The following is a 218,019-nucleotide window of genomic DNA, read 5'->3' as shown; positions in this document are numbered from 1 at the left end:
GTCATATATATATATATATATATATATATATATATATATATATATATATATATATATATATATATATATATATATATATATATATTATAAATAAATCTTGAAAATATGCTAAAATATATTTTTTGAGTGTATAAAGTTGTAAAAACTCTACTACTACATGACCAAATTCCAGTCATCCTGTATTAAACCTCCAACACATTGACCAGCAGCTCACATTGCTAAATACACAGTAATCAGATGTACTGTAAAACAGATGTAAATCTCCACTTTCACTTTCAAAATGTGAAATTGAAAATTGAGATTTCTAGTAAAAACACAAAAAGGACTTAAATATTGATCTGTTTCTCACTCACACCTATCATATCACTTCAGAAGAAATGGATTAAACCACTGGAGTCTTATGGGTTACTTTTATGCTGCATTAATGTGCTTTTTTGAGTTTCTAATTTCTGCTTACCATTTACTTGCATTGTATGGACCTACAGATCTGAAATTGTGTTCTGCAGAAGAACAAAAGAATGTCACAAACATCTGGGATGGCATGAGAGTGAGTAAATTATGAGAGAAATTACATTTTTGGGTGAACTAACCCTTTAAGGCCTAATTTTAAGTGGGATGTTTCTATGTTTTAAAATGTGCATTTGAGAGTAAAAAAGAAGAAGCACATGAACAAACCAAAGGCAAAAATAAAAGAATCTGAAAAAGCTAGTTTAGTATTTACTGAAACGTTTATATTGACAAACATAAAGATATCAGAAAATAGGTTCCAGCCAAGAGAAAGCCCCCCAATAGTGGTCTATTGATATGGGTTTTAACATGGTTGATTATTAAATTATTACATTTGGTTCCCCAATCCTGAATATGTGGTTACATCCTTGATCGCAACCCAATAGATGAAATTCCACCTCTTTAGGTTCAGCGGAGGACATGCCAGTCCATCCCTCACTTCAAATCTCTTAGCATGTTTTCTTTCCAAGCATTATCAGGGCTATATTGTTAGAGGTACAGCTGATCAAGTATATTTAATGTGTGTTTAGAGACCCTTTTTTAATTAATTCAGATGTACTGTATCCTCACTGAGTATTTGTTTGTCCACCAGGGGGCGCATTGAAAATAGAGTCCCACTAGATATCAAGGCCTTGTTTTTAACTGCCTCTCTGTATTCCTAGAAAGCCATTTTCTGCTCATTCAGCTGCGAATCTTGGTGCATAGCTTGGCATGGATAGCTTCGTGCACCTGAAAACACCCCACACAACCTGCTGTTATTTGCCTCACTCATTTGGACGCACTGAATGCAATGCCTGCTGTGAGGAATCAAGTTTAGCATGTGTCACGAACCCCGCTCCTCTGCCCCATCTCCGCGTCCACGACCACGCACACATGCACTCCGCGAGCGTGCTCGCTTCCCGCTTCCTCGCTCCGCCCCCTTGAGCTCGTACGCTCTGTTTCCTCCCTCGGGCTTCCACGCCCGGTTTTGCTATTACAAGCTCTCGCTCGTAAACTATCTCCTCCCTCTAGCGCACTCGCCTCAAATCAGCCTGAAGATTATGACCACTTGCACTCACGCGCTTCTCGTCCCTATCACCTGTCATTGTTTACACCTGTTCTCGCCCCTATAAATACAGTATCCTTCCGTTTGTTTCCCGTTGGTTATTGTATTTAGTTCCCCGTATCTTTGCCCCTGCTAGTCTCGTCTAGTTTTGACCTCCCCACTATTCTTCGTCTTAGCTTGCCAACTCCCCATTCCTCTCGTCCCCCTGTCTTCGTTCCCGCTAGTCTCGTCTTGTTCCTCGCCCTAGTTGTTAACTATTTTCCCCGCTATCGATCACCTCCCTCATTGGATTTTCCCCCTGGTTATTTCTTTGATTCCCCGGCTTTTGACCCTATGCTCCCTTGACAACTCTTCACTGGTTTTGCCCTTTTTGTACTGTTGCCTGCTTTATTGTTTTAATAAAGCAGTTCTCACTCAACATTGTGACTGTCTCTTTTTGTGTGCACGTGACAGCATGTTTCATGTTTTCAAATAAATGTGGTCTCTTTTGCTATCCACAAAACTAATACCTACAAGAACAGCATGGATACTTATTACCAAATCTGACTGCCTTGCTGCTTTGTCATTAATCAGTTCAAGTCAATGTTGGCCATTTATTTAATATTTAGTAAAAATATACTTGGGTAACCAGCCTTGTATGACAAGAACCATATAAACCCCTTGCTTGCTTTTAGTAAATCGAAGAACTGCTTGTGACATTCTGTGTCCATGTATTTCTTCCCACCGGTGAATTCATCTTCTGATCGAAGAGTGACTGCGAGGAAGGCAGAATAAAGCATCCGAATAGTATTTTACTAACAATTGGTATCACTTTATAATAACTTTTAAACAGATTTTTTTTCTCCCCTATTTGGAATGCCCAATTCCCAATGTGCTCTAAGTCCTAGTGGTGGCATAGTGACTCAATTCGGGTGGCGGAGGATGAATCTAAGTTGCCTCCGCGTCTGAGACCGTAAATCCGCATATCTTATCACGTGGCTTGTTGAGTGCGTTACCACAGAGACATAGCGCATTGGAGGCTTCATGCTATTCACCGTGGCATCCACACACAACTCACCACGCACCCCACCGAGAGCAAGAACCACCTTATTGTGACCACAAGGAGGTTAACCCATGTGACTCTACCCTCCCAAGCAACCGGGCCAATTTGGTTGCTTAGGAGACCTGACTGGAGTAACTCAGCACACCCTGGGATTCAAACTCATGACTCCAGGTGTGATAGTCAGCATCAATACTCGCTGAACTACCCAGCCCCAAACATTATTTTGAATACTCGTATAATAACCTCAGACATTTCAAGTGCCAGCGATAATATTTATCCTGTAGCCTATAATTGAATTTTACTATTTTTACACTTTGCTATTACTTTTCTTTATATTAGAAGCACTTGACAAACTTAAAGGAATATTCTGGGTTCAATACAAGATAATCTCAATTGACAGCATTTGTGGCATAATATTGATTACCACAAATAATTGTTTTGTCTTGCCCCTCCTTTTCTTTAAAAAACTAAAATATGTGTTACAGTGAGGCACTTTCAATGGAAGTGAATGGGGCCAATTTTTGGAGGGTTTAAAGACAGAAATGTGAAGCTTATAATTTTATAAAAACACACATTAATTCTATGAAAACTTGTGGATTATTTGAGCAGTAAAGATGTTTCAATTGTTGTTTTTACATTCGTGTTAGGGTTTGTTGACATTACATCATCATGGCAGTAAAGATGTAAAATTGGCTACAACTTTAAACAGAAAAGGTTATTAAGTAATTTTATCACAATAGAATCATGTTAACACACATATTGTTTATGTCTTGTGGCTTTTATTTTGAAACTGTGAGTTTTAAATGTTTACTGATTGGCCTCCATTCACTTCCATTGTAAGTGCCTCACTGTAAACCAGATTTTTGCTTTTTTTAAGAAAAGGAGGGGCAAGACAAAATAAATGTTTGTGGTAATCAATATTACGCCACAAATGCTGTTGATTGAGCTGAACTTTGAGATTGAACCCAGAATATTCCTTTAATGATCATTCTGCATCCCCCTCATCACCTGAGAATATCTTGAAAATCAGCACAGCAACACTCACTATTTTGAAGCTGGTGAAATTGCAATTTAAAATGTAGTATTCCCAGTTTTAATAAGCATTTAAAAGTCATTGTTTAGCTGCATTGGATGTGCATATTTCAAATGTTTAAGCTTGTGTCATATTGTGTTCACTGACTGTGTATTGATGTGCTTCTTAAAAATGCAACCTTTCCTTTGTGATGTCTTGTACTGACATTTGACACTTTGATACACGTTATGTATACCCATAGGTAGATTTGATTTGCAGTGGGTGAGTTCAGACGTTTGACACGTTTTACAAAAACAGTGTACAACATAAAAATAATAATAAAACAACATGATAAAAAGTGTTATGATCCAGCTGGGGATCAAACACGGATCTGTGGTGCATGTGTCCGAGAGGCAAACCGCTCCTGGGGAAGGTGGAACTAAAATGCTGAGGAATAAGGAACAATGAGATTCCAAAAATCTTGAGTCGAAACCTTTGCTCTTTATTACAAAGGGAAAAACATTAACTACAGTCTTGGGCAGCACTTTAGGTTAACGTGCCACAGGGTGAGTCAAACATCTCTCCTTGAGAGGCAATGCAAAGGATGAATCCAGACATCCACAATCCAAGTCGAGTAATCACAAACCTCAGAACATCCTTAGGAATAGCTAAGGAAAACATCAGGACTGAACAAAAACAAAAGGGCAATGAGGCCTTAAATAGGGTCTATCATTAGGTGTGATTCAACACAGGTGAGAGCATTGCAACTTATTAACAAGGTAGTAATCGGAGTTGAAATGACGCCATCTAGTGGTGAAATCAAGGAGCTTCAGTCAAAACATTACAAAAAAGTGCTCCACGTTCCAAACAACATTTAGGTTTTATGATCTCGTATTACTGTAATTGAGAGACTACTTGGAATATTAAAAAATGATAGTAGCTCAGCGAGTAAAGACGCTGACTATCACACCTGGAGTCGCGTGTTCAAATCCAGGGTGTGCTGAGTGACTCCAGTCAGGTCTCCTAAGAAACCAATTAGCCCGGTTGCTAGGGAGGGTAGAGTCACATGGGTTAACCTCCTTGTGGTCGCTATAATGTGGTTCTCGCAGTGAGTTGTGTGTGGATGCCGAGCAGAATAGCACGTAGCCTCCACACGCGCTACATCTCTGTAGTAACACCCTCAGCAAGCCACATGATAAATGCACGGATTGATGGTCTCAGACACAGAGGCAACTGAGATTCATCCTCCGCCACCCGGATTGAGGCGAGTCACTACACCACCACGAGGACAAAGAGCGCATTGGGAATTGGGCATTCCAAATTGGGGAGGAAAAAAAAGTGCATATCTATGTTATTTGTCACGTATTTATCTCGCAACCCTGTCAAATATATTACCAGAGTCAGTAAATTAAAATAACTGACACCAGGGTCAAAAATGTATGAGGGCTTGAGGCAAAAATGTACATGAAATTCAAAATGTAGAGGCAAAAATGCCCCCAAAATGAATTCCTCAAAGGGATAGTTCACCCAAAAATGAAGATTCTCTCATCATTTACTCACCCTCATGCCATCACAGATGTGTATGACCTTCTTCTCCTGAACACAAATAAAGATTTTTAGAAGAATATTTCAGCTCTATACAATGCAAGTGAAAGGTAGCCAGAACTTTGAAGCTCCAAAAAGCACATAAAGACAGCATAAAATTAATCCATAAGTCAATTTTTAAGTCATTTTTTACTATAAATATCCACTTTCACTGCCACGTCTTCTTTTGTTTTTGGCGATTTGCATTCTGTGTGCATATCGCTACCTACTGGGCATGGAGGAGAATTTAAAGTAAAAAAAGTCAACGTTACATGATTTTATTGCCAAACAATGTCAGCGTGATATGAAAGGCCATTTAAAGCATATACATTGAAATGATGTCATTATAATGTGGAACTGTTTCACCAAGGGTTCTGCTTTACCACAAACTACATCCTTCTTTTCACCTTCTCATGAAAACTGTGCAGCCAAACATAGAAAAGCAAGGACACATATTTGGTAAATTTGTGATCATAATGTTAGTGTTGTGACCTGTTTTGTTCAGTATTTTTCTTTTTTTTTAAGCACCAGAATTGCAATTGAATGCAGATTGATTTACAACTTTATTTTTAATGTAGTGCTGATTCCCTGTCCTCTCATGTATAGATTGTGTATGTGTCCTGAGATTCAGATCAAAGTACTCAATGAAAGATCAATAGACTTCTGTATCTGTATGTTCATGTAACTCGCCACAGCAAATAATTATGTTACTAGTGGAATTCATGAATGCTGTATCAATCCTGAACTAATAAGCAACACAGGTATTTTCAAAGCATGCAGAGGTGCAAAGTTCAGTGCATATCTGTGTGCATGATTCTGTATTCAGCACTGTTTGGTGTGTGTGCAGGATTGATCTGATGCTACTGCTAAAGTAAATGACATTGATCAATGGAATAACAATTTATCATTCTCGAGATCTGAAAAATGCTTGATAAAATTTATTAAAAACACTTTTTGATAAATTAACAGTTATGAAAGTGTCCATTTAATGGTCATCCAAGCAATACATCTAATATGATCCAAAAGTCCAAAATTCTGTCAATGGTTCAAGAACAAGAAGAAAATTTGATTTGTTTTTGTTATTTCATATATGCTTAATGACATGAATTTACTCTTGTTTGCTTTATAGTGAAGTTTAAAGAGTGAAGATTGGAGTTGATCGTTTTCTCTGCAGTGAACAAATGATTTGCTGGTTTAGCTTAAACAAAGAAAGGAACATGGTTGCCTTAATTTTAATTACATTGGATTTGCTTATACAAATATTGTCATTATTTATAATTAGACTTCTAACAACTAAAGATGATTTGTCAGTATAAAATGTTACGTTTAGTTAATATAATTTAAGAATATTACACTCAATTGTATCAACTCTTTATTGCAATCAAAGGAATTAAATGAACTCTCAAGTTTGTTAACTTTCAATATGTTACATTAATAATTGCACTAATGCACTACACTGAAATCAATTGTTTGGTTTGTTAAAAGATAAAAAATATTTTACATTACTGCATCAACCTCAATACATTATGTTACACCAACAAACACATTTTAGGACATATAGAAATCGCTTGTTATGGTAACAATTGCAGTTCATTACTTTCAACAGTGTATACTGACTGAAAACTAAATTGAGGGTAATTATGTACAAGTGTAAGTGTATTGTTTTAACATAAGAAATTGGCTTAGTTGCCTTGAAATGATCAGTTATATGGACATAGACTTACTGTCTACTTTTTGAGTCAAATGTTTTCATGAAGTGGTCTTTTAATTTAACGTAAATTAAAGTGACTCTTCTATTGTTAACACTTCACAATAAGTTTCCATTTGATAACATTGCATTAGGTATCATGACAACACAGAACAATATCTTTTTACAGCATTAATTTATCTTAGTTAATGTTAGTTAACAAAAATACAATTATTCAGATTTAGTTCATGTTAGTTCATAGTGTATTAACTAATGTTAACATATAGTAATACATTTAAAAAAAAGTTGTATATGTTAAAATTAATATTAACCAAGAGTAATAAAAGTAAAAAGATTGTTAGCTCATGTTAACTAATGTAGTTAAATAATGTTGACAAATAGAATTGTAATGTAAAGTCTTGCCATTTAGCATTTAGTTCGATATCATTTTTTTATTATAAGGGAGTTTGCATCACTACCCCTTTCCATGCATTTGTCAAATATGACCTGAATGCTATTGAATACAATAAAACAACAAATAGCTATTTGCTCTCTCATTTGAATACATAAGGTCGCTCTATTACTATACTTTCTGACTAAATTTGTACAACAAAAAAAAACACATGTGATCCTAGTCCTAGTCCTTTGCTCTTCTGCAGTATGAATGTGATAGTGTGGGTTGCTAAAACATTTGATCTTGTACCGCATGGAAATGACCCATGGTACTGTAATACAGCTTTCTATTATATGAAACGAAAAGCAACAATTTCACACATATATGTCACACACATATCAATATATTGATCAAAGGTAAAGTGAGTGAAAAAAATGCTATATCATTTTCACTCATCGCTGCTGTCACGAATGGTGTGGAAGCAGGACAAGACAGACGAGAGGTGCGGATCCAAACGCAGTTTTATTAAATAAGAGGAACACAAAACACTGGAACAAAAATAAACGGTCCACGATGGGAAAAGTAACTCAAACACAAACAAACACACGGGTGAAAAGAACACTAACACTGGAACAAATTAAAGGTCCACGATGGGAAAATGAAATAAACACACGAACACGAAACATCCACGAACGATCGAACAAGAGCAAGCATTAAACATTGGAAACATGGAACATTACATACAACGACCGACAGAGACTGAACAAACAACCAGGGTTTAAATACAGAAACACAATGAAGACTAAACGAGACACAGTTGAGAACAATGAAGAGTGCAGGCAGTGAGAGAGGCCAGGGATTGTGGGAATTGTAGTTTTACACACGGACAGTGAGACTCAGGGCGGACAACAGGGAAAACGTGACATGGAACGGGATCGGTGACGGGTGAAACGGAAAACACAGAGCAGACAACACGGAAACATGACATAAACGTGATGGGTGAAACAAAGAACATAGGGCAGACAACACAGGAACGTGACATAGCCCCCCCTCAAAAGGACCGGATTCCAGACGGTCCTAAGAAAAGGAATAGAAAAAATAAACAAAGGTTCAAGGAGAGGGGGGCTGGACAAGGGGGAAAACAGACAGACCAAAGGGGCCACAAGGGACACAAAGACAGACTAAGGAGGCACAAGGGACACAGAGAAAGACCAAGGAGGCACAAGGAACAATTAGGCAGTCCACGGGGGCACAAAGGGCGGGCAGGCAGACCAGGGAGGCCGAAAAGGCGGGCAGGCAGTCTATAGGGGTGTGAGGTGAGGCCAGGGTCAGGTGGCCTGGGGGGCATCCATCGGGTAGGGCCGGGAGGTGGCCACAAGGTAAGGACCGGTTTAGGGGGCCTGGGAGGAGGAGTGGCCACTGGGGAAGTTGGCAGGGCCAAGGAGGACTTCTGAGGCGGAGCAGTCGAAGACTTGGGTGGCGGCGCTGTGGAAGGCGTAGGCGTTGAAGGCACGGAAGGCGGAGCTGAGGGAGCCACTGGAGGCGGAGCCGAGGGAGGCTCAGGAGGTGGAGCCGAGGGAGGTCAGGAGGTGGAGCAGGAAGAGGCTCCGGAGACTCCGGAGGCGGAGCCGTGGCCGGCAGAGCTGTGGGAGGCTCAGGGGGCAGAGCAGAGGGAGGCTCAGGAGGCAGAGCAGAGGGAGGCTCAGGAGGCAGAGCTGTGGTTGGCGGAACCATAGAAGGCTCCGTAGGCAGGGCCGAGGGAGGCTCCGGGGGCGGAGCCGTGGTTGACGGAGCCGGGGGAGGCTCAGGAGGTGGAGTCGAGGGAGGCTCTGGAGGCAGAGGCCTGGAAGGCTCTGGAGGCGGAGCCGTAGGAGGCTCGGGAGGCAGAGCCCTGGAAGGCTCGGGAGGCAGAGCCCTGGAAGGCTCAGGAGGCGGAGCCGAGGAAGGCGGTGCCATAGGAGGCTTTTGAGTCTCTGGGAGCAGAACCGTAAGAGGCTCGGGAGGCGGAGCCGTAGGAGGCTCTGGAATCTCTGGGTGAAGAGCCGTAGGGGGCTCGGGAGGCGGAGCCGTAGAAGGCTCTGGAGATGGAGCCGTAGGAGGCTCGGGAGGCGGAGCCATGGAAGGCTCGAGAGGCTTGAAAGGCGGAGCCCTGGAGGGCTCGAGAGGCTTGAGAGACGGAGCCCTGGAGGGCTCGAGAGGCTTGAGAGACGGAGCCCTAGAGGGCTCGAGAGGCTTGAGAGGCGGAGCCCTAGAAGGCTCGAGAGGCTTGAGAGGCTCGAGAGGCGGAGCCCTGGAAGGCTCGGGAGGCGGAGCCCTGGAAGGCTCGGGAGGCTTGAGAGGCAGAGCCCTGGGAGGCTCGAGAGGAGGAGCCCTGGAAGGCTCGGGAGGCTCGGGAGGCTCGAGAGGCGGAGCCCTGGGAGGCTCGAGGGACTTGAGAGGCGGAGCCCTGGGAGGCTCGAGAGGAGGAGCCCTGGAAGGCTCGAGAGGCTCGAGAGGCGGAGCCCTGGGAGGCACGGGAGGTGAAGCCCTAGAAGGCTCGAGGGACGCTGGCTCTGGGACGGTCATGGCTACTGGCGCTGGCTCAGGGACGGTCGAGGCTACAGGCGCTGGCTCAGGGACGGTCGAGGCTACAGGCGCTGGCTCAGGGACGGTCGAGGCTACAGGCGCTGGCTCGCTGACCGTGGCTGACGAGGGCGCAGGCTCGCTGACCGTGGCTGACGAGGGCGCAGGCTCGCTCACCGTGGCTGACGAGGGCGCAGGCTCGCTCACCGTGACAGGCGTGGGCGCAGGCTCGCTCACCGTGACAGGCGTGGGCGCAGGCTCGCTCACCGTGACAGGCGTGGGCGCAGGCTCGCTCACCGTGACAGGCGTGGGCGCAGGCTCGCAGACCAAGGCAGGCGTGGGCCGGGAGACGGAAGCCCGTCTTCTCCTCCTCCTCCGGGCAGACGAAGTGGACCGTGCAGGCTCATTGACGGCGACAGGCATGGGGGTTGGCTCGCTGACAGGTGGGGCAGGCGTGATGGGAAGAGCCATGGGCGACTGGACAGTCATCCCTGAGGGGGGAGAGGTAGGGTCCTCCTCAGCAACGCCCACGGTTAACGGTGAGCCGCAGACCCGCAAAGTCACCTCTATGTAGCCGCAAAGAGTCCATTCGCGCGTTGCCGGTGGCAACCGCTCTCTCAGTGAGGCGTTAAGATTGCCCCGGAAGAAGGACACCAGGGCTGAGTCCGGGAAGTCAGAGACACTCGCCAGCTCGAGGAAGTCACCGACATGATCCTCCACCGGTCGGTCCTCTTGCCGCAGGCAGAGCAGGCGATAGTTGGCTTGCTGAACCGCTGGATCCATTGTGGTCGGTCGTTCTGTCACGAATGGTGTGGAAGCAGGACAAGACAGACGAGAGGTGCGGATCCAAACGCAGTTTTATTAAATAATAAGAGGAACACAAAACACTGGAACAAAAATAAATGGTCCACGATGGGAAAATGAAATAAACACACGAACACGAAACATCCACGAACAATCGAACAAGAGCAAGCATTAAACATTGGAACCATGGAACATGGAACCATGCTACAACGACCGACAGAGACTGAACAAACAACCAGGGTTTAAATACAGAAACACAATGAAGACTAAACGAGACACAGGTGAGAACAATGAAGAGTGCAGGCAGTGAGAGAGGCCAGGGATTGTGGGAATTGTAGTTTTACACAGGACAGTGAGACTCAGGGCGGACAACAGGGAAAACGTGACATGGAACGAGATCGGTGACGGGTGAAACGGAAAACACGGAGCAGACAACACGGAAACATGACATAAACGTGATGGGTGAAACAAAGAACATAGGGCAGACAACACAGGAACGTGACAGCTGCCACATCAAAAATATATGCTGTTCTAAGAAAATAGAGATGCTGTTCTAAGAAAAGCATTCATTCACAGGTCATAAATTACTCATCCATGTTTGTTATGAGTTCGCTCTGTGTGAGGAAAGAATAGTTAGTCCATCAGGTTTAGTAGAGATCAGCACCTACAGAGGTGTCTAAATTTAACATTGAGAATAACAGCACAAAAATGTGTCACTTACTCATTTATGCACTGGCATTCATTCACAAAGACATGGTGATGTGCTGAATTGAAATAAATTTGAAACGTGTTACTTCACATTATAAGGATATTTGTGTGAGATAAAGTCATGTCAGAATAGTTAGTGGAGGGTTTTTGTACCCCCTTAGAATATATTTGTGGGTCAAAAATGACCCGAATGAAAATTGTATTCTTTATAAAACTAACTTTTTTTTTTTTTTTTTTAGTGACTGAGGATTTCAGGCCCTAACATACTGCCAAACACCTTGTTTTTGGTTCCAGAGAAGATGACAAAGGTTTAGAACAGCGAGAGTGAGTCCAAATGATGACAGAACATTAATTTATGGGTGAACTTTCACTTTATGCATGCTTGACAGAAAATTATAAGAAAAGTTTGCAAACGTTCCTAGAAATTATTACAGAAAAAAATAAATGTCTCACAGGCTCAATTATATTATTATGTATAATAGGCCTATTGTAAATTCTTAGTCATAAATCGAAGCAAGATCATGCATTGTTAATGCCTAATGTCGCTATTTCACTACTTTAATGTCCTGCATAAAGTAGTTACACTGACATTAGAATTTAGATCATTAGATTTGTGCAATAAAAAGTGAAGTTGCACCTTATCTCTGTGTTTAGAAGCGCGTTTAGCTTATTTTAGTTCAGAGGTTACACTTTGTTGTCCTTAAGAAAAATGGATCGCACGTGTGATTTATAACGTATATGGCTGTATGCTCCAGCTGCATTATCAAGCACGCGATCAGCAGAGCAAAATAACGTTCTGTCTACAGCACCGTTCACACTGTCAGCGATTGTGTCGCTAGATGTCGATGGTCTCTTTATTTCTTGTCGCTAGAGGGCGTTCCTACTTCTGTCGCTCTAACGTATGGTTGGCTGCACAACTGGCCATAGCTTCAGAAAATCTGATCACAGATGAGCTAGATTGCCAGTCAAACTAATATTTCATTCTTATTTGACAAGGAATCATTTGTTTTGCCTCTAATAATGAACATTATAAACTACAGTTGTGCTCAATGCATCGTGAACAAGACAAACAACATATTAATGTATACATTAACCTCTTTAACAATGTCGACAATACATTGTCTAGTTTGATTAGAAATCAGTTTACTTGCCACTAAAAATTAGCATTCTAGACGGGAAAGTGTTATAAACGGCAGCAAAACTCGACGCATTATATCAACACAAAGATCGATCTTTCAATGGCAATGATTACATGCACTCATTTTCAGAAATCCGAATGAATTCAATCTGATTGCAGATTTCAAATGTACTGTTTAAATGTCCCCTTTGCAATCCGATAAAAATATTCGTTTACATGTGCATTAGCCTACATGTAGCCTACTCAGAACAAAACTTCTGCGCATGCGAAGAGAGTCAGTCGGTGACTTCTGAAGAAGCGGAGAAAGGCTCTATACACCAAAAAAAGCTTTCTTCTTATGTTACTCACTCTACTAGGCAAATTAACAATTAGAACAGCGAAACCCTGTCTGACTTAACCTTAAGATCCTCTTTGGTGCCCTTCCAGCAGGTGGCGCCATAGTCGAGCACCTAGTTCGCTTTTGCCTAGAAATATTCCTGCTTGTACGATATAAATAGCCTACGTCTAAAACGTATTATGTATTTATTTATAGATATTATTATTAATCGTCTACCTATATTTTTGAGCTTTTTTATATCAAAGCCAATAACCATGTGTAATTTAATATACGTTTTGAGGAGGATGTTTAGGCTATTTGCTGTGTTCACTTTGCATCATCTCTTCTAAAAACATATTCAGTCATTTACTTTCCACATCTGTCACTATGGCAAAGAAGAAATGCTTTAGAAATGAGGTTTTCGACTTCAGGAAGTGAGTGATGTCGCGTACACGCAATGGAACAAAGAACGCCTTGTAACCACACTTGCTGCTTAAAGTCCCTATTAAGAATGTCACAATGTTCTTTTATGCTTTGTGATGTCATAATGAAAGAAAAAACAGTATGTGCCCTGCAGAATATTAAGTGCGAGACCGCAAACACTAATGCGTTTTGTCATTGCTTTGTTTGTTCCCGTGAAGAGGCTATCATGTATAAACATACATACGCACCACATCTCTGCGCATGAGCGCAATATGTTTTGAATACAATTAAGAAAGTAGTCGGATTCAAATGTATGCATTTCTAATATTTTTTGTTTTAATCTGATTATTTTAGGTCTACACACCACCCCCTTCAATCGGATGGAAATTTCATTTTGATACAGCTCAGTCGGATAATTTTTTCCATTTTCAATCTGATTGAGCTATCAGTTGGATTCTAAATTGATTTTTTGGTTGCATGCAAATGTGGCCAATTTATTAATCAAACTCAGAATGCTGACAATTTCTGACAAGGGTTTCCACGCATCATTGTTTCATTATATTCATGTAAATTCTTACAGAAAGATAGAATGTAATCGATGACAACAACTCCATCTTTCCTACACTCGTCTCCATTATCTCACAGGAGACAGATGAAGTGAGCTTCACTGTCTTTTCTCATTGGCAGTCACTGTGTGATATCACACTGCATTTGCATAAAATTGAACTTTTATAATTTTTTTCTCGTCGCTTGACATGCCCACATCCTGTCGCCAATGGTTGCTGTCGCTCTTGTCGCCGGAAGTCAGCAGCTCTCGTTGAAAACGGTCGAGTAGTGACACTCCTGTCGCTTGCAATCGCTGACCGTACGTTCACACTAGAGGCGGCGAGAGCGTCAAATCGACCGGAAGTCATTCATGTTCAATGACAGCCAGCGTCTCTCGGCGGCGAGAAGCGGCGCGGCGAGTCTTGGGCGGCGTGGGCGTCAGATGGAAGTTCAAGTGCAGTCAACATTATGGTAATGAGCTGTGACGCGTTTCGGCGGCAACCTATTGGAATATAGAAGTCCACGAGCGTCCTTGAGCGTCGAAGGCAGGGCAGCCAGAGCGAATTTGGAGGCTCTCGCCGCTTCTGGTGTGAACGTACAGTGAGTGTGAACGGGGCTTACTGTGTGTTCACACCAGAAGCGGCGAGAGCGTCAAAATTCGCTCTGGCTTCCCTGCCTTCAACGCTCGAGGACGCTCGTGGACGCTCTGATGTAGTTGAAATAGGCGGCAACGTTTGTTCAGAATGCTTTGTTTTGTGAACTATATTTAAAGGGGCCGCAATTTAAACATCCAGACATGTCGACCATTTACTTTTTGCCGACCGATCACAAGTAGCGTATATCCTCATGAACTCTTTAAAATGTGAAAATAAGAAATCGATCGATGGCAGAAAGTAATTAAAATTATAGTTGTTTGTTATCAAAATAAAATACATTTGTAATAATATCTGTGGTCTTGGTTGTTTTATATCCCTGTAAGCAAACAGGGACAGATCATATATTACTGGGAAACCGCCACGGCAATAATTAGTTTCTCCTCCATTTTGTCTGGTGGGAACCAAAGTTTACACTGTTGTGTTCTCTAGAGTTCGCTAGAGCGGAGCACTTCTATATTCCAATAGGTTGCCGCTGAACTGAGTCACAGCTCATTACCATAATGTTGACTGCACTTGAACTTTCATCTGACGCCCACACCGCCCAAGACTCGCCGCGCCGCTTCTCGCCGCCGAGAGATGCTGGCTGTCATTGAAAATGAATGACTTCCGGTCGATTTGACGCTCTCGCCGCCTCTGGTGTGAACGCACGGCTATGTGAGTGGCGTGACAAATACAAATTGCTGCCATTATAATAATCAATGACGCTGTCTACATCTGCATTTAGTTGTGACACGACATCTCTCGTGTCCATTGTAGACTGTTTGTAACATGACTTAATATGCACTGATGTATTGCAGCACTGATATAAGAAAATATTAAATTACAATCTGAGGTCAAAAGAGCACGTAGGTACAGAATCACGCTGAAATATACCTTTAGCATACAAACAAGCCCGTGTTATCATTATAACAACAACTTACCGCAATGTGTTTTCTTAGTTGAATCTAAAATTCTGTATGCTGAAATTCCCGCTTGTTTTGGCGTTGACTGAAGACATCACATAAATGTAACTACATATTCACTGTGTTAAATAAAGAAAGTGTTTGTTTTGAGTGGTTACTGCTGTTGCTGCAGTGATGAACTTGAGTCGAGTGACAGAGCTTCTGGTGCCATAAAAGTCCCATTCAAAAATCTCTCAATAAATTTTGCTTCAATTAACACTTATTGAATTAAAACCAGTAATGTAACAACAGTAATGTCTCCCATTGTAACGAAGAGTACATTTTATTTAAATTATAATTAGGGCTGTCGATTAAACACGTTAATTCAAAGCGATTAATTTCACCAAAAATAACGTGTTAAAATAATTAACGCAATTAATCGCATGCCCACCATAATATGGAAGATTCCTTAGAAATGCAAGCTACAGTACCACCTGATTACTCCAGAGGGCAGTAAGTGAAATTTCAGCTGTATGAGCAAAGTGCAGTTTATACAGTGAAGAAAACACTTCAGTAGAAAGAACACATGTGTTACGTTCTTGCGTTCAAAACACTTGATGGAGCGCAAATCCGAACTAAGGGATCTCAAGATGTGTTTAAAGATTGAGTATTAAACTATATTTAACTTGACCCAGTGACCTAAACATTTTATGTTTATAAAGCAACACACCCGAGACGTCTAACCTAGGTGTAAATTGACGGGCCCTTAAACAAGCTCTCATAATAAATCTCCAGCTGATTGACAAATTCACTTGTGAAATGGATTGCAGTGAACTGTGTGCCAATGATTGACTTATGATCAATAATATGGTAGTAAACAATACATTGTATTCTAAAGCCGATTTTTGTATCGTCTCATCAGTGATGAACTCTTCTGCCACAAGAAGGCATTTTAATTATCTGAATATGTTTTATTTATATATATATATATATATATATATATATATATATATATATATATATAATTTTTAAATGTTTAAAGATAATTATATATTGATATAAATATGTATAATCATTATATATTGAGTTATTGTTATATGAGGGGCTTTCTCAGCAAATATTTGTATATGCGATTAATCACAATTAATTAATCGGGACACCATGTAATTAATTCGATTAAAATTTTTAATCGATTGACAGCCCTAATTATAATTTCACTTGAGTAAGAGTAAAAAGTACCCAACAATAAATCTACTCCTAAAAGTACATTTTCTTCAAAAAGTTACTCAAGTAAATGTAACGTAGTAAATGTAGCGTGTTACTACCCACCTCTGACTTTTGAAATGGTAATGACAAATTGTCAGAAAGTGTCCCACTTTACGTGTATTCACTCTATACTGATCAATTATATAGGCTATACAATATATTAGACAATTTTTTCAAGCAGATAACATTGTTAAATAAAAATGAACATTAAATCCATTATAAATGTCTTACATTATTTTAATTATGCCTATAATATAGTAATAATAATAGGCCTATTGAAATTTTTTGTGTTGTGCCCAACATAACCAACCACAAAGAAGTAAGAATCAAAAGCCTTAACTAATATGTGGTGGGCCAAATTCTCAAGAAAATGACATTGCCCATCCGACTTGAGAGTGAAACAGCTGTGACGGCGTTCATTTCCGATTGGGCACTTTCCTCTTCTGAAGAAAGAGGAAGTGTGTGTTTGTATGTGTCAGAGAGAAGGTGCAGTTCCCAACAAAGTTTAAGAGATGTGACGTCTTGCCAACCATTCAAATAGAAGGATTAAAGGATAGTTCATGCAAAAATAAAAATTCTCTCATAATTTATTCACCCTCATGTCATCCCAGACATTGTTATTAAAATTTTTGGTGCTTCCAGAGAGTCATTTGAAGACAAGTTATGGTCTTCCTATTATTACATCATATTTTGGAAATTTTACTATACTGCAATGTTGTAATTTCTCCTCAGTATATATGGCACTTGTGAATAACTTGTTGTGCAACGCAGTTATAATTTATAACCTGTCCAAGGTTGTAAAATCAGTTTCATGTGCCAATCAAGGACTGAATGAATAGCTATCTTTCATTAGAATCTTTAAAATGTTATTTTGATCATAAATTGTGTCATTTTTAAACTCTCTGTGTGGAAAACTTTTGTGTAATCAGTGGATATATTATTTGTGTTAAAGTATTTACTCAATCAGAAAACAATAGCTGAGTTGCAATTGCAATATCTGTTCAAAGGGCATTTATTCAATATATTTAGATTAATTTACTTACATGGTCTGAACTAAACTTGAACTCCTGTGAAGCCTCATAAATAAAATAATATCCACATTTCTTAGAGCTACAGTAACCAGGTTAAAGAACACTTCAATATTGTTGCGACTTAATTACTCTATATATAGTTACACATAATACACTTTTCAGTACACAACCTCCAAACAAGAAGTAACGGATCATTAACACTAATGTCCAGTTTCCAGTACCTCTTTGAGACTGATGTATAAATAGTGTTGAGGGTTGTGCTGCGTTATAGTCCTGAATAGCTGCTTTGTTGAGTGTTAGGTTACACTCATAGCTGAAGCAGTCATGGGCTTAAGTGTGTGTGAGTGTGTATGTGTATGTGTGTGTGTTTGTACCATGGACAGGTCTAAGGGGGGTCTAATAAAGTTCTGTGTGTGTGTGTGTGTGTGTGTGTGTGTGAGGTCTTACTTGCCTCAGATGCCATCTTAATTCTATGCTGTACTCAATCTCTGACCTTGGTCTTGTGATTTACTTAAGAGAGCAATGAGAACCAGGTAATGAATATTCCGGGTTCAATACAAATGAAGCTCAATCAACAGCATTTGTGGTATAATGTTTATTACCACAAAATACATTTTTACTTGCCACTCCTTTTCTTAAAAAAAAAAAGCAAGAATCTGGGTTTGTTTCAAAAGTATTGCACGTTTTAACAGAAGAATTAATGTAAGTGCTTTTATAAAATTATAAGCTTCACATTTCTGCCTTTAAACCCTTCAAAAATGTTCCCCAGTCACATCCACTGTAAGAGTATAAATTATTTGTTGTGGTAATCAACATTATGCCACACGTTCTGTTGATTAAGCTAAACCGGATTTAACCCGGAAAATTCTTTTAAAATATTTCTTCCTTTGATCCATTTTTTTTTTATTACGTGGAAACACAAGGATGATGTCATTACTATTACCTTTCATTTTTATTGAAGTATTATTTTGCTGTGTCTAATAAAAGAAGAGTGTGAAAGTGGTGAAAGACATGTTGTTTAGAGCTTTATGACCACAGTCAATAAAGTCATTGATTTGGAAGTAATAAACAAACCCTGTTTAAATTAAATGAACATAATGAGATCACCTGATTAAGACAGCAAATATAGGCCTGTGGGTTTTTCACACTTTTAAAAAACATTGTTAGGGTGAATTCAGATAAAGTGGTCCACTTTTTGATTACATTTACTATCTAACATTTATACTAACATTTAAAATGAAAATCATTCATATTTATATAAATAAACACTATTTATGGGCATATATCAGTTTAAGAATGTGAAATGTCAGAGAAAGAATTATTTATTTAATCTTTTATTTCTTTCATCCCATTCCCAGTGGGTCAGAAGTTTGCATACACTTTGTTAGTATTTGTTAGCATTGCCTTCAAATTATTATACTTGGGACAAATGTTTTGGGTGGCCTTCTACAAGCTTCACAATATGTTGCATGAATTTTGGCCCATTCCTCCAGACAGAACTTGTGTATCTGAGTCAGGTTTGTAGGCCTCCTTGCTCGCACATGCTTTTTAAATTCTGTACACAAATTTTCGGATTGTGGTCAGGGCTTTGTGATGGCCACTCCAATACCTTGAATTTGTTGTCCTTAAGCCATTTTGCCACAACTATGCTTGGGGTAATTGTCCATTTGGAAGAACCATTTGCAACTGAACTTTAACTTCCTGGCTGATGTCTTGAGATTTTGCTTCAATATATCCACATAATTGTTCTTCCTCATGATGCCATCTATTTTGTGAAGTGCACCAGTCCCTCCTACAGCAAACCACCCCCACAACATGCTGCTGCCACCCCATGCTTCACGGTTAAGATGGTGTTCTTTGGCTGCAAGCCTCACCCTTTTCCCTCCAAACATAACGATGGTCATTATGGACAAACGGTTCAATTTTTGTTTCATCAGACCAGAGGATATTTCTCCAAAATGTAAGATCTTTGTCCCCATGTGCACTTGCAAACTGTAGTCTGGCTTTTTTATGGCAGTTTTGGAACAGTGGCTTCTTACTTGCTGAGCAGCCTTTCAGTTTATGTCGATTTAGGACTTGTTTTACTGTAGATATAGATATAGGGGTCTACCTGTTTCCTCCAGCATCTTCACAAGGTCCTTTGCTGTTGTTCTGGGATTGAGTTTCATTTTTCGCACCAAACTATGTTCATCTCTAGGAGACAGAATATGTCTCCTTCTTGAGCGGTATGATGGCTGCGTGGTCCCATGGTATTTATACTTGTGTACTATTATTTGTACAGATGAACGTGGTACCTTCAAGCATTTGGAAATTGCTCCCTAGGATGAACCAGACTTGTGGAGATCCACAATATTTTTCTGAGGTCTTGGATGATTTATTTTGATTTTCCCATGATGTCAAGCAGAGGCACAGAGTTTGAAGGTAGGCCTTAAAATACATCCACAGGTACATCTCCAATTCAGTGCACCTATCAGAGGCTAATTGCCTAAAGGCTTGACATCATTTTCTGGAATTGTCTAAGCTGCTTAAAGGCACAGTTAACTTAGTGAATGTAAACTTCTGACCCACTGGAATTGTGATATAGTCAATTAAAAGTGAAACAATCTGTCTGTAAACAATTGCTGGAAAAATTACTCATGTCATGCACAAAGTATGTCCTAAATGGCTTAATATGGACCTAATATGAAATTAGTGGTTAAAAAATGAGTTTTAATGACTTCAACCTAAGTGTATGTAAATTATATTTAAGCAATGTCATACGAACAAGAGTGCGATACGGCCCTACATCAGCACTAAAAACGCATTTGTGGATGGAACTACTTTCTTACGCAATAGATCAGAATCTGGCATTGCTGGTTCAAACCAAATGATGCATCCAAAGCCTCTCAAAAAACTTCACTTTAGAATTAGTATCACAGCTTGGGCTGTTTCTAACATGTTATTGGAGAAACAAGGATGTGTGTGTGTGTGTGTGTGTGTGTGTGTGTGTGTGAGAGAGAGAGAGAGAGAGAGAGAGAGATGTAGCATATGAGATCACCTGTTGATGATGCTGTAGTTAGTCAGCTTTCTGAAGATAATGTCATTTTGGTGAAATTCATTCAATTTTCTCAGTGAGAAAATAGCTTCCATCCATCCATCCATCCATCCATCCATCCATCGTCAACCGCTTATCCTGTGTACAGGGTCGCGGGGGGCTGGAGCCTATCCCAGCTAACATTGGGCGAAAGGCGGGGGACACCCTGGACAGGTCGCCAGTCCATCGCAGGGCCACACATAGACAGACATACACTCACACTCACCTCCACATCCACACCTAGGGCAATTTTTTGGAGACACCAATTAACCTAGCCTGCATGTCTTTTGGATGGTAGAAAATAGCTTCCAATTTGGAGAATTCCTCTCTATTTCATGGTTTCATTTTCAGAGTCTTTCACTATAGAAACCACAATATCCTCTGCCATTTTGGCCTCTCCAATGTGGAAAGTGAGGTAAGCGCATTGAGTCTGTTGTGTCTCTCAGCTGTGATGATCCTTAATGCTGAAGTTGTTAGTTTAAAGCCGTTTAAAGCTATTTCCTAGCTTTAGTAGTGTAGTAGTAATACAAGCGATCACAATGTGCTGTTGAATATAAACACTGAATATAAACAACTCACTTCATGTCACCAACTGTCTCATATTACACACACAAAAATGTGTGTAATATGGGCAGATAGCCTCTTTAAACTAAAGTGTAAGAGCAGTGCAGATAGATCTTAACACATCTGCACTGCTCTTACGCTTTAGTTTAGAACGGTACGAACACAAGCAAAGTGATACACACACAGTGATGTGTCCGAGTGCTGATGGTGTGAGACCATCAGTGCTCATGGAACATCACTCATCCAATCAGATTCAAGGTCCAGAACTAACTGTTGTGTGTGTGTGTGTGTGTGTGTGTGTGTGTGTGTGTGTGTGTGTGTGTATATATATATATATATATATATATATATATATACACACACACACAGAGGCTAAATCTTTAGCCTCTGTAAGACTAGTTTGTATATATATACAAACTAGTCTTACAGAGGCTAAAGATTTACCATCTTCAGTATCAACATTAATGCCTGAGAGCAGATAAACATCTGAAATCATGAGACACTTATCTCATAGTGACAAAAATAGTTTGTTTGTACTTTGTTCATGTGGACCTACTGAGGGTTTAAGTAACTCGTTAGGTTCAGAAGCGTTTAATGTTTGCACATTGATTCGTAGCAACTGATAGAAGAGTTAATTCAACATTACGTAACACAATTTGTATTAGAAGCGTTAGAACAGCGGGCGGGGGGAGTGACGTCGAACATAACCGCTTTCTGGATCGATCCATTACACACACGGAGAATCAGTCGGTAATGTACTTCAACGATGTAAACAACTTAGGTGGTAAAAGGAATACAAGTAATTCCACATGCTAATACAAACATATTCTTAAATAATAAAAGGGATTTCTACTAAGCAATTGTTTATCAGAAGAAGAGTAACGTAAAAACACAAAAGTGTATATCTCCCCTCTAGTGCGCAAGTGGTACAGTCCACAATTCCGAGAATTGTGCACTGCGTGTTCTCAGAATAGTTCTTCCAAGAACTGTCTTCGCCGAACACTTCCAAGAAATACAGACCAGGTGACTTTCTTCTTTCTAGCAATAAGATTCTCTATAGTAATTAGTTAATTTCATGTGGATTTGTTTTTCTCAATTTCGCTTTAAAACAAACTATTTTCTTGTGTTTTCTATGTGTCATGTTAATAGCGTGAGTGGACTTTTGGTTGGCCTAATTGCGTGAATAACAAATCTTATTCGTTGAATGTGTCAGTATCTCTCAGATTTGCTTTAGATTGATAACAGGTTAAGCAGGAAAAGGAAGAAGTGCTCACTGGCCTCAATCAGGGTTGCATAATAATAACAGGTTTACGCAACTTTATATGGGAGGAAAAAAGTTTATTTTCTATAGAAAAAATAGTCTGATATTAAACAGTAGATAAATACTAATCACATACATGTACATTATGCATTTTTATGTTAAGGTTCACCATACAAATTATATTATAAAGTATTTAATATTTGTATAGTTTTTTTGTGCTTAAACTATAATTTGTCCATGCGCATGTGGCATTGTATACCTCAAATCGATGCACCATATTTAATTGACAGTTTTCTCTTTTGACTTCAGTCCAATTAAACGTATTAAATTGCACTCGGCTACAGGGGTGTTCTTAATAATATACTGCTCTGAGAGAAACATGCTTATCCAGGTATTTCAGAGCAAATGGGATGTACATTTTCAGGAAATTCTTATAATAATAATAATAATAATAATAATAAATAGAAAAGATCAGTTTCATTTGATGACTTTGTGGAAGGGTCTCTAAACTGCCTACCTAGACTGCATTTTTTGCTAGGCGCGTTCCGAAGTGTCAGAAATGCTGTCTTGAATTTTGAGTTTAAACCACTGATCTATTATATATATAGATCAGTGATATATATATATATATATATATATATATATATATATATATATATATATATATATATATATATATATATATATATATATATAGATCAGTGGTTTAAACCTGAATTCAGTATTGAGAACGTGCCCGTTAACTGTAGTCTGAGGGGCCGTTCAGACCGAACGCGTTCTTGCGAACATACGCTAGACGCAGCGCAACGTATGCAAGAACGCAGGTGTCTCGAGACGCGTTTTTGACTGCAGAAGTTATTTTTAACCTGACACGGCGTCTAAAAAACGATCCTGCTCGAGATGCTAAAAAAACAAAAAACAGCTGGACGTCGCGCAACTGTGAAAGACCTCAGTCAAGCGCATTTTTACATGGAAAAATAATTGAAAATCAGCGCGGACGTAAAAAAGGTCCCTAAATAGACAGTTCCCTAGTTTTGAGACACAGCCACTGTCCTGTCTACAGACTATGGCACTTGAATAAAATTAAAGTTATGGATTTATTTCAAAATAATACTTTGTTGAGTCAACATAATTAAAATAAAATAACCTGAAGGGTAATTGAGAACTGGAATGACAGGATCATAGAATGTATTTTTAGGTCTTACTGTAAAAGTCTGTCAACACACATTTTGTTTCTAACTTTGTGACTTTATGGTCACCTAGTGTCTGTTTAGTAAAGCTCACATGTATTTATTTTTTATATTTAATATTTTATAACATTGTAACACTTTTTTTAATAGGCTTTTTATTGTGTGATTCAGTGGAAATCCATATAGATTTTTTTGGGCAAATATTTGACCAGGCATTGTACTTTCTACACAGGTGGACAACATGTCAAGTGCAGCAGACGGCTGCATCAAATTCACTCGTCATGCCGGTGATGTGCTGTTCAACTTCAACCGTCTGCGCAGCAGAAACATCCTGACAGATGTCACCATTTTGGTCGGTGGACAGCAATTCCCGGCACATAAGACAGTTCTGATGGCATGCAGGTAGTGCAGTTTTTGTGTTGTTTAATTTAAGCATTGTGTAGCTTAATCCAGAAGCATTTAATTAATCAATATATGATATGTACATTATGTTTAGTGTGATATGTCTTTATCTTGTTCCAGCGGCCTCTTTTACTCTATGTTTGCCAACACCCACAAAAGCAACCTGAGCTTCATAAGTTTAGATCCAAAGGTGGACCCCACTGGTTTCGCCATACTGTTGGAGTTTATGTACACGTCTTGTCTCACCCTTAAAGATAACTTCATTATAGCCACACTCAACATGGCCACATACCTACAGATGGACCATGTGATGGACACATGCCAGAGGTTCATGGACTCCAGGTAAGCGCTTAGAACTGAACTCCAAGAAAGCATTCAAGACCCCATTTACTCCTGTTATTATCGTCGGTTTTGGGTAATCTGATCACAAGTGGATTTACTATCTATTTGAAACCTCACATTTGTGTTGAGATATAAAATGTAAGTGTAATTGGACGCAACAGTGTGGCGACTTTCTGTATGTTTCTTTTGGACTTTTCTGTGCTTTATCATCATGCAGTAACACACAGACACATACAGTATTACTACCAGGTTTAAATGGCAACCTGTCTCACCTGACTGGGCCAGATGGGAATATCAGGTGTAAACATGGCCTAAGATGCTCTGTTTAGAGAAAAATATGTAATTTGTAAAAATGTTTTCCTTGTCTTCTCCAAGGGGCTTGTGTGTGAAGCAGACAGATCATGGATGTTTAACAAAAGAAGCTCCATGTTTTCTTAGCGATGCCCTGAACACCCCATCCAGTGTTAACACCAGAACCTACGGCCCATGCAGTCTACACTATGCAGTCAGCACTTCCACTGAAAGCCCTACTCGATTCTATAGACACCTTCCTCTCCTGTTGGAGACCTCCAACACCACAAACCCCCTCTGGCAGATCCCAAAGACCAGCGTAACATCCCAGCCAGAAAGTGGAGTGACTACTGGTAGAGCCATGGAGACCAGAGAGGAGAGGATCCGCCCATCTGTGCTCTTCCGGTCAGCTCGGGCTGAGGGAGACAGGAAGGGAGCGCCATGTGTGAATACGGACACCAGAAGTCCTCAAAGCCCCCTTAGATCAGACTGCCAGCCAAACTCACCCGCAGAGTCCAGCAGCTGTAGTCGAGGGGTGGCGTCTCCGCAGCGATCAGTGAGTGATCCCAAAGTCCGCAACTGGAAAAAGTACAAGTTCATAGTTTTGAACTCCAAAGACGGAGTGACTGACCATAACACACCAACTCAATCCCAAACAGTTAAAGATTCCACCTATAAGGCCAATGAAGATACTTCCAGAAGTCAACCCAATATTGACAGCAGGTTTGTGCTCTTCTATGAATAGGTATTCTTCAAGAGATGCCAGTGCAAGTATTAGCCTTTTAAGCTGTATTTGTAAACATGCTCTCAAAAAAAGGATGTTCAATTTACTTAATTCAAATTAAATAAAGTAAACACAATTCTAGAGCATTTTGTCAACATTTGATTTCATTGCATTCTATCCATTTTTTGTAAAATATGAATTTACTTAATCCATTTGAGTTGGGACTACAAGAATTTATTTTGTGGTGTTCATGTAGCATTGATGAAACTGGTCATTTCCCAGCATGCTTTGCAGTGGGACTCCATAGGGAGAGTAAATGTTCAAATTAAGTGTTATTTTTTTGTGCAAGATGAATATAAAGGGTGAGACTTGTTGTTTAAAATTTTTGTATGTTGAGATTTAGAAGAGTTTCTGTTATATTGGAGTTTTGGTGAAGAGAGAGACACTTGAGCTATCATTGAGGACAGGTGGATGTCGCACATGAAATGGTTTGGTTGCTTCATTGAAAAATTGCTGTGCTGGTCATGGCATAGTTACTAAACTACACTTTGTAGTGCTTCCAACTAGCATGTATTTAGTATGCTAGCATCCACTTTCGCTAGTTAATACTAATACTAGAAATAAGAGATTAATTTTTGTTACATTGACTTGTCTAATTAAGTTGGGTTTACCAAATTCAACAAGGTTCTTTCTACACAAAGAGTTTGTGTTGAGATTACATAGTAATTTTAAGTTAAGAAAACTCATTTCAAACAGGCCAAAGAGCTATTTTTTAATGTGATGTCTTGTAATTGTTTCAGCTTTACAGATGAATGCATTCAAAAGGTGGAGTGTGGCTCTTCATCGCCTCACCTCAACACTTCGACAGAGGAGAGCAGCATGGGAACCACAAGATTAGGTGAATACACTTTACCTAAAGTTTGAAATGGGTGTTTGATTATATTCAGTATGGGGGCTGGGGGCATGTCCCCTCAATGTCTATGGTGGTTACAGCCCTGCTTTGTTCTGACAGGTAAATCCATTTTTGGGGTGTATCCATTAAATCTCAATTGAATCCATTTTTTTTAAGTCTGAACAACAAAAAACATGGTTTTTACAAACCCCTTATGTGATTTGAAATCCAGTTTGCATTTCCATCTGAATGGTTAAATTGGAAATTCAGTGTTTTTTTTCTTCTTTCATTTTGGACTTGATGTGTATGTGAAAACCTATTTATTGGCATTTCTTAACTATTTATACAGCATGTGTGTGACTATTTACATTTTATCGTCAAAAGCAGATAATAATACGATGATTTCAAATCTCATGTAAAGAGTTTTTGATTAAGCCGATTTTTGGTTATCAATCAGCATATTACTCCACATGTAAACATGCTCATCGACTAAACAAACAGATCCAATATCATCACTTGCAAAATTACAGTGTGGACAGTCAGTCTTAAAGAACTTTAAAAAAAAAACGGAAATTGTGTGCAGTGTGAACTAAATAAATATTTTCCAATGTCTTGTCAGAAATAGGCCGACTCTACTGTAATGAGTGTGACTCTAAGAGCGAATCGGATGCAGAGAAGCCTCATTGGGTACAGGACGGAAAGCCATACAAATGCGACTGCTGCCAAGCCATGTTCCACTATAAAGGAAACCTAGCTAGCCACAAGTCTGTCCACACAGGTAAGTGATTGCATTACCACATGCAAATCACATAACGATTCTGCAGTGTCAATGTTCTGCATTTGAATGATGTGACAAGTAGCATTGCTTTAACATTTTCGCAATGTTTAATTTTTTCAGGGGAGAAGCCATACTGCTGTAATGTGTGTGGAGCACAGTTCAACAGGCCTGCAAATCTGAAAACCCACTCACGTATCCATTCAGGAGAAAAACCGTACAAATGTGAAACCTGCGGCTCTCGCTTCGTCCAGGTAAAAACAAAACACTGGTGTTTCTGTACAGTGACACTGTGAGGTGATTAAGGATCAGACTACAGCTGAATCATCTTAAACGTTACTCTTGTTCTCTTTGCCAGGTGGCTCATTTGAGGGCTCATGTACTGATCCACACTGGAGAGAAGCCATACCCATGTGACGTCTGCGGCACTCGTTTCCGCCACCTTCAGACACTCAAGAGTCACCTACGAATACACACTGGAGAGAAACCTTATCATGTGAGTAACATTATGAATTTCAGTTTCTAACATGTCTACATATTATTATGGAAGTCACACATATAGTTTCGATTCTAAATTACAATCCTTTGATGTTATGATGCTCAAAGTAGAAATTATTGGTGCTTGCTTAGTCTGTTATCCATACTTTGGGTAAGGGATTTGAATAAAAGTTTGATGTAGTTGTTAATATGTTATAAATGAAGTATTTAATGTGAGATCTTTGCTGTTTTCTCCTTTCAGTGTGAGAGTTGTGACCTGCACTTCCGCCACAAAAGTCAGCTGCGACTGCATCTGCGGCAGAAACACGGCACTGTCACCAACACCAAGATCCAGAACCACAAAACCAGAACAGACCTCTAAGACCTGAAAAAAAAGCACTTTAAGCTCTTCACAGACTTAACATAATCTTTCAAAACAAAGCTATCCTACAATATACATGACAGACCTGCGGTACATTAGTGGAACTGCCATACTAAAAAGCCATATATCTCTGTGATGGCCTTACCTACATGTTTACGGATATGATGCAATTGCAAATGGTATCTTAAATATGCAGGACGAATTCACCAGCACATTTTTTGTGTACTTCCTATCAGATATGCAGAAGCACTTGTTCACTCTGCATGATTTCACACAGATATCATGATAGCTAATCATATTTAAATAAGGAAATAATTGACTTGCAAGCATTGTAAATCAAGTTCTTGCCAATACATACTGAAAAGTCATTGAATAAGGCTGGATTAGCATATACAAACATTTCTATTATTTATGTCTGTTTACAAATACCAGTGATGTTATTTCACTCCCTTTCAGCCAAACTGTATGTAAACTGTATTTCTGTTAAGTATAATTGTGTTTGCAATTGCAGTGTCTGCTTTGAGAGTTGTTAAAATGTGGTACTTTTAAGGCACACTCTACACTGTCTAACTATAATATGTATTAAGACATTTGTTTGATATTGTACAGCTGTTTTTGGTACTAGAAGGCCCTTACAATTAAATATTTGATACCATAGAAATTAAGTGTGGAGTTCTATTTTACTTATTTATTTAAAGCTGAAATATGTAACTTCTGCGACATTAGCGTCACAAAACGGAATTGGAAAAATAAACTTTGTTTTCAAAACAGCTTTCTGAATACGCCTCACCAGCTACCATTGGTCAAAGTAACGAATTGTCCTGCCCCAAACTCACGATAGTGGTTGAGTCAATGTTATGAGAAGAAAACTCGAAACACACAAAAAGTTTTATAGTACCAGATAGACGCAGTGTTTACAGTTTTCAAGAAAATTAACCTATGCATGGCTTATAGTTTTTCCTGCATTTTAAGCTAGGATAGGAGAAAGTATTATAATACTGAAAACATGCTTCAGCTTTATTGCTATTAATAATTTATTTTTACATTAAGACAGATTTTCATTATACACTATATGGCCAAAAGTACATGGACACCTAAACACCACACCCGAAGATACTTAGAAGAATATTTCAGTAGGTCCATACAATGCAAGTGAATGGTGACCAGACCTTCGAAACTCCAAAAAGGAAATAAAGTCATCATTAAAGTACATTGCAGGCATGATCATGATTTTAAGCTCAATTACACTTCCTAGTGCCATCTAGCGCTCTCGCCACAACTTCTACATAGGGGAGCCTACAGGCTAATGGATCTTGAAATCATGATCATGTCAAGAGACTACAATAGACCTTTTTTCACAGACTGTGATGACGCGTATCTGCCTTATTTAGCAGCGTAAATCTCGCATTAAATATTTCATTAAATATTGTGTCAATTTATAACATTATGCTTATTGTTATATTAGTTATATAAAATGAATTACCATAGCTGCGAGGGGGTTTCTATTACAGCTGCCGAGAGAGTGAAAGTAAATTTGGCATCTTTTCCCATTTCTTTTGTCTTAATCCACTGCTCTCTATTTTATTCCTCTTCTGGAAAGTCATTCAAACATGAGTGATTCTATTGGTTTTGGAGCAAATGGGTACATTTCATTATATTTTATGGGAATAGTTCTGTTTCATCATATTTTCTATATCAGTTACGTACACTGGTGTGTTCGGTGTTATATTTGATGTAATTTAGTTCATATTTACTGCATTATTTAAATCTCACATGATGGTGTTTGTGTGAGTGATACTGAGACCGTCTCTACATTTTTATTGGACATTGCTCCAGGAAGAGCCAATACTGATAAACTTCATGTCATCATGTGCCCTTCTATAATTACTACAGTGATTAACAAATACCTTATAAAGTGAACAACAGATTTTTACAGTTTCAGCAAGCGTGTAAATTAAAACCATTTTAAACTGTAAAATGTACAAGTTGGTCTGTAAAGTGGTTTACATTTTAACTATATTTTTTACATAATTATTCTGGCAAACACAGCTGACAGATTATTTTTGGTAAAAACAACAGGATTTTTTTTACAATGTAGTTCAAAATCTAGATGTTTTACTTGAAATCTTTTCTTTTATAATGGTGTCAAAAACTAGCAATTCACAGGCATAGTACCCTGTTTTGTTTCTATGTTTATGGACAGTTGTATGTATGCAATAGCTATTTATCTGGAATTATTTACTACTGTATAAGAAATCACCAGGATGCATTTGCAGCTGGATTTGCCCTAATGTTAGAAAAGTCAGTTTTCTTGTTGCATTAGACAAATTAATTTGACAAGAGATGTATTATCTTTCTGAAAGAGAGTAGAATAATGTAGAAAAATTAGCAGAGCTAAAATGTGGGTTAATGTATATAATCGAGTCTGCCATAGGTATCAACGTTTTATAATTGAAACAAGAATGATCATACAGCTCAAATACTTTACAAGGCTGTTATTCATTCTCATTAATGCCATTTCTTTTTATTAAAAGAATGTGTCAAATTCAAATGAAAGATTCAAACTGAAGAGTTTTTTTTTTTTTTAGGGAATGCTGTCATCCTTGATATTTGAAATCTTATTTTAAGTGATTTGTTAGTATGAGAAACTGGACACAATCTAAACACAGACTGAACTGTCAAATCAATATGACATATAGACAGTTTATTCATAAATCTGCCCCAAAAATCTTTTGCCAGAGCAAAGATGCCATGTGTCTGGAATACAGTAGCAACTTTTGCAATGACCACAACATAACAAAAAGTAAAACTTGCAGCTAAAACCCAATTCTCTTAAAGGCTACCAATAGATCCTCAGAACCTGTTTTGAATCACTATACAAAACAATGTTGCCACATATAATAACACAGACAGGTCTGGTAATGTACTAAAATATTCTTACTTCATGTAGGTCAGTTACAATTGCTCATCTGCTTACAGAACAATGTTATTGTTTCAGCTGTACAGTTAAGTGCAGATGTTCACAGAACCCTACGGGAACTGCAACATTTTCAGACCTATTCTTGGCCAATATGTATCCAATTCTGTTCTATACACTTAATAATGCGAGACAGTCCTAAACACGAATAGATGTAACACATATATGCCAAGCATGTACTGTTCCTATAGAAGTGCCCTGAATGTTATTGCTCAAGATTACTTGATTCTCTACTGAGATATTGTTCCTCTTCAGTGAATTACAATCATATAGATACACGCACTCTCTCCCACATTTAAAACAAATTATATTACCACTGAATGAGTAAAAAGGTATATCGATTCATGAAGACATAACACTGCCAAAATCAATAAACAGACAACTTAATTTAAAAAAATGTTTTGCCGTGGACATATGTAGCTTTAGCCTTCTTTATCCAAAATGTTTTTCACATCTGCAAACACCTGAAAGAGAAGTGAGAGAAATGAAAGGATGGAAAGACATCTATTTATCCTCCTAAAATGGATAGTTCTGACTCTAAAATAAATATCAGTTAAATTAAGTAAAATAAACCGCTACAACAGTCCTACCTTATCCACAGAGCGGGAGGCATCAATAGTGCGCACCTTCCCTTGTCGTTCATACAGCTCTATAATGGGCCGTGTGGACTGGAGATATGTCTGGATCCTGACAAGAAATCAAGGATTTAATGCGTCAACACAAATACGAATGTGCATTAAGAATGAAAGGAAATAACATTGGTGCTGTTAGTCTAGTGGCTATGCTATCAAAAATATATTTATATATATATTAAAATCCAGTGAAGGAGTTATATTTTGGCCTGTTTTCACTCAAAACCAATTATATCCTTTCTGAAGTTATGGATTTAACCACTGGAGTTGTATTTATTACTTTTGTGCTGCCTTTATGTGATTTATGAGGCTTCAAAGTTCTGGTCACCATTCACGTGCATTGCATGGAACTACAGAGCTGAAATATTCTTCAAAAATCTTCATTTGTTTTCTGCTGAAGAAAGAAAGTCATACACATACATTTTCATTGGGTAAACCATCCAGACCAAGGAGGGTCTGGATGGGTAGGACGTACCTCTTCTCTAGACTTTCTCGGTTATCATCAGTGCGTCCGCTGCTCTTCCCCCGCTCTAAACATCTGTCAATGCACACCTGAAAAACACAAGCACCAGTGTAACGTGTTGATGGAACACTTACCTTTAAAATAACCTTTCATGCAGTGACAAACAAAAATCAAACTCAACAAAACCTGAACATTTATAAACCGTCTTTTTTTTCTCTTTGTTTTATACAGGGTTCTAAACATTGCTTTGAAAGCTCTTCACCATTTTGACCCTCTCCATCTGTCTAAACTACTAACTTTATTACACATGTATCTCCTCTTCACCTCTTAAATCAAAATCTTCTGGCACCTTTAAATTTGATTCAATTTGTTTAAGGCATTCAGTCTGTACAGCGTTCCTCCTACTCACTTGTAAACAGCGCTGCTCTTCCGGTGTGTCGTATGCATCACTTCTCGCGTGAACATGCCAACCCCAATACATCAAGAGAAACAAGAGACCGCGTGACCTCAGCCCTTGGAAGCGATTGTTTATAGTGAAAAGTACTTAAAAATGTATCATTTTTGCAGCAGAAGCGATCGTCTCACTTTATAAGACATTAATTTAAACACTTGAGTCATATGGATGAAGTTAATGCTGATTGTCTGAGCTTTTTGGAGCATCAAATATCATGTTACATCCACATCCATTAAAAGGACCAACTCAGCTGAGACATTTGAGTTCAGCTGAAGAAAAAAGTCATACACATCGGTGATGGCATGAGGGTGAGTAAATGATGAGAGGATTTTCATTTTTGGGTGAACTAAGTGAACTTTAAGTAAATATAACACTAGCTAGTAACTTAAAAAAAAAGTAATTGCAGAGCAAAAAATGAATAAATACATCAAAATCAACTTAAAAATAGCCCACTTCTTACCTCATTACTACAGTCAAAGAAAAGAACATATTTGACGTCTGCCTTCTCGTCCATGACAGTGGTCCATCCCTGTAGGTTGTCTTGGTTACGTGGGAAACCGTCAATAAGAAAGCGGAACTTGTTTTCATCTGCCTTCATAGTCTCCTCCATTGCCTGCCAATGGCACAAATACTTTTCAGAGGATTTCAGAAAATATAACAACAAATAACTTAATATCCAACTTAGATACAATAAAATACTAATCTGCAACTCACAATAATGAGATCAGTTAAAGAGCTTCATTGCACATTGTGCCTAAAATGACTTGAGTGCTTTATAATGCATGTTATTGGAGTCATGATTTATGCCTAATATGAGACACGCCCATTCCACAGCCTGAATGCTCTTTGAACTCTGCTCCTCGGTTAGTGAAACATTATATTTATCACACAGTGAGTTCACTTTCAGTACTATATCTCAGCCTGTTTGAAAATATCTTCTACATTAGTGATGACAGGACTGCAGAAGTTGTAGAACAGTACAGACAGGTGTAACCACCTTTTTCAGTAAGCTGATGGTGATTTCGACAGGGACGATCTTTCCGTCTTTGATGTAGTTGTCAATGAGCTGACCAAACTCCGACCCCTTGCGGCTGCGCTCTTCTCTCAGCAGGTCACCGGCAGACAGGTGAGTATAGCTGTAGGTCTACACAGGAAATAAAGACATTAGGATGTGTACAGTGAACTGAAACATAGTATAAACAGGATCCTGGTTCTTACATCATCGTGTAATGCAATATAATACAATAATAAGCTTAAAAACAACAAAACGAAATCATCAAAATAACAATAAAAGTGTAATATAACCAAAAAAAAAGAACAACAAATTGGGAACATTTATAAATTAGTTATAATGACTAAACAGAGTTAAATTTATTATTAAAATCTAATGTAAAAAGATGAATGCTTGGAGTCTAATTTCAACTGGTAAAAGGTTCCAGATCTTTGGGCATAATGGCAAAATGCATCTTCTCCTTATCTCTTATAGTTTACATTATAGTGTGTAAAATCACCATTAGAAAACCTCCAACAACCATTTAAAATATTTTCATTTAACTACATATTTATACACACTCACTGATCACATTATTAGGAAAACCTGTACACCTACGTATAAATATGATTATCTAATCAGCCAATTGTGTGGTAACAATGCATAAAACCATGCAGATATGGGTCAGGAGCTTCAGTTAATGTTCACATCAACCATCAGAATGGGGAAAAAATGTGATCTCATTGATTTTGACTGTGGCATGATATTTGGTGCCAGACGGGCTTGTTTGAGTATTTCTGTAACTGCTGATCTCCTGGGATTTTCATGCACAACAGTCTCTAGAATTTACTCCAAATGGTGCCAAAAACAAAAAGTACCCAGCGAGTGGCAGTTCTGCGGACGGAAACACCTTGTTGTTGAGAGAAGTCAACGGAGAATGGCCAGACTGGTTTGAGCTGACAGAAAAACTACGGTAACTCAGCTAACTGCTCTGTACAATAGTAGTGAACAGAACAGCATCTCAGAAAGTATAACACATCAAAACTTGAGGCAGATGGGCTACAACAGAAGACCATGTCGGGTTCCACTTATGTCAGGCAAATTTTTTTTTAAATTGAATATGACTTTACACAGTAAAGGTAATTTTATCACACTAAAATCTTGTTAACACACATATTGTTGAGGTCTTGTGGCTATACTTTTGAAACAGTGAGTATTTTAATGTTTACGGATTGGCCCCCATTCACTTCCATTGTAAGTGCCTCACTGTAAAGGGACGGTCAAACTACATTTGCACTCCATTCACTCCCATTCAATAGCATCTGAATACAGCAGACTGTAAATGCAAGTGCATGCAAAGCGATTTTGTACTACGCTGTGTACCAAAGTTCAAGCTTGGTGAACTCTGAACCGTGAATTTGTGAGATGTGAGGACGCATGACCAATAAAAGATTGAAACGTCACTTGCTCGGACCTCTTATCTCAATACAAAGAATACATATTTTAAAGCTGCGTGCTTTATTGTTGCAGGAAAGTGAGTACACAATATATTTAAAAAATTGTAATATAATATTATTTGTTATTTGTGGTGTATTATTTACTGACAACATAAGTTGTCCAGTGTGACATCATATCCTGGTCCAAAAATGTGCATGTTCAAAGCATAGTGTGACCGCCCCTTCGCCTAGAGTTTTGCTTTTAAAAATAAGAAAGAGGGATGGAGGGAGGAACAAGTCTAAATACATTTATGTGGTAATCAACATTATGCCACAAATGCTGTTGATCGAGCTTAACTTGTATTGAACTGGAAAATTCCTTTAAAGTAGGCTTGATAAAGGAAACGGGTAGTTGGCAGGACATTTCGAGCCAGTGTTGGGTAGTGTGACATTCTACAATAAATCTAAAACCATGTTAAACTCAATTTTTTCAAATCTACAGTTAGTATGCATGCAATACATGGAATATTAGTACTATTAAAAACTGTCACACAGCAGGACCACTTGAAATTAACCAGTGAAGGCAAAAATGTGATTAAAAATTTTATCAATTTAAAAGACTCAGTTACTAGTTGCAGGACCTACCATATACACATTCTCTTATACATAAGTGTAACATTTATCATAATATATTGATGTTATATGAGGGAATACACACTTGTACATGTTATACAGTACGACAGCTAAAATATATGATTCAAGTTTAAGAAGTTTAAGGGCGAGAGCAACACTCATGCCCTTATACCCAGCTGTGCTGGTGCCAAATGACAGCTGGACACTGTGCTGACTTCACTGAACTGACAGCAGACAGCAGAGGGTGGGACAGAAGTCCTGTTCAGAACCAGGATATGTGAATATCCTGAACACGCCACAGGGAGTTTTTACAACTCAAAACATACCAATGAAGAGACACATAGATCTCTTATACAAAAAATATCATTTAACACAGCATTATTGTTAATGGGGCCATATTGCTTTGCGCTTGAGCGCATTTCACCTTATTAAATGTCTTAGAGGACATGCGGAAATACATTTTCCTTGTACACTGGAGCAATTATTAACTCAATAACACAACTAGAATTAGCCTATTATTCGACGTAAATCTGACTAATTTGACCCGCTGCATCTCTCTCACCTCCACAATTCTGGCGCATTGTGTCCCTTTCCCCGCGCCAGGCCCGCCCAGAACAAACACAACCTGCGGCTTCTTCATCACACTGATCCTGTGCACAACGCGAGGAAGCTTCTCCGACAGCCTGTGCAGCAGCCCGACAATCATACACTGCGAACGATAAGAGATAGCTCAATGAATGAACATCGACCACTGGGAGTCGAATACAGCAGACAGAGCTGATTCAATGAGCGGTTGATGCGTGTCAAGGAAGTGCGCTGGTGCAAATGCCACTTCCGCCTTACTCGTGCCCGTCCAATCAGAGAGCAGATGATTTAATGACATCACTTAAACCACGCCCACAAAGCTGGGTTCTCTCGGGGGCGCGCTTCTCCGTCCCTCGCGGGCTCGCGCACCAGCATCAGCACCTCTCTGCATTGAACAGCGACCGTATAAGCACATGTCTGCGTTAAGATGCTGCGCCGCTTTTCATTGGAAGAAAATATTTGAAAATCACCGCATTGCATGATGTTGCTTTGTGTTTATTATCATCATCATCTTTGTGTTTATTTGCACAGGTTTTATTGGCTACGGATGCTAGGGACGCAGAAAGGGGAAACACAAGATTAGCTCTACGATGCTCACTGCATTTGTGACGGTAGGATCCATCTGTGTTATGTACCGCGTCTCCGATTTTCAAAACGAGCCGCATCAACGAAATGTTGGGTAGGTCGTTCACCTGGCGGAAACAGACCCGACGCACAGTCTCCATGCAGCACCGGGTGCCTCCTTAACACTGACATGCCCGCGCCCAAAGGGCTACGAGATACAGGCGCACGCGTGAATTGGCAGGAGGAAGGGAAACGGGCTCGCACCGGGTGTCCGATTCGTTGGAGGCCGGATCGCATCTGCTGGGGACAAGCATCAAGGGCAGTGCGGCAATCCAGCGATTCACGAACAGTCGAAACGGATCGTCGATACACCCTAAATGTCCCAATCCCCCTGTATTCCCATTGCAGTTCCTCAGCAGTCGCAAATATGTCCTAAAACGGCAGCTGGACGCTTTAAAATGCAACTAAGCCGTCTTTTCAATAGCACATATGCTGTGTTATTGCTTTCGTTCGGGGTTTATCGAGGAAATATTGAGTTGGAAATAAAGACGAGGATCTGTCAGCGTTTTAAGGGTTGTAAAAAGGGCCAATGAATATATTGCTTAGACACATCCTTATTTTTTCGTCATTGGCCACACTGACTCCCATCATAAGCAGGACCATGGGTTGCATTCAGAGCATCGCCTGCAAGCCCCGCATCCGTCGGGAGAACATCGTGGTGTATGAGGTGTCAGCCTCCATTGACCAGTGCCCGACCATCATTGAGGAGAACTCGCCCATTGTGCTGCGATACAAGACGCCGTACTTCAGGGCATCGGCCGGGATCGTGATGCCCCCTGTTCCCAGAAACGAAACATGGACTGTGGGATGGATTCAGGCGTGCACACAAATGGAATTCTTCAATACATACAGTGATATTGGCATGTGAGTTGTCAATGAACCAAATACCACACTTTTAAGCACAAGTTTTAGCACAGGTCTAATTTAAATATGACATAATATGGATTTTAATATCTTTACATTTGAGGTCACTTGTGGTCTTTAGATTCAATAAGCGAGTGTCTGTTTTTTCAACATGACATATCTCTTATTTACTTAGCAAGATGTGTAATTTGCCCCTATAGTATGTGATGACTTGATAATTTTCAAATTCATATCTCCTGTTGGTCCTAGAAAATCATTCCTGTCAAACAAACCTTTTCTTAAACCAAGGTCGTTTCTATCTATAAGCGGTATTTACTATACTATAGCTGCATAGCCATTTCCTTTTTTAATCATTTTTTTTTTTACATATCATTTTCAAATATACTAAAAACTTTACCTGGATCTGGGGGCATATGCTCTAAAATGGAACTGTCTTCAACCCTCTTAACACTGATGAAGGCCTGTGTGCTGAAACCGACTGAAATTTCTCCCTTTAACAAGTGTTGCTGAATTGACTCTTTTCAAGAGTACTTTTTTATGCCCACCTTTGTTGATGAAGTTGCACAAGACTCATTACCTAAACAAAAAGTCCTAACCTTGGACATAATCACTATAGACATTGAGGGGGACACATCCCACCACAGACTGAGTCTGACTGTTTTGACTTAAACCATATTTTAATCCATAATGTGTGGTTACAGTCTTGGTCCTAACCCTAAGAATAACCCCAACCAGCAGTATACTTAAAATTACTGCGACTTGAAATGATGTCTGTGCACGTAGACATCATTTCTGGCATTGGGTCTGGCGTTGACTATCGTAAAGAGTATCACAAAGCAACATGTGTGGTCACGGTCAAAAGAGTGTACTTTGAAAGGCTGATGAAACGGGAACGAAACGGCACATGGAAAAACAAAGTATACCCTAGCCTTAAAGGCCAAAGATTACTTTGGTTGTTCACGTGCTGCTACGCCTCGCACACAGTGCACATGACGTTAATTGTTTCATGTATACAGTAATGCACATACAGTCCGCGTAAAGCTCAATATTTTTCGAATCGCATATAGTCTACATCTGTGCACATCGCCTTGGATGCTCCTGGCATTGACCGTCCTAAAGAGTATCACAAAGCAGTCGTAGTGCAAATACCTGTCCGTACAGGGTTGTGGTCAAAAGAGTATAGATTAAAAGGATAGAGTGCTCGACTGTACACAAGATGGAAAATCACATGGAAAAACAAAGTTTACCCTAGCTTTAACCCTTAACCCTAACAAGTAACTACCCTAAAATCATAGGGAAATAAGATATTGATAGGAATGTGGTGCAGATAAAATGCGCAAGCACCAACCCCAGCACTAATCCTAAACCTTACCTTAAATTTATACTCAGTCCTAAAATATGATTGGTTGATAGGAATGTTGTTCCAGAAACAATAAGGATGTTGATGTGGCAGAAACATGCCCTACTTGGCGAAATGATAGTAAGCAAATGAGTGTAGGTTAAACACGAAAGACAGTTAGAGTGGGAGAGAAGTTGACAGAGAAAACTTAGAATGAGGTCATTAAAAAGAGTGGGAAGGTTGACGGAGAAAAAAACAGATTCATGAATATTTCATTCACAGTCCTCAGTCATTTAATCACTGTTTTTCAATATTTGCATGAGGCACTTTGTTCTTAGCATGTCCTCTCACAACCTCTCTATTCACTTACCTTGTTCGGCTTGCAGCCTTTTGATGTATTACAGCACTTTGGACTCATACCGCTTTTGTCCTTCCTAAAGGCTTGGGTATATTTTGTTTTTCCGCATATTGGTGCAGTGAGGTTCTCTGGCCTTTCAAAGTATACTCTTTCAAAGTAACAGTGAGCCCGTAAGGAGGCATTCAATGCATTCATACTAAGATTGCTTTGTGATACTTTTTAGTACAGACGACGGAAAGCGCATGCAATTTAGAAAAACTTTGCATGTACTGGGCTGATGTCGAGTGCTCTAGCCTTTTAGTACAAACTGCACTAAAGCTTATCACAAACAAGTCGTAATGGGCATGCACTGAACGTGTCCATACGGGCTTGCAGTGCACAGTGTGCATAGTGTGCATGATATAAGCGCACCCGGACGTGGACTGTCTGTGGTCTATACTGTCTGGGTTGCATGCGGACAGTCCACATGTAATGTGCTGATGACAATATGTGTCACACTCACTGTGCAGGAGATGTTATGGTTTGTAAAAAAAACTAAGTATACTTTGGATTTAACCCTTTACCTTGTTTTCCACATGAAGGTCCAGCTGGGAACTGCCAGAGCTTCGTGAAGGACGGGCAAAGGCCATAAGTGACTCTGATGGTGTTAGTTATCCCTGGTATGGTAACACTACGGAAACAGTGACCCTGTCAGGCCCCACGTCCAAACCCTCCCGGCTAACAGTGAGCATGAATGACAACTTCTACCCTAGTGTGACATGGGCAGTGCCCATTAGCAACAGTAACACGCCAATGCTCACGCATATCACTCGAGACCAGAGCTTTATCACTTGGCTGGTGGCATTAAATGCAGACACCAAAGAGCGTATTGTTCTTCAGACAGTACGCTGGCGGATGCGGGTAGACATTGAAGTGGATCCAACCATGCCTCTAGGTTCTCGTGCCAAACTGATGGGCCGACCACACCAAGAACAACCGCACATTCTCAGCAACAATGAACCCATCCCACCCAATGCACTAGGTAGGCCCAATGCCAATGACGCACAGGTGCTGATGTGGAGGCCCAGGAGGGGACATCCACTGGTGGTTATACCACCAAAATAGGGATGTGCTTGCAGGATGATGGTGTTGCTTAATTTGAAGACTGCATGCACTGCTTGGACACAGCAGTAGTGGGTATGGGAAACCACAAGTATTAGGATATACAGGTGTCCTGTGGATTGCCAGTTTTGTTGGTTTTGTTAAATTCTCTGAACTTGACCTTATGAGAAGAGAAAACTGAACTGCCTTTCAACTTTACAGCACTCAGTACTTGATTGGATATCATTTGATGGAAAGACTAGTACTTAATCTGAACTGCATTTCAGGACAGATGCTCCATAATGCATGAAAGAGATTAAATGTTTGGTCCTATACGACTCAAATCCAGTGGCATCCGAAGATACAAGAATAGTCAGTGCAAGTCCGGCCAGAAATTGACACTTTTCTTTGTAGGACAACCAGCAAAACTCTTTGAAACTCACACGTCAGTTGAATGAGACTTGAAATGAGACTTTGGCAAATGCTAGCAAATATCTTTTACATGCTGTAAGTGAATGAAGACATCCATCAATAAGGTGGAGTGTGTTCAGTAATTTCGGTACTCAAGAAGGCATTTGTTGATATCAACCAATCAGACACATCCTGGCACTGAAGAGTTGATAAGAGTTTTGTTTATGCTCGCACATAAGTTTGTTTGAGTTGACGCAGTGGGTGCTGCACCATAGGCATTCAACAGATTAGTCACATGCCATTTACCGTACACTCCATCTGTGCCATTCTCCATCTGCCTGTCTCTCTGTTATTCCTCAAGCTGTCTCAATATCTCCTCTCCCGTAGAGACTCCTTGGTAAATTATGACATTGAATTTCCATCACAAATATCAGGTTTAGCTTTAACCTCAATCAGTCGGTGGTGGATTTATTTAGGCCCATATGGAATCTGCAAATAAGCTCCGCAGATTTCTGCAGAATTGAAAAGTCATTCACAAAGTTCTACACATAACCCACCGCTTGCAGGATTGTATATTAAATATTTTTGGCTAATAAGAAAATGCTTTCGTCTAATAATAAGAGAATTTGTTGGTACTCACAGCTCCATTTAATACATTTTACTAAATCTATTTTGGTGTTTTTCCTCCATTAGCACAGAAAATGCTGAAAGTTTCAGTTTCTGTTTTTTGACTTCCACAACAAAGATGCATTGCTTTCTAACAAATAAATATAACAGAAGAGAATGAAAAAGAGGAGTGCATACTATGGTATGAATTTGCTAATAAAGTAGCATACTGTTTGTGATCAAACTGGCATGTGAGGCTGTTTAGCTACTGATAATGGAACCACAATCCCAATAAACAAAATCTAGGCCTTTTTCATAATGCTTATTAATATTTACATAAATATAGACCTAAAGCTGGCACATGACTGTTTATACAGGCAGGCCTAGAAAATAAAATGAATAATAAATGAGAACTGCTTGGACTAAAAACATTTCAAAAACACATTTCAAATCAGTGAATTCAATCACTTTCTTGTAGCCAACTGCCCAGTAGAGGGATCAACTAAAAATGAAAACAGAAATTTGTGAATTCTTGAATTCTGCTGGACAATTCTGACCATCTTACAGACGTCAGAATCTTTTTTCAAAATTTATCTAAAGGACTCACATGTTTTGTTCATTATTTGCATGCTTTTGATTTAGTGAATTGCATTCTTTTATTCTGCTTTGGACCTGAGTGGTCTGAAACAAAGAGGTGAAGCCCAATCTGGACATGAAATGACAATAATGACTAACTCTAGCTTTGCTTCATGTCTGATGCTTCACCTAATATCACTATACAACTCAACAATAATTTGAGCTGCATGCAGTATGTCTAAGCTTGGAGCTCTGATCTAGATGATCTAGATGAAGGTAGAATAAATCAAACAGGGTTCCCTTTTATCTAATATGATCAGTTCATCATCTAATCTACCTCTATCTTGACCTTTTTCCTCTATCATTTCTCAGTTAAATTCTCTGTATCTGTCAAAGCCATATTCTTCTTCAAGATGATCATTTAAATAAAGATGTATCATTAAAAGTATGTGAACTCAGTATCTGAAAATGATCACATGAACACCAGCAGGGAATCTGGGGTTAAAATACAGTAGGCCCAAAAATTATTTGGAAAATTAAACCTAAATGAATGAATTTCATTGCATTGGATACATTTGATTTGCAAACAAATTATTTTCTTAACAGGTTATGCAATGACTTTCAAATAAAGCATGTCAAGGTGATTTTTAGTGGATGTATGTTCACACAAGTGTCCTAGAAGAGTAATCACATGTGTAGTTCAGCACATTAACTATGTGTTCCACTAACAACCAGAAAGTGTTTTTCTTGGGTTCTTATTAATTAATAATTTCTCATTTAAAACCTAACAAATGTCTTTTTATTAAATAGTTTACTTGAAAAGCGTGCTTCGGCTACCTTTCTTTCAAATTAAGTGACTAAATACTTTTGGAGGTTATTCTGTACAGTTCAAAATATTGATTCAAAATTTCTTATCTTGGAGGTTAATGTTTCAGTTTTCAAAGTGCGATTTCAGACATAATCTTTACATGAATAAAAAACATCAACTTTGTAACGTTTTGCTATCAATCATGTCATAAGTTCTGTCACAAACAGAACTTATGTTAAACAGGTACAACAGCTTTTTGCCATAGTCATGTGCTTCCCACTGCAAAACTGGTCTATGCAAACATTGCATTAAGAGCAGGAAACGATAATACAGTTAGAAGGAAATATGTTTTTTCACCTCTCTTTTTCCACACAAGTCATTTTTATATATATAAAACAAACTGATGCAAAATATATTTCCAGTGGAATCCCAAGAGTAATAAGGTACTAATAAGTAGTGCACTTAGGGTCTTGCTGCAGTCTGATCTTTTAAGATGCTGACATGCTAGACTATGCATGACGTAAATACAACCAGTAAATACAGTACCATATCTACCAGCACTAATTTGAAAGTTTTGATATCATTATGTGAAGTACATGTGCTGAAAATGTTAGCTTAGCATGCTAATCAAGATAAACTTTAATTTGACCATTTTTTTCTTTGGTTATGTCATTTAACATGTCATAGATAGCTCACATGACATTAATTGATGTATTTTCATTCTTAAGACAACTTAAATCTTCAAGCAATATTGTAGGATTTCCAATCAGGCACTACAGAAACTGCCCAAAACAACATCTTTCTGCCAATGAAATCGTTTAGGGGTCCAAGGGGACAGAATTTCATGGTTGAATCTGAAAATGGCATGACACTGGGGTAATTTAGCATGTTCAGAATCTAGTGTGACAAAATTCTGGGTTCAATACAAGTTAACCTCAATCAACAGCATGTATGGCATAATACTGCTTACCACAAACATTTTAGAATGGAAGTGAATGGGGGTCAATCTGTAAAATTTAAAATACTCATTGTTTCAAAAATATAGCCAGAAGACATAAACAATATGTGTGTTAACATGATATCAGCATGATAAAATCACTTACTAAACTTTTCTGTGTAAAGTCATACAATTTTTCAACTTTGTTGCCATGACGTTGTTATGTCAACAAACCCTAAAATTACTGTAAAAATTACAATTTTTAACAAATTTACAGCTCAAATAATACATGTGTTTTAACAGAAGAATGAATGTATGTGCTTTTATAAAATTATAAGCTTCACATTTCTGCCTTTGAACCCTTTAAAAATTGGCCCCATTCACTTCCATTGTAAGTGTCTTACTGTAACACAGATATTTGCTTTTTTTTTTTTTAAAGAAAAGGAGGGACGAGTCAGAATGATTTTTGTGGTAATCAACATTATGCCACAAATGCTGTCGATTGAGCTTAACTTCTATTGAAACCGGAACATTCCTTTTCCACAACGCCACTTGCCATGATTACGCCACCAATCAAAACGCAGCCATTGGTCTCTTGATATTAGATTAAACTTCACAATTTGAAATTCACAATTTAAAAAAACTCTTTTGGATTTCTTCTTTTATTGGCTTCTCAAAAGGTATATGTGAAATAATTAATGCTTCTCAACAACTTCTCTGGTGATGTAATGTGGAATAATGAAGGCCTCTTTTAAACTTATTTTGTTGGGTAGCTGCAGCTGCTCCCTGTTCTAAAGATGTTCTTAGGAATCTGTTTTTTGACTCTACTTTCACGTTTTACATGTAGCTCAAGCATGCATGTCACCCCCATATAAGGTAAAGAACTATTTCATTGGTGGGGGTCCAGTGGAATGTGGTTTTTCTGGACCATATAACAGAATGCTGAACAAATAAACTTTGAAGAAGGATTTGATACCACTGGGTGTCTGTGTCATTTCTTTCTTCCCTCAGCTGAGCCGTATCGAGACGGGGATTGCAGATCAACCAAATAAATTAAATACATTGAATGACAAAATTATCTAACAGAATATAAACAATCAATTTAGAATATATCAGTATAATGGCAAACAAAATAAATATGCAGACTGTAAGATTTGTTGTGTTCATGAGGCTCTGCCACAGAAACTTCTTTATTTTATGCAACAACAAAAAAAATATTTGTCTTTAAATGTCCTCAACTGAGAGTAACATAAGTGATCTCTGCAATCTCTGTCTTAAAGGATATTAGAGCTATACAATAATAGAATGCTTATTATTGGACCCATGTAGCATAACAAATAGAGGTTCCTGTGTTCAAAAAACAATAAGTTTCAACCAAGTTTCAAGTTTTAGTTGGATGTTGTCCTCAATTCTGCTCCTTAAACACCTGGTTCATTTGCTAAATTCCAATAGCATCCTCATAGTTTCCACTTGTCCACTTGTCCTGGACTGCACCTGAAGGAGAGCATCTTAAGAGACACTCTGTGGGACTGTTTTAGATTATTTACCATCTCAAAGCCAGCCTTCTATACTTTACTAGGGTTGATTGCAGGAGTGCTCTCATAACTATAAAGAAACGTAGCACTGATAACCATCAGAGCACCCAGGAAGAACACACTGCAAAAGAGAATATCATAAGGAGAAAATCTTTGAGAAAATCATAAGCGGATGTGTCACCCCTTATAACATATTAATCATCAACAAATGGACAGTTCTTAAACTTCTGTATTATATCCAATCCTAATTATGTAATTACAACGACCAACCCTAAATTACTTTAACCATGGACTTTATTTACAATTTGACTTTGATAACAGTGTACATTCTGGTTGTATCACTCAGTTTTGGTGACCTATGACCAGTGTTGCGTAAATTACTCAAAATAAGTAATACACTACAAATTACAACTTTAAAATGTAATCAGATGACTTAACTGATTAATTCATCTAAAAAAATGACATTACTAAATGTTTCACTTTCCTAGAAGTTTTAGTTCCCTGTCTGTCGCTCACTTCGACGTTGTGTCACTAGGGGTCTCTCTTGAGAGCCTTTTGCATCTCTGATCTATGAGAAAAGGCCAATGAGAAATTGGAAGACATCATTTGCATGTCCCGCCCCCGTACATACGGTTATAAAGGGAGGGAAATGCGTCTGTTTCATTCAGAAATTTTCTTCGGAGACGACTGGTTGTGTATGCAGCCAGCTGCAAGTCACACACTGTTCCTATTGCTGTTGGATCTATCAGTGCATATCAGTGGCTTTCTCCTTCTCTGCACGGCAGTGCAGCTTTGCCACTGGGTGCTTCGACAGCGCAGTTAAAAGAGTTAATTCTCTAAAAGAGTTATTTTCTCTAAAAGAGCATATACACTGCTGGCGTTGAATGTCCTTTTCAGGACGCGTCTTTATAAAGATGCCCTTTCGCCCCTGTGTAGTTCCTGGATGCAGGAGTAGAGTGCTCTCCGCTCCTGACGGCCACAGGTGCTGTCTCGTGTGGCTGGGCAGCGATCACACAAGGCAGCATTTGTGGATGGCTCACGTTCTCATTGCGAGAACATGACCATGGCAACGTTGTGGTCTCGGCTTTCCTTCCTCAGAAGGAACTCCACTCCAGCCGCCCGCCTGAGTCGCTCCTTCTTCCAACCAGATTGAGGACAACCCAGCTGGCAATGGAGGCGATTTGGGGACGGCAAGCAGATGCAGTTTTGCCGGGTACGTCCCTGCGAACCACACGCCCCCCGACACGCTTTTTGACTTCCGTCCGGGCTCGAGGTAACAGCGGCTTGCCTCACGGCCAGCCTGCCTATCCTCTTGAGCCGGGTGAGCTCGCCACTGTATCGGAGAGTGGTCCGGCGTCTGACGCGGATGACTCGGCTGGGCTGCCGCCTTCAGTCCAGCACGCCCAGTCTGAGGCCTATGCCCAGATGTCTGACATGCTTGCCCGGGCCGCCGTTAGAGTGGGGCTGGACTGGAAACCTCCGTCCTCCCCACAGTGGCTTGATGATTAGTTCCTCGGGTCTGCGCACCGCTTACAGACCCCCCCGGTTCTTTTCTTCCCGGAAGTGCATGATGAGCTGACGAGATCGTGATGAACACCCTTCTCCACCCATCACCGTGCCTCTCGCTCATCCGCTCTCACTACCCTTGACAGCGGAGCTGCCCTCAGGTACACGGCGGTCCCCCAGGTGGACAGATCAGTTGCGATCCAACTGTGCCCCGAGAATGCCGCCACCTGGCGGGGTCACCCTGTGCTCCCCTCCAAGGCCTGTAAGCCTACAGCGCCACAGCGCGGTCACTCGGGCAGGCAATGGCCGAGAATTGTGGTTCAGAAATGACATCTGTGGCTGAACATGGTCGAGATGCGCGAAGTGGACAAAACGCATCTCCCAGTTCAGCCTTTTCAGCAACACTGTAGAGGACTTCGCCCAGCAGTTCTCAGTGGTGAAAAAGCACAGGGCATCCCCCTGTGGCACCTAAGAAACACAGGGCTCCACCTCAACCCGGGCCCAGCTCTCAGCCCCAGCATCGAGCACCCTGCAGAAGGCTCACGCTCCCTGTCTCACGAACCCCTTTGAGGACTCGGAAGGCTCCCAAGCGTTCCTGAGACAGACGACCCAGGGACCAAATGTTTGCTCCGGAGCTGGTAAGCAGAGCACTCCATTCCCCGGTGGAGGGCCGGGAGGAGAATTTTCAGTTAAGTTTACTTACTTTGCCGCACTCCCTTCGGGTTACAGTAGCCACATTCTCAATAAAAGAGCAATTCCTTTTGTCTCTGGGTCACCTGGTCCGCAAATACCGTTCTCATGGTACTCTGCCACATACCTCAACAGTCCCGGCACATTGGACGCAGGCCTCTTGCCTCCAGCCCCACGACTGCTGTCCCCCGGCTGGCCGGTTCTGACGAGTCTAGAGGACGCCTCCGTAGGACCTCCTCCTCACTAACCCGCCTCCCGCCGGGTGTGTGGAGCAAGGTAAGTGCTTTGAGACTTCTTTCAGCACCAGAGGCGCATTACCTATTCCACCCCACTGCGAAGCCCCGACGGGTATGTCAAAATTGACGCATGGCTTCCCAATCCGTCACGCTGGCTGGCCAGGACCATTCGCCTTGGTTATGCAATTCAGTTTGCCAGCCCCCCCACGGGGGGCGTACGCTTTACCGCAGTACACGGCGAAGATGCCAAATCCCTGCGTGAGGAAATCGCGACTCTCTTATTCAAGAACCCGACAGAGCCTGTCCCTCCAACAGAGATGAAGAAGGGTTTCAACAGCCCTTACTTCTACGTACCCAAGAAAGGCGGCTGCTTACGACCGATCTTGGACTTGCTTTGCACACAATCCCGTTCAAAATGTTCCCGTTCAAAGACACATTCTAACTTGCGTCCAGCATCTAGATTGGTTCGCAGCCGTAGACCTGAAGGATGCGCACTTCCACGTCTTAATATTGCCTCGACATCGACCCTTTCTGCGGTTCGCGTTCGACAGCCAGGCATATCAGTACAAGGTCCTCCCCTTCGGAATGTCCCTGTCCCCTCGCCATCTCTTTTCTCTGCATGGAGTTAGACTCAGTCTCAATGTTAGCGCAGTCAGTGCTGAAATGCCTCAATGCGTTCAGGCCGGGCACGGCGGTTCCCTTAAAACATTTCCAGAGGCTCCTGGGGCATATGGCATCCTCTGGGGTTGATGCATATGAGACCGCTTCAGCACTGGCTCCAGACTCGAGTCCCGGGACGAGCATGGCGCCGCGGCATGCACCGTGTGTTCATCACCCCCACCTGCCGCCAAACTTTCAAACCCTGGACAGACCTCTGCTTTCTACGGACAGCAGTCCCATTGCAGCAGGTATCCCGATGCATCCTGGTCACCACAGATGCCTACAAATTGGGTTTAGGCGCTGTGTTCAATGGGCATGCAGCCGCGGGCCATTGGAAAGGGGCCCCGCTGCACTGGCATATCAACTGCCTAGAGTTGTTAGCTGTACTTTTTGCCCTGCGGAGATTTCTCCAGCTAATTCAGGGCAAACACGTCTTGATCCAATCAGACAGCACCACCACGGTAGCGTACATAAATCACCACGCCGGCGTACGCTCCCGTCACATGTCACAGCTCGCCCGTCGTCTCCTCCTTTGGAGCCAGCAGTGACTCAAGTCGCAATTCACATCCCGGGCAACCTCAACGTGGTAGCGGACATGCTATCACGACAATGCTTCACCCCCCAGTCGGTCCAGCTGATTTGGGAACGATTCAGCAAGGCCCAGGTAGACCTGTTTGCCTCCCGAGAAATCTCCCACTGCCCGCTCTGGTACGCCCGAACGGAGGCTCCCCTCGGGGCAGACATGCTGGCTCACAGCTGGCCTGCGGGGTTGCACAAGTACGAATTTCCCCCAGGAGCTGTGCAAGGTCAGGGAGGACGGGGAACAAGTCATTCTAGTGGCTCCCTATAGGCCCACTTGGACTTGGTTCTCGGATCTCGTACTCCTCGCGACAGCCCCTCCCTGGCAAATCCCCCTGAGGAAGGACCTTCTTTCTCAGGACGGGGCACGCTCTAGCATCTGCACCCAGACCTTTGGAACCTCCACGTCTGGCACCTGGACAGGATGCGGAAGATCTAGCTGATCTACCATCTGCTGTCATAGACACAATCAACTAAGCCAGAGACCCTTCTACCAGGCAACTTTACACCCTGAAGTGGCACTTGTGTGCAAATTGGTGTTCTTCCCGGGCTGAAGACCCACAGAGGTGTGCAGTTATGTCAGTGCTTTCATTCCTGCAGGAGAGGTTGGAAGGGGGCTGTCCCCCTCCACCTTGAAGGTGTATGTAGCTACTATCGTGGCCCACCACGACACAGTAGATGGCAAGTCTTTGGGTAAGCACAACTTAATTATCAGGTTCCTAAGAGGCACCCGGAGGTTAAATCCCTGCTCCCCTCCTGGGAGCCTGTTCCCCTCCTGGGATCTCTCAGTGGTCCTCTTGGGCCTTCAGAGACCCCCCTTCGAGCCGCTAGAATCAGTCGGACTCAGGGCCCTCTCCTTGAAGACGGCCCTCCTGATCGCGCTCGCCTCCATCAAATGGGTCGGGGACCTGCAAGTGTTCTCTGTCAGTGACACCTGCCTGGAGTTCGGTCCGGCAGACACTCACGTGATCCTATGACCGCGACCGGGCTATGTGCCCAAGGTTCCCACCACTCCCTTCAAGGACCAGGTAGTGAACCTGCAAGCACTGCCCAAGGAGGAGGCAGGCCCAGCCCCTTCGTTGCTGTGTCCGGTACGTGCTTTGCATATCTACTTGGACCACACGCAGAGCTTTAGATGTTCTGAACAGCTCTTTGTCTGCTTTGTTGGACAGAATAAAGGGAACGCTGTCTCCAAACAGAGGCTTTCCCACTGGGTAGTGGATGTCATTACGTTGGCCTATCGCACCCAAGCCGTGCATGAATATAAAATGTAATGTGTTACATAGCTTTTTTTACCCCAAATTAATTTGATTACAGTGACTTTGTAATCGCACACGCCCAGCACTTCCCATGACATTTCTCTTTTAAAACATGTGGCAACCCGGTTACATCAGAACGGCTGAACGTGATAGGGTAAGAAGGTTGATGCAAAAGTGTCATATAACAGTTACAATCAGTATTTGATTTCCCAACAGAGTTAAAATTTTAAGGGTGATGAAGATAAAGACAGATAAAGACTTAGAAGAAACCTACTTCTCCTTATACCATGTGGTCAAAAAAATGCTTATGTCACTCACCTAAATATGAGGTCAATGATCAAACTGTTATTTTTAAAGTAGAAAATGTCAAAAATCTTCTATAGAATTTAAGAATATTTTAAATATTTTAATTTCAATACAAGCTGCTTTTAGGTGGCTTTTTTATTATTAGTATAACCCATTAAAATTAAATAGTAAATGGAACATGCAAATTACCTGATATTCTGATGTTAAAAAAACATTTAAAATTAAATACAAAAAATTACATTTATTTGACATTACAGTCTAAAAAGTAAAAGGAATATTCCAGGTTCAGTAAAAGTGAATCTCAATTGACAGCATTTGTGGCATAATGTTGATTACCACAAGAAATGATTTCGAATCATCCCTCCTTTTCTTTAAAAATAAATAAATAAATCTAGGTTACTTTGAGTCATTTACAATGAAAGTGAATGGCGACAATCTTTGGAGGGTTTAAAGACATAAATATGAAGCTTATAATTTTATAAAAGCACTTACATTAATTCTTCTGTTAAACCTAGTGTATTATTTGAGCTGCAAAGTTGTTTAAATTGTAATTTTTAAAGTCATTTTAGGGTTTGTTGGCATCATCATGGCAACAAAGTTGTAAAATTGGCTATAACTTTACACAGAAAAGGTTAGTAAGCGACTGTATCACACTAAAATCATATAAACACGCATATTGTTAACATCTTGTGGCTATACCTTTGAAACAGTGAGTATCAGTGAGAACAGTGAGTATCTGATTGGCCCCCATTCACTTCTATTGTAAGTGCCTCACTGTAGACCAGATTTGTCCTTTTCTTTTTTCAGTTATCATTTTCTATTGTTTCATAGACATATAACAAAGACAAAACACAACATATATACACTGAATCAACTTCCAGGGAGGGGCTCTCTCAGGTGGAAGCAACCAATGAGCCAAATGTCTGAGACCGAATGCATAATAATAAAACAAAATATTGGGTAGGCCTAGCCCACCATTGTCAGTCAGCCTATGCAGCTTATTAAAATGTATTCTAGTACGCTTACCATTCCAAATGAAGGACTACGCTATGCTATCAAATCGCTTGAAAAAAGAGAGGGGGACATCTACAGGGAGAGACTGTAGCAGGTAGTTACATTTTGGATTACAATTCATTTTAATAACATTAAACTTCTGAGCTCTGTCCTCTCCACTCCTGCAGATGGCACCAACATTCCTAACCTTGTTCAGTACACTGCTCATTAACTCTCGTTCCCTTCACCTGCTTCTAGAAGTTTGTTCTTTATTATGCCTTTTGACCCTTGTGTCTATTTTGTTTCTCTGTTTTGTAGAAGCTTGTCTTTCCATGTTTATTTGTTCTTTGTGGGGGAGTTAGCTCAGTAGTAAACATCTTACACCTTACCCCTGGGCACTGTAGACACGGGTTCGATCCCCGCCAAAGGTAGCCTCATTATACCAGAGTAAAATAATCTGAAATTAATCCATTTGTTTGTGTCCACTAACGGGTGTCTATAAAATAACTTAATCCATCCAATAAAAGTATTCCCGAATCCATATATTTCCAAAATTTTAAAAAGATAATCCCATTCTAACATATCAAAGGCCTTATCGGTGTCAAGTGAAATGGCAGCAAACGGAGTCTGATCATTCTCCACTGACCACATGATACTGATGAAACACCTAATGTTATCAGAAGAGCTGCGGCCCCGAATAAACCCCACCTAATCTATATGTATAAGAGATGTCATAACTTTTAACATAACTTTACTTTTTTACCAGAATTTTTGACAATATTTTTACATCTAGCTAGATCAGAGAAACTGCATGGTAATTCTTACACACTAGCTTAAGATCTAAAAAATTCTGCGGCAACACCATCTGGCCACAGAACCTTGCCTGTAGGCAAGGTCTTAATTACCTCGCCAAGCTCTTCCAAGGTAATCTCAGAATCATGAGAATTGTTTTGCACAGTCGTCAGTTTAGGGAGTTCTAATGGTTCCACAAAGTTACTAATATCTTCATAATTAGACAAAATGTGGAACTATAAAGATCATGATATAATTCTTAAAAAGCATTATTATCAATGGCCAGGGTAAAAATTTCACCACCAGCAGGTTTCACTGAGGGAATGGTAGAAAAAGACTCTCTCTGCTTTAAAAGCTAATCAAAAGCATCCCTGCTTTATCCCCTGACTCAAAGTATGACTGTCTTGCCCTGAATAGCCAAAACTCCACATTCCATGACAAAAGAGTATTATATCTGTATTTCAATTGGGTCAATTCTCTGAGGTTATCAGATTACATTTAGCGATTCAGCTCTGCCTCTGCACTTTTATTATTCCCTTTTAATATAACTGTATGATCCAACCCCTAAGAACCACCTTAAGAACCTCCCAAGTCACGCCCACAGAGGATACTGAGGACCAGTGGGTCACCATTGATCTCAGCCTTTAACATATGATGGAATTCAGGATTTTGCAAAAGGGATACATTAAAGCGTCAACTATATGATTTATTTTTGTAGCAACCTCTCTAAACTCACCAGGGCATGATCTGAAACGAAGATGTTTCCGATTGAGCAATCAGATGAAATGAGAGACTTAAATATAAAAAAAAATCTATTCTAGAATAAATCTTATGGACTGATGAAAAGAATGTATAGTTCCTACCAGATGGGTTCAAATGTCTCCAATATCTGTAAAACCAAGACTTTTACACATCCTGTGAAGCATCACTGTTGCCCTAGTGGGCTTACACACTTTTGCTTCACTATGATAAAGGATGTATTCCATCAATAGATGAAAGTCTCCTCCCAATATTATATCATGGGGGATGCCAGCAGCTTGCAACATCCCTTCAAGATCTACAAAAAAGCCCTGATCATCAGTGTTAGGTGTGTAAATATTAGCCAAAATCAACCTTTGCCACTGATTCTTCCAAATTTATCTTTAGTCTGTTTGAGACATTTTAATTGAAGATGCTTACTTATCACTGTAATGACTCCACTGCTCTTAATTGAGCCAGCACTACAGAAAACATGTCCACCCCATATCTTCCCAAAATTTTCAGCTTCCTGTGGGGAAAGATGTGTTTCTTGAAGAAACACTATATCGTATTTCTTACATTTAAGAAAAGAAATAACCTTCCTTCTTTTTATGGGGTACCCCAACCCATTCATCCACGTGGAGAGAGACAATCCACTCATATAAACATTTGACATATTAGAAAAAACAGATTGCATGTCAAAAATAAAATTATAATGACCACATTCCAACATTTCACAAAACAAAATCCAACCAGGCAGAACCAGCACAAAAAGAAACAAAAAAGGCACCCAGTTTCCTCGGACGGTCAAGTGAATATTCAGTGAGTCAGGCCCACTTGGCTGCAACGTGAGTACCACAAAATAACTCACTCACTCCATTGACTTTATGAAGGACAATGCTTGCTGGGGACATGTAAATACTTTGTGGCCATCCTTGTGGCATCTATTCTCAATTTGGCCAGGAACATCAGTGCAAAAGCGACCTTCCGTTGATGTAAGAGTTTCTTGCATTCCTTGAATCGATCACGTTTCACTCTTGTCGAATTTGCAAAACAAGAAAATAATGTGATTCTTCCAAGAAAGCCTTCCTTAACTCCTTGCCTCGCGTAACACAAGATCTTTATCGGATGATCTCAGAAATTTGGCCTGAATTGATCACGCCCTGTCTCCCTCAGCAGATCGCCAAGCCAGAACTCTATGAGCTTGCTCGATTTCCAGTTTTTGGCCTGTTGTGTTGAGCAGATTCTGAAAGAGCCCGTCCAGGAATTCCACCATATTCTGACCCACTCCAGATAATCTATCTAAATGTCAGTGATCGATCGACGTATTACAGGAAGCTCCTCCAAATCAGTTATGACCTTCATCAGCATTGCCGACACGTTCATCAATTGTCGGCAAATTTCCTTCAACTCACCGGCCAAATCAACAACCGGGCTTGCGACCTGCTGCTCAGGGGCTTAAACTTGACCACATAAGTGTCTTTTAATATCTCCAGAGCCCAAGGATTTTTCATTCTTTTACATAATGTCTTCCTAGAACAGTTAAGAATCAGGGTGTATCGAATCTCACCGGTTTATGACACAAAAACTATTAAAACTAGAAAAGTGCGCAGAGCTCGCCGTTCACACGTCCGAACCTCGCATGGTGCCACGCAACTCCCAGATTTTTGCTTTATTGATGAAAAATAGGGACATGTTGAAATTAACAATTTTGTGTTAATCAACATTATGCCACAATGCTGTCGATTGAGATTCACTTTTATTGAACCCAGAATATTCCTTTAAGCAAAGTAAGACACGCATATTGTATGTTTTAACAGGATTTTAGTTTACTACTGGATTATGGGATTCATCAGATTACAGGGTTTACCAGTGTTATATCATCATGATGAAGTTGTAAAATTAAATATAAATTTAAACAAATACATTTAGTAAGTGGTTTTATCACACTTAAATCATGCTAACATGTATAATGTTTACATCTTGAGGCTATTCTTTTGAAACTGTGTGTATTTTAAAGTTTATGAACTGGCCACATTCACTTCCATTGTAAGTGCCTTTCTGTAACAGCGATTTTTTTAAAAGATGAAGTATGTCATTTATGTAATTCCACTGAATGGAATTGCAAAAATAAACATTGTTTTCTGAATATGACCTCCACCTGCCGTTGGTCAAACAAAGAGATGTTTCTTGGGGCAGGTCTAATCGGGTTGCTCAAAACAAACAGAGGAATTTTTATAGCACCACAAAGACACAGTGTTTACAGATTTAAGAAAATTAACCTATGAATGGCTTACTTATAATTGTCTCTGCATACTAAGATGGGATAGGAGAAAGTAATATAACACTGAAAAAGTTACATTCATCAGCTTTAAATGTAGGAGGGATGAGTGGAAATAATTTGTTGTGCTAATCAACATTATGCCACAAATGCTGTCGATTGAGCTTAACTTGTAATGAACCTGGAATATTCCTTTAAGCCAATCAAATAAAGTGACTAAATGAATTATTATGTTAATTATATCAGTAGTAAGTAATGGGAGCAAAGTTTCCTCCAAATGACCTAAGTATAATCAGTCAAATTTTGGAACAACTATATAATTTATACAATACCTGGTAGGGTCAAAATCCTGCAACCAGAAATAGGAAATCATGGTGGAAAGAATGATTGAGATGGATGTGGCAAAGCCTTTCAGGATGTTATCTGCATACTTGATCACAGCTGCAATGACCAACCCACCCAAAGCCTGCAAAATGTGTTTAACACACAAAATATATAACAAGCCATGTGACATGCAGGTGTTTGTTGGTTTTGTAGCATTCTGAACAGTAAATATCAATGACAATTCACCTGAAGAGCCACCACCGTCCACGTTAGAATATTGTACCCTTGAAAGAGTCCATTCTGCCGCACCCTTTCACCATCATAGACCCACACTCCTACAAGCCCAAACATGAGTCCAAACATACCTGAAAATAAAGAGGGAACCTGTAGGGTGAGTGAGCAAGACAGAGACACATGCACACACACAAACAGACACAAACACAAAGAAACAAACTTCAACAGAAACTTGTGAACAATAGCCTTTTTTCCTTTTGTTAAGGGATTAATTATAAAACTAAATTTTTTAATGGTGTTGGTCTGTGCAAAAGTCTGTTTCATGATGCAAGTATCCCGTGGGTGGTTTTGACACCCACGTGGAGTTTCAGGGTGGTTGCTTGATCAAGATATCACTACATATTGTTTGGGATGTACATATTGCAAATATTTGCCCTTTAGTGCAAGTCTCTGTATTTGCCCATTTTACTGTCTGCAAGGCAAACATTGTAAGTCCAATTACTTCAGAATATGCTGTTTGTTCAATGCTTGAAAAATATAATATGATATAATTACTGTAAAATATACACCTATAATAAATAATTAGGGTTGGGAATCGGTTAAAATATCTACATATTGATTGCTTGTTCTCACTGATTAATCGCAATTAATCATGGTACATTACAGATTTATTTAATACTTCGTCTCAAAGAACTTGCAAGAAATTGGTTAGTCATCATTTATTTGAATCATTTAATTATGTTCAAATTTGCTGATAGAGTTAATTGATCCATTTTTACAGGTTTAAATCTTTGATATAAGTATAATGTATGTTTACATGCCATAAAATCAGTGGACATGCTGTAATAAAGAAGTTGGGGAAAATCTTCTGCTGTTTTCCAGTGGACATTTTAAATATAATTCATATCAAGCTTTATTGAGAAGATAAACTTACGTGTGCATTACCAGTGCATTATTAGACACTATATATACAGATATAAAACAAATTAAATGTTGAAGTTTCATTTTATTAAGTTTTAAATCTTAAAACTATTATTTTCTCTAGCTTTTATTCTATTTCATGTACACACACTCTTGCGCAGTTTTGGTTTTGATGCTGGTTCAGTGAGTGAGCATTTTCAGCGATGCAAAGAGATTTCTCCCACACCTGGCTCTCCGCTTACTGGTGAAGTCTCTATTCTCTGTACAGTAAATCTGCTGCTGTGTTTATTAAGCCCGGGACATGCAATGTGTGTGATGAATAAGCGAGCATTGCTCTACACAATCAGCTTCTGTGCTAGAATGTGCAGTTGTGCTGAGCATTTCCCTCCTGGAAATTAATATATGCTCATTTTAGCCACAGGAAGAGGGGAAAATTATTTGTTGAAATTTCAGGAACTTAAAAAACAGATACTGAATTAATTGCATTTTTTTAAATGCGTTTAACGGTTAAATATTAATCGGAGAAATTAACTAGTTAAATTTCCCAGCCCTAATAATAATATTAATTAACAATATAATTAGGTCTTTAATGTGTAAATGTAGTGCGATTAAAAAATAACGCATTAAAAACAATAATACAATTAATCATGCCCCTTGACTGTAATTAGGAATTTTCCTACCATTGGAGCAATTCAAGCTTGAAGTACAACCTTTATGTTTTTATGAGTCTCAGTAGGCAGGGAGCAGTAAGCACAACTCCAGCTACAGACAATGTGCAGCTACACAAACAACAAACCAAACCACAGCAGACAATACAAGCTATGTTTATTGAAACAATTCTGACCTAGCTGGATGTTACGGACCCAAACACTCTGTTTGGTCTCTTTGAGGATCTTTTCGAAATAGATGCCAGCAAATCCACTGGAGAAGCAGGCCACCAGCACAGCCAGCAGCCCCATAAACTGAGAGCTTGCAGTCACATCCTTCTGCTCGGTGCCTGATGAAGTGTCACTTGGCCACTGTCCAGTCAAGTCAAACACAAAACACAGACATACAGTGTCACACAGCATCATACAGTGAGACTAGGGCTCTGTTCCACAATCTAGTGAGGTACGCTCCCAACACAAAAGCTCCTCAGTCGCCTACCAACTCCAGGCCGGGTACGCATAGCGACCGGGGAGCAGAGGGAACTCTGCCCAAGGGAGACGCGGGTCCACCGACAGGGGGACCATACCGCAGAAAATACATCACAGGAGGTATCGGAGTAATCAGTACCTGTGGAGCACCTGTTCCAGTACAGGCAACTCGGTGCCTGTAGTGGGTCTGGCTGTGAACTCTGCTGAATTCAGAACCAGAGGGCTAGGGAGGAAGGACATCCAGGGTCCATGACTTGTGGACTTGACTGAGGGAGTAGACTGCACATCTTCACCTCAGGAGAGGGGAAATGCACTAAGCGCAAGTGATACAACCAGCCAGCAGTTCCGTATTACCAAATTCTACGTGTTCAGACCTGACCAAACACAGGACGAGACCGGCTCAACCTGGAGATTGTAAAATCTCACGAAGGTATTGGGTGTTGCTCAGCCCTCTGCTCTGCAGATGTCTGCTAGAGAGGTTCCATTGGCCAGTGCCCATGAGGATGCCACACTCCTTGTAGAGTGTGCTCGAACCTGCAAGTGGGCGGGCACAGCCTGGTTCTGGTAGGCCAACGCAATGGTTCCCTTTCTGCTGTCCACCCAAGCAGGCAAAGAGCAGCTCAGAGCATCTAAATCTCTGCAAGTGATCCAAATAGGTCCGCAAAGCACGCACCGGACACAGCAACGCTAAGGCTGGGTCTGCCTCCTCCCGGGGCAGTGCTTGCAGGTTCACTACCTGATCCTTGAAAGGGGTCGTAGGAACCTTGGGCACGTAGCCCGGTGGGGTCTCAGGATGACATGAGAATCTGCCGGACCAAACTCCAGGCAAGTGTTGCTGACAGAGAATGCTTGCAGGTCCCCAAGCATACCACCGCACCACCTCCATATGTGGCTGGTAAGCCAATGTGACGTATTTGCCACATGTTAACCTCCCCTTCTGGGCAGGATGTGGTCTCCGCGGGGTCTTTACATAGGTAAAAAATACCTTTCCCGATGCGTGTTATAGCGTTAGATGGCCCCAGCCGCATCTAACACTCTATGGAGAGATAAAATATATATAGAGAAAAGGCAGCAGCTGGCGCGGCCTGCTCACATGCTAGTTATGTCGCTTCCCCCCATCAGGGATGTGGGGAACTAGATGAGGTCTATTGGGGCGTTGGGGAAGGTTACGTGCTGTCTGATGCACCTGCTTTTTTTGCATGCAGCAGTCTGCTTGCACCTGCATCAGCAGTCCACGTAATACGGTTCAGTGTTGTGGCGTTTTTAGATAGGGACCCCTAGTGTCACTACATCAACACAACGTCGAGTGAGAGACAGAAGTGGAATGCCTTGGTTACTATTGTAACCTCCGTTCCCTGATGGAGGGAACAAGATGTTGTGCCTCTTGCCACAACATTGTACTAGCCGCTGAAATGGCTGGGACCTTACTCCTGGCTCCTCAGCTCAAAACCTGTCTGAACAGATTCATGCTTCCCTCCTTTTATATGCAAATTCTGTACGCCAATTCTCACTGGCCTTTTCTCAAATATAAGAGGTAACTGAGGCTCTCAAGGGAGATCGCTAGTGTCACAACATTGATACAGTGTCTCGTTCCCTCCATCAGGGAATGGAGGTTACGACAGTAACCAAGACGTTTTCAGTACGTTTTGGCCTTCCATCCACACGAGACAGTGTTTTTGACAGCAAGTTTTTGTAAAACGCTCTCTCAAGTGGATACATTTGAAAATGCTGTCTTCATGTTGTAGTGTGGACAGGGAAGATGGAGATATCTGAAAACGATGATGTATTTGTTGACATGTGACACAGTGATGTGATCCATTCAAATCAAAACACCCAAGATGGTGGCCCATGTTGTAGCAGCGTTGTTGTGCCTGCAGTTTACATTGATAGCATTGTTAAAGATAAATGTTACTTCGTACAACCTTCACATTGCATTCCTTCAAAGGAAACTCAGAATCACTGTCTGGTGATAGAACACGAGGACAATTGCATTTTAGACCGTACACGGAACGGCGGTTTTTCGCATGCACAGTAAGGGGATTTAAGAGTTTTCATAAGTTGTGAACAAGCAACTTTTGGAAAATGCTTGAAAAAGACAGTGTGGACAGAGAGCATTTCAAAAATGCCATTTTCAAATGTATCTGGATTAATGTGGACAAAGCCTAAATTTTCTTAATGAAAACTAAAACAAATTAAAACATTTGTATTGATTGAAATAAAAATAAATTGTATTATTATTATATAAGATTTTAATATTGTTAAATAAAATAAATCATTCAAAGCAGTTCTAGTGTATACTATCTTTACCTGGACAAGTGCAATGCCAAATGTCAGAATGACTAGAGAGAGCCACTGGTAAATGCCGAGTCTTTTACCCAACATGGACACAGAGAACAGGGCTGTAGTGAGAATTTTCAGCTGATATGTAACCTGGGAAATGCAAGAAACATTTAAATGAGGTATAAAACACCAAGAAACAATAACATACTGTATATAATTCATGAGTAGGCCCGCAAGGAGTGTAGGCCCATAGAATTCCAAATGATTCTGCATATTTCCCAGAATTGTAATGCCTTTCCTTCACAAACTTTGACACACCCCTTAGGGGCACTGTTAAATGCTGATGGCTAGGGGTTTGTTTAAAATCATGCATAATCAAGCTTATGGGTTCGTTCACGTGTGGCCCCAAACAAACTCCCTACTTCTCCCACCAAAAAGTTTGAACAATCAGAAAGCTTTTGAAATGGCCCTCTTCTAGATTTGAGCTTTCTCACCTGATAAGTGGCTGCATCTAGATTTGACAGAGCCACGTAAAGCAGGTTGTTCTGCAGCGTGTAGATGCCTGAAGGGATTGCCAACTTTAGTGTCAGCTGAGGCATGTTCACTATTTCCTCCTTCAACACCTGATTCAAGCTACAGACTCTGAAATCTATGAGCCACATGTAACACTGAACATTAGAATGACAACAGAGAGACACCAATACATTCTAGTGCCTCTTCTGAATGTTTGGTGAAAAAATTATCAATATACTGTAAAAAAAAAAAAAAAGAGATAGCAGGGGGCACACCCCAATTAAACTCAGATTGCAGCACGTTTTATTATCACATTTGTTTGTGCGCATCAAATTCAGCTTAAATAACTGCAAACTGAAACATCAATATAGAAACTTCAGAAATCGGGTAGTGTAAACTCACTGTGATCTTTTAAGACGAGCAGTATGCATGTAAAAATCTTCAGAACTTCAGCAGACACAACGGCAGAGGACGGCAGGTAGCGTGGCCCCTCTGAATGCAGAGTTCGCGAATAACGCATTGTCAGCACCAATAAGGTGGTCTGCAGTACCAACACCCCCAGAGAAACATACTTCAGCGACACCTAGATGGATGACATGGGAACACTTGACTCTTCAGCTGATAAAGAGACAGGGGCCAGGGACGAGAGTCCCTGTTTAGACTGAGAGAGAGAGAGAGTAAAGGAAGGTGATTAACAGCCACAGATTATAAAGCATGTTTAAGCATAACAATAGCAGTTTACGGGAAAAGTTTTATGTTAAGCACATTTTGCTTTGCGGTGACACTCAAATATGCATTTATTATAAGCAAGTAGATGTAAAGTATTGTTTAATTACATATTATATTATATATTTAAAATGAAAGATATGGATTATAATTTAGCTGTTAGTTATTAGGTTAAACATAAAAAAAAATTACATTAAAATTACATAGACTGAAAAAATAGCAAGACTAGTCAAATTTACTTGAGGATGTATCTTACAGATAACCAGTATTGAGTAATCCAATTACAATGTAATTAGTTACTAGAAAAAAGTATTGTAATGCATTCCATTTTAAATTCTTGTAATCAGATTAAAGTTACTGAATTTTAATTAATTTAATTACTTTAAAATCCATTATAGGATTATGCTTATTTCTGTTTTTTTCACTCTCTCCCCTTTTCTCCCCAATTTGGATTGCCCAATTCCCAATGTGCTCTATGTCCTCGTAGTGGCATAGTGACGCCTCAATCTGGGTGGCGGAGGACGAATCTCAGTTGCCTCCAAGTCTGAGACTGTCAACCCTCACATCTTATCATGTGGCCTGTTGAGCACGTTACCGCAGAGACAGCGCGTGTGGAGACTTCACGCTATTCTTCGTGGCATCCACGCACAACTCACCAGACGCCCCACCGAGTGCGAGAACCACATTATAGCGACCACGAGGAGGTTACCCCATGTGACTCTACCCTCTCTAGGAACTGGGCCAATTTGGTTGCTTAGGAGACCTGGCTGGAGTAACTCAGCACACCCTGGGATTCAAACTCATGACTCCAGGTGTGATAGTCAGCATCAATACTCGCTGAACTACCCAGGCCCCTCGGTTTATGCTTATTTCTAATATATTATAATGTAGAATACATGAATTATGGCCCTGTAACGAGTCATTGTGAAGGAGAAATGTGAGGTGCTGAGTGTAAGACTTGTGTGTTTCAATGAACAGGGAAGAAATATAGACATTATTTTGAATTTGAGCATAAAATATGTGTTTTAAAAAAGTAATTAGTAATGTGTTTACTTTTTCAATGAAGTAATTAGTCGAGTAATCTGGTTAAAATTTTAGAGAAATATTTAGTCATTTGTAGTGGATTACTATTTTTAAATAACTTACCTAACACTGCAAATAACAAACAATTATAAATAATACTTACAAGCAAAAGCATAAACTTCTACATGTTTGAATTAAGTACAAATGTAGAATTTACTTAATATTTTCAAGTTCACCTGACATGAACCGTTTTTTTTCCACATCAAGATTTTAAATAAAGATTTTAAATATGGGTTGATGATTAAAGAAAAAGAAAGTTTCCAATACAAAGGATAAATCTTTTAAAAATCTAGTTTAAATCCATGAGCATAGTTCATAGTTCATTGTAAAATATTTTCTTGAATACGAATGAATTGAGAATGAAGCGACAGGTAGGACTCATTTACGGCATTAACACCAGCCTACATAGATACTTTTATTCTGTTTCTAGCTCGCAAAAATTGCATCGATTAATTAAAATAAGTTATTTATAAGGACTATAGTGGATAAAAAAGTAATAAGTGGAAGGAGGGGAACATGGGGCATTCCAATTGAAGAGGATTATGGACAACATCAAAAAGAACATTCAAGGAGGAGAATTAAAGAATATTAGGAGATTAAAATAAAACAATAAATGGAGAAAGAGTGGGAAGTCTCTCAAGTTTCATCTTGAGTTTCAAGATGATAAACTTCCGGAAAAGGTCAAAATAGGATATATGAGCTACCCAGTTAGAGCATATGTTCCACATCCATACAGAGGTATGGACATATAGCTGCTGTCTGTAAAGGAAAACAAGATGTGTGTGGGGGTGCATAGATAAGAGGAATGTGGTGAAAATGTGAAGTTGAAGTGTTGTAATTGTGGGGATCACTGTGTAATATACGGGGGTTTCGAGTAATTCAAAGGACTCCCATTAGTCTAACAGTACTATGGTCAACAATTCCTCAGTGGTTGTTACCACAACCTACTGTAGATATGACACTGTTAGAAAAGGAAAACAAGGATCAGGAGTCTAAATCAAATGGCAAAAAACATAGCAAATGCAGGATAATTATTATAGATGGGATAGGATTATATATATTCAGATCCATCAAAAAATATAGAAAGCAAAGTAGGTGTGGCATTCACGGTTCTGGATTTCAATATTCAGGTTAATAAAAGAATCTCAGATCATATTTCAGTGTTACTGGAGTAATGGTAGCAATCTTAAAGGCTTTACCTTGGGTTGAGGAAAAAAGACCATTGAGGGTCCTTATGCGAAATGCGTTAATACAGAGTGAAGAATTTACATCACTACTCATCCCTATCACTATTAGTGTTCACAATCTTTCAAACCATCAGAGAGCATTAGACATTGCTGAGAGATACTGTTAGATTACTAACACCTCAAGGGAGACAAGACATAACAAGAATCATGTCAACGTTTCATTGATTCTCTGTTCCATGCCTATTACAAATGAAACCAATCGCCTTTACTGTGAGAAACTGCACAGTCGTGTATGCACTCTCACATTAAACAATGAGAACCCTCACTACTTTATAATAACCTCTTCCCACCACTGACATTTTTACAGATGAATAATCCACTTACCGCTGTAAACATCACCAGAACAGTGTAATTGCTGTGTGCAAGTGTATGAGTTGTATTCTGTCAATTAGACCACCTATATCTCAGAAGACACCCATTCAGCTGAAAGAACTGTAAGAAATCATGCATCAGTTGCACAGACTATCACATGAGCCACTCCCACAGAAACTTTACCGGATGGAAGGAGGATGTCATTTGGTGTTGTAATCCTATCTGATCAAGACAAAATGCACTTACAAAGCAAAAGACTATTTACACAACGCCAGCCACTCAAATCTGCATGCTTCTGCAAATGGTGCCTGAAGGTATTTTACTAATAGAGGAGAACATTTTAATCTGACAGCTTTACATCAAAGCAAATATGACTTAATACGGTGCAAATAAAAAGTGTGTGAGTGTGATACGGAAAGACGAGAGAGAGTAAAATGAGTGCAAGTTGGTCAGAGGTGGGATGTAGAGCACACTTGGAGCACACAGGCTGTCTTATGCAGCAATGGGGTGCTGTTGAGGGGGGTTAACTACACAATTCTCCTCTGTGTACGAGCAGAACTCAACAGCTCCTGTCTATTGAGATGGCACTCACCACCCTCCACCAACTAGGTCCAAAAAAAGAAAATAATTAGTAGCTAATTCTAATTCTCCCATCGTTAACTTTATCCCAGATGTGTATAACTTTTTACTTCTGCTGAACACAAACAAAGATTTTTAGAAGAATATCTCAGCACTGTAGGTCCATACAATTCAAGTGAATGGTGACCAGAACTTTGATGCTCAGAAAAAAATCACATAAAGGCAGCATAAATGTAATTCCTAAGACTCTATATTAAATCTATATTTGCAGAGCAATGTGATTGTTGTTGATTAGAAACAAATACATATTTAAGTAATTTTTTTCCTATAAATTCTCCTCCCTGCCCAGTGGGTGGCGATATGCACGAAGAATACGAATCGCCAAAAACAAAAGAAGAAGAATGTGTTAGAAAAATGGAGATTGTTAGTAAAAAAAGGACTTAAATATTGATCTGTTTCTCACCCACACCTATCATATTGCTTTTGAAGACATGGATTAAACCACTGGAGTCTTCTGGATTACTTTGATAACTTTGACACTCGCTTGCTGTTTTTGAGAAGTTGTTTTGCAAAATGGAAATGGAAACTTATATGACTTTGAGTTTATTATATTTACAAATAATAATAAATCAGTAAAATGTAAGTTATGAGATGGGGTTAAAAGTCTCTCAAGCACATTCAATCTCAGAAGGAATCTGTCAAAGCACCTGACACCCCACACAAAACTATGAGTTTATGAAACGTTTTATACAAGGTTTGGATTTGGGCTCTTTTCAGATGCAACTCTGTACCATTTTTCAAATGTCTTTTTTCCCATAGAAACATGTTTTCAATACTGTAAATTGGAGACACTGACGAGGTTACAGTGCTAATGCTAATTGTTGATTATTTTCCTCATATATTTTTATAATTTAAGTGGTATTTCGATTTTATTCATAAGCATGTGGCCTGTCACAGTTTCAATGTATTCATTAACCCTTTAAACTCTGCATGTGTTTTTAAAGATTTCCAGTTTCAGTGGTATGCCCCCCTTTTATTTTCTTTTTTTAATATTTTACTTATTTGACATTATATATCTATGGGTGTAAATAAGGTGGCTCTGAAAAACTGATTTTGTTTTGTTCCCAATCATGTCATCTGTAGCTGAGAAAAATGTGATAAAATGACAAAGCTATACTTCAAAAATTATTCATTATATTGTCCAAAATTGTCTCCATGCATCCAAAAGCCTCTCAAAAAATACTAATTGGTAGAGCGGGTCGGCCACTAATCGCAGGATTGGCGGTTTGATTCCTGGCCCACATGACTGCACATGCCGAAGTGTCCTTGGGCAAGACACTGAACCCCAAGTTTCTCCCTTGCTATGCAAGGCTAGTGTCTTGCATGTTAGCTCTGCCGTCATTGGTGTGTGAGTGTGTGTGTGTGTGTGTGTGAATGGGTGAATGAGACGCAGTGTAAAGCACTTTGAATACCGCTAGGTTAAAAAGGCACAATATAAGTGCAGACCATTTACTGGGAAATGTCGGGTAAATAAGATCTAATGACACATGCAACCACAACAATGACTAAAGGTCATGATTTTAGTAATGAGATTTCACAGAATGAGTTTCATTCTGAGCCATTTGAGTCATCGAGTCTGTGTCATTTACTTGGCGCCATCTCCTGGGAGGATTGTGCTTTGTGTGGATTATTTAATGATCTATGCATTCCATTACCGTGTGTGAGCTTGTTTGAAAGATAATCACCTCCTCTAAGTAGTGATACTTTATGATTCGTTTATTTTTCGTGAAGTTATAAGTGAAAACTTAAAAACACCAACATAATTGTCAAAGATATATACTTAGCTATTACTCACTATATTTTTGTCTGTGAGTAAAACCCCAAAAGGCTGGTTGTATTCTACTCTTTGCGAGCTTTTCAACAACATATGACACATGGCTATTTGATAAGTTTGAAGTTTTTACCGATTACAGTGCAATTTGTTTTTTAAATTATCAAACCGGAACACTTCTGATTTGTCTGCAAATTTCAAAACATTTGTTCGGTTTTGGTAATAATGCCTGCATGCTTTGGAAACTAGAACTTCTAAGCTTTCAAACGATACCTAATTTGTGTTGGTCAAGACTGTAAATATTAATATTTTGACGATTAATTTTTTCTCGCAGGCCTGCTGGTGCGCCTATATGAGCTTAAAAATGTGCTGCAATTAAAATATTATATTAATGAATTTAATTTCACTTAACTAGAAAACACATTTTCCCAAATTCCACTATCATAAGTCTAACACATTGTTTCTTTGTTGTAGTTGTCTCCACGTAACAGTCATCATGGTACTCCATTTTGGTCCTACTCAGTGACAAAGAAAAAATGTTTAAAGTAAAAATATGACATCTCTCATTTAATATGAGGTCATAAAACCGCATGTATTAATTATACATGATTTGGAAAAACTTTACAATTATTTGTATTAATTGTAGCACAAAACACAGCAGGGTAGTTCAACTTCCAAAAAAGACTTTCATGTCAACTACCCTCATATTGTTCCTGGTTCTGATCTGCATTCAGGCCAACAGGTTTGGCCACATAACTTATGATCAGTCTGTAAAGAAACCAGACACGGAGTTCTCAGGTGGTACACACACTTTTGATTGTGTGAAACTCAGTCTGATGTTCGTATGTCATATTACAACCAACTTCTATTGACTCTGCGAGTTGAATGAATGAACAAATATTGAAGTTACTCCCTATCCCATTAGCACAACAAAGGATCACATGGTAGGTCTATCATTTTTAAATATATAAAATGCATGCTGTTTGTCGAGAGTGATACATAGTAACTATAAAATGAACCGCACGTTTTCCCACGCACACTACAAAAGGATATCGGGGCTAGTTGTCACATGGGAAAGTTTACTCAAATGCTATAACATAACTAACTATCAGGATTTTAGTCACAAGTCCAACGGTGCAAAACAGTATAGCGTAGGGATGCAAATTTTGGCAAATTATTTTAACCGAGTAACCGCCAGCATTAACCGATTATTAACCGGTTAACCGATAAGCCATGAATCAAACAAGTGCAATCGATATGTTTGTATACAAAATAAATCAATAATTATAATTTTATTAACTGTTTTTTATTGCTGAGAAAGTGAACATACAGAAAAATATACATACAGCACATAATATCAACAACAACAATAATACTAATAAAAGAAAGAAAAATAAAAAAAAAGATACAAATATAGAAATAAAAATAAGAGAGCCATTATATCACATAAACATGATCACATAAAGAGCCCAAAGCAAAAGTTAATAAGCTTTCTTATTAACAGATACTGTGATCACATTTAAATCTTTTTCCATTTCTTTGAAGAAGACAGAGAAGACACAAAATGTAGCATTTGAGAATGTAAAATTTGCTTAGGACATTTTTTTAATGAATAACAAAAACAGATATTTTCTTTTGTGGGGTCCAAGTCAAAATATGTATTGAGAAGCCTGGCAAAATCTTACACTTGACAAAAACACCAATATCATTCCAAAGCTTGTGAGTGACATGACCAAAATAAGTGTACCACTGTTTCATGCATGTTAAATCAATAAGACATCTCTTAACTTTTGTATAGATTTCTTAACAGGGTAAAACCTGTGTGTCAGCTTAAAGGAAACTTCTTTCACTTTTGTTCTTGTTAAAGAATTTTTGCTGTAAAACCAGATTTGTTCCAATTAAGGTTAACAAACAAATTATTCCAAAGAAAATTACAGGTGGAACAGAAAGAAAATTCTTAGGAAATAAAGATTTTATTTTATAATTTTTGGCTCTTGACTCAGTCAAACAGGAGTATCACAAGGTTTAGAAAGGGATACATTATATACTGAGGAGTGACTACAGTTTTTATAAAGCATACACAAACCAGAAGGAATAGCTCCCATAACTGTGGCAAATCATTTTGGGGTTATTACTATTTGCTATTAGAAGAGAAATTCTGAGTACCTGAACAAAAGACCTTGATTATTAAACAACTGCTCCACCAAAAACAAACCAATACAAAACCAATCATCATAAACAGAGATTTATTCTTGAATAAAATGTTCTTATTGATCCAAATAAAACACCTCTGTGGTGAAAAGTTATGTTTATAAATTAGAGCCCAAGCTAAGAGAACCTGTCGATGAAAGTTGGAAGGTTTGATAGGGAGTTTGGATACATCATAATTACACATTAAGAGAAAATGAATGGCACCAAGTTGTGAAAAAACAAGTGAGGAGAGACAATCCAAATAGGTTTGGCTAGATATTGATTCAGCCAATTATTTTTAAATGTGTTGTTGAGGGAATCAAAATCAATAGAATTCATTCCGCCATTATTATGAGTTTAATATGACTGACTGTCTCATATAATGAGATTTATTTTTCCATAAGAATTTGATTAAAACCTCATTAATTCATTTACACGTGGGTTTATCCACAAAGAGAGACTGCGCTGCGTAAGCCAAACAGACCCTCTGCCTTAGTGAGTAGTGTTCTGCCTTTTAAGGACAGATCCCTTTGTAACCAGCAATTGCATTTTTTGGTGTGTTTTGGTAATAATAGGTTTGAAGTTTGCTGAACACCTACTCATAGTTAGTTATTTTTATACCAAGATATGTTACACTAGTTTTGACAACAACATCCTCAATTTAAGTGATAGTGCAATTTTTAGTTGATAGGAATTTGCATTTATTAAAATTTAAATTGAACCCCGAGGCTTCAGAAAAGGACTGAAGAATACACAATGCCATTGGAATTAGTGACGAATCATTAAAGAATAAAGCTGTATCTTTCACTAATTGACTCATTTTTATTTTAGTATTGCCAAATGTAATACTCTTTAAATGACTATATTGATATATGGGTCATCACTAATATTACCTTTAATCATGAGTTTTTGAATTTGGTTATTTTTAACATTACTAACTTTTAACCCTCAATGGTACCGTGTTGCCTATTTTAGTTGTTTTTAATAAAATGAGACACCCATTTAATTGGGCAATGCTAGGTCTTGGTCACAAGACCCACATGTGTCTATTGTGTTTCCTCTTTCAGCACATGTGCACATGTCACATGGCTCCATATTTTCTCCATTGAAAAGTGCATTTTCACTCATTTTTGTCCAGATAATCACCTTCAAAAAATCTGAGTCACCTTCATTGGTAAGTAAAAACTTTTCATTATATAGCATCAAATGTATCATAGGACATTACAAAAAACTGCAGGTTGCCTTGAGGCAACATTGTACTGTAATGGAATCGCATAAGGCCATACCGGGCATACTAGGTTGCCTGGGTCTCCAATGACAAGCTGTACAAGGTGCGCCCACTGCTGACATCCCTCTTGGAGACGTTCCGAGCAATCCCAATTGATGGAAATCTTTGTGTGGGTGAAAAAATTGTCCCATTCAAGGGGGGAAAACCCCATGAAACATTACAATCCCACAACAAAGTGATGGGAGGGGTTGATCTACTAGACTCTCTCATCGCCTTCTACAGAGCAAAGATTTGATCCAAAAAGTGGTATCACCGAGTGGTCTTCCACATGTTTGATCTGGCTGTTGTTGAGGCCTGGCTCCTCTACCGGAGAGACAGCAGTGACTGTGACATCCCCCCAAAGGGTGTGTGCAGCCTTGCAAAATTCAAAGCTGAAGTTGCAGCATGTCTCTGTATGGAGAGGAAGGCCTTGAAGAGAAGGGGCAGACCATCACAGCACAGTGAGGAAGAACAGCCTGAAAAGCATCCAAAAACCCCTGTAGAACCACGACCATCAACGCTGGTTCGCTTTGATCAGACAAGGGTTATGCAAATACCCAGGATGTTCAGGCATTGTAAAAGTGCAGTGCTCAAAATGTGCTACCTATCTGTGTTTTTCTGTTGAGAGGAGTTGCTTCATCAACTTTCACAAGCGGTGAGGTGCCATTTGTGTGGAAGGACATTTTGTGTGTGGGGGTCATGGGTGTTGGGGTCACAAATATAATGGTCCTCTTTGGTCCTTTAATATAGTAAAGGCTCTGAATGCAATACTTTTATGAATAAAGGAATAAATGCGATAAAGGCCCAAAATTGTATAAGTTTTAGTTTTAAAAGATACATGCATTTTTAAAGTTCACACGGTACAAGACAAACACTGTCTGCATTGCTAGCTGTTCTTTCTTTTTTGTGCTGCCTCAAAGAAAAGATTAATATAATTTTAAACTATTGATCATATTGATATATTTGTAAAATGAAATGACTGTGTCAGCTGACTAGCAAAAAGAAAATACACAAAATTATTTACTGCCCTCAAGTTGTGCCTCATTGTTTTTTCCTCCCTGTAGAATATTAACACAATATTTTCTTCAAGAATCCTAACGCTGATCTTTTCCACACAAAACAGTTCATATTGACCACTGCTGTCAAGGTCCAAAGAGGAAAAACAATTCTAATAATAAAAGTCCATACAACATATAGCTGTTGTATAGCTCCAGAAAGCTTGGAATATAGTGCACTTGTCATTTGGACTTTATAACAAATTATATATATTTTTAAGTGCTTTTCTTCGCCCGGCCACTAGACGGCAGTAGAGCTGTTCAAGCTCCACAAAACCGTGGAAGGAGAGCACATGTATTTCCGGTGGTTGCTAGTGTGGGCATGGTTACCATAAGTCATTTACACGCTTGGCGACAAATCTAGTACATTTTATTTAAAAGAAATGGTGCGTAAATTGAAATTTCACGAGCAGAAGCTCTTGAAGAAGGTTGATTTTATTAACTGGGAGGTTGACAATAATTTGCACGAGGTAAAAGTGCTGCGAAAATACCATATTGAGAAGAGAGAGGATTACACCAAGTGAGTGACAACACACACCTTTTACAATCTGCTCTGTAGTGATACATATGGTGCACATTCGTGTGTTGTAAGCCTGTGTCTCTTTTTAGCCTAATATATGGTCACAGTCCAGAGAGAATGGATGTTAGTGGCTGTCTTCAGCTGGAAGGTGACTTAAGGAGAAGGAGACTTAACCTGTATTTTCTACATTTAGATACAACAAACTTAGTCGAAATATCAGAGAACTAGCCCAGAAAATCAGGGACTTGGACGAGAAAGATGGTTTCAGAGCTCAAAGCACATCCCTCTTTTTGGAGAAAATGTAAGTATGGTTATTAATTTGACATTATGTTATTAATCATTGGCACCATCTGTAAATACAGCGATGAATAAATGTTTACGTATAACGTGTTTCTTTCATTTCCCCACAGTTACAGTATCGGTTTGATCCCCACCAAACAGAATCTTTCCCTTGCAATTGATGTCAGTGCATCCTCATTCTGCAGGTAAGATGAACACCTACTGCATCGTACACAGTCTAGCAACAATCAGGATGGGTGCAATTTACAGTATACAAACAAATAAGAGAAAATTTAAATCTTGTCCTTATATTTAGGAGACGTCTTCCCACAATCATGCTGAAACTGCGCATGGCTCAGAACCTGAAGACTGCCATAACCTTCATTGAGCAGGGCCGTATCCTTTTATCACAAATGACATGGACACATCCATATTTATTTGACAAGTTGAAAACAATGTTTCGTATTTAGCCTGATGATGTGCTTTAGCTATATTCAAAATGGACTGCAGTACAGATTAATTTAATATTTTATTGAACAATAAATAACTCAACTGCCTTACTGTTATTTGTTTTACTTTGGTGTAATTACGTTTATATGATCTTTGGGGATTCTTTGTGCATCCAAAAGGAAATACCTTGAAACCACTTCTTGACTGGGTGACAGATATTCGTGTTGGACCTGAGATTGTCACTGATCCTGCATTTCTTGTAACAAGGTTAGTTACAATTGAACACAACAGTCTTGTTCCATAAGTAAAAGACCAATTAATCTTTCCAAAGGCAAATTCATTTGAACAATAACATAAATTTTAAAGACAGGGCTACCGTGAGCTCCAAGGTTGTTAACTTGATGGTATATGCTTCTGTTTAAGTCAATTCAGCGTAATTGTTTCAATTCATAGTTGTCAACTCAGTGTAAAATGAGACAGTATATGTGTGAGTGTATATATATGTAAGTATGTATGTGTATGTGTGTATATATATATATATATATATATATATATATATATATACATTTACATATATATATATATATAAATAAAAAGCATTAGATTCTTGTGGCAGAAGAGTTAATCATTGTTGAGACGATACAAAAAGCGGCTTTAGAATACAATGTATTGTTTACTACCATATTATTGATCATAAGTCAATCATTGGCACACAGTTCACAGCAATCCATTACACAAGTGAATTTGTCAATCAGTTGGAGAACAGTCCTTCGAGTGTTTTGAACGCAAGAACGTAACACATGTTTGTGTTGTTCTGCCTACTGAAGTGTTTTCTTCACTGTATAAACTGTGCGTTGCTCATACAGCTGAAATTTCACTTACTGCCCTCTGGAGTAATTAGGTGGTACTACAAGCTTGCATTTCTCAGGCATCTTTGCGTTAATTTTTTGAACGCGTTATTTTTTGTAAAATTAATCGCACTGAATTAACGTGTTAAATCGACAGCCCTAATATATATATATATATATATATATATATATATATATATATATATATATTTATTCAAGCTACATCTACATATTCCTACCTCTTCTGTGTCTTTCCATGCAAATGTTATTTTAATTTTCAGTAACACTTTACAATAAAGTTCCATTTGTTATCATGAACAATGAACTATATTTTTTTAGTTCATGTTTGTTCATAGTTCATTAATGTTAACATATACAACTTTAGTTTAAAAATATATTACTATGTTGAAATTAACATTAACCAAGATTAATAAATCACTGAAAACAGGTTTTTACAGTAATTTTAACAGTAAAAGTCTAAAAATGCTACAGAAAAAATGTTTGAGTAACTGTAAAATATACAGTAATTATTTTTTTATAGATTTTAAAATAAAATACAGTAGTTTTTACAATAAAATGTTGTATACACTAAATCAAGTTATTGAGATGTAAGAAGTATGATTTTCCATTATAATTAATGGTGAAATTTTACATTGTTTAACAAGAGAGTACATGTACTTTTTACAGTAAATTATTGTTAAAATTGCAGTATAAATAAATAGTGTTTGTAGAATTCCCTGCGTTACCCATTATATTTTATGGGAATAGTTCTGTTTCAGTTACGTACACTGGGGTGTTCTGTGTTATATTTGATGTAATTTAGTTCATATTTACTGCATTATTTAAATCTCACATGTGTTACACTGAAGGTGTTTAGTGTTTGTGTGAGTGATACTGATAGTCTCAATATGTTTATTGATCATTGCTCTTAGAAAAGCTACTGATAAACTTCATGTCATCATGTGCCCTTCTATAATTACTACAGTGATTAACAAATACCTTATAAAGTGAACAACAGATTTTTACAGTTTCAGAAGGTTAATATCAAGTTTGACTTTTTATTTTTACAGTGACAGTGTGGTCATGTAAATTACAATAGATTTAAACTGTAAAATGTACAGGTTGTTCTGTAAAGTTGTTTACATTTTTTAGATATTTTTTACATCATTATTCTGTGATGTTTTTGTGAAAACAACAGGATTTAAAAGTATTTATCATTGTTAATTCATGTTAACTAATTTTGTTAGCAAATGGAACCTTATTGTAAAGTGTTAAATTATTCTGCATCTCACTATCATATTTGTGTGTACTGGAAGCTGGTTAAAAAAATAACTAAAATGGCCATATGTCCATATTTTAGGAGTATGGAAGACTTTGTCACATGGGTGGACTCATCCAAAATCAAACAGCATGTCATGAACTACAATGAGGAGGTAGGTCAATTGTCCTGCTGAGTTTAGACATTGACCTTTTAATAATTGAATCATCTTAAACTTATTTCTTCAAGAGGAAATGATCACAATGAACACCTTGTCTACATTGGACGAGGGTGGTGTCATGTCAAAAACACATCATTCACATTACAATCAATTTATGCCTTCTGTTTAATTATATGGAAAGAACAAATAATACATTGCCTTTTATTGTCCAATCAATACATTATAATCTAAATTCTTAAGGCCTATTTGTTATATACATTTTATTAATCAACATGGTGTACATTATAATCGATTGACTGTTCAAATATGTATAATTGCTGTATGTGCCAATGACTTGTTAGTAATAAGTCAATTTTGTTTTTGTTCTTGCAGCGGGATGACTTTGACCTTGTGATCTAAACCTCTTGCATCCAAGTATGGGAAGGAATTGGCTTGCCAGTAGATGTAATGGTCAATGCATCAAGAGCAGCTTTTATGTCATTAATGTAAATAAATTGCACACCCTTTGAGATAAACGTCTTTTTAGACATGTTGAGTGAGTGAATGAATGAATGAGTGAAATGCATTTTAGTGTGACTTTTCTATTGCATTGAGTATTTTCAATGAATAATTTGTAAACAATGAATCTTAACAATACAATTGCCATTTCTACTCAGAAACCCACTTCACATTTTACAAATAAAAATATATATATACATATTTGTTCTAAGTATTGGACACCTTGTTGGACTCGTCACAGATGCACACACGTTTCTCCAACAAGTATTGATGTGATTTCCTGTAAACACCTAATACACTTTGCATAGCTCAGTAAGACCTCTCTTATAAACACACTGAAGAGGCAGGACTACAATAATATGGGAAAATTACTGACATCTTCCATTTACAGCTATAAATAAAGTTAGGGTAGTAAAAAGGCAACAGCATTATGAATTTGACAAAAATTACAATTCGTTCACTGAGCAAAGCTACATTCAGTCTCTTATCAGACATAAACTTAAGGCCATGATGAACAATGGTCCAAACCATTTTTCAAGCAGGGTCCTGAGAGTTTCTGCTTGAATTTGCCGTTTATATTCACAGCCACCAGAAGCGTATATACACAATGAGTGTGATGAAAATGACTGCGCCAGCCGCCACTTTTGCATATGTGGAGCGAGTGTTGAGATATTTGGCATCACTCCGGTATTTCTTAGACAGACTGGACAGGTTACTGGCTTTGAAATCCAAAGCTACAGAAAGACAGAATTAACATTAACTAGATAGGTAAAGTTTGTCAGTGCATTGCTAAGTGGTTACTAGGGTATTCTGGGTAGTTGCTATTTGCTTCTAGTCTGATCCAGCTGGTTGCTAGGGTATATTTTTTTGGTTGCTATGCATTGCTAGGGTGTTCTGGTTGGTTGTCAGGTATTGCTATGGTGTTTTAGCTAGATAAAGCATTGCAAGATAGGTTTAAACATTCCATCAATGAAAGTCTATGGGATATGTAATTGTCCGTTATGGGAAAGCCACAAGTTGGATCAGATAGAAATGACAAAGCAACCAGAGTCAGAAAATGATGAAGGTCTGTGCCAAATTTGGTGGATGTAGCTTAAAAGCTGTAGGACGAGTTACAATTGAAAATGTTTGGTCTTGGTTTAGGGATTTAGGAAAAACCCTAAATCAAGTATGTAGAATAACAGCTTTGTCAAGCCAATGTAACAAGCAGCATTTATTTTAAGAAAATATTTGAGATTACAAGAAGTTAACGCATGTGTCGCATGGAATACTTGAACGATACATTTTGGTTATTTTTAAACAAGTCATTATCAATTGAAAAGACGGGCCAAGATATTCATTAGATTATTCTTTTGCGTTTCACATAAGTGAGTCATACAGGTTTGGAATGGTATGAAGTAAAGTATGACAAAATGTTCCTTTTTAGGTGAATTATCCCTTTAAATCACTGAAGCAGGTGTTAGAAGTGAAGTGTTGACTCACCAGATAAGGCTTCTCCACGCTGGAGCACTTCTTCTATATTGGCAACCATGATCCTTTGAACGTCATGCAACTCTGAATTGATGCTTCCCAGATTTCTTTGGGTTCTGCTGTCAATGTAAGACTTTTTGGTCTTCTGTATGTATGTATCTAGGGAGAAATGGAAATATTTGAGTCTACTTTGTCAATCTACTACCTGTAATTTTGCTGATGCTTAATAGGTTCATAAAACAAATGTATTATGTTGGCTTGACAAAACCAACATACTGTTATTCTATAGATATGGTTTAGGGTTTTCCAAAATCTCTATACCAAGATCAAAATGATACATTTTAACACCTCTTAGAGCTTTCAAGCTACATTCACCAAACTTGATATGGAGTACAGACCTTCAGACTCTTCAGGAATGGTGTGCTATGCCTTTTTGAACTGATCAGACTTGATCAACAAGACATACATTGACAGAATGTTCAAAGGGGCTAATGGAATGCTCGTTAATTCAAAGTAAAACTCAACATTTTTGGATGCTCTATCTTTTTTGATGTTCTTTATCTGTCTGGCTATCTGACAGTCTGGCTGATTATCTACATAGCTAGCTGTTTGTCTTACTTTGTCATATACAGTATAATGTCTACAGAGTGGCAAAAGAAAAAAGAAAACGGCCACTAGGTTTGATTGCTCATATCTTTAAAAAGCATAATAGGAGTTTGCACGATTTTTAGAACCGAGATTTTTCTCACCAAATTCAATAAAGAAGTACGGCCGTGAAACTGATGGGACCTTTTTTCCATACTGCTCACTGAATTCTCCCTCAAGATCTTCCAGATAGGCAAATGCCAGTTTCTTGGAGAATCCTGCTTCACATAATGCCAGGTAACACACTCCTTTCTCAATGACATAACTAGAAAACAAGGAGAGTTTTTGAAGTGACACATCTAGATATAAATCAACCACAAAACATATATCGGTCTATCTTTCTGTTTTGGGCAGAAAGTCAGAATTGGCTCTCTTTTAATGCATTGGATGGAATTTGATTTGAATTGCCCAAGCACCACAGGATGTTGAACTGGAATGACAGGAATAGGTATTTACAATGAAATTCCACAGTGGATTTTAGAATTGCATTAGTACAGCACAGTTTTAACAAAACAAATAAATTAAGGCTGTCAATCCATTCAAATTTGACATCAAATTAATGACATGAAATGCAGATTAATTAATCACAATTACCTGCAAATCAATATTGGCCAAGAAAGGCCCCCAAATGAAGATAATTCAATATCTAGAATAATTATAATAATTCAAAGATATTATGTTGCAGACGAGTGAAGCCTTTGTATTTTTACATATATATCATTCATTAGGACCGATTACACCTATTTGTTCCCTAATATGTAACATTTATTTTTCTCAACTGAGAAGACTATCCGAAAGCCTATTTCTGTAAACTAAGTTCAAGACTTAATCAATACAATTCAAAATGACTAACAGAGCCATTAAAACAGATTTTAATATTGCCATTTAGCACCACAGCATGTACACTGCATTTTTCAATTAACTTTATAAGAATATTGATATCAACATTTCTATTGAATCTACTGATTATATACTGATATTTGGCTCCATTTTGAAAACTTGCAATTACTTAAGATGTAAATTAGAACATTCTGGGTAATTATATTAGTTCTTCCACTGTTAAATGAAGGTTAGTCTATAAAATAATAAATGCAAAATCCTATATGTGCCACTTCATACATTCATTATTTTTCATCTAATGTGTCTGGAAATACCCCATATGCTGTAAGGCTGTTTAGAAGTAATTCATAGTAAAACATTATGTATATTAACTACACTTACAGCAGTTTATTTGATTTGTATTTATTTATTTATTCAATGAATTCTAAATGGAGTTTATGCGTGTGTTGGTACTTACTGAAAGCACATGGCACCTGCCTCTAAGGTGCACCGTGCAGGACTCTGTTCGTTCAGTTTTCGGCACAGCTGTTTGGCTTGACTCTGATACTTCTGCAAGTCTCGCCCAGACTGTAAAGACCATAACATAAATTGACTAATATTTACACAAAAGTGCTTTACGATCACAGCTATAAAGAAACAAACAGTCAATAAGTAACTAAAACTTTTGAATGCACCTTATGACTTAGATTCGACAGTTACCTGTAGTATTGTAACCTTATTTTAACTAGTTTAAGCAGTGAAGTCTGAACATGAGTTCATTCATACCTGCTCATTCTCTTGCATTGATGCAGCAAGTGGCAGTCCGTCGGCGACACGAACGATCATCGTCAGCGACACCATTTTGACCAAGTGTCTCTTTCTTCTGTATACTTTAAAGTGAAGCAATGGATTATTTGACTGATTGTCAGAAAGTGACACATCTGAACTGACAGCAGAGTTCAGATGAGTTGGCCGGAAGAGGGTGTGTCACCTCAAATTCTCTCCGCGTTCGCATTCCAAACGTTCCGATTATATATTTATTTATTTGATTGGTTAATACCAAAATCTTACACAATATCTTACAACAATAAAGGGAAGGGAGAAACAAGAGACGAAAAAAGCAAGAGAGAAGCAACTATTTTAAATTGTACATAGGTAATAAATGTTGACTTTTCTTTGATTTTGTCTTTCTGTGCCCAACTAGAGATGTGGCTAACATGGGAATCGTAACCAAACAATTTGGAAGAGCTTATTTTTTTGGAAGAGTTTTACTTCAAAATAAATGCATGTAGCGCAGAGGCTCCGATCTCTCTCATCTTTTCATAAAATAAAACAATAATAATAATAAAAAACAGACAGATTTCGAGTTGACACAAGCAAAGTTGTTTCGAGGCAAGTCCGTCCACTCTGCGTTCATCTTTGGAGCGTTCTCGAACAGGCTGGGCAGCTATTTTGATGTAAACAAGCGGCATAAAAGTACAGCTCTATGGAGTCAATTCCACGCCACATATATTTGCAAAAATATAAAGTATTGCAAAATAAAATAATACTTTTTTTCTTTTGCAAAACTTTGAGCAAAAAAAAAATTAAAAAAATTTTAAACAAAAATTAAGTATCACAAAAGTAAAATAAAGTATCGAGAGAAAAAAAGAAAGTTTTGCAAACAAAAATAAAGAATTGCAAAATATAAATAAAATATAGCAAAAACCAAGATATAATTAATTGCAAAAATCAATGACTGTTGTAAAAGAAACTAAAGAACTTTGATCCTTTTTATCTCTGCAACAGATTTTTAGGCAGCAATGATTTTGCCACACATCTTTTTCTTTGCAATGCCTACTAATTATTTTGCATCGCTCCTTTTAATCTGCATTTCCATCACGTGTGAGCTCATGATACCATTTTGCCTTTGCGCTTCACTTTTCTGTGCGTTTCACTTTATGGCACTGTTTTGACGTGGGGGTGGAGTCAGGGGATTGGGGCGTGTACAACGGGCTCAGTGATGCCTCTCTGGAAGTTACGTCATTAGCTTGAGACACGGATCAAACATCATGGCTGAGCACAGGCATGCAGGTGGAGCGCAGGTATGTAAAGCTGATTGTTTCCTTTTATTTAATTAGTATTAAATGTGTTTTAACAGCGTTTGCTTCAGATAAAGAAGTTAGAGATCAGTTAAAGCGGTGGATTTATTAGCCATACTCGCTAATGCGTCTGAAATAGCCAGCATCTGCAGTTTATTCTCTCTCAATTGATTGGTCTATTGATTGATTCTTATGTTTATTTTATAGATTATAATGGTCTATACCATAGTATGTTTGTTGTCTTCTAAAAAAATTTAAACTCCATATTTAAAAAATATATAAATAGATGTTATTATCACTGTTAAAGGAGACAATAAATAGATTACAAAATAAAAAGTTAAACGATCGTAACAAACGTGCATGTGTTCTGTCTTTAAAAAAAACTTGTTTTGAAATATAAAATGTTCACATCCCCTATATTCTTAAACCTGCGTTATACGGCTTCTTAAGTTCTTACGATGCTCACAGTAAATGTACATGTATCTAGGTCATCTCATGTAATTATTTGCCATGTCACATTTAGCAGAGAGAATATCTAGATGTCGTGACGAATCTTATTAGTGTTCTGACTCAAAGCCTCGGTCATATTCAGGCTCAGGGTCAGCAGCAGCTTTCTCCTGCTGTTTCTCTGCCTCGAGTAGAGCAGGATATGGTTATCAGCACCTACTCTTTAAGAATCAGTCTGTTAAATTTGTGTTGCTTTTGCACAGTTAACTTTATAAGTGATGTTCTTTTATTTTTTGTAGATAATTTCCTGGGATGCTTATTTGTTACGATCGTTTAGATTTTTATTTGTAATCTATTTATTGTCTCCTTTAACAGTGATAATAACATCTATTTATTTAATTTTAAATATGGAGTTTACATTTTTTTAGAAGACAACAAACATACTATGGTATAGACCATTATAATCTATAAAATAAACATAAGAATCAATCAATAGACCAATCAATTGAGAGAGAATAAACTGCAGATGCTGGCTATTTCAGACGCATTAGCGAGTATGGCTAATAAATCCACCGCTTTAACTGATCTCTAACTTCTTTATCTGAAGCAAACGCTGTTAAAACACATTTAATACTAATTAAATAAAAGGAAACAATCAGCTTTACATACCTGAGATCCACCTGCATGCCTGTGCTCAGCCATGATGTTTGATCCGTGTCTCAAGCTAATGACATAACTTCCAGAGAGGCATCACTGAGCCCGTTGTACACGCCCCAATCCCCTGACTCCACCCCCACGTCAAAACAGTGCCATAAAGTGAAACGCACAGAAAAGTGAAGCGCAAAGGCAAAATGGTATCATGAGCTCACACGTGATGGAAATGCAGATTAAAAGGAGCGATGCAAAATAATTAGTAGGCATTGCAAAGAAAAAGATGTGTGGCAAAATCATTGCTGCCTAAAAATCTGTTGCAGAGATAAAAAAGGATCAAAGTTCTTTAGTTTCTTTTACAACAGTCATTGATTTTTGCAATTAATTATATCTTGGTTTTTGCTATATTTTATTTATATTTTGCAATTCTTTATTTTTGTTTGCAAAACTTTCTTTTTTTTCTCTCTATACTTTATTTTACTTTTGTGATACTTTATATTTTTGCAAATATATGCGGCGTGGAATTGACTCCATACAGCTCCTATCTACTTGAATGTGGAAAGACTGACATTTCCAAAATGGTTGGTCAAGATTACGATCAAAGAACATATGTCAAATGAGCATTAAAATCTGACAACAACTGTATCATAATCTTTTGCCTAATTAGCTCAGGTCACGCAAAAACAAATTAAAACATTTTAGGCTGGTTCAGGTAATGCGAGTTGACTGACAGGCAATGTCTGTATCTTAAATTGGCTCTTTTACCTGCAAGGCGGACTTGGTTTTCAGGCGTTCAAATTTGTCTCATTTATTTTAACAGAAGTGGACTGTCTCGGTTAAACTTTCTCTTCTGCAAGTCAAGAACATGGTAAGGCAAGTTTTGTTTGTATTACATGAGTGCATTACGGTTTGAACAGGCTGTATGAGCACAATGTCATATTTTAATATTTAGTTTTTGTATTTTTACATACATAAAAACAAATAACTTCGGGAGAAACTGAACGTCAACTGAACTATTTCTCGTTGCTTTATGTTGAATTGCATACATTGCATGGGCGGTCTTTGTTGTTTCAATGATTCTTTTCATCGATTATTCGAGTCTGTGGGCTGATTAAGTTTTGAGTTTGTATGTTTTATTTATTACCTATTTTATTTTTGGTGGGTCTTAGGACAAAGCAGTATTTGTTTTATTTTCAGAAAAACGAGATAAACGATATACAATTATTTAAATGAAATTATTTACATAAAAAGGGCATTATAGTATTTTAAATTATGTATTAGTACCTCACAAAACAATCATTTAAAAAATAAGTGCAGACTTAAGATAATATAGTTTATTTTGTTTTCAAAATCAATAAATAGCCTGTAGGTTTTTAGTTATTTCCGTTGACTTTTGATTTAGTAAAATCATAAAAACCAAACATGAAAACCACAATAAAAATTTACAGGCAAATGTTCAGTAGCTCATAATTATTTTAATCTTCCAAAATATTTCCATAAACAGTCCGAAAATGTATAGTGCCAATTCATTTTGGAGCATCACAGAAAGAGCATTTAGTCTCGAATTAAACCTTTTTTAATATGTTTGGAGTTTGGTTCATAAAAATCAATGCAATGGTCTGTGAGCTGATAGCGCGCTTCTGTCTGTCACCTCGATGATTCGATGCATCGATTATTCTCGTCTGTGAGCGCCTTTTCTGCTGCTGTTCACGTACAGCACGATTAACCTTTGCATCTGCACTGAAGGTAAGATTGGTTCCTTTAAGTCATTTATTATGCTCTTACCTGGTCCGTGCATCATTCTGTGATTACAACTTAAAGATATGAAGTGAAATATGCCTTTGTGTCACCACCTTTGTTTTTGTTTTTCATGTAGTGGTGGTCAGCATTCCCAAAAAAAAACATCACATTAACAAACGAAGATGTTTTGGTTGGAAACACATTCATATCAGTTTGTGCGTGTAGGTGATTATACAGTAGATATAGTTCAGTGGGGACAACCAGTTTGTGTGGTTGTCCCCACTGAAAACCTCAACCGTGGACATTCTGTGGTGAATATTTATATCACTATTTGCTTGCAGGTCATTATCGTTGCTGTATGTTTCTTGCACAAATGCATTACACTGTTTATTAATCATCACAGCTTATCTTTCTATTATAAGAGCAGTTGTCGCTTGTTTTTGAGCGCAGTGATTTGTATATTAACGGTTCTATCCAACCTCTGAGAGCGATTAGTTCAGCCTCATTGGATTGGCTGGCACTGCATGCAGCTCATTTGATGCCACACACGGGCTCTTTATGCGCGAGCCTACAGCTGCTGCATGTGGGCTCTGATTGGATGATGCTTTTGTTCAAGAAATTACATTTAGGTTTCAAAGACAAATTGCTTTGGTAAAACTGTTCACGATTAATAAAAAGTTGTTTTATTCATGTAAATTAGCTTGTGTATGTAATGTAGATCCATTAAATTTATAGTGGTCCCCCAAAAAGTAATATACTTAAAATATATGAATGACATTTTATTAGATAACAAAAATATCAAAACAAGTGATATTCAATTTTAAGAGAGATAGCTCAGTTTTCAAGTAAAAACATTTTACAAAGATAATTTTGTGTTTTAAAACTATAGTAAGGCCTATAAAACTTGATTCCATCTTGGAATAAAAACTATATGTAATTCTGACTTATTTCACAACTGTGACTTATTCTCTCGTAATTGTGAGTTTATATCTCACTATTCAAAGATAAACAAGCAAAATTCTGAGATACAAATTTGTAATTCTTTGCAAGTACAGTGCATTCAGAAAGTATCCAGACCCCTTCCTTTTTTTCTTGCCAAGACGCTTTAAATTATATTTTTTTCACATCAATCTACACTCTGTACTCCATAATGACTAAACAAAAAACTGATTTTTGTTAACTTTGCAAATGTGTTAAAAATAAAAAAAAAAATGAAATATCACATTGACATAAGTATTCAGACCCTTTGCTATGGTACTTGAAACTTAGCTCAGGTGAATCCCATTTCTCTGAATCATCTTTGAGATATTTCTACACTTTGATTGGAGTCCACCTGTGGCAAATTCAACTGATTGGACATGATTTGGAAATGCACACACCTGCCTATATAAGGTCTCACAGCTGAAAATGCATATCAGAGCAAAAACCAAGTTCATTTCAGAGACAGGACTGTGTCGAGGCACAGATCTGGGGAAGGCTACAGATACATTTTGGCTGCATTGAAGGTTCCCAAGAGCACAGTAACCTCCATAATTCTTACATTTATGAAGTTTGGAAGAACCAGGACTCTTCCTCAAACTGAGCAATCTGGGGAGAATGGCCTTGGTAAGAGAGGTGACCAAGAACCCAATGGTCTCTCTGGTTGAGTGCCATCAAAAACTCTCAATTCTGAGATGCAACTCACGCAATTCTGAAATGCAAACTTCCAATTCTGAGATACAATTTTAATATTAACTCGCAAAATTCCGAGATGCAACCCGCAAAATTCTGAAATACAAACTCCGTATGAACTCGCAAAATTCCGAGATGCAAACTTGCGCAATTCCAAGATACAAACTCAATATGAACTTGCAAAATTCTGAGATGCAAACTCGAAAAATTGGCAATTCTAAGAAATACATTTGCACAATTGCGACTTTATATCTTAAATTGAGATATAAAGTCAGAATTACCTTTTTTTTTAAATTACCTTGTTCAAAATTAAGACAAAAAGTATGTGAGAATAAGAATCAGCTTTATTGCCAAGGAATTTGTCTTGGTGACCGAAGCTGCAGTGCACAAACAATACAGCAAGATAATAATTTATATAAAATTTTTATAAACATAACAAGTAAATAGAAAATAAAGTATATATAGAAATACACAATACTATAATACTTCAATACTATGATATATATATATATATATATATATATATATATATATATATATATATATATATATATATATATATATATATCTATATATATATATCAATGTACAATACACAAATACAAATCTGTTATATACAGAAGCAAGGGAATGTAATTGCAGAAGAGGTATGGTATGTTGGATAAATATAAATAGACTAAGCTTTGTATTGCATATTAATTATTTGCTCAATGGGGCAGTTCTAAATGTTCATGAGATGGATAGCCTGAGGGGAAAAACTGTTCTTGTGCCTGATAGTTCTGCTGCTCCGTGCTCTCTGTGGTGCCTGCCAGAAGGCAATAGTTCAAAAAGGTAGTGGGCAGGGTGAGTGGGGTCCAGAGTTATTTTTCCAGCCTTTTTCCTCACTCTGGAAATGTACAGTTCTTGAAAGGAGGGCAGGGGCAATCAATAATCTTCTCAGCACTCTGAACTATTCTTTGTAGTCTTCTGATATCTGATTTCATAGCTGAACAGTTTCTGAACTGCAGAGGACAGACTCAATGACTGCTGAGTAGAACTGCATTAGCAGCGCCTAAGGCAGGTTGAACTTTCTCAGCTGGCGAAGGAAGTACAACCTCAGCAGGGCCTTTTTCACATTGGGGTAAATATGGTTCTCCCACTTCAGTTCCTGTGAGATGGCAGTGCCCAGGAACCAGAATGACTCCACTGCTGACTCAGTACTGTTTAGAATGGTGAGGGGGGTTAATGTTGGGGTGTTCCTCCTAAAGTCCACAATCATCTCCACTGTTTTGAGCGTGTTCAGCTCCAGGTTGTTTTGACTACACCAGACAGCCAGCCGTTCAACCTCACTTCTGTATACAGACTCATCGTCATCTCGGATGAGGCCAATGACAGTGGTGTTGTCTGCCAACTTTAGGAGTTTGACAGAGGGGTCCCTGGTGGTGCAGTCATTTGTATACAGGGAGAAACATAGTGGGGAGAGAACACATCCCTCGGGGGGCAACAGTGCTGATGGTACATGTGCTGGAAGTGAATTTCCCATCTCACTAGCTGCTGCCTGTCCATCAGAAAGCTGGTAATCCATAGACAGATAGAGGTGGGAACAGGGAGTTGGTTTAACTTAGTCCGGAGAATATCTGGGATGATTGTGTTGAAAGCTGAACTGAAATCCACAAAAAGGATCCTTGCGTATGTCCCCGGTCTGTCCAGATGTTGCAGGACATGATGCAGTCCCATGTTGACTGCATCATCCACAGACCTGTTTGCTCAATAAGCAAATTAAAGGGGATCTAGAAAGGGTTCAGTGATGTCCTTCAGGTGGGCCAAAGAAACCCCAAATCACAGGACTTAATGACTACAGACCTGTCGCTCTGACATCTGTAGTCATTAAGTCCTGTGATTTGGGGTTTCTTTGGGACAGGAATGATGATTCAGCGTTTGAAGCAGCATGGGACCATCACAATGAACTTCAATAGAGAACTTGTCCATATGATTAATCTGCTTGGACATCGGTGTGAACTTGAGGAGAACTGACTTCATACATTCGCTAAAAATCACCTGACACCAGACAAACTTTTTACTCCAAGTCAGTCTCATGGATACAGTTAGGGCTCAAATTTGCATTTTTGAAGAGGGGGGAACCCTAACAACCTTAATGGACAGTCCCACCCCAATTTAACCCCTGACTAAAGTTAATCTCAGCTTTGTATTTATGCATTGAATCTTAAACTCTTTGTCTGGCTCCTCTTCTCTTGCCAGCATGTCATTTTCAGTCTGACTTAAGATCAGACTTCACTATTGCACAGAAACTAACCAGAAGTCACTGATCAGCATCTGCAACTGAGATCAGCGTCCTATTAACTCAAATTCATATCAGCTGCACAACCAGGATACACAAATGTGACACCCAGATAGGAAATTTAAGTTCAGCGTATGCCATACAGATAAACTATTTCCTTTAACGGCCAAAATAGTCTGTTTTATGTAGAATGATTCATTAGGGCATTTAATACTTTTGGCTGTATATCAATTCAAATTCATACTTTTATTTGCCTGATTGTATTGTTTGTGTTGCTGTGGTCAGGTGCTGTAGAGAGTGCCATGCAGGAAGGAGAGGAGAGGGAGTGAGGCGATGGGCTGCACCTCAGCCAAGCAGTTCTCATCTGTACCCAGTGATGAGGAAGGCCGGGGAAAGGCCTTCTGCAATGGAGATGCCTTCTCTGGTCAGTATCCCAGCTGTTCTTCTACATATCTTCAGATCAAATGCTTTAGCATTCTTTTAGGTAGTTGATATTACATTACAAACAGTGGTATGCCAAACCTCAACTTTATTAATACCCTCAAAATTATTTTAAGGGTCATTCCGTGTCAACTCAACTAGAGTTCCCCAGCTCAAAATGTAGTTTACACTAATTTTTTTTAACGGGGGAAAGATAAACATAAAATATACACCGATCAGCCACGACATTTAAACCACCTGCCTAATATTGTGTAGGTCTCCCTCATGCCGCCAAAACACCGCCACTCACCACAATTGTACTGAGCGTTTACCTGAGTTACCATAGACTTTGCCATTTTGAACCAGTCTGGCCATTCTCTGTTGACCTCTCTCATCAACAGGGCAACTCTGTCCACAGAACTGACGCTCACTGGATGTTTTTTGTTTTGGCACCATTCAGAGTGAATTCTGGAAAATCCCAGGAGATCAGCAGTTACAGAAGTACTCAAACCAGCCTGCCTAGCACCAACAATCATCCATGCGATTCTCTAATCAGCCAATCATATGGCAGTAGTGCAATGCATAAAATCATTCAGATATGGGACAGGAGCTACAGTTAATGTTCACATCAACCATCAGAATGGGGAAAAAATGTGAGCTCAGTGATTTGGACAGTGGCATGATTGTTGGTGCCAGATGGGCTGGTTTGAGTATTTCTGTAACTGCTGATCTCCTGGGATTATTGGACCACTTGAGATGGACTGACCCTATAACTTTTTCACTATTAATTTCCAAAAGTGTGTAAAATGATGAAGTCTAGTAGATATTTAGCTGGTTGATATTCTCAAATCTTTAGTTAAACAGAACCGTCTACTGAAGCGTTTATTTCTCGTTTTTCTATGTTAACAAAGTTTGCACAGTAGCTTTTTCTGTTGCCGTACTACTACTACAGATTCAAGCTTCATAATTAGGGCTGGGATAAACGATTATTTTTTAAACGATTAATCTAATGATTCATTATTATTTTTTTCAGTCCGATTCGATTTGGATTCGAAAAGTTGAGACTTTTGAAAGAAATTTGAAATTTGAAAAGTTGAGACTTTATTAAATGTTACCTGCTTGGTCCTGTCTGTCAGCGCGTTGTCAGTGTCCTCTATGCATTTTCCACGACGTTCATTCATAGCTATAAGCGCATTATTAATAGCTATAAGCGAAAACTTTAGGTGTCGACAACGTATTATAGCCTACTCCAACATCGAGTGCAAAGTGGGGAGTTGAAAAAAAAACTTACGGTGCTCTGTCATCTGCGGCTGCTCCCGGGAGCGCCTCTTCAGATGCTGGTGCATTGCCGTGGTGCTAGAATGGAAGGCCATCTCCATTTTGCAAAGACGACATATCACAGAATTGTTTCCTTTTAAATTAAAGAATTCCCATACTTTAGAGGAACGAGTGCATGCCGCCTTGCACTTCTGATAGTCTGAGGAGCCACTCGTGTTGCTACTAATCGCCGGCGCTGCCATCTTTGTTTTGGATCCGACGAATCGATGCGCATATTTTGTCCCAGCCCTATTCATAATGCTGCCGGTATCACATTGTTTTTTATTAAATAAAATTGTATGTACATACCTAAAACTTATGCAGTGTAGAGGAATACAGTTATACCCATTAGATAGACTAGTATGAACAATAAAGTGTCACAAACGTCTCGTAAGCTGTGATAAAGAGGAAGATCACACATGGGTTAAATTCTTAAAAAAAATTAATTATATCAGAAACCAAAAAGAACACGTCTGAATGGGGAAGTGAGTAAAGACTGGGAGAAAGTCACTTAAATGCCATGCAGCATTACAGGCAAAGGTGTGTCCCATCAATATTAACAAGCCAAATGACTCCATTCACTGACATTCACTGACAATCTGTAAGAGTTCAGATACAAAGAAAACAAAAAATAATGCAGCCCAAAAAGGGTTGTAACAAAGACCTGGAGTCAAAGTTGACTTCCAATCAGTTTACTAAAGACAAAGTTCGCCACATTCCCAAAAGAAATAGAGAGAAACAGAAAATTAGTTGAGAATCTAACCTCAGGTTGGCTGCCAATATGGGTCAGAGGTGAGTCAAATCGAGAGGGCTCATTTACTTTAAGATATCCTTGGCATCCCTTTCTCCTGACTTTGTCATATGACTCCCAAAAAGTTAGGCTGAGATATAACTTTGTTACGAATGCTAAGAGAATATTTTTAAATATGTGTACATTAGTGACCAAAAACGTAAACGTAAGAAAACTGTTGCTTGGATTAATCATAAAAGGATTGATGAATTAATTACAACTCATGCATATTTGTTCACTGGGAGACGGGCTAAATGAGCAAGCACTGTTACTGCATTACTGACATGGGTCAGAAACTCAGTCACCCCTCAGAGTTCAAATGAGACGCTCATAAGACCAAGCCAAGGTATAGTACAGATACAACCAACAAAGAACTCCACCTAAGGGGCTGTTCACTCCAAACGTATCAGTCTTTTTCTGTGTAAACATGCGTTTGACATTTTGCACTGCTTCTATTTTAGCCTATGAATCAATCAATCAGTCAATCATTGTCAGTGCTTGGCATACATCCAAAATTCTAATGCTCATTTTAGCATTCAGATGTGCGTTTTAATCTTAAATTCAACAAACATTCCAATTTTGAATTTTATTTTGACAGAAATAGTATGTATCATCTAGAGATGATTGAGAACCCAAGTTGAACAATTGTTTTGGTCACATAATTATTTTTTTTTAGTTTATTTCCTATTAGTGTGAGGAATAAATAACCATTTAGCAGATGCTTTTATCTGAAGTGACTTGCAGTAGTTATCACAAGGATGATCACCCCTGGAGAAACGTGGCTTTAAGTACTTTTGGTCACTTTTGGTGAGGCTTGAACCAGCAACCTTAAGTAACGTAGTTTACTCTGTTGTAGATGAGTACAAACTGAAAGGAGTTGAGAAGGTGAAGTACATGCATGGAGAAGAGGAGCGCATGAACACACGCAACCAAGAGAACTTGGTAAAGACTGAGACACACTCATTGTGTAATGCATATTTAGATAATTTTCTATGTACATTCAGAACATACATTTTTCTATGTATGCATTTCAGGAAAAGAGCACAATTTTGCACAAGGGCAGGCATAAAGATGCCACCGGAAATAGTAATAAGATAAGGTGAGTGCATGTATTGGTTTCTCCTCTTGAGTACTAAGAATTATGTAAGGAAATTATGAGAAGATGATTAATGTTTACTAAGTCTTGAATGTCCTCCAGCATCCACTCTTCAGAGAGCCAGCAGGAGTTCTTTAGGATGCTAGATGAGAAGATTGAAAAGGTGTGTGAAGTGCATTTGGGATGAGAACCGAAAGTTCTTTCAGTTCTTTAGAGGCAGCGTATGAACAAATTTCAACATATTTGAATGTATGTTTGAACAAAACTGTACATGTATGTTTAAGTACACATATGAACAGCCAGTCTGTAATTACACCATCTCATATGCTTTAAGTGAAAATAATACAGTAAAGGCTAGGGTATACTTTGTTTATCCATATCCATGGTCAAGCATTTATAAGTATGCACTTCAGGCTGCGTGCCAATATAGACAAGTTAAGTGCATGCACACTACAACTGCTTTGTGATACTCTTTTAGTACAGCCAATGGCAGGCACATGTGCTGATGTCTGCGTGTCTAGAAAAAACTCAATTACAAAATGTGCGCCCTCCTTGCCCCCAAGTGGGACGTTCACACTGAACAAATTTTTGCATCTGTCCGCAATGTTTTTCCAGTTTTACGATGTAAAAATGCGCTATACATACATCTTTGTTGTGCATATAACTGTTTGTTTGTTTTTTCAGCATTGCGCACAGGAGGGCTATGTTTTCTTTTTTTGTCGTGACACTGGAATTCATTCACTACCAAATAGCGGTCCTGGAAACACTATTTTAGTATTATAGCCTCGAGGTTCAGCGTGTTGTGCATTCTGAGATGTACACTCTGTACAACTCCTCACTACAATTGTACAGAGTGGTTATCTTAGTCTTACCGACTCGAGTAATTTTTTCAGGAATCGGACTACTCTGGACACACTTTAGATTTAGTAGTGTGATAGCGCCGCCACTGAAATGTGCTACCGAAAACACTATCAGAGTATTTTAGGATGGTTTTCCTACATTTGGGAACCCTTATGGGAACCAAAAGTAATGAAGATCATATGGATCTGATATAAAAAAATAAAAATAATTGGAACCATTCTGAGAACTGGTTCTTGGTTCCCAACCCTTCTGTTTAATCATTCCTGTTTGCAGAGGTTCCTTTAACTAATTTTCACTTTTACAGGGACCGGACTACTGCTCGGAGTATGAGGACATGACATAGCATGCCAAGACATTAACTTGGGCCAACAGCATGTAATCCTGCCCCAATGTTCCTTAAGACTTCTTCCTATGCCCCCTCACCCAGCAAATGCTAATTATTAAGAGCATAGGCTTAATAACGGGGTTGAAAGTCACCCTCAGTTTACATACTACACAATTCTCCCAGATGTCTTACAGGTCAGTATTTGAGACTCTTGAGGACTAGTATTTATAAGGTGGGTGGGCATGGATAGGGCATGTTTAAGGGAAATGGGATTTGGCCCAAGTTCGGAATGGAAAAGCCATTTTCAGACAGTTTCTCAATCCCTTGCCTTACACTACCCATAAGCCTTCTACTCATACTACAAATAACAGAGAGAGCCATGCACAAGATCTTTGATTTTGCCCTCCCTTTGACATGGATTTTTCGAGATGGAGATCTTTTGTACCGTCAGGAAAGTGGTGAACACAAAGCAGGGATGATATCTCCTCTCTGGGATTCACACTAAGGGGGAATTACCTGCCAAGAGACTTGGTAATGTAGGTCATGCTGTTAAAACATGAAAGTGTATGGACAGTGACACAAGACCATTTCTAGCATTCCAGTATGTGTTTTTTTTTCTTTTCTTTTTACTATGTGAGCACACACAAATGTATTGTCTTTTTTATCTTTTCTTTTGAGTTATGTGTTGCAATCCTCAGGACAGTGAAGCTGTATGTATCATCACTAGATTTGTTGTTGGATGACCACAGTACAGTTCCTTTAGTGCTGGTCTTGAGGTTTAAATGGAAAGTTCAACCAAAATAAAAAATTCTTTCATCATTTACTTTGAACACAATTGAAGAGATTCAGTGACTGTTCAGTCTCAGTAACCATTAACAGGGTAAGAAAGATCAGTCTCGCACATTCTGCATAACATCTTTTTTGTTATTTAAGAAAGTAAGTCATACATGTTTGGAACATCCATTGAGGAAATGATGAAAGAACATTCATTTTTGGATGAACTATCCCTTTAAATTCGATTGAATGATGGAAATAGATCAAGCATCTAGCAGAGTCGTGTTTAGGGACAACAGTTGTAGTATTTTAAGGTCATATAGTTATCAGATACTCATTTTGTTTTATAAAACAGGTTGATATTACAAGTTAGCTTGACATTTACATTCAGTGTTCTTCTAAATAGAGTTGAAGACCAGTGGAAGTTTAAAAACCAGCCTTCCAAATGTTTTACATAGATAAGTTTTATTACCAGGAAGTGCTCCTTTCTTTTACAATTATGACAATAATGATAAACATACCATAGTTTTAAGCACACTTTTTATTTTCTCTATATTAAGTTGGGCCAGATGATATTTCCAAAAATACAGGACAAATCAATTCATATTAACCATTTAAAAGGATCGTTGATAAAATATGTCATTCATTTACCCTCATGGCATCTAAGATGTGTGACATTCTTCTGCTGAACACAAAGATTTTAGAAGAATATTTCCATACAATGCAAGTGAGAGGTGACCCGAAAGCACAAAGGAAGCATAAAATTAATCCATCAGACTCCAGTGGTTTAATCCATATCTTCTGAAACTATCTAGTTGGTTTTGTGTAAAAACGCACAGTGAAAATTGAGTAATGTTTTCAGTCTATCTTGCCGTTGCAGTCTCTAGGCACAATCATGATTTCAAGCTCAATTACACTTCCTTGTGCTTGACGCATGTGTAGAAAACTAGATGTACTTGAGCCCGAAATCATGATTGCCAAGGAGACTGCTGATGTCAAGACTTATAGTGAAGAAATTTTTTCTGTTCTTACCCAAAATAAATTTGGTTCCCTTCAGAGGACATTGATTAAACCGCTGGCATCTGATGGGTTACTTTTATGTTGCCTTTATGTGCTTTCTGTCCACCAGTCACTTACATTGTATGGACCTACAGAGCGGAGATATTCTTAAAATCTTCATTTGATTTCAGTAGAAGATAGAAAGTCATACACATCTGGGATGGCATGAGGGTTAATAAATGAGAGAATTTTCATTTTTGGGTGAACTATCCCTTTAACTAAAGATCTCTTAAGCAAAGGCATCTTGTTCCTAAAGAAATTATTAGCTTTGTATTGACTATGTGAATGCGAGACATTATTTTCTATTTGCCAATATTTTGTTTATGGTTTGTTTCTCTGCACTGTTTTTACACAACTGATATTTCAAGTATTTGTTTGAGTAAAGAGGAGCAGCTGATTGGTGTAGTCTGTTTGATACTGTAAATATATCTGCCTTGTGATTTACTGCTACAGGATAATTGTAGGATAAAGTCCATACCCCCATTTATCAGCTCAGCATTATACAAATAAATATGATCCATGCTCAAGCTGATCTTACGGATTCAGTCACTCATCTGCACTTAAACTGTTTTTTTTAATAGCAACTGGCTGTATATTTGTTTAAGCTAGATCTGGATGTCCGTTTCACGTCTGCAACCTCCGCTTGCGATGCTGTCGACGGCCTTGGTCTTTGATGTCCACTGGGGGGTCAGGGGTCAGAAAACCATCACACAGCCTCTGGTACACCAGACTGGAGTCAGACGCCACTGAACACAACAGCATCGGAGCACCTCTGTCCAATATACATCTCAACCTGAAAGATGTCAAATGACATCACAGCGACTTGTTAGGCACTTCTAAACATAAGGCTCTTGACTGTATCCAACAATAAAAAATATAAAATGTCATAAAGTTGACAATCTGTTGAATTGATATTTAATGGAGTGGTTTATTTCTGAACTTAAATTTCATTAACCAAAATGTTATGCACAACCCTGTAACTACATAATTTTCTCCAATGACACTACGAACCAACAGTTTGGTCCCAAATGTGCTAGCGCTTATTGAGTGATAGCTAAATCTGCAACTCCGTAGTGTCCATGGGTGTCTTTCTGTCTTTGGAAAGAGGGGGCAAATTCAATAAATCTCATGAAAGTTGTAGAATGGTTAACATCGCTAACAGAACCTTTCATGCTAATTGTTACAAAAACAAAACAACACCAGAAAAGGGGGTTTAAATATCTAATCAGACATGTCCCAAATTTAGATTTTTATGTGTAAAAAGTTGACAGAAAGAGTTTCAAAAAACCTAAAGCAGGTATTGGACCGCATGCCATCTTTAGTCAGGTCACAAAACACAAAAGGCCATTCATGAAACGTTTGAAGATACTGTATATGAGTAAATTGGAAGTAATTGCATATCAAATGGACCTTCACAAAAACTTTCATCCGAATTCACAAATGCTGCATACACCCCAGATAAACATGTTAGTGAATTCCAAACATTTGTAAAGAGGGGAATGTGCACGTTCATTCACAATTTTCATAATCAACGCCCATGAAAACACCATATAAGGAAGGCACCAGACTCTCTAGTAAATGATGTTAACATCTTTGCTGAACAGTAATGAAATAGTTTTTATGAATGAATTATTACTGATTATTGTCAGTGTCACTAAATGTTGTTGATGTCATCGGAGGCTCATTTGTGAACAGTCCAAATTCAATAAAAATTGCTTGACATGAAGCTTCAGAGTAAAAAAAAATTCTGTTAATACAAGCAGGAAGATGTTAATCACCATTATCCATATCTGGTTCTGTTCTTTTACCAAAACGCTGTAAACAAAAAAAAATCTCTTCTAAACTGTTATTTTAGCTCATTCAATAATTAGTTAACTTTGTTATTACTTATTTTATTTAACTTCTATCAAAATATAGTCAGTTTGTCTAAAAGAACACAAAAGGTTCGGATGTCTTACGCATGATTTACAAGTGGTCAGGAGCAAGTGTACATTTTTTTTTTACAAATGAACAATTTGAAAATACGAAAATGAATGAATCTGAGAATTTATGTCAGAAAGTCTTTACGAATGATTTATACAAAAAAAAATTCTGCTTGTGTTTCCTGAATGAGGCAAATTAAGGATTTTCAGATATTTTTACAGGAAAACAATACAAAATGTATAATGTAGTGGGATATATACTTCCTAATATTTTGTATTTTAAATGCGTAATTCCGTATTCCATTTCTCCCAAACCCTGATTATCAGACTTGACTTTCAAAGAGGTCTCTGCGACTGACAAATAGCAAATTGTTGTTTGATATTATGTTTACTAATTTTTGGCGAAATTGTAAAAGCTAGGCCTACTTAGTACACTTAAAATTATATTTCTCAAAGCATCCAGTAAGTAATCAGATTACCAGATTACATTCCATTATAAACTGTGAGACTGTGTGTCCTACTCTCTGTGTTTGATGGATCTGTGTGAAGGCAGAGGGTAGATCATCTGGACTGTGTCTCCCTCTTTCTCTCGAGCCTCCAGAAGAACTGCTTGTAACTCTGGACAGGAAACTCCGGCCACACCTGACCAGCCGCGCACTGCCGGAGAAGGAGAATTTGAGCTGTTTGTTACCAATATTGTTGACAACAATATTAGGAATACTGATACTTCCTCACCTTCTGTCAGGTCCATGTACACCAGGAAGGCAGCGTGTACTTGAGCACTGTCACCTACATTAAAACGCATCAGGTCTTGGTACTAAAGAGGACATCAAATTAAAGACTTTATGGTCCAGATAATCATTGTATCAGTTTAATTTGACAGGCATGTGTCTCGCTCTTACCACAACGTGTTGCTGGATCCAGTTCGGAGGATCTGCTCGACTCGCTTCGTCCATCATAATATTCCTTCTCCTGCTGTTTTCCATTAAACGTATTTCAATTAATCAATACAATTTAATAAACAGTGTTTATAAACTTAACTCGTGCTCATGAAATCCGTCGGCACTCTGAATCTGCATTATACTTATTAATTACTCCCTTATGAATATTAATTACGCAATTTTGGCGATGCTCTGCACGTTTTCTGGAGCGTCCAATCATCTAGCCAATTTAATATTCATGAAGAAAGAGAAGTCCTTTCATTCGCTAGCTGACTTATATTTACATATCAACGTCTGCCTTACAACAAATTCGTGAGCTGTGCTAACGTCAAGTAACCTCATTAATATACATGAGTTCATAGCAGAGCGCCTTCTCGTTTTTTGGCGGTTGGCAGGCAAAGCAGCTTTAGGTGCATTACCGCCACCAACTGAACTGGAGTGTGGAACAGCGATGCGGAAGGACAACTCTTACTTCATATATGTATATACACACAAAAATTATATTCTCGAATACAAACTTGTTGCTTTCATATACCTCAAAACTTCTTCGATCATATCCGATATTCCTTATTTTTTCGCTAAAATACTTTTTAATAACATGCCTTGGATTCCCTTTGCCTGCTATTTTGATTGTGATTCTTGTCTTTCATTGCTGTAGGCTGTGCAATGTAGAATAACATGTCCAACTGTCTCTACTTCATCACAGTGACTGCATAACCCATTATGGTGCTTTTTTATTTTATACTAATTTCCATTTAATCCAGTGTGACCTATGCATATTCTTCTATTATTGATCCTTCTCTTCTTCTTAATAAAGCTGTAGATCCTCCCACATTTTCCCCTATCTTATATAAGTGTCTCCCCTTTTTTTTCTCCATCTCTAAGTTTCTGCCAAATATTATTTGCAGATTTACGAATAAGTGCCTTGGCTTCCGATTTGCTCGTGAATTATGAGTTCGACATTATTACATTTTAATGAGTTTTTTGCTAGTTTGTCCACAATCTCATTTCCTTCTACTCCTACATGTGCAGGAAACCAAAGAAAACGAATGATGTTTCCTTGATTATGCAGTGTATACACGAGTTGTAAAATTGTATATTGTCTTATGTCTTGTCTACAGTCAGAATGTGCAAATTCTCTGTCAAGTCCTTAATTTCTTTGATATGTTTTTGTAGATATGCACCAATGCAGGGCATAGGAAATATCTATGGTGGAACTACAAGTAATGGCACACTTTGACTATATTTTCTTTGATCGAGACCCATTGATTGGGTGGTTCTATTTCCTGTCCATCCTAAGCTCTTGATGCTGCCTTGAGTGTGTTCCCAGCACTAATCAAACACAGATTTTCTGGGATGCACATCATTGTGTCCTTTTAATGATACCCAATAAGCCATTGATAGTTGTCGATTCCTCACTGTCAGTGGCATTTCACCCAACTCAACTTGCAGGGCATTTACAGGAGATGTACTAAAACCTCCACAACTTATTCTAAGAGCCTGCGTCTGCACCACATCTATTTTCTTCAGTAGTGAATCACTTGCTGTACCATATGCCATGCAACCATAATCAATTGATTATCTTATAAGCACACAAAAAAATGTCTTGAGTGAATTGCAGCTTACTTCCCATTCACATCCTTCCAGTCATCTCATACCATATAGTACTCTTTTACACATTGCAAAGAGTTTTCCAATATGTGCGGTAAAGGTCAACTGTTTGTCTAGCCACACTCCCAAAAAATGTCACCACCTGCTCAAGTGGATGACCATATCATGTGAGTTTTACTGCTGTATTTTTCTTTTCTGAAAAACACATAATTTGGGTTTAAGCTGTTGACAGACGAAATCCCCATTACACTGCCCACTCCTCAACCTGGTGTATCGCTAACTGGACCTTTTTTGCAGTGTACAAGATATTTCGCCCTCTCTTCCACACTGCCCAATCAGCATACAGCGATTGTCCCATACTCCATTCAACCTGCTTAAAGATATCATTGATCATTATGTTAAATAAAAGAGGGCGGCATACACTTCCTTGGGGTGTTCCATTTTCAATTGGATAGCTGTTAGAATACAATGTTCCCACCCTGACCTGTATTGTTCGGTTCTACAAAAAATCCATCACCCAATTATATTCTCTACCACCAACACCCAATTAATTTAATTTAATCAGCCCCTCTTTCCATAACATGTCTTAAGCTTTCTCCACATCAAAGAATACAGCTACAACAGATTCTTACTTGAGCCCTTCATACATCTGATTCCAGGCAAAGCACCGGGTTCATTGTGGTTTGACCTTGCCAAAAACCACATTGATATGGAGAAAAAAAGGTTACTGATTTCAATAAAATCCATTAGTCTGTCAGTTATCATTCTTTCCATAAGCTTACATATATTTGAAGTAGCTAGTGGCTTCAGAATGGTCTTTAATATGTTTTTTAATAGGAATGACCATTTAATGTTTCCAGCTAAAGGGAAGTACACCTGTTATCCACACTGTTGTACAATTCCAGTATAACTTTACATGTCTCATCAGACATGGTGTTCAATCATGCTGTAACATATCTCATCATCCCCTGGGGATGTTTTCTTTGCTCCAGCAATAGCGCTTTTAAGTTCAAATAATGAGAATGGAACATCCGTAGAGCTTTCCATTGATATTTTACAGAAAGCTCTACGGATGTTCCATTCTCATTATTTGAACTTAAAAGCGCTATTGCTGGAGCAAAGAAAACATCCCCAGGGGATGATGAGATATGTTACAGCAATTATTTATATTATCAAGCAGGTTCTTGCCTCTTCCTTTCCATTGACATCTGTAGAGCTTTCTGTAAAATATCAATGGAAAGGAGGAGGCAAGAACCTGCTTGATAATATAAATAATAGTTTATTATATGCATTATTTCTAGCTTTAATTGCTTCTCCACATTCATTATTCCACCATGGGACTGCTTTCTGATTCTTTGACTTGGATACCTTCCCAATTATCTCTGTTGCTGTAGTGTATACTATGTATAATAGTACATGTTCTTGAGTTATACTCTTCTACTTCAGCACCTAATCCACTTAATTTAACTAATCTGTTACTACATCCTATTTTTAACTTCTTCCACTCTACATCCCTTAATTTCCCATCTAGGTATATGATCTTCTGCTATTTGTACCTCTATTCCAATTGTGCAACATACAGGATAGTGATCAATGCCTATTGTGGACTCCTTCAAAACTTATATCTTTAGAGATTAAGGCAGAGATAACAATTTCCACGGAGTCCGAGTTTTTACCATAGTAGAGAGCGTAACCGCAAAGATGGTTTAGCAGAGACGAGCCACTCCTATTCAAATGTATGGGGAAAAATTGGAACGCCCAAAGGAAATAACAAGGAAGTCCTGCCTTACAGTTAGAAGAGACAATCACCTTTTAGATAACGCGCGAACGCATTAGCTATACAAGCCCCCCCCCCAACCTCTGTCCATAATTTATGATACTAGCGTTGTCAGATTTTACTCCTAATTTGGGATGTTCTTTGATCATAATGTTGACCAACCGTTTATGAGATTTCGGCCTTTTCCCTATTCAAGTAAATAGCAGCTGCACTGGCATGACTGGAAAAAGCCTCCCGAGAGCGTTCAAAAGATCTCCGACAGTGGACTGACTTGACAGACACTGGTAATGGTCAACTAGCGTTTTACGACAGTTAGTCACCGTTTGCGGATACCATAAACATGTATGGGGAGAGCCATAAACTGACACCTACCTGTCGCAAAATTGTCCGTGACGTCCCTTATAAAATAGCAATTTTATCGTAGTAAACTCCATACATATTTCACTCCAAACAGTTATTTTATGTAAAACATGTTTTTAAAAAAAAAAAAAAAAAATGAATTAAGTGATTAAATGTTTCCTCACAAAAGCAGTTTATTCAGCGTCGGGAAGCATCTCCTCCACAGACATCCATTCTAACAGAACGGTCTCTTGTCTCATCGCCTGTGCACCGCCCTTTGCGTTAATCTAGTCTATGCTAACCTTGTAGGGTCCCTGTGATAGTCCCCCTTCAAACGGGCTCTGTTCTATCCGTCCTAAGTAGTCTGCGACATTGTTATTGTCCTTCATTTAAAGCGTTCCGTGCGGAAAACGCCACAGTTTTCAATGCGCCCACACTGAACGAACCACTTTAACGACCCCCAAAACAAACTCTGGCATTTCTATTATGAGGCTGTACATTTATACTCTAATAACCATATTTGATTACTATTTCATCAAAAATAGGTTTGAGAACCTCTTGGTGCCACCAAAAGGCAGTGCATGTCTGTAAAACACATTAAATAGGCCACAACAAAATACAAAAATCCATACAAATTCTTTATTCACCTTACAAAAGCACTACCTGCTTGACCATACAGTTGATTGAACATTGACTATAACGTCAATACTGCGTTTCATTCAAATCGGACGAGAGATATTCCACTTGTTATCTCTGATCTCCAACTAAATGCATTCCATTGCCAGATGCTCGGAAGATGACATTTAGGAAACAAACTGTAACACTCCAGTAAACTTATCAGGTGTTTGACAGTCACCATAGATGTCTCCAAGCAACCCAAATGATTAACACTAGCATTTGTATTGCAGGTGTAGGATTATCAAAAGATAGTATCATTTACCAAGTTTTGAACACCTGCTACTCTGATAAAAACAAGCTTTAATATCATGTAATGTAGGAAATTTGACTCATTTATCTATATTATTTAATAAAAGTGAGTGTTTATCACTTATTTTGCACATCTTCCTGGGTGCCGACATGATTGTGTGACGTCACACACCAGCATCTCAGAGAACCGCACGACTTTCCGAGTTGGAAATCCGACTTTAGGAAGTTGGAAACTCAGACTTTCAGAGTTGAATGGAACGCAGCATATCATAAATACTTAAATTTACTGTATCTTATAAAAACAGATACGACTCAGCCTACAACACAGATACAATGGTCCACATATATATGTCAGATTTCAAGTTGCATTTCTCTTTGGTACAGTTGTTATTTTATAAATGCACATTTTTGAAAGCACAATTGTGTTTTCCATTTGTAAAGCTGTAACATTTGGGGTTCCTTGATCCAAGTAATTTGGTTCCCACCCAGGTTTTAAAGTCAAAAGACTTCAGTTTTGACTGCACAACTGTCCTGAATTCAAAATGCAGGAATAAATGTAAAAATGCACATTGTTGTACAAAAGTATCTTTCACATGAACACAGACTGAATTACATTTAAATGACTGTAAACTACCTGCACTCAATGTAAATTGTGGAAAAAAGCATTACACAAAAAAACCTGTGAATATCATATATATTGAGATTAATCATATTTATTGATGCCCTGAGACTTTAAATCTTAATATGACCATTTGAAAATCCTTAGGAGTCATTCAGATGATACATGAATCTCCACTTGATTCACTTGACTGGATTTTACTATCATCATCTAAAAGCAAAACAAAGATGCACAGTGTTGTACTCAGCATTAACTATATTAGCAGATGTATCACCATGACTATAAAAAAGCAAGTACTTTTACTGTATATAGTTCATAAGCACATATTCCTAAGCACAAATGCTTACCTCTTCCTCTTCTGTAAGTAAACCTGCACAAGCCAGTGCACAGCAAAAGGCCACATAACAGCCAGCACCACAGAGTATGGGGACATGTCTAATGGCCACCAGGGTAACCTCTAAAGAACAAAAAATATACATGTATTTACTTTTACTTGCTTTTAATATAAAGTCCATAGCAGTCCATAATTTTGAACTTCATATAAGCAGACCTTTCTTGGTGATTTTGAGTGCCAGGTATCTAGAGGAATGATTTCAACCTGAAACAAAATAAATAAATAAATAAATAAAGATTAAATTAATGACAGATGTCCAGATAAGATAAGACTTCCTTGGCATTATATATGATATAGGACCTCTGATCAAAACAAAAACGTATACAGTATATCTAGCTTATAACTGTCCTAAGATCCACTTAGGGTCTTAAAGGGATAGTTCACCCAAAAATAAAAATTCTCTCATCATTTACTCACCCTGATGCCATCCCAGATGTGTGTGACTTTCTTTCATCTGCTGAACACAATTTCTTATTTCTTATTCTTACAAATATTGATTTGTTTCTCACCCATGCCTATCATATCATAGATTTAACCACTGGAGTCTTATGGATTACTTTTATTCTGCGTTTATGTGCTTTTTAGAGCTTCAAAGTTCTGGCCACCATTCACTTGCATTATATAGACCTACAGAGCTGAAATATTATTCTAAAAATCGTCCTAAAAGTCATACACATCTGGGATGGCATGAGAGTGAGCAAATGATGAGAGAATTTTCATTTTTGGGTGAACTATAGTATATTAATAGCGGAATAAAAATGTATTTCATTTTTTGTTTTACACTATAAATTGTTAAGCATCATAATACCACTTTATTTTTTGAATATGAAGATGTGGCCTGAATTACAGTGCTATGTGCCTTACTTGTGATGCTTTGAGAACTTCCAGTGCGGCCAGTCTTTGCAGTACATCCTGCATATTGTCCTGTAACTGTGACAGGGTCATGGCGATCTGGGTGTTCAATGCCTTTTTGTCCTTGATTCCTTTTGTCACCCAGTGTTTGCCGTCTCCTTGGCAACTGTGCTCTGATAAAATATCATATTCAGTTCTTGAGTTAGTTCTCAATAACTGACAGCCTCAGAGGACATGAAATGAAAATCATCAATTTATGGCGTTACAATAGTTATCTCTACTGCCCTCATTGTAATATAAGTCAACTCAAAAAAGATGCGTTGCTAGATGTTTGCTAGGGTATTATATTAAAGGCTAAGTCTCTATAATATTCTGAACCCTAGATAAGTCTTAAGTCCCTTCTTCAATGTAAGTATATGGGATTTTATTAACTCGTTTTGTCATTCACCAGGTGAAGATGGCAAGTCAGATTGCTTTAAAAAGTAATAGTTCACAACTCCTCAACAAACCGTACATGCAGAGGGTTGGGGTTACTGGTTTGATGTTGCCTTAGCACCACTAACTAATTCTAAACAAAATAATTTTCTAGCAAAAGCAAGTTTATACAAATGCTGGCAGAAAATAGGTCATCACATTATTGCTTGTTGATGTCATAGTGTTCAAGATTATTCAAACACTGACTCAAGCCCCACCTCGTCTTCTTCTGCATGGTGAGATTTGGTCATATTGGACCGTTCCAAATGCCGGTGGGTGGGGGAATGGGGGTGTAACTCCCTGTGGTTTTCCATCCTGACTCCCACACTGTGGCTTTCTGTTTCTCCCTTGTTGCTCCTGCATCTTGGCTCCAACCACACTCATTACTGCCAAATGCACCCTCGGAACGTCTGAACCCTGGAGAGAGCATTACATACACTCATTTTTAATGCTCTGACATGACAGGACAAACAAATGCATTTCTTCCTTAACAACTCTCCTTTTTTTCTCTCTGGGAAATGTCATACGTGTACACTTGCCATCAATGAGATGTGACTTAACTATGGATATTTCATGTCATACTTTGTGTTTTGCCATGAATCAACACTTCCAAAGTTCTGGTGATGTAAGATGCAACAGTCTTGAATGGTTTCATCCCAACTTATAAACCACATTCAAGGGTTTGTCTGAATATTTTTAAAACTTTAGGTCAATAACTATAGGTTCTCTTTGAGCCTATGAAAGCATTAAAGACCCTATAAAATCAAAACTGAAGATTGTGTTGTGCTATTAGTCCATGCCTGTTAGCTTTGGCACCATCTGTATACAGTAAAATTGTTTTCTTAAAAGTAGACATAATAAACTTTCAGCCAATTTAAAATGTACAGTCTATCTCTTTTTAGAAAACTGACAAAAATATGAATGGCTCATCTTGCACTCATGGGCAAATCCCAATAAAAATACTGTAGCATGACAACAAAACTGTCAAAAATAGTAAAAGAAAGAAAGCTTGTCAGGCAATTTAATGGGTTTGTGAAAAGTATTGAGAAACCAATAGAGACTGTACCTTCTCTTGCATTGCAGTCTGTTCCTTCGAGTCACTGTACATCTCATCATCCAAGCCATCTATGTGATGTTTGCCTTTTGTGATAATGTTGTCATCTGTATGGAGTATGATGTCATCAAAGCAAAGTTTTCATATATCCAGTTTATAATAGACACTTTGATCAATTTATCTGTCCTCTGGTTTCAAAACCTGAATCTGAACGCAAAACCAAATCTTGATATCCAGTTTCAGTCAAACTACTGTTACTGTAGTGTGACTAAAACAATGCAACATCTAACTCAGTTAAAATGGACAAAAAAAGAAACCCAAAAGAAGTCCATCTTTGAAACCCAAGTTGAGAACGCTCCGTCATAAATCATTTCTGAGCTTTAAGTCAGGATCAGCATTCATCTTATCTTCACTGATATTACACATAGAAGACTAAAATGTAAACCTAAGTCAGAGATGTAATTTAGAAATACAGTACCACTGGGGTAGTTGTTGGATGGGCAGAACTCTGGAGGCTCTGTGCTGGGCTCTCGGCTGTATACCAGTTCCTCCTCTTCATCCTCAGAGTTCAAAGAGCTGTGAGTGTCATTGGTCGAGGAAGACGTGCTGTTCTTCTCACTTCCATTAAACACAGTTGAACCTCCTCTCCCTGCTGCCAGAGTGCTCAAGTCTACAGAATAGAATTGAATATGACAAAACAGAAGAACAGAATAAAACATGACAGAATAAAACAGTACATGACATAGAATAAAATAGAATAGAAAAAAATATGGCAGAACAGAACAACAGAACGGAATAAGACAGAACAGAATAGAACAACAGAAAAAAAAACATAACAGGACAGAACAGCAGAACAGAATAGCATATGATAGAATTGAACAGAACATGGAATGATAGAATAGAATTAAATGGAATAGAACAGAAAAGCTATGACAGAACAGAACAAAAGAACAGAATATGAAAGGATATAATAGAATAACAGAAAAGAATATGACAAGACAAAGCAGAATATGACAGAATAGAATAGAAAAAAGAACAAAACACAATTGGTCAGAAAAGAATGACAGAACAGGATAAAAACAGAACAGAATATAACAGAGTAGGATAGAATAGAACAGAATAAAACAACAGAATAATATGTTATAGAATAGAATGGAATAAAATAGAATAGAATTGAAAAATAGAACAGAACATGACAAGACAGAACATAATTTGATAGAATAGAATAGAACAGAACAAAATATAACAGAGTATGACAGCATAGAACAGAATAGAACAGCATAACAAAACAGAATAGAATAGAAAAATAGAACAAAATATGTCAGAACAGAATTTGCCAGAATAGAATAGAATAGAACAAAATATAACAGGATGGAACAGAACAACAGAACAGAATATTAAAGAATAGAATAGAATATGACAGAACATAATAATAGAACAGAATATGACAGAACAGAATATATAAGAACATCATTGTTGTGTTTGTACCTTTGCTGTTCTCTTCCATCTCTATGTCATCTTCAATATTTTCATCAGAACTTTCACTTTCGTCCTTGTTGTCTTCATCAGTATCACCATAATTATCCTCTTCTTTACCCCTAGTACCACCTGTTTAATCATTCATCATAATATGTATAACATTTTTCATTAAGGGCTCAGACAACAGCATATTTCTTCCGATTTCTCGTGTGAACCTGCTGGCAGGAAGAGATTTTTTAAAGTTGATAAAGTTTTAATTATCTATTTATTAACACAAACCTATCTATTTGTTTCAGAAGACATTAATTGATTGACTGGAGCCATGTGGATTACTTTTATGCTGTCTAAATATGCCTTTTGGACCAACAAACAGCCAGCAGGGTGTTGGCACTTGTTTACTTGCATTGTATGGACACAAAGAGCTTAAAAAAACCTTACTTCAGTTCTGCTGGTAGAAGGGAAGTCTTAAAGGTAAGTAAATCATGAAACAATGATCATTTTTGGATGAACTAACCCTTTAAGGACTAATACCTGTGGATAACTGTGCCGGTCTTCTGGGCACATCTTCATCCTCATCCTCTACTATCTCATAAAATGGGTCAAGAGCATCCATTAATTCTTCCATCGTGTCTGTGACTGGGAGGGTCTCTATTATCTATGATAAACATTTGAAATGTTAATGATTTAATCACATCTTTGCTATTGATCCCACAATGTCCTTCATCTCTGTATTGTATTAAAAAAAAAAAAACACCTACCAGCTGTATTTCTTGAACATATTTCATCATGGCTTGATCCTTTGACATGTTTCCTAAGGCTTTCCATGCCTCCCTGCAAAGAACATTCATGACTCTTTAACACATAAAGAACATTCTGCCATTACTAATGTGACTTTGGGCCATTTCAATTATATTCTTTAAACATTTACTAATAAAATATCATCATATCTGTTGAACAGAATAATAAAAGTAAAATGAAATCAAAATGTAGTCTCATACTCTTCTTCACAGTAGTCATGTCTGATAAATCATTGAAGAGCCAGTGGATATTATTTACCATTTAGCTTTACCAATAGGATCCCAGGAATTGGGTTTTAGGGTGTTACATGGCCCTGCTGTGGCTTGTTTGTAGTAACTGTAGAACAGTACTAGCATATCGTCTGAAATGTCATAAGAGCCTGTGTGGAATTAAGAAAGAATCATACAGTGTATTAATGAACCTACATAATATTTTCAATACATATGCCCTGCATATACACTGCCTGACCAAAACAAGTTGCTGTTTAGATGTAAATAATCAGATATTTAAGAGTCTATGATTGGATCATTATTGCAGTGATTAATATGTTTCAGCTGGCAACAACTCTTTTAACACTAACTGTTGCAGTGTGTATCTTCTCATTTCTTAAACAATCATGTCAGAAACGTATCCTGTGGTCATGGAAAAGATGTTACTGTGTTTCAGAAGGGGCAAATTATTGGCCAGCATCAAGCAAAGGAAACGACTAAGGAGATTGTGAAATCACTGGAATTGGGTTGAGAAATGTCCAACACATTATTAAAACCTGGAAGGATCCTGGTGAACCATCACAGGAGAAATGTGGTCAGAAAAAACCTTGAATGACTGTGATCGGAGATCACAGAGAGGTGAAGTAGTATCATAAAAAATCGACAATAGAATTCACGGCTCAGTTTAATAGTGAAAGTAAGACAGACTGCTTGACTGACTGACTGAAAGACAGATGGACGGACGGATGGATGGATGGATGGATGACAGACAGACGGACAGATAGATAGATAGATAGATAGATAGATAGATAGATAGATAGATAGATAGATAGATAGATAGATAGATAGATAGATAGATAGATAGACAATTGACATTTGTAATGCTGGAGGTATTACCATCTTCAGGTAAACTTCTGATCACTTTAACAGCAGCTTCAAATCTTCTCTGAATAGATTTAGGATCATCCATTGCCTTTCGTGTCAAGGACAAATCTATGATGTCACAAAATGCAATACATACAAATAAACGAGGATGAGAGACACATTCAAAATGTCATAATTTACAGATACGTTTAATGTAAACATATGTGATGCTGCACTACTTTGCTTAATTCGTAGAAAAAAAACAACATCAAAAGTTTAATGAACCTTTCTCGCCGAGTAAACACCATCTAAAATAATTCCCTTAATCCGGATTTAAATTAGCCGGAAATTGTAGGATATATGCAACTGAATAACGGAACAAAAAGCTTTAACAGTATTGCAGAAATCACCACCTGTGCTTCGTCCATCTGATGAAAATACTGCTCAACGCGTCAGGTATTAACTGCAACAGACGCGGTTTTGGGTCTTGTAGTTTCATATAAAGATCGACGACATTGCTTTGAAAGCAATGTAGCGTACCATTTGCCTACAATATCCACAATGCCTTGCTAAAGCATAGTTACTCTCGGGCTTTTGCTCACGCTGAGATTGTGTTCAAGGAGTTGTCCAGTAACGATTCTGCTGGAACGGGATGGATTGTTCAGTTTCTAAAAATTACAAAATTGATACATTTTTATAAATAGGCCCCTCAAAAACCCTCTTCATTTTAAAACAAAACTTTTTTGTGTGTGTGTGTCAAATATTTTTCACAACATGGACATTGTTTGTTATGTTTCTTAACAAAAAGGTCTTGACGTTTTTTAAACCGAACTGTCACTAAAATAACAATGTTCATAAGGCTTTTACATTCTGAGCAATAAATAACATATTATATTCTAACATAAAAAAATTATATTTTTGCTGCATAAGAAACACATTACAGAGATTATTCACACTTTATTACCATATTATTACTATACTATACTATTCAGACTTTTTTTTTATAAATAGGCATCTCAAAAAGCTTATTCATTTGAATACATTTTTAAGAACATGGACCTTTTTGTTAATTTATGTACAAAAATGTCATGAAGGGTTTTTTTAATTATGATTAATTATATTTAACTATAATAATAGGCTCTCACATTCTGAACAAAAACATAAATCAATAAATAATGTATTTTTTTTTTTGTTTGGTGCATAAGAAAAATATTACAGAGATTATTCATACATTATTATCATGTTATTACTATAATTAATCTGCTACTATACTATACTATTCTATACTATACTACTATTTAATTTCACATGATTTCTTTATTGTATTAACTAATATTATCATATCTAAATTTGTCAGTGTGTGGTGCATAAAATACATATTACAGAGATTATTCACACTTTTTCTCACCGTTGAACACCACGGTTTTTCTCACCGCTGAGAAAAGCGCACTCGTCTTCCATTGGCCCAAAGCGTCTGATCTGAGCCAAACATCCCATCACAGCACAGAGCGTTATGCGCTGCGTTGAGAATTGTCGCCCTGCTAAAAAAAAGAAAGAAAAAACATACAAGCCAACGGGAATCCCACAATGCCAGGCGAGGGAGCTCCTGTCGGAGAGTGAAGCTCCGCTGCTCTCAATGAAAGAGGGGGAGAACAGTAATGCAGAGGGATGTAAGATGGCAGAGCTACAAATGTTGTTAGAGGAAGAGATCCCGGCTGGAAAAAGAGCGCTTGTGGAGAGCTACCAAAACCTTTCAAGGGTTGCGGAATATTGCGAGAATAATTATGTGCAGGTACGGTTTGGCAATATTCCATTTGCCTTTCATGTATTGTGTCTGTATCAGTGTGGATGTGATTGAAATGTAGTATTACATTGGATCCTCATGAAACGGCGATGAGCGCGCACTGAGGCACGGTCACCGTGATATCTTCATGTAATCTGCAAGTTGAATGTTCGTTCTTGGATGATTTTTGTGTTGTTTTGAGGCTGATGCACACAATGCACGAATGCACTTTCAGAGGGTGTGTCTATGATCACCCAGTCTCAGAGACGTGCCGCTTTCTCCGCGATGGATGAAGACAGCTGAGCTTTACAGTTGATCAAATAGTTCAATGAGCAAAATATAAACCCTAACTACATAAGGCTTGTTACACACATTATGGGCTCTAATGGCATATTGCTGGTCACGTAGCGTCAATGTATTGACTGCAAATGTGTTCTCAGCCGATACGTCATTTTTCGAACTAATACGTCATATTATCAACGCTACAATGTTTCATTTCTCAGCATCGTCAGTATGTTTCAGCGGAATTCGGCTGTTTGGCTTTAGAAGCTCTCCAGACGGTTGCCATGCCGCTCGGGCGATGAAAGCCCACATACTCTATATTCACGTCGAACTTCATCCAGATTTTGGCAAGATAATCTTAGAGAAAGGCCGTAGAGAGGGAAATGAAATCTGTTCATCGCATTTATTGATATCCACTCGCTTGACTTGGATTTAATATTATGTGCACTGATCATCATTTGTGTGTGCGCGTGTGTGTGTGTTGCAAATGTGTATTGCATGTGAGGTAGAATGGCGTGTCTGAACTCACGAGACGCCCAGACTTGAAATGTCTGTGAGATGGTGTGAATTAGTGACTGCTGACACACAAGTGTTAATCTGTCTCTCACTGAGCACTTTACACTTACAACTACAATAAAACACAGGAGGACAGTAAGAATGCCTGTTGTGAGACACTGTGTTTTAACAGTCTCACATACTGTTTGTGTTGTAATAGATTATATTCTCCCAAATTTAGAGAAACTGTTCAAAATCTGCGAAGGTATTCTTACTATTATGTGATCATCTTCTACTGTTATATTTATATCATTTATATGCAGTATTTTATCACAGATTATTGTCAGTCTCATACATTTTGGCATTGTACTGTGATGATGAGTCAAATGAGAAAATATTTTCCTTGCATATTTTCATATCACATACACTGAAAAAATAAATGTTTACCAAAAATGCTACATTTGGTAACGTCAAACTGTTCTTTTTTCATAATTAAAACATGGCAAAAATATAACTTGACTAAATCAAATTGAAACCATTAGGATACATCATCAAAAGAAATTTGAAGGGTTATGTTAATTCCTTAAAGTGGAAGTGTGTAACTTTTCGGGTTAAAAGTTTCTCTTATCCTAGCTTTATGTGCAGAGACTACTGTAAGTAAGCCATTTATAGGTACATTTTTTAGAAAACTGAAAATACTGTGTCTCTGTGGTGCTATAAAAATTCCTCTGTTTGTTTTGAGAAAACGGTTTATTCCAGGATTTTCGCAGTAAGCGGCATTCTGTAACATCATGTTAACAAGAACGGCAATATCCTCACACCATTTAAAGCTGCATTATGTAACTTTGTGCTCTCTAGCGACTGTCAATCAGAAGAATCAACCGATCAATCACATTTATTTCTATTGCACATTTAAAAACAATACATGTTGAACAAAGTGCTTTACATAAAGGAAACATAAATAAATCATGCACCTTCAGAGACCATAAATACTTAACCAACACAAATAAATGTACACACTAGACATAGTCATAAGCAAGAGAGAAGAGAAGAGTCATTCAAATGAGATTTAAAAACATCAACAGTGGTACAGATATGGAGAGGCGAACTATTCCAAAGGCAAAGAGCTGCAACAGAAAAAGCACGATCTCCTTTAGATTTTAAACGAGACTTAGGAATGATTAAAAGAAGACTCTGTGATGACCTAAGAGGTCTAGAAGTAGTATATTGCTGGAGTTCCGCAATGTAAAGAGGTGCCAAGCTAATAAGACCATTAAAAACAAATAATACAATCTTATACTGAATTCTGAATTTAACTGGGAGCCAGTGGAGATAAGCCAACACAGGTGATATACTAGCATGCTTCCTATTTCCAGTCAGAAGCCTAAGTTGAAGCCGGAGTCATAATGTGCTGTTTTCATGATGATATTATGTTATACAATTAAACATTTAAAACTGAAATATTACTTGCTTTGATGAAGATAAAAAACATTCCATTTACATATTTTGAATTAATTAATTTTACACTAATAGCACTTTTCTGACACTACACTCAAAGCACTTTTACAACACATTTCAAGTGTTGTATCTTCTATTATGTTTGTATTGTACTACACATGTCAATTTAAGAGGTGATACTCATGATATGGCTGATACTAGTTCAACGGAAGACGTTATTATATTTATTTTATATGGTACAGCCTCAATTGATATTGCACGTGAGCCATAATAATACTGTTTAAAATGTCTGTGCAATACACACAATAACACCGTAAACTAAAAACATAAAACGAGGATTCAATAATGATGGGGATAAAATATACTTTATTAAAAATAAAGTACATGAAAATAATATGCTTAAAAATGCTATATATCAGTTAACATTCAATTTAAGAAACCATAAAAATTTGTAAACATGTCACAGTAACTTCCCCCTACAACATAAGTACATCACGATCGGTTAACACACGAGTAATGTTTGATTCATAAAAGCATGACAAGCAATATAAGCTTCAGTAACCCTACCAGAAAACATATCCAAGCAGTATAGCAGGTATACAACTTCGCCAAACGGATAAAAGATAAACATCCATCTAGACTGCAACGATGCTGTCCTGAACTGAATGTAGTTTCTCCAGTCGGAACACGAGACAGATGGTACTGCTTGTGTTATTACGTAAGAGGAAAACCCCACTATTGCAGTGCAATGCTGCTGTAGTTTGTGAGGAAACAGACACAGCAATAATTCTGGAATATCTGGAAATAAACAAAGCTTACAGAGATTCCAGATGCCTCAGATTCCATGGTTGTTATTTACAGCATCATGGATAAATTACATTGTGGTGGAGAAAGCTGATTACTGACTGAGCTGCATGTATACGAGAGTAAAGAGTACACAGTGCATGTAAACTGCAATAACCCGCTTTCTGGTGTCCATGTAAACATAGTCAGTGACTACACCAATGGCTTGAGTTGGGGGTGGAGCCATGTGTTTGTTCAAATGTTGTTTGAAAACAAACATTTATTTTTGCAATACCGTTCAATGGTGCTAGTGGCACAGAAATTACAAACTTAAGCTTTAAGGTAACGATTGCAAGTGAATGCTTTTTAAGGTGTATAGAAGAGATCAATAGTAAATAATGAATGCACCAAAATGACATTTCTTAACAAGAGAAATGTGTTGATCATCTCTGTAGATTTCAGTGAAAAATTAAAAGCTACTACAATTTCAGATATTCATTTTGCATGTTATTTTACCTTCAGTACTTTATTAATGGCCCAAGACTGAGCATCACTTTGGTTAATGATATGCCTTGATGTTGTAAAGGCTTAACTTAAACCACTATGAAACCTGAGTGTTCAGAGGTAGGAATTTGTCTGCTGCTGGGGAGGGAATATTTTTCATCATTCACATGGTGGTGGATATGTTGAACTCACAGTCAACAACCACAAACATTTCAAACCAGTCACTTGAACACATTTAAATGAGTATGAGAATGATGTCATATGTGTGAAAGATCAGGGTACTTAAAATGGTTCATTGAGCTATAAAGAGTGATTGTCACAATTTACATTTATTAGAATGCACCGAAACATATTGTAATATTCTTCCTCTAACTAAATATATATTTTGATCCATGCTTTATTGTAACTTTAAAGGAATGTCTTGGGTGATATTTGTATTATTTTGGAAATACAGTATATAACAATATACAATGATGATCAAATTAATTGAATGAAATACTTAGGAATCCATTAAAGTTAAAGTGCATTATGATACATTGTATTTAATTATACAAAATAGTCTTATTTTCTATTCATGTATTGTAGATTTCAGAGTAGAGGTTGACCAATAGTGGATTTTGCCGATACTGTTATGTAGAATGTTCAAAAGATTTCTATGATGGGCACAGACACACAGACAGGCTACAAGAATCCAAAATTAATAAAATCCCAGAAACAGTTTTTTGTTCAACCAAAATCACAATAATGAAAGATATTTGCAGATAACGATAGATCCAAAAACCAAATATCGGCACAGATCATTCGGTAAAACCGATATAGCTGTGTGTTGATATGGAATGATGTCATATAATTAATTGCCTTTACATATTAGGCATTTTCAAATGCTCTTATCCAGAGCGTCTTTAATAAAAGTGCTTTTAATTTGAATGCGAGACTGCCTTAGTATCATAGAGATACTTGAAAATACAGCACAAGGCACAATATGTGAATCGGTAATTTAATGCTTCATTGTTCACATTTGTGCCATCTCACAATATTGGAATAATATCTAGGTATATTTACACTACATTATTGCATTGAAAGACAAAAAATAAACAGTCCATTCTAGAATGCCTAAATTTTATCTCAGACCCTTGCGTTGTTACCTCCGTTCTCAACATAGACTCTTGACAATTAAATAATTAGATGGCAAAATCTTAAGATATCGTACGGCTTGGCTTGTAGGAAAAGGTCCGTTCCCTTTTATTCCCATAGTGACAAACCAATCAACAAACAGAATTTAAAATCAAAACAATACTGGCATCAAACTTTTGCTAGCCTCCTATCAAACTATTTATTTGAAGAAAGGAAATGTGAACAAATTTAGTTACTCATTCCATATTTATTTTGGCAGTACAAATGAGAAATTACTGACGTATGTTAACAACTAATAATACACTTACCTCGTCTCCATTACACACAACAGTTATTAAAGTCCTATTAAAGTCATAGCAAGCTTTAGGGTTTGGGGAAGGGTTAGACTTTATAGTTAGGTTTACGTTTGGGTTAGGGGTTAAACTTAATAATTCATTCATGGTTCGTACATTGTTCTCAATGGGAGAAAAACTAATATGTTTTTTTATTTTTATTTATTTAACTATCTTATTTTTCTCCCCAATTTGGAATGCCCAAATCCCAATGTGCTTTAAATCCTCTTGGTGGCGTAGTGACTCAGTCCGGGTGGCAGAGGATGAATCTCAGTTGCCTCTGCGTCTGAGACCGTCAATCCACGCATCTTATCACGTGGCTTGAGCGCGTTACCGCGGAGACATAGCATGTGTGGAGGCTTCACGCTGTTCTCCACGGCATCCACGCACAACTCACCACGTACCCCGCCGAGAGCGAGATCCACATTATAGCGACCACGAGGTGGTTAACCCAACATGACTCCACCCACCCTAGCAACCGAGCCAATTAGTTGCTTTGGAAGCCTGGCTGGATTCACTCAGCACACACGGTATTCGAACTTGCAACTCCAGGAGTGGTTGTCAGTGTCTTTACTTGCTGAGCTACCCAGACCCCTTAATATGTTTTTTATTGAGCAAGCTCATACAATCTCATACTAATTATTTCGACTTGTCATGACAACGGGTTGCAATTCTCTACCAGTTAAACTACAGGAAAAGGAATACTAACTATTATAAACTCTCTTTCCTCTCAAACACCCAGGCATTCGCACAGTCATTAGAGGACTAAATGATTCATAGATGTTTCTCTCATGACTTTGCTGGGTGTATGAGTCTTAAACAGAGAGAGGTTCACGGCAGGGTTCTTTGGCTTTAGACAGAAGTTACTCATGTCATTCTATGACTTGCAACATACCATCTGAGCCAATATTAAAACTATTTGTGAAAGAATCCAAATCCAGATTATGTAGAATATACCATAGCATAGGAAATAATGTGTCAATATGAACGTAAATATATAATAATAAATGTGGTCCAGACTTGAATTGCTGTTCTGCATTCAATAAATAAAAACCCAGTAGTAGTCCCTTTGCATTTTTTTTTTACTTAAGTAATTATCATGTGTTATAAATTATGAATTAAATGTTCATTTTAAGGTCTATGTGTAAGTTAAGAGGTCATCATTTATTATGCATGTTGTTAGTGTTGTTTAATAGGCAGCAGTCTGCTAGATTGTAGAATATCACAGCCAGGGCATTTACGGGTCCATTCATGTGTATTTGCCCTGTGTTGACGGACATATGGCCTTAGAAGAACAGCTGAGAAGACTGACATGTAGTGACAGGTGGTGTTTGAAGCAGGCCTGGGGACAGTGCAGCATGCTTGTAGTAGCCTAATTGTTAACAATACAAGATCAGAGTCAACTACTAGTGTCATTAATACTAGTGACACACTTTGCTAATTCCTGAATTTTTCATATTGCCATATATGCTGCTTACTACTAGATCATAGCTGCTTGATTCATGATTTAAAACTTGACAAAGTCTAAACAAGTGCATTCGTTAATTTATTCACTGTCACCAAATCTTTTAAACAGTATTTAGTGCTGCTTGCTGAGGAATCCATCCTTACGAAAATCGAGAGTTCATGGCAAATTTGCTGTAAACTTGCCACTGATTATTTTCACATGAAAATGAGCTTTGTCCATTGTTGCTCCACTGTCAGAGAAGAGCTGCAAACGTCTGGCAAACATTTGTGGCGAATTCTCATTTGCATGTGAAAATAACAGGTTTTTTTGTAAGCATCGCTAACTGCTCATACTTGGGGTTGGTGTGTAGTTCGAGTATTTGTTTGTCAAGAAAGCTACAATGTTAATCTATGAGTCTGCTAGCATTGCTAAGTTCATAAAGAAGGAAATTGTTTTTAAATAAAAAAAAGTTTAAAAAAAGTTTTAAATTGCAACAAGATTTTATGCATTGGATTATGCCCATAGCAGTACAATGTAGGCTAACCTTAGTGAGACTGTTGTTTTTAAGGCCTGTTGGTTTCATCATGTTTTTCCACTCTATTCAGAATCAGGTCTCAAATTTGTCTTCAGACTATCCTGCTGTGTTTAATACCTGCAGTTAACAAGTTTTAGATGTGCATTTATTTGAAAGTAATGATTTAGCAGAGTGTGGTGGTGGGGGCATGGCATAAATGGGTAACTATCTATTTATGGTCGGATATGCAGTAATAATGTTGTTTCCCCAGAACATTTAGCTGTCCAAGTGCTCCCTTTGGGATGATTCAGCACCAGCTTTTGTATGGTGCCCCACGCATTGCAGATATGGGAGGTGCATCCCTGGATACAATGGTGATAGCTCATGGATTGTCCTTTAACAGGTTCAAACCAACAGTTTTGGAGCATTTTGCATTACTTACTGCAAACTTAAAGGCACAATGGTGATACCCTAGTACAGGATATACATTTACATTTTTTATCATAATTTTGTGCCAGTCCTAAAGGATCCTTTAACCTTGTGCGACCCTGCACATGTGTGGATGTTGTATTTTGGCTTCGCTATTCGTAATGCTTAATAAACCAATTGATCGCAGTTCAAAAGACTCTGTGCTGTTAGTAAAGGGTTAAACTTTTGACGTATGGAATCATGTGACAAAACAACATGGTGCTGACCACAGCAGAGTTTGTCTTTGGAAGAAAAGTCAATAAAACTCCATCTGGTAAGAACCCTAATCTTCTTCTCAAGTCTCTAGTTTTTCAGATATGTCATTTTTAAAATTTTAGCGATTTATCGTGAAACGCCACACTGATAAACACAATGTACACTAATTTGTACTTTAGGGCATCTTTTCTGTGCATTTTTATATTTACTGTGCATTTTCACATTGAAAATCAATGGATTCATCCAAAAGCTGAAACATTTTGCTTTCAGAGGCTTTATATGGAGTCGGTATTGTATTGTACGATACAACGCTAAAGATTTGATATCATATTTATCGTACAATGTGATTAAAATCAAGCAATGCAACATTGGGAGCTGCAAAACAGTCTCCTCCCTGGAGAGGCGGCACTGAGCACTCACAGGAAAACAGAGCAACTAGTCTACAAAAGCGAGTTGAGAGCTCAAAGACCGATTGCAAATACAGCTTGTGGAACATGCCAAACAATGGTGTTGTGTCCCAGTGCTACAGTACATCAAACATGTCGTTTTATTTACGGCAACATCACAGTGCAAATCGTTGTATTTGCGAGGCTGAAACTGCAATTAGAAGCCAGCCTCTCCCAACCGACACGTGAGCGTGATCACCTGCACAGAAATGTGGTCATAACTATCAAAAACCAGCTTAATAGAAAAAAGACAACATAAGAAACCTGCGATTACATGAGTGTTATTATTCTCTGCTTTTGATGTCGAAGTGTAAACGGCTTTGAGCACAAAACTTGCATGCATTGGATAAGCCGGTAAGACTGGTAAAGTTTACATGCAAATTGAAACCGGGGGAAGAGGGCAAAAAAATTAAGTGTGCCAATCGAAAGGCAGAGGTCAGGTACCTCTCAAGGTTTTTTTTCTCCACTAACTATTGAAAGGAGTTTTTTTTTTTCTTGCTCACTGGAGGCTTTAAGACATCAAGTCATGATTTTCTACAAAGCTGCTTTGAAACATTTTTTTTTTAATCTCATAAAATTCTGCTTATAAATGCAGTTTTGTTGTTTATGTTGCCAACGTCAGCTGATTTCAAATACATTTATGTCAAATCCTTGAATAAGTTAAAGCAAAAAGAATTGTGGGATAGTTTTTTTATTATTATTATTATAAATAATCGTATCGTGAGACTTCTGCTTCAACAAGGTGTGAAATTTGTGTATTGCTGTGACAAGGTAGGCGAGGAATGAGGATCTAAATGCAGCTTTAATGTAAACAAAAGATGAACAAGCTAACTCAGAATTTAAGAAAACAAAACACAGGAAACCAGCACAGAGCATAGACCAAACATGCAAAAACTGACAAACAAACGCTTATATATAAAAGTAGGGCTGGGATAAACGATTATTTTTTAAACGATTAATCTAGCGTTTATTTTTTCGATGCATCGATTAATCTAACAATTCATTTTTCCAGTCCGATTTGATTTCGATTCGATTATCTCCCCATTAATTGACTAATAGCAATTTATACATGTTGATTTACATATCTGAATGAAAAAAACATGAATTCCTTAACATTGCAATATATGTTTATTGCTCTTAAAATTCCAAAATAAAAGACTATACAAGTGCAAAGTAATGCATTCTTAGTCAGAGGTAGCATTCAATAAAACCTTGAAGCCTTGAAAACACATAGGCCTAGCTTACTGAAAAAAAGTGCATCTTGTAATTCTTCTTTCAGAATAAAATAACAACTTGATGTCTAGCATTCAATAAAAAAATAAAAAGGTCACCCAGCCACACTTGTCTTAGAGCTATTGAAAGAATACAGTAACTATTGTAAACTTGGTGGCTTTAAGCTAATACAGAAAGTGCTTTTCCAACAAAAAATAAATAATGAAAATAAACATTCAGAATTCAACGTTTATGTTGAACATACTGAAAAAAAGCATCTTCATTCACATGCAAATAACAACTTACACTCTGACACTTTCCTTTCACCTTAAGAATACTGTGAGTGCGTGTGTGCGCGCAGCAGCCTCTTCAGGTGCTGGTGCATTGCCGTGGTGCTAGAATGGAAGGCCATCTCCATTTTGCAAAGACGACATATCACGGAATTGTTTCCTTTAATGTAAAAGAATTCCCATACTTTAGAGGAACGAGTGCCTTGCACTTCTGATAGTCTGAGGAGCCACTCGTGTTGCTACTACTCTCCGGCGCCGCCATCTTTGTTTTGGGTCTGACGAATCGACGCAAATATTTTGCATCGACGTATTTTTTGCGTCGACGTCATCGATGACGTTGACACGTTGTCCCAGCCCTAATACAAAGGAAAACAAGGAACTCCTGGGGAAACAATCAGGGAATGATGAACACCTGGGGAAACAATCTGGGAGAACCAATCATGAAATAAAACTACAAAAGGACTACAAAACCAACAGGAAAGTGGGAACTAAACAAGAATTTCAACATAAAAGCACAAAACCACAAGACAACAGGGAATATGTGACAATTGCTACATGCCTAATTTCGAACTGTTCTGAGACCGGTTCAGACAGATGGCACACTGGAGGTTAAGTCATTCACTAAATAGGGAGCAAGGGATCATCCTGTAGCACTCTATGCAGCTAAGTGCATTCAATCCAAACTTCCTATCAAAAGTTCAGTTTCAGGTTTCAGCTGTAGATGTTGTTTGACCCACTCAACATGTTTTGCAGACATGGGACAATGGTAATCCGTTGATGGATTCAGAATGTATAATGTATAATTTTATTATAACATGGTTGGCAGTGATTGGATGATGCTGGACATTACATTGAATGATAATTCATTAGCCTAATTTCTGATGTAATTCCTGTAACATCTCAAAAACATGAACAACCAAAACTGCTGGAAACATAATAAAGAATTAAAAATCTGACTTACTATATTTTGGTATTATTTAAAATTTCACAACTTAGTCCCACAGTCCACATATGTTGCCATCAGTTTTTAGGAAAACTATTTGCTTTTATTGCACGATTATTAGGTGCTAGTTTTAAATAAAAAAGGAATGGACACAGCAGTCACGCTCGGGACTCATGAAGTTAAATAAGAATATTCTAATTATCAAATCGGATCTTAAAGTTGAAAATTAATTTCCTACAATATTTTTTTATTCATATTTGTTTCCAATTGGATACTGTGTAATCTTTATCAGAACCCTACTGTTTGTAATGGAATAGTATTTTGGACATTGTTTGTCAGTTAATGGAAATAACCAGGGAAGTCTCAGGGTTTTGAAATCCTCAATGATTTTCTTCAGATTCCTTTTGATGTCTTACTAGGATATTTTATCCTGTTGGTAATCATAATATTCCTATTAGAAATGATATGTTCTAAATCTAAAATTTTAGTTCAGTAATTTGTTGGAATCCAATTAGAAAATACCCATTAGAATCCTTCAGGATTGGTTCCATATAATGACTGAAATAGGATTCCTTTAGGATTTTTCGACTGGGGATGATTTCTGTACCCAGTTTGTTGCTGGCTCTTCTCTCCTTATTGCCACTTTGGGAATGACCAATATTTCATTGGGCAACACATGTCTTTTTCCACAGGCCACATGATCTGATGTGATATTTTCTCTTGAGTCCTCTAGGAATTCCTAGATGCTTTTACACCAACATTCATAGAGGCATGACTTCATAGTGTGAGATGCTTTGAAAAATCATTTATTGTTGAAAGTTGTGTAGAAACTATATTTTCAGAAACACCTACCAATATCATTGTACTGACCTTAAGATCTCTTGTTTTCTGTTTAGGCACAAGACAAGAGGAAAGCCCTTGAGGAAACCAAAGCCTACACCACGCAGTCCCTGGCAAGCGTGGCCTATCAAATCAATGCCTTAGCAAACAATGTGCTACAGCTGCTGGATATTCAGGCTTCACAGCTGCGCAGGATGGAATCTTCCATCAACCATATCTCTCAGGTCAGTCTGGATATTATAATACCAACATATTACAAACATGACAATATGCATCATGGCTATTAAAAATGAATCCCAAAATAACATGTACATTTAGCTTTAAACAATTCTCTTAATTTTAGACCAACAAAACATTTGAAGTCAACATAGGCCTAAAGCAACATACATTGTATGATGCATGATGATACATCATTACTTTAAATATAATACTTTAAATGTAATATAAATAACAGCTTGTTACGGATGTGACCATTACAATTGCTTCATTTAAAATCATGTAGATATCAATGGGAGACTCACACAATGCGATTAAAACAAAATTTAGATCAAGTTTCTCACACATATCACATTTCTTTGTTAACTGATTCTCTCATTTTTCCCATGAGTCATATTTGCATGTTGGATTCACACTGGTCTGTTGTGAGAGGAGCACCAAATGGAACGCTGTCTGGCCATGGTTGTCCTCACGTGCTCTAGCTCATTTCAATAGCTCTGTTGTGCTTCTATAATGACTCCCATCACTTATTTAAATAATATGCATTAATAATTAGATTTACATTGTGTAGTCTATAGATTTTGCAACTGATGAATAACTGCATTGATATGTTGAAAAATGAATAAGCAACAACAAGAGGCAGAGTGTGTTATAATATATATTGTGAACACAGGTATATTGTAAGCCATAATGTCTAAAGAGCATCGGAGACAATTTGAGCCCTCTCTGTAGCTACATCACCATTTGAACACAATGGCAGAGTGAATTATTTCATCCTCAATGGGGAATGCTTTTATTAGTAAGAGATACTGCTCGCTATCATTAGATTTTCAGAGCCATATAGGAAACTAGATCTAATGATTTACTTGCTACTGAAGTTAAAAGGCTCCTGCAAACTAGTTTGCCACCACTTGTCTCTAAGAGGATAGGCAGAAATGGCAGCTAAATTATGTAAAATTATGAAGCACTTTCTCTTAAAGGTGAAGTGTACAATTTCTTTGTCAATAGCATCACTTAGCAGAATTGCAAATGTAAATATAGTCTTCGGAAGGTAGACAAGATACAGTCCAATTTGCAGACTTACATGGATTTCTTGTGGCTTCTAGTGGACAATTTTTTAACAGTTTAATCAACTTTGATGATTGGCACGTGTACTCAGAGTGTCCTGTTGTCCATGTGTAGCAAGTTTTTTCAAATTTGGATATTGCATTCACAAGATACAGTCCAATTATTCATTATAGACCACACCCTAAGAATGTAAAGGTGCATATCTGCAAACGATTAAATTAATCAAAGTTCTTTTGATAACTTATTGTCATGAAGGTCCCTATGATGACAAAAAAAACTTTGAATCAGAGAAAAGATCTTTGTTAAGTTTAGAAAAGTATGTTTTTCATTAAATTCACAATGGCGGAAGTTTATTCTGTTCTGTAGCACATAAAGTTGCAGTTCCAGAATTATTACCAAAAAGATATACACTCATTGAGCACTTTATTAGGAACACTATGGTCCTAATAAAGTGCTCGACATGGTCTTCAGTTGTTGCCCATAAGCCTCAATGTTTGATGTGTTGTGCATTCTGAGATGAACACTACAATTGTACAGAGTAGTTATCTGAGTTACCATAGCATTTCTGTCTGCTTAAACCAGTCTGGCCATTCTTTGTTGACCTCTCTCATCAACGTCTTGGTTACTTTTGTAACCTCCGTTCCCTGATGGAGGGAACAAGACGTTGTGTCGATGTAGTGACAATAGGGGCGCCCTTGGAAGACCCAAACTCTTTGATCTTTGAGAAAAGGCCAATGGGAATTGGCAAGTGGAATTTGGGTATAAAAGGAGCTGGCTCGCAACCACTCATTCAGGTTTTGCGGTGAAGAGACCAGACAAGGTCCCGGCCATTTCACCGGGTAGTTCAGTGTTGTGGCAGGAGGGACACAATGTCTCGTTCCCTCCATTAGGGAACAGAGATTACGAAAATCTGGCACTCACTCGACGTTGTGTCGATGTAGTGACACTAGGGGTCCCTATAAAAAACGCCACAACAAGTTGAACTGTGTTACGTGGACTGGCAGTGCGAGACAGGCAAACTGTTGCGTGCCTCATAGCCAGCACACCCGGCCATCACGTAACCTCCCCCAACGCTTTTATGAATGTCGTACAGTCCACCGCACCTAGGGGACAAGTCGACTGCCGACAAATTGGGACAGGTTGCCCCAACCGTGGCCTCTCCTCATTTTTCTCCCCAAAAAAGAGATGAAATCGTTCAGCTGGGGGCCATAAGTGTCCGCGTTGGGGAGGTGTCCCTTCCCAAGTGGAAGGAGGTTTACCAATGGGGAAACCATCTCACGGAAGATACACCATACATGGTTACACACAGGCAACCAGCACATGTGGAGCATCTACCCCAGTACAGGGACTATTTAGCGCACATACTGGGCCGGCATCAAGTATCTCCGCAAACTCGCCTGCCACAGGGCTTAGGAGGAAAGACATCCAGGGTCCACAACTTCGTGAACACGGCTGGGGGGTAAAAAGAGCACATCTCCCCCTCCAGGAGGGAAAAGGAGCTATATGCAAGCGGTAAACTCAGCCAGTTGTCCCGCAAACGTACCTGTTCGTACCTGACAACACACAGGATGAAACTGGCTCAACCCGGAGATAGCAGAACCTCCCTAAGTTGTTGGGTGTTGCCTTCCTGGGCTGTACACCGGGTTCGAGTCACCGGTCGTGACACAGGGGGACACCCTTGTGCGGGATCTTGATCCGGGCTGGGGCAGGATGTGCTGAAAAGACTTAATCTGCTACTTAACTGGCGAGAACTGCTGGGCAAAGTCCTTGATGGTGTCGCACAATAGGCTAGCCTGGGAGATGGGGGTGTCAAGGAACCGTGCCTTCTCAGCCTCCCTCATCTCGACCAAGTTAAGCCAAATGTTGCGCTCCTGGACTACCAAGGTGCACATAGCCTGCCCGAGAGTCCGCGCCGTGACCTTCGTCACCCTGAGGGCGAGAACGGTCGCCAAGCACAGATTTTCTCAAAGATCAGAGGCGTTTGGGGCTCCCAAGGGCAACCCCTAGTGTCACTACATCAACACAACGTCAAGTGAGTGACAGATAGGGAACAATGTGACGTCCGCAGAACTGCCGCTCATGGAATGATTTTTGTTTTTGGCACCATTCTGAGGAAACTCTAGAAACTGTTGTGTGTGAAAATCCCAGGAGGTCACCAGTTACAGAAATACTCAAACCAGCCCGTTTTAAAACATCAACAATCATGCCACAGTCCAAATCACTGAGGTCACATTTTTACCTGAAGCTCCTGACCCATATCTGTATAATGTTATGCACTGCACTGCTGCCACACGATTGGCTGATTAGATAATCTAAGTAGGTCTGTAGGTGTACCTAAAAAGTGCTTTGTGAGTGTATATTAGCTTATTCTCTTATTGTTCACAATGCAAGATATTAGCTTCTGGAATTTGATTGGCTGCTGGGGGCTTAAAACACTATTTGAAGAATATGTTAGATTTTGACCCAAAGAAGATGCTTGCCAAATTCCAACTTCCTCAATCTAACTGTTGCTGTGTTACGAATGTTTTTTAGTTGTAGCACCTCCTATGGACAGAATTGTATGCCGTTTGGCATGCATCCTCAAAATGTCTTCATGCCAAAGTTTCCCAAGTATCGTTATGTTTGGACATTGCATTCAGAACATATAGGTTGATAAGTTAATTAGGGCTACATAATCCGGTTTCTTATCAGAATTTCGTCCCTTTTCTTTGCTTAGACTGTGGACATTCATAAAGAGAAAGTTGCCAGACGAGAGATCGGGATCCTCACCACCAACAAAAACACGTCTCGGACCCACAAGATTATCGCTCCCGGCAACATGGAGCGACCTGTGCGCTACATCAGGAAGCCCATAGACTACACCCTGCTGGATGATGTGGGCCACGGTGTCAAAGTAAGTCTATCATTTTAATGTCCTTCTTGTTAACTGTTGGATGGCCTCAATTTGATTTACTGTCTTAAACAGCAAAATAAGCTTTATTTTCCTCAACATTTTATGAGCTGAAAGAAAGTTGCATTGCTCCAAAAAATTGTTCTTTCATAGCTCAGGAGTTTTAAAGGAATAGTTCACCCAAAAATGAAAATTCTCCCATCATAAACTCACTCTCACACCTTCCCAGATGTGTATGACTTTCTATCTTCTGCAGAACAGAAACAGATTTTTAGAAGAATGTTTCAGCTATGAAGGTCAATACAATGCATGTGAATGGTGGCCAGAACTATTAATTGCCAAAATGCATATAAAGGCAGCATAAAAGCAATTAATAAGACTCCAGTGTTAAGCATGTATATCTTACATTATCATGTTGCTCAAGTAATCTTGGAAGAATTTGATGACAAATGTTTATTCATATTGAGGTATCCATTTTTGATCACAGACTTTGGTATACTGGCAAATTTGTGGACAGTTTTTCTGACATTGTTGGGAAATCTTTTGAAACTCTAGAGAAGACACACATGAGACTATTTGGATTTATTTCTCAGGAGAAATATTTAAGAAGGATTTGAGAAAACTAGAGATTTAGGTATGAAATTCTGACACATTGGTGTCTCTCCCTGATACCCTTGTAGTTAGATATTCGTCACATAAATACAGACTCTGTGTGTGTTCATTTGATTTTCATTGATATATTATATAAAATAATGCCGAAGTCACATGCGACTGCTTCAGATAACAGTATTCAAAAGAACAAATACGCTAACTGATCAAGTTATTGATCCGTCATGGTCTACACACAGGGATTTTGCATGTTGTGTGTTGTGAAGACTCTTTGGTTCCCCTCACTATATTCATGTTATTAAATGATTAATGTCCATCAATGTCAGCTCTGTGCTGTTACAATGACATTAGTTTGCTATCTTTGCTCTTATACTGATGTTATCATCACTATTAGAGGCAATAGATTGTCTATCCACACTGAGATGTAATTAAGATCAATGTCTTTGAATATTTACTTTGACCTTTTATGGGATGATGGTTGGTATGGATGATGTGTTATTATGACACAGTGTCATTGTTATTCAACAGTCCTTCAGTTTTTTCATTGTCTAGATATATAGTTGAGGCAGGTCTCGAGGTCATGGGCCAACAGCTCGCCCAAAAACTTGTCTGAAATGCTTCATTAGTTCTGTGCTGCTTATGCGCTCTTGCCTTTTACCCCTCGGCTAAATAAACATCCTGCAGGCTGCCCTCATATTGACTCTGTAATTAGGGCACTTAACTCATCAAATGTTGCTTTTTCTGCATCAGTCACCCCTGAATGACATGCCCATGGTACGTAGAGTTCCTCTCTCCTCAGCTATCACTTCATCATGACAGCTAATTGTGAAGCCATCCACGGCTACATGACGTAATGAAGAACTTTCACCTATTATTATTGGTGTATAGGGATGCACAAGTATATCATTTTTTGGCAGATACAGATAACCGATAACCATTACTTTTAATATTTTAACCTTTTCGATTGGAGCACTGTGAATTTTTTTTAAAACTTCTCATGTGACACAATAAGTGTTAAAATAAAGAGGGACGAGTAATCAACATGCCACAAATGCACAAATTAGAAGTGTTCTGTTTCTTTATGATTTATGATTATTATCATAACATATCATTGGAAACGTTCTAGTGTAATATAACAAGCATATTTGTTTCACCTGCAAACTAGAGGGAGTATTTGTAGAGGGAGTACATTTACTCACCCTCATGTTGTTCAAAACCGTGGAATGTGGAAAGCAATATAATTTCAATGCAATGGCAGTGGATAGTGACTCACTTTAATGCTTAAAAAAGTACCCAAAAGTGTCATACACGTTGTCCACTGCGACTTGTTTCAAATGTTCTGAAGCTATACTGTATATGAAAACAACATGAAATTTAAGAAATTCTTCAGTAAAAAGGCTTTCTTTTCTATATCTTGACATTGGTTGCATGTTCATGAGCACTGTGAGAGAAGCTTGTTCACTGCGGCTCATATATTCACATGGGAACACAACTCAAATTCTTGCATAAACGCAAGCCACTTTAAACAAGCTTCTCTCATAGCTTGTGTGAGAGAAGCTTACACATATTAAATATTTATATCAGTGCTGTCAGTCAATTAATATATTTTTTAATCGCGATTAATCTGCATACTTTTTTGTAGTTAATCGCAGATTTTGAAAGTGCTGAAATATAACACTATATATTCTTATTTGCCTGTCAAAATTTTGTTCTTCTTATGAAAGAAAACAAAACAATATGTAACAATATAATGCTTCATTAGCATTTTCCAAACAAAGCCTTCCACAGTATAAAGATAGAAATGCACTAAAATAGCACCAATTCAAGTAACATTAATTGTTTCCCGAAGTCTAAGTGGGTGTTTGACTAATTTAAAGAACTAGTCCTCAAATAGGTAGCATATTCTTTCCAATGATCTTTCCAATTAAATCTCTTAAACTCTCATTCTTCACAATATTAATCAGCCAGCAGACTGGCTATCTGCTTTGTTACAGCAATCGTGAAGCTACTTTCATGATTCATGTCAGAGTGTCAACGCCGCTTTGAACTCCACATGAAAAGCACTTACAGTCTCATTCTGCATTTTGGTGATCGTAAGACTTGACCATATATAGGCTGAAAAATACTTGATTTCTATCAAGTCCCATCTGGGCTTGTTTTGTACATCAAAAAGCTTTAAGAGACACCCTTCAATAATTTTGTGTTGTGTTGTGTGTGTGTGTATCGTGAAGTGTGTGCCAGTGTAATAAGTCTGGCAGGTTTGGTTAGATTAAAACGAACTCTCGTGCGATTAGTGCGGTTCATTTGAACAAGTGTGAACGTTGCCATCCAAACCTTGGTGTGCACAAAACAAGCGGACTGAGACCCCCTGAATAGTGGGTCTCGGTCTGCTTCCAAACGAACTGTGGTGCGGATTGATTGATATATGAACGCAGTATGGACTAAAGACTTCTAAACGGAGCAATAACAGGAAGTAATTAACCTTACACTGACCTCAAGCATACCTGTTTCTTCTCATCATAGGAGCTATGTTGACCATTACAGTTTGGTACCAGCGTCGGAACCACTATCAGCCATCCTTGCCGTATATCTTTATTTGTGTGTGCAACGGAGGAGTTCCTGGTGCTGTTTTTACTCATTTACACAGTTTATAATCTCTTTGTTTGTTCTCAGCTTATAAAAATATCACCATATATAAATGCATCCAACATTTAGCCCAGCAACCAGCATTGTTTAGGATGTTCGTAAAGATACGCCGCAAAATAGACGTCATAAAAGCTGTCCAACCAGGTTGTGACCTTATCTTCATGCCTTTTGTTTGGTATCTTTAGGTTCGGTGTTAAAAATGCCAGTGTGAACGCTAAGTGAACCAGGACTAAATGTATCATTTTCTTTTTGGTCCGGACCAAGAGGACCAAGAGAAACGAACTACAGGGAACAGAAGTGTGAACACACCCTGAGTGTTATGTGTTATGTGCACTCTTTGATGTACTGTACAAAACAAGCCCAGATGGGACTTGAGATAGAAATCAAGCATTTTAATTACCACAGAAACATGTCGAGTCTTACTATCACCAAAACGCAGAATGAGACGTTTCTGCTTGCAAGTGCAAGTTCAAAGCGGCATTGATGCTCTAACGCGGATCATGAAAGTAGCTTCACGATTGCTGTAACAAAGCGGATAGCCACAGTCTGCTGGCTGATTAATATTGTGAAGAATGAGAGTTTAAGAGATTTAATGCTCATTCCAATGAATATGTAACTTATGTGGGAACTAGTTCTTTAAATTAGTCAAACACCCACTTGGACTTCAAGAAACGTTTAATGTTACTTGAATTGGTGCTATTTTAGTGCATTTCTATCTTTATACGTGGAAGGCTTTATATTATATTGCTACATATTTGTTTTCTTTCCTAAGATGGAAATAAATGCATTTTGACAGCAAAATAAGTATATATGGTGTCAAATTTCAGCATTTTCAAAATCTGCTAATAATCGTGATTAACTACTGTCACGTTCCTCTGTTGTCTACCCTGTGTTCTGTGTGTCACTATTCACGTTCATGTCATGTTTCCTTGTCTGCTCCGTGTTTTCCATTTCACCCATCACCGTTCACGCTCCATGTCACGTTTTCCTTGTTGTCCGCCCCGTGTTTCACTGTCCTTGTCTAAAACTACATTTCCCACAATTCTCGGCCTCCCTCACTGCCTGCACTCATCATTGTTTTCACCTGTGTCTCGTTCAGTCTCCACTTTGTCTGTGTATTTAAACCCTGGTTCTTTGTTTAGTCTCTGTCAATCGTTGTTCGTTTCTTGAATGTCGTCAAGCCTGGTCTGTGTTCCTTACCCGAGTTCTTAGTTTTGTTTGAGTTTTGTTTCACCGTGTTAAATCTGTTTCGTTGTGTTTTAGTTTCCTAGTTTCCCATCGTGGACTTTCATTTGTGTTTACCTTTTATTTCTTATGTGTTAATCCCAATAAAACCGCGTTTGGATCCGCACCTCTTGTCCGTCTTGTCCTGCTTCCACACCCTTCATAACAGAACGATTGACCCAAAATGGATCCAGCGGTCCAACAGGCCAATTATCGGCTGCTGTGTTTAAAACAAGGGGACCGACCGGCGGTATTCCACATTGGCGACTTTCTCAGGCTGGCTAGCGTCTCCGACTTCCCGGACTCTGCCCTGGTGGTCTACTTCAGGGGCAACCTGAACGCCTCGTGGAGGGAGCGGTTGCCACCGGCTATGCACAAGTGGACTCTCTGCAGCTTCGTGGAGATGACTTTGCAGGTCTGCGGCTCGCCGTTAACTGTGGGCGTTGCTGAGAAGGACCCAACCTCGCCATCCACAGTGGAGTCTCTGCAACCACCTCCGGCGGCCCCTGTAACACCAGCCCCACCTGTCAGCGAACCGACCCTCACGGCAGTCGTCTTCCACGAGGCAGCGCGGCCCACTTCATCAGCCCGGAGGAGGGAGAGAAGACGGGCTTCCGCCTTCCGGCACATGCCTGCCTCGGTCTGCGAGCCAGAGCCCACGTCAGCCACGGTCAGCGAGCCTGAGCCCTTGCCAGCCACGGCCAGCGAGCCTGAAGCCACGCCGACCAGGAACAGTGTACCAACGCATACCACGGTCAACCAGCCAGAACCTGTCTCCTCAGAGGTCAGTGAGCCAGAACCTGTCGCCTCAGAAGTCAGTGAGCCAGTGGCTGTCGCCTCAGAGGTCAATGAGCCAGCGCCTGTAGCCGCGACCGTCCCAGAGCCAGTGCCTGTAGCCTCGACCGTCCCAGAGCCAGTGCCTGTAGCCTCAACCGTCCCAGAGCCAGTGCCTGTAGCCTCGACCGTCCCAGAGCCAGTGCCTGTAGCCTCGACCGTCCCAGAGCCAGTGCCTGTAGCCTCAACCGTCCCAGAGCCAGTGCCTGTAGCCTCGACCGTCCCAGAGCCTGTAGTCTCGACCGTCCCAGAGCCTGTAGCCTCTACCGTCCAAGAGCCAGCGCCAGCAGCCATGACCGTCCAAGGGCCGGCGCCAGCAGCCATGACCGTCCAAGGGCCAACGCCTCCCGAGCGTTCCAGAGCTCCGCCTCCCGAGATTTCTAGAGCTCCGCCTTCCGAGCCTCCCGAGCTTTCCAGAGCTCCGCCTCCCGAGCTTTCCAGAGCTCCACCTCCCGAGCTTTCCAGAGCTCCGCCTCCCGAGCTTTCCAGAGCTCCGCCTTCCGAGCCTCCCGAGCCTTCCAGAGCTCCGCCTCCCGAGCTTCCCGAGCCTTCCAGAGCTCCGCCTCCTGAGCTTTCCAGAGCTCTGCCTCCCGAGCTTCCTAGAGCTCCGCCTTCTGAGCTTTCCAGAGCTCTGCCTTCCGAGCCTCCCGAGCCTTCCAGGGCTCCACCTCTCGAGCCTCTCGAGCCTTCCAGGGCTCCGCCCCCGAGCCTCCTACGGCTCCGCCTCTTGAGCCTTCCAGGGCTCCGCCTCTCAGGTCTCTCGAGCCTCCTAGGGCTCCGCCTCTCAAGTCTCTCGAGTCTTCCAGGGCTCCTCCTCCCGAGTCTTCCAGGGCTCCGTCTCTCAAGTCTCTCGAGCCACCTAGGGCTCCACCTCTCAAGTCTCTCGAGTCTTCTAGGGCTCCTCCTCCCGAGCCTCCCAGGGCTCCGCCTCTCAAGTCTCTCGAGCATGCCAGGGCACCGCCCCTCAAGCCTCTCGAGCCTTCCAGGGCTCCGCCCCTCAAGCCTTCCAGGGCTCCGCCTCCCAGGCCTCTCGAGCCACCCAGGGCTCCGCCTCTCAAGCCTTCCAGGGCTCCGCCCCCCGAGCCTCCTACGGCTCTGTCTCCTGAGCCTCCTACGGCTCTGCTCTCAGAGACCCCAGAGCCTTCTAGGGCTCCGCCTCTGAAACCTCCTACGCCGCCACCTCCCTCGGCTCCGCCCTAGAGCCTTCCAGGTCTCCGCCTCTGAAACCTCCCTCGGCTCCGCCTCCAGAGCCTTCCAGGTCTCCGCCTTCCTCAACCCCGTCTCCTAGGTCCTCCAGGGCTCCGCCTCCAGAATCTCCCGTGCCTTCCACGGCTCCGCCTCCCGAGCCTCCTGCGGCTGTTCTCCCCGAGCCTCCCTCGGCTCTGCCTCCAGAGCCTCCTACGGCTCCGCCTCCCAAGTCTCCTATGGCTCCGCCTCTCGAGCCACCCGAGCCTCCGATGGCTCCGCCCTCAGAGCCTCCCGAGCCTCCTACGGCTCCGCCTCCAGAGCCTTCTACGGCTCTGCCCCCAGAGACTCCAGAGCCTTCCTGGTCTCCGCTCCTAAGGCCTCCTACGGTGGCCACTCCTCCTCCCAGGTCACCTGAACTGGTCCTTGCCCCACGGCCATCTCCTAGGCCACCAAAACCGGCCTCTGTCCTGTGGCCACCTCCCAGGTCCCTTGAACCGGCCCTTGCCCCACGGCCATCTCCTAGGCCATCAAAACCGGCCGCTGTCCTGTGGCCACCTCCCAGGTACCCTGAACCGGCCCTTGGCCCACGGCCATCTCCCAGGCCACCAAAACCGGCCTCTGTCCTGTGGCCTCCTCCCAGGCACCCCGAACCGGCCCTTGCCTTATGGTCAGCCCCCGGACCATCTAAACCTGTCCCTGCCCGGTCAACACCTCCCAGACCACCAGAACCTGTCCCAGACCGGTCGATACCTCCCTGGCCTCCTAAACCTGTCCCTGTGTGCCCCCAGGGATTGCCTAATTGGCCCCGTGGACTGTCTCATTTCCCTTTTTGCCCCCGTGGACTGTCTCATTTCCCCTTGTGCCCCCACGGACTGCCTAATTGTCCCTTGTGCCACCTTGGATGGTCTCTGTGTCCCTTGTGCTCCCTTTCATCTGTCTGTCGGTATTTCTGTCTTTTGTTAGGACCGTCTGGAATCCAGTCCTTTTGAGGGGGGGTTATGTCACATTCCTCTGTTGTCTACCCTGTGTTCTGTGTCTCACTATTCACGTTCATGTCATGTTTCCTTGTCTGCTCTGTGTTTTCCATTTCACCCATCACCGTTCACGCTCCATGTCACGTTTTCCTTGTTGTCCGCCCCGTGTTTCACTGTCCTTGTCTAAAACTACATTTCCCACAATTCTCGGCCTCCCTCACTGCCTGCACTCATTGTTTTCACCTGTGTCTCGTTCAGTCTCCACTTTGTTTGTGTATTTAAACCCTGGTTCTTTGTTTAGTCTCTGTCAATCGTTGTTCGTTTCTTGAATGTCGTCAAGCCTGGTCTGTGTTCCTTACCCGAGTTCTTAGTTTTGTTTGAGTTTTGTTTCACCGTGTTAAATCTGTTTCGGTGTGTTTTAGTTTCCTAGTTTCCCATCGTGGACTTTCATTTGTGTTTACCTTTTATTTCTTATGTGTTAATCCCAATAAAACAGCGTTTGGATCCGCACCTCTTGTCCGTCTTTTCCTGCTTCCACACCCTTCATAACAACTACACAATAATTGGTGATTAATCGCGTTTAAAAAAAAAAAAGGAATCGACTGACAGCACTAGTAAAAATCCACAGTAGTTAGTGCAGATGAAGGGCAAATATCAACCAATCTGCAAGCTAATTTGTGTTTGATGCAGTTTTTATGAACTTCCCTAATGATCCTTAATATGTTCTGTTGTCCTTAATGTTTTATTACTGTAATATCACGTGAGCTTTTAACCAACACAACACATGTAATTATGCCAGTAAGCAGCTCACATGTTGTATCAATAAAACATTAAGTATAATTATACATCATTATAAATACACTCAGTGCTAGAAAAGTCACGTCTGTTTGTAATTATGCTCTCAGGAGTAAACAAGCCTGATTAAAAGATAATTATGAATGGCATTTATGTGATTATCATTTAGTTGTTTTGTGTAAGTAGCTTTGACTTTTCAGCTTTGTCTCTCTTGATGTTTATCAATCTATTTAGATGACGTTTATGTGTTCTTTATTAAAGGTCTTTTAGTTTCACTTCTCCTCTCCCACTTTTATCATTAACGTAAATGAAAATGATTTATCTCCTCTCTTCTTTAATGCTTTCACTTAGTGGCTTAAAGCAAAGGTAAGAACACCTTTAATCGACCCACAATGTTTTGTGACTCCTGTTTTACCACCATCTTTGCCTCTGTTAATATTTCCGTACATTACATTTGCTACAACTCATTATAGTGCAAATGATACTGCATTTCCTAAATTTGAATAAAGACTCTGAATGAGAATAAGTCTTTCAATTGATGATGTGTACTAACACTTCATATGAACCATCTTTGTTAATATCTTGCTCAATAAAAACATTATTAATCATTATATAATGCTGAATATTTATGACAATAGATTAAAAATGTCTTAATGTCGGTTTCCCTGTCAAATGTGTTTCAGCAAGGGAATAACCAGCCTGCTCGCGGTGGTGGAGGAACATTATCAAGGACCAACCCACCCACACAGAAGCCCCCCAGCCCACCCATGGCAGGGAGGGGTACTCTGGGGTAAACTGTCACCCTATTTCTCTTTATATGCCCATGTTTGTGCTAATATTTATGCCTCCAATGCTAGAATATGATACTAGATGTCTTGCAGTTATGTGTCATTTATTGAAAGATTTTTGTTTGGTTTTTAGTTGACATCATTAACAAATGTGTGTTTATGTTTCTCTAGACGAAACACTCCGTATAAGACCCTTGAGCCAGTCAAGCCTCCTGTGGTGCCTAATGACTACATGACCAGTCCAGCACGTCTGGGTAGCCAGAACAGTCCTGGACGCACGGCTTCACTCAACCAGAGACCCAGAACACACAGGTATGGGTATGCACAGAAACATTCAAATGCATCTAAGACACAATGCAGGATAGTCTTGTATGGTACAATATACTGTATATATTCAAACAAGATACAGAAATTCAAATGACAATTCTGCATCTTGTTCGTTACCTTAATTCAAATTCAGGAATTTAAAGGGGTCATGACATGAGAAACCAAATTTGCCTTGATCTTTTGGTATATAAGAGGTCTTTGTATCATTAAAACGTCCTGCAAGTTTAATATTTTAAGACGTCCTCCCCATTCTAAACGAATCATTTATTTAATCAAGCTCAAAATACAGCTCGTTCTGGATTCATGGTTAGAAGTGGCGTGGCGGTTAGAAGTGACGTACCAGCATTTGCATATGACCGCCTCCAGCACAAGATAACTACGCTTTAAGCGCAAGACAACTACGCTCATTTCAGTATCGCCGTCGCCTCACAAGTGTTCAGTCGATGGACAGCGAGCTCTGACAGAGACTACTTGTGCACAGGAAAATTACGATGCCACACAGATGTGCTGTTCCTGGCTGTGGTCAAACAAAACCTCTGAATAAGCAGCCGAAAGATCCAGGCGTCAGGGAAAAATGGATGCAGTTTATTTTTTGCGGACGTCCCAGTCACGGCAGTGTTAACTTAAGCGTTTGTTCTGTACATTTTAAGGATGACTGTTTTGAGAACAAATCTCAATATGATGGCTTTTGCTTTTCTGGCTTTGCCAGAAAACTGTTGCTCAAAGATAAGTCCTTGCCGACTATTCTGGGAACAACGACGACGCAAACTGTAAGTAATCTATTTTAAACTTTAAACTACTTTTTAAAGCGCAATTTCATTCATTATGAATAATCACAGTGTTTTTACTTAGTTTACTTGCATATTGTTCTGGCTGGGAGCGTCAATAATTGATACATAGGCACTGACGTTAGCCAATCATAACAGTGGGCGTTAACACTGAGGTCTTAAATGGAAAACGCCCCCAAAACAGACTGTTTGAATCAGAGGATGAGAAACAGGGTGGGAAAAGGTCATAAATCACTAGATTTTAAAAGTTTTTCTTAAAAAAAAAATATATTAATACTATAATTGCACCTAAGGGAACATAATAATACAATAAAAAAACCCATGTCATGACCCCTTTAAATTTAAAAGGCATCTTTAATGTAAGGTATTATCAATCATAATGTCATAAAAATTCATTTAGTAGGTGTTACAATATTTTATATCGGTAAAAATGAAAGCTTTATAGAATTAAAGTAAAAGTAGTTGTAATGTAGAATATTAGCACCTTTTTTCCTACCTATTCTTTTATTAAAACACTGTCTGCTCATGATAAGCTAAATTCTTTGAAGTTATACTGAATCACTGGTCATTTCCAAATTCTGTGGCAAGTTTAAAGAATATGGAGCTCCTCTTCTCTTTGCACATAAACTTGATTCACGCCTGTCATGGGTGTCCCATTAGTCTTGTTCTGCTCGCTGTAGGTAGCTGTAGGTGAATATGTTTTGGAGTAACAGTGAATTGTTTCTTAACCTTTGATTTATCATCCAGTTTCAGGCTACAAAAGGTCTTGATGCTGTCATAAATGATTTTATTGCTGTGCTGCATAAAGTATGCCTCTATGAGAGCCGTTTGGGAATTTATGACAATGTGTGCTCATTATGTTTTAATAGCTCTTTTATAACAGTAATCCGATTGACTCTCTTTGTGTTCAGTGGCAGCAGTGGGGGCAGCGGCGGTCGAGAGAACAGCAGTAATAGCATGGGAATCCCTCTGGCTGTGCCAACACCCTCCCCTCCCAGTATGGCACCAGGTGACACCCCACAATTTACCTTTTCCACAGTGCACATGCTAGTATTTATTAGTATCTAATAAACTCAGCAAAAAAAGAAATGTCCTCATTCAACTGCTTTTATTTTCAGTAAACTTAACATGTGTAAATATTTTTATGAACATAAAAAGACTCAACAACCAAGATAAACTGAACAAGTTTCAGACATGTGAAAATCAAAATTATCAAAAGTAACAGACAGTATCTGGTGTGGCACAAGCTGCGTTAAGTACTGTAGTGCATTTCCTCCTCATGGACTGCACCAGATTTGCCAGTTCTTGCTGTGAGATGTTACCCCACACTTCCATCAAGGCGCTTGCAAGTTCCCGAATATTTCTGTGGGGAATGACCCTAGCCTCACCCTCCGATCCAACAGGTCCCAGACGTGCTCAATGGGATTGAGATCCAGGCTTTTCGCTGGCCATGGTAGAACACTGACATTCCTGTCTTGCTGGAAATCACGCACAGAACGAGCAGTATGACTGGTGGCATTGTCATGCTGGGGGTCATGTCAGGATGAGGCTGCAGGAAGGGTACCACATGAGGGAGGAGAATGTCTTCCCTGTAATGCACAGCATTGAGATTGCCTGCAATGACAACAAGCCATGATGGACCCTCCACCTCCAAATCGATCCCGCTCCAGAGTACAAGCCTCGGTGTAACGCGCATTCGTTTGACGATTATCGCGAGTCCGACCATCTCCTGTGGTGAGACAAAACCACGACTCGTCAGTGAAGAGCACTTTTTGCCAGTCCTGTCTTTTTTAGCGAAGGTGGGTTTGTTACAACAGGCCTACAAGCCCTCAGTCCAGCCTCTCTCAGCCTGTTGCGGACAGTCTGAGCACTGATGGAGGGATTGTGTGTTCCTGGTTTAACTCGGGCAGTTGTTGTTGCCATCCTGTACCTGTCCCGCAGGTGTGATATTCAGATGTACCATTCCGGTGCAGGTGTTGTTACACATGGTCTGCCACTGCGAGGATGATCAGCTGTCCTTCCTGTCTACCTGTAGTGCTGTCTTAGGCGTCTCACAGTACGGACATTGCAATTTAGTGCCCTGGCCACATCTGCAGTCCTCATGCCTCCATGCAGCATGCCTAAGGCACATTTTTATTTTGGTGTATTTCAGAGTCAGTAGAAAGGTCTCTTTAGTGTCCTAAGTTTTTATAACTGTGACATTAATCGTCTACCATCTGTAAGCTGTTGTCTTAATGTCCGTTTCACAGGTGCATGTTCATTAATTGTTTAAAGTTCATTGAACAAGCATGGAAAACTTTGTTTAAACCCTTTACAATAAAGATCTGTAAAGTTATAAGGATTTTTACAAAATTATCTTTAAAATACAGTGTCCTGAAGGTTAGTATAAGTGTGTGTGAGTGAGACGGAGCGTGTGTGATCGCCTGTTGCCACACTCAAGCAGAGATGCTGTCAGCTTTATGGAGATCAGCATTCTCAGTGGAAAAACAGCCATCCAAGCAAGGGTATTTCTCCCTATTTCGTGGTAGCCGGTGCACAAGAGTCTTTCACTATAGAAACTGCAATGTCCTCCGCCATTTTGAACACCATTGTGTAATTAATCAGTCTGTTGTGTCTCTCAGCTGTGATGAGCCGTAATGCTGAAGTTGTTCATTTAAAGCCATTAAAAGCTATTTTCTAGCTGTAGTTGTGTAGTAGTAATACTGTTCTATGTAAACAACGGATTCACTTCACGTCACCAACTGCTCATAATAAATACAAAAATGATCTTTTGCCACCACCTGCTGGTATTTAAAAAATAAAATTAAAAAAATACATGTAAGAGACACTTATGCACTACTCTTACACTTTAGTTTAGGATGGCAAGCGGAGTGATACACACACAGTGTCCGAGTGCTGATGGTGTCAGGACATCGGTGCTCATGGAACATCTCTCGTCCAATCAGATTCGAGGACTGGAAATAACTGTTGTGTGTGTGTGTGTGTGTGTATATATATATATATGTATATATGTATATATATGTATATATATATATATATATGTATATATATGTATATATATATGTATATATATATATATATATGTATATATATATATATGTATATATATAGAATGTGTATATTTAAAGCATTTTCATAATATAAAATGATTCATACCATGAGTTAAGATTTTGATCATACTGCCCAGTCCTAATTAAGAGTAGACATCTTTGCGTGAGACTTACGTTGTTTGGGTGTGCATGTCCTCTGTCCTCTATGCAATAGTTCCTCCAGGTCCAGGTCTGGGTCCAATCCCCATGTCTCAGTTTGGGACAATCTCTCGGCAGATCTCCAGACACTCCTCCGCCACTTCCTCCTCCGCCTCCATGGTATCAGCTACAGGCACCTACCGACGTGCCCCCGCCAGCTCCTCGCAGTTCTCTGTGCCACAGCCTCACCTAAACGGAGGTCCCACATACCCCCAGAACACAAGTGAGTCCAACCCCATAATAAGGAGAGGTGTATGTTTTAAAGACAGTGAAGCTTTAAGGGATAGTTCACCCAAAAATAATATTTCCGTCATAATTTACTCTTGTTGTTCCACACCTTCAAATCTTAATTTTTTTAGTTGAACTCAAATAGCGAAGTACCAAGACATCAAAGGTACCAGAACAATTGTCCCAAAAGTACAAGTACCATTGATGTCAAATATTGTGTGGCACTTCTTGATGTACCAAATTTAAAAAATATGCATGCGTGAATGAGATTTGAGAGCTACAGTGGATGAAGAGATTTTTTGTGCACAACGACTTAAATTTCAGTCTGTTCCTCTCACAAAGTTATTGTATGGCTTTAGAAGACTTGGCATGTAGGATTTGAGTCATATGGATAATGTTTATGATGTATTTATGATTTATATTCGTCTTTATTAATGCTTGACTATATGCTATATGCTTTTGTTGGTCCTTTTTCGCCAATACCGATATTAACAAACAATTATAGGCCGATACCGATAACGCTATTTTGCCACTTATATTATTTCGTCATTAGATCACTGTTTTACTCAAAATGTATGTTTTAAAAATGTACAAAGGTGTTTTACAGTTCTAACAATAAATTATTTCCATTGAACATGGATTGGATCTGAACACATGACAGGCCATAATTTTAAAGAGAGCTACAATGAAAGATGAATAGAAGATAAAAAAAAATTGTAAAGATACAAAAAAATAACAAAATATGATTACATGATAATTGATATGAAAAAAAAGTTATTTTGTAGTTCTAAAAAAATTTTGTACTTCTGTTTTTGCCTTTCAAAACAAACAAACTCACATTTTACATGTATGTACTGTATATAATAAAACATTACAAATTCATATTATGTTGGAAATTCCATGGAAATGTCAACCACATTATGGAGAAATGAGTTTGAACCAAAATAACAAAACCCCCTTTTAAACTCTGTATTATAGTGGTATAATGAATAATGCCATCCAGACCGCTAGAGGGTGCCGCTTGCTCACACATATTATTCTATTCTATTATATTTTTGTATAGATATAGATATTTTATATAGACATTTTATATTTTAAAATGCAGCCTTTTAAGGTTTAGTAACCGCGCAAGGCTGTATTGCAATCTTAATTCAAGCCTTGCAATCTTAATTCAATCAATCTTGCAGCATAAATGTATATCATACCGATGTCTCAGAAGTCAAAATCTGTTGGTTTCAAAGCGTTTTAGATGGTTTCCCTCATCATGTAGCCTATAGATAAGTGCCACTTTTGGATTGTGCATTTGAATTCACAGAGTTTTTACAAAGTGTTTTGCATAGCCTATTCATTATAAATAAACCATTGTTTTTTCATATCAGCATTTTTATGCTAATAACCGCCATGCTGATGGTTTTATTTTAATCAATAATTGACTGATAAACATTGGTGCATCCCTACCTTTGTTGTAGCAGCATGAACATTCTTGTAATTCTCTTCTAACGATATAAATTTGGAGGGTGAATAAATTATGACAGAAATGTTTACGTTTTGGATGAACTATTGCTTTAACACATGTAGCCAATGTAGATAGTGTCTAACTGAGAAATAACCAATGAGGTTACTAGCAGCGGCTTTTCTGCTTTTAATCTCCCCTCGTCACAGTAACTCGCAGCGGCTTTCACTTTCTCTGTTTATCTGTTTGTTTGTAACTCTCTCTGTCTCATTTTTTGCCTGTGCTCTTGGATCTGTCTGGCTGATTGTGTATGAATGTATATGTGTGTGTGTTTGCGCTTTGTGTGTCTCCAGTGTCTGTCGCTCCACCGCCTCCACCCATGGTGCAGCTGACGCCCCAGATTCCCCTCACTGGCTTTGTGGCCAGAGTTCAGGAGAACAGTGAGTACTGCATTCATTAGCATAGAGTGTCACTCTTAACGCTCTCCATTCACCTCCATTCATTGTAATAGCCTGCACTGCTCAATACAACAGTATGACATATAGTGGGGTAAATCACCATTATATGCATTTTCAAAAGGCTAGCGTCACTTTTAGTATTGATTAGGGATATTACTACTACTACTAATAATAATACTAATAAGATTAGGGATTTGAACAAATGATGAAGTGATTTGAGCCTGGTGGTTTGAACCTGGTTCATAAAATGTGTAGAAAGGTCTCTAGACTTCCATTTAAGGTGGAATCCGAACCACATCTGGGGACCAGAATATCATCATGTATCAAATATAGCAAAAACAAAATTCTATATTTTAAAGTTTTGAAGCTGGATGATGTCAACGAAAGAGTTACTTTGTCTTCCAGTAACAGACAGCCCATCTCCACCTCCTCCTCCTCTACCTGAGGACACGGTCATATTTGAGGAAGCTGCTCCGCCCCCTCCACCTCCACCTGTGGATTATGATGAAGAAGACGCAGCCATGGTGCACTACAATGATCCGTATGCTGATGAAGACCCCCACTGGGCCCCGAAGTCCTACCTAGAGAAGGGTGAGTGCACCCTCTTCCCTTGAGTTGCTGCTTTCAGTGCATTTTGTTACGTAAGATCTATTAATTTAGTGTTTGATTCTCTTTAATAGATCCATTGCTTCAACTGACTACTCAACTGTATCCCAAAGACAAAGCTACTAACAAGTCAAGAGCATCTCTGATCTTGCTCGTAGTGCTTACTTTAGCTTTCTAATCCATTTCACTTTGAAATAACCCTGTGTACTTCTCTTTCAGTGGTGGCCATCTATGACTACTCAAAGGACAAAGACGATGAGCTTTCCTTCATGGAGGGCGCCATCATCTACATCATCAAGAAAAACGATGACGGCTGGTTCGAGGGAATCTGTAATGGCGTGACCGGACTGTTTCCTGGCAACTACGTCGAATCCATCATGCACTACGCTGACTAAGCTGCCAATCAGTTACAAACATTGCCAAGTGCATTAGGATATGACTGAATGTTTGTTTTTGTCCAATCGCCAAGCTTCTACAATGCTCTTTGTTTGAGGAGACAGGGCTTGTAATGCTTTTACACAGAATATGAAAGGAAACAAACCGATCTCTCTTTATTATGGTTAGGTTGCCTCATATATTTTGTACGTATATTACAGTGAGAAATTGCCTGTAGGCTGTTGCTAGTGTTTGTTTTTGTGAGTATTTTGTCAGTGTACTGAGACCCGTGTTTGCCAGTTGTCAGCTAGGGCTAGTTAGTTTTATTTCCATCAATTAACTGTCATGCTCTTCCTTTACGTCAGGAAGAAATGCTTGAATGTCATTTCTGAAATGTTATTATGCCTGGCAAAGAATATGAAAATGACAATGATTTTGTGTCCTGCGTTTCGACTTACGGACTTGCTGATATTTTCTATAATTTTGCCTCTCTTATTTCGTCTCATGACTTTAAGGTGAGGGTAAAAACAGATGCAGTAAGGGGCAGAGATTCTCCTGGATATCAAACTATCATATTGGCGAATTTCTCGAAACTGGTCAAGAACATGTATGGGTCATTTCAATCTAAATATCACAAGAAAGAATTAAGAAATTATATTTTGCTTAAAGAAAACAAATCCTTTTATTAAGACTATATAAGGAATAGTTCTCTCAAAAACGAATATGCTCTCATCATTTACTCACCTTCATTCCATACGAGATGTGTATTACTTTATTTCTTCAACTGAACAAATAGTTCGATTTTTAGAAGCATATTTCCGCTCTGTAGGGCGATACAGTGCAAGTGAATGTTGACTAGAACTCCAAAAGCTGCAAAAAGGAGATAATGTCAGTCTAGAAGTAATCCATAAGACTCCAGTTGGTTTAATCAGCGTCTTCTGAAGTGATCCAGTTGGTTTTGGGTGAGAAACAGACCAAAATATATAACACTTTTTTTACTGTAAATCTTGCCATTGCAGGCTCTAGGTTCGATAAAGATTTCAGGTTCGATTTCACTTCCTAGTGCTTCACATTAACACTAGATGGTGCTATAGGAAGTGTAATCAAGCTTAAAATCATGATCATCAAGGACAGTGCTGTCAAGATGTACAGTGAAAAAAGGAGTTACATTTTGGTCTGTTCTCACTCAAAGCCAACTTGATTACTTCAGAAGACATTGATTAAACCACTGATGTCGTATGGCTTGCGTTTAATGCTGCCTTTATGTGCTTTGTGGAATTCTGGTCACCATTAACTTGCAATGTATGGACCTACAGAGCTGAAATATTCTTCTAAAAATCTTTGTGTTCAGCACAAGAAAGTCACACACATTTCATTTGTCACAATTGTCATTTTTGGGTGAACTATCCCTTTAAGGTGTTTTACATTGTGACATTATTTTCATGAAAATTAAGCACATTTTCACCACACATTATCATTGCAGTAATGCAAAAATAAATATATATATTTTCATTACTGTAATGTGAAAAATAAAAAATATAAATATTTTCATTAATGTAATGTGAAAAAAATAATGGTTGTATTTGATATTAATAAAAATGGCTGTATTTGTTGGACTACCTCTAATTTATGCTGATTTAAATAAAATTTAAATTCTATTACAGCATTTTTTTTTTTACTGTATTAGAGCAATAAGAATAGCCTTTAAGAATAATTAGATTTACACACACAAGTAAAATGTGCAGATGCATGGTAATAGGAAATTCCATAAGAAATATGAAATTTGGGGGAATGTGATTAATTTACATGAAAAATAATTTCACAATGCAAATAAATCTTTTAGAAAGTATAGAGACTTCTTTGCAAAACAGGTCTACAATTTATGGGGAGAAATGTGACCCGGACATATGCTGTGTTTCTTGATAGTGATCGGAAAATTACAATTGTTGTTTTAAACTGCTGAAGAAACTTTTTTTATATTGCACTGACCAGAGGACAGTGGCACACTAACCAGTCCTAAACATTGCCCACAGATGAAGTATTTCTCACAGAAAATATTTCATACACTTGATTTTTTTCATGAAGTAGCAAAAAGCCGTTTTTGTAAGAAGGTTTGCTGAATTTAAGTGATAATCCATTGATTTCTTTCAATAATCAGGTTTAGTGTTTAGTACAGATGAATGTGAGCTCATAAATCTGAAACTATACGAACTATAAGCATGGGACAAACATCAAGTTGTTTCTGTTTTTTTAAGAAGTGTCTCATACTGCTGTTAAAGGCGAGCAGTGTTTGATTACCACTTTTATTTATTTAATCCAATTCAAGATTTGAGACTGTACCTCACATATAGAGCTGTCTGAACAATGATTACTTAATGTTAAGCATTTGCAAGGCCTTGTCATAAGATGTGCAAGTGATCTGTAATTTAAATGTTTCTTTGCAGAATATCTGCAAATAATATAATCTCTATTATTGTTTTGTATATAAATACATACAATCTGTTTTTTTTTTTCTTTTTATGTACAGTCTCTTTTATAATAAAGCACAAGTCCTGTGCAACACATTGTTTTAGATGTTTTTAGGTTCAAAGGACAAGTCTTATTATATGCATAAACAATATATCTAGTCTTAAGGGTTAAGTGACAAATGTGATTATTTGCATGAGCATTCCCGAAATTAAAAATCACAAAATGAGATCTTTTCAATAACCAAAAAATGGACAGCAGGGGTCTTAAATGGAAAACCTTTGTTTACTGTATCTCCTCCTAGCACATATAAGCAGCACATTTGTGGTAAACATAGACAAGTTTTATTGGGAGACATGATCACCATTAGAATGATTGCTTTTTCCACAATGATGATGCCATTTAAAATTTAAGTTAGAAGACCGTACAGGATTTAAAGTATACATCACATTGTAATCTCAACACAAACTCTTTGTGTAGAAAGAACCTTGTTGAATTTGGTAAACCCAACTAAATTAGACAAGTCAATGTAACTCAAATTAATCTCTTATTTCTAGTATTAGTATTAACTAGCGAAAGTGAATGCTAGCATACTAAATACATGCTAGTTGGAAGCACTACAAAGTGTAGTTTAGTAATATGCCATGAACAGCACAGCAATTTTTCAATGAAGCAACCAAACCATTTCATGTGCGACATCCACCTGTCCTCAATGATAGCTCAAGTGTCTCTCTCTTCACCAAAACTCCAATATAACAGAAACTCTTCTAAATCTCAACATACAAAAATTTTAAACAACAAGTCTCACCCTTTATATTCATCTTGCACAAAAAAATAACACTTAATTTGAACATTTACTCTCCCTATGGAGTCCCACTGCAAAGCATGCTGGGAAATGACCAGTTTCATCAATGCTACATGAACACCACAAAACAAATTCTTGTAGTCCCAACTCAAATGGATTAAGTAAATTTATATTTTACAAAAAATGGATAGAATGCAATGAAATCAAATGTTGACAAAATGCTCTAGAATTGTGTTTACTTTAATTTATTTAATTTGAATTAAGTAAATTGAACATCCTTTTTTTGAGAGCATGTTTACAAATACAGCTTAAAAGGCTAATACTTGCACTGGCATCTCTTGAAGAATACCTATTCATAGAAGAGCACAAACCTGCTGTCAATATTGGGTTGACTTCTGGAAGTGTCTTCATTGGCCTTATAGGTGGAATCTTTAACTGTTTGGGATTGAGTTGGTGTGTTATGGTCAGTCACTCCGTCTTTGGAGTTCAAAACTATGAACTTGTACTTTTTCCAGTTGCGGACTTTGGGATCACTCACTGATCGCTGCGGAGACGCCACCCCTCGACTACAGCTGCTGGACTCTGCGGGTGAGTTTGGCTGGCAGTCTGATCTAAGGGGGCTTTGAGGACTACTGGTGTCCGTATTCACACATGGTGCTCCCTTCCTGTCTCCCTCAGCCCGAGCTGACCGGAAGAGCACAGATGGGCGGATCCTCTCCTCTCTGGTCTCCATGGCTCTACCAGTAGTCACTCCACTTTCTGGCTGGGATGTTACGCTGGCCTTTGGGATCTGCCAGAGGGGGTTTGTGGTGTTGGAGGTCTCCAACGGGAGAGGAAGGTGTCTATAGAATCGAGTAGGGCTTTCAGTGGAAGTGCTGACTGCATAGTGTAGACTGCGTGGGCCGTAGGTTCTGGTGTTAACACTGGATGGGGTGTTCAGGGCATCACTAAGAATAAATGGAGCTTCTGGTGTTAACCATCCATGATCTGTCTGCTTCACACACAAGCCCCTTGGAGAAGACAAGGAAAACATTTTTACAAATTACATATTTTTCTCTAAACAGAGCATCTTAGGCCATGTTTACACCTGATATTCCCATCTGGCCCAGTCAGGTGAGACAGGTTGTCATTTAAACCTGGTAGTAATACTGTATGTGTCTGTGTGTTACTGCATGATGATAAAGCACAGAAAAGTCCAAAAGAAACCTACAGAAAGTCGCCACACTGTTGCGTCCAATTGCACTTACATTTTTTATCTCAACACAAATGTGAGGTTTCAAATAGATAGTAAATCCACTTGTGATCAGATTACCCAAAACAGACGTTACTAACAGGAGTAAATGGGGTCTTGAATGTTTTCTTGGAGTTCAGTTCTAAGCGCTTACCTGGAGTCCATGAACCTCTGGCATGTGTCCATCACATGGTCCATCTGTAGGTATGTGGCCATGTTGAGTGTGGCTATAATGAAGTTATCTTTAAGGGTGAGACAAAACGTGTACATAAACTCCAACAGTATGGCGAAACCAGTGGGGTCCACCTTTGGATCTAAACTTATGAAGCTCAGGTTGCTTTTGTGGGTGTTGGCAAACATAGAGTAAAAGAGGCCGCTGGAACAAGATAAAGACATATCACACTAAACATAATGTACATATCATATATTGATTAATTAAATGCTTCTGGATTAAGTTACACAATGCTTAAATTAAACAACACAAAAATTGCACTACCTGCATGCCTTCAGAACTGTCTTATGGGGGCCTGGGTAGCTCAGCGAGAACTACCACCCCTGGAGTCGCGAGTTCGAATCCAGGGTGTGCTGAGTGAATCCAGCCAGGTCTCCTAAGCAAAGGTTGCTAGGGAGGGTAGAGTCACATGGGGTAACCTCCTGTGGTCACGATAAGTGATTCTCGCTCTCAATGGGGCACTGGTAAGTTGTACGTGGATTGAGGATAGTAACATGAGCATCCCATGCTGTGAGTCTTCATGTTGTCATGCACAACGAGCCACGTGATAAGATCCGCAGATTGACTGTCTCAGAAGCAGAGGCAGCTGAATGTCTATATAGATTTCCACTGAATCACACAATAAAAAGCGTTTAAAAAACGTGTTACAATGTTATAAAATATTAAATAAAAAAAATAAATACATGTGAGCGTTACTAAACAGACACTAGGTGACCATAAAGTCACAAAGTTAGAAACAAAATGTGTGTTGACAGACTTTTACAGTAAGACCTAAAAATACATTCTATGATCCTGTCATTCCAGTTCTCATTTACCCTTCAGTTTTTATTTTATTTTAATTATGTTGGCTTAGCAAAGTATTATTTTGAAATAAATCCATAACTTTAATTTTATTCAATTGCCAAACTGTAGACACGACAGTGGCTGTGTCTCAAAATTAGGGAGCTGTCTATTTAGTGACCTTTTTTGTGTCCACGCTGATTTTCAATTATTTATTATTAACTATTTGTATTGATTCCATTCATAAATTAAATAAACATAACAGAAAATACGGAATCAAATTATATAAATTAAACCCCTTCCCCTGAACATTCAAAAAAATAATTATTGGATCTTAACACACCACTAAAAAATACGGATTGTGTCTCCATCTTCTGATTGGCATCACCAGCAGGTGGATGTGTCTTTAAAACCAAGCCTATACAATCTAGAGGGGGTCCAATAGAATCAATATAAAATCTTAAATTGCATAAGGTGCACCCTTGCATCTCTAGATGTAGACTTGAAATTTTTTAGAATCCAATCCCACTCTCCCTCCTCCAATAACAAGTTTAAATCTTTCTCGCATAATCTCTTGATAGAAGTTAAAGCTCCATCCTCCAGACTCTGAATTAAATTCTTAAAACCTTAAATTCTCAGATTAGTTTATAGAAAGGTTTTGCAATGGCGAAATAGGGCAACGACTGCATTTCACTTCGAGTGCTTTCAGTTCTTAGTGCGGCATTTGACACGATAGATCAAAACATTCTCTGGAATGTATAATGGCTAGTATTATGTTGGCATTTGTGGAGTTGCATTAGCATGGTTTAGCAGACCACTACCACTTTGTCTATGTAAATGAGGAATTGTCAAACCAAACAAAAGTAAAATATGGAGTGCCACAGGGATCAGTTTTAGGGCTTCTGCTTTTCTCCTTGTATATGCTTCCTCTGGGAGATATTATCAGGAATCGTGGAATAAGTTTCCACTGTTATGCCGACGATACACAACTTTATATTTCTTCAAAACCTGATGAGATTTCACAATTCTCACAATTGAGTGTATCAATGAAATAAAAGATTGGATGGCCAGAAACTTCTACTCAATTCTGACAAAGGTACTAATTATTGGACCAAAACCCTCTAAAAATAAGCCGTTAAAATAAAACTTGATGGATGTACTGTTACATCATCTTCAACTGCAAAGAACTTAGGTGTTATATTTCATACCAATCTGTCCTTTGAAAATCAAATTACCAATGTTTGTAGAACAGCATTCTTCCACCTAAGAAATATTGCTAAATTAAGGCACATGCTCTCTGTTGCTGATGCCGAAAAACAAATGAATGCGTTCGTGACCTCAAGACTAGATTATTGTAATGCATTACTGGGAGGATGTCCAGCAAGACTAATAAATAAACTTCAATTAGTTCAAAATGCAGCTGCCAGAGTGCTGATGAAAACCAAGAAATATGATCATATTAGCCCCATTTTATCATTGTTACATATGCTAACTAAAATTCTGTTAACTACGTACAAAGCTTTGAATGGTCTAGCTGCACAGTATTTAAGTGACCTTCTAACACGCTATATTCCATCAAGTTCATTACGATCGCAAAATACTGGCCTGTTAATAGTTCCTAGAATATCAAAATCCAGGTAGATCCATTTCATATTTGGCTCATAAACTATGGAATAGTCTCCCTAACACAGTTCGAGATGCAGACACACTCCCTCAGTTTAAGTCTAGACTAAAGACTCATCTATTTAGCCAGGCATACTCCTAATTTATCCTTCAACCCACAATTAGGCTGCTTTAGTTGGGTCTGCCGGAACCAGAAACAGTGATCATGATCTATAACTCTGCAGTAAATTGAATGGCATCTCTGCTAATATTAATTTATTTGTTTCCCTGTCTCAACCTCGAGACTCCTATCCTGAGGTCACCAGAACCGGCTGGATCCAGCTCCATTCCTGCTTCGTGTCGGACTCCACTGCTACGTGTCGCTGTGTTACAATGACTAATAGCAGCCGGTGCCAGCCAAACTTCACTTCAGTCTATTACGATGGACTTCAGAGGATTAACTGATGCAAACTCCAACCATAACACATGGGATACTTCATATACCATTGCCTGAACCTTGGACTTCAGATAGAGCTCACTGAAATTACCGGCCAGTTTGAACTGTGATGCACCTCACTGATCTCTGCCTGTTTCACCTCGGTCTAATGATGGACTACACTCTTGAAATGGAAAACATAGACTATCAATTAATTGCCAACAAAAGCCTTCATCAGCCAAATAACAAGGACAATTGTACCTATGTGAAATTCTGCAGTTAATGCAAGATGGACTTCAAAGACATTAGTCATTAATCTTACAATTCAAACACAATCTTTGTTTAAACACTGTCCCTTAACACTTACTTAGTTTAATCATTTTAAACCATGACTTTAACTATACATAAGTAATATTGACATTATATTCATGATGTTAGCCAGAGGGGAACTGGCCCCCACAGTGAGTCTGGTTTCTCCCAAGGTTATTTTTCTCCATTAATCAACATCTTATGGAGTTTTGTGTTCCTTGGCACAGTTGCTTTCAGCTTGCTCATTGGGGTTATTAATAAAATTATTATTTAATTACTTATTTTTAAACACAATTCACAATTGTATTTTGACAAACTACACAATGATGATTCATCGACATTATAGACATTACAGTTTTATCTTCTGTTAATGCCTGATCTTCTTTAAAGCTGCTTTGAAACGATGAGTGTTGTGAAAGTGAAAATGAGTTGACTTGACCAGTTGGTATCCATATAAACATTTGCCTTTAACTGGAATTCAGGATTTTGCAAAAGTGATACTTTAAAATGCCAATTATGTGATTTTTTTTTCAACGTATGTGGCAACACCTCTAAACTCATCAGGGCGTGATCTGAGACTAAGATGTTTCCAATTGAGCACTCTACAACAGATGAAATGAGGGACTTAGAACAAAATCTTATGGACTGATGAAAAAATTTATAGTCACTACATCTTATCTGTAAGACCAAGATTTTTACACATCCTGTGAAGCGTCAATGTTTCTCTAGTGGGCTACACACTTTTGCTTCACTATGATCAAGGACTTAGTCCATCAATAGATTAAAGTCTCCTCCCAGTATTATATCATGAGGGGTACCAGCGGCTTGCAACATCCCTCAAGAGCTATAAAAAAGCCCTGATCATCCACGTTAGGTTCAAAATAGAAGTATTTATATACTTCTATAAGTATATAATAAGACTTTGTCCCTGAATTTCAGCTAAAACTATAATGACTCTTCCTAATTCATCTTTAATCTGTTTGAGACATTTGATTTGTAGATGTTTACTTATCAGCATAATGACAATATAAAAAAAATGCCCACCACCTATCTTCCCAAATTTCTCCACTTAGTGTGGAGAAAGGTGCGCTTCTTGATATTTCAAACGCTTAAGAAGAGAAATAACCTTCCTTCTTTTTATATGGTGCCCCAACCCATTCACATTCCACATGGAGAGAGACAATCTAGGTGATAATCTAGGAGAGACAATAGTTGGAATAAGCGCAAAGAGTGTGTAGATTCATCAAACTGTCCCGAAGGTGTGCCACACTGGTGCAAAAAACCTCCAGCCGGTAGGTGGAATCAGCGCAAAAAAAAAAAAAAACTTGATAAGAAGCCCTGATTGACTGTCTCAGAAGCAGAAGCAGCTGAGACTTGTTCTTCGACACCCAGATTGAGGTGAGTAACCACACCACCATTGTTTCCTCAAACAGTCAATTAAATAATCAGTGAGCCGGTCCAATCGGCTGCAACATGAGTACCACAAAATGACTTACTCCATTGACTTTATGAAGGACATCACTTGCTGTGGGCATGTGAATGTTTTACGGCCCTCCTTAGCATCTATTCTCAATTTGGCCGGGAATACCAATGCAAAAGCGACCTTCCGTTGAGGTAAAAGTTTCTTGCATTCCTTGAATCGATTTCTCTCTTCACGCTTCTCTCTTGTCGAGTTCACAAAGTCTGAGAACAAGAAAATGCTGTGGTTCTTCCAAGAAAGCCTTCCTTTACTCCGTTACCTGCGTAACACGAGATCTTTTTCAGATAATCTCAGAAATTTGGCCAGAATTTATCGGGGCCTGTCTCCTTCATGGATCTCCTTGCCGGAACCCTGTAAGCTTGCTCGAGTCAGCAACAACCTTCGTCAACATTGCTGACATGATCAACATCTCTCTCCGCATTTCCCGCACTTCTGCGAACAAATCGACTCCCTGGCTCGCGGCCTGCTCATGGGTATCAGCTTGAGCATGTAAGTGTCTTTTAATGTCTCCAGAGCCCGAGGAATTTTAATTCTTTGACATTTTGTCCTCCTAGAACAGTTATGAAACAGAAAGTATCAAATCTCACCGATTTATATCATTATAAGTGTTAAAACTAGCAAAGTACGCAGAGCTTGCCGCTCACACGTCCGATCCTCGCATGACTTCATGTGACTCAATTTTCAATAAAGAATTTATTTAATGAATAGTGAAAATTTGTACATTTAAGTGAAAATAATTAAGACAGCTATAGACAATATAGTGCTTTGTATAGGTTGTTACATACACATCAAGTCCTAAATGAAAAAAAGCTGAATTTCCTATTTAATCATTCAGATGGAAATGCAAACTGGATTTCAAACCACATAAGAATGTGGTTTGGATTGGGTTTGTAAAAATCTTGTTTTTTGTTGTCCAGATTTTGTATAATTTTTTTTCAAATGTATTCAATTGAGATTTAATGGATACACCCCAAAAATGTATTTACCTGTCAGAACAAAGCAGGGCCGTAACTACCACAGACATTGAGGGGGACATGTCCCCCCAATATCAATAATAGCGGTCTTATGATATAGGGGTTCCCTTATCGAGAGGTCTCTCCTATTGCGTAAGTAGCTTACGCTATGGGAAAACTCAGTTTCTCGAGAAATATTGAAGTCTTTATGTAAAACGCATTGCAGCTGCACAGCAGACAGTGATGAGCGAAGCAGCTCGGTCATTGGCTGTGCTGCGGCAACTGCTCGAACCAATGACGGGCGATTTAGAACGGCGCCACCAATGGAGGCGCCCGCTTCAGCGCTCATAGCCTGCTGAAATTAGCATATGAGGGCTATATAATGAGCATCCCGTCATTCGGTTCTTTAGATTTAATCTCCTTCAGCGAAGACCTTCTCTTCGCTGGATCCTCCGGATTATTGGAGTCTTTCGCGCCGTTGACACGCGCTACAGCGGGACTGCTGAGAGGACGCCGGCACCTTCAGCCGCCTTCAAAGCTTTCTGCTACGCCATCCGGCGCGCATCGCATATCCTTTTTCTTCTGCAAGCGTTAGCCCAGCGGCGCTTTTAGAATTAAAGAGTGATTTTCCAAGGCGTTGTTGCAAATGCCTTCAGCCTGCGCCTCGTGCAGAGGCCCTCTTCACAACGGAGATCGGCACGTCCTCTGCACTCGCTGCCTGGGTCTGGACCATGCAGAAGCTGCACTCATTCAGGGCGGATGTCCTGAATGCGACTCCTGGGCCTCGCCGGTAGGCGCTTCGCTTTGCCGTTTTCACCGCCAGCGAGCCAGCTGCCCCGATGCTGCCACCTCTGTTCGAGCAGCGCAAGAAAAGCGCCGCTCACAGAGGCTGCCAGAGCACCCGACTCGGTGATGTCACGCCGGCTCAGTCCCGCGTGCATCGCCGCTACTAAATGTCTCCCCGCAGCCGGTCCATTTCACGAGGCGGGCCTGCACCCCTCCAACGGCGGTGGGTCTCGTCTCGTTCGGCGCATCGGGGGCGACGATCGAAAGGATGACAGCCTCTCTCTTGACGCTGCATCTGACGACTGGCCAGGCTCGTTCGACCCAGCGCCATCTACAACAGCGGACACGCAGCGGGCACCGTATGGACTCGGAGATCGTCCAGTATCCTGTCCAAGGCCGTGGAAGACCTCGGGCTCGACTGGTCTTCTCGGAAGAACCCACCGCAGCCGGCTGGACGAGTGGTTCCTGCAGGAGCGCCAGCAGGCCCCGACAGAGACCCTCTCCTTTCTTCCCTGAGGTGCACGACGAGCTCACAAAGTCGTGGAAAGCCCTGCACTTCGGCTCGCCTAAAGCCTTCTTTCTCTTCCTCGCTCTCCTCAGTGGACGGCGAGAGAAAGAGGCTACGAGGCAACTCCGCCCCTAGAGGAGACTGTGGCCAACCATCTATGCCCACCCTCCACTGCTGGATGGAAGACCAGAGCTTCTCACCCATCGAAGCCGTGCAGAACCACATCAGCTCTCACCGGTCGGCGCATACGCCGCCGCCGGTCAAGCTGCGTCAGCGCTGCATTCGATGGCGGTTCTACAAGTGTTTCAAGCCAAACTTCTCCGTTCTATGGGCGAGTCTGGACCTGAACCTGATGCTTTTAAGGACCTGCGCACCGCTACGGACGTAGCTTTGCGAGCCACAAAGCCACCGCCCAATCCATTGGCGGGCCATGGCTAACTTAGTCGTCCTGAGCGCCACCTGTGGCTAACGCTAACGGAGATGAAGGACGCGGATAAAGCACCCTTCCTTGACGCGCTTGTCACTCCGGCGGCCTGTTCGGATCTACGGTGAGAGATTTCACGGGCGCTTCACTGCGGCACGAAAAGATTCGCAAGCTATGCATCACTTCCTGCCTAAGCTCCAGCTCATCTCAAAACCGCCCCAGCAGCAGCAGCGAGCCAGGGCAGAGCCACCCGTCTCCCAGCCTAAGAGCAGACCGGAGAAGGACGCTCGACGCCACTCGCGTTCCGCTGGCGAAGAAAGCCGCAGGAGCAACGAGGCCCTCGACCCAGAATCACCCTGAATTCGAGCCTCGTAAGTCTTCCTAGCAGCAGGAAGGAAAAGAGGAAGTACGTGTCTCGCAGATGCCGGACTGCTTCCTCTCAAACATTCAAAACATTACCCAGTCCCCTTACAGGCGGCTGGAAATGTCTATACAGCAGTCAATGGGCCAGTCATAAAACTCGCTCACCTGCAATCAAACGCCGTTTTACGGCGACACACAGAAATCACCAAAGAGTCATTTTCTGCCTGTGTCACTAGGGGTTCACATGTCCACACTAAAGTGCGCATTCCCACATATCAATACTGTCCAAACAGTGCCAAACACCTCCCCAGCTCAGGCTGGATGTCCCAAACATGTAGATCGTGTGCCTATTGTCATGTATGCACCGCTACACACAAACACTGTTCCCACAGTTATAAACACTTCCCCAGTAAAAGCGGAAGTGCTATAAGTGTAGCGCGTGTGCCTGCTGCATTGCACGCACCCCTACACACAGCTACTCACACAGTTTCAAACAGCTATGCCGCAAACATCACAGATGTAATCGCGCGAGCTAAGAAACTCCCGCTAAATCGCGGAAAGCTTTATGAGCGTGGCGGCGTGCCCATAATGATGAATGCACCCCACTTCAAAACACTGTTCATACAGTTTCAAGCACTCATGCTGTCGGCATTTCGGAAATAGCGCATGTGCCTGTACTCTCACACGCACCTCTGCACTCGGCACTCAATACAGCTGCTCAGCGCGCACCTGCGCCTCTGAGAGCTGTAGATTCTGTGTTAGCACAAAGCGATTTGCCGGCGGGGCCCATACGTCACTACGACACACCCCCAGCCGGCATTCAGCCCATATCTGTCGCGAGCAGAAGCCTGGGAAAAAATCCCGACATGCGAAATGGGTTTTGAACATAATAAAACACGGATACTCACTTCAATTCGCTCGCCAGACCACCCGCTTTTCAGCGGTGGTCGAGACGAAGTGAGGAAAGATGTGTCACATGTTCTACGCGCGAGGTGCTCAAACTGATAGAGAAGGGCTATAGAAACTGTTCCTCCCTCTTTGAGCAGGCGGGTTTCTACAGCCGCTATTTTCTCGTCCGAAAAAGGACGGTGGCCTTCCTGGATCTCAGACATCTGAACAAAGCGTTAATGATTCAGCTCGTTCAGAATGTTAACAACCAAACATATCCTCGCGCAAGTTCAGCCCGGGATTGGTTTCTATCAGTGGATCTGAAAGATGCTTACTTTCACATCCCGATAGCGCCTCATCACAGGCCTTTTCTGAGATTAAGCTTCGAGGGACAGTCATACCAGTACACAGTACTACCATTCGACCTATCATTGGCCCCCGTACATTCACGCGAAATGTATGGACGCAGCACTTTCCCCCTGAGACAGCGGGAGTGCGGATACTGAATTACCTCGACGATTGGCTAATCATAGCACAATCAGAGGTTCAGTTAATGACACACAGATCTTGGACTATCAGCCATTTACAATGCCTGGGTCTGAGAATAAATTTTGCAAAGAGCTTGCTATCCCCAGCCAGAATATTTCTTTTCTGGGAATAGTGCTAGACTCAGTGCAGATGACAGCGCGCCTCTCATCAGAGCTGCGCTCTCTGTCGGCGCCTTGCAACATCATTCAAAGCGAGCGCGCGCCCCGTCAAGCGATTTCAAAGAATGCTTCGGCCTCATGGCCTCGGCATCAGCTGTACTCCAGCTAGGATTGTTGCACATGCGTCCTCTCCAGCTGGCTCAAGAGCGGCGTCCCCACTCACGCGTGGCGCTCAGGCCACTTTTTGATCAGAGCGAATCACGGCTGTATAAAAGCCCTGGCGCCCTGGAAAGCCATAAAATGGTATCAAACCAGCGTGAGTCTGGGCGTGAATCGCGGAGAAAAATGATCACGACAGATGCCTCCAAAATAGGATGGGGGCCCTTTACGAGGGCAGGCCTGTTTCCGGTTTTTGGTCAAACCGGAAAAGCGCCAACATATAAACTGTCTGGAAATGAAAGCGGTCGCCTTGGCTCTCAGAGCCCTGCTTCGTACCTGCAAAGCGAACACGTCCTGGTCGAATGGACAACATGACGGTAGTTTCAGTATATAAATCGCCAAGGTGGACTCAGGTCGAGCTCCCTGCACTCTATGGCCAGGAGCTCATCCTATGGTCACAACACCACCTGCGCTCGCTAAGAGCAGCGCGCGTGCCAGGCGTCCTGAACCAAGGAGCGGACATGCTATCCAGAGACAAAGTTCTCCCAGGAGAATGGTCTCTCCACCCTCGGACGGTTCAGTGGTTATGGCGAACCTTTGGCGAGGCAGAGGTTGACCTCTTAGCCTCCAAGGAAACGCAGCACTGCCCTCTCTTCTTCTCAAAAAGCACAGGCGCTTCGCCCAAATCTGGCCGAGCAGCCCCTTGTATGCTTTTCCCGATCACGATGCTGCCTCAGGTCATCAGTCGGATCAGGGAGGTGAAATGTGCAGTGCTCCTGGTAGCCCCACTCTGGAAAAACCAGGCGTGGTTTCCAGAGCTGGTACAGATGATGCAATCTGCCCCATGGCCGATTCCGCTGAGGCAAGACCTCCTCGGACAGGCCAGCGGGATGATTCTTCATCCCGGCCCCGATCTGTGGGCCCTCCATGCATGGCCCCTCAACGGGTTCCCGAGAACCTCCCCAGTGGAGTTCTGAAAACAATTGCTGAGGCACGAGCCCCCTCTACGAGGTGCTTGTATGCCCAAAAGTGGAAAGTGTTCAGTGACTGGTGTGATACCAAGAGCTTGAACCCCAAAACGTGCAAGATACCGAGTGTACTTGCCTTTTGCAGGAGCTGCTGGAGGCGGGCCGCACACCCTCCACGCTCAAAGTCTATGTGGCTGCCATAGCAGCGTCACACAATCCTGATAAGGACATTCATTGGGAAAGAACGATCTGATTGTTCATTTCCTAAGAGGCTTAGGAGGATGAACCCTCCTCGCCCACCTTCGGTGCCGATCTGGGACCTGGCCCACGGTCCTGGGCGCACTCAAAGGTGCCCGTTCGAACCTCTCCGAGCCGTGCACCTCAAGCAGCTCTCGCTCAAAACCACGCTCTTGCTGGCACTCGCTTCAGTTAAAAGAGTAGGCGACCTGCACGCTGTCATCAACGCTGCTTGCCTGGAATTTGGACCTAATGACTGCAGAGTTGTCCTTAGGCCAAAGCACGGGTACATTCCTAAGGTGCTCTCTACACCCTTCAGAGCACAGGTGATATCTCTGGCAGCCTATCGTCTTCAGCAGGCGAGGGCGACGCAAACTTACTCTGCCCGGTCAGGGCGCTCAGAGTATATTTGGAGCGTTCTGCCCTGTTCAGACAGGCGGAACAATTATTCAGTATGCTTTGGCGGCCGAACTAAGGGTCTCGCTGTCTCAAAGCAACGAATATCAGCTGGATAGTGGATGCTATAAGCTAGCTTATGAGGCCAAGGGCCTTCAATGCCCCTTAGGCGTCAGAGCTCACTCTACGAGGAGCATGGCCTCCTCGTGGGCATGGTCGAGTGGGATACCCATTCAAGATATTTGTCGGCGGCAGGCTGGGCCTCGCCCGACATTTATCAGGTTTTATAACCTACAGGTCCCCTCACTACATTCCAACATTCTATCAGTCTGACTGTGGAATGAACTGGAGTATGTACATGCTGGGCATTATCTCCTCCCTTATAAGGTCCGTCTCTGACCGGCTTAGAGGGTTTATTATGCGTACCAGTACATAAAAACTCAGTACATAAGATATGTGTTTGTGTTTGTACAAGGAGCACCCCACCTTGTAGGTAAGGAGCCCTGTCATACCCCACTAAATAGCTTCGCCTCTGGCCGGCTCGTGGAACATCACTTTGCTTTAAGGCTCAGGCACCCGCCTCTGGCTTTATACAGCGAAGTCAGCACGCACGGCGTTTTACATGGGGTTCCCATAGCGTAAGCTACTTACGCAATAGGAGAGACCTCTCGATAAGGGAACGACTTCGGTTACTAACGTAACCTCGGTTCCCTGAGAGAGGGACGACTATTGCGTAAGCTGCCGTGCCTGTGCTTGGTCAGTCAGCTTCAGTCGATTGAACCTAAAGAACCGGAATGACGGGATGCTCATTATATAGCCCTCATATGCTAATTTCAGCAGGCCATGAGCCGTGAGCGGGCGCGCCCCATTGGTGGCGCGTTCTAAATCGCCCCGTCATTGGTTCGAGCAGTTGCCGCAGCACAGCCAATGACCGAGCTGCTTTGCTCATCACTGTCTGCTGTGCAGCTGCAATGCGTTTTACATAAAGACTTCAATATTTCTCGAGAAACGGAGTTTTCCCATAGCGTAAGCTACTTACGCAATAGTCGTTCCCTCTCTCAGGGAACCGAGGTTACGTTAGTAACCGAGTCGTTTTCCATGGTTGATTATTAAATGATTATATTTGGTCCCCCAAATCCTGAATGTGGTGCAAAACATCATACATCCTTGGAACAAAGCATTTGACATTGTATACAAACACCCATTTCAAACTTTAGATAAAGTGTATTCACCTATTCTTGTGGGGCCCATCAGGGCTGGACTGGGAAGAGAAATTGGCCTGGAATTTAACATAGCAACTGGCCCAAAAGTGGGGGTGGGCAAGTTTGCTGTCCTTTTCTGCATTTCGCGTCGCCGTTTTGTGCTCCGGTCTGCATAACACTTCAGCTCATTTTAGCTTATCACGGACTATTCGACCCTTTTCTCAGCCAAACCACCGGCCCGCTCGGTTCTCCCAATGGCCAGTCTGCCATCAAAGTCCATCAGCCCATCTGGAAAATGCCCAGTATGCCAGATTACCAGTCCAGCCCTGGGTCCCATGGTACTCTCCTCTGTCAAAGTGGAGAGGAGATGAAGAGCCACGCTCCTCTTTTTAAATGCATTCTGTAAAGCTAAAAAAAATCACACGATACCAAACCTTTTTTTTTTTAAATAGCTTGTTGGCTCAATTCAAGCTTTGCAAAGGAACTGTTATTGAAAGATGGGGCAGTTAAAAACACTTCAAAAATGTAAGTAAACCGTTTCATTCATGAATATTTCAAATGTCATGACTGTTTGATTTTTTATAGTTTATAGTGTGTTAACAGTTGTGCTTGAGATGAAAAGTTTAATATATTCAGATGCAATGTATTGGATGTGTGTGAGGTGTAAACACTGCAATTTTGTTTCATAATGTCGAGGTTCATTCTCTTCCGATTGAGTTTGCTGAATTTGAAGGGCTGCATGATGTTAGCCAATCAGAACAAGGTTATTTTCATTTTTTTCAAGTTTTAAGTAGGCACTTAGAACAAAACTGAGTTTTTCAGACAGAGGGCCAAAAACAGGGTGGAAAATGATCATATATTACTAAATTGTGACTGTTTTGTTGCAAAAAACTTTTATAACATTATCACTGGCAGTTTTATTGTTACCATAAACTCATACGCAGAGCACATGACGTATAAAGACTGAATATATCGACTGCGAATGCAAGGCAAAATAAGACATCCATTAGGTTGTAATGAATATTTTGAAGATGGAGGATAACAACAGCTATTACTTCCATATGAAAGTGAAAACTGTGGAAACAGCCAGGTCTGGTTTCTCCTGTGTTGCCAAGAGCTGGGCAGCAACATCTGTGTATTTGACAGGGGGATCTCTGAAATCCTGGGGTGAGGTGTTTTTAAGCTGCTGTTGACCACATGCTCTGGGAAGAAAATGCACTTTACAGACATCAGTGTTTCAGGATTAAAATAAATAAAAGCACAAATATAGACATAATACATTATGCCTGAGAGATCATATTAAATGTTTTTGCTGTGCTCCTGCATGTACACTGAAAAAAAAAAATAATGTTAAAATGTGCTAATGTGATAAGATCATTAACTGGATTTTATTCAAGACAAATTAATGTTAACATCACTGAATCAGCCTAAATAGATCAGGCAGTATAGCTCCTTCATGTAACAATTGAACGTAGGTTTACAGTGTTTGCATTACTGGGTGTATTCATGATGACTGTATATATTATAGTTCATAAACGTTCACATCTTGAAATGACATAGCTAATCTAATTCTAATTGATACTTTTAAATGTATTTGATAACCACCATAATTGTGCAAGTGGTACAATTGAAGGCTACTATAACTATTAACAGGTTTTAAATTAAGAACTTTACACGTTCACATATTGCAGTGTATAATTGAGCCCTTTACAATTAAGTATCATTCTTTTGAAGCATTACATGTGTAGTGAGGGATTCTTGTTGTATCAGACTCAACACCAGCAGCTTAATTGACCCCACAGCAGGTTATGGCTGGCAGATCAAAACAAACTCGGCAGTTGTAATTATAGATGTCGGTTACAATTAAAGATGCTTGTGCAAAGAATTAACCCTTTACTAGCATGTGATAGAGCTCAAAATATATAAAATCAAGATCAACCCTCCATCCATTGACATTTATTAATGTTCATTTCAACAACACAGCAAAACTATTTATACTCTGACACCTTTTATACCACAGAATCCTAACATACAGAGGATAAATTGGTGATACATTTCAAAACGTATTACAATGAGAGGCACTTAGCAAGATTACATTTTGTAAAATGTCTATCAAAAGCATTTTAGTTTAATTATTGGTACATTATTTGATGGCAGACTTAACTATTCACTCACTATTAATATCAGTGACAATAACAAAATAATTTCCATTGTTAGTTGAGGCTGATATGAAACAGTATAATGTCTAGGAACTCTATGGGTTAACTGAGGCTTGAGGAAACCTGTTGCCAATTAAGCGTGTGGAATGCCACATATAGACATTTCCTCAAAACTTGCAACACAGGTTGCAGAGCACATGTTCCTTCCATTCTGGACAGAAATATAGTTGCTTTAAGATTTCAAAATGTTAATTTGATTCAAAAAATGATTTCACAGATTGGAAACAATTGTTTAAACTGACCATGTGGGCCTGGTAATATGGATTCAATCTGTGATTCATTCTTTGGATTACAAGAAACACAAGATTAGGTGTCTTTTGCATTTTTAGATGTAAAGCTGAAATGGCAACTCAAAGCTTTTTATTTCTCGTTTGTTTGATGGTGTGTGGTGGAGACATTGAGAGTACATCGGAAATTTGCACAGGAGTACACTGCCAAAGGTCTGCATCCAGAACACCAGATCACCAAAGCAGATCATCTCATCAGCAGAGCAGATATCCACTTTATTCTCCAAGACGCCCGGCTGTGCCCTACACAATAATTCATCCACAGCAGAGCAAGACTGGCAGACCAATAGAAAACCCAAGAACCATCATGGCTGAGGTGATCAACTCACAGGGATGCACCGGAGGAGGTTGTCACGGCTCGCCAAGACCAACAAATAACAACACAAAAGAGTGCAAAGGTATTGAGTGTAAACTGCCTGTACACATGCGACAAGAGCCCAGACAGCATTCCTGCACCGGAGAAGCCTGCACCACAGGGTCAAATCTTGGGAGAAGCAGACTGTCTTTTGTCCATATGCAGGACAGAGCAGTGCAAGCATTGGGGGAATTTCCAGAGTTTGGACCTCGAGGGGGGTCATCCAATGGAATTCAAATGACGTGCGACATCAAACCAGGTAAACATTGATAAAATTATTTTTTCCATGGTGATATATGCCATGATTCTAGCATTCATTTTATAATAGGGATATTACACTTACATGCAAAACTGATTACATGTTGACTTGGAGATTTTCCTGATTCTTTGGGGAGACTACGTCATGTAGAAGTATGTCAATATTATGAAAATATTTAAGAGCTCAAGTCGATAATAATGAAATATGACTCACATCTGAAGTGGTTTCAACAAAATGTTGTGCTTTCCCTATACTTTGACCAGGCACTAATGATGTCCAGTCTGAAGATGTCTTAGTGTTGCATCTGCATTTGGCAAAAGGTCAGGAGAAATTGGTGGAACAGCTGCAGGGGCAGCAGGCTGAGATCAAGCAGCTTCAGAGTACACTGAGTGAACATCAAGGTGCTTTATTAAACCACCAGAGGGAAATACTAGACCAGCAACAGAGGATGTTCAAACAGATGGAGCAGGTCAAGACCCAGTACAACCTTCTTCTGGACAGCGTGAAGCACTTATCTGTCCAAGGCCTGGAAGGAGTCATTGAGAGACAATTGAAGAGTCTCAAAACCCAGGCAAGGACCAATACTCAGGAGGCTTTCACCATGCACAAGATGAACATGGATGCTAGTGTGGTGAATGCTGAAAGACCCCTGCTTGTCTGTGGATCCTGTCGAGCAGATGAGTACTGCGACTTCAGTGCAGATCGGCCACGCTGTGAGAAGTGCACTGTTTGCCCTCCAGGATTCTTTCTGGTGGTTCAGTGTTCGATTCATGCTGACAGGATATGCCAGGTTTGTATTCTACTGTATAATTTTTGGAGGATACAATTCATAACATTAAGCAGAATGCTGTAATTTATGTTTAAATGTAAAAAATGTTGCAACTATGCAGCCTCATTTTGATCATACAGTGGCAAGAAAAGTATGTGAACCCTTTGGAAGTACCTGCATATATGTAGAAATTGGTCTTAAAAATCTGGTTTGATATTCATCTAGTTACAATAATGAACAAACACAGTCTTTTTTTTAACTAATAACACATATTAATTGTATTTTTCCTGTACATATTGAATACATAGTTATATAATATTCCCAGTGTACAGTAGACTGTAAAACGTATGTGTATAACCCCTAGGCTAATGAAGTCAACAAAAGCTAATTAGAGTCAGGAGTTGGCAAACCTTGCATCCAGTTAATGAAAAGAGAATGAAGGTGTGGGTTAGAGCTACTTTGAATTATAAAAAGCACTCAAACATTTTGAGCTTGCTATTCACAAGAAGCATCTGCAGGCGTGGATCATGCTTTGCAAAAATTAGTTCTCAGAAGACCTACAATCAAGAATTGTTGCTTTGCATAAGCTGAAAAGGGTTAAAAATGTATCTCCAAGAGCTTAGATATTCATCTGTCCTCAGATCAACAAATGTTCTGGAGATGATTAGTACTGTGGCTACTCTCACTAGAAGTGTCCATCCAGCTAAGTTCACTCAAAGAGCACACCGTAGAATGAGACAATGAGATAAACGCACATCTGAAGTTTGCAAAAGACCACCTTGACACTCCACAATGCTACTGGTAAAATGTTTTATGGACGGATGAATCTAATGTTGAATTGTTTGGGAAGAACACGCAACACTACGTATGCCGTAAAAATGGCACTGCATACCAAAGTACGGTGAAGGCAGCATCATGATTTCGGACTGATTTGCTGCTTCAGGGCCTGGACCACTTGCCATCATCAAGGAAATAATTAATTCCACGTTTTTCAAGATATATCCTACAGGATAATGTAAGTGTGGCTGTGTGCCAGTTAAAGCTCAGTAGAAGTTGGGTGATGAAGCAGGACAATGAACCGAAACATCGAAGTAAATCCACTACAGAATGAAAACCCACCTTTTGGAGTTGTCCAGTCAGAGCCCAGACCTTAACCCAATGGAGATTCTGTGCTCATGAGAGCCCTTTATTCCAGACATCCTAAGATTATGGCTGAGCTGAAGCAGTTCTGTAAGAAAGACTGGTCCAAAATTCCTTCTGAATGTTGTGCATGTCTAATCCGCAACTTCCGGAAAAGCTTGGTTGAGGTTATTTTTGCCAAAGGAGGATCGACCAGTTATTAAATCCAAGGGTTCACTTACTTTATCCACAGCACTGTGAATTTTTAATGGGATGTGTTCGGTAAATACATTAAATATTATAATTTGTCTATACTTGTGACTTTAATGAAGATGAGATCACTTTTTATGAGTAGTTAATGAAGAAAACCAGCTAATTCCAAAGGGTTCACATACTTTTTCTTGCCACTGTAGATACCAAATGCAGCCAATTTTTGGAACTACAATACAAATGAAGTAATTTAAAGTAATTTGTAAACCCATTTGACTATCTTTAAAAATATTTCCCTATGCCATATCTTTAAAATCTCATTGGCATTTCCGCATATTCAAACTTGGCTAGGAACAGCATGTGAGCAAAACTTTCTGTCAAAGCACATGTGCAGAGTCAAGTGATTAAGAAAATTCCATAAGAAAGACAAAATAATGACTGAAAATTTAAAAACAGGACAAAGATGAATGCCTAGAGATACCAAACCTGTGTAAAGAACAGAATCAGTGCCTCAACACACCAGGTGAGATGCCTTCCAGACTTCCAGAATTGTTTGAGATATACTGCATAATACATAAACTGCAGAGCATTGTTATATATCTATTGATGCAGGTGGATTTCGTTGCTCTGGCATGTCCGAGAGGGACGCAGTTGCTGGGATGTGCGGACACTCTTATTTTTACAGTTCTGAGATGGAGGAGTGTCAGGCCTGTTCAGAATGTGATTCTCAGCCAATTGCCTCTCCATGTTTAGTCACAAGTGATGCAGTGTGCAATAACCCCTCTGAAAGAAAACTTTCGCTGTCCTGGTCTGGTGACGTTGACATACACAAGGGTAGTGAGTTTCCTAATATGCGACTTCACATCCAAGGAAACGGTGATGGAAGTCTTCTTTCCTGCACAGATGGTTGGATAGTTCTCCATCAACACGGTCTTGTTTGGGTTGACCATAACATTGCCTTAAAACATGGCTGTCACAGCTTTGTTCAAGTGTGTTTACAACTGAATGCCAGTGAAGAGGAGGTCCGGGACCTTAGTGGTATAAGAGTGGAGCAACGGGAGGGGAAGTCGCTCCAGAGCGCTAGTATGAGTGGAGCAACTGCTGTGGAACCAGGTCATGTACTGTTTCTTTCCCTCAAGAGTGCCAGTCAACAATGCAACCAAAACAATGAGGGAGTGCACCTGGGCAACCTCATTTCACCCTTCAGCTTGTTCTGGTTGTCCCACGACACTGGTGCGGTGTCTATGACTGCACAGGCCGTTGCTTCGGCGCACTACCACACCAACTATAGACCTGCCTTCCGTTTGTCTGCTATTTCTGACCCCTACATGGTCGGGCTAACCCTTGACAATCGTGGGGTACGCTTCAGGGAGAGTGGTACTGTGAAGTTTGTCCTTCAGCAGGCACTGTACTCCATGGGTCAAGCTTGTATCTCAGAGGGCTTCTACTTACTTGCATATGTGAACAACAACGGTAGCAGTGCTGAGCTTACACGCACATTCAAGCCTGGTGTTCACTACAGAGACACTTCCATATCTTTGTCGGCTACCACCACTGTGAATTCTGGAGATATGCTCACCTTTGAGATCCTTGCACCTGCACAGTGCAATGTACGCTACTTTGGGGACAACTCTGGGATTAGCATGCTAAGTCTGGTGTGGATCCCATCTGCCGTGTCCACTGCCTTGTCAGCCACTGTGTCTAGGAAAGGTCTCCAATCTGGCGCAGTTCGGAATAAGGCCTTGTTATTCCTCCAGACTACTGCAGAAGTGCCACAAGTGAGACTTTCTGGAACAGGAGATCCCCAACCTCATCGAAACTTCTTCTTCAGGGAAGCAGGAACAGCAAGTGTGGCCTTAGATTTGCGTCTCATCCACTCATGCAGTCTAATCAAACTCATCTTGCTCCAGCAGGGTGAGGCGCAGGGGTCTCAAGCAACCCCTGTAGGTCAACAGATTGGCGGACACATGCCAGAAGGAAGTGTGTGGGCAAGTGTAGGACTGAGGGTATCCTTCCAAGTGCACAATGGCACTGTAATATTCGCTACAGTGGATTGTGTGCGAGGACGCATCAACCAAATTGCCCATGATGCCGGAAGTAGCATTTCTATCCTCTGGACAGCTGCATGAGCATAGCATAATTCATGCATTAAGCTAGCATGTTTATGTTTTTACAGTCTTTTTGCATTTAACCAAAGTACTTTTGATTGATGTTTTAGTTAAGTCATTGGTTAATTTTAATTTACAAACCATTTTCTAACATGGGGCAGTATTACAGAAACATCCTAACTCTAGAATCCTATCTTATCTGTTTAGTAGCCATGGTAATTTCAGTTACAGCAGTTGTTAGATCATAATTAAAATGTGCACACATTTTATTTTCATTTGCTAATCGCTAACCTTTAAAAAGAGAGAAATTTTAATTGTAAATGTAAAAATATGTTTGAAATTATGAAAACTCACTTGAGATGAAGACTGTAGTCATCAGTCTAAGAGAAAAGGCTGCTTTATTCTACACAGAGTTCCCTTATCATTGAGATCACATGTCCAGCCGAATATCACTGGACGTTTTCCAAATAATTGGACACTTTCATTAGTGGAATAAATGAATCATGGTTGACCGCGAATAACAAGTTTTTAGAATGTATTTCGCTAACTGAGAACTTCTGTTTTATGGCTTAAAATAAAAAAATATAGTAGGATCCACCAGCTTTGTTCAACCATTTACTGTGTTTGCACTTCATTAAAATCTTACAGATCATTTACAATGTTAGCATTCAGTAAGTTTTATTTCTTTATGTATTTTTTTTACTTGGATTTTTTGCAAACCTTAAACATGCTATCAGGGGCGAAAATTTCATCAAAATGTTGGGGGGGACAATAAACATAACAATTCTCAAGAGCAAATTTTGAAGTTTTTTTTGTTGTTGCCCCGTTTGCATTTGTATAATTTTATTTCTTAAACAATTATTTTAAGAATATATCATTATATTATTTACAATACACATATTTTAAATGATATTTTAGGGGGGGACAACCCTCAGATAGGTCCCCCCGACCCCCCCGCGATACATCTTACTGCACGCATGGTGCCTTGCCTTTATCTTTAATTAAACTTCCAGTGATACTGAAATATCTGCTTGTAGTTGCTTGTATAATGTTATTGAATTGCTGCTCTATTTTTACTCTAAAGGGAAATAAAAAGATTTAAAATCATATTTCTGACTGGACATAATTACATTATATATATTTGTGTATTTGTTTAGTTGTATGAATCATTTGAAATACCAACACTGATCCTCATCCAATATAAATCTGCTGTGTGCTAAGGCAAAAAAAGATTGTAAACCTTTTCTATTGGTAGTGGGAATCCAATGCATTTGTTTGGCACACAGAACCAGATGGCATTCATTGTGTTGTTTAACATGAATGATTTCTATTAAATAGAGTATAAGTAGCCCTCTGGCCTCATCTACTCATGCTACTACATATCTGAATGCAGAGTCTCTTTTGCCCTGTCAGTAGATCTGGTATTAACCATATGGGCCTCTCTTGGTGCAAAGGTTAAAATATTTGAGTGTCCATACAGGTGTTTAGGGTTAGAGGATGTGACAATACTACTGTTATGTTGAGGCCTGTACTTGTCTTAAAGTTAAACATCTGGAAACATTTCAGTTGCATTGGGTAGTTTAAAAGTTTGGAAAGTTTGTGTTATTCAATTCATCTTATGGATTTGGGATAACTATAATCAGCCTGTAACAATCTTAAATTAATCAAATGCTAAATACTTTCTGTTGGTGATATGACAAGGTGTTTTTAATCAAATTAATTTCCAATACTATTTCAAGACTGCCAACACTGCATGCATCCATATCAATCTCTTAAAGGGGTCATATAATGAAAAACAGATTTTTTTTTTTTTTGCCTTACAAGTATGCACTACATTTTTGTAGTATTTAAGCCTATTTTTAAGATTTACACATTTCAATTTCATAACAAATTTCCATCAAATTGAACTGTGTTATCATAAACAAATTCATTTTAACCCTGGAGAACCCAAGAACCCTTTTCTTCTTTGGAAAATTATGACCTATGCATTAAATTACTGCTATAAGTTCACTGAACACCAAAATATCCACTTTTTTAATGTTAACCCTTTATTCCCTAATTTAGGATTAGGGCCAAATTTGACCCATTGGGCTTTAGGCGTATCATTTCAAAGAATCACAATAACAAACACTGTCAATGCAAACTATTTTAAATTTAGGAAAATAATCAGTCAACCACACAGCTACATTTAACAATGTTTTTTTGTTTTTTTTTTAACTTTATTTGTTGAATGTTAGAACTGGATTTCAAATGTACAAACACTTTGGCCAATGGAAACAAGAACACAAGGCCAAAATCACTACCTGAAAAGAACTAACACCATGGGTCTTTGCTTATCCAAAAATCTATTCTGCTAGAGAGAGGAACTCACACTAGACATGTGCTGTCCAATTCAGGGCCAAAGTCACTATCATCAGCTTCAAGTTGCTCCAATACTTGTATGACAGTGATCTTTCTCTGTTGCTTTCCCTGTCCTGAAAAGGGAGCGGCCATACTCCCTGAAAATATATACTGCTTTATTAGTCTCTGGCCCTGTACTACTGAGGTAACTTAGTAAAATATATTATACAAATGAAATAATTTCAAGGCTTTAGCCAAATACAGGACTGTCACCATTCTCCATCAAAGTCACTCAAAGAACCAAAGGGTCATTTTTGACCCGACATTTGTTTAACCCATACACCCAGAGGGTCATTTTTGGCCCATCGTTTTTTGAACTAGCTCAGAGTTGCTAATTTATCCAAAAATAATATAAAACATACTTCTAGGCATTCTGCAAGCTAATACTAAACAGATTAACAAAAAATACACAATTTTACCAACCGCTGATTTGCTGAGAAGACGATTTTGTTCGGATAGGTTTCCAGCTCAACAAAACAGCATGTGGTCAGCCATCTTGTTACTACCACTCTGGCACCTGTGAGTTCAATATTCATCCACTAGGTGTCTCTATGCAGGGGCCAGAAGTGGCACTGTGGGCTTTTGAAGTTAAATTTGACCATTTTTATTTTTTTGTTCATTTTGGGTAACAGCAATTAACAGCGGCCAAATTTGACCCCGTGGGTTCTCCAGGGTTAAAAAACAAAAGGTTTTAAAATGTAATTTTATTAAAGATTACTCCGTTTAATTTGATGGAGATTTGTCATGAAGTTGAAATGTGTTATATATATATATATATATAAATTTAAAAAAAGAAGAAAACAAAAAGGTTATTTTTAATGCCAAAAAACTAACATTATAATTGGACATCAGGGGAAAATATTATGAATTAAAATTAAATTATTCAACTAAATTAAATGTATTAAAAAATATCTGTGGTATGACCCTTTTAAAGCATTTTAGTAAAAATCTAAATTGCATCAAGACTGAAGGAAGGCTTCAGTAAAAGCCGACAAATGTATTTTTGTTATTTATTTATAATCCCATAAGAAGCACATACATCAAACAAAAGTGTGTTTATTCTGATTTAACATTTTATAATGAATTGTTTTTTAATTTATGGTCCCTAATCCAAAAAATATTTCACCAGTTTCATGTATCAACAGTCCTTTAAACATTATTTAAAAAATAAATATATTGAAGCATTGTAATAATAAAGTCACACTGTTGCTTTAGAATATTAAACTTAACATTGTACAACAACTGCTGGTTTAATACAGTAAATGTCTGCTGTATAGCATAATCAAAGACTAAAGTACTGACCATCTTTTCTCTTCATATAGCAGCTCTTAATAGTATGATATGATTAGATTATATGTTTTGATATTAGCAGGTACTAAAGACTTCTAACATGTACAAATTTGGTTTATAGATAACTAGACAATGTACAAAGAAGAGAACCTGTAAAAGAGGTTATTAAATGAAGGAATCCCCCTTTGTGGTTTGTTCTGTAAAACAAATGCTGAACACTGAATGTCATGATGTTCTCACACTTTTCAAGGCACATGTAGTGAGTTAAAGCAGAGGTCAAATTCACTGCAGTAAAAAATATTGCTTGTCAAAACAGAATGTTATGACAATGTTGTGAGATGGTTTTGTGGTTTTTCATTTGTAAAATACATGTGATGAATTGTTAGACCATTACAAAAAGCATGTTTGTCTAGTCTGTGATCCCTCTGTACAGAAAGAGGAGAATCTAACAGATTGCACATGTAGTTTTCATAGGCAGTGTTATCAGTGCATTTTTACATTAAGTAAGGTTACTTGTTGACTCTCTGGCTCCACCTGTTGGTAACTCAGTGAAGTACTGCTAAAAGGAGCCGCTTAAAGTCACCACCGCACTCTGAGCTCAGGGCATCCTTTAAGGTAACATCGTATTTCTCCAAGTACATGTCCTTTATGGTCTCCAAATCCACCTAGAAAGGATAATGAAAGTTAAAAGGAAAATACCATTCTACCAATACCAGTTTCCCTGAAAGATTTCTTAGTATTCATTGTGTTAGACAACGCTAATCTCTACCTCAGAGCGTCCTACAATAATTCGTATGAGTGTATCCTCATCAGTTCCTGCTCCCTTCATGGCAGCATTCAGGCGACGAGCAAAATACAGCTGAGGGTTTTTAGCACATCTCACTGTACAAACAAAAGACGTCAGAGTGTGATGAAGAAATCAGATATCAAGCAGAAATGAAATTCTGCCACATTCATTTATAGTAGGTTGCATTCAATGCTTTGAACTGCAATATGACGCTTGAACTATAATATAACTGAACAAGTTCCGGAGGTTATTTTCACCCAGGGTAATGTAACAGTCCTTCAAAGTTCCTGTAGCTTCACTGTCTATAGCATCCAGAATATCTGTCCCAGAGAGCTATAAAAGAGAAACCAGACACTCAGAAAGAAAGTTGTAACAAATCTTGTAAGCAAAGGATCTCACACAAAAAGTAGCTTTTGCACCTACAGTTTCATATATCTTGAAGGTGGCCTGAAGCTGTCGGTAGTTCTTTTGAGTGAGGATGTAGGTGAAAGTGGACTCATCTGTTCCAAAGCGACCTTCCCCTGCCTGGTGATAACCAACATGATTACACACTCACAGACTAGAATATAGAAACTAGTTATAAGTGAGTTAAATCCAGAACTCAAGCGACAAGATGAAGCTCACTTCAAACAACGATTTAGCATCCTTCTCAGCCAGTACCTCATCCACTTCATAAGATTCATCCCTGTTGGCCTGCAGATGAAGGGATATCATTCATTGTAAAGAATAATAACAAAACAATGAAGCTTCAATTTTGCCCTATTTGCTATATTACTGTTATACAACAAAAATGTCTGCCTTAGGAAAGGAATTCTGCACCACCCATGTTCCAGTGGAGAAAAACAGAGCTGATTGTTTTCATCTCAGTGGAGATGGGAAAAGAAAGAGTGTAAAAGCAGACAACAGAATGGAAAGCAAGAAGGTTAAGCACTACCGTAAATACTGCTTTATGCATGTTCATGTTTAAAGGAACAGCATACACTGAATAAAATGACTAATAATATTTACTTAATTTTTATTTTGCAAGTTTATGAACTAGTTTTTCTAAGTAAATATGTTTGGTATAATTTTCAAATTAAGTAAAATCTACTTAAATTCATGACATAAAAGTGAGTAAAGTTAACGTAAACATTTCAGTTAATACAGTAACTTTTACTTACAAATCTGATGTAAATGGTACTTAAATACATTGAGTAAAATTGACATTATTATTTCATTAGAATATTACACGTTTAATCATATATCACAATACATCCTGAAGTCTTCCACAGTGACTCTAAATGCATGCTATTTAGTCTATTAGAGTACTTAATTTTGCATTGCTGGCAATAGAAACAAATTACAAAGCTGCGCACGCAGACCTCAACACTAAAACCATGACGGTAACAATGAACAGATTTGTTTTTTAAATGAACGGGTGAACATCATACTTCACAAAACAAGAAGTTACCAAAAGTAAAAAACACCAGAGAAAAGCAATGTCTAGGGTCAAAAAGGGTTAATATATGAAACCCCTGAATTGCAGAAAGAGACATTTTTTTTAGGCGTCTTAGTGCCTTCCTGAGCCTGTGTCCTAATTGAATATTTCTCTGGCAATTTTTTTTGCTTTAAGTTTTGTCGCTGAAAAACAAAAAATCTCTAAAACAAAAAATGTTTTATCTTTTTGAGCATAAGATTTCATACTAATTGATATTGTCACTTGGTGGCCGAAGTTGGTACCACATGCTAATTGTTAGCTTGCAAAGAACAAAAATTAAATGTAATTTGTTGCCTGTTTGGGGGGGGGGGGATTTGAGAGTGAAACTTTTTAAAATAATATTTTTTTTTTTCACGATAAAAATAAATAAGGAAGGCCCTAACACACCTACACATTTTCACATTAAGGTTCAGGGCTTTTGTATTAATATAATAAAAAGGTGAATTTTTGAATGTTATGAATGATTTGAATATAAGTAAAGAAAATAATTGTAAACAAATTCCTATTTGCACATTCTTAATTCTTTTTAATCAGTTCAAATTTCTGGCACTGCTAATAACACTAAAACTAGCACAAGTGTGTTTATATTTTACCTGTAAGAGAGACACCAGAAGATTCCTCACTTCTCCACTAGTGTCATCTTCAATGTCAGCCTCCAGATCTCGTTCATGCACTGATGGTCAAAAGTAAGAAATCATTAAATAATTGGAACGCTGCATTATTTTCATTTATGATAATATTCGGTATAACATTAATGGTCATATCAAAATATCTACAAAGAAGCAAAAATAAATCATGTCTTTTGGTTTTTCAGAAAATCCTAAAATCATGTATTTGATCAAAGCTTACCTTGCGCATATGCCTCTTTGCACTTTATAATATCCTGTTAATCAAAACAATATCCATTACAGAAGTGATGCTAAATTGTTTTCCTTTACAAATGGTACTGATAGTATCCTCCATTTAGGATTTAATTCATTTTGTTTGTAATCATTTGTGATCAGATATGAGAGGTGTTGTTGACTTTAGTTTTGGGTGACAATCATCCTAATCTAATGATGTAAATAATCAGAAACCTGATTGGTGCTGGTACAGAGGATTTCTACCAGCACGTCCTCATCCGTGCCTGCACCCTTCATGGCTTTCCGCAGTTCTTTAGCCATTAAGATGTGGGGCGGATCCAGCATGGCCACAGTGGCATTTTCAAAGTTTCCTGCAAGTTCCTGCTTCAACACTTCTTCCAACACCTTGACAGTGTCCAGAGATCCAACGACAAAACCAGAAAACAGACAGACACTAGATGTGTTTGTATGATACATTATCAATGAATTGTGATGTGCAGTTTCTGTTAATATTACATTGTGAAATTAATAATAATAAAAAAGATAATCATGCAAATATTCCTCAACACAGCTTTCTTGTCAGGGTCTTTTTTGCATTCATTGTAAATACATCAGACATACAGTAACTCTGATTAACTTTAGCAATGGATTTAGAGAAGTGATGTGAAGAACATCTACAGTTCAGTTCAATACTCTTTCCCCTTTTTCATTGTCTCTGCACATTGTTTAAAAGGGAAAAAGCACAATGGGAGAAAATCTACACCAGCTGTTTAATGTAGTCTAAAAGCAACGTAATGTGGTGGATAGGAAAATTAGAAACCATTTATGTCTGTCTCACAGCATATGTCTATAAAATGAATGACAGACAAGAAATGGAAATAGAGTATCCTTTTAAGTAACAATTAATGTATGTGATTAATTTGAAAAGTCTTATGCATTATTTTTTCTTAATCGCAATTAACTCATTTACTGTTAATACAGCATAAACCAACATAAACACTTGTTGGAAGGGCAGAAACTTTGTGATGTGTCCGTCTGGAGTCATTACACTGACACACTACACAATGCATTTATGTTAATGATAAAATGATGGAGAAAGGACCTCTTAACGCTCTGTGTTGTACAAAACAAGCCCAAATGGGACACTTTTGTCTGTTAGCGCTTTTCATGTGGAGTTCAAATTAACGCTGGCGCTGACGCCTTAACACGATCATGAACGTGGCTTCAATATTAATGATTTAAGAAAGCGGATAGCCACAGTCTAGTCAAGTCAACATTTATTTATAGAGCACATTTCAAAACAACAGAAGTTGACCCAAAGTGCTTTAAAGATCAAACTAACTAAATATAAAAAACAGATTGATTAAAAGTAAAATATAAAACATAATAAAATAAATAAAAACATTTAAATACAACAACATGAATGAATCCATTTCAATTTATGCAATGGTCCATTCAAAAGCCACAGAATACAAATATATTTTTAAAGAAGATTTAAAAATGGCTAATGATTAAGCTGACCTCTCATGGAAAGGGAGACTATTCCATAGATTAGGACCTATCACAGAAAAGGCACCATTAGATCTAAAGCGGCAACAAGGAACCCGCAATAAAATTTGATCAGAAGAACTGAGAGCTCTGATGGGGAGTAGGGGTGTAGAATGTCACTGATATATTGGGGTGCGAGACCAGATAGTGCATTGTAGACAAAAATCTGAATTTTAAAATCGACCATGAATATCACTGGAAGCCAGTGTAGAGATGCTAAAACCGGGGAAATGTGACCCCTCTTTCTTGACCCTGTTAAAAGCCTAGCTGCCATGTTTTGAATAAGGGTAGGCGGGATAACACATTTTGGGGCAGATCAATGTACAATGAGATGCAATAGTCTAACTTTGATGAAATAAGTGAGTGGATCACAATTCGCAAGTCTTTATGGGAAAGAAACTGTTTTATTTTAGCGATAGATCTCAGTTGGAAAAAGCAACCCTTGACAACAGCACTGATCTGCTTATTGAAAAATAATGAGGAGTCTAAAATCACTCCAAGACTCCTCGTATGATCTTGTACATTCAACGACAGAGGACCCAAGTGAGCAACCAGGCCAGGTAAGGAGGACATGGATGAACCTAAAATCAAAACTTTGGTTTTGCTTTCATTTAGTTGTGATATTTTTGCCAGCCAATGTTTAAAGGAGACCGATTATGCTCCTTTTTACAATATGTAATATAAGTCTCAGGTGTCCCCAAAATGTGTTTGTGAAGTTTCAGCTCTAAATAACTAACGGATCATTTATTATACCATGTTATAAATGACACTTTTTGAAGTGAACAAAGTGAATCAAAAACACGCTGTTTTCGTGTGTGTCTTTTTAAATGCAAATGAGCTGCTGCTCCCCGCCCCTGACATAGCTCTGGTCTCCGTGAATACAATCAGAGACAATGGTAACTTTAGCTGCATTAGCCGTGGAATAAGCTAACAAGCACATTTGGAAAGGCGATTTGCAAACATTCACAAAATAAAAAGTGCGATACTTATGGGGCTTTTCCACTGCACGGTTCAACTCGACTCTGCTCGCTTTTTGGGGGTTTTCCACTGTGGATATTACCTGGTACCTGATACTTTTTTAGTACCACCTCGTTCGAGGTTCCAAGTGAGCCGAGCCGACAATAAATGTGATGTCAAAATCCTGCAGATCACTGATTGGTCAGAGAGAATCATCACAACCAGCGTCACTGGATTTCCAACACGCGACATCAAACCGCTAGTTTTAAAGTTAACAACAGCGATAACAGTATCATTTGTTCACGCGACTTTCGAATTGTGAAAAAATAAATGGCTGTGTGCAAAACCACGCCGTGGTCAATAAACAAGGTGAAGACGATCCACTCGTTAGTGATGAGCGAAGCGAAAAAGTCTTTCAGGAAGCATCTCAGCTGCTACCACTGGAGCTACCAACAGTGTAGGGAAAAGTAAAAAAACATTTTTAAAGTGACTGCAGAACCATCAAGGAAAAGGTGAAGTGGTTCGACCAAATGGAAGCTATCTAAACCGGCGAGCAATGCGAGGCGTTGGCGTTGATAAACAATGGAGGATGGTATGTTTTGTTACGTTAACTCCATACTCTGGTTGAAAGATTCACTTTATTTATTTGACCAGCTACTTGAAGCTTGCTTCTAAAACAACCAGGCCAATTTAACTATTACACTTGTGTAAAATCACCATGCAACAACTGCTTTATGCAGCACAATGTAGCTAACAGCTAGCGGTCGTGTTATTGTTTTGGTCAGTTTGTGTCGTGTTTAAGATGATGTCACGGCAGTTGAAGTGGCGCTTCTACGACGATCATCCTATAATCCCACCCACGTTGAGGGGCACTAAACTGCAGTGGAAATGCAAGCTCAGAAAAGTAAAGTGAGAAGAGTTGAGGCGAGTCGAACCGTAACGTGCAGTGGAAAATTGCCATTACTTCTTCAGGATATTAAGCTGGAACACGAACAGTTAGTGATCCATGCTTGAGAATAAAAAAAGATTTTTAAATCCTGCTTTATATTGCCCCTCATTCACAAAGCAGTCCGATGTAAAATTATCTGAACAAACATACACACATTTTTGTACATTTTGGGGCACAATTCCTTCAAAAACTAAACTTGTCCACTGCGTCTTCAGTGGATCTGATGTCCGGGAGTACATGAAGACTCTTATGTTCACTTTTACAGCCAACAACGGAACACTTATGACGCTTACGAAGCTGAAACATTATTCTTCTCACTGTATCTGCTCCAGCGATTAAAATAATTACGGGCTGTGAGTAGATCACTCAGGGGAGAATGGTGGAGTCCGTCACCAGTCGTGGGCGAGGCCTGCTCTAACTTAAGAGCAGAAACGAAAAACCATTCATTTTGACACACTGTTTTTGATTAATAGAAATATAAGAAAGAGGAGTGGGTGGACTTTTAACATTGTAGAATGGTTGTGTACACACACTGCCGACTCACATTTATGTACAAACACCATGTTTGTACATAGTGAATTTTGCATAATTGGTCCCCTTTAAGCAGTTTAGGGCATTCTCAGATGAACAATTCTTTTCTACACTCACTGGGAAATAAAATTGGGAATTGTCAGCATAACAGTGATAAGATATGCTGTACTTATTAAAAATAGAGCTCAGAGGAAGCATATACAGTGAAAATAACAAGGGTCCTAACATTGACCCTTGAGGGACACCACACTGTAATTGAGCTGACGTAGAAGAAAAATTGGAGAACGTCCTTTCTTTTAGATAGGAGGAAAACCACTGGAGCGTCATACCCTGGATGCCAACCATACATTCAAGATGATTGAGGAGAATATTATGGTCGATTGTGTCGAATGCGGCACTGAGATCTAACAAAACAAAGATGACAGGTGAACCTGAATCCATGAAGAGTAAAATATCATTAGTGACCTTTAACATTGCAGATTCAGTGCTGTGCAAGTGTCTCAAACCAGACTGAAATGTATCTAAAATGTTAAATGTATTTAGACAGGAGCAGAGCAGCGAATAAACAACTCTCTCCAAAACCTTGGAAATAAAAGGCAGTTTGGAGATTGGTGTGTAATTGTTGTGTATTGATCCAAAAAAAAAAAATAATAAAGGATGTAGAATTGCATGTTTAAAACTACTTTTAATTAACTAGCTGTTAATTATAGCTGTCACACTGGAACTGATAGTCATGAAAACTTCTTTAAGAAGGCAGGAGAAAGAATATCCAGCTTGTAACTGGAACACTTCATTTTAGAGACTACATCTGCTAACTGTTTCTGTAACTGGTTCAAAGTGAGTCAGGGAGCTGGACAGGGAAGGAATTAGTGGTTGATCAAATTGTGAAGGTACAATCACACATATAATCTGCTCAATTTTGTGAGTAAAGAAGTTTAAAAATGTTTCACAGTTCACTTGGGTGGCACCCAGAAAAACATTTATATCTGTCCATCAGCAGATTAATATGGTGGAGGTTGACAGTTTAATAGATTTAATGCCCATTGCAATGAATATGCAACCTATGTGGGGACTAGTTCTTTCAATAAGTAAAACTCCCACTTAGACTTCAGAAAATGTTTAATGTTACTTGAATTGGTGATATTGTAGTGCATTACTATCTTTGTCCTGTGGAAGGCTTCGTTTGGAAAATGTTAATAAAGCATTATATTGTTACATATTTTTTTATTTTCTTTCCTAAAATGGAAATAAATGCATTTTGACAAGAAAGGTATATATAATGTCAAATTTCAGCACTTTCAAAAATCTGCAAATTAACTACAAAAATTGTGATTAAACTTTTTCATAAACTGACAGCAATAGTTATATTAAATCTATTATAAATTTTTGCTATACATAATGAACACAATTTCAGTTATTAAAATGGTACCTGATTGATTACATTTAAAAGAAAGAAAAAAAATCTGACTCACATCATCATATTTTTCTAAATATGTTTGTTTAATCTCCATCCGCTGAGCTGCAGAGCGGTTTGCTAGAATGGAGATAATGGTCTTCTCATCTGTCCCTGTGAACAATACGAGATGAAATACTTCATTACCTCATAATGCATTGAAAATGGATTTAGAATACTTTTAAAAAACTTTTAAACCATCTTATTTTAAATTCAATAACACCACAGCCCATTCTAATGGTTTGTGTTTTTTCAAAAATATTTATTTTTGAATTAAACCTACCCATTCCTTTGCAGGCTTTACGGATAGCCTTGATATCTGCCACCACATCAAAGTCCTCAAAAGGAGTTATTGTGGGCTAAAATGAAAGTTGGGAAGAAACACATGTTAGGCCATTTAAACATTGGATTTTGCAATATAGGTTAAACGTTGTAAAATGATGCGATTAGTGAGTCTAGTCCATCAGCATGTTTTTCAATGGCTTGTGGATTAGTTCACAATACAGCAGCAGAGTTAGGGGAGGGGTTCATTCTCTAGCTGAGTCATGGGACCTCTGGGCGCAGAGACGGGAAGACTTCCTCTGCCTCACCCACTGGCCATAATAACAATGCGCAGTTAGCAAAATACAGTTCTTCTCTTTGAAAACATTTCTCTTCATGTGCCATGTGTTTAAATGGTTCAAATCACAGTAAAACCACAAAAAATTGGAAATAATCATATAAAAACCTATAAGAAGTTAGATAATAATTAAAGAAATAATAAGTTTCCGCGACACTGAAAATGAATCGTTTCAAAATGTTAATTATAAAAAGGAATGGAAAAATTACTGTTGAAGCAACAAAGTAAAACATAAAAAGGTATAAGTAACCACACGCGAGTACAAACATACATAGTCAACATTTCTTTCATTTAATAAGTTGCATCCGTAACAGTTTTAAAATATTTAATAACTTTATTTGTAGTTGGAAAGATGACAGTTGAAAAAAAAAAAGAAACAAATTGCAACTTCACAGTTTTACTCACTTGAACGTTGCCCATCTTGTGTTGCTGATGTGAGTCTCTGTGTGCGCGCGCTCTCTTTCTCTCCGTCCAGCGCGAGCTTATATTACTCCACCGCATCCCTGACGTCACAGGGACCCACTGCCAATGATATCATACATTACATATATTTATATATTTATAATTATATTTTATCTAGGTTGTTTTCTTAATAATAATAATCGGCTCAGCAGGAATAAAAAAGTGAATACAAATTTAGGGAAAAAGTACAATTAAAAAATTTTAAAAAAAATCTGGCAACAATTTCTTCTTTTTAATGACTACAAAACCAACAGCCTTCATTGAACAGGTTACATTATAAAATAAAATATCTAAATAATTTCTTCAGTGAATATGAATGAATCAAATGTGAGTGAGTTGATGCAAAATCTAGTGTTCAGAGACAAGAAAGTCTTTGTTAATTGTGTCCCAGCAGCATCAACCTACACGCCTTGTGCTTTGACCTCGTGTTCACCCGAATACAAATATTTGTGGCACATTTAGTCTTTACACTCTCTCTCTCTCTCTCTCTCTCTCATCTGCATAATATTCCAGCAGACAATACATTTTACGTTTTACAATGTTATAGTAAATAGCAAAAGTAACCATCAGATATATAATATAAATAGATTTTTCTTGACATTTTTTCCATGTTTTATTTTACTGTAGCAATAGGAGTGATTCGTGATTATCTTCACAACGCTTTGCGTTTACTTTGCAATTGCAACAGTCACAATTATAATCATAACAATAGTAATAATAATAATAATGTATAGCCTTTTTGACAGATTATTCAGGATTATATTAGACATTCTTATTTAATGTGAGGTGACGTGCGTCATTTGCTACATGCTGATTACAAAACAGCTCTCCTCTTCGGAAAAAACATCTAAAAGTGTGCTGAATACTAGTCCTCGACCTTTTCACTGTCACTGAGCCCGAATTCTACTATGTTGAATGTTAAACTCATGAATATTGATTACTTTACGTGTTTGGCCGCTTCACCTAGCAACATCAACTTGACCTAATTCATATTTATTAGCTAGGCCTTCGCCTACTGTTTGTATCTTTATTTTGCAAGACATACACAAAACAGTTTCATATGGAGATATACCAGTTCATTATGACATACACAATAAATTCAAATAATAGACAGAGCCATCATTTCCATCTTAAACAAATTGACATACAAATCATTTACATCTAACTTGCTTACGTGGGCTCTCGTAATACGCATGCGCAGACTGAGTGCTGTCAGCTGACTTCCTGCCTGAGGGAGGGACAGCTGCTAGTGTCCCGCTAATCCTTCAGATCCCGAAAAATTGTACGGAGAGGGAAGGGTTCATTCCGCGCGTCTTCGTGCAGATATTAAGGAGGTATGGGTAGATTTATAACTAAGCAACAAATATGCTTGAAATTGAGCCCGCAGGGATATTTTTCATCATCAAAACTACGAGCGAAATTTCGACCCGGGTCTCGAGGGAAGGAGTAGACGAGCTCAATAACTATGAATGATGCCTCGTGAATTTGAATAATTAATATGGGTTACAAGATGACGGATGCGCTGTTAGCATATTTAAAATGTTGCAAGGGAAAACACGAGCATTTTATAGTGCATTTCTTTGAGTTGGCAGACATCTTGCTCCAATTACGCCGCGATTAAACCGCACGAGACGGACACTTCCTTGATTGAACAGTAACATCATTTGCCGTCAAGATGTTTCCCAAACAAAGCTTTTATTATGACAAAATATCGCGATTTTGACGATGTTTTGTAATAGAACGTCATGTCATTTCACTGTCTAGCTATGCACATTTGTATTAATATATAATTGATGTTTTGCATTTAACATGGACGAAATATGTTATTTTATAGTCAAAAGATGTAAAGTCCCAATCTGTAACACAAATGACCATCCTAGCTGCTTTATCTGGTCTCACTGCTCGGCTAAGTGTCTCAGATCATCTTATCAAGGTCTCACAGAGCCATTCTCTCATGTTCATTCACGTGTGAATTACAGGACTCATCATGGAATGTGAGGTCTGAGGGACGCCACCATGATTGGAGGACTATTTATCTACAACCACAAAGGGGAGGTGCTCATCTCCCGCGTCTACCGTGATGATATAGGGTGAGTAGGGACTGAGTTTCTCAAAAGCATATACATTTTTCTTCCATTTTTGAGTTAGATGGGAATAGATGATCTATGAAAAAAATATATTTGTTGGGGAGGTGTGTAATTTCTGTGCCACTAGCTGGCTGCACCCAAAGGAATACCTAAACATTGTTTTGTTGGGCTTTCATGTGTTTGGATGTAAACTTTAGTAGTGCTTGCAAAGGCTTGTTGGCTCCTGAATGGGCAAGCACGTTATTTTCTTCAGTGTGGTGCAGAAATTACTGCAAAATGCAAAAGAAAATGCTAGACCAAACAGTTTTCGTAAAATGGATGTCCACATATGTGGACTGTGGGAGTACATTTTAAATTGTTTATTATATTTCCAGGATTGTTGTTTTTTTCATGTTTTGAGACATTTCAGACATTACATCAGAAATTAGCATAATTCATTCTGATTAAAAGTAATGGCCAGCATTATCCAGTCACTGCCAACCATGTTCAAATAAAATGACACATTATAAATTCTGAATATATGAACTGATTACCATTGTCCCATGTCTGCTAATCATCATCTGCAGCCTGAAACTGAACTTTTGGTAGTTTATTATGAGTGAATGCACTTGTATAGAGAGCTAAAGAATGCCCCTTTCTCCCTATTTAGTGAATGACTTGACCTCCAGTGTGCTGTCTGTCTGCACTGGTCTCAGAACAGTTTGAACTACACCTTATTTTCATCCCATCTCCATAAACCAGTTACCAAGTTATCAAACCAAGCCTCTGAAAGCAACATTTCAGCTTTTGGATGAACCCTTTGATTCTCAATGTGATATGCACAGTAAATATTGGAGTTCTAAGGAAACCATGTGCTAAAATACACATTAGTGTACATTGTGTTTAGCAGCATGGTGTTTCATGATTAATCGCTCCAATAAAAAAAACTGGCATATCGTATTAAACTAGAGACTCACATTTTTTTAGTTTTCAATGTAAAAAATTTATTCGGTTTCTTACCAGATATAGTTTTGTGGCATTTCTCCCAAAGACAAACTCCACTGTGATTGGCGCCATGTTGTTTTGTGACATGACATGGGTCGAAAGTTTAACTCTTATTGACAGTACAGAGTCTCCTGAACTGTGATCAGTCAGTTTAAATTAATTGAAATTATGCATCAGATGTAGCAAAGTCAAAATACAATGTTATGCATGTGTACGTGGAGTTGCATGAGGTTAAACATCAGATTAGGCATTTTCACAATATTTAATTTTGGTCCTGAAAATTTGCAGGCTGAAAAGGGTTGAACTGCATGTCATTAGAGTTGTTGGGTCTGTGAAAGAGGATAGATGACAGGATGTTAGAAGAAGGCAGGAAAACATTCCTCCTTTGAACTTTTAAATACTCCTTGGGATTCATGAGACTGTCATTAATGACAACATTATGCCAAGACATTGAAGATGCTAAATTGCGAACAGATTTTGATATATCGAACGGTATTGCCAATAACGATGCATTAAATTAATGTTGAAAAATGGGAAACAGGAAGTGTCACATATCTTCTGTGTGCAATGTGTGATTTAGATCAAAATTTAGATGCATGTTTAGTCTTGGGGGGCTAATCACATGGATTTGACTATTTTGGGTCACAGTCATAACGCCTCCACCTGGCAGCAGGAAGTGTGACTCTTACAACAGACTTCAAAGTAGTCATCTTACATTTGCCCAAATTGCTTCAAAAGTGTTTAGAATAATGCCAAAGGCATGTGTCCACCTTGCGTTATTTTCCGAAAGCCACCAGGTAGAAATGGACAGGTGGTGCTTGGGCCAATCATCGCTGCTTCAGCTATATTTTCCCTTGTTCTCTATATCCTATTTGCTATTTTTTTTCTGGCTAATGTAGCAGTAGGTAATAGGGGTTGCACAGACTAGTCGACTTTAATGCTCTGCCATGACGCATTAAGCTTAACGTTGACTAGTCGCTGATCATGTGATTTTGACACTAACAACATGGCGGACTTACAGAAGACAACAGGTGAGGAGCCCAGTGGGTCATTGCAGCAAAGCCGCAGTGGTACATCAAGTGTGTGGAAATACTTCACTAAAGATGAAACCTGTACAACTGTCACATGCAAAATATGCATTTCCGTCCTTAAGTACAACAAAAGTACAAGTGCAATGCACACTCATCTGAAAAGGCATCCGCTAACTCTAGGTGAGGAACGATGCAAATCATCTCGACAGCAGTCAATTAGCGACTTCACCAAACGTCCTGCTGTGACAGAGAAAAGACGGCAGCAAATCACCAATATGCTGGTGAATTTTATTGTCTAAGACATTCGACCATTAGCTGCAGTGCACGGAGAAGGTTTTAGAGAATTACTGCACTTTTTTTGAACCTGGCTATGATCTCCCATCTTACAACACACTGTGGAACACTATCAAACACCAGTACGACAGCCTGCGTGAAAATATTGTGAAGGAGATGAGAGGTCCGAGTGTGTCACTAACAACTGACTTGTGGACATCCTCCACCATGGAGCCGTACATTACGGTAACAACTCACTACATCACGGACACATGGAAGCTGAAGGCCCGAGTACTGTGTACATCTATAATGCCAGAGAGACATACTGCAGTCAACATTGCTGACCGTCTGTCTGAAATAATCAAGGAAAGGGGCATAGTTGTGTTTTGCACAGTCCACGATAATGCCAGTAACATGAACTTAGCCATGGAGCTATGTGAAATGTTTCCCAAAGATCTGGGTTGCACCGGGCACACCCTACAACTAGCAATAAAAACTGGCTTAGTCTTACGTGACGTTGCGAAGGCTATTGTTGCAGCAAGGAGATTTGTCGGCCACTTTCGCCACTCAGCATTGGCCACTTGTGCCCTGAAGAAATGGCAGGAACAACCTGGCATAAGAGCCTACAAACTCCAGACTGACTGTACGGTCCGATGGAAATTCATATTCGTAATGCTCCAGCGGCTGTTCGAGGAAAGGATTGCGGTGCAATCTGTGCTCGCAGATGAAACAGTCACCAAACCAGCCGTCCAAAAGTCACTTGCAATGAGAGCATCACAGTGGGAGCTGCTGGAACAGCTGATTCCAGTGCTGCAACCTTTGGACAAGGCCACTGAAATAATGTGTGGTGAGTTGCATGTGGGACTGTCTTTCATCTTTCCAGTCATTTTCAACATGATTAGCACCACTCTGCATGTCGAAGCATCTGACCTGACAGCTGTACGTGCCTTTAAGAACACGGTTCGACAGCAGTTGGAAACACGGGAGTCCGACGATCTGACAGAATCCATCTCCACAGTGGCCCGTATGCTCGATCCCCGGTTTAAACATCTTAATTTCATCCCAGAGAGTAAAAGAGACTCCGCCCAGAGCCACCTGAACAGCCTGCTCCAGGATGAGGGAGAGCCGCTTGCAGAAAAAGGTGGGTCTGCTGAATTAATCTGCGCTAGCATTATTGATTTAAAATGCTGATCTGTTGTTGTGGTTAATAATACGCGCAGATGTGGTGAATTTATAGCCTAAATAATTTTCATCCTAGGTGAGGATGTACACAGCGAGGACACAGTTGATAACGAAGGTGAGCCAGTAACTGGGAAAAAGGCCTGACTTGAGCAAGATTTTGAGCAGTTTTTTGGGCCACACTATCACAGTGGGCGGAAACTGGGACACCACTCCATAGCAGCCGAAGAAGTCAGTGAATATTTATTAACAACACCACATATTCCCACCATGGAAAACCCCCTGCAGTGGTGGGCCCGCAACCAGGACAAATTCCCCTTTTGGCCAAGCTTTGCAAAAGCTACCTGGCTGTCCCAGCTACCAGCACCCCAAGCGAGATCATTTTTTCACTGGCTGGAAATACCATCACCCGACAGCGGGCGAGCCTCCATCCAGCCCATGTCGATGCCCTCATCTTCTTACACACAAACCAGGATCGAAAAGCAAAAACTGTGACTGAGCAGGACTGTGACAGTGAGTAGGCTTACAGCCTAGATCTTGCGTGAGTGTCAATATTTTCAATAGTTATTAATTTCAATAGAGTGTCAATAGTTATGCCGACATGCATTAATTTTTCTTTTGCACTAAAATGGAAGTTAGCGTTATTGCTGCATTGTTATCGTTAAGTTGCCGCATGTTATGAGCTGTCTGTCAGCATCTGTATAATTTGTTGCAAGTTGTGGCATGTTGCAAGCTTTCCCATCTCTTGTGTTTTTATTAATGACGTCATCAGCGATAAGTCAACGTCGACTCAACTTTAATCACATAACTATTGACTTCAAAAAATCTAAGGTCGTTCAACCCCTAGTAGGTAAGCAATCCTACTACAACCATTGACCCAGAAGCATGTAGACAAACAATCAGTGACTCACATGACGTACCCATGGCAACAATTCAATGACCCCTAAGCTCCTGACAAACTGCATTCAACCACATATTTGAGACATATACAAATGTGCTGGCATTACCATTAGGGCTGAAATGATTGGTCGACGTTATCGACAACGTCGACAAAAAAAAATTTCCGACAAAACTTTTCGTTGGCAAATAGTCGTTTGATCTAATTTAATGTAACATGAGATCACTTTAAACTAATGATGAGAGCAGCACTGCATCTCGCACCTGATTTAGGAGAGGAAGAAGTACACCGCTCACAGTCCAAATGCATTTTAAACTTTCCAAACAGCTTCAGGTGATGTAGATCGCAAAGAATGAGGGAATTATAATGCAAAAATACAAAGCAAGTAAATACAGAAGCGCACTCTCATTGTGGAATAAGTGGAGCTGCAGTGTCGAGCATCTTCGAAGGAAACGCATCTTAAATGCAGTTATATTTAATGCGTTGTAGCTTTATTAAAGTTCAAATTAATATGGAAGCAGATCATGTCAATTATTACAAACTCCGAAACTGGCATTTTTCTGTGCGGTCAGCACCTCTTCTATGAGTTGCGTGAATATCCCGATTTGGAGACTGAAACTGCATCCGGCTGATGCACACTCTGTCACGGGACACTTGTCACTCGAGGGCACACGCTTGCTGCAGCTAGATTATAACGTATTGGCTCGCAACTTAATGCATCATAATATATGTCACTGTGCATTTCTTATCGTGAAGAAAATTGGCAATACGCAGGTTTATTATTTAAGAGAGTTTTTTTGTGAGTTAAAGATGGAATGAAGTGAACAGAAAGGTGAGGAAGTCTTCGCCCCATTATACACTGCAACAAAAAAAAAGTTTTTGATTTGTTTTTGTTTTGGCTTGTTTTCCAATATAAATATGTATAACTCTTTTAAAACAACATACATTTTTATAGCAACTATATTGCTGCAGAATTTTTTTTTATCTGAGAATGTTGAATATAATATTAAAAATACAAATATTTTAAAATATCTATAAAATACCTTTAAAAAAAAGATGCATTCACCTGAGAAGCAGCATATAAGATATATACACTTGCTTTTAGAGAATAGATCTTGAATATTAGTATATTTTGTCTTTACTGCACTCGCAGAAGTATAAACCAAGTGACAATATACAGTATCTCACAAAAGTGAGTACACTCCTCACATTTTTGTAAATATTTTATATCTTTTCATGTGACAACACTGAAGAAATGACACTTTGCTACAATGTAAAGTAGTGAATGTACAGCTTGTAAAACAGTGTAAATTTGCTGTCCCCTCAAAATAACTCCACGCACAGCCATTAATGTCTAAACCGCTGGCAGCAAAAGTGAGTACACCCCTAAGTGAAAATGTCCAAATTGGGCCCAGTTAGCCATTTTCCCTCCCAGGTGTCATGTGACTCATCAGTGTTACAAGGTCTCAGGTGTGAATGGGGAGCAGGTGTGTTAAATTTGGTGTCATCGCTCTCATACTCCCTCATACTGGTCACTGGAAGTTCAACATGGCACCTCATGGCAAAGAACTCTCTGAGGATCTGAAAAAATTTATGCTCTACATAAAGCTGGCCAAGGCTATAAGAAGATTGCCAAGACCCTGACACTGAGCTGCAGCACTGTGGCCAGACCATACAGCGGTTTAACAGGACAGGTTCCACTCAGAACAGGCCTCGCCATGGTCGACCAAAGAAGTTGAAGATGGTTATACGTTTATAGCTAAAAGTCCCACTTTATGTGTCAAATCAGAATTTTTTTTCTGGTTGTTATTGGGATTTTGTTTGCACAATAAACTGCTACTGGGATTTTATTTAATTTGGACTCTTGTAGCATCTATGTCTGTGCCTGTTGTAGTAAGGAAAGACTGGGAAAAATGTTTAACGTTTCTATAAATCGATTTTAAAAACGGCATTTTCCACCACTTTAGTTGCGTGTTGGCAAAATCCACTCTCAGTCAACCTCAACTTTTTTGCCATAGAGGGACTGTCGTGGTGAGTTCAGCGTGTGCTGCGTGGTGGCGAGACGTCTCTCCTCTCACTCGGCACGCATGGCTCACGTGCTTAACTATAACCTGAAGACACAGACTACATACGCTTTTTAAACTGTTCCATGACCAGTTTCCATAAGAGTTCCATTCATCCAAAACTGCTAAACCATTAACTGAAAAGGCAGCTGCCTACATTTTTGGATTTAGCCAAAGTTAGTGTAAAACGGCCCTAACAAAAGTCTAGCTCCGATCCTGGGGTAATCTGTCTTTGTTGTTGATTTTGCTGTTGCTATTTAATCGTGCGTGCAAACAAAGTCACAAGAAAAATTGTCAATAGATCATGTCACTACTATGGGGGTTACATTTGTGAATACGAATGCAAAAGAGGAAAAGTCTCCACGGGTGTTACGTTCCTCGTATGAGTTCTCATCCAGATAGTTTCTAAGGGAAAAGTACCAGGACTGTAAGTGGGAAAGGGGCTGAAGAGCTATTCTCATTTTGGCCATGAATCACGATCACAAGTTTTAAGAGTGTCTGTCATCAAAATGAATTAGAAATTCACAAAGAAAAGAAGTTTTACTTCCATTGTAAGTGCCTGTAACCATTTTTATTTTATTTAAAAAAAAACAAAAAAAAAAACAAGGGATTTTTTATTTTGTGATATTCAATATTATGCTACAAATTCAAATTTAAATTGAACCTGAAACATTCTATTAAGGTTTTGGTCAGCAGGGAATATCCAGTCAAGTCTTTAATGCTTGTCCTGCAGACAAAAGGGGTGTTTGCCTTAAAAGGCTTTACTGGCAGATGGTGACCATGTGCTCACTCTTCCTGCCTAAATCCATTAATTTGACCTTGACTTCACGCTCTTATCCTCCTCCACAGACGTAATGCTGTGGACGCGTTCCGCGTGAACGTGATCCATGCTCGTCAGCAGGTGCGCTCCCCTGTCACCAACATCGCCCGCACCAGCTTCTTCCACGTCAAACGCTCCAACATCTGGCTTGCTGCTGTCACCAAGCAGAATGTCAACGCTGCTATGGTGTTCGAGTTCCTCTACAAGATGTGTGATGTTATGGCTGCCTACTTTGGGAAGATCAGTGAAGAGAATATCAAGAACAACTTTGTGCTCATCTATGAGTTGCTGGATGGTAGGACTGGATAAAAAGCATTTTTTCTTTTTTTCTTTCCACATTGGCTAAAACCAAATTCACCCTCCTCCTAATGGCAAGCTTTCCTGGCAGTCTTCTACTGTTGGCAGTAAGGTGCATCTTAAACCATGAGTTGCCCAGTAAACCTTGTTCACCAGCTGAATAAATAAATGGTTTTGTAAATGAAACCTAGATGAGGGCCAGTGTATTTGAAACAATCAATGCTTCAAGAAACTTTGTTTCATTCCAGCACAAAGATTAATTTGATTGTTTGTCTTTATGTGGACAGAGATCCTGGACTTTGGATACCCCCAGAACTCAGAGACTGGAGCACTCAAGACTTTTATTACCCAGCAGGGCATCAAAGGCCAGGTAAGATGGGGCTGTTTCACTAGTCTAAGTCGCTGCAAGCGTCACACTGCTGAATTTGAATTTGTTTCCCTCATGTTGAGTGTGAATATTTTTTTCTCAAATAATTGTTTTGTTTTGTTTTTTCCATTTGCTTTTCTGGACCTGTCTGACTGCAGCATCAGGTATATGTTAATATCTTCTATTCTTCATAGATTTATTTGTATTCTTCAAAGACTATACTTGTTGTTAAAAGAAAGACAGCATAGTCAGTAGGGGTTGGTGATATAAGCAAAAATGTATATCATGATATTCGGATTATTATGCTAAATATTATAGCACTGTTAATAAAGGTGTTGTTTAACGATAGTAAAATAAATAGTAAATAGTGATGGATAAAAATAGACAATGATGGAAACTTTACAACTCCAACCTGGCATTATTTTTAGTGCAACCTATTATTGTAATGCATATTCGTACAATGCAGCTGCATTTTGCATAACCTCGAAATGGGCTATACTCCAATAAATATAAAATAAATACATTTTTACTTGACACATTTTTACAGTATATCATTTTAACCTGTATATCAGCCACCTCTAATATCCAGTGACTATTAAATATCTTAAATGGATCATTATTGATGTCACACAGACTAAAGAGGAGCAGTCTCAGATCACCAGCCAGGTGACCGGTCAGATTGGCTGGCGTCGTGAAGGCATCAAATACCGTCGCAATGAACTCTTCCTGGATGTGCTGGAAAGCGTCAATCTGCTCATGTCTCCACAGGGTAAAACCACTTTCATTGAGGTGTGATGAGTCTGTGTGATATGAGTGCCAACCAATTCCCATTGTACTGGGCATTTCCCAACAGGTCAGGTCCTGAGCGCCCACGTCTCTGGTCGTGTGGTGATGAAGAGCTATCTGAGTGGAATGCCTGAATGCAAGTTTGGCATGAACGACAAAATCGTAATTGATAAACAGGGAAAGGGAGGAACTACAGATGATACTGCAAAAAGGTTAGAAATGTTTACATTCAGCAATTATGATTTGGTTGTCTGTCTCTCTCTCAATATTCTTATCTCTCTTAAAAAAAAATAATAGTTTGTCTTGTCTGGATTTTTGAGCCCTGTTTTGCTTATCTTCCCAGGATTGGAAAGATATTTGATTGTAAAGTGTTTCCCCCCTGATTTATTATGATTTTTGAAGCTGTCTGTTTTTGTTGCATCTCTCTTTGTGCTCTACCACAGTGAGTTAGGGGGAAGGTATCGTATCACTGAACTTCTTTTTGTTTATATGTTGTGCTTTTGCCTCACAATTCCTAATCAATTTGCAGAATACATACTTGAGAAACACATTTATCTATTATTAATTTGTATTATTAGTAATGAGTGATTTTATTTATTCATGCAAAGACAACCATTGCTGTTATTATTGCTCATACTCTGGGTTCAGAGATTTGAGCAAACAAGGTATTGGACTTTGTCCCATAACTGTCCACATCATTTGTGCTTTGAACATGAATGTTTCAACCTGTTTCATGTTTTATGTGTTAGATTAGTTTTATGTTTAGAATAGCAATACAGTTTGTCACTATTCAAAGATAATTTGAATTGTGGAAAATTGCAGCACTTTAATCCGTACCATGTACATTTATACTACCAAATGTCCTACATTATGTACAGTCCACTTTGGATGCAAAAGAGTGGACTAAAGCACTCACAGTACTCACATATTACACCACTTTTTCTTTGAAGAAGAGCAAGAGAAACAGACATCCATCCACACATTCTTTGATTGGGAACACTTTACTCAAAGTTTTGAATGGACAAAATTTCCACAGTTAAGTTTAACTAATTTAAAATAGGAAGTATATAGGGCCACCACATCTCATTTGCATAAAGTTGAACTCCACTCAACATCACCAATGGCCAATCACCAAATCTAAGTGCAAATTAATTCATTCAGTTGCATTGTCACTGGAAAACACTGTCAAAAAAAAAGTAAACCTTCTTCGCTATTATTTTGTATATCACAAGAAAAAGAAAAACAACCAACAGAATAGAATTGCCCAAAGCTAGTTTGTATTGCACTATATTTGGCCATTAATTACACACATCCTCTTGCAAAAGACTTGTTTTATTCTTAATTCAAGAATCTGTTGCATTATTGAAACATTTGCAATGCACAATCCAACTAAAGCGCATCTGCCAGGAAAAATGGGCGAAAATATGACATGAAAAGTATGCAGAGCTTTTTGAGAATTGTTTCAGAAATATTTCTCCAGCAATTTCATTTCCGGAAAGCTATTTGAATAGTAGCATTTGGCCTTATGAATGAATCACTTAGATGCATGGACATTCTGTCCAACAGTAATCTGTTTATACAAGTATAAGAGCTAGTTAAGAATGCTGAGCAACACAGGCATCATTTATGTCCTTGCTCAAAATTCACAAAATACCAGGAATGTCACTAATAAGAGCTGATGCAGAGAGCGAAGTAAAGAGACAGAAAGAGAGAGATCAAAGGTTGTGATGTAGTCTGCATGAGGCCAGTAATATAGTCCAGCACACAGTGGGAGGGAGCATCCAATCAGAAATTCCTGACTGAACGACTGCTGGAGGGATGGCTCATCCCAGTACTCAGTGTCACACTGTTCACTGCATATCCACTCACAACCTGCACTGTCCTTTATCCAGAATAGAACATTCATATTTATGAATGTCATCTGCAAGACTCAGTTATAGCAGAGTCTTGACTCTTGACATGAATTAATCACTAGAAATATGGCATAGTCTTTCAGATGTGTTCTTAAACCAAGTGGGGATTCTACAGTAACCTCCACTATATCAAATGGAAAGGAGGTGCTGGTTCATCAACAATTTATTACATATAGCAATGCCTTCACTTTATCTTTAAAAACGTCACTTATTGCTTCATTTTAAAAAAAGAACACAAACAAAAATCTAAACCTCAAAAGAAGGTCTGAGTATGGTTTGCTTTTTTTGTCATTAATACAATTATTCTATATATTTGACTTATTATATTTCATTCATCTTTATTTCGGGGCCTTTCTCAGCAAATCTCAATGTACCCATTGATTAATTGTGATTCATATATCTGGATATAATGTAATTCATTGTATCAGCATTTTTTATTAATTGACTATATTACTATGAAATATAACAAATAAAATTCATAGCAATCAGTTCACACATGTATCAAAATACATATTTATATAATGAATTATAAACAATAACATTTATTTCTAATAATAATAATTATAATATAATAATTATTCGAGCTAAAATTAAATCATTTCGCTTCTCATAGATGGAAATATAGACGGAACATGCTTCAAAGCAGACAGCGTTGTAGATTATAATGAAGCTGAAATAATTTTGTTCTATCTAGTTATTTTTGCAGGGACAGAGACAAATTTTCCTTCCCAGAACCAGGGGCATGAAACAGCACCAGACTGGGCTTCAGGTCTGAAACTAGCATTGGCATCATGTTGGTGGAAATGATTTAAATTTGAATGCAAATTCACTTATTTCAGTTTTTGGTCCACTTAAAGTGGGATTGTGTTTCTTTAAAAGCGGTCTTAAGTGTGAACAATTCTAAGGCTATTTAAACCTGGTATTACGATGCATTTAGAGTAATCCCATTACAAGTGGACAATGCTAAAAACAGGTCAAAATATTTTGTGATCAGATCACTGAAACCACATAGTAAAAGTAAACCCTAAATGTGTGTAAAAAAAAAAAAATAGATTTTAACTTTGCTGGTTACATGGGACTTTACAAGGAAATAACTGTCCGATCTGAAAATTTGAAAAAGCATACTATATGAAACTATATGCATAAGACTTCACAGAACATCTTCACTGTGCCTGATATCAACATGCAGTGACATAGATGAGAAGCACACACATCTAAATCTCTGTTAATACATGCACTCTACTAAAATATCAGAGAATTCTGCTCGGAATGTCACGACTGGGCTTAGATTAAGTTTCACGTGTATCTGGGAGAAACTTTCCCATGCAGTCCTTTTGAATGCAAGCAAGGCCATCACAAATTGGTAAATTTCACACATAGCATGGTCACTACATTGGTTTTCAACACCTACTAACTATTTAGGTACAGCAGCAAGGTAAACACAAAACATAATTAAAGACCTTAGTACTGTTTAATTATAGTATGTTGTTAATGCTGGAAAAAGATAACACAGTGCATTGTACTGGCGGCATTAGGTCCAAATCGTTCAATTATCTATGGTAATAAATGAATATTTACTTCTATTATTTGTACTTTTGTAGTACAAAATAATGCTGTTTTGTGCTCTATGCAAAACTCTGTTTAATAAAAAGAAATACAAAAAATAATAATTCTTCAATACCAAAACATAAGTATTGCTAAACAGACTCAGCATACTATTTTCCAATTCACAATCATGAATCACATTTAAAATAACCCATGTTCTAATTTACACATTCAAACAAGAGTTAAACCCAGACTTGCCTGATGAATAATTTCAGCCACTGGTAGCTGGTCCACATACATCAATGAATTGATCTGCAGAGTGCCGCTCACAAAACTGAAACAAAACAAAGAGGTAACTGTAATCTTATATTTACATTTATGCATTTTGGCAGACGTTTTTATCCAAAGCAACTTACAGAGCCCTTATTACAGGAACAATCACGCCAGAGCAACCTGGAGTTAAGTGCCTTGCTCAAGGACACAATGGTGGTGGCTGTGGGGATCGAACCACTAACCTTCTGCTTATCAGTTATGCGCTTTAGCCCACTGTGGCTTTGTGAGAAGGGATTACTATTACTAGTACTAGGGATGCACTGATACCAGTTTTTCTTTCTGATATCAAAAATCTCAGTGTAGTAATCAGTTTAGAATATGTTTACATTATTGTGTGGAAATAATTGTGTGCTCTGTAATATGTAAAGAAACACAAACATCTAACTACACATTATTTCAATATAAATGTATAGATTATTAAGAAAAACGTAATTGTTAACTAGTATACTGGCTAATGTAGCACAATTACCAGTAATTCCATTTTAAGCATCAGTTGAAAAGAAACTTCATTCACACTGTTAATTTTTGGAACCCATTCAACTTAAATATTATAATTTGTAAACAAATGATAATAATATATTATAATAGAAATATATGTAATATATCTCAATCGTGCATCTTTAACTTTTAAACCCTTGTGCTTTTATTTTGACATTCTGAACTCTTCAGGATGTCCTACATGTGTCTGTTTATAGGCAAGTTCACAGTAGTTTAATTCACTTCTTATTGAAATCCTGGTAAAATGTCCCTCCGGTGCCATTCTAAATGCATATTATAAGTGAACAGAGCTATTGAGCATTTACATCTGCGATGTTGTTCGTTAGTAGCGCTCAAATATTGCGCACCACGTGAAGGCTAAAAATAGCCGCAAGTGTGTGTAAACATTCACTGACGTGCTGGAGAGTGTGCATTTTATATAACTTATTAAACACAGCCTTTTGTGATTCACAGAGCTATCGCACGTCTTCAAGTGGCATTTGAATAAAATGCATGAGTCATATGAACTAGTTTAATTGTGTTTTATGGTTCTTTTTATGTCATTTTTTTGAGCTTGATAGTAACGAACATGACTAACACACAGTATCGGATTTGGATCGGGCTCGTTGGACCGATAACTGATCTGTCTAAAAGCTTCAGTATCAGAGCCGATACCGATCCAGATATCGGATCGGTGCATCCCCAAGTAGTACTATTAGTTTTCTAACCCCTGATGGAAGATAAAAGGGGTAATAAAAAAAAACTCTCATAGACTTACATTGAAGGAAGGACCTAATCCATAAATGGGTACCAGAATATTATAAATATGGCTCTTTTCGCTTGGGTCAGGAAGCAACCGTATAGCAACGTGCTTAAAAACACTCAAAAACACCTTAGCAACCACATTGCAATGCCCTGGCAACCACCCTCAACACCATAGCATCATGGCAATGAGTTTTGCACAGGCAGTCACCACTCACATTTTCCTCATAAATGAATAAAGTCTAGACTTATTACATTTTATTTTTCAGATAGGAGGTGTTTGTTAGAGATAGATCTGATTTCATTGTATGTGCTAGTTCTAGAATTAAGCATTTACTTTATAGAAATTTCCTCTGATTCAAAGATCAAACACTGTCTTTTTTTCTATTTCAGCAGTGGGAAACAGTCCATTGCCATCGATGACTGCACTTTCCATCAATGTGTGCGTCTCAGCAAGTTCGACTCTGAGCGAAGCATCAGTTTCATTCCTCCGGATGGAGAATATGAGCTTATGAGGTTGGCAGCAGACTTTCTAGAATTTGACCATAGTATCGACTCTGTCCTCACTCATCATACATCTATGCATGCAGGTATCGCACCACTAAGGATATTATTCTGCCCTTCCGGGTCATTCCGCTGGTCAGAGAGGTTGGACGCACAAAGCTGGAGGTCAAAGTTGTTATCAAATCTAATTTCAAGCCCTCACTCCTGGCACAGAAAATTGAGGTAAAGCTGTAAAAGGTTTCTAGGGTGAATCTCAAAACAAAGTCAAAAGAAAAACAAGAAATTATATTTTCTGCTAATTAGTGCATTTTATCCCCAGAATATTTTCTAGTAATGTTAATAAACATGTAAAAAAAAGCAGCATATAAACTGATCTGTGCATAAGACAAAACTTTTCGTTTGTTTGCAAACCAAGATTCTTTGATTTCAGTTTTTTTTTTTTTTTTTTTCCAAATGGTTATTGTTTTGATCAGGTGCGCATTCCAACACCTCTGAACACTAGTGGAGTGCAGGTGATCTGTATGAAAGGAAAAGCCAAATACAAGGCCAGTGAGAACGCCATTGTGTGGAAGTAAGTGGCATTTGTCTTCATGTGTCTCTTATAGACCTCCTGTCCAGTGTTCTCCGGTGCTTGCATGCATATTCAACTCATGCTCTTTTTCTCTGTGTGCTCAGGATCAAACGCATGGCAGGAATGAAGGAGTCTCAGATCAGTGCTGAGATTGAGCTGCTGCCCACTAATGATAAGAAGAAGTGGGCCCGTCCACCCATTTCCATGAACTTTGAGGTGAGTCGACCAAGGTGTTGTTCTGCAGTCTCAGATCTTTAGATGGCACTTTGCACGAAAAGGTTACAAATTATGGTTTGAAACTTAAACATTTAATACCTTATATTATATTTTGGTGAACAACTCTGTTACCAAAATCTGGGACATTTGTAAATACAGTTGAAAACCCTGCTTTTTTATTTCATGATTTACCATCAATAAACTATATCATTTATCTGTCTTTAAAAAATACATAATAAAAATAAAAACAGATGAGAATGGGTAAGATGGTTGCAAGTAATGGGAATTTGTTGTATTTAAAACTACAGTAGGTTATTTTCATGCTTTTTAAATGTGATGTTGGGTAAGTTTATCAGCATATTTAATAGTTCTCACTTCAAATAACATGGGATTTGTGCCTAAAATTGCCATTGTTAATGGGACACCAATTCGTGGAAAGTGCCAGACAAATTTGGTCTCTTTTCATTTGTTGAGCCTACAGTATTTCACCCATGACCTCCCTCTATCTCAGGTTCCGTTTGCACCCTCTGGGTTGAAGGTCCGTTACCTGAAGGTATTCGAGTCGAAACTGAATTACAGTGACCATGATGTTATAAAATGGGTGCGATACATTGGACGCAGCGGAATCTACGAGACGCGCTGTTAATGAGCCCAGCATTTTCTGTGCTATAAATATCTAATATGTTTCCCTCCCTTCCCTCTCCTCAACATTTGTGGATAAAATGAAAAGGCAAATTACAAAAATATGCACAATGTGAAATGTAATATCCTGTATTTGTTTGTACAAGTGCTGTAATGAACAGATCCTGTGGAGAGCTTAGAGGCGCCCTCAGTTAACACCAGAGTGGGTGGTATCCATTAAGGTCTCTGTGGAGTAAGTCTAACTTTAAAAACCCCAACTTCCTGATTTGATGAATTTGGCCTTATTACACTGGCATATTACAGCATTCTGTTTCAGTGCGGTCAATTTTGTCTGTGGTTATTCTCATGTTGGTCATACTCTTAGTAACTGATGTCTCTCTCTTTCTCTGTTTAGTTCAGTATAAATATATAATGGGGAAAAAACTGTGTTGTCATAATTTATTTCTTTCCAGTTGTTGTCATGGAAATATTACAGGTATTTAAAAAAAAAATATGTTGTGGAAAAATGTCTAAGTTTTCTTTGAAAAAACACAATCAAGGGAAAGCAACCCAAGTGAGGAGCACCTGATGAAAATATTTTAAAATGCCCCCTCCCCTTGGGCGCAAATGAGATCATCACTTTTTCTTTAATATTAGACACAATTTGGTTGTCTTCCCATTTCTGTTATGCCATCCTGCACAATCAAAAGCTGATAGAATAGGGGAAGGCAAAGTTTATGAAATAAGTTCCACTTCATTTGTGTCAGAGGCTAGAAAACAGAGACATTACATCTGAAGAAAATGAAGCTTCAGACATAAATTTGCAAGTCTGGACAGCCGTTTATTTCGCCTCTGCCCTCCCATCAAATTATGAAAGAAGACAAAAATGTAACAATCACTGGTGGTACAATCTCATTTTAAACAAATACTGTCTAAAACTGACCCTTGCAATCTGTAGATATTCATAAATAATCTTGACAAGGCTATGAATGACCTTAAAGGAATGTTCTGGGTAAAATTCTAATTCAGCGCTGTCAGACTGAAAGTCACAGATGCTGTAGATTACCGCATTATGACGACTCCGTTCATATAAACAAAAAACGACACAAATCCATTTAAAAGGAATGAATATGGGGCAATCCTTGTTTGTTTGCCCCATTCATACCCCATTGTAAGTGTGTAACAGCCAACATGTTTTTTACAAATTGAGGGACAAATTTTCTGTTTAATCAACAGCATTTGAGAAGCTTAAATCATATTTAACCTAGAATATTCCTTCGTCTCATTTCTCAGTTATCAATACTTCCATGCAGAACTTTATCATGTACAAGCCTTGCCTAATATTCAAGCTTCAGTTGAAAAGCTCAACTTAACTAGCCCTTAAAACTTAAAAGGAATGTTCCGGGTTCAATACAAGTTAAGCTCAATCAACCATATTTGTGGCATAATGTTGATTACCACAAAAATAATTTTGCCTCATACCTCAATTTCTTTAAAAGAAGCAATAAACAAGGTTCTAGTGAGGCACTTACAACGGAAGTGAATGTGGCCAATTTTTTTTTACATTAAAATACTTTTCAAAAGTTTAACCACAAGACATACATGATTTTAGTGTGATAAAATCACTTTTCTGTGTAAAGTTAGCCAATTTTACAACATCAACAACCCTAAAACTATAGTAAAAATTACAATTTAAACAACGTTTCAGCTCAAATAATACACAAGTTTTAACTGAAGAATTAATGCAAGTGCTTTTATAAAATAAGCTTCACATTTCTGTTTAAACCCTCCAAAAATTGGCCCCATTCACTTCCATTGTAATTGTCTCACTGTAACCCAGATTATTGCTTTTTATTTTTTTTAAAGGAGGAATGAGTCTAAATAACTTTTTGTGGTAATCAACATTATACCACAAATGCTGTCGACTGAGCTTAACCCAGTACATTTAAGTCGTTTCTAAAAAGCTCTATCAATCAAAGTGACAGATGAAAAGAGTACATAAAGAACCGTAAATGCCATTTCATTTCTTTTTACAGTATGACTTAACCTCTTTTCAAAATAGATGATTTAAAGTTTGACCATCTGTGTAGTTGTGTTAAAAGTAATTAAGCAGGACACATATATATATATATATATATAAGTCATTTGGGCAAGCTTTCATTTTACATCCCTGGTAGTGTGCAGGTTAAAATCAAAGACATCCTTGATTACTTTTACCTACAGTGGCAAGAAAATGTATGTGAACCCTTTGGAATCACCTGCATTTATGTATACATTTATCTTAAAATCTGGTTTGAACTTCATCTATGTTACAATAATGAATATACGCAATTAGTTTGAACTAAAAACACAAATTATTGTGTTGTTCTTGTACATATTTAATATATCATTCAAAGATTCACAGTGTAGGTTTGTAAAAGTATGTGAATCCCTAAGCTAATGATGCTACACAAAAGCTCATTTGAGTCAGGAGTTGGCAAACCAATTATTGAAATGAGATTTGAGGTGTGGGTTAGAGCTGCTTTGACTTATGAAAGGCACTCATACATTTTGAGTTTGATATTCACATGAAACATCAGCTGACGTGGATCATGCTTTGCAAAAGAGATCTCAGAAGATCTACAATCAAAATTATTTGCTTTGCATAAAGTTGGAAAGGGTTACAAAATTATCTCAAAGAGCTTAATTATTCATCTGTACACAGTTAGACAAATTGTCTGTAAATGGAGATGATTTAGTACTGTGGCTACCCTCCGCAGAAGTGCTATCCAGCCAAGATGACTCAAAGGCCACACCGCAGAATGCTCATTGAAGTAAAAAAGAACCATAGAGTGACAGTGAAAGACTTTAAGGAATCATTGGAACATCTCTGTTCATGAGTCTACTATAAGGAAAACATTAAACAGGCATGGTGTCCATGACAGGACACTACAAAGGAAGCTGCTGCTTTTTAATAAAACATTGCTATGGGCCTTGTTTGCCAAAGACCACCTTGACACTCTACATCGCTACTGGGAAAATGTTTTCTGGACTGATGAAACTAAGGTTGAATTGTTTGTGAAGAACATAAAGCACTACTTATGAAGTAAAAAGGGCATTGAATACCAACATGAAAACATCATCCCAATGAAGGATTGTGGAGGGGGCATTATGATTTGGGGCTGCTTTGGGGCTTGGACTGCTTGCCATCATCAAGGGAACAAAATGTACCAAAATATCCTTCAGGGTAATGGCAGTGTGTGTGCAGTTGGGTAATACATCAGGACAATGAACCTAAACATCGAAGTAAATCCACTACAGAATGGCTTCAAAACTAAATTATAAAAATCCACCTCTTGGAGTGGCCCAGTCAGAGCCCAGACCTAAACCCAATAGAAATGCTGTGGAAAGACCTCAAGAGAGCCTCAAAACGCTTAGTTGAGGTTACTGCTGCCAAAGGAGGATAAGCCAGTGATTCAATCCAAGGGTTCACTAACTTTTTTCCACAGCACTTTGAATGTTTAATGGGATGAGTTCAATAAAGACATGAGAGATTATAATTGTGTGTTGTTAGCTTCTGCACACAATTATAACTTCTGTTTGTATATACTTGTGACACATTTTATGACCAATTAATGGAGAAACCAGCTAATTCCAAAGGGTTCACATACTTTTTATTGCCACTGTATTGTGTAATGTAATTACAGTTATAACCATTTTCTTCAATAATATCTTAAGCTCTTGTATAAAGACTGTGCATGCAAAGTTGCAGCAATTTCGACATTGCACGCCAATCTTGCCCATGCCAGGAAATACAACATCACCTATGTGATTTCTAACAATTATATATTATAAGACCATTAAAATCATATTAATCGGAACTCTGAAACCAACAACAAAAATAAAATGTATTAATACCATGTACACTCATTCTAAAACACAAAATAGTCCCTGTCAATCCTGCATAATTCAAGACAAGATGCTAAAGTTGAAATAATCGCATCTCATCACTGACGATGACCTAAAACCTTCACAAACTGCAACTGACTATGGTCACTATGTTCTGAACAAGAACATCTAAGGTCTGACCGTGACCTCGGTGTGCTCAATTATAACCCTTAGCAAAAATACACAAAGCGATTGAGTGTTTAAGGATTGCTTAGTTTCTGAGATCAGATTGCCAGTCTTGGAAGACAGATGCATGGAGTACTGTTGCATTCTAATCTTCGTCATCCTCTTCATCCTCACTTATTCCATGTCCACGGGCGGCGTAGGTGTAGCTGGCCAGCGCAGTGCTGTGGTGTGGGGAGGAGGGAGGGGAGGTTTTGGTGAAGAAAGGTAGACGGAAGGTCGGAGAGGGGGACCGTTCTCGTGTAGGACTGCTGCTGGGGCTTTGCCGTGGACTGATGGCCTGTAGCATACGCCCCTTACCCTCCTTCAGCATGTGCTTCTGTTAGAAAGGAAAATGAAAAGTGGGCCAATAACAGAGCTTGAGTGAAGCAATGGATATTTGTGATGTAAATTATATAACTGAAATCGTCCAAGAATGGCTAGTATACATATGGATTCACAAATTTCGTGTTCGCCTGTTGGTTTAGTAGTGTCTATAGCAGTCTACTTGAAACAATCAACAGAAAATGTTGGCTACAAAAGAGTAGCTGCATTCTAAATCACATACTTCTGCACTATTCAACACCATATTATAGTGTAAGTACTGTATTGACACTGAAAATGCAAGGAAATTAAGTGTACTACGAGTACCCGGATGATCCGTAATAACAAAGCGTGGAATGTTGGACTTAAATGGTTGCAGCTTGCTCTACGCAGAGGAAGGGGCAGGATTACCTGCCAGCGATGGTGGGTCGACAAAACAATTGTTATGATAGTACCTTACAAATGTGAGATGATTGCTTTACTATAACTCCATAAGATATAAGAGGCTGGGTTACGTGCTACAGCAAGTGGCAACACATTGCATGCATTTGAAATGTCACTTTCATCAGCTGAAAATGGCAAATGATTCCATTTAGTAAATAAAAGCTCTGATACTACCTTTTGAGAATTCAAACATCAGATGACCGAGTGTATAATGTATAGTGTAGGTGCACAAAACCTAATTGTCTTAGCATTATGCTCCCTTATAGGATAACTTGTTTTGGCCAAATCCTCAAAGTATAGGTCTCTGTGGAACAATAAAATGTGTTTCCCAATCTGTGGCCATTTTCAAACCGGGATGGGTGTTCTTCAAATATCCAATGAAAGTAGGAATCTGAATGTAGTAGGAAGAAACATATGCTCCTCAAGTATGCAAACACCGAAACAATTCAAGGATACAGTCCTGTTTTACATACTTGCCAAAGTACATACAATTTACGTTCTTACTTCACTATGGCAGTAAAATATCTAAGTACTCAAGGGTATGTGCTCAGGATGAATTTCTGGATGAATCAGGATGTAATTTCAGGATGAAATTAAGGTAGGATGAAATTACGGTGCCTTTCAAACTGTTCTGAGACTAGTTTCCTTAAGAGATCCATTTCTATAAAAACGCTGTTGGTTAAGCCATTATCTGATTAGGCAGCAAGGCACTAGGTCAGCTGCCTTAGCTTCAGATGCAGTTTGTGAATGCGATGCGCACTTGACACATTTCGAAGTGCAACGTGTGAAATTGCTTCATAGCATTCTTCCAAGATGGCAAGCAAGAAAATAATAATAATAAAATAATAAATCGATGGTTATCTTCATTAGCATCATTAGCTTAGCAACATGCTAACATCAAAATCTATTGGATGCAACTGTGCCACGTATCTTATGCCTTGTCCACACTAATACGTTTTCATTTGAAAACGCATCTTTTTCTCTGCGTTTTGGCCTTCCGTCCACACGGAGATAGTGTTTTTGTCCGCAAAAACTGAGCTTTTTGAAAACGCTCTCTGAAGTGGATACATCTGAAAATGCCGTTTTCGCATTGTAGCGTGGACTGTGAAAACAGATATATCTGAAAATGATGATGTATTTGTTGTCATGTGATGCAGTCATGTGATCTATCCAACCAAAACAATCAAGATGGCGGACCGTGTTATAGCGGCGCTGTACTACCTGATACTCACTTTGACAGTGTTGTTAAAAAATAAATGTTACTTTGTACAACCATCACATTGCATTCCTTCAATGTTGCATTCCTTCAAAGTCTACTCGGAATTGGTGTCCGGTGACAGAACACGAGGACAATTGCGTTTCAGACCGTACATGCAAGGGGATTTTCCACATACGCAGTAACATGATTTAAGCATGTTCATGCGTTTCATTGTGGATGAGCAACTTTTGGAAAACGGTTGAAAATGCTAGTGTGGACGGAGAACAGTTTGAAATGAAAACACAGTTTTCAAATGTATCCGGATTAATGTACACGTAGCCTTAGTTCTATTTTGAGTGGTGACTGAAGATGTTTCCTGTAGGTAACTTATTAGGTTACATTTCAGTTTTTAACATTTTTGCATTCAAAAAAATAGATGGATTGCAAGAGGATAAAGCAAATAAAAGTGCACCAAGACATGTTTTTAAAGTTGAACTGTTTTTAATAATATTAATTAAAAAGACTGTGTAAACACACCATTTCCAAGAGTCTGTCCTGTTAAAATATCAAATCATCTAAAATATTTCTTCCTCTAAAGTACTAAAATAATCAATAATGTAACCATTAAGGATCTGGAACTGTTAAGAGGAACCAGAATCATACAATTCTTATAATACTCATTTCTACAAAAAAGCCAGACGCTCATGGTGTGAGATGGTGAAAAACAACTAGATGCATCGGAATGGATCAAATTGTCCATTCAGCACATTTATATAGATCAAGACGTTTTGGAACAGAGCTTTTCTTTGTCTCAAAACAAGTCACTCACCAATGCTCCCTCCGGTCCAAACATCTGCAAGAAGTTGCCAATTAACTCGCGGGATTTCTCCTCCCATTTCTGGATGAGGTCGATGCTCTTCTCCTCCACCTTCTGCACAAACTCTTTACTCTTCTCTTCTACATCCTTCACCTTCTTCTTCACCTTGTCCACACGCTCCTGAAGGTGGTACTTCTTTTCCTGGGCATCAGAAATAAAGCACAACAAACCATTTATCTTTTAGCGTTAATGACAAAAGCATTACTTGTCAAAGACAATCTAGTCTTGAATTTGAAACCATGCTATGCCAATAAATAAATAAACTTAAGAGCACACACATTGATGAAGCTGACGTTAAGCTCTTTCGCGGTGTAGCCACGTTGAAGATTACGTCGCACATACACATCGTAATCTCGAACGATTCGTGTGATGATGTCAGAGGTCGAAATGCCCTCTGTCCGTTGGGTTGGTGCAAACATTCCTGTAGAAGCCCATAATAAAGAGATATGTGCACTAATTAAGCATGTAGCCAGTGCACTTATTACAAGGTGCCTTGCTCAAGAGCACAATGGTTACAATTCATGGATAATAAACCTAAAACCTATTAGTTTCCAGATAGACCTTTTAAAACTACCATACAATAACTCCACATTCTGCTACACAAATCCAATCCAATAGTTTTTCAATACTGGCATCAAGCCTTATAAACTAAAACTGGGATGCACAACTCTTCGGTCATTGATTTTCTCATAAAAAAAAAAAAAAAGAATTAAGACCCGTTTCTCTATTTGCTGTCCTCACCTGCTTCTTTGATGTGCTTGTAAACATCATCACTGCCAGCTGAGGAGTATGGGATGTCATCATGGGCCACAAAGTCAATCTGAGGTATCAAAACATAGCCTTTTATCAGAAACATGAAAACTCAATAAAAACTTGTGACCTTAATATGGTAACATTTTACAATAATGTTAATGCATTATTTACCAAGAGCTAACAATCAACAATATATTTATACAGCATTTATTCATCTTTTTTGCTAATGCTAGATGATAAAAATACAATTGTTCATTGTTAGTTCATATTGCATTAATGTTAAAGTACACGTATTTGGTGTTGAAATTAACATTAACCAAGATTAATAACTGCTGTTCTTTGTTAGTTCATGTTAAATAATGTAGTTAACAAATATTAACAAATGGAACCTTATTCTAAAGTGTTACCCTTAATGTTTTTAATATGTAGTAACAATTTTATAGAAGCAATAAGTAACTTGATTCTGTGCTATATTCATAATATAGTCAGGGCTAAAGGTGTTTGTTTACATTTATTACTGTTCTATTCTCAGAGTTCTTACCCGATGCTTGGTGAGGAACTCAGGTGTGAGAGTCCATGGAGCATTCCGGACCACCTCGTCCACATAGCGACAGTGGCTAATCGCATCATAGCGCTCGTCCTCATTCATGACGGTGAAGCCCTTTAACTTGTGTGTGAGGCCATCGCTGCACACTGCATTGAGGTGGAAGAGGCACTTAATGCAGACAGCTCTGACATTAACATGGGCTCTGTGCTCAATTCTCAATGAAGCCTAGTTCAATAACTGCAGCTGGCAACTTTCAGGAAGTACATTTAAAACATTTCTCACAGCACCTTTAAAAATAATAATTGTAATTAAATAGTAAGCATTAAGCCCCAACAAAGGAGAAATACAGTACCTTCAAATAAACAAAGACTCAATGATCAATAGAAAAACATGCTTATGTTAACTAAACTTACCGCCTACAATGAGGTGAGTGTTGGGGAAAAGACATTTAGCCTGCATTAGAGCACGGGCATGTCCTGAGTGGAACATGTCGAAGATACCATCAGCATACACTCGCACAGGCCTGTCAGCTAACAGGAGAAAAGAGGGTATCACATTTCATGGCATCAAAGCAACTACTAAATTTAGACACACATTCAGAACTGATAATGGCTAAATAATTTTGCATGTACACTTTTGTGTGATAATTTCAAAGAACAATTAAACTAAATGAATATTTTTTTTAAATAAACATTCCTTAAAAGATCAAATATGCACTTCCATTTCCCAGGGTTTTATTTTTGTTAAAACTGACATTTTTAGATTTACTTTTATCCGTGTCTTCATTATAATTGTTTTCCTACTTATCAACTACCTTTTATGTATAGATCTAACTGTTTTACCCAGATTTTAATATTAAAATATCCATCACAAAATAATTATTACATTATCAAAATGATGATAATCTAAAGATGGAAACTAATTCAATATTGATTGTGTGAAATGTATTTATTTATTTCTCCCCTTTTCTCCCCAATTTATAACTCCCAATTCCCACTACTCAGTAGTTCCTCATGGTGGCGCAGTTACTCACCTCAATCCGGGTGGCGGAGGACAAGTCTCAGTTGCCTCCACTTCTGAGAATGTCAATCTGTGCATCTTATCGCGTGGCTCGTTGTAGATGACAACGTGGAGACTCCCAGCACGGGAGTCTCATGCTACTCTCCGCGATCCACGCACAATTTACCACGTGCCCCACTGAGAGCGAGAACCACTAATCGCGACCACGAGGAGGTTACCCATCAGTGTGACTCTACCCTCCCTAACAATGGGCCAATTTGGTTGCTTAGGAGACCTGGCTGGAGTCACTCAGCACACCCTGGATTCGACCTCGCTACTCCAGGGGTGGTAGTCAGCGTCAAATCATGCTGAGCTACCCAGGCTCCCAAAATTATTTATTTATAAAAAATGGATGTTCTCGAATTTAGGTCATGATGAGTGACTCCAGTCAGGCTTCCAAAACAACCAATTGGCCGTTGGATAGAGTCACGTTGGGTTAACCTCCTCGTGGTCCACCTGGATTGAGGCGAGTCACTACACCACCACGTACAAAATTGGGGAGAAAAGGGGAGGAAATTACCAAGTTTAAAAAAAGTGCCAGTGAAGAGCGTCCTTGAGACAAGTGATGTGTGAATAAAAATCACTCTGTAATTTTGTGAGATTACTATGCAAATTATTATTATTTAATTTTTTTGTATTGTGAGTATTTTGGATACATAAAATGCTACCTATGAAATTAGCCTTACCAAGACAAAAGAAATCTGCCATTTTATTACAAAAAAAAACTATACATCATTTGAGATGTATTGTGGTGGCAATATTCATGTTCATATTCACTTTCAGAACACAAATGACAGAATTCTCCTGATGTTGTATGTCCACTGTTGGACATTGTTAGCAGGCAAATTAAATAACTTGTTTTAAGGGAGTGTATTCTCTAAATGTCCACAGGACCAAAAGTGCTCATAGTTAAGAAACTTCCTTACAAGCATGCTGTGATACTTTTTAATTTAGTCATTTAGCAGACACTTATCCAAAGTGACTAACAAATGATGAACAGAATAAGGAATTTATCATTCAAAAGTCCATAATTTCTGTAGTAAGTTTCTATAGTAGCTAAAGTGGTATGGTGTGTCTAGAACCATCAAATAATTGACTAAATTTGGTTTCAGAGGACAAATAACTTACGTGGAGTGCCCCTCTGAGCTTCCTCCATGGTGACACGCTGATATGGCTTATCTTCCACTGACTCAATCTCGTCTGCATATGGAGCTGGGTATTTCAGACCCTGAGGGGCGAGAAACATAACAATACCATCTCTAATCTGTACACACATACACACTCTCTTTCACCTTTATCCCACTCACCACTGTGCAACGCTTGAACTTCAGGGGTTTCTCGCCCTCCTCTGCTTCTCCATTTGATCCTTCTCTCTTTCTCTTCCTGGACTGTCGTCCTGAACAGTGGGCCTCCATTCAGGCTCTGTGAGACTTTAAAGACCAAATAACAAAACCCCAAAAAACAGTGTAAATGATGTTTAAATGGCTTATAAGATGGATATTGCAAGTCATACAGACCTTTCTTCTTTACCAGGTTTATATACTGGATGTTCTGCCATATCTCATACTTAAAGTAGGTTTCATCCTATGAAAGTGGCCAATTTCATGGTATGAATTTCATACAAGATAAATAAAAGAATCTTCTATGAATTTTGCATATACATTTATGCCAACATATATTTCTTACACATTTCAGGTAGAACATACGGTAATCTTTTCGATCTTTTGATCAATCTTTTCCATATGGAATGTTTTTTGTAAAACAAAGAAAAACATGATTTGAAAAGACATGTCCAGATCATATTTCACCCCTAAATAAAAACAAAAAATAAATTTTGGAAACAATATTTCGATTTTTTTGCATTGTGACTATTTACATGACCATTAAGCACAACTCTCATAACAGTAATGTAAGGTTAAAAATGTCTTGCTCTGAATTTAGATTTTCAAAAACAGCATTGCGACACTGTACAGAATGATTTTCATTGCCACATTACAGTAATGAGAAATATTTGGGGAAATGTGCTTATTTATCATGAAAACAATGCAAAAAAATTATAATAAATAAAAAACAGGCCTAGAAATTTTTTATAGGCTAATGTAATTGTAAAATAGAATTGGTTTTTATTTTGATGTGAAATCTATATGACCTTCTTGAAATTCACCAAAATGTTGAAAAGTATCAAAATAATGTGGCATCTAGTAGAGATCGACCGATAGAGGATTTTCCGAAATGATAACTAAAGTAGTGGAAAAGACGATAACTAACAATCAACCGATTGTTTTTAAAAACAATGTTAAAAAATATTTCCTTACTATAATGGGCACAGACACATAGAGGCTACAGGAGTCCAAAATGTATAAAATCACAGATGCAGTTTTTTGTGTAGCCAGATTTGGTGCATAAATACACAAAAGCAGGAAATACACTGAGGACTCTTATTTTGAAATGACATAGACTTGGATCTTTTACAATGCTCTAAATGTATTTACCAATATATTTTTTGTGCTTTAATGAAGATATACATTTATTTTATTTGTATACACACAATGTATATGCTGACGCTTCCATCTAGTAATATTTTTCTTTGCATGGACTCACTTTTTCAATTTAGAACACTTGATTATCTAATCTAAATAATAAGATGTGGATGAATGATGTCAATAATAAAAGATTTGTATACATCAAATCCCCATGAGGTGTCAGTAATTGCTGTTATTTTACCTCTAGAAGCCGCTGTAATACTGCAGAAACAAACCATCCAAACGAATACATTTTTTTTTAAACTCCTCGCCATTGATTTTTAGCCAATAACCGATAGTTCAAAGAAACAACTATCGGCACCGATTAATCGGTAAAAATTATATATTTTATATATCGGTCTAGCTCGAGCATTTAGCAGTGATAAACTGCAAGTCAAAATTGCTCATAAGTAAGTGTGTCAAATCAATAGTAAAAGAAAAACGCAGTTTTAAAAACCAACATCAACATGATGGTCATGTCCAGGAAGAGCCTATAGCAAACCTTGTCCGAATCCTTCCTCATTCCAATCATTCCTTTGTCTGAACACAGAGCCTTGACTCTTATCAGGATGAATGCATGAGTGACTCAAGTGAAGGGTTGAGGAATGTGCCCTGGACACAGCATTACATCTCCTATGACACGCCTAAAACTGGCACATCTACATAGGACCCTATTTTAGAGATCTGACAGGGATAACATTGAGAAGTAGATATATCCAGCAATCTAGGTTATTAAGCCAACACAAACCTTCTCTGTTTCATTCTCTAATCTAACAGCATACAGTGAGAATGAATCATCCCAAGGGCTGTAGCATGCATACTATTAACAGCAGTCCCAACTGTGCCAGTGTATGTTGCAATTACAAGAAGAATAGTAATAGATTTAGTGGCAGGGGACATGCATTACAATGCAGTACATTTCTACCAAATAAATGAAGTGCATTCCAAGTCAATGCAAAGGGATAAAGATAAATACAACTAAATGTAGGAGGTGTATGTCTGATACGTAATGAGCAGGAGTGTTTCTAAGAGTGACAGTAGTGAATCTATTTAAACAGGCATCTTGATCTCTGATACCATGTTAGACGCACGTGAGACGAGCCATAAACACTTTAATGCTTTGTTTTGGGCCAGGAAACACTCGCTGGTTCTTGTTGTCTATCTTTAGGACACATATATAGTCATATAAACACTATTAATAGCTTCTTACCCTTGTGCTTTAATGTCGTAATGGGCTGCGATGGTCTTAAAGGGATCTTTGAAGGTCTTTAAGGTCTTTTTGATGTCTTAGGTGTTGTTGACAGGTCGAAGTCTGGTTGTAGTTGGGAGTGTCTTGGGATTTAAATAACTTAATGGTGGTGATCTCAGCCCTTCCGATTTGACAGAAGCCACCAATGCGACTGGATCGACTTAATTCAGCTCCAAGATGGCAGCTAAGATATTATGATTTCAAAATAAAAGTCCGGCCATTTTTCCTGCATGCCAACAGAAAATTCAGGGATTATGGACCAAAGACGTCTGATTAAGAGCATAGTGTCATATGTATCACAAATGAAAAGAACTATTTAGTAATGACACTATTAATGAGTTGATTTCTTTCATACACCACCAGTCAAATGTTTGAACACTCTTAACTGAATTTCACAGGTGATCTGACAGGAATATTCCTGGTTCAATACAAGTTAAACTCAATTGACTGCATTTGTGTTGACTACTATACATAATAATAATAATTATAATTATAATAATAACTTCGACTCATTCTTTTCTTTTAAAGTAAGTTTCAAATGTTAAAGTGAACCACTTACGGAAGTGAATGGGTTCAATCTGTAAACATTAAAATATAATTTCAAAATTCATAAACAATATGCGTGTTAACATGATTTTACCTTGATAAATTCGCTAACTAACCTTTTCTGTGTAAAGTTATATAAAATTTTATGATGTGTCCATGATGACATAATACTGTAATGCTTTTATAACTTGTAAGATTTACATTTCATCCTTTAAACCCTTTAAAAATTGGCCCCATTCACTTTCATTGTAAGTGCCTCACTGTAACACAGATTTCTGCTTTTTTAAAGAGAAGGAAGGACTAGTCTAAATAATTTTGTGTGGTAATCAACATTATGGCACAATGCTGTCGATTGAGCTTAACTTGTATTGAACCCAGAATATTCCTTTAAAAATTCCTTTTGATCTAAAAGCTTACGCTTAAATTATTGTAAAAAAAAATATATATATATATATATATATATATATATATATATATATATATATATATATATATATATATATATATATATATATATACATTATGTGCCTATGTATGGATTTCATTACAAAACTAAATGTTTTATTAAAAAAAATGTTTTATGGATGAGTTATAGATGAAGAAAAACCAGTCAACTTACTGTTCATACACTGGAACTTCTTCAATACTGTTGAATATTAAAGGGCTTCAGGAAGTGAAGGAGTTCATGATTGTAAATACTTCATTAAGTTGAGTGTTTAGAGCTGATTCTAGGCAAAGGGTGGCTACTTCCAAGATTCAGCACCCAAGGACAAATTTCTGGAAAAAAGCCAAGAAAACCAAGATAATTACTTCAGCTTCCAGAAACACCAGAGCCACAGCCCCTCTCATCTCACACTTTCTCCCTCTTGACAACATCCCCACTTCTGACCTTGGAGAAACTGGTATACCCTGGAACAAAGCTCTCCCACTCATTTGCTGCAAGCCCCCAGGTATCACTGAAAGTCCCTGAAATCTGCAGGTGTTAAGCCGCTCCTAAAACAATAGTATATGCCATATTAAACAACTACAGACCAATCTCAAATCTTCCTTTCATAGACAAGATCATTCCAAAGTTTGTTTTCAATCAGCTGAACTAATTCTTAAACTTGAAAAGCTACTTGAACAATTTCCATTCTGGTTTCCAACAGCAGCACTCATAAAGATGCTTAATGATCATTGGCTAAATATTGATTCAGGCAAAATATCATTGCTGGTATTACTAGACCGCATTGCTGCCTTTGACACTGTCGAGCACCACAATATTCTCCTGGACAGACAGGAAAACTGGGTAGGGCTCTCTGGGACGGTCCTCAGCTGGTTCAGGTCATTTCTAAAAGGGAGGGGTTACTATATGAACATAGGCTACTATGAATCTGAATGGACATTCATGATGTGTGAAGTCTCACAAGGCTCAATTCTTGCACTGCTCCTGTTCAACCTGCATATGCTCCCACTAGGCCAAATTATGAAAAAGAACCAAATTGCGTACCATAGCTAAGCATACAACACCCCCTTTCACGAAATGGGCGATAAATCATAGACTCTCTGTGCCAGTGCATTCATTAAATTAACAGTTGGATGTACCGAAACTTCCTTCAGTTAAACAACAAGACAGAGGTCTTTACTTTTGGCAAAAAAAGACAAAATTCTCAAGGTGAACACATACCTTAACTCCAGGGGTCTAAAGACCAAAGGAAAAAAAATCAAGTCAGAAATCATGGTATCATCAAAATTCTCAATATGTAATTTTATCACTCTCACCCACCTCTCTCTACTTGCATTTCTCTGAGCAATTTGCGACTTTGTATTACAGCACTTCTCATATTACTGCTGTCATAGGATGAATCGCTTGTGTTGTATTCCGCTTTGGATAAAAGTGTCTGCTAAGTGAATCAATTTAATAATTGACATTTTAATACATTTATATATCAAAATTGTGTTTATTGTATTACTTTTTATTTTTATATTGCATTTCTTATTCTTAACTTATTTGATGTATCTTGTATTTTGGTGTATAAATAAAGTTGTCTTAACCTGCCTTACTTTCAAGAAACTAAACTATAACATAGTTTTGATTTGTTTAACTTTTTTTGGTCACTACATTATTACGATGCTTCATTTTATGTTATTTCATGATTCTGATCACTTTACAATTCTAAAATGTGGAAAAAAGTCATTATAAAGAATGAGTAGACGTGTCCAATTATGTTTACTCAGGCACTTTCATCGTCGCCTAAACTGGGTCCTTATTTCGCTTTTACACGTGGTGATGATATGTGAAAAGTCGGTTGTTGATTTATCACGCGGTCGTTAAGTGACGTAGACCAATGCAAGGAAAGCACACTTTAAGTTTGGTGGTGTAATAATTGGGTAAGTGTATAACAAAAATGTTGTATGTATGTGTTTGTTTGATTTTATGTTTACATATATTAGTATGATTATTACAAGTGTGTTTCCCGTATGTATAATAGCTTGTTAAATATTTTGCAGTCAAAGCTCGTACATGATGGCCGTTTATTTTACATGAATGTGGTGTTCGCTGATATCTTTCTGTTGTCACATTTATAAAGAGCGCGTGTATTTGACAAGCTTATTAGATGTAGGTTACTTAAGTATGATTTTAATGATAACCCATCTACTATTTCATGTATGGTAAATTAATCGTTTGTCCTGCCTTTTTTGCAGCTTTACTTTAAACCAGTGGGAAATGTAGCATGTGACAACATGCTGACTGACACCACGAGGGCCATGAGCATCAAATAATCAAAACAAACAAACAAGCAAGTTTTTGTACCATGATCAATGGAAACATGTAAATGCTTCATGCTGCTTCCCCTCCCACCATCTGCAGAAAAACAAAGATTTTTAGAAGAATATTTCAGCTCTATAGGTCCATACAATGCAAGTGAATGGTGGCCAGAACAAAGCTCCTAAAATCTCATGGAGGCAGCATTAAAGTAATATATATGACCCAAATGGTTAAATCCATGTCTTCTGAAGTGATATGATGAGTGTGGCGGAGAAACCGATCAATATTTAAGTCCTTTAGCGATATGAGGGTGAGTAAATGATGAGAATTTTTGTTAAACTAAACCTTTAAAATGTATACCTTGTGAGTTTCCGCTAAATTGATTAATATGAATGTGTGTCCTCCAATTGAACTGGTTCTCACATGAAGTGTGTGCATTCTTTGGTTAACATTTCAAACAAGGTTTTTACATGGAATCCATTCAGTCGAACAGTTCACCTGAATTATGTTGAAGTTGATTCTTTGAAGAGTCTTGCCTTTGTGTTGCCCATACATTTCCTATTAGATGAATGGGGTGTCAAATAAGGCACACAATAAATCTTGCAATAGCCAAATTTATGAGCGGACACTCTAGTTGTTCTTTTCAATTGTGATAAATCAAGGAAAAAATTTTCAAAATGACCAAATGCATTATATATTCTTTTGCTTGCATGCTTTTTCACAATCATATCCATTCATTCAGGTGACCTGGACATTGCAGTAGATGGTGGCTAAAGCAACATGGATGTCGTTGTAGGATGACAGTTGGTATGCACCTATGGATATTTGAAAACTTTAGGGGCTCGGGGCAAAACATTGCCCCCATTAGACCCAGCCTTGTTTAAAATAATCTTGCCTTATAGTGTTACCTGTTCATTACTGATTAGATGAATGTGGTGTCAACTAAGGCATACATGAATACATGATGTGGCTGCTGAAAGGCGTTTACTCCCATGCCTTTCCAAAGTTCTACGTTATGGACATTAACAACGTAAACTGCATTATTGTGCAATATATGTCAGGCATAATCCATAATGCTCTGTATCGTAATGCAAAAGTGAATCATTTTAATAACAAATTCCTGTCTGTTAAAGGATGTAAAGCCTCAAAGCATCAGGGTGATTCTTATCTGGTGAAGGTCCATTACCCAGCATTAAAGGATCAGTGCTGTGTACTGCTGGGTGTGTCAGGTGAGTTTATTACCACTGGCTCAAAATGACTTGCTTTACTTTTGGTCTGTTAATGTTTCCAATAAGATTTGTTTTATGAAAATGAATGTGATTTTTAGCATTCATATGATATTATTGTAATTGCTGGCTTAATGGTTTTCTTCTGTTCTCTTCCAGAGGCTGTGGGATACTTGACGCTTTTTATAAATAAAACCTTCACATTTGCACTTTTTTTTGTATGTGTGAATGAGTATTTTATGGACCCTTAAAATCTGTTAGAATATATTGTTTATGGGACCTTTTGTTACAAATATTTAATCAAAGTATTTTGCAATGAAAGAAGATCTGGTGGATCTATGCACTATGAGAGGGAAGTTCATGCTTTACATCAATGTATGTGAAAATTATGCATATTGTAATTGAGATGTATTTATAAAATAATGACCACTCAAATGACTTGAAGACTCCAGTCATATCAGTATTCTTTTAAAGGCTGTTTTATTCTACAGGGAGAGGGTCCACACATGGGGGCTGCCATGTTAGAATCACATGACCGCTGATTACTGCTCACTTAATCTCAGTAACCATCCGTTTGTGTAAAATAACTTGGAAGTGAATGGGGCCAATTTTTGGTGGATTTAAAGACAGAAATTTGAATCTTATTTCATAAGTGCTTGCATTAATTCTTCTGCTAAAACTTGCGTATAATTTGAGCTTGTTTAAGTCATATTTTTTGCAGCTGTTTTAGGGTTTGTTGACATTAAATCATCATGACAACGAAGTTGTAATATGTTAACTACACAAAAGTTAGTAACAAGATTTTAGTGTGATAAAATCCCTTAACACATGTGACTATACTTTTGAAACTGTATTTTAATGTTTACAGATTGACCCCATTCAGTTCCATTGTAATCCAGATTTTCTTTGTCCTTTTCTTAAAAAAATAAAGTCAAAAGTAACTTGTCAATATTATGCCACAAATGCTGTTGATTGAGCTTAACTTGTATTTAGACTGGAATATTCCTTTAATTTTTAAACCTAGACAAATTTACATTATATAGCTTTTTTGTTGACTAATATTTATTGTATTGTATGCCTAATCATATTGTTATTAGGAATGCTTAGGAGTAATTCATTTAACATCATGTAGCCTTTTAGCTTGTTCCTAACTCGATTGGGTTTCAGTTTAATTGAAACGGTTATTAGCTGCTGACATGTCAAACATATTTGGGTGTTTGTAGACTTAATATTTCTGGAATAAATGAGCAAAACACAAAGAAACTTTAAAATCATTACTGATCTCCCCTATTTGTATAAATTTTTTGCAACTTATAAAACCTAAGAATAATTAGGTAATAAATAACCCACGAGAATGCTGTGATAATGAACATAAATACAATAAAAATCAATTAATTGCAAAAAATGTTATAACTTCTCGGGTAATTAGCAACTTACTGAACTTATACATTTTTAAGCAGTTGGAAATTGTATTTCCTTTTCAATTTTGACATGTTACACTATTCATTACAGAAAGATTTTGGGAAAACTAAGATGTGGGAGTATATTGCCAAAAATAGTTGTGACAAATGGGGTGGAATGTGGTGTAAGAATGAAATAGAAATTTAAGTTGTGCTGGTTTAAGTCCATATCTACTAGCTTTAACAGTAGTAGTTTTCCACAGTAGTGTACTTCTAAATGTTGACAAAGTTCTGTGTCAGAAAATATAAGGAAATTGACAAAATGACAAATATTAAAATAAATCAGGAGAATTATCTGAATGTCATATTTGAAAGGAAAAAGAAGGGGAAGAGCAGAGATTTCGAGAACACAAATGATTGTGGCAAGACAACTACAATCATCTGAGGAAGGGCATTTAATTGCTGTTAAAAGGATTTGTCATTGTTCATACAGTTGTGGCCAAAAATATTGGCACCCATGGTAAAGATGAGCAATGAATTCTGAAAAAAAAAATCTGCATTGTTTATCCTTTTGATCTTTCATTAAAATAAAAATCACAAAAATCTAACCTTTGATTGAAGTAAAACAATTAAAATAGAGGAAATATCTAATTATTAAATACATAATACATACATATCCAAAAAGCATTGGCCATAATTATTGGCACCATTTTATTCAATACTTTTTGCAACCTCCCTTTACCAGATTTCAGCTCAGAGTCTTCTATAATGCCTAATGAGGTTGGAGAACACATGGCAAGGGATCTGAGACCATTCCTCCATACAGAATCTCTCCAGATCCTGTTGGACCATGTTGATGGACTCTCCTCTTTAGTTCACCCCACAGGTTTTCTATAGGGTTCAGGTCAGGGAACTGGGATGGCCATGGCAGAACCTTGATTTTGTGGTCAGTGAACCATTTTTGTGTTGATTTTGATGTTTGTTTTGGATCATTGACCTGCTGGAAGATCCAACCAAGGCCCCGTTGTAAGCTTTCTGGCAGAGGAAGCCAGGTTTAGATTTTCTATCTGTTGGTATTTGATGTAGTCTGTGATGCCATGTATCTGACAAGATGTCTACCTCTGGCAGAAAAACACCCCCACAACATTAAAGATCCAGCACCACATTTAACTGTGGGCATTGGGTACTTCATCATCTCTGTGCGCCAAACCCATCTCTGGTGTTTGCTGCCAAAAAGCTATTTGTTTTGTTACATCTGACCATAGAACCCGGTCGCATTTGAAGTTCCAGTTGTGTCTGGCAAACTGAAGACACTTGAGTTTGTTGTTGGATGAGAGCAGAGGCTTTTTTCTTGAAACCCTCCCAAACAACTTGTGGTGATGTAGGTGATGTCTGATATTTTTCATGTGACTTTCTGACCCCAAGACCCAACAAATTTCTGCAATTCTCCAGCTGTGATCCTTGAGGAGTTTTTGGCCACTTGAACCATCCTCCTCACTGTGCATGAAGACAATATTGACACACGTCCTTTTCCAGGCCAATTCTTAACATCTCCAGTTGATTGGAACATGTTAATTATTGCCCTGATTGTGGAAATGGGTATTTTCAATGCTTTGGCAATGAACTTTTAGCCACTTCCCATTTTGTGAAGATCAACAACCTGTTGCCTCACATCAGAACTATATTATTTAGTCTAATCCACTGTGATTGATGATTAAGGGAATTTGGCCTGTGTGTTGCCTCATATTTATACCCTTTTGAAACAGGAAGTCATGGCTGAACAATTTCATGTTCCTAGTCACCCAGTTGCACTAAAACATTTAAAATATGAATGGGAATATACTTCAGAAATATTTTACTCATAATCATTTCTAGGGGTGTCAGTAATTGTGGCCAGTGTGTTTTGGAGATAAATATTTTTTTAATAATGAGATATTTCCCCTCTTTCAATTATTATTTTTTTTTCAATTAAAGGTTCGGTTTTTGTGAATTTTTTGAATGAAAGATCATAAACGATGCAGATTTTTTTTTCACAGCCTTCTTTGCTCATATTTACCAAGGGTACACACTGTATGTTCCAAGGTATACAGATATGGAGTTTTTCATTGCAATTGACATCCATTTTTGAGAATCATTGTAAATTCAACTGTAATATTGAGCTAGTGAAATATTTT

The 218,019-nt window shown here is 38.6% G+C and overlaps 14 protein-coding genes, 1 long non-coding RNA gene and 2 other non-coding genes across 23 annotated transcripts; 10 read left to right on the top strand and 7 right to left on the bottom strand.

The window, feature by feature from the left end:
• Nucleotides 1-22,192: 22,192 nt before the first annotated feature.
• Nucleotides 22,193-28,706, top strand: LOC127649229 (B-cell lymphoma 6 protein-like). Its single transcript, XM_052134235.1, has 9 exons — nt 22,193-22,262; nt 23,923-24,092; nt 24,213-24,434; nt 24,810-25,448; nt 26,250-26,347; nt 26,961-27,119; nt 27,240-27,370; nt 27,475-27,612; nt 27,856-28,706. Exons 2-9 carry the CDS (start codon nt 23,932-23,934, stop codon nt 27,973-27,975), a joined length of 1,668 nt encoding a protein of 555 aa, XP_051990195.1. The 5' UTR covers nt 22,193-22,262; nt 23,923-23,931; the 3' UTR covers nt 27,976-28,706.
• Nucleotides 28,707-30,594: 1,888 nt separating this feature from the next.
• On the bottom strand, nt 30,595-36,373 carry LOC127649362 (UMP-CMP kinase-like). Its single transcript, XM_052134420.1, has 6 exons — nt 36,124-36,373; nt 33,499-33,645; nt 32,962-33,114; nt 32,060-32,136; nt 31,543-31,639; nt 30,595-31,416 (listed from the first exon to the last, which is right to left on the bottom strand). The coding sequence occupies exons 1-6, from the start codon at nt 36,265-36,267 to the stop codon at nt 31,375-31,377; spliced, it is 660 nt and encodes a 219-aa protein (XP_051990380.1). The 5' UTR covers nt 36,268-36,373; the 3' UTR covers nt 30,595-31,374.
• Nucleotides 36,374-36,557: 184 nt separating this feature from the next.
• Nucleotides 36,558-44,714, top strand: LOC127649420 (protein FAM78B-like). The gene is made up of 2 exons (XM_052134495.1): nt 36,558-37,634; nt 39,913-44,714. The coding sequence occupies exons 1-2, from the start codon at nt 37,300-37,302 to the stop codon at nt 40,433-40,435; spliced, it is 858 nt and encodes a 285-aa protein (XP_051990455.1). The 5' UTR covers nt 36,558-37,299; the 3' UTR covers nt 40,436-44,714.
• A 201-nt stretch (nt 44,715-44,915) lies between these two features.
• Nucleotides 44,916-64,264, bottom strand: LOC127649448 (UDP-N-acetylglucosamine transporter-like). The gene is made up of 8 exons (XM_052134540.1): nt 64,113-64,264; nt 61,135-61,315; nt 60,714-60,868; nt 60,247-60,369; nt 57,648-57,822; nt 55,895-56,013; nt 55,657-55,790; nt 44,916-45,405 (listed from the first exon to the last, which is right to left on the bottom strand). Exons 1-8 carry the CDS (start codon nt 64,122-64,124, stop codon nt 45,315-45,317), a joined length of 990 nt encoding a protein of 329 aa, XP_051990500.1. The 5' UTR covers nt 64,125-64,264; the 3' UTR covers nt 44,916-45,314.
• Nucleotides 64,265-70,710: 6,446 nt separating this feature from the next.
• On the top strand, nt 70,711-75,073 carry LOC127649177 (U3 small nucleolar ribonucleoprotein protein IMP3-like). The gene is made up of 7 exons (XM_052134150.1): nt 70,711-71,542; nt 71,736-71,843; nt 71,953-72,027; nt 72,138-72,217; nt 72,487-72,538; nt 74,480-74,552; nt 74,931-75,073. The coding sequence occupies exons 1-7, from the start codon at nt 71,406-71,408 to the stop codon at nt 74,955-74,957; spliced, it is 552 nt and encodes a 183-aa protein (XP_051990110.1). The 5' UTR covers nt 70,711-71,405; the 3' UTR covers nt 74,958-75,073.
• A 547-nt stretch (nt 75,074-75,620) lies between these two features.
• LOC127649176 (vesicle-trafficking protein SEC22b-A) lies at nt 75,621-78,974 on the bottom strand. The gene is made up of 5 exons (XM_052134149.1): nt 78,777-78,974; nt 78,469-78,578; nt 77,276-77,436; nt 76,539-76,685; nt 75,621-75,790 (listed from the first exon to the last, which is right to left on the bottom strand). Exons 1-5 carry the CDS (start codon nt 78,849-78,851, stop codon nt 75,636-75,638), a joined length of 648 nt encoding a protein of 215 aa, XP_051990109.1. The 5' UTR covers nt 78,852-78,974; the 3' UTR covers nt 75,621-75,635.
• Nucleotides 78,975-81,892: 2,918 nt separating this feature from the next.
• On the top strand, nt 81,893-91,783 carry LOC127649392 (uncharacterized protein C1orf21 homolog). Of its 2 annotated transcripts, none has more exons than XM_052134463.1 (6): nt 81,893-82,037; nt 87,144-87,282; nt 90,242-90,327; nt 90,420-90,484; nt 90,584-90,644; nt 91,647-91,783. In XM_052134463.1, exons 2-6 carry the CDS (start codon nt 87,192-87,194, stop codon nt 91,683-91,685), a joined length of 342 nt encoding a protein of 113 aa, XP_051990423.1. In that variant the 5' UTR covers nt 81,893-82,037; nt 87,144-87,191; the 3' UTR covers nt 91,686-91,783. The 2 variants fall into 2 exon arrangements, with proteins under 2 accessions (XP_051990423.1, XP_051990422.1); XM_052134462.1 differs by lacking the exon at nt 81,893-82,037 and adding an exon at nt 82,839-82,915.
• A 2,333-nt stretch (nt 91,784-94,116) lies between these two features.
• Nucleotides 94,117-100,462, bottom strand: tsen15 (TSEN15 tRNA splicing endonuclease subunit). Of its 3 annotated transcripts, none has more exons than XM_052134460.1 (5): nt 100,276-100,462; nt 96,325-96,397; nt 96,158-96,239; nt 95,944-96,079; nt 94,117-94,293 (listed from the first exon to the last, which is right to left on the bottom strand). In XM_052134460.1, exons 2-5 carry the CDS (start codon nt 96,379-96,381, stop codon nt 94,125-94,127), a joined length of 444 nt encoding a protein of 147 aa, XP_051990420.1. In that variant the 5' UTR covers nt 96,382-96,397; nt 100,276-100,462; the 3' UTR covers nt 94,117-94,124. The 3 variants fall into 3 exon arrangements, with proteins under 3 accessions (XP_051990420.1, XP_051990421.1, XP_051990419.1); XM_052134461.1 differs by having other exon boundaries at nt 96,325-96,394; XM_052134459.1 differs by lacking the exon at nt 100,276-100,462 and adding an exon at nt 100,124-100,204.
• A 259-nt stretch (nt 100,463-100,721) lies between these two features.
• On the bottom strand, nt 100,722-108,204 carry LOC127649489 (acyl-CoA-binding domain-containing protein 5-B-like). 3 transcript variants are annotated; one of them, XM_052134599.1, is made up of 13 exons: nt 108,174-108,204; nt 107,794-107,889; nt 106,946-107,066; nt 106,648-106,720; nt 106,421-106,544; nt 105,899-106,018; nt 104,889-105,080; nt 104,423-104,517; nt 103,575-103,773; nt 102,895-103,055; nt 102,187-102,234; nt 101,984-102,093; nt 100,722-101,846 (listed from the first exon to the last, which is right to left on the bottom strand). In XM_052134599.1, the coding sequence occupies exons 2-13, from the start codon at nt 107,864-107,866 to the stop codon at nt 101,843-101,845; spliced, it is 1,320 nt and encodes a 439-aa protein (XP_051990559.1). In that variant the 5' UTR covers nt 107,867-107,889; nt 108,174-108,204; the 3' UTR covers nt 100,722-101,842. The 3 variants fall into 3 exon arrangements, with proteins under 3 accessions (XP_051990559.1, XP_051990562.1, XP_051990560.1); XM_052134602.1 differs by lacking the exon at nt 108,174-108,204 and adding an exon at nt 108,046-108,162; XM_052134600.1 differs by lacking the exon at nt 108,174-108,204 and having other exon boundaries at nt 107,794-107,988.
• Nucleotides 108,205-109,353: 1,149 nt separating this feature from the next.
• Nucleotides 109,354-144,171, top strand: abi1b (abl-interactor 1b). 2 transcript variants are annotated; one of them, XM_052134036.1, is made up of 10 exons: nt 109,354-109,552; nt 120,964-121,131; nt 124,908-125,084; nt 134,035-134,141; nt 134,311-134,451; nt 136,166-136,263; nt 138,519-138,725; nt 140,537-140,623; nt 141,047-141,232; nt 141,467-144,171. In XM_052134036.1, the coding sequence occupies exons 1-10, from the start codon at nt 109,397-109,399 to the stop codon at nt 141,640-141,642; spliced, it is 1,503 nt and encodes a 500-aa protein (XP_051989996.1). In that variant the 5' UTR covers nt 109,354-109,396; the 3' UTR covers nt 141,643-144,171. The 2 variants fall into 2 exon arrangements, with proteins under 2 accessions (XP_051989996.1, XP_051989998.1); XM_052134038.1 differs by lacking the exon at nt 140,537-140,623.
• Nucleotides 144,172-168,030: 23,859 nt separating this feature from the next.
• Nucleotides 168,031-179,134, bottom strand: LOC127649827 (annexin A13-like). Its single transcript, XM_052135097.1, has 11 exons — nt 179,079-179,134; nt 178,338-178,413; nt 178,074-178,168; nt 172,851-173,021; nt 172,624-172,657; nt 172,368-172,447; nt 170,922-170,990; nt 170,721-170,822; nt 170,555-170,630; nt 170,280-170,392; nt 168,031-170,175 (listed from the first exon to the last, which is right to left on the bottom strand). The coding sequence occupies exons 1-11, from the start codon at nt 179,091-179,093 to the stop codon at nt 170,056-170,058; spliced, it is 951 nt and encodes a 316-aa protein (XP_051991057.1). The 5' UTR covers nt 179,094-179,134; the 3' UTR covers nt 168,031-170,055.
• Nucleotides 179,135-180,342: 1,208 nt separating this feature from the next.
• Nucleotides 180,343-197,493, top strand: LOC127648793 (AP-2 complex subunit mu-A-like). The gene is made up of 13 exons (XM_052133557.1): nt 180,343-180,469; nt 181,115-181,225; nt 188,500-188,765; nt 189,055-189,137; nt 189,293-189,298; nt 189,768-189,903; nt 189,988-190,132; nt 190,364-190,378; nt 195,344-195,466; nt 195,541-195,676; nt 195,928-196,025; nt 196,130-196,241; nt 196,753-197,493. The coding sequence occupies exons 2-13, from the start codon at nt 181,152-181,154 to the stop codon at nt 196,885-196,887; spliced, it is 1,329 nt and encodes a 442-aa protein (XP_051989517.1). The 5' UTR covers nt 180,343-180,469; nt 181,115-181,151; the 3' UTR covers nt 196,888-197,493.
• On the top strand, nt 183,011-185,188 carry LOC127648788 (zinc finger BED domain-containing protein 4-like). Its single transcript, XM_052133551.1, has 2 exons — nt 183,011-184,651; nt 184,769-185,188. The coding sequence occupies exons 1-2, from the start codon at nt 183,688-183,690 to the stop codon at nt 184,834-184,836; spliced, it is 1,032 nt and encodes a 343-aa protein (XP_051989511.1). The 5' UTR covers nt 183,011-183,687; the 3' UTR covers nt 184,837-185,188.
• A 185-nt stretch (nt 197,494-197,678) lies between the features above and the next one.
• LOC127648786 (choline-phosphate cytidylyltransferase A-like) lies at nt 197,679-210,118 on the bottom strand. Its single transcript, XM_052133549.1, has 9 exons — nt 209,886-210,118; nt 207,461-207,583; nt 207,282-207,381; nt 205,508-205,624; nt 205,089-205,240; nt 204,536-204,614; nt 204,073-204,215; nt 203,747-203,935; nt 197,679-201,291 (listed from the first exon to the last, which is right to left on the bottom strand). Exons 2-9 carry the CDS (start codon nt 207,566-207,568, stop codon nt 201,061-201,063), a joined length of 1,119 nt encoding a protein of 372 aa, XP_051989509.1. The 5' UTR covers nt 207,569-207,583; nt 209,886-210,118; the 3' UTR covers nt 197,679-201,060.
• A 2,618-nt stretch (nt 210,119-212,736) lies between these two features.
• On the top strand, nt 212,737-215,465 carry LOC127648794 (uncharacterized). The gene is made up of 5 exons (XR_007971229.1): nt 212,737-212,840; nt 213,156-213,529; nt 213,962-214,026; nt 214,353-214,448; nt 214,605-215,465. It is a non-coding gene; the product is annotated as an uncharacterized LOC127648794 (long non-coding RNA).
• LOC127649868 (small nucleolar RNA SNORA13) lies at nt 213,753-213,888 on the top strand. Its single transcript, XR_007971355.1, has one exon. It is a non-coding gene; the product is annotated as a small nucleolar RNA SNORA13 (small nucleolar RNA).
• On the top strand, nt 214,112-214,244 carry LOC127649867 (small nucleolar RNA SNORA13). The gene has a single exon (XR_007971354.1). It is a non-coding gene; the product is annotated as a small nucleolar RNA SNORA13 (small nucleolar RNA).
• Nucleotides 215,466-218,019: the final 2,554 nt, after the last annotated feature.

The sequence above is a fragment of the Xyrauchen texanus genome, chromosome 9 (genome assembly GCF_025860055.1).
Source record: "Xyrauchen texanus isolate HMW12.3.18 chromosome 9, RBS_HiC_50CHRs, whole genome shotgun sequence".
NCBI classification, from domain to species: Eukaryota; Metazoa; Chordata; class Actinopteri; order Cypriniformes; family Catostomidae; genus Xyrauchen; species Xyrauchen texanus.
This window is presented reverse-complemented; position numbering and strand designations above follow the sequence as displayed.

Coding starts and splice junctions, on each gene's coding strand:
- LOC127649420 (XM_052134495.1), top strand. CDS start 37,300: ATGAATATATTGCTTAGACACATCCTTATTTTTTCGTCATTGGCCACA. Junction 37,635..39,912: donor ACATACAGTGATATTGGCAT/GTGAGTTGTCAA, acceptor TTCCACATGAAG/GTCCAGCTGGGAACTGCCAG.
- LOC127649362 (XM_052134420.1), bottom strand. CDS start 36,267: ATGATTGTCGGGCTGCTGCACAGGCTGTCGGAGAAGCTTCCTCGCGTT. Junction 33,115..33,498: donor CCATCAGCTTACTGAAAAAG/GTGGTTACACCT, acceptor TGCCATTGGCAG/GCAATGGAGGAGACTATGAA. Junction 32,137..32,961: donor TCTTTGACTGTAGTAATGAG/GTAAGAAGTGGG, acceptor TGTGTTTTTCAG/GTGTGCATTGACAGATGTTT.
- LOC127649392 (XM_052134463.1), top strand. CDS start 87,192: ATGGGCTGCACCTCAGCCAAGCAGTTCTCATCTGTACCCAGTGATGAG. Junction 90,328..90,419: donor CACGCAACCAAGAGAACTTG/GTAAAGACTGAG, acceptor TATGCATTTCAG/GAAAAGAGCACAATTTTGCA. Junction 90,485..90,583: donor GGAAATAGTAATAAGATAAG/GTGAGTGCATGT, acceptor AATGTCCTCCAG/CATCCACTCTTCAGAGAGCC.
- LOC127649827 (XM_052135097.1), bottom strand. Junction 170,631..170,720: donor CCTTCAAGATATATGAAACT/GTAGGTGCAAAA, acceptor TCTCTTTTATAG/CTCTCTGGGACAGATATTCT. Junction 170,176..170,279: donor TTATTGTAGGACGCTCTGAG/GTAGAGATTAGC, acceptor TATCCTTTCTAG/GTGGATTTGGAGACCATAAA.
- LOC127649177 (XM_052134150.1), top strand. CDS start 71,406: ATGGTGCGTAAATTGAAATTTCACGAGCAGAAGCTCTTGAAGAAGGTT. Junction 72,218..72,486: donor AACCTTCATTGAGCAGGGCC/GTATCCTTTTAT, acceptor ACTGGGTGACAG/ATATTCGTGTTGGACCTGAG. Junction 72,539..74,479: donor CCTGCATTTCTTGTAACAAG/GTTAGTTACAAT, acceptor TCCATATTTTAG/GAGTATGGAAGACTTTGTCA.
- LOC127648788 (XM_052133551.1), top strand. CDS start 183,688: ATGAGAGGTCCGAGTGTGTCACTAACAACTGACTTGTGGACATCCTCC. Junction 184,652..184,768: donor AGAGCCGCTTGCAGAAAAAG/GTGGGTCTGCTG, acceptor TTTTCATCCTAG/GTGAGGATGTACACAGCGAG.
- LOC127648793 (XM_052133557.1), top strand. CDS start 181,152: ATGATTGGAGGACTATTTATCTACAACCACAAAGGGGAGGTGCTCATC. Junction 181,226..188,499: donor GTCTACCGTGATGATATAGG/GTGAGTAGGGAC, acceptor CCTCCTCCACAG/ACGTAATGCTGTGGACGCGT. Junction 195,677..195,927: donor TCCTGGCACAGAAAATTGAG/GTAAAGCTGTAA, acceptor TGTTTTGATCAG/GTGCGCATTCCAACACCTCT.
- LOC127649229 (XM_052134235.1), top strand. CDS start 23,932: ATGTCAAGTGCAGCAGACGGCTGCATCAAATTCACTCGTCATGCCGGT. Junction 24,093..24,212: donor ACAGTTCTGATGGCATGCAG/GTAGTGCAGTTT, acceptor ATCTTGTTCCAG/CGGCCTCTTTTACTCTATGT. Junction 26,348..26,960: donor CATGGGAACCACAAGATTAG/GTGAATACACTT, acceptor ATGTCTTGTCAG/AAATAGGCCGACTCTACTGT.
- tsen15 (XM_052134459.1), bottom strand. CDS start 100,185: ATGGAGTTTACTACGATAAAATTGCTATTTTATAAGGGACGTCACGGA. Junction 96,240..96,324: donor GGATCCAGCAACACGTTGTG/GTAAGAGCGAGA, acceptor TGTCCTCTTTAG/TACCAAGACCTGATGCGTTT. Junction 94,294..95,943: donor AGATCCATCAAACACAGAGA/GTAGGACACACA, acceptor GACATCTTTCAG/GTTGAGATGTATATTGGACA.
- LOC127648786 (XM_052133549.1), bottom strand. CDS start 207,568: ATGGAGGCCCACTGTTCAGGACGACAGTCCAGGAAGAGAAAGAGAGAA. Junction 207,382..207,460: donor AGTTCAAGCGTTGCACAGTG/GTGAGTGGGATA, acceptor CTCGCCCCTCAG/GGTCTGAAATACCCAGCTCC. Junction 204,216..204,535: donor CAAGCACATCAAAGAAGCAG/GTGAGGACAGCA, acceptor GGGCTTCTACAG/GAATGTTTGCACCAACCCAA.
- LOC127649448 (XM_052134540.1), bottom strand. Junction 60,869..61,134: donor GCTCGTCTTAAAAGATCACA/GTGAGTTTACAC, acceptor TGTGGCTCATAG/ATTTCAGAGTCTGTAGCTTG. Junction 55,791..55,894: donor GGACGGTGGTGGCTCTTCAG/GTGAATTGTCAT, acceptor CACATTTTGCAG/GCTTTGGGTGGGTTGGTCAT.
- abi1b (XM_052134036.1), top strand. CDS start 109,397: ATGAAAGAGGGGGAGAACAGTAATGCAGAGGGATGTAAGATGGCAGAG. Junction 121,132..124,907: donor CCATCAACCATATCTCTCAG/GTCAGTCTGGAT, acceptor TTCTTTGCTTAG/ACTGTGGACATTCATAAAGA. Junction 134,142..134,310: donor GCAGGGAGGGGTACTCTGGG/GTAAACTGTCAC, acceptor ATGTTTCTCTAG/ACGAAACACTCCGTATAAGA.
- LOC127649176 (XM_052134149.1), bottom strand. CDS start 78,851: ATGGTGTCGCTGACGATGATCGTTCGTGTCGCCGACGGACTGCCACTT. Junction 77,437..78,468: donor GCAGGTGCCATGTGCTTTCA/GTAAGTACCAAC, acceptor CTTGTTTTCTAG/TTATGTCATTGAGAAAGGAG. Junction 75,791..76,538: donor GCGTGGAGAAGCCTTATCTG/GTGAGTCAACAC, acceptor GTCTTTCTGTAG/CTTTGGATTTCAAAGCCAGT.
- LOC127649489 (XM_052134599.1), bottom strand. CDS start 107,866: ATGGATGATCCTAAATCTATTCAGAGAAGATTTGAAGCTGCTGTTAAA. Junction 103,774..104,422: donor AGACTGCAATGCAAGAGAAG/GTACAGTCTCTA, acceptor TGCTCTCTCCAG/GGTTCAGACGTTCCGAGGGT. Junction 102,094..102,186: donor ACTCAAAATCACCAAGAAAG/GTCTGCTTATAT, acceptor TTTGTTCTTTAG/AGGTTACCCTGGTGGCCATT.